At 43.0% G+C, this 282866-nt stretch overlaps 5 protein-coding genes and 3 long non-coding RNA genes across 11 annotated transcripts in view; 3 read left to right on the forward strand and 5 right to left on the reverse strand.

Moving 5' to 3' along the window:
- Window positions 1-12425: 12425 nt before the first annotated feature.
- On the reverse strand, window positions 12426-17293 carry LOC306923149. The gene is made up of 4 exons (XR_013790007.1): window positions 17158-17293; window positions 16276-16412; window positions 14309-14345; window positions 12426-13467 (listed from the first exon to the last, which is right to left on the reverse strand). It is a non-coding gene; the product is annotated as an uncharacterized lncRNA (long non-coding RNA).
- Window positions 17294-37639: 20346 nt separating this feature from the next.
- Window positions 37640-41994, reverse strand: LOC306922815. The gene is made up of 4 exons (XR_013789967.1): window positions 41867-41994; window positions 41346-41458; window positions 40511-40544; window positions 37640-38890 (listed from the first exon to the last, which is right to left on the reverse strand). It is a non-coding gene; the product is annotated as an uncharacterized lncRNA (long non-coding RNA).
- A 17374-nt stretch (window positions 41995-59368) lies between these two features.
- ferry3 (FERRY endosomal RAB5 effector complex subunit 3) lies at window positions 59369-88104 on the forward strand. Of its 3 annotated transcripts, none has more exons than XM_079501763.1 (15): window positions 59369-59453; window positions 61718-61930; window positions 64370-64515; window positions 67766-67947; window positions 69249-69348; window positions 72689-72813; window positions 75053-75150; window positions 75722-75919; window positions 76277-76405; window positions 78238-78306; window positions 79716-79918; window positions 82694-82751; window positions 84489-84575; window positions 87092-87225; window positions 87264-88104. In XM_079501763.1, exons 2-15 carry the CDS (start codon window positions 61723-61725, stop codon window positions 87297-87299), a joined length of 1773 nt encoding a protein of 590 aa, XP_079357889.1. In that variant the 5' UTR covers window positions 59369-59453; window positions 61718-61722; the 3' UTR covers window positions 87300-88104. The 3 variants fall into 3 exon arrangements, with proteins under 3 accessions (XP_079357889.1, XP_079357890.1, XP_079357888.1); XM_079501764.1 differs by having other exon boundaries at window positions 84508-84575; XM_079501762.1 differs by having other exon boundaries at window positions 87092-88104.
- A 13343-nt stretch (window positions 88105-101447) lies between these two features.
- Window positions 101448-185413, forward strand: LOC306923716 (solute carrier family 45 member 3). Of its 2 annotated transcripts, none has more exons than XM_079501983.1 (8): window positions 101448-101631; window positions 144621-144905; window positions 158122-158318; window positions 163197-163481; window positions 164849-165129; window positions 166599-166771; window positions 177075-177340; window positions 181462-185413. In XM_079501983.1, exons 2-8 carry the CDS (start codon window positions 144758-144760, stop codon window positions 181879-181881), a joined length of 1770 nt encoding a protein of 589 aa, XP_079358109.1. In that variant the 5' UTR covers window positions 101448-101631; window positions 144621-144757; the 3' UTR covers window positions 181882-185413. The 2 variants fall into 2 exon arrangements, with proteins under 2 accessions (XP_079358109.1, XP_079358110.1); XM_079501984.1 differs by lacking the exon at window positions 101448-101631 and adding an exon at window positions 132127-132264.
- A 7547-nt stretch (window positions 185414-192960) lies between these two features.
- LOC306923892 (fibroblast growth factor 6-like) lies at window positions 192961-203043 on the forward strand (the record flags this gene model as incomplete). Its single annotated transcript, XM_079502238.1, has 3 exons — window positions 192961-193390; window positions 196473-196576; window positions 202832-203043. 3 exons carry the CDS (start codon window positions 192961-192963, stop codon window positions 203009-203011), a joined length of 714 nt encoding a protein of 237 aa, XP_079358364.1. The 3' UTR covers window positions 203012-203043.
- A 26049-nt stretch (window positions 203044-229092) lies between these two features.
- LOC306922891 (putative fructose-2,6-bisphosphatase TIGAR A) lies at window positions 229093-238342 on the reverse strand. The gene is made up of 7 exons (XM_079500778.1): window positions 238188-238342; window positions 236392-236429; window positions 235391-235512; window positions 234996-235073; window positions 234471-234581; window positions 230026-230158; window positions 229093-229410 (listed from the first exon to the last, which is right to left on the reverse strand). The coding sequence occupies exons 1-7, from the start codon at window positions 238223-238225 to the stop codon at window positions 229100-229102; spliced, it is 831 nt and encodes a 276-aa protein (XP_079356904.1). The 5' UTR covers window positions 238226-238342; the 3' UTR covers window positions 229093-229099.
- Window positions 238343-269348: 31006 nt separating this feature from the next.
- Window positions 269349-271370, reverse strand: LOC306923360. The gene is made up of 2 exons (XR_013790048.1): window positions 271137-271370; window positions 269349-270751 (listed from the first exon to the last, which is right to left on the reverse strand). It is a non-coding gene; the product is annotated as an uncharacterized lncRNA (long non-coding RNA).
- A 2124-nt stretch (window positions 271371-273494) lies between these two features.
- ccnd2a (cyclin D2, a) overlaps window positions 273495-282866 on the reverse strand; it is a 24172-nt gene continuing 14800 nt past the window's right edge. Inside the window, exons 4-5 of the mRNA XM_079500881.1 lie at window positions 280666-280814; window positions 273495-275417 (exon numbers count right to left, since the gene is read on the reverse strand). Of these exons, the coding sequence (XP_079357007.1) occupies window positions 275247-275417; window positions 280666-280814 (320 nt within the window). The 3' untranslated portion in view covers window positions 273495-275246. The remainder of the gene's footprint in view (window positions 275418-280665; window positions 280815-282866) is intronic.

The raw sequence follows: 282866 nt of genomic DNA on the forward strand, positions 1-282866 counted from the left end.
CCCACATGTTGGAGTTCTCAGTTGGCCCTTGACTTTATTTACGGTCCAGCCTGTACTGTAGATTAACTTTCCTCTGCAGGGTACGTGTCCAATCAGGCACGTGCTGAGAGTGTTAGAGAGGCAGGTGCTGAAATCCCATAAGAGGGCACTTTTGGCCCAAAATAGCCGATCTACAAGCTCACAACGCGTCGCGCTGCGAAGCGTTGAGAGCTTGTAGATCATCTATTTTCAGGGCGCAACCCTGCACTCTTTATCTACTGGAGATGCGATGTATTGCCCTCTGCCACCCAGGTAGAAGAACGCATCACTGCATGCCTGGCTGACATCTCACAGTGGATGTCTTCCAACCACCTCAAGCTGAACCCAGACAAGACTGAGCTTCTGTTCTTCCCAGCTAAGTCCTGCCCTATGCGGGAGCTAACTATCTCCGTAGACAACGCCCTGGTAAAGTCTGTCCCGACAGCCAGGAACCTTGGTGTTGTCCTGGACAGTCAGCTCTCGTTCAAAACACACATCACAGCTGTCACTAGATCCTGTAGGTTTACACTCTACAACATACGACGAATTAGACCGTTCCTCACCCAGGAGTCAGCCCAGCTCCTAATCCAGACAACAGTCTTGTCAAAACTTGACTATTGTAACTCCCTCCTTACTGGCCTACCGGCATGTGCACTTAAGCCCCTCCAACTGATCCAAAATGCCGCAGCCCGCTTGGTCTTCAACCAGCCAAAATTCTCACACGTCACCCCCCTTCTCCGCTCCCTCCATTGGCTCCCGGTCGCTGCCCGCACAGAATACAAAACTCTGATGCTGGCATTCAAAGCAACCAAAGGCATGGCCCCCCCATATCTCACAAGTATGATCGTACCCTACAAACCCTCCCGCGTACTCAGATCAGCCAACGCAGGGAAGCTGGAGGTACCTTCACTAAAAACGCCGGGACAACGCTCCACACGTCCCAAACTCTTCTCCCTTCTGGCTCCAAAACTATGGAATGCACTTCCCATCACAGTCAGAACTGCAGCCTCACTCCCAATCTTCCGCCGTAGTCTGAAAACCCACCTCTTCAGACTCCACCATGGCCCGTAGCACTTGCCCTAGCCTAGCCCCTTAGATAGCACATTATGTAGACTTAGATAGTATTTTAAACAGACTTATAGCTTGTTACGTAGACAGCTCTAGAATTGCACTTTATGTAGTCATAGCACTTTATAGTACACATGTATAATATATTATATAGTATAGTATGTATAGTTTACATAGATACTCCACTGTTACGTTCTTAGTCTACGCATGATTCATGATAACTACTTTTTATATATGTGATGTATGCCATGCTTTTGTTATTGCTTAATGTAAGTCGCTCTGGATTAAGAGCGTCTGCTAAATGCCTAAATTGTAAATTGTAAATTGTAAAAATTGTAAATTGTAAATTGTAAATTGTAAATTGTAAATTAGTTCAGGAGACTTTCGGAAAAAACAACAACAATTCTCCTGATTGCTGCCTTCCGGTATGGCATGGAAAGGAGAGGAGTGCCATTTGCATTTCTTTCACCATAGTGAATGCTGCATTCGTGGTCTGGAAAGGGCAGTAGTTTTACAGACGGGTAAAAGGGCAGAGGCTGAAGCCCCCTTTGATATCTATGTGTGCACGTCCCTGTGCCCATTGCTAGTCTGAGGAGGGAGAGTATAAAAGACGCGCTGGACCGCACGGTGTCTTCAGTCACACGTACTGTTCCAGAATGAAGACTGCTGGGGCTTTGCTTGGTGTTCTGCTGCTGTGTCTCTGTGAGGCTGGAGCCCTGCAGGGGGAGAGAGGAGCGCTCGACATGGAACCAGACACCCTCTTACAGTCTGACGTCTGGCACCAGTTGAAGCAACTGAGAGACTTGGTGTCTGATCTTCGGGTGGAGTCGGCCACCACCAAACATGAGATGGAAGGTATGGGAAAAATACAATGCTGGTTTTTGAAACGTCAAGAGGCAACCAACATGCTTGTTGTGCCAAAAATGGAGCTTGAAGATTGTGTAAATTAAGGTAGGCCTACAGGCCGAAATGTGTGGGGTTTTTTGTTATCTTTCTCTGTGAAATGTTTTCTAGAAATGGCTGCCGAGTTGACTGCCAGCCAGAAGCAGGTTGAACACCTCCAGACCAGACCAGTGAAGACCAGGTCCAGATCGTCCAGAAATTGAAGACAGAAAGTGAAGGTAATTAGACCAGAATGATGTTCAGTCAATGCATATATGAGAGGACGGTGTCGAACAATGTCTACTACTAAATTGTTCAATACGTTTGAGTTACATTTATATAATAAAGTAAAATTGTTTAGGCCCTACAGTTTTTTTTAAACATCAGCTGTCACATATTCTGATCAGCTAAGACTGGCCACTGTTTTTTTGAGCCAATTAGCTCCTTGCTCTTTAAAGTTGAACAGCCAATGGATGCACATGATTCTTGCCACAGTAGTACTCTGTACTTGACATGAAACCGTTGCTTTGATTGTCTACATGGTTGTTATTATGGTGGGAGATGCAATGCATCACATCTGATATGACGCAATCACATCAGTCACAGGGGCCACATGCGGCCCCCACCTTCACTTAATGCGGCCCTCGGGTTAATATCAGAATATTGATATATTATTGATTTCAGCTGTTACAATTCCAAACATGCAAACATGACCCGCTTTAATTACTTCAGTCTATTATATGTAGCTTAATGACTAGTATTAAAATGTTATTGTCTTTTTTTTTTATGTACAATGTATTTGTATTTAGTTCATGAAGATAACATAACAATAACTAGATGCAATTTAAATTAAATACAAATGTTACTTCTGAAAGTAACATTTTTGAAATCTGAAAGTTCTGAAAAAAATTGTAGATCGGCTATTTTTGCTAGGAGATAAATATGCATATGTGGCCCCTCTGGAGCGGGTGTGGAAATATAGTGGCTCTCTCCATCTTCAAAGTCATATGATGACTGCTCAGGGTAAATGCCAGGTGAAAACAATATCAGTTGTCAATGATAAGGTTGATAAATCAATACAAAAAATAATACAATATGTATGTATGTATGTATGTATGTATGTATGTATGTATGTATGTATGTATGTATGTATGTATGTATGTATGTATGTATGTATGTATGTATGTATGTATGTATGTATGTGGTTAAAATGGGTAAGGTTTAAAAAAGGCAAAAGCATGCTCTGTTGCACTGGCCTGTATGTCTTTTTTAATGAAAAAGCTTTTTTTTTGGTCAGTGGCTCAATTTACCTAAAATGTGTTCGAGTGGGTGGTGCGCTGCAAATACAAGGATATTCATATTTCATGGTAATGATTCATTGTGTTAAATGAATGTGCATGAACCGAAATAATTTATACTTCTAATATGTCTATTGACAAAATCAGTCTTTTTTTAATGTCTTAATTTGAATGAATATAAATGTATTTGAAAGTGATCATTTGCTTCATGTGAACATGTCAGTGCACACTAGTCTAACTCAATGCTCTGACTGCAAAAAAAAAAGTCCACACTGTTTATTGCAATAACAGCAGCTGATTACATTGATTACCTTCACAGTGGCTCTCTTTGCAGATCCAGGACATACAGGCCATGCCAGCTCTTATCCTGGACCACTTGAGGGAGTTAAATGTTTTGGGTTCCAGGGGGGTACCCAGCTAAATTATATAGTTTGGAACCAAATGGACCCTTTTAAGGGTCTGTAACTCTGAGAGTTACAGAGAGTTACAAATAGAAACAAATGGACCCTAACAGGTCCATTTGGTTCCATTTGTACACTCAAAGTTAAATTAAACATTGATTTTACAATATAAATTGGGGTCCCAGAGATATAGAAATGCCATTAAATGGGGGTCCGACCCGTAGACTAATGCATATCAAACTGGGGGGTGCTTGAAATTAAACTTCAAAAAATTCAAAAAAATCCAATGGCAGTCCCGCAGTCAAATTTGGTCACATTTATGGTGATATCATAGTCGTCATTTAGACCTTATTTTATTTGGAGCGTAGAGTCTGTGATGCTTTGCAGAAATGTAGAGCTGCAGGGCTATTGCGGATAGTACTACGATGCTCGAATATGCATGCTTTTAAAGGTCTTGATTTCTTGACACTTAAGCATTTAAATCACACTGGCTATAGTGTAGAGCATGTGATAATAGCTTTAATATAGTACTTCTTCCCTGCATGTGGCTGGTTATGTTGGCAACGGCCACACGGATTGCTGTTATAATATTTAATATTCATGTTGTGTTGATTTAATACTAATATTGTATTGATTTCAGCTCATGGTGCTCAGCTGTCTGCTGTAGAGACGAGGCTGGCCATCAGTGAGGACAAAGTGCAGGAACTGTCCAGTAAGTATACGTTTATCAAATATAAAAGTTGCAAAAGTACAATACTAGAGGACCTGCATATGGTCATATGGACCACTGCTACATATATATATATATATATATATATATATATATATAGACGTCTAATATTCATCTAAAGGGCCGTATAAAAATGCGATAAAAAACGGCTAAAAATGAAAGTTTTTTTAGACGTCTATTCTTAGATTAGACGTTGATTAGCGGTTGTTTAAACGTCTATATATAGATGTTTAAACAACCGCTAATCAACGTCTAATCTAAGGATAGACGTCTAAAAAACTTTCACTTTTAGCCGTTTTTTATCGCATTTTTAGACGCACGTCTAATAGCTGTCTTTTGCTCAATGGGATATATATATATATATGTATATATATATATATATATATATATATATATATATATCGTTGCTGTCAGACGGAAACCTTGTATGTCCAAATCCATTCCTTTTTTGAGGGATGCGCTAGCCAAGCTATATGCCAAGCTTGGTTTGTGATTGGCTGATGACCCCATAGCAATGATTTGATTGGCTGAGCAAAGTACATATTGAAGATAAAAGTGGAGGGCAGAAAAGTATAGCCGGTGGCGACTTCCGCTGAAGCCGAACACCCTCATGTCTACGGTGTCTCCCTGCTCCAGCTCCACGATCACGGCGATAGAGCAGAGTGTGATTTTATTATTATTATAGTTTAAAAAAATGTAAATAGTTAAAATAGCCGATCTACAAAGAGCTTGTAGATCTGCTATTCTTACAAATCTTGTGCGACTCTTTTATGGTGTGTAAGATAGGCCTATTAATTCGCGAAAAAGTCAAAATATGGAGATGCAAGGTTTCTGCCTGACGACAACAACAAGCTGTAATAATTTGATATTTAATAATAGCCTAGTATAATAAATGCTTTCATAATGATATAAATCTAATAGTGTAATAAATGCTTTTATAATTATATGAATAATATAAATGGTTTTATAATGACATATCATGCAATAGTATGATGATAAATGCTTTCATATCAATATAAATTATTTGATAATGCTCTTGTGTTGACAGACCAACCAAAGGTGGCCTTCTCTGCTGGGTTGAATAATAATGATGGATATGTTGGACCATTTGAGTCTTTGACCACTCTGGTTTATAAGAGGGTTCACACTAACATCGGCAACGCCTACAATACATCTACAGGTAGGTGGTGATTCGGGGGTGGTGAATTGTGTCAATAAGATTATGTGATTAAAGACGTACAGTCGGCTAGTGAAATGGCTTTTTTGGGGGCATTTTATTTTGAAGTTTCAGTCCGAAGCGGAAGCATGTGTGTTTCTGAACCAATCAGAGCATTGCATCCCTTCAGGCTATGGGACGTGTATTTGTATTTGACGTTTGGAGGAACGTGCAGCGATGGGAATCAAACAGTTGAATGAAATCAAGATTAATTTATATGCATGCTGCATGCTGCGGGCCTCTACACGACATCGCACAGCATGTTTTCATTCCAAGGAAGTCATTCAAATTTGATGTTTAACGACTTTTGATATAAAAATATGCAAAAACGGAAATTTCCCCAAAACATATTATTCATTTCACTACGTCTTTAAGTTAAAGGGGTATTCCACTCATTTTCAACATTTTACTATGTTATTAATATACCTTAGAGCATCTTGATGACATCATCAAGATGTGATTCAACATGTTTTTTTCAGACCTCAAGTTCTTTAGGAAACACAGAATGGGGGGGGACTTTTTTATTATTTCCACACAACAGCTCTAAGGTACGAAGGTATATTAATGACATAGTAAAATGTTGAAAATGAGTGGAATGCCCCTTTAAGTGCATTAATGGATTTTACATTGAGTGATACAATGGTGTTGATGAGCTTTACATTAAGTCATTATGTTAATTATGTTAATGATTTTACACAATCAATGATCTCTCACCAACTAATGACGCAACTCGAAAAGAATGCCAGGTCTACAAGCTCACAACAAGATGATATGTGGTGCGTTGTGAGCTTGTAGATCGTTTTTGTTTTTCTTCGAAAAAGACCTTTCACTTAAAAAAACCAATGTGGGGCACGGTGGCACAGTCGGTAGTGCTGTCGCCTCACAGCTAGAAGGTCCTGGGTTCGATTCCCGCTGGGGACGCTGTGGGCGCTGGGGGCGTGTTCTCTCCTCCATCAGTGCCCATACCCGAGGCGGGGTTGGCGAAAGGGCCTTTCTGTGTGGAGTTTGCATGTTCTCCCCGTGTCCCCTATAGGGTAGGTACCCTCACAAAAAAACATGCAGTAATCCTGGGCTCTAAACTACATCCCCCTGGCCAGCCATCAGGCCTGATGGAGGGGAAAGGAACTGGTCGGAATAACGTGTTCCTTCCACGCACTACGTCCGGCCGGGGAAACTCTCCCCTGTCAGGTGAAAAAAAGCAGCTTGGACTCCTCATGCATAGAAGGAAGCATGAGGATCCCCCCCCCCCCCCCCCCCCCCAGGTTGGCAGAGGAAGTGTATATCGCCCAGGATTACATTAGATAATTGACACCGGGTGAAAAAATGGGTTGAAAAATCATGGGATAAAAAAAATATTAAAAAACAAAACAAAAACTAGAAAAAGTGCCCTTCTGGGCACAGGTCTCCACCATTGTGTGTGATGTTTGGCAAAATGTTTAGGAGTAATATATAAACGTGTGTGTGTGTGTGTGTGTGTGTGTGTGCGTGTGCGTGTGTGAGACGCGGCTTGGCCCTAGTCAGTTTCACCACAATCGGACGCTGCGTTGAGTAGTTGTGGCGATTTGTACAAAACGGGTACAAAGCAGGCTACTCCTGAAAAGTTTAGAAGCCAATCGTAGCCAATGAGGGTGGATTATGAGAAATCAAACAAACCCGTCTTGATCACATGACTATGGAGAGCATGTGTACTGATTTGCGTGAAATTTGGATAAAATCTGAAGGAGTAATATTAGAAAATGTGTTTTACATATGTCGGCCTCCTGGTGGCGCTATAAAGAGCCGATGTGAAAAATTCCAGGCAAAGGTTTTTCCTTGGCCTCTAGGGAGTTGGCATACAAAGTTATCCACAGATCCATGCAGTTAGAGGTCAAAACACTTTTCGGCCAGTTATAGCGCCACCATGAGGCTGAGTTGAAAATGTTCACGTGGCATTTCTTCCTCGGCCTAGTGGGAATGTGCGTGCATAATTTCACGGAAATCACACGATGTGTTCATGATTTGCACCATTTTGTTTGAAACTGAGCACTCCTGCGAACTTTGGAAGCCAATCTTAGCCAATCAGGATGGAGTCTGAGAAATCTGAAAGACCTGTTTCGTTGAATGGCTCTAGAGAGACTGTGTACCAATTTGTGTGATGTTTGGACAAAATCTGTAGGTGTACTGTCCAAAAACTTGTTTTGCACAAAGCGGCCTCCTGGTGGCGCTATAACAGGCCGTTCTGGAAATTCTGAGGTTCATCGTTGGCATCCAGGGAGTGTGTGTGCAAAATTTGGCATCGACCGGGTTAACGGTGCCAGAGATTAGCTGTTCACAGACGGACGGACGGACGGACGGACGGACGGACACACGGACACACGGACACACGGACGGACGGAGTGCAAAACATACTCTCTCCCCATGCCTTCGGCCTGGTGGAGACAAAAACAATGTGTATATGCACGTGTGTTTTCTAGGTGTTTTCCACGCGCCGGTGCGAGGCGTGTATTACTTCAGGTTCACTGCCGCCAACAAAGGATGGAAGGAGCACGTGTTGATCCGCATGTACAAGAACGACCAGGAGTTCATCGGTAACCGCGGCTACGTCACTCACGTCCAGCTGGAGTACGTCTCCAACGCCGTAATCGTGGAGCTGGAGCAGGGAGACACCGTAGACATGAGGGTGTTCGGCTTCAGCGGAAGTCGCCACCGGCTATACGATAGCTACACCAATCACAACACATTCAATGGTTTTCTGCTCTATGCTATGTAACACTATAGCTGCTATACTGACACTGCTGGAAACTCACTGAGTACATTCACTCACATACTCTACTTTAGTACAATTTAGATACTATTACTTACTATGACTATCGTCAAGATGTGATTCACAATGTTAATGATTTTTTTTCATAAGTCCAGTTCTAGGAAACACAGAATGGGGGGACTTTTGTATTATGTCCACACAACAGCTCTAAGGTATATTAATGACATAGTAAAATGTTGAAAATTGGTAAAATGAGTAACTAACTATTTACATGTTTGTGTGTGTGTGTGTGTGTGTGTGTGTGTGTGTGTGTGTGTGTGTGTGTGTGTGTGTGTGTGTGTGTGTGTGTGTGTGTGTGTGTGTGTGTGTGTGTGTGTGTGTGTGTGTGTGTGTGTGTGTGTGTGTGTGCCCCGCGTGACGTCATATGGCCGCCAAGTCTGGACTTTTTACTAAACTTTTTTATTCCGTATGAACTTTTTAGAACCAAGTCTATTGCAAAATAAATGTAGTATGATGTGGTGGGTGCCACGCACACAATATATCAGATCTACAAGCTCACAATGTGTTGCAATACATCATGATTTTGACAAAAAGAAAAATGTTAAATATTCCATTCTGCATAATGAGTACTGTAAGTATGTTTTCATGACAATACTTTAGTACTTTTGCAGCATGTGTAACTTGTAACAGAGTATGTCTACCTGATGGTTATACTTGTAAGTCATTGTGGATACGAGTGTACAATGTCTAAATTGTAACTTAATAGTTGTACTGTACTTGTAAACGGTATTTGTACTTTTACTCCAGTAAAAATGTGAGCACTTCTTCCTCCTCTGGTCCTGGTAGCATTCCATTAAAGAGCTTCCATAATGCTCATATTCATGTTGTCAATAAAGACACATTGAGAGGCACTATTGTGTCAATTGTATGTTTTAATGATGATTTTTTTGGAATATCATATTTTGATTGTATTATATTTATGTTATTGTATTTTTTAATCTGTATATCGTTGCTGTCGTGCAGACACCTTGTATCTCCATATTGCTTCTTTACAAGTGTTATATTTTATCTACACTATAATGCCCCCCGTGCTAAAAAAGTATCTAAAATAGGAGATTTAGAGCGGTACATGTGGCCGGGTGGGGGTATAGCGCGGGATGCAGAATGCAGATGAGTATTGTGGCTGTGTCTCTGGCGTCAACGTTCATTTTAGCTATTTAACGCCCTTACATTAAGTTACTTTACATAACCAAACAACTTTTTGCTGCAGCAATTGATTGATGATTGATTTTTTTTATTTCACAGTATGTAGAATGGGTACATTTCAAACGAAAGCACAAGTCAATAAAGAAACTGCTACACTTTGAGGACGAAACCATGAAAAGCACTAAGACTTGTTTACAATTCATGGTCCTCCATTTTCAATTCATCAGGACTAGGGATGTGTCGATGAGACATTTTGGCCGATATCCGATATAATTAATTGCTGTTATGGCCGATAACCGATATTACCGATGTCGATATGATCTCATTCTGTATTAAAAAATTATAATTTGTCCATTCTGAAAAATACATGTAACACTGCACTGCAGGCTTAGGTAAGTCAGATTTGACTTTAATTCCTTTATATTTAATATTGTGAGCTTGTAGATCTGCTCAAGCTGTTACTTTGGGCTTGTTTATCTGTAAAGACTAATTAATCGGACCGATTAATTAATCGGTATTATTTATTAATCGAACCGATGCCGATTAATCTAAAAACAACTAGAATCGGCCGATACCGATGTGTTTGCCGATTAATCTCCCATCACAGCAGTTGACGACGTACAAAATACACTTCTATGAAAAACTCAATCTGTTACACACAACGTGAGAGAGAGAGAGAGAGAGAGAGAGAGAGAGAGAGAGTTGTGTGTAGAGCTCCGGTGCTCAAGTGTCCTGCAGGTGAGTTAGCTTTAGCGTAAAGGGCAGCTTATTTGCTGCTGTTATAATGTTGCTAAGTTTTACATGCATGAGGTTTAGTAGATCAAACCTGACAAACCGTGAATTGATTCTCCCCTCGTAGGGAACCGGAATGGCAGGCAGATGGTGTGTTAGTGTAGCCCCCATGCAGCCAAGACCCAGCCTAACAGATGGTGTGTTAGTGTAGCCCCCATGCAGCCAAGACCCAGCCTAACAGATGGTGTGTTAGTGTAGCCCCCAGCCTAGACCCAGCCTAACAGATGGTGTGTTAGTGTAGCCCCCAGCCAAGACCCAGCCTAACAGATGGTGTGTTAGTGTAGCCCCCATGCAGCCAAGACCCAGCCTAACAGATGGTGTGTTAGGGTTAGTGTAGCCCCCAGCCAAGACCCAGGCAGATGGTGTGTTAGTGTAGCCCCCAGCCAAGACCCAGGCAGATGGTGTGTTAGTGTAGCCCCCAGCCTAGACCCAGCCCACAACAGCCCTGCCAATCGGACTCAGCCCTATTGGCATGACAGGTTGCGCGTTGGTCTGGCGAGTGGGAGGCCCGGGTTCAATCCCTGCTTTCCGCGCATTGCTACAATCGCTAGCGGCAAAGGCAGGGCTTATTTTTATGGATGTCTTGTAACGGCTCACCGAGCCTAGGGTGGTTATGGTGGAATAAGGCAAGGTGGTATAAGCCAAAAGTTGTTTATTTTCTTATTATTCTGTGGCATACAGGGTGAAACAATAATGTGCTACGATTGTGAACAATGTGAGCAGGCTGAGCAGGACCAAAAAGCAAAGAAAGCACCAAAAGTATCCTAACACTGTACCCTATACTAAACCCCTCCCAATACTGACTATCTGACTGATAAACAAAAGAATACCCTAACTGACTGACTACTCTATTATTATGCCTACCGTCAAACAAAAGTACAAGTGAAGGTGCCTGCTTAACTAGCTATGGGTGATAACAGTGAAAATACTAAATAGGATAAATACTTACTATACTACCTGCTTGATTATTCACAGTTCAATGAAAAGCACAATATGACTATGTATCAAGTCGTAACAATACTCTCTTAGGAGCTTTCTTAGTAAATAGTAAATAGTAAGTAGGAAATAGTAATTAGTAAATAGCTTTTTCCCTGCACGGAGGGCGCGCTGTCACTACTCTACACAGAGCGACAATGACAGACTGACAGCGGCCTGGAACACAGTCTTCAGTAGGACTTTATGCCGTCAGGTGGGACAGGGTGGAGGAGCTGGTTGGACGCGCAGGATCGGGCGCAGCCGCGCAGGCGGCCAATGGTGGAGCGTCAGGAACGCTCTCCACCAATGGCTGGGCAGAACGGATCTGCAGAGACGGGACAGAACAGGGCGCGCGCACTGACAAACACAGACATATAGCAGACCCTACATCCGTAACATGTCCCGATACACTTTTTTTTGTTCCCGATCCGAGATCACGATTTCTGTGTTAGCCAATACCGATATACTGAATACCGAATACCGACACCAGCTGTTGTGATCTCGTGTTGTGTTTATAAATATCTAGCTATATATGTCGTGTTGTGTTTATAGCAGACTCCTCACTCATGTGAGGCCCAAACTTGCAGTTTGGGCAACTCCAAAGCAAACTCCACACATGCCCCAACCTGCCATAGTGTCAACCCTTTACCCCTGTGTCAGGTCGGTGGTTAGACTGGCATATTCGCTGATACCGATATGACCCGATATGACAAATAAAGTTTGACAATGTAAAAATATGCATATAAGACATTATAATGCTCAACATCATTGTATTCGTTTGTTTGTTGTTGGTGCTGCTGTTATTGCAGCGTAGCCTATACTTGGAGCCTTTTTAACAACGCATCACTGTGTTAATTATCTAGAATTGTATAGGCGAGTATTTGTTATAGGCTTACATACCGGGGGGAGGGGGGTGTGATAAAGTGCCCCATTGGAGACAAAAAATATGCCCCACTGCGGATTTGTGCCTGGAGCCGGCACTGCCTCTAGGTGGGGTCGTATGACCCCTAGGCCGAGTCATATACTGTTATTAATTGATTTTCATCACAACAATGAAATGTAATTATCCACTTTAGAAAGAGACACACCAGAACGGTTTAGACTTTTCAGAATGCTTATATTTATTCACCAGGACAGTACAAATACACTTCAATAGAGGCATCATTTAACCACACCAACCGTAGTGTCCCTATTTGTCATAACAAACTGACATTCTGCAAAAAATAGAACACACTATAAGCTTATATATCTTATTGGCCCCCGGTCAACAAAGTGTAAATGAGAGACAGCGAGCAGTCTACTTATATTCTCATAATATTAACCATTTAAACCCATATATTTAGTTGAGCGGATTCCCAAGGTCTCCAATACTACTACAATTGCTGTTTGCTCTACACTAAACTACACTTGTTGATGCAAGTATAGCGGATCTACAAGCTCACAACACCATGCATGCGTTGTGAGCTTAAGTACTATAGATCGGCTGTTTTGACCAAATGTTAGCGGTCAACTCCCCAACTTCAGTAATTCAAGCATGTAGCTTGTGGCTTGGCAGAAATTAAAATTGGGAAGAGAGATGACAAACATGGCACCTAGGGTCCATGTGGTTAACTTATTGTCACAGAATAGAGACATGTGGTTAAACCCATTTTGGGCGGGAACCCCTTTTGGTGTTTCAAGCATTATGTTATACTTTAGCTATTGAAAAATAGCAGATCTACAAGCTCGTAGGTCTGCTATTTTTGAAAAATGTGAAAACGTTTTGAACTCAAATCTTTGCTTCTGGGGAGGTTCCTGAAGAACATCATTTTCAGATGGGGGGTCGGCGGCCAAATACAGATAATTTTCCTTGACATGAAAATGTTTGAGCACCACTGACATGCATGGGGTTTTTCAGAAAACTCAGTATTTAGAAGGCATTTGTAGAATCGTCCTCAGGTCTAAATGGGTTAACTTATAATCACAGAAGAGACACTAGAGGGTCCATGTGGTTAACTTATTGTCACAGCCAAACAGGAAGTGAGAGGAGGCTTGACAGGAAATGGACGCTGCATGTGCCTTCCTGTTAAGGTAGCCTTGTTGAAATGGGAGCCGTCAATCACCTTCCCCTGTATCTGTATCTTCTTCTCCTGCGACTCCTAAGATTCAAAAGGCAGTTATTTGAATTGTTTGAAAACAGTTACTTTGTAGATTTTTATTGTTAATACGAAACACAATCACTCAAATCGTTAATCACTGTCCAGCCCACACATTTCGGCCATTTGAAAACAGCCGATCTACAAGCTCAGAATGTGTCGTGATCATAGGTCGCGACGATGCGACACATTGTGAGCTTGTAGATCTACTATTTTCAAAATAATTGCATACATTGTAAAACAGTTGATGCACACAGCAATGCACTTGAGCACTTTCTACTTTTGGTATACTTTAAGTAGGTCTACATCTTGTTACCAATAGTGCATTTTGTATTCTGGACTTTTTTACATTGCAGCATTGATATAGCCTACTGTTGAATACTGTGTTACTTAACCCATTTTGGGCGGGAACCCCCTTTGGTGTTTTAAGCATTATTTCTACTTTAGCTATTGAAAAATAGCAGATCTACAAGCTTGTAGGTTTGCTATTTTTGAAAAATCCCGAAAATGTGGCGCAAATCTTTGAATATATATTCTTTCAGAGCGAACGTTTTTAACTCAAATCTTTGCTTCTGGGGGGTCCCTGGAACAACATATTTTCAGATGGGGGTCGGCGACATATATTTTTGGGGGTCCTTGACATGAAAACTGTCAGGATTTAGAAGACATTTGTAGAATCGTTCCCTTAAGTACAGATTGTGACTTTTCCCACCACTGCTACATAAGGTGAACGGCCAAAAGTTGCAAAACGGAGAAAGAGCAGCAGAAATGCACTCATTTGTGCACATAATAACATAGTCTCTCGTGCAGGTGAGACATTAAGCAGCAAATAATAATTATTTACCTGGAACTCTGGACGAGTCTATGGACATGGTCAATGCCTGCAGACAAGAGATGAATATTATATTTGGGCATAATATACGTAGTGAAATAATAAGTGTAATAATAATAATAAGACTGACTAATAATAATAATAATAATTATTATTACAATTATAATTTGGGGCCCACTATCCGTGAGCTCAGTGGCCTTGTGGTTAGAGTGTCCTGAGACTGGGAGGTTGGGGTTCAATCCCCGGCCGGGTCATACCAAAGACTCTAAAAATGGGACCCAGTGCCTCCCTGCTTGACACTCAGCATCAAGGGTTGGATTGGGGGTAAGTCCCTGCGACATACTAGCGTCATGTCCAGGGGGTGTACTTGTACATCAAGCTGCCTCACGCTACAGAAACAGGAGATAGGCTCCTGCCCTATGGGCCTCATGGCTCGGCAAGGCTACTTACTTACTATCCGTGAGGATATTGCAAGTGGGCCCCAAAATAATTCCCCAAACGCTACGATGTCAATGATTATAATAACATTATAGCTGCACTACAATAATGTATATACTGTCCTCAACATGACGTTGAGCATTACTAAGAGGAAACATTTTAAAGTTGACCACCAGGTCAAAATGCATGCATGTCTCACTAGAAGAGCAGGGAGACCAAATACAGCCACCCCAATAAGTTATATTTTATTAATATACTCTACCATACAGATTGTATAAGTTATATTGTATTAATATACTCTACCATACAGATTGTATAAGTTATATTGTATTAATATACTCTACCATACAGATTGTATAAGTTATATTGTATTAATATACTCTACCATACAGATTGTATAAGTTATATTGTATTAACATGCTCTACCATACAGATTGGACAACATTAAAATGTATTAATTATACATAGTGTCACTTAAAGATGGAGTGCCACACATTTTTTCCAGTTTTTCATGTGTCTATGAGGGGACAGTACTTCATTAGACACCCAGGAGTCCTTTTTATGTGCAATGGTGTATTCACTTTGTATTTAGGGTTTCTTCCTGGAGGCTGAACCCTTGAAAGTCAAACGGGCCAATGAAATAAACAGTAATATAGTGACATCACATTATCAGCCCCTCCCCTAACCCCTTCCCCTTTATCATACAACTGCAGCTGTGGGTGTGGCTTCAGTTCAGGTGGATCACCACCCATCACCACCCACCAGGCATACTTAATGAACTGGTGGGGGTGCCCACATAAAAACGACATTTTAACAAATACTGTACACTTTTTTGAAAAAATTCTTCCTCCTTATATAACAATAAGAACTGATGATCATGTTTTAGGGTGGAAAAAAATCATGGCACTCATCTTTAAATATTCAAATTGTTCATGTAAAAAAAACTTACAAACAAACTTTTGTTTGTTTTTTGATTGTTATACCAATAAATATGAACTTAGATCAAACTATGTGGAATACATTCGATTGATAAACCTGATCTGACAATGCATGTGAGGTGACCACTTAAAAGGATATTTCACTTTCAATATTTTTTTATGGATCATGTTTTTGTTTTTTTAATAATTATTATTATATAGAATAAATTAAAAAAGCTATTTAAAAAAAAAGAAGAAAAAAAAAAAGAAAAACACACAGTGTCGTCGCGTATTAAGAGAGCACTGTATGAACCAGAAAGGACGTGTGTTTTCGCTGAATGGTTAAAATGGCGTTTGAAGTTACAATGGAACTTCTAAACATGCCCGGGGTGTTCACAAAAGCTTGCAGGGTAGATGATGAAATGACCACAAAAAATTTAAAAAAAGTTAAAATATCCCTTTAAGTGGTCAGAAGGGCATGGCTGATCACAAGCCAAGGGTTTGGGTCCCGGGGAGACACTAAAATGTATCTTTTGGGTCACCAAGTGATTTGGTTGTATAGACAGCCAAAAGAGCGGTCCAAGTACAGAGTGACCTCATGGAACAGTGTGTCGTTTGGTATACCCCTTATGGCGTGAGGAATTATTTCGCTCAGGCCACTGATGGCGCCCATCAACATGCCGAGGAACCCGTCCACTGGCTCGGGTTGCTGAGCCCCCAACAGCAGCAGCACCAGAAACACGGAGCAAAACGACCTCATCCTGAAAACAACAAAAACATACAGTACATTAGGATGGACTCTGATACACCGTGTGCGTGCGTGTGTGCGTGCGTGCGTGTGTGCGTGCGTGCGTGCGTGCGTGCGTGCGTGCGTGCGTGCGTGCGTGCGTGCCACATGACCATAGGACTGAATCTTTCAGGGCTAAATTGTCAAGTCTCTACATCTGTCGATCTGTGCAAGACATCGCTGTATAAGCCATATCTCAAAAACTAGTGGGTCAAACCAACTGCACAATGAATAATGTCAATTTGAAGCCATGATTCCCTGCTTTCATATGACAACATGACAAAACGAAAATGAACAATTGTCCAATGACTTATTTATATAGGCCTGTAACCTTTGCTGTCAAGCCTCTCCCTCTCCCCTACCTTTACAATAAAGACGGGTCTAGACTAGAGTGTGTGAATTGTTACATTCTCTACAAATGTTCACATTCTAATACATTGTCCTCTTGTACTGAGCAGAGCAGTGTGCGGGCATATTTTTCTATTTTATTATTTAAAAAAAAATCTCACAGTGCAACACATTGTGATCTTTTAGATTGGCTATATGTTCACTATATTTATCTGAGGTTTATGAATCTCCCCACTGAAAGTAACACATTTAAATAATAATGATATTATTATTAATAATGGTATACAAGGTATATTTTATCTGTAGCGTTAAGTAGTAAAAGATACCGTATAGAATCATCATAACTCAACGCGTCAACATGTATTACTTACCTTTCCAACGGACGGCGTCTATGAGAAAGTGATGACTGGAAAGGCCAGCTAGTGCCAGCGAGGGTTGTTGTGTACAGTGTTCTCCTGGAAGGTTGACAGCTCGCTGTGTGTTCTCCCGGACAACACCAGCGTTTTATAGCTTCTGCATGGACTTGTTTAGTCGTTGTGTTGTTGTTGTTGTGTATTTCACAACAGCTATACCACTGTGTTGTATGCGATAGCGATCATATATGTGGTAACATACAGACAGGATATGTGGACACACACAAGGCCTTATCTCCACGGACACAGACACGACGCACGTTCCTCGTCCTCTGACAGTGCTCCCCATCGCGCTCAGTGCTCAGTGCTTATATAGGGGTCCGGGACCACTATATAAGGGCGAGGTCCTCGCAGGGATGGGGGCTGCCAAATCTTTGTGTGAGAAATGGTAAATGGTGCATTTATATAGCGCCTTTATCCAAGGCGCTTTAGATAGGTTGTGCATTACATTCACCCATTAATACACAGATGGCGGCGGAACCCATGCAAGGCACCAACCAGCACATCGGGAGCAATTTGGGGTTCAGTGTCTTGCTCAAGGACACTTTGACACTAACTCTGGGGGAGCCCGGGTTTGAACTGGCAACCTTGGGGTTACCATCCAGCCACTCTACCCCTGAGCCACCGGCATGATAGGAACTAATAGAATAGATTAGATGTTTTTATTATCCCCAAGGGAAAACCGTTTTGCTCGGGTCAAGGTTGTTACATCTTGTTTAAGCTTCCTTCAGACAATGCGACAGTATAGACAATAACATCGATTGATTGATTGATTGATTGATTGATTGATTGATTGATTGATTGAGTTTATTAGACAGAATGTAAAAACAGCAACAGAGTACAGTAAGAGAGTAGAATCCATAGGGATAGCACCAGAACAAAGTCCTTGCGGTCTTGTTTCCATTTAGGCTCAGCTATATGCAATCAATTCATAGACATGCAGGCAAGAATAGTAACAGCAAAATTCAATATCATCACAGGTAAAAAAATAAAAATCAATATCACAGGGGAAAAAGATTGCACTGTATGTACGGGAGGAGGGAAAGGAATGGGGTGATCATTTTCTTTACCATGAGCATGCTCCTGAAAGGTGGATTTTGATGGAGGGGTTCTCAACCTGGGGGTCCCGAAATTATTTTGGGGGTTCCCCCCAAATAATTATTTGTATTTATTGTGTAAATTATTTTGATCATCAGACCCAATTACTGATTGTTGTCAAGTCTCCAGGTTTTCTTCAGCAACATATATATTTAGTCTTAGTTATCATAAAGCTTCGTTTTTATTTCGATTTTATTCAACTTTTCCTCGGTGTAAAACGGTAGCCGACGGACATATTTCGTCATAGTTAGTTCTAGTTGACGAAATCAACACTAGCATGAACAAACAGTATTTTTGATCATGGTGAGCGATCGAGGGCTGTTGAGCAACGCTGCCACTGTCACCATGACTGCTTGCTTTTATCAATTGAAAGGACGATACAGAGGTAGAAGTAGAAGATCTGATCTGCGATCAGTTTGTCATGCAACCGTTATTGTGAAAGAAGTACTGTCTAGGTCAGGAGTCTTCAACATGTTTTAGCCCAAGGACCCCTTGGCTGAGAGAGAGATGAAGCAGGGACCCCCCTAGGCCTACTCTGTATATGAGGGACCCCTTAGCTGAGAGACAGATGAAGCAGGGACCCCCCTAGGCCTACTCTGTATATGAGGGACCCCTTGGCTGAGAGAGAGATGAAGCAGGGACCCCCCTAGGCCTACTCTGTATATGAGGGACCCCTTAGCTGAGAGACAGATGAAGCAGGGACCCCCCTAGGCCTACTCTGTATATGAGGGACCCCTTAGCTGAGAGACAGATGAAGCAGGGACCCCCCTAGGCCTACTCTGTATATGAGGGACCCCTTAGCTGAGAGACAGATGAAGCAGGGACCCCCCTAGGCCTACTCTGTATATGAGGGACCCCTTAGCTGAGAGACAGATGAAGCAGGGACCCCCCTAGGCCTACTCTGTATATGAGGGACCCCTTAGCTGAGAGACAGATGAAGCAGGGACCCCCCTAGGCCTACTCTGTATATGAGGGACCCCTTAGCTGAGAGAGAGATGAAGCAGGGACCCCCCTACAATGAATCATGGTAATGATTAATTGTGTTAAAAAATATTGTTTGTGTGATTTCTTTGCAGTTTTTCACGTTGTCGCTTGGAAAAAAAAGAGCAAATGAATGCTGCACAAACACCTGTAGACAGAGAGCATGTGCATGAACCAAAATAATTTATACTTCTAATATATGTCTATTGACAAAATCAGTCTTTTTTTAATGTCATCATTTGAATGATGTATTTGAAAGTGATCATTTGCTTCATGTGAACATGTCAGTGCACACTAGTCTAACTCAATGCTCTGACTGCAAAAAAAAACAAGTCCACACTGTTTATTGCAATAACAGCAGCTGATTACATTGACTACCTTCACAGCCGCTCTCTTTGCAGATCCAGGACATACAGGCCATGCCAGCTCTTATCCTGGACCACTTGAGGGAGTTAAATGTGTTGGGTTCCAGGGGGGTACCCAGCTAAATTATATAGTTTGGAACCAAATGGACCCTTTTAAGGGTCTGTAACTCTGAGAGTGTACGAATGGAACCAAATGGACCCTAATGGGTCCATTTGGTTCCATTTGTACACTCTCAAAGTTAAATTAAACATTGATTTTACAATATAAATTGGGGTCCCAGATATATAGAAATGCCATTGAATGGGGGTCCGACCCGTAGACTAATGCATGTCAAACTGGGGGGTGCTTGAAATTAAACTTCAAAAAATTCAGAACAATCCAATGGCAGTCCCGCAGTCAAATTTGGTCACATTTATGGTGATATCATGGTCGTCATTTAGACCTTATTTGATTTGGAGCGTAGAGTCTGTGATGCTTTGCAGAAATGTAGAGCTGCAGGGCTATTGCGGATAGTACTACGATGCTCGAATATGCATGCTTTTAAAGGTCTTGATTTCTTGCCAATATAAGCAAGCCCACACGGACACTTAAGCATATAAATCACACTGGCTATAGTGTAGAGCATGTGATAATAGCTTTAATATAGTACTTCTTCCCTGCATGTGGCTGGTTATGTTGGCAACGGCCACACGGATTGCTGTTATAATATTTAATATTCATGTTGTGTTGATTTAACATTATATTGTATTGATTCAGTGACGACGACTACGTGGGGGCTGCGGGGCTCGAGCCCCCTTGATGATTTTAGGGGATTTCTAGTTTTTCTACATTCCTAACACCTCCCCCCGCTCCTGGGCATGCTCGGCCGGTCTGGGGGCGGGGGGTTGCCGGTCCTCCCTCAGATCACGCTGTGTTTATTACCAAACTGTAAATGAATGACCCAGCGAAAACGGGACCCTGGGGGGGGGGGGGGTCTGGGGGTCATGCGCGGGAGGGGGGGGGGGGTTGGTGCGTGGCGTGCCCCCACGACGATTATAAGAACATTTCGTCCCTGTATTGATTTAATATTCATGTCGTATTATTTCAGCTCATGGTGCTCAGCTGTCTGCTGTAGAGACGAGGCTGGCCATCAGTGAGGACAAAGTGCAGGAACTGTCCAGTAAGTATACGTTTATCAAATATAAAAGTTGCAAAAGTACAATACTAGAGGACCTGCATATGGTCATATGGACCACTGCTATATATATATATATATATATATATATATATATATATATACACTGTGGGATGTCGCTAGGCAACCAGCCGCCAGGTAAGCATGGGACCCGAGAGAGCCAGTGGGAAAGGAGCATAGAGCAGCCGAGAAGACCTGGGCCAGCTGATCGACGCCTGCTACGTTCCAGCCTATGTGCTGTCTCAAGGCCAAGGTTACTCATCAGGCCCACCTGCGCGGCCAGACAGAGAGCTCAAATGCAGACGAGGCTGCTCTTGCTCTCACTTCCTCACTGACTCTCCGGCAGGATAGATCGGGCCATGCTGGCGGTAAGCGAATCCTCACGCACTCACACACCCACACTTATAAAGTGATGTTATCTGTCCAGATCAGCGCTAACGCTCGCCTTTGTCTCTCTCACAGGTAACCCGCTCCCCATCATACCTGTGATCACATTAAACCCGCCTGGTTAGAGACGACGGGGAACGAAGTACCCCTCTCAGCCCAGGCGGAATTGTCCGCACAAGCAGCCACCCCCTGTGGCCTCCCTCTCACGGAGCGGGAGGACTGTTTAGAAGCCCCTTGAAAAAGGGAGGACATTTAAGTTAAATTTCGCACCCCAACCAGCCCATGCCCACGGGCCTGTGAATAATACAAAGCCGCATTGGCGATATCTTCTACCCGACTGAGTGCTCTGGTGTTGTTCAGTTACCACAATACATATCCCACTGAGAATTTTTTGGTCTAATAGACGTCTAATATTCGTCTAAAAATGCGATAAAAAAACGGATAAAAATTAAAGTTTTTTAGACTTCTATTCTTAGATTAGACGTTGATTAGCGGTTGTTAAACACACAAACTTCACAAAAACGTTTCACAAACGTCTATATATATATATAGACGTTTAAACAACCGCTAATCAACGTCTAATAAACTTTCACGTTTACTGTAATAAAGCTCTCCACACGCAAGTTATATGAACAAACTGACAAAATGCATCATAAAAAGACATAGGCCTATTTAGGCTACACATGACATTGGCAAGGCGCCGATATCAAAACAAAACATATAAATTATAGCCCTATTATACAAAGCAAAAGCAAAGTTATTTGTTTACCCAGGGTAAGTGGACTAAGCTCGAGATGCTTGTTTACAGCCACGCCCTGCTCATAGAACATTTCATGGTAGTGGTTCAATGCCTTGCTCAAGGGCACTTCAGCGGTGGTAATTTTAACGTGCCGGTCCGGGGATTCGAACTGGCGACCTTCCGGTATCAAGACCGCTCCGCAAACCGGAGAAATTCAAATTTGTGCGCCCCGTGCGTAAAGGTAACCGGAAATAGCGTCAGCAGCAGAGCAGAGACGATGATAAATATAAAAACAAAACAAAAAAGTCACAAGTGTAGTTTAAGAATACTATTTATTTTATCCTCCAACCAGTCCACTTTTTATTTATATAAATAATAACGTGACATTTCTATTATTCATATAAAGCTGTTGTGATCTCGTGTTGTGTTTATAAATATCTAGCTATATATGTTGTGTTGTGTTTATAGCAGACTCCTCACTCATGTGCACTTGTAGTTTGGGCAACTCCAAAGCAAACTCCACACATGCCCAAATCTGCCATAGTGTCAACCCTTTTACCCCTGTGTCAGGTCGGTGGTTAGACTGGCATATTCGCTGATATGACCCGATATGACAAATAAAGTTTGACAATGTAAAAATATGCATATAAGACATTATAATGCTCAACATCATTGTATTCGTTTGTTTGTTGTTGGTGCTGCTGTTATTGCAGCGTAGCCTATACTTGGAGCCTTTTTAACAACGCATCACTGTGTTAATTGTATAGAATTGTATAGGCGAGTATTTGTTATAGGCTTACATACCGGGGGGGGGGGGGGATAAAGTGCCCCATTGGAGAAAAAAAATATGCCCCACTGCGGATTTGTGCCTGGAGCCGGCACTGCCTCTAGGTGGGGTCGTATGACCCCTAGGCCGGGTCATATACTGTTATTAATTGATTTTCATCATCATTTTTCAACAATGAAATGTAATTATCCACTTTAGAAAGAGACACACCAGAACGGTTTAGACTTTTCAGAATGCTTATATTTATTCACCAGGACAGTACAAATACACTTCAATAGAGGCATCATTTAACCACACCAACCGTAGTGTCCCTATTTGTCATAACAAACGAACATTCTGCAAAAAATAGAACACACTATAAGCTTATATATCTTATTGGCCCCCGGTCAACAAAGTGTAAGTGATTAATATGAGAGACAGCGAGCAGTCTACTTATATTCTCATAATATTAACCATTTAAACCCATATATTTAGTTGAGCGGATTCCCAAGGTCTCCAATACTACTACAATTGCTGTTTGCTCTACACTAAACTACACTTGTTGATGCAGGTATAGCGGATCTACAAGCTCACAACACCATGCATGCGTTGTGAGCTTAAGTACTATAGATCGGCTGTTTTGACCAAATGTTAGCGGTCAACTCCCCAACTTCAGTAATTCAAGCATGTAGCTTGCGGCTTGGCAGAAATTCAAATTGGGAAGACGTTTGAAAAATGTGAAAACGTTTTGAACTCAAATCTTTGCTTCTGGGGAGGTTCCTGGAACAACATAATTTTCAGATGGGGGGTCGGCGGCCAAATACAGATAATTTTGGGAATCCTTGACATGAAAATGTTTGAGCACCACTGACATGCATGGGGTTTTTCAGAAAACTCAGTATTTAGAATCGTCCTCAGGTCTAAATGGGTTAACTTATAATCACAGAATAGAGACACTATAGGGTCCATGTGGTTAACTTATTGTCACAGGGCCAAACAGGAAGTGAGAGGAGGCTTGACAGGAAATGGATGCTGCGTGCGCCTTCCTGTTGAGGTAGCCTTGTTGAAATGGGAGCCGTCAACTTCCCCATCTTCTGTATCTGTATCTTCTTCTCCTGCGTCTCCTAAGATTCAAAAGGCAGTTATTTGAATTGTTTGAAAACAGTTACTTTGTAGATTTTGATTGTTATTACGAAACACAATCACTCAAATCGTTAATCACTGTCCAGCCCACACATTTCGGCCATTTGAAAACAGCCGATGTACAAGCTCAGAATGTGTCGTGATCATAGGTCGCGACGATGCGACACATTGTGAGCTTGTAGATCTACTATTTTCAAAATAATTGCATACATTGTAAAACAGTTGATGCACACAGAAATGCACTTGAGCACTTTCTACTTTTGGTATACTTTAAGTAGGTCTACATCTTGTTACCAATAGTGCATTTTGTATTCTGGACTTATTTTACATTGCAGCATTGATATAGCCTACTGTTGAATACTGTGTTACTTAACCCATTTTGGGCGGGAACCCCTTTTGGTGTTTTAAGAATTATGTTCTACTTTAGCTATTGAAAAATAGCAGATCTACAAGCTCATAGCGCGACACCAAGTGCCGCGCTACGAGCTTGTAGGTCTGCTATTTCTGAAAAATCCCGAAAATGTGGCGCAAATCTTTGAATATATATTCTTTCAGAGCGAACGTTTTTAACTCAAATCTTTGCTTCTGGGGGGTCCCTGGAACAACATATTTTCAGATGGGGGTCGGCGACATATATTTTTGGGGGTCCTTGACATGAAAATGTATGTTTTGTATGTTTTTTTCTTGTTTTTGTTTTGTTATGCTTGTTTTGTTTTGTCTTGTTTTGTTTTTTTGTTGTATTTTCATCCTGTTATAGCTATTTTGAATATTAAAAGGGCTGGCATTATAAGCTGAGGCTTCTGCCAATCACTCCCTTTTGGTCAACAAAAAAACCCTGAATACATTGTATAAGGTGTGTTTATTTTAAATGACCAATAAACTTGAATCAAATATTTGAGAATGACATGCAGAAACATGGGGTTTTTCAGAAAACTGTCAGGATTTAGAAGACATTTGTAGAATCGTTCCCTTAAGTACAGATTGTGACTTTTCCCACCACTGCTACATAAGGTGAACGGCCAAAAGTTGCAAAACGGAGAAAGAGCAGCAGAAATGCACTCATTTGTGCACATAATAACATAGTCTCTCGTGCAGGTGAGACATTAAGCAGCAAATAATAATTATTTACCTGAATCTCCATGGGTTAACGACATAGTGAACGCCTGCAGACAAGAGATGAATATTATATTTGGGCATAATATACGTAGTGAAATAATAAGTGTAATAATAATAATAAGAATAAAACTTTAAATATATGTAAAAAAAAGTTTTTTGATTGTTATACCAATAAATATGAACTTAGATCAAACTATGTGGAATACATTCGATTGATAAACCTGATCTGTATTTTTTTATGGATCATGTTTTTTTTTTTATTATGATTATTAAATACAATAAAGTAAAAAAGCTATTTAAAAAAAAGAAGAAAAACACACAGTGTCGTTGCGTATTAAGAGAGCACTGTATGAACCAGAAAGGACGTGTGTTTTCGCTGAATGGTTAAAATGGCGTTTGAAGTTACAATGGAACTTCTAAACATGCCCGGGGTGTTCACAAAAGCCTGCAGGGTAGATGATGAAATGACCACAAGTTAAAATATCCCTTTAAGTGGTCAGAAGGGCATGGCTGATCACAAGCCAAATCACTTGGTCACCAAGTGATTTGGTTGTATAGACAGCCAAAAGAGCGGTCCAAGTACAGAGTAACCTCATGGAACAGTGTGTCGCTTGGTTTACCTATACCCTTACCTACACGTGCGTGCGTGCGTGCATGCGTTCGTGCGTGCCACATGACCATAGGACTGAATCTTTCAGGGCTAAATTGTCAAGTCTCTACATCTGTCGATCTGTGCAAGACATCGCTGTATAAGCCATATCTCAAAAACTAGTGGGTCAAAACAACTGCACAATGAATAATGTCAATTTGAAGCCATGATTCCCTGCTTTCATATGACAACATGACAAAACGAAAATGAACAATTGTCCAATGTCTTTTTTATATAGGCCTGTAACCTTTGCTATCAAGCCTCTCCCTCTCCCCTACCTTTACAATAAAGACGGGTCTAGACTAGAGTGTGTGAATTGTTACATTCTCTACAAATGTTCACATTCTAATACATTGTGCTCTTGTACTGAGCAGAGCAGTGTGCGGGCATATCTTTCTATTTTTTACTTGCACTATAGAATATAACAATAAATAATGCTTTTAAAGTCAGATTAATATGTTTCTAAATGCCAAGCCTAAACGGTGCTATTTAATTCTGTCACATTATTATACAGTATTGAGTATTCAGACAGGCAGGCTGGACAGTGGACAAGGTATATTTTATCTGTAGCATTAAGTAGTAAAAGATACCGTATAGAATCATCATAACTCAACGCGTCAACATGTATTACTTACCTTTCCAACGGACGGCGTCTATGAGAAAGTGATGACTGGAAAGGCCAGCTAGTGCCAGCGAAGGTTGTTGTGTACAGTGTTCTCCTGGAAGGTTGACAGCTCGCTGTGTGTTCTCCCGGACAACACCAGCGTTTTATAGCTTCTGCATGGACTTGTTTAGTCGTTGTGTTGTTGTTGTTGTTGTGTATTTCACATACAGACAGGATATGTGGACCCACACAAGGCCTTATTGTGCATTACATTCACCCATTCATACACAGATGGCGGCGGAACCCATGCAAGGCACCAACCAGCACATCGGGAGCAATTTGGGGTTCAGTGTCTTGCTCAAGGACACTTTGACACTAACTCTGGGGGAGCCCGGGTTTGAACTGGCAACCTTGCGGTTACCATCCAGCCACTCTACCCCTGAGCCACCGGCATGATAGGAACTAATAGAATAGATTAGATGTTTGTATTATCCCCAAGTGAAAACCGTTTTGCTCGGGTCAAGGTTGTTACATCTTGTTTAAGCTTCCTTCAGACAATGCGACAGTATAGACAATAACATTGATTGATTGATTGATTGATTGATTGATTGATTGATTGATTGAGTACAGTAAGAGAGTAGAATCCATAGGGATAGCACCAGAACAAAGTCCTTGCGGTCTTGTTTCCATGTAGGCCCAGCTATATGCAATCAATTCATAGACATGCAGGCAAGAATAGTAACAACAAAATTCAATATCATCACAGGTAAAAAATAAAAATCAATATCAAAGCAAAGCAAAGTTCATTGTTTACCCAGGGAAGTGGACTAAGCTCGAGATGCTTGTTTACAGCCACACCCTGCTCATAGAACATTTCATGGTAGGGGTTCAATGCCTTGCTCAAGGGCACTTCACCGGTGGTAATTTTAACGTGCCGGTCCGGGGATTCGAACTGGCGACCTTCCGGTATCAAGACCGCTCCGCAAACCTTTCGGCCACCGCTGCTGCTTCACAGGGGGGGAAAAATCGCACTGTATGTACAGGGAGGGGGGAAAGGAATGGGGTGATCATTTTCTTTACCATGGGCATGCTCCTGAAAGGTGGATTTTGAGGGAGGGGTGGATTTTTTGAGGGAGGGGGTCAAGGCATTCCACGGTGACAGACAGTGCTGTAGAACAGGGGTTCTCAACCTGGGGGTCCCAAAATTATTTTGGGGGGTCCCCCCAAATTATTATTTTTATTATAATTGTGTACATTATTTTGATCATCAGACACAATTACTGATTGTTGTCAAGTCTCCAGGTTTTCTTCAGCATATTTATGTACAGTATGACATGATTTACACTATGACCACCAACCTCCTCAAACTCAACAGCAAAAAAACTGAGCTAATGGTCATGGGTCCCAAGACGCAACTTGAGAAGATAGGACATTTTCTTCTCCAGGTGGATGGCTGTTCCATCTCTCCATCCCCTGAAGTTCGCAACCTGGGTGTCATCCTGGACTCTACCCTCTCCTTTCAATCCCACATTAAATCTGTTACTAAATCTGCCTTCTTCCACCTCAAAAACATTTCCAGACTCCGCCCCTCACTCCCAGACTCTGTTGCAGAAACCCTAATCCATGCTTTCATCTCCTTCCGGATGGATTATTGCAACGGTGTTCTGCCCGGCCTCCCCAAGAAGTCCCTTGACAGATTGCAGTACGTGCAAAACTCGGCTGCCAGAGTGCTCACTCTCACAAAACGCTGGCAGCACATCACCCCCACCCTCAAACACCTCCACTGGCTCCCGGTTAAGTTCCGGCATAAACTACAAACTGCTCATCCTCACCTACAAATCCCTCCATGCCCTTGCCCCAAAGTATTTGACAGACCTCCTCAAGGACTACACCCCTGAGCGGAACCTGAGGTCTTCTGACATGGAACTCCTCACCATCCGTCACGCAAAAAGGCGGACCCTCGGCGATAGAGCCTTCTATGTGGCAGCCCCTGCCCTCTGGAACTCTCTCCCCTTGGAGATTCACCAGACTCCTACATTGGACTATTTCAAGTCTGCACTTAGATACATTTGTTCACTCTGGCTTTTGGCAACTAGTTTGTTTGTTTTGTTTTTTTGGTTTGTAAAGCGTCCTTGGGTTTCTTGAAAGGCGCTATATAAATCCAAGTTATTATTATTATTATTATTACTATGGCATATAGGAGTCCAGTACCAAATGTTTCATTCGCAAAGACCCCCTTAACTCTGAGAGCGTTCAAATGGAACCAAATGGACCCTTACGGTTCCAAGTAGACCCACGGGTCCATTTGGATCTCTTCTCCACTCGTGCCTCCCTAACATTTTAGTGTAGTTTTTATTTTATTTTACGAAATTGTCAATATATTTAGTCTTAGTCATCATAAAGCTTAGTTTTTATTTCGATTTTATTCAACTTTTCCTCGGTGTAAAACGGTAGCCGACGGACATATTTCGTCATAGTTAGTTCTACAGGTAGTTGACGAAATCAACACTAGCATGAACAGTATTTTTGATCATGGTGAGTGATCGAGGGCTGTTGAGCAACGCTGCCACTGTCACCATGACTGCTTGCTTTTATCGATTGAAAGGACGCAGAGGTAGAAGATCTGATCTGCGATCAGTTTGTCATGCAACCGTTATCATGCAACTGTTTTCAATTATTATTCATGTCATGATTGTGTGTGAGTGTACAGTATATGCATGGGACCCGTCTGGAAACAAGACCGCAAGGTCTTTCTTCGGTGAGGTCCTTTTGGACACAATGCCTGACATTGTGCTGTTGTGCTGTTTGCATTTAACATGTTGTCTAATAAAATATTCAATCAAATATGTGTATGTGTGCACTGCACTGTATAGCCTAGCAGCCTCTTAACTGTAACAATTGTCATACTAAAATAGTAGCAGAGACTTTAGTTGTTATTGTACAATATACTTTAAAGTATGACATGATTTACACTATGACCACCAACCTCCTCAAACTCAACAGCAAAAAAACTGAGCTAATGGTCATGGGTCCCAAGACGCAACTTGAGAAGATAGGACATTTTCTTCTCCAGGTGGATGGCTGTTCCATCTCTCCATCCCCTGAAGTTCGCAACCTGGGTGTCATCCTGGACTCTACCCTCTCCTTTCAATCCCACATTAAATCTGTTACTAAATCTGCCTTCTTCCACCTCAAAAACATTTCCAGACTCCGCCCCTCACTCCCAGACTCTGTTGCAGAAACCCTAATCCAGGGGGGCCACCCACCTCCCACAGGCCGCAGCTAGTACAGACCTACAGGTAAAGAAATACAAATAAAGTTTGATTCTTACACTGTCGGCTTGTTTTTTTGTCATTCTCTGGCATGTCATGATCTTTGTGTTTTTAAACGTGACCCACACGTCCAAGACAATCAGTTCAGTTGGCTGTTCATTGCAACGAGGAAGCCAATCTTTTATAATGCGATTAGTTTACTCACTGTCTTTTTGTTCTCATTGCATCGCTTAATGTTAATGGACTGCCGGTATCGTCGCATTATCAGTGTGGTACTAGGTGTATTTCCGTATTTTTTTGGGACCACCCATAATAGTACGCCAGACAATGAATGTCCGATTTTCATAATATTAGGGTTGTTTCATAGGTTTTTAAATATTCTGAGTTGATTTCTTACACTTTGAAAGTAGCCAGAATAATCTTTTCTGACTTTTTTTTTTTTAATGTTTTTTTTTTGGGTCTTTCTTCACCCGGGACCCCCCGGACTCATCTCAGTACTCATTACATTCCTCGCTCTGCTCCTGTTCCAGAACAATGTCAAATTAGATAATAATGTAAGCATTAAAAGTTTTTGTAGCTGGGCACTGATTACAAAAATGAGTAGTAGCTAATACATGGGGTCTTCCACAGGGGGTCCGGGACTATTTTTGCCCATATTCTTGCACCTATGTATGTGATTTGCAAGTATTTCGAATAGTATTAGAATATCTTGCGTTTATGTAAAGTACTTTGATAGTTTATTAGTATTCTACCATTATGGTTGACAGGTGTTACTGCAGGGAATAAAGGTATTGCAACTTCTCACTCTTGAATGTCCTCCCTAATAGTGTTGACACAGTCTCCACCATAGCATTTGCAGAGAGGAGTGCAAGGTAGGTTATTGTTTGAGAACATTTCAGAGAAGTTGGAGCTGCAATGCATTCACAAGACACCAAGTCAAGTAACAGCAGGAGAACATCAGTGTCGGGTGACCAAACACATATGTCTCGCAAAGCACCATTAGCAACAGAGGCCCTTGATGAGGAATCAGGGTATTAGCCTCTTCATGTGTGTGCACCTTCTCAAAATCACGTCCCTTGATGAAGTTATCATATATGACAACCAGCGTGAAAGAGCTGTCCCTTGAGAAATACTCAAGCAGTCCCTGGCCTAACACACATGTCAGCTTCCTCTTGGTTGATGATGCAGACAGGAGTTCCTTGATGGACATGGTGAGCTTCATCTCTGGATGGATTTCGTATTTTTATTTTTTTATTTAACCTTTATTTAACCAGTAAAAACCACATTGAGACTGAAGTCTCTTTTACAAGTGTGAACTGGCCAAGACAAGAGGCAAAACAAGTGACACAGCTCTGCCAGTAACAAAACAATACACAACAACAAAAAACATGACAGACATACAATGCTCATAAATACAGTACCCAATACTTGAAGCTCAAAGGGAGAACAGGAACGTTTAATAACGCGACCAATAAGGACTAATAAATAAAAAAACTAAGCATTGCTTAGTATACTAAAAAGCAAGCAGACATTTGCTATACGTCAAAGCAGGAGCAGTTCATGGGAAGTGTGCCCATGGCAATCCTTTTAAAGCTCACTAGGGGAATCACAGCAGCCAGTTTGAGTCTGGTCTGTAGGTCATTCCAAGACCAGGGTCCGAAATAAGCGATGCTTTTTTTTCCAGCCTCAGATTTAGTTGGGGGCACGACATAGCGTAACCAAGCATTTGATCTGAGGTTGAGAGAGTTTTGGACAAGTTCAAATTTAGAACCAATGTAACGTGGGAGATTACCAAGAATAGCTTTATAAATAAGAATATACCAATGTAGCAACCTGCGAGACGTTAAGGAATACCAACCCACTAGGGCATACAGAGTACAGTGATGAGTCCTATAGGGGGAATTTGTTATGAACCTCAATGCAGCATGAAACAGGGGGTCAAGTTTGCTCAGAGTTGAGGAACTAGCAAAGCGGTAGACAGTATCGCCATAATCAAGCTGCGACAAGAAGAGGCCTGTAACCAGCTTTTTGCGAGAAGCATTCGAAAAGCAGGACTTCATTCTATAGAAGAAACTCAGCGTGAACTTAAGCTTTTTTGCCAAGGCGTCAATGTGGTGTTTAAAGTTTAACTTGTTGTCCAACCAGATCCCAAGATATTTATACAACCCAACCCATTCGATGGATACTCCATCCAGAGTGGTGATATTTGAGGGGACATTGACTAGGCTATTTGGAGAAAATAGCATGGCCTTGGTTTTGTGGCCATTTAGTAGCAGTTTGCTGTTTAGCAGTTCATGCTGCAATGAAACAAAGTCAGAGGCCAAGTTTGACACTGCCACATCAAGTGAGGGGGCACAGGAATACAGAATTGTGTCATCTGCATACATATGATACCTACTATGCTTAGATTGACTACAAATGTGGTTTACATACAGCAGAAAAAGCAAAGGTCCTAGAATGGAACCTTGAGGGACTCCTTTCTCCAGGGTGATAGAGTCAGACAGTGTATCACCAAATTTAACACACTGTGTGCGGCCAAATAAGTAGCTTTTAAACCAGCCTAGCACATTGTGGCGAAAACCAGTATTCGAGAGGACATTTAGCAAGACATCGTGGTCCACGGTGTCAAATGCCTTGCTAAGGTCAATGAATAAGGCTGCACAGAACGATTTAGAACCCAGGGCATCCCTGATGTCATCAATAACATTGAGGCATGCTGTCACAGTACTATGTTTTGCCCTGAAGCCAGACTGCATTGGGGTTAGAATCTTATGTGCATCAAGAAAGAGTTTAACCTGAGTCGATACTTGGCCCTCCAGAATCTTAGCCAAGGCTGAGAGATTGGAGATAGGCCTATAGTTATTGACGTCACAGGGGTCGCCAGCCTTGAGAAGTGGTGAAACATGAGCCTGTTTCCACACTTCTGGTAAACTCTGAGTAGATAAAGAAAGATTAAAAATGTCAGTGATCGGTTGTGCAATCACCAAGGCCGAAATTCTTAGTATTCTACAGATGAAGTTGCTCTCTTCTGTCGAGTCTTATTCTATAAAGACTGATCCATGTACCGATCAAAGACAATGCGTCCCTCATCATAGCCAGCCATCATCGTTTTGATGCGTTTGTTGAATGCATCCTGAAGATCTGCCAACTTCAGCATGGTTGGTGTCTTCTTCATGCTCTGAAGCACACCCATGGCGTCAACTATCAGAACTTTGACAGGCTGTGGGATACCTGGAAGATCTTCCTGCATCAGATCATGCAGGCTCTGGGACAACTTCAAGAGGCTCTGCCTTGGCATCTTCTACTGCATGCATCAGACTGGCTTTGTCTGTGGGAATATACAGGGTTCCATCAACAGCACACAGAGAACGGGGAACTATTGACAACTATAGTATTAACTGTACTATTTTGTCATTTTGTCCCACACTGAGAGACTTGATGTAGAGATCAATCGTTCAGAAACAAACTCCTCAAAGCGCTTCTGGCCCTTATCTGCAAAATGAGGAATGTCATTTTTTGCCCCATCTGACACAAGCGCTGATGAAACCAGACTCTTCAATGGTGTGTTCTCTTTGAACAGATTGCCTCCACAGTGCAAACTCAATCAATTTACATTGCTTGAGAGCATTTTCTCTTGACCTAGAAGCTTTTGGGAAGCTGTTGAAGTACTGATTCACTAGACCAGAAAGATGAGGTGTGGTAGTGACTAGTCGGTCCAGAGCTGCTTCATCTCTACTGAGTCCAACCATCCCACCATGTCCCTTTAGCTTCTTGATTTCCTGCTCAAGGGCTTGATCTGTGAAGAGATGAGTGAACGGTATCTCTGACCACAAATTCACCTGACTTCAGTGCGTTCCATGTTTCTGGGTCATCCTGTTCAAGAGCGTAGAGCATAGTTAAGGAGATCACGAGCAAAGAAATACTTGATGAGTTCCTCTAAGGATGACAAGTAGCCCTCCCAGTCACCTGACAACAGAAAGACGAAGAGAAAAGAGAAAGACAGCAGCAGCCTGGCTGATCTTGGCTGATCTTTATTTAGCAGCAATATTTGCTACACTTGGGTCTGAGGCACCTTACTTTGAAAATAGCTGTTCTACAAGCTCAAACTACAAACTTGTAGATCAGCTATTGTTGGCTAAAGTTCTCCTTGGAAAAGCGATGCTATGGTTCAAGTGGTTTAATGTAAAAAAATAAAAAAAGTTCCTATCCCACAATGATTTGGTGGGCCCCTGTAGTAACTCTGAGGACCCCCTAGGGGTCATGGGCCCCCTGTGGAAGACCCCTGGTATTGGCTACTACTATTTTTTGATATCAGAGCCCAGCTACAAATACTTTTTATGCTTCATTTATGATCTAATTTGACAATATTCTGGAGCAGGAGCAGAGCGAGGAATGTAATGAGAACTGGGATAGGCCCAGGGGTCAGTCCGGGAGGTCCCAGGTGAGGAAACACCCCTACCAAAAGTCAAAAAGTATTCTTCGGACCACTTTAAAAGGTTCATAAATCAACTCAGAATGTTTTAAAACATACAAAACAATTCTAATATTATGAAAATCGGACATTAACTGGCTGGCATACTGTTCTGGGAGGTCCCAAATAGATGACCCCCCCAGAAACGGGGGTGGGGGTCGGGAAAATTTCATTTTCTCATAGTTTGGACTCATATAACCAAGATCTGCAAAAAAATCTATTTTAGCACAAAAATCCTACGGGAGCTGTTTTTTTGACGCCTCGTACCACACTATATTGTTAGTAGTCTATTTGATCCATGTGTTAATACTATAGCCTATATTTTATTCATTGTTTTCTACAGCAAAGGTTGCCTATTTAAGTCTTAAATGATGAAATTTTCCGACTGATGACGGTTAAATAATCACCTGGGGAATAACGCAATGGACTAGCTGTTTGTCCGAAAGAACCCATGCATGCACCGTAAGTCAAGAGCAAGCTCTTCTGCAATGACAATACTGTGCTTTGATAAGGTTATGTATTATCAGAATGATCAGAATAGGATTTATAGTGTTACCACTGGCATTTTATATCCTAGGCTACAAGACAAAGTCAAGCATTATTCATATAGGCTATAATGTTTTGATCATCTCACACCAGGGGCCTGGGGGCAAGAAATATGTCACATGCTTTCCACAGCACAATCACCTCCCCCCACCCCCTTTCCCCCTTACTGTATGTTTATTTTCCCTTTTTTACCTCCTTACATCATTTCCTGTTTTTTTGAGTGGTGCAAACCACTCCAATAACCAGCTTTGTCTGTACCCATGTACCTGTACGTGTACCTGTGTACCAGGTGTGTACCTGTACGTGGGGCCATGTACAGGTGAGCATGGTTGCTATGGTTAGTGTGTGACGTCACTGCACCACTCAGTTCACACAGGTGTGATTATTTATTATTATTATTATTTATATAGAAGTGTATATTTGTACTTCTCTAAATGTTCTGATGAATTGAAAAGGGTGGACCCTGTTGTAAACAAGTGTAATTTATCAGTGTCGTCCACAGTAACTGCGGTATTTGTATTGAGTTGTGCTTTCATGTGAAATGTACCCATTCTGCAAACTGTTAATAAATACTTCAATCAATCAATCAATCAATCAATCAATGACATGATTTGTCACATGTTTTGTGTTGCACCATCACTAAACATGGGTATATTTTACCCAATGTAAAATATTCCATAAACAAGAAATTATGACATAGTTGAGATATGAATATGTTGAGATATGAATATGATGCATTGTGAGCTTTTTTAACAATTTTATTTATTTTGTATTATTATATATTTTGTAAAGGAATGGTTTTGGTCATACAAGGTTTCCACCTGACATCAATATATTGTTCTGTATCAGTATCAGTCAGTTTGATCAGATTCCATTCAAATCGGCTACTATGACTATGCTATGAATTCCACAGGCCTGCAAGGGTATACAACCTGGCCTGGCGGGGATATGCGGCCCGGCCGCTCAGCGCTCACAGCAAGTGAGTTGTCATCAGATTTTCTATCCATCTATCTATCTTCTCCTTCTTTGACCAACAGTATAGGCCTAAACCAATTTCCATCAGCATTGTCGTTTAACAGCACTGATGGAAAACCCAGTGGCCAACCCAATCAGAGATGATAAATGGTACAGATACTTTCCTCCACTGCCGGAGGGCCAACAGGATCCAGAGAGCACTTTCCTGTAAAGTCTTGTACATCATGAGGAGACACATCATCTGAGATGGGAGATGATGGGAGATGATGACCTCAAGAGGCTGTTTTATGGCTACTTCTGAAAATGTCTTCATGAACACAAATAACTACTGTTATTTCTATCAATACATTTTATATTTTACTAGACTTTGAAGAAATATGTGCTCTTTCACTTCACCATAAGTGAGTTCATATGCAGATAGTTCTATAAATGTAAATCATATGTAACTAACTGATCATTCTTGTGTTCTGTTGTTTTTAAATGGATTTTTGCACTTTGGCCTCAAGAGTTCGCCATTGTCCACTTTAGTTCAGATGTTTAGAATGAACGAATTATGATCTCTGCCCCAACAACAAGTCCACTTTATTGAGAACAAATGAACAGTGCCCGTCCTCTCTTTGGTCATGCGTTTCTTTAGTAAATAGTTCTGTAAGCCAAGGTATACTTTAATTTGTGTTAAAGGCAGACATAGGTTGTGTTCTTCAATGTGATTTTATGTTCAGGCGTCCACCCTGAGGTCATTTATCCACGTCTCAATTCTCCAATAAATCAATCAATCAATGAATCACTGGATGTTTGGTGTTGGCTGGCTGTATTTGGGGACTGCAGGGAAGGATGGAGTCCATATTTTTGTGTTGCCCCTGTTGACCCCTAGGTGGGGTCGTAAGCACCTGGTGGTGACCCCTACCGCGTCACCAGGTATAGGGGTCGTCTCTATTGGACACTGTGTGTCCAAACAGATGGCCATGACCTGTGGGGTTCCACAGGGGTCCATTCTAGGACACCTCCTATTACAGTAATCTATATATGCTTCCCCTGGGACAAATAATAAGCAATAATAAAGTCAATTACCATAATTATTATGCAGATGACATATCAGGTAACAGTATCAGTTACATCAACTGACTATGGTCCTGGTTGATTCCCTCTGTCATTGTATTGAGGAAATCAATGACTGGATGCGGCAAAAATGTATTCAGTTAATTGATGAGATCATTGTTTTTGGACCACAGAATCAGAGATTCATCACCGTGAATCGCGGTCTCTTATAGAATCAGGTGAGAGATCTTGGTGTTTTCCTAGACTGAGATTAAAATTTTCCATCTGCCTATTATCACCTTAAAAATATTGCAAGAGTCAGGGGAATTATGTCCAAGCAAGACCTAGAAACACTTAGACATGCTTTTGTTTCCAGTAGACTGGAATTACTGTAATGGTCTGCTCACAGGACTTTCAAACAAAGTTCTTCGTCAACTCAAACTGATTCAGAATGCTGCTGCTAGAGTGCTGACGAAAACTAGGAAATATGACCATATTACACCAGTCCTAAAATCCTTACATTGGCCACCAGCATCCCAGAGAATTGTTGTCTAAAAATCTGTTTGTGGCTCTGGGCCCTGCAGCTACATCTCAGACATGCTGAAGCCATATGAACCATCTAGAATCCTTAGGTCATCAGCGGCTGGCCTACTAATTGTTCATCCCATAGTTGGAACAAAACATGGGGAAGCAGCATTTCACTATTATGCACCACAAACCTGTAATAATATTCCAGGTTATATTAGGAAATCCCCAACCATCGCTGTTTTTAAGTCTTAATTTAAAAACATATTTATTGCCTATTTAATAACAGCTAGGTCTTGCCTGGGCTTTTAATCAAAGGTGGGAGTATTTGTTCTAATTGATATGCTCCTTTATCTTACAGTATTTCATTGTGTCTATTGTCTATCGTTGTTCATTTTTAAGTGCACTGTTGCACTCTGTATATGTTTTTATTTCTGTAAAGCACTTTGAATTGCCTTGTGCATGAAAGGTGCTATATAAATAGAATTGCCTTGCCTTGCCTTGCCTTAATTGTCATACATACTGCATCAAATCTTCATCATAACAATGAAATATAATTATCCACTTTAGAAAGAGACACACCAGAACGGTTTAGACTTTTCAGAATGCATATATTTATTCACCAGGACAGTACAAAGTATCAATAGAGGCGTCATAACAAACGAACATTCTGGAAAAAATTGCCAATTTACAAGCTCACGAGATGTCACATTGCAACGCATTATGAGCTTGTAGATCTTGTTGACCGTGGTCAACAAATTGTGTGTTAAAAGTGATTAATTAAACCATTTAAACACCTATATTTAGTTTACTAAATATCTTTGCTGATGGTAGCCGATCTACAACCTCACACTCATGCGCTGTGAGCTAGTAGATCGGCTGTTTTGACCAAAATGTTATAGCGGTCAACTCCCCAACGTCCATTTAGTCTCTTAGTCTTTTGGTTTGTCCTGCTGTAAATCAAATGAATCCAAGCATGTTAACTTGTGCCTTAGCAGAAACGGGAGCGTACCTATGTTCCCCAGGTTCTATGTTCCCCACCATGCAAAAAAGATTCTTTGTTCCCCACTTAGAATAAACCTAAACCTAAACCAGAAACCTAACCTAGTAATTTTTAGTAATTCTAGTAAGACTAAAAGTATTTTAGCAACTTAGTCTTAGTGTTACTTTTAGTAGCAAATTCTGATTTAAGCTCAGTCTTTGAACAATCCATTGAACTTTAGGCCTGCCTGGGCTACTTAAACTATCTAGTCTTAGCCAACTAAAAATTAACACTGGCATAAAATAAACTAAAACATAATTGCTCTTCAACAAAGATGGCAAAAACAAACATTCTTTGTTCTGTACTTATACATACAATTGTATAGTACAAAACACTGAAGTCCTAAGTGGGGAACATATAGAACCTGGGGAACATAGGGATGACCCTGCAGAAATTAACATTCTGAGATATCTTATATATGTTTTTGGAAGGAGAAATGACAAACATGGCCACTGATTGATTGATTGATTGATTGAAAATTGTATTAACAGTTTGCCGAATTACAGTACATTTCAAGCACAAACTCAATACAAAGGCTGTTAACTGTGAGTGGACGACCCAATTAAGCATTACACTTGTTTACAACAGGGTCCACCATGTTCAAATCATCAAAACAAATCCAGAATAGAGACACTATAGGGTCCATGTGGTTAACTTGTTGTCACAGGGCCGAGCAGGAATTGAGAGGAGGATTTGACAGGAAATGGACACTATGAACCATCATTATTCTTTCCCAACAACTTTCCCAGCATCATCGTTCCACTTCCTCAGAAACTTCAATCTTCTTGGCAAACTTCTCCTACGTTCGAAAAAATAGACAGTTATTTGACATCATTCATACAGTATAACTATGTTTTAGTTGTATTCAGCTTTTTTTTTGTCTCAAGGCCTACATGGTTTAGGCCAGTGGTTCCCACCGTGGGGTCCAGGGACCCCCAGGGGTCCTTGAGGGAGTTCCAGAGGGTCCCCAGCTAAATGATAGTTTGGAACCAAATGGACCCTTATGGGTCTGTAACTCAGAGAGTGTACAAATGAAACCAAATGAACCAAATGGACCCTATCGGGTCCATTTGGTTCCATTTGTACACACTCAGAGTTAAATTAACATTGATTTTACAATATATATTTGGGGTCCCAGAGATAGTAAAGTCATTAAATGTGGGTCCGTAGCCTAATGCATGTCAAGGGGTCCTTGACATTAAAAAGGTTGAGAATCACTGCTAGAGCCATATACAAATCTTCTCTTAGACTTAGATTATCTTTGGCAATGGCATATCTTTTCAAATGGGGGTCCACAAAGCTTATTAGTGTCAATTTGGGGGTCCATGAAAAAGTTTGGGAACCACTGGTTTAGGCCTATGGTGAAAGTCTAAGTATACGTATATGGAATAAAGAATGTACTTGAGTAAAAGTATTGGTATCACAATGTACTTAAAGTACCAAAAGTAGAAATGACATACTATATGCAGAATGTTTTGAAATTAATGCATACATAAAAGTATTTTAAAAATAGCAGATCTAGACCAATACAGCCGATCTACACAATGTGATGCGACGCATTGTGTAGATGCTGGGATTGGAGATCGGCTATTTTCAAATGCCCCAAAATGTATATAGGGCTGAAGTTATAGTGGCTATAACCAAAATCTACAAAGTAACCAAAGTTTTGTATGTAGTAAAAAAAGCTTTGCTGAAAATACAAGAGCTCTCTACAAGAGCTTGTGGATCTGCTATTTTCAGCCAATATTCCCCTCAGAATAGAGAAAAAATGATCCTATCACACAAAGATCTTGCACAATTTTGAGGTATTTGTACTTGAGTATTTCCAATTTCCAATACCTTTACTTCTACTCCACTACATCGCAGAGACAAATGTTGTACTCCACTACAATTATTTGAAAATGTTAGTTACTAGGTAGGTTAACTTTATAGGTTAACCTATAAAGTTAACCTATAGTAACCTATAGTAACTAGTTACTTTGTAGATTTTGATTGTTATTACAAAACATCATTAATCACTCCAGCCCAATACACATTTTGGCCATTTGAAAACAACCGATCTACAAGTTCATAATGCATCATGATCATATATAGGTCCCTATGCGACACATTGTGAGCTTGTAGATCTGCTATTTTCTAAATAATGTTATACATTTGAAAACATTCTACAAAATGTTACATTACCAATACCTTTGTACTTTTACTCACGTCAATTTTAAATTCTGGACTTTTACTTGTAACAGTATTTCTACATTGCAGTATTGATACTTTTACTTAAGTACAGATTGTTTTTTTCCACCACTGCTACATAAGGTGAATGGCCAAAAGTTGCAAAACGGAGAAAAAGCAGTAGAAATAGGCTACACTCATTTGTCTCTCGTGCAGACGAGACATTAAGCAGAAAATTACAATTATTTACCTTCCACGGAAGAGATTATGCAGATGTCCAATGCCTGCAGACAAGAGATAAACATTATATTTGGGCATAATATTAATAATTATAATGATGCAAGTGGGCCCCAAAAATAATTAGCAAAACACTACGATTGTAATGATTATAATAACATTTAAAGCTGCACTATATGTACACTGTCTTCTTCTACCCCGGATTTCCATGCTCTACCATACAGATTGGGGGGAGGAAATAAATGTATTCATTAAGTTGCATAAATATAAAAAAAAAAAAAAAAAAAAAAACGTTTTTGTTTTTTTCTTTTCATTGTTATACCAATACATAGGAACTTAGAGTAAACTATGGAATACATTCGATTTGATAAACCTGATGCATGTGGTCAGATGTGAGGTGACCACTTAAAAGGGATATTTCACTTTCAATATTTTTATGGATTTTTATATTTATTGTTTTCATTTTCCAAAATATTAAAATAAAATAAAAAAGCAATTAAAAAAAACACACACACACAGTCTCCTCACGTATTAGGAGGGCACTATGAGTCACCAGAAACAAGGATGGGTGTTTTCGATGAATCTAACATGGTTAAAGCAATGGGTTCAAAACTGTCTGGGGTGTTCACAAAAGCCTGATGAAATTAATGATTCAACATTGTTTTTGAAAGTGAAATATTATAAGTGGTCAGAAGGCATGACGTCTGATCACAAGGGTTTGGGTCCCGGGGAGACACTAAAATATATCTTGTGGGTCCACCAAGTGATTTGGTTGTATATAAACAGCCAAAAGAGCGGTCCAAGTACAGAGTGACCTCATGGAACATTGTGTCGTTTGGTTTACCTACCCTTAATGGCGTGAGGAAGGAAGTTGAACAGGCCCATCCAGCCCTCCACTGGCTCGGGTTGCTGAGCCCCCAACAGCAGCAGCACCAGAAGCACGGAGCAAAACGACCTCATCCTGAAACCAAGAACCAACAACGACATACAGACAGTACATTAGGATGGATCGATCTGATACGCCGTGCGTGCGTGCGTGCGTGCAACCAATGGAAAACGCTATGATTGCCTTGATTACAACCTCACATATTTGTTTCGCACAGATACAGTAGTTTGACCCTGAGTCGAGACATATTGTTAGGTCAAGGTTTATTTGTTCCAAACGACTTGCACTGGTACACTAGGTTTCAGCTCAGAGTCTAAGTCAGTGTAATGTTTCTAAATGCCAAGCCTAAACGGTGCTATTTAATTTTGTCACATTATTATGCAGCGTACAAACAGGCCAAGGTATATTTTATCTGTAGCGTTAAGTAGTAAAAGATAACGTATAGAATCATCATAACTCAACACCTCAACACTTATTTCTTACCTTTCCAACGGACGGCGTCTATGAGAAAGTGATGACTTGAAAGGCCAGCTGTGCCAGCGAGGGTTGTTGTGTGATTCTAGAGGAAGGTGAAGAGTGTGTCTGAAGGTTGACAGATCGCTGTGTGTTCTCCCGGACCACACCAGCGTTTTATAGCTTCTGCATGGACTTGTTTAGTCATTGTGTTGTTGTTGTTGTGTGTTTCACCACTGTGTTGTATGCGATAGCGATCATATGTCGTAACATCCAGGATATGTGGTCACACACACAAGGCCTTATCTCCACGGACACAGACACAACACACGTTTCTCGTTTTCTGATGGTGCTCCCCATCATCGCGCTCAATGCATGGGTCTTCAACGTGTTGGGGGTCCGGGACCCCTATGAGGGCGAGGTCCTCAGAGTTACAACAGGGAGGGGGCTGCCAAATCTTTGTGCGATAGGAATTTATAGAATACGGTAGATTCGATTAAATTACAGGTGTTTTTATTATCCACAAGGGATTTTTTTTTCTCGGGTCATAGCATACAGACAAGACAATTAATACAATATACATAAATGCACGACAATTAAAACACCCGGGAAAGTACTTAAATGATATAAAAGCTCATTCTAAATGTAAAAGAATCTTTGAGAGAAAGCAATGTCCTGCACAGGCTTCACTTCTATTGAGACGTTTAAATGGTGTCAAAGGTCATGGGTCACCCAGACAACACTAGGATCTGGCACGAATTGTGACCTGATGGTCAAGATTCAATTTATCCCCTGAGCAAGCGTTAGCTCAATGGTAAGGAAACCGTAAGGATTCAATGAAATCCAGGGTAGAGGAGGAAAGTTACATGACTCTAACATACTAGAAATCATGAGGCCCCTTTTCCACCGGTTGGTTCCCAATGGGAACCGGTTCAGTTCCTTGTGGTTCTTAGTCCATGAGCCTGAGCTCCAAATTGGACCGTTAATTATGAATTGAGTGGGCAAAACCATACCTATATTAGATCGTTATCACCATGTAACTTCACCAGTTGATTACTTATACACGAAGACAATGATTTATTGTATTACAAATTGTATTTATTTAAATAAGCAAATTAGGCATATTATAGGAAAATATGCAAAAAATAGAAAATATGAAAAAGCTACTACTGTGGAAGGGTTATCATATATTAATTTACTTATGTTGATCCTATAAACAATAAGGGATAGTTTTGCCCACTCAATTCATAATTAACGTTCCAATTTTGGAGCTCTGGCTCATGGACTAAGAACCAAAAAGAAACGAACCGGTGGAAAAAGGGGCCTGAGTGCAAAGAAAACAGCGTAGAAGTGCTTCACAGAGCAGATGACTGTACCATTCAGGGGTCATCACTATGTCCCTATACTCAGTCTGGACCAGTGTTGTTTTTGGCAGCAAATTTCTATTTTAGTTTAGTCATAGTCTTCGGAATGAAACTCCATTTAGTTTTAGTCATATTTTAGACGAAAACAACACTGGTCTGGACAGTCTCCTATATTCTCCAAGGTAGGCGAGATACTAATACTATGTATTGAAAGATCTACTCATTGAATTAATACAGAATAATTTATTTAGATTATTACACAAACAATTCACACCACCTGCACACACAGGCCGAGTGGCCTTTGCCCTGACATGATGAAATACGAGGCCTGCTTACAGTGCAATTAAAGTAGCTCAAATACATTTACTGTAAGTGAAAGTGATTACATGTTACATATGCATTTACAGGCAATTCAAAGATAGTTTTGAGTTGTTTACTGCTAAATGTTTAATGCATTTATATAGCGCCTTTATCCAAGGCGCTTTACATAGATTGTGCATTACATTCACCCATTCACACACACGTTCACACACCGATGGCGGCGGAAACCATGCAAGGCACCAACCTGCACATCAGGAGTAATTAGGGGTTCAGTGTCTTGCTCAAGGACACTTCGACACTAACTCTGGGGGAGCCCACAGGGTTCGAACTGGCAACCTTGCGGTTACCATCCGGCCACTCTACCCCTGAGCTACTGTCGCCGAATTTCTGATTAGTAATTTGATTCATTATTAATAATTTAATATATCATCACTAATGGAAAAGGGGATATTATATTATACTATTTGGATGGGTGCGTGCGTGCGTGCGTGCGTGCGTGCGTGCGTGCGTGCGTGCGTGCGTGCGTATAAGATGCATGTAAAAATATTTTCAAATCGTTCTCCTTTTATGGCATGCCCCACAAAATAGTCAGTGAGAAGCATATCATATGAATGAACAAGCAATTTTGATCATGGTTTCCGAAGAGGGCCGTCGTTGGGCAACGCTGCCACTGTCACCATGACTGCTCGCTTTTATCGATTGAAAGGACCATACGGAAGTAGAAGATCTGATCTGCGATCAGTTTGTCATGCAACCGTTATTGTGAAAGAAGTATTTAGTGGACATTTTCAGTTCCGTTTATTTGCATACATCATGACATACATACAAGGCATAGCCTACATACATACATACTGCACAAGAGCCACACTGACTTATAATATAAAGTTGAATAGTTCAAACAATATGCACATACTGTACTGTATGTGACAGATTATCTTACATACATTATTTATAAAATATAACTTTGAGTAAACTTTGCATACTGTATCTTTAGTGTCCTCTCTCTCTCACACGCACACACGCACGCACACACACGCGCGTGTGTGCGTGTACATGTACGTGTGCATGTGCACGTGCTTGCACCGTGTGCGCGCGCGCGTGTGTGTGTGTGTGCGTGTGTCATTGCCTTGTTTGACAAAAAATAAATAAATTAAAGTAAAATAATGATTTGCAATGTGGTAAACAAAACCGGGATCCTGGTGAGTCATGACCAGGCATAAAACCTTTGATTCGGTGAAACGATTTCAATAATGTAGCATATCATACTTTTATCCCCAAAAAATCAAAAAAATCAAATAAAATAAATCTCACAGAATCAAATGTTTTATGGTCATGTCACCAGGATCGCGCACGCACGCACGCACGCACGCACGCACGCACGCACGCATGCACGCACCCCTACCGCGTCACCAGGTATAGGGGTCGTCTCTATTGGACACTGTGTGTCCAAACAGATGGCCATGACCTGTGGGGTTCCACAGGGGTCCATTCTAGGACACCTCCTATTACAGTAATCTATATATGCTTCCCCTGGGACAAATAATAAGCAATAATAAAGTCAATTACCATAATTATTATGCAGATGACATATCAGGTAACATATCAGTTACATCAACTGACTATGGTCCTGGTTGATTCCCTCTGTCATTGTATTGAGGAAATCAATGACTGGATGCGGCAAAAATGTATTCAATTAATTGATGAGATCATTGTTTTTGGACCACAGAATCAGAGATTCATCACCGTGAATCGCGGTCTCTTATAGAATCAGGTGCGAGATCTTGGTGTTTTCCTAGACTGAGATTAAATTTTCCATCTGCCTATTATCACCTTAAAAATATTGCAAGAGTCAGGGGAATTATGTCCAAGCAAGACCTAGAAACACTTAGACATGCTTTTGTTTCCAGTAGACTGGAATTACTGTAATGGTCTGCTCACAGGACTTTCAAACAAAGTTCTTCGTCAACTCAAACTGATTCAGAATGCTGCTGCTAGAGTGCTGACGAAAACTAGGAAATATGACCATATTACACCAGTCCTAAAATCCTTACATTGGCCACCAGCATCCCAGAGAATTGTTGTTACTTGTCTAAAAATCTGTTTGTGGCTCTGGGCCCTGCAGCTACATCTCAGACATGCTGAAGCCATATGAACCATCTAGAATCCTTAGGTCATCAGCGGCTGGCCTACTAATTGTTCATCCCATAGTTGGAACAAAACATGGGGAAGCAGCATTTCACTATTATGCACCACAAACCTGTAATAATATTCCAGGTTATATTAGGAAATCCCCAACCATCGCTGTTTTTAAGTCTTAATTTAAAAACATATTTATTGCCTATTTAATAACAGCTAGGTCTTGCCTGGGCTTTTAATCAAAGGTGGGAGTATTTGTTCTAATTGATATGCTCCTTTATCTTACAGTATTTCATTGTGTCTATTGTCTATCGTTGTTCATTTTTAAGTGCACTGTTGCACTCTGTATATGTTTTTATTTCTGTAAAGCACTTTGAATTGCCTTGTGCATGAAAGGTGCTATATAAATAGAATTGCCTTGCCTTGCCTTGCCTTAATTGTCATACATACTGCATCAAATCTTCATCATAACAATGAAATATAATTATCCACTTTAGAAAGAGACACACCAGAACGGTTTAGAGTACTTTTCAGAATGCATATATTTATTCACCAGGACAGTACAAAGTATCAATAGAGGCGTCATAACAAACGAACATTCTGGAAAAAATAGCCAATTTACAAGCTCACGAGATGTCACATTGCAACGCATTATGAGCTTGTAGATCTTGTTGACCGTGGTCCACAAATTGTGTGTTAAAAGTGATTAATTAAACCATTTAAACACCTATATTTAGTTTACTAAATATCTTTGCTGATGGTAGCCGATCTACAACCTCACACTCATGCGCTGTGAGCTAGTAGATCGGCTGTTTGGACCAAAATGTTATAGCGGTCAACTCCCCAACGTCCATTTAGTCTCTTAGTCTTTTGGTTTGTCCTGCTGTAAATCAAATGAATCCAAGCATGTTAACTTGTGCCTTAGCAGAAACGGGAGCGTACCTATGTTCCCCAGGTTCTATGTTCCCCACCATGCAAAAAAGATTATTTGTTCCCCACTTAGAATAAACCTAAACCTAAACCAGAAACCTAACCTAGTAATTTTTAGTAATTCTAGTAAGACTAAAAGTATTTTAGCAACTTAGTCTTAGTGTTACTTTTAGTAGCAAATTCTGATTTAAGCTCAGTCTTTGAACAATCCATTGAACTTTAGGCCTGCCTGGGCTACTTAAACTATCTAGTCTTAGCCAACTAAAAATTAACACTGGCATAAAATAAACTAAAACATAATTGCTCTTCAACAAAGATGGCAAAAACAAACATTCTTTGTTCTGTACTTATACATACAATTGTATAGTACAAAACACTGAAGTCCTTAAACCAGAAACCTAAGTGGGGAACATATAGAACCTGGGGAACATAAGGATGACCCCGCAGAAATTAACATTCTGAGATATCTTATATATGTTTTTGGAAGAAGAAATGACAAACATGGCCACTCCAGAATAGAGACACTATAGGGTCCATGTGGTTAACTTGTTGTCACAGGGCCGAGCAGGAATTGAGAGGAGGATTTGACAGGAAATGGACACTATGAACCATCATCATTCTTTCCCATCAACTTTCCCAGCATCATCGTTCCTCAGAAACTTCATTCTTCTTGGCAAACTTCTCCTACGTTCGAAAAAATAGACAGTTATTTGACATCATTCATACAGTATAACTATGTTTTAGTTGTATTCAGCTTTTTTTTGTCTCAAGGCCTACATGGTTTAGGCCAGTGGTTCCCACCGTGGGGTCCAGGGACCCCCAGGGGTCCTTGAGGGAGTTCCAGAGGGTCCCCAGCTAAATGATAGTTTGGAACCAAATGGACCCTTATGGGTCTGTAACTCAGAGAGTGTACAAATGGCACTAAATGAACCAAATGGACCCTATCGGATCCATTTGGTTCCATTTGTACACACTCAGAGTTAAATTAACATTGATTTTACAATATATATTTGGGGTCCCAGAGATAGTAATTAAATGTGGGTCCGTAGCCTAATGCATGTCAAGGGGTCCGACCGTCCTTGACATTAAAAAGGTTGAGAATCACTGCTAGAGCCATATACAAATCTTCTCTTAGATTATCTTTGGCAATGGCATATCTTTTCAAATGGGGGTCCACAAAGCTTATTAGTGTCAATTTGGGGGTCCTTGACATGAAAAAGTTTGGGAACCACTGGTTTAGGCCTATGGTGAAAGTCTAAGTATAAGTATATGGAATAAAGAATGTACTTGAGTAAAAGTATTGGTAATGGTATCACAATGTACTTAAAGTACCAAAAGTAGAAATGACATACTATATGCAGAATGTTTTGAAATTAATGCATACATAAAAGTATTTTAAAAATAGCAGATCTAGACCAATACAGCCGATCTACACAATGTGATGCGACGCATTGTGTAGATGCTGGGATTGGAGATCGGCTATTTTCAAATGCCCCAAAATGTATATAGGGCTGAAGTTATAGTGGCTATAACCAAAATCTACAAAGTAACCAAAGTTTTGTATGTAGTAAAAAAAGCTTTACTGAAAATACAAGAGCTCTCTACAAGAGCTTGTGGATCTGCTATTTTCAGCCAATATTCCCCTCAGAATAGAGAAAAAATGATCCTATCACACAAAGATCTTGCACAATTTTGAGGTATTTGTACTTGAGTATTTCCAATTTCCAATACCTTTACTTCTACTCCACTACATCGCAGAGACAAATGTTGTACTCCACTACAATTATTTGAAAATGTTAGTTACTAGGTAGGTTAACTTTATAGGTTAACCTATAAAGTTAACCTATAGTAACCTATAGTAACTAGTTACTTTGTAGATTTTGATTGTTATTACAAAACATCATTAATCACTCCATTAATCACAAGGCCATATCTCCACGGACACAGACACAACACACGTTTCTCGTTTTCTGATGGTGCTCCCCATCATCGCGCTCAAATGCATGGGTCTTCAACGTGTTGGGGGTCCGGGACCCCTATGAGGGCGAGGTCCTCAGAGTTACAACAGGGAGGGGGCTGCCAAATCTTTGTGCGATAGGAATTTATAGAATACGGTAGATTAGATTAAATTACAGGTGTTTTTATTATCCACAAGGGATTTTTTTTCTCAGGTCATAGCATACAGACAAGACAATTAATACAATATACATAAATGCACGACAATTAAAACACCCGGGAAAGTACTTCAATGATATCAAAGCTCATTCTAAATGTAAAAGAATCTTTGAGAGAAAGCAATGTCCTGCACAGGCTTTACTTCTATTGAGACGTTTAAATGGTGTCAAAGGGCATGGGTCACCCAGACAACACTAGGATCTGGCACGAATTGTGACCTGATGGTCAAGATTCAATTTATCCCCTGAGCAAGCGTTAGCTCAATGGTAAGGAAACCGTAAGGATTCAATGAAATCCAGGGTAGAGGAGGAAAGTTACATGACTCTAACATACTAGAAATCATGAGGCCCCTTTTCCACCGGTTGGTTCCCAATGGGAACCGGTTCAGTTCCTTGTGGTTCTTAGTCCATGAGCCTGAGCTCCAAATTGGACCGTTAATTATGAATTGAGTGGGCAAAACCATACCTATATTAGATCGTTATCACCATGTAACTTCACCAGTTGATTACTTATACACGAAGACAATGATTTATTGTATTACAAATTTTATTTATTTAAATAAGCAAATTAGGCATATTATAGGAAAATATGCAAAAAATAGAAAATATGAAAAAGCTACTACTGTGGAAGGGTTATCATATATTAATTTACTTATGTTGATCCTATAAACAATAAGGGATAGTTTTGCCCACTCAATTCATAATTAACGTTCCAATTTTGGAGCTCTGGCTCATGGACTAAGAACCAAAAAGAAACGAACCGGTGGAAAAAGGGGCCTGAGTGCAAAGAAAACAGCGTAGAAGTGCTTCACAGAGCAGCTGACTGTACCATTCAGGGGTCATCACTATGTCCCTATACTCAGTCTGGACCAGTGTTGTTTTTGGCAGCAAATTTCTATTTTAGTTTAGTCATAGTCTTCGGAATGAAACTCCATTTAGTTTTAGTCATATTTTAGTCACCTGTAATGTTTTAATGTTTAGTCTAGTTTTAGTCGACTAAATATCATAAGATTTTAGTCGACTAATTCTACAGTTTTAGTCGACTAAAATTGGTGGGCCTTGATGCCGTCGAAATAACTGATTTTACACTTGCTGAAAATAGCCGATCTACAAGCTCACAACGCGTCGCGCTGAAACCAAGTGTAAAATCACTTAGTTGTCTTTTACTTATACTGGATCTCTTAGCCACTAGTCCCTTCCTAACATTTTAGTCTAGTTTTTATTTGTTGACAAAATTGTCTATACATTTAGTCTTAGTTTTTGTCACCAAAGCTTATTTTTCATTTAGTTTCCATTTAGTTTTCTGCAGTGAAAAAAGGTAGTCGACAAACATTTTTCGTCTTGTAGTTTTAGTCGACGAAAACAACACTGGTCTGGACAGTCTCCTATATTCTCCAAGGTAGGCGAGATACTAATACTATGTATTGAAAGATCTACTCATTGAATTAATACAGAATAATTTATTTAGATTATTACACAAACAATTCACACCACCTGCACACACAGGCCGAGTGGCCTTTGCCCTGACATGATGAAATACGAGGCCTGCTTACAGTGCAATTAAAGTAGCTCAAATACATTTACTGTAAGTGAAAGTGATTAAATGTTACATATGCATTTACAGGCAATTCAAAGATAGTTTTGAGTTGTTTACTGCATTTATATAGCGCCTTTATCCAAGGCGCTTTACATAGATTGTGCATTACATTCACCCATTCACACACACTTTCACACACCGATGGCGGCGGAAACCATACAAGGCACCAACCTGCACATCAGGAGTAATTAGGGGTTAAGTGTCTTGCTCAAGGACACTTCGACAATAACTCTGGGGGAGCCCACATGAGGGTTCGAACTGGCAACCTTGCGGTTACCATCCGGCCACTCTACCCCTGAGCCACTGCCGCCGAATTTCTGATTCATAATTAATAATTTAATATATCATCACTAATGGAAAAGGGGATACTATATTATACTATTTGAATGGATGTGTGCGTGCGTGCGTGCGTGCGTGCGTGCGTGCGTGCGTGCGTGCGTGCGTGCGTGCGTATAAGATGCATGTAAAAATATTTTCAAATCGTTCTTCTTTTATGGCATGCCCCACAAAATAGTCAGTGAGAAGCATATCGTATGAATGAACAAGCAATTTTGATCATGGTTTCCGAAGAGGGCCGTCGTTGGGCAACGCTGCCACTGTCAACATGACTGCTCGCTTTTATCGATTGAAAGGACCATACGGAAGTAGAAGATCTGATCTGCGATCAGTTTGTCATGCAACCGTTATTGTGAAAGAAGTATAGGGTATTTAGTGGACATTTTCAGTTCCGTTTATTTGCATACATCATGACATACATACAAGGCATAGCCTACATACATACATACTGCACAAGAGCCACACTGACTTATAATATAAAGTTGAATAGTTCAAACAATATGAACATACTGTACTGTATGTGACAGATTATTTTACATACATTATTTATAAAATATAACTTTGAGTAAACTTTGCATACTGTATCTTTAGTGTCCTCTCTCTCTCACACGTACACAAGCACGCACACACACACGTGTGCGTGCGTGTACATGTACGTGTGCATGTGCACGTGCTTGCACCGTGTGCGCGCGCGCGCGCGTGTGTGTGTGTGTGTGTGTGCGTGTGTCATTGCCTTAACTGCTTTATGCTTATGATGAACATTTAAAAAAGACTTGTTTGACAAAAAATAAATAAATGAAAGTAAAATAATGATTTGCAATGTGGTAAACAAAACCGGGATCCTGGTGAGTCATGACCAGGCATAAAACCTTTGATTCGGTGAAACGATTTCAATAATGTAGCATATCATACTTTTATCCAAAGAAAATCCAAAAGATAAAATAAAATAAATCTCACAGAATCAAATGTTTTATGGTCATGTCACCAGGATCCTGGATGTCTTGATTCTAGGCTTAAGATAATTGATATCAATAGTTTTGTAAATCTCTCTATGGGAAAAATGAATTGGAGAGTTTTCAATGGGTCCAGAGAACCACGCCCACTGCTATGCTCTGCTTTGTCAGCAAATTTAGATTTTTAGTTTTAGTCAAAGTCTTTTGAATCATTCTCATTTAGTTTTAGTCACATTTTAGTCACTTGAAATGTTCTGGTGTTAGTCCACTTTTAGTCGACTAAATATAAGAGCCGTGGAGATGTTATGGGGTTAAATCAGCGAAACGTTGGTGAAAAGTAGGACCCCACTTGACAAGTGTCTGTCCAGCTGTCTCGACATCGCGGTGCTCAAGTCTTCCATCCTTAGGTAGGCTATGCGGTCAAAGTGCAAGCCCTATAAGCACTTTGGATTTAACATCATGTCCTGTGTTTTCAAAATCATTTAGCAAGAGTAGTAGGCCTACAGTATATGTTCTACTGTCAGCACTCAGCAGGAGTATTAGGCCTACCACATATTGTATCTTTAGCAGGACTATAGGCCTATTATTCGACTGTCATCAGGAGTATATTAGGCCTACATCATCTTGTATCTTTAGCGAGAGTAGTAGACCCTTTATAGTCTACTGTCATAGTCTACTGTCAGAAGGAGTATAGGCCTATGTATGTACAGTGTACGGTATCATTTGAAGTGGGGTTGTGTTGTGTACTTTGTCCTCCACTGACAGAGAGGGCGAATGTGTTCCCATAGCTACAGGAAAACAGCAGCACACGTTCACTTTCACTTGCATTTCTGGGAAATGGCATGATCTGCTGTAAAGCACGCTCTCTCACGCACTCACGCACGCTCTCTCACGCACGCACGCACGCACGCACACACACACACACACACACACACACACACACACACACACTCTCCCTACCTCTCCCACTCCCTCTCCCTCTCCCTCTCTCTCTCTCTTTAAGAGGCTCCCGCTGCACATATCGCAGCACAGCTCACAGCTCACTCTGTCCAGTCGTTTGGGAGCAGCGTCAGCCTCAAGTTCAACAGGGTAAGTCACATGACTTCTTCTAATCCACTGCTCTGGTGGTGGCTTTTTCATTGTTAAGGACCTCCATAACTCTGAGAGTGATGTGCAAAATAGAATGTAAAGAGAATGCAATTCTATTAAAATATAGCCTAAATGGAATTATTCATCACAAGCTCTCTATAGTCATGGGTCATTCAAGTAGCCTATTCGGTGCCATCTGTGTAGCCATGCATGGTCATAATAGCATACAGCATATGATATTGTGTAAAATAAGAAAAAATCACTAATTCCACAAAGCTTATCTTTTATTAAATCTTTGTCTAACTATTAAAGCTTTTCCACCAAAGAAAAAAAAATGTATCTCAGAGTGAAATAAATATAAATGAATCCCTTTGATTTGAGTAAAATGCCATGCCCCCCGGCATGTTTTTTCAGCTTCAGTTAGCCTACAAATATATCAAATCAAATTCAAACAAAATCAAAAATTTGAAATCTTATTTTTTAGTATAGTTCGCATTAGAACATTAGAACATTAGGACATTAGAACATTCTCACCAAATGTCATTAATTGTGATAAATGTAATTTTACTGCTTAAAATCTTGAAATCAATTTAGTCTCTCACTTTACTGTCCCCCCTGTTACGCCGATGCAAATAGAGGAAATTGATAAATCTTCATAATTTTGAAAATATGGTTGATAAATATTAAATATTTATCAACCAAATATTAAAATCTGTTGTGTTCACAAAGTTATACCATAGTGAAAGTGAACAGTGATTGTTCAGCCTGATCTCACAGAACGGAAAACTATTCCAAGCGGACCTTATAGTCTCACGCAGACTTTTGGACGCCGCCATATTTAACTTCTTCTTCGTTTCTCCCACCAGGGTGTTCTTCGTCATCTTCATCTTTATTTACCTGGGCGACACCACGTAGACCAAATGGGTAACGTTGTCTCCGACGCCGTGGACAGCGTCCCGGTCGTGGGGCACGTCAAAGGTGTCGTTCGGCATAGACCTAACAGCGGCAACCCTTCCAGTCAGACAGGGTCAGGGTCCACATATCGCAGTGAGTCAGACAGTGGCTTCTCTCAATCATCTTCACAAACATCAGACACAACCATGAGTTCACTATCTAGTGATTGGGGCGACGACGACGACGAGGACTCGTCTGACTGGTCCGACGACAAAGTCGACTTAACTCAGGTTAAAAAAGGATCCATCTATTTCTTCCGCTGCGAGGGTGGATTTTACAAGGTCGGCATGACCAAGCGAGACATCGAGCTGAGGCTCAACGAACACAGGAGAAACCCAGACCCGATGCTGAGACCGAGACAACACGGACTGATCAAAGTGTTTGCGTGCGACGACGTGAGGCAGGCCGAGACGAGCATCCTCCGCGACGAGAACACGGCTTCGTGCAGAGTCAGCGGAACGGAATACTTTCGGGAGGATATCGGAGGTGTTATCGAACGGGTTGTTGCGGAGGTCAACTCGCGGCCATTGGTCATTTCATATTATACGTTAAATGCCGAAAACAAGATTGTGAGAGTTAACGAGTAGTTAGGTGGAAGTACATAGTCAGAATGCAAACTATACAGTAGAAAGGTGCCCTCGCGCAGCACAAATCTAGGCCAGGGGACATGCCCTGCATGGCCTGCATGCATGTAGGCCTACTATAGAGCGTTGCAGTCCCGCCCCCTTTCATGACGACGCCAGGCCCAGGAAATAATTCCCAATGCATTTTTCCCATAGACATTTCAAAACGTATTTATTTAAAGACCTTATAAGCGTCGTACTCGACTCGGACTCGTCGTCCAACTCGAGTTGTGACAAATCATGACAACAAAAACAATATTTTGGACCAAACAAATAATTACAAAGAAGAAAAACAACAAAAAAAGTGTAACCTGCCGTTTTCTTCTTCTTTCTAATTATTTGTTCGGCCTGAAAATTTGTGTTTGTTTTCATGATTTGTCACGACAAGAGTTGGCTTTGTTTTGTTTTTTTAATAAAAAAATCTGCATTGGAAAAAATTACAGATGGAAAATAATGATGAAATATGACGTTCATTTTCATTTCATCCAGTTGTTGATAGGATAGAAACATAAACTATCCTTTTCGTCTAACGGTTATGCAAAAATAAGTGATTACCTTAAATATTGGGATCAGGTGAATATGTCGGAATTGATTAATGCAATTAATTAAGGTTACTACTACAGTAATAATAGTGTGTGTGTGTGTGTGTGTGTGTGTGTGTGTGTGTGTGTGTGTGTGTGTGTGTGTGTGTGTGTGTGTGTGTGTGTGTGTGTGTGTGTGTGTGTGTGTGTGTGTGTGTGTGTGTGTGTGTGTGTGTGCACAAAAGAAAACCAGTTCTACATTGTCTTCTGCCTCCCTCTTCACACAACAAAAAATGCTTTACTGATATGAATTGTACGTAGGCTGGTACAAGGTAAATTTGGTAAAACATAATCAAAATGCTAATTCTGCTTTAATTGATGTAAATATCTAGATTATTTGAAGTTATGTGAAGTGTATTACCATCTATTACCATGTTTTTTTTTTTTTGTTCTTGCTTGAGTTAAGAACATCTGCTAAATGCCTAAATTGTAAATTGTAAATGTGAAAGTGAAAGTGTGTGAAGCTCCTTTATGGTTCAAAATTAAACTATAATGGAGGCGGTTCAGTCTACATTTAGAAAATGTTACATAGTTCAAGCCAAGGTCTTTTCATTATAATAAAAATGTATGATCAAAATCAAGTGATTAAAGCATCAAAGTACCCAGTTAATTGAATTTGTACTTAAAATAGTTAAAATAGTTGCAAACTTGTAGGCTACTTGCGTGAGTTTTAAGGTTGGTTATAGGATAAATAATTAGTTACATCATGGGCTGATTTTAGAGAGTTCCATGAAACATGAGGTCTGACAACGTTTTTAGACCCTGAGGTTATTAGAACAATAACCCTTTTTTACCAATGTGTTCCATCCTGGTTAGATTGCCTCAGAACAGAATAATAAAATAGTCATATTTAGCTAGTAGGTTTGGGTTCTAGAAGGCATGCAGGATGCAGGAACAGTCATTAAGTTTAGGGAGGTCTACTGACCATGGTTCATGGAGAGGTCCATATTATCTCTTTCTGTCATGTATTTACTTTGGTCAGAGAACTATAAGCACAGTTTACTTTTACTAGATCATGTAGGCCTGTGTATGTGCACAGGTGTGTATTCCTGCACTATCTGCATCGAGTGATCTTGGTACATAGAAATGTACTTTTTGAAGATTCTGACTTTCAAATGTACATCATTTTTGTTTTGATTGTATTGTTGTATTGTGCTTTCTGATTTGGCAATGTAAACGTATGTTTTCTCATGCCAATAAAGATTGATTGATTGATTGATGAATTTATTAACAGATTGGAGAATTGCAGTACATTTCAAGCACAACTCAATACAAAACTGTCACCCGAACCTGTTAACTGTTGTTGACGACACCCCTTTGAAGCCCTTTGAATTGAATTGAATTGTATGTGGTGCCACCCAGTGGAACACTCTGTACACAGCAATCGAACTGACTGTACATTTGGGAAGCTTAAAAAAAGAAGTAACGAATCACAATCATGGCTGTTTGAAAAGGTTCCTGTTTGATATATAGTCCAGTGTGTTTCAACCCTTTTCATATCAAGATCCATGATTTATTCAGCATTTGAACCACGGACCACCATTTGATGAGATTGAAATTGATTGATTGATTGAAAATTGTATTAACAGTTTGCAGAATTACAGTACATTTCAAGCACAAACTCAATACAAAGGCTGTTAACTGTGAGTGGACGACCCAATTAAGCATTACACTTGTTTACAACAGGGTCCACCATGTTCAATTCATCAAAACGAGATGTCAACGAGATGTCAGAGACAAGACTGATTGGGTCATCATTGGATAATAATTTGTCACAATTCCATATTGAAATGTTGATCAATTATTTTAATATCTAATTGTGTAGACTTCTTGAAAATGAAGCAGATGTTTAACACCAATTTAACTCTTGGGAGCGTAAAATGAAACCAAATGAACCCGCCATACGGGACCATTTGGTCTATATAGATGTTGATCTATCCTCAATGGATAAAACCATGTGAACCATTTATCAAAGAAATTGTCAAAAGTATATTATTCTAGTCATTTTTTTTCTTCTAAAAATGTGGCTGTGGGTAATAGAGTATATTAACCAATTGAGCCAGTTTTCTTAATGTGAATCACCATTCATATTGTTTTTTTTATTATCTTTGCTAACTCAAATCATACTGAATGACCGTTAAGTTGGATGTACTCAATTAAGACTTTAAGTCTTAAGTTTGCAAAATTGTATTAACAATTGCAAAGGTTCTGAATAACAAACTTTATTTAATTGTCTTTATATTGTTTAAATAATAAATATACAAATACGACTATTTTCAAAAGGGAAAAGTGTTCGATAAGTGAATACATTATCTGTTCAAGTTTAAACTTTTAACATTAAATATCATGTGGTTCAAGTTACCCCTTCACTTGGATCAGCTCACCCCTTACCTGGGGCAAATTGAGCCACATGACCACTTTTCATATTTTCATGGCCATTTGTCATATAGATGCTTACTCATCATTTCAAATGATAGAAGACATCCTGAAAAAAGACAAGTTGTCCTGGAAGCAAGGCAAAATCTTTTTCAGGATGTCTTCTATATCATTTGAAATGTTTAGTAACCATCTATGCTTTAGTTGTCCTGGACAACAAAAGCAAAAAGTGGCTCATCTTACCCCGTCCTCCTACTCTAGTCTATACTTGCCAGCCCATAGAGCCCCATTGTGAACCCATTGAGTACACCAAGGTTTTATGTTAGAAATGTTGAGTATGGTTCCTCAGCATGTAGAAACTGCCTAACTTGCATATGTGGAGCAATTTTCATAATTGGCATAATATGTGACCATACAATTAACAACCTTTTAAGGCAAAACAATATAGGCCTATATACATTTTTCATCATGCGTTATGTAGCATGTGACGTGTCAAACTAGGCGGTTTTCATGATGCTGAATCCATTCCAAGCATTATAATTTTGCAAAAAAAAACAAAAACACTCCTTGGGCTAAAACGGCCATAGCCACTTGCCCAAAATGTGCTGACATCATAAAATTTGTGATGACGGCTATGGTAATGGTAGGGTCACATATTATGCCAATTATGAAAATTGCTCAACATATGCAAGTTATCATCCGGCAGTGCTGGGGACCCATACTCAACATTTCTAACATAAAACCTTGGTGTACTCAACATGCCTGGGTTCACATTCTGGCAAGTGGACTAGGCCTATATATTTGTATCATGTCATTAAATGTTTGATGAATTGAACATGAAGGACCCCAAATGGAAACAATCTTTTATTTATTTATTTATGATTTATATTTTTTATTTAGCTTTTTCATTTTAAACATTGACAACACTGAAGACATTATGATCAATAACAACAAAAAACGAAAATGCAAATATCATACTGCTTTCTTGGGTTTTAAATCCTCTCTAGCAGACCTTGCGTTGAACTGTACTTTCCTGTGCCTTTTCCCCTGCAAACTGTTAATAAAGTTGGCCAATCAATCAATCAATCAATCAATCAATCAATCAATCAATCAATCAATCAATCAATCAATCAATCAATCAATCAATCTGTTAGAACAGTGGATTTCAACCCCTTTCATATGAAGGCCCATTATTTATTCAGCATTTGAGCCACAATAGAGGGTGTGCGCGTGACATCATCATCAAACCAGGAAGTTATGCAGGAACGCCTACTGAGTGGCAAAAAACTACTTTCTGGCCTTGACAGCCCATACATCCACACAGAAAAGTCATATCTGATTGCATTAAACAACATTAAACGATGTTAAACTCACTTTGCCTGTTGCTTTGCCACTCGATTTGCCACTCGATGTGCCATTCACTTTAAGCATGCATACTCTCTATTGGATGACATTTAGCCTGTCAGCCACAAAATTTACATTTTGTCCACATAATTCCATGCTGTATTGTTGTTGGTACCATAGGAGAGACATAGGAGAGAATAATTTTACATGCTCTAATTGTGTTTAACAATAATGTAACTCTTGAGAGGGTAAAATTAAACCACATGGACCCGTGAGGGTCCACCTGGGACCCCCTTAAAAACCATAGCGTCAGAAAACGAAACATTCTAAGATTAATCCATGTCCCTTTTATGGCCAGCAGAGGGCGGCAGACCACCGAGAAACCCAAATGATCAAATCAGCTGTGGTTTCGTTTGGGCAGATTCGCTTGTTTTCAATTGATTCATTATTGTTTTTTATGATGGACGGCACGGAATGAACAAATCAATCACAACGATCTATCTATGAAGTCACCGAAGAGAACGAGTATTTATTTGTCATGTTATTATTAGTATTATTGATATAACAAAATAAACGTCAGTGTAGCGAAAGTGCCAAAGAAAACAAACAGACAGACAAGACAGGTCAGCTGACTGAGTGAGAGAGAGAGGGGGCGTGCCGGGGGAAAAACAGCAGATCTACAAGCTCACAAGGCGTCGCGGGGGCGAAGCCTTGTGAGCTTGTAGATCTGCTGTTTTCCGTGCGCACCACCGGCGCGCAGATTATCAGCTCTGCTGTCTTTCTCACCAGGAAGAAAGAATGAAAGGAGAGGCTCATTCATAAAACAACTAAACATTGAGGTAAATTAATATACACTTAATGTAACATTACATCTATCTAATGTTACATCAGTTATGTAATATGTGACATTAATAATTATGCTAACGTTTGTATATGTCACCTGCTTGTGCTGTGTTTTGGTATACTATTAATGGTTTTTTACTATATTGTCATATAGTAATATCATGTACTATTCAGTAACAGTGTTAAATAGCTCTTTTGTTACTGTAATCATTGCTATAGAATATAGAGTGTTCAGTAACAGTGTTAAATAGCTCTATATTGTGACCGTAATCATTGCTATAGAGTGTGTGTTCAGTAACAGTGTTAAATAGCTCTACATTGTGACAGGAATCATTGCTATAGAGTGTGTGTGTTCAGTAACAGTGTTAAATAGCTCTATATTGTGACAGTAATCATTGCTATAGAGTGTGTTCAGTAACAGTGTTAAATAGCTCTATATTGTGACAGTAATCATTGCTATAGAGTGTGTGTTCAGTAACAGTGTTAAATAGCTCTATATTGTGACAGTAACCATTGCTATAGTGTTCAGTAACAGTGTTAAAGTAGTATAAGCAGAAAATACATTTTCAGGTCAGGATACCAATTGTATCCATTCAGGAGAGAGAAGTCACACAGTATAGCCTACATATGATCCTGAAATTGCAAGCAATATGACACAAAGAAATGAGCAGATAAAAATGGGTTTTTATTGTCACACAAATACTTGCGATTAATGATTTCATTGTGTTTTTGGCATTGGAAATGGGGACATTTATGAATAGAAATGTTTTAGGCTTTGTAATTTTAAAAAAAGTGCTGCAGCGCAGCCACAGATGTCAAATAAAATAACGAAATAAATAATAAATATACCAATAAATTACTGTAATTGTATACAGTACTTTAAAGAAGGTAAACATTGTGAAAATAGCTGCTCTACAAGCATACAATTTTTAATCTGAGAATCTTAATTTCCCTCAATAATGTCTAACATACAAATCTACATTTTGCTGATATACAGAGAATACAAAAGGCATATTATATTTCTCAAATATGTATGTGAGATTTGAGATACAGGGCCAGGCAATGGCACCTTTTATGAGGAATACAATTAAGTGAAGCGTACACTGTCTTGTCTGTCACATCACATGCAAAAGCAGAGATGTTTCTGTGGCTGAAATGAAGAAAATGCCAAGATAACAGGAAGTGAGGTCTTTATATATGTGAGATACAATCAACAGTAATTAAAGACAGGTGTCAACTGTTATCCTCTTAATGTTTCTGTGGCTACCAAGGTGAGGGGGGACTCTCTTTTTTTTGGTCTTTTTACCGGCCCCCACATGTGCGTTTCTCAGCCACACGTGCGCAGACAGCATTTATACATTCGCAGAAAACTGCCCAATGATAGAACCGCAGAACTTTCACTTAATCTGTAACTGTTAACGTTTGTTTGAATAATTTCTTAACACCCACAACACCAGAGGGAGTGCAACAAACCATGTGCAACCCAGATTCGGCACAAACAAGGGAATAAATTATTTTTGCTCCTATGCCACCAAAATGTGGAACGCCCTTACCAACAGTCATTAAGACATGCAAATCACTTGACTCCTTCAAAACCGCTCTCAAAGGGCACCTACGGACGGCTGCAATTCTAAACTGGCCCCCGTAAAACCTGAATCCCCCACCCACCCCTTTTCCCCCTCACTGTATATGTTTTGGGTTTTTTTTTTCATTTTTACCTCCTATGATGATTTCCTGTTTTTGGCTATATAGAAGAGTATATTTGTACATCTCTAATTGTTATGATGAATTGAACATGGTGGTGCGCCCTATTGTAAACGAGTGCAATACTTTATGGTGTCGACCACAGTTAACAGTTTTGTATTGAGTTGTGCTTGAAATGTACTGTATTTCTCCAATCTGTTAATACATTCATCAATCAATCAATCAATCAATCAATCAAACGGCGATGAATGGAGAGGCAAGGAAGCAACCAGGTGCTCAGGAGGTGTGCAGGTATAACAAATGTAAAAATAGTAAAAAGGTGCTCCTGGGATCAATCGGAATAACACATCGATATATAGAACAAGGAGGAGATCCGGGCACACTTAATGTTAAAAGGAGGAAAGCTTTATTGAATTGAATGTTTCGACCTATACGGTCTTCATCAGGGCGATGAATGGATTTTGGATTCATTGTTAAAGGGGGTTTTCCAAAACACCCAAATCACTGAATGCTCCTTTAACATCCCTGTTCCCCTTCCTCCTCCTCCTCCTTTCAGCTGAGATGATGAAGAAGATGAAGGCCAACAAGGTGAGCAGCAGTGCCGCCGCCGCCGCCGCGGCCTCTCGGAAGGACTTTGTGTTTGAGTTCGGGGCAGGGCAGCAGCGGTGTGTTCTCACTGTGCCGCTGCAGTTCCCCGTCCAGGAGAGCATCAGCGACCTGCACGGGCGTCTGATGCTGCTGCACAGAATCCCCTGCTTCGTGGAACACGGTGAGACACTTTTATTATACCTTTTTATGGACCTATTATGCAATATGTTTCTCCATTTTGGGCGGGAGGAACCCCTTTTTGGTGTTTTTAAGCATTATGTTATGCTTTAGCCGTTGGGAAATAGCAGATCTACAAGCTCATAGACTGAACTTGAACTTGTATGTCTGCTATTTTTGGAAAAAAATGTGAAAATGTGGCGCACATTTGGAATGTATATTCTTTCAGAGTGAACATTTTCAACTCAATTCTCTGCTTCTGGGGGGGGGGGGGGGGGGGGTCCCTGGGGGTCCCTGGAACAACATATTTTCAGATGGGCGGGTCGGCGGCCAATTACATATATTTTTGGGGGTCCTTGACATGAAAATGTTTGAGAACCACTGACATAGAAACAGGTTTTTCAGAAAACTGTCATGATTTAAGAAATGGGTTAATACCTTTTATGGACCTATTGTGCAATATGTTTTAATCTATGTTTTCTTATATAGAGCAGTGTTTTTCAACTAGTGGTCCGGGGACCACCGGTGGTCCTTGAGGCCGGGGGTTCCAGGTGGTCCCCAGCAAGGACCACGGTGGTCCTTGAGGCCGGGGGTTCCAGGTGGTCCCCAGCTAGGACCACCGGTGGTCCTTGAGGCCGGGGGTTCCAGGTGGTCCCCAGCTAGGACCACCGGTGGTCCTTGAGGCCGGGGGTTCCAGGTGGTCCCCAGCTAAATGATGTGTTGGCAACTAGTGGTGCACGATTCTTGCACGACAACATCAGCGTTTAGGCCTGTCACAAAGATGCAAAACGATAATTATACGATATATCTGATTGACCTTTTTCTTACCCGCTCACATTGGTTTCTCCAGATCGGGTAAATTGCCGATCACCGATCGAGTCATTTGGAGTGAAAATCGGACGATCACTGATCACTGGCCGATCGATCGGAGCACCTATTAGGGACTTTAAGCAAAAATCGTTAAGCAAACAGCCGTCGGCGACATTGGTTCCCATGGTGACGCGTCTATGCAGCATGTGTCAAACAAACACTTTATTTTATTTTCCGCGCGTCAGCTAACTTGCCAATATTGCTTAATTATTACATGCGCTGGACATGATCAGCAGTGGAAAGAGGAAGGTGCTGGAGCAATCTGTGTTATTCTAAAACCGTTTTAATAAACATGGTTAATATGACATGGTATTAGTGTTATTTCTTCATTCAGAGCATGCCAACACATTACACAGCATACGAGAGGTGATGGAGCAATCGGTGTGAATGTATGCCAACTATAATTTCAATAAACGTGGTTATGACATGGCGTTGTAGACACTACGTGGAAGTGTGGGTTCTGCCGTAGTAGAAAGGGCTGCGACGGAGAGCAGGTTTATGTATCGAGCACTGATCCATTTCCGGTTGCCGGAGCCGACTGCCGTAGCCGACGTTGCTTAAAGTCACTAATGTGTGGTGTTTGAGTGTTCCTTCTCTCTCAGACCTGAAGACATCCCTGTGGTCCGGGGACCCCCAGGGGTCCATGAGGGAGTGTTCCAGGGGGTCCCCAGCTAAATGATAGTTTGGAACCAAATGGACCCTTATGGGTCTGTCTCTGAGAGTGTACAAATAACATTGGTTTTACAATATAAATAAGGGGTCCCAGAGATATAAATCTCATTAAATGGTTGTCCGTAGACTAATGCATGTCAAACTCGGGGGGGGGGGGGGGGGGTCCTTGGAATTAAACGGGTTGAGAATCACTGCTAGAGCCGTTAATATCTTCTCTTATATGGGGGTATCCCTGGCATATCTTTTCAAATGGGGGTCCATGGCCTAATTAGTGTCAATTTGGGGGTCCTTGACATGAAAAAATGTGGGAATCACTGTCATAGAGCATCCACCAAGACTATGTCTATGATCATGTATTGTCCCTCTTCTCTCTCAGGGAAGACAGCCCTGTCCAACTTCAAGGAGACACAGAGCATCCAAGACTATAGCCTGGGGTCCACCTATGCTTTCTATGGCATAGCATAGGCAGCTCCCGGCAGTATCCGCCAGGAGAATCGACGCAGCTGCGCGACATGAGACTAATTAATTAGAGCGAGAGAGAGAGAGTGTGTGTGTGTGTGTGTGTGTGTGTGTGTGTGTGTGTGTGTGTGTGTGTGTGTGTGTGTGTGTGTGTGTGTGTGTGTGTGTGTGTGTGTGTGTGTGTGTGTGTGTGTGTGTGTGTGTGTGTGTGTGTGTGTGTGTGTGTGTGTGTGTGTGTGTGTGCGCGTGCGTGCGTGTGCGTCAATTTAACATTGCAGACGATCAGAAATCAGCAGAGAGTGATCGATGTTTGCGCTACTCTATGCCGAATTGAAGTGGACTGGCTCCCAGACTTAGTTTTGTCTCCCTGGAAATAAAAACGTCTGGGTTTCCGAGGCTACCAGTCCAAGACTATAACCATGTGTTGTTCCTCTCCTCTCAGACCTGAAGACAGCCCTGTCCAGCTTCGTAGACACGCAGAGCATCCAGGACTACGACCGGGCAGCAGAGGTTGCCCTGCAGAGACTGACCTCTGGACAGGTGGACATCGACCTGCTCACCAACGCATGGGCTAAATCCTACACTGAGGTAACGGTGCCTTCACCAACGCATGGGCTAAATCCTACACTGAGGTAACGGTGCTTTCGCCAACGCATGGGCTAAATCCTACACTGAGGTAACGGTGCTTTCACCAACGCATGGGCTAAATCCTACGCTGAGGTAACGGTGCTTTCACCAACGCATGGGCTAAATCCTACACTGAGGTAACGGTGCCTTCACCAACGCATGGGCTAAATCCTACACTGAGGTAACGGTGCTTTCACCAACGCATGGGCTAAATCCTACACTGAGGTAACGGTGCTTTCACCAACGCATGGGCTAAATCCTACACTGAGGTAACGGTGCTTTCGCCAACGCATGGGCTAAATCCTATGCTGAGGTAACGGTGCTTTCGCCAACGCATGGGCTAAATCCTACACTGAGGTAACGGTGCTTTCACCAACGCATGGGCTAAATCCTACACTGAGGTAACGGTGCTTTCACCAACGCATGGGCTAAATCCTACACTGAGGTAACGGTGCTTTCACCAACGCATGGGGTAAATCCTACACTGAGGTAACGGTGCTTTCACCAACGCATGGGCTAAATCCTACACTGAGGTAACGGTGCTTTCACCAACGCATGGGCTAAATCCTACACTGAGGTAACAGTGCTTTCACCAACGCATGGGCTAAATCCTACACTGAGGTAACGGTGCCTTCACCAACGCATGGGCTAAATCCTACACTGAGGTAACGGTGCTTTCGCCAACGCATGGGCTAAATCCTACACTGAGGTAACGGTGCTTTCACCAACGCATGGGCTAAATCCTACACTGAGGTAACGGTGCTTTCACCAACGCATGGGCTAAATCCTACGCTGAGGTAACGGTGCTTTCACCAACGCATGGGCTAAATCCTACGCTGAGGTAACGGTGCTTTCACCAACGCATGGGCTAAATCCTACGCTGAGGTAACGGTGCTTTCACCAACGCATGGGCTAAATCCTACACTGAGGTAACGGTGCTTTCGCCAGGTCAATCGTGTACTAGCAGCTACTCGTACGAAATGTATAAATGAGGCTTATATGCAGGGCTTAAAGCAAAACAAAATCCCAAGACTGAAAATGTTTTTTTGCAAATCTGCACTGGTCTCATTAAATGACCCCTATGAAATCCTCAGGACTGAAATCCGTCCCCAGGAATGAGAACTTTAAGCCCTGCTTATATGAGTGATGTTTTTTTTGTGTTAAAAGATGTATTGTTATGTTTGTGAGTGGTGCTAGCCACTCCTATAGACAGCTATGTGTGTCCCTGTGTCTGTCCCTGTGTCTGTCTGTCCGACTACGGAAATCACGTTTGTTGATCACTAAGTGCCACTGTTACGCAGCCTAGCATGCACGCACGCACGCACGCACGCACGCACGCACGCACGCACGCACGCACGCACGCACGCACGCACGCACGCACGCACGCACGCACGCACGCACACACACACACACACACACACACACAGAGGCCAGGGAGGAGGGCCTGTACAGTACAGTACAGTACTACAGCACAAGTACATTACAGCACCACTCGGTTCAGACGGGCCTGATTTTATTCCGTGTTATAGAGTGTCTGTCCCCCCCCCCCCCCCCCCCCCCATTTTAGCCGATGAGACCGAAAATCTTAAAATGTGAATAACTCTTGATCTAAATCATTCCGTCCAATTCTAGGCAAAGATTATGTTTTTGACGGCCCATCGTGGCCCCGTCGCTAGGCGCGTTAGAATTTATCATACCTTCCGTTGTTGTCGATCGCCTCGGCAGTGTTTTGGCTACATGTTGCAACTTCAGCTACTTCCCAAAATGAATGACTAGAACTAAGATGAAATGATTGGTTGCCTACTGAAAATACTAGATCACAAGCTCACAATCTACAAGCTCACAACGCGCCGCAGCGCGACGCGTTGTGAGCTTGTAGATTGGCTATTTTCAGCAAGCAACCAAGTGTAAAATCAGCGATTACGACAGCATCAAGGCCCGCCAAAATACAATCTAGTCAACTAAATCTACAGTTGATTTAGTCGACTAAAATCTTATGATATTTAGTCGACTAAAATTAGACTAACACTAAAAGGGGTCCCAGTTTGACGTGGGAGGGGAGCGTGTTCCATAATGTGGGGGCTATGCCGGAAAAGGCTCGGTCAGATGACTAAAATATGACTAAAACTAAATGAAGTATACTATGATGAGTATGACTGAACTAAAATCTAAATTTGCTGTCAAAATCAACACATACCTCTATTTCCAAGTGTATCAGTTTATATGATGCTGTGCTGTGGCACTTGCCTCAGCACTTAAAAAACAAAACAAAAAGTCTGAGTCCGCCCACATCCCTTTGGCCCACACTGCAGTGGGGCATTTAGGGAAGGCTAACCTACAGTTGGAGGCCATTGATATTGTCCTTTTCTTTTTGCTGAGGTTTGCGTGATCTGCGCAAAAGGACAGTTAACCCATTTTGGGCGGGAACCCCTTTTGGTGTTTTAAACATTGTTATAATTTAGCTATTGAAAAATAGCAGATCTACAAGCTCATAGGTCTGCTATTTTTGAAAAATCGTGAAAATATTTATTTCAGAAAACTGAAGGATTTAGAAGGATTTTTAAAAATGTTGAGGTCAGGCCTAAATGGGTCAAATGATAAGGGACAATATCGGTGGCACCCAACTGTAACCATTCACATTTCATTGCACTCGCACAGAAATAGTCATGGACTCTTTCCAGTCAGTGTCCATGCTGTTTGTGGTGTGAAGATTCCTGCAGGGCCTTCACAAATAGACTGTTTAATGTGGCTTCTCTAGAGCACAGCTGAGCTGCATTGACCCTCAAGGGTTTCCTGAGGACTGACAAAATGTCTTGTTGCTGTTTTAACATCGTCTGAACAGCAGAAATGGCATGTACTTTTAATTCTGTCCCCCCCCCCCCACACACACACACACACACACACGCAATGGCTTTGGTGTCATAGAACAGGGGTTCTCAACGTTTTTGGCTGGGGACCCCAGGATCAACAGGATCCATTGACATAAATATTTTTGTAAATTTCTATGGGAAAACAAATTAAAGGCTGATTTTTGAGTGTCCACTAAACCACGCCCCCTGCTATGCTCTATAACTATAACAATACAAGTATAACTAACAATAAAACTGTGCCATACAGTACAGTACAGTACAGTACAGAGTAAAGTATGTAACTATCACAATACAAGTATAGTTGCATCGCTCAGTTCACAGGGGTGTGATTTCTTTTTCAGACCACACTGGAGCACGCGCGCCCCGAGGAGGCCAGCTGGGACGAGGACTTTGCCGACGTTTACCACGAGTTGATCCACTCGCCCGCCTCGGAGACCCTGCTCAACCTGGAGCACAACTACTGCGTCCGCATCGCCGAGCTCTGCAGCGAGAGAGACATGGAGGTCAAGAAGCTGCAGGAGAGGTGGGTCTGTGTGGAGTTTGCATGTTCTCCCCGTGTCCCCTAACCTATAGGGCCTATAGGGTAGGTACCCTCACATGTTCTCCCTGTGTCCCCTAGGGTAGGTATACCCTTGCATGTTCTCCCTGTGTCCCCTAGGGTAGGTATACCCTCACATGTTCTCCCTGTGTCCCCTAGGGTAGGTATACCCTCACATGTTCTCCCTGTGTCCCCTAGGGTAGGTATACCATCACATGTTCTCCCTGTGTCCCCTAGGTACCCTCACATGTTCTCCCTGTGTCCCCTAGGGTAGGTATACCCTCACATGTTCTCCCTGTGTCCCCTAGGGTAGGTATACCCTCACATTTTCTCCCTGTGTCCCCTAGGGTAGGTACCCTCACATGTCCTCCCCGTGTCCCCTAGGGTAGGTACCCTCACATGTCCTCCCCGTGACCCCTAGGGTAGGTACCCTCACATGTTCTCCCTGTGTCCCCTAGGGTAGGTACCCTCACATGTTCTCCCTGTGTCCCCTAGGGTATGTATACCCTCACATGTCCTCCTGTGTCCCCTAGGGTAGGTACCCTCACATGTCCTCCCCGTATCCCCTAGGGTAGGTACCCTCACATGTTCTCCCCGTGTCCCCTAGGGTAGGTAGGTACCCTCACATGTTCTCCCCGTGTCCCCTAGGGTAGGTACCCTCACATGTTCTCCCCGTGTCCCCTAGTGTAGGTACCCTCACATGTCCTCCCCGTGTCCCCTAGGGTAGGTACCCTCACATGTTCTCCCCGTGTCCCCTAGGGTAGGTACCCTCACATGTTCTCCCCGTGTCCCCTAGGGTAGGTACCCTCACATGTTCTCCCTGTGTCCCCTAGGGTAGGTACCAGGCAAATCAGGCAAACAGCAGAAATGTTTTGTTTTTTTTAACCAGGCAAACGGCAGAAATGTTAATTGTTTTATCTAACCAGGCAAACTGCAGAAATGTTAATTGTTTTTAACTCATTCTGAACGAGAACCTCTTTTGGTGTTTTAGCATATATGTTATACTTTAGCTATTTTTGAAAAATCACGAAAATGTGCAAATCTTTGAATATCTATATTCTTTCACAGCGAACGTTTTTAACTCAAATCTTTGCTTCTGGTGGGGGGGGTCCCTGGAGCAACATATTTTCAGATGGTGTTTGGCGGCCAATTACACATATTTTTGGGGGTCCTTGGCATGAAAATGTTTGAGAACGACTGACATAGAAACATAGGGTTTTCATAAAACTGTCAGGATTTAGAAGGCATTTGTAGAATCGTCCTCAGGTCTAAATGTTTTTAACCAGGCAAACATCAGAAATGGACAAAGCGTTGCTGGAGCTGGGAACCACCCTGAGCGACCTGGACGTCAACACAGTAGCCACTCAGCATTTTGAGGCTCAGCAGGTACACTATATCAGAAACCTTCTTTCTCCATATTTCAACGTTTTAATGATTTTGTTATTTTTTGTATTCCCTATTTCATCATATATACATGTCATGTCACACATACAAGTGAATATAGCAGATCTACAAGCTCCACGAAGTGTCACGATGTGACACGTTGCATGTCTATTATGGGCATACCATAAATAGGTGAACATTCGACCCAACATCTTCGATGTATAACATAAGCTCACAATTTGTCTGTATTTTAAGTCATTTTGTATAGAGCGGGGAGAAAAAGGTAGACCCTGGGGGACACCCATCAAGGAAGTGTAATAGGGTTCAAGTGGTAAATTCAACAAAATATGGGCTATCGGGAAAAAAACACAACCAAAGAAATATAACGCTGTATTGAACAGAAAGGTGTGTGCGTGCGTGCTTAACACATTTTGTGCCCAAAACGTCTGTGGACGTCCTGGGTATTACCGCACGTGCATAGCCCAAGACGTCTGTGGACGTCTTTCAAAAAAAAAAAGAAAAAAAATATTTTTATTTATTTATTTATTTTATTTATGTTTTATTAAAAAAAATCAGAAAAAAAAAAAAAACACTTTTTTTTTAACACGTGGTGCCAAAGTTTGTGTTTTCGCCATTGAGAATGCATTTGGCGTTTAAATTAAATAACTCAGAAACTATAAAACATTTCAAAGTAAAAAGTTCCAGCATGTGTCTCCACAGTCAGCTGAATTATAAAAAATGTGAATGGATTTTCTAGGTGAAAGTGATTTTGGGCAGTATTGCGTGGGCTCTCAATGTGTTAACAGAAAGGCATGAATTAGTATTGTAGTATTTACATAATATCTAACTCAAGTGTCCTTGTTAACCCATTTAGACCTGAGCGCAAATTCTACAAAATGTCTTCTAAATCCTGACAGTTTTTTGAAAACCCATGTTTCTATATCAGTGGTTCTCATACTATTTCATGTCAAGGACCCCTAGAATCATATGTATTTCGCCATCCGACCCACATCTCAAAATATGTTGTTCCAGGGACACCCCCCAGAAGCAAAGATTTGAGTTAAAAACGCTCTGAAAGAATATATATATTCCAAATTTGCGCCGCATTTTCACGATCTTTCAAAAATAGCAGACCTACAAGCTCGTAGCGAGCTTGTAGGTCTGCTATTTTTCAATAGCTAAAGTATGACATAATGCTTAAAACACCAAAAGGGGTTCCCGTTCGATGTGTACACAGTCCCAGGGTTGGTCTTCCATTATTAACTCATATATTCAGGTCAGGTCCAAGCGGGTTCCTTCATCCATTGTTACAGTGATTCTACAGGTACATAACAGTACAATGAATTGGTTCTGGACTGGTTCAATTTCACTTTCAAAAACCTTTGGTCGTTTCATCGTCTACTCAGGCTGAACACCCCAGACAGTTTTTTAAGTTGCTCGATTCGGTATTTAAACACTTGATACCCATTGTAACTTCAAACTCAATTTTTTGGTGAGGCATCACCACCACAAATAGACCATACAGCATGATCTAAAATGCACTTGCACATACGTCATGGTCCATTACTTGGATTCATGAACATTGCTGGGTGGGACTGGGTCTGAGGAGAGAGAGAGAGAGGCGAGTTGTTTCGCTATATGCCTGTTTATATATTTTGACTGACACGGCACATATCTAAATATAAGACTTGAGTGATAAAGTGCTACAAGTGATTCATTTAATGACCAACACCTGTGGAGATCGCTCCAGTCCGTGGGATGTCACAAATGCATTCATTCTGCATCATTCTGTTAACCCATTCTGGGCGGGAACCCCTTTTGGTGTTTTAAGCATTCTCTTATACTTTAGCTATTGAAAAATAGCAGATCTACAAGCTCATAGCGCGGCACCGAGTGCCGCGCTACGAGCTTGTAGGTCTGCTATTTTTTTTAAATCGTGAAAATGTGGTGCAAATCTTTGAATATGTATTCTTTCAGAGCGAGCGTTTTTAACATATCTTTATCTTTTAACAACATATTTTCAGATGGGGGTCGGCGGCCAATTACATATATTTTTGGGGGTCCTTGACATGAAAATGTTTGAGAACCACTGACATAGATACATAGGGTTTTTCAGAAAACTAATTTGGAAGACATTTGTAGAACGTTCCCAGGTCAAAATGTTAATGGATTATGCCCACGTTTCAACCACCGTGTCTGTGAATTAAGCTTCACAACTGATTCGTTGTATTTACACGTGGAGCTTTTCCCCAGTGTGCTGATCTTGCCATGCCAGCCACTGTGAACTGAGCATCATAGCAGATTTATTTAATTACCGCCGAGCTTGATCCAGTGCGCTGATGTAAGTGATGTTATTGCATAGGATCGCTTGGATCTGGACTGGCGTGCTTGTTTATTACAATGTTTTCTTTATTTGTGTAATATCCAATCCAATCCAACTTTATTTATAGAGCACATTTACAAACAACAGAGTTGACCAAAGTGCTTTACATAACATAACAAAACAAAAAATAAAATATACAAAATCACATAAGTCAAAGATAATAACATAGTACAGAGATACAAATATATAAAACAAGGTGGAAACCGGTAAAAGTAACTCATAAAAGAGAAACTCACTCTGGGTTAAAAGCTTGGGAATAAATGTTTTAGAAATAGAGATAGAGGGGGACAGTTTTATATTGAGGGGAAGTTCATTCCAGAGTTTTTGGGCAGCAATAGAAAAGGCTCGATCCCCCCTAAGGACCAGTTTAGCCATTGGGACCTCCAGCAGCAGCTTATCTGCCGATCTCAATTGGGAATTATAACCTCCTGTGTGCCACTGCCACACTTCTACTAAGAATTATAACCTCCTGTGTGCCACTGCCACACTTCTACTAAGAATTATAACCTCCTGTGTGCCACTGCCACACTTCTACTAAGTGAATTATAACCTCCTGTGTGCCACTGCCACACTTCTACTAAGTGGAATTATAACCTCCTGTGTGCCACTGCCACACTTCTACTAAGTGGAATTATAACCTCCTGTGTGCCACTGCCACACTTCTACTAAGTGGAAGCCTGGCAGCAGACCAAAATGATGGTGACTTGCAATATACATTGAATTAGATAGATGGGGATCGAACTGGCGACCTTGTGATCTATACTCTGGTTCCATGGTTAATGCAAAATAAATTAATCTTTAGTGAACAATGGCAATTGTATAAATCTTTTCCGAAAAAACTGTTTGGATTTAGAATCAGCCGCCTCAGGGTCTAAATTGGTTACAGTGTTTCATCTATCAAAAAGTTTATTTAATTTAATTGTTTTTGCTCATCAAACTGTGGTTTCCATGCATGTGCAGGTTCTGGAGAACAAGTGGGCCAGTGAGCTGAAACACGTCACCTCCATCCAGAAGCAAGAGTACCAAGAGTGGGTGATCAAACTGCACCAGGACATGCAGAAAGCTCACAACAGCAGCGAGATCACGTGAGTCTGTTTAGCACCAGGACATGCAGAAAGCTCACAACAGCAGCCAGATCACGTGAGTCTGTTAGCACCAGGACATGCAGAAAGCTCACAACAGCAGCCAGATCACGTGAGTCTGTTTAGCACCAGGACATGCAGAAAGCTCACAACAGCAGCCAGATCACGTGAGTCTGTTTAGCACCAGGACATGCAGAAAGCTCACAACAGCAGCCAGATCACGTGAGTCTGTTTAGCACCAGGACATGCAGAAAGCTCACAACAGCAGCCAGATCACGTGAGTCTGTTTAGCACCAGGACATGCAGAAAGCTCACAACAGCAGCCAGATCACGTGCACCAGGACCAGTGTTGTTTTTGGCAGGAGATTTTGATTTTAGTTTTAGTCATTAGTCTCTTGAATAGTTTTCACTTAGTTTTATTCACATTTTAGTCACCTAGAATGTTTTAGTGTTAGTCTAGTTTTAGTCGACTAAATCTACAATTGATTTAGTCGACTAAAATGTATTTTGGCAGGCCTTGATGCCGTCATAATGACTGTTTTTACACTTGCTGAAAATAGCCGATCTACAAGCCCACAACAAGTTGTGAGCTTGTAGATCTGCTATTTTCAGCATGCAACGAATTGTAAAATAACTTGTGGATCTCTTGTCCACTATAGTCCCTTCCTTCAGTCTAGTTTAATTTAGTCTTAGTTTTAGTCATCATAGCTTAGTTTTCATTTATAGAAAGCACACAACAGCAGCCAGATCACGTGTGTTAACACCAGGACAAGCAGAAAGCATGTTGGTATAGCGCCTCACAGTTTAGAAGGCGATTCCTGCTGGGGACGCTGTTGGCGATGTTCTCAACGAGTGTTCTCTCCTCCATGTCATCAGTGCCCGTAAGGGGTATGGGCAGGTTGTGGGGTTGGCGAAAGGGCCTTTCTGTGTGGAGTTTGCATGTTCTCCCCCGTGTCCCCTAGAGTAGGTAACCTCACAAAAAAACATGCAGTAATCCTGGTCTCTAAACTACCTCCCCCTGGCCAGCCGGGACGCCTGATGGAGGGGAAAGGAACTGGTTGGAATAACGCGCTACGTCCAACCAGGGAAAGCCCCCGCCCCCCTGTCAGGTGAAAAGAAGCAGCTTGGACTCCTCATGCATAGAAGAAAGCATGAAGGTCAGTCCATTGCTCTCCCCGGGATGGCAGAGGAAGTGTAGCGCCCAGGATTACATTCGATAATTGCAGCAGCCAGAATCCCAGATCACGTGAGTCTGTGTCTCTCGCAAAACCAAAAACAGAAATGTCAATTATCTCCCCGAGTTTTTTAATTCATGAAAATGTTTCCTTTTTTTGGGAATGTTTCTTTTTTTTTAAATGTTTTTAAATAATGGTAATTTAAAACAAAATGTAGGAAACCAAAAATGAAGGGACCCGTCATGTGTTTCAGAATGCAGTGTCACAGAGCTTTTTACAGAACAACGCTACCGTTTATAATTGCAGTTGAAAGCTGCGTAGCTTTTTCATTGTTGATTTAGATCAATCAGTGATTAGATCAACATTGTTGTGATTTCAGTGATTAGATCAACATGGTTGTGATTTCAGTGATTAGATCAACATTGTTGTGATTTCAGTGATTAGATCAACATGGTTGTGATTTCAGTGATTAGATCAACATGGTTGTGATTTCAGCCTTTAGATCAACATGGCTGTGATTTCAGAGAGCAGATCAAGGTGTTTGTTGTGATTTCAGAGAGCAGATCAAGGTGTTTGGTTGTGATTTCAGAGAGCAGGTCAAGGTGTTTGGTTGTGATATCAGAGAGCAGATCAAGGTGTTTGGTTGTGATTTCAGAGAGCAGGTCAAGGTGTTTGGTTGTGATTTCAGAGAGCAGGTCAAGGTGTTTGGTTGTGATTTCAGAGAGCAGATCAAGGTGTTTGGTTGTGATTTCAGAGAGCAGATCAAGGTGTTTGGTTGTGATTTCAGAGAGCAGATCAAGGTGTTTGGTTGTGATTTCAGGGAGGAGATCAAGGTCCAGGCTGGTCAGATGGTCAGATGTTTGGTTGTGGTTTCAGGGAGGAGATCAAGGTCCAGGCTGGTCAGATGATTGGTTGTGGTTTCAGGGAGGAGATCAAGGTCCAGGCTGGTCAGATGTTTGGTTGTGGTTTCAGAGAGGAGATCAAGGTCCAGGCTGGTCAGAGGTTTGGTTGTGGTTTCAGAGAGGAGATCAAGGTCCAGCTGGTCAGATGTTTGGTTGTGGTTTCAGAGAGGAGATCAAGGTCCAGGCTGGTCAGATGTCAGAAGAAGCAGATCATTACGAGGAGCAGCAGCCTCAGCTGGAGGAGAGCTTCACCATACACCTCGGTAACTTAAGTACTTTTACTCAACTTTTGAGGTGTTCTTTATTACTATGTCTAATGTTCAATACCTCTACTTCGTTCAGAGGCAAATATTACACTTTTTCCTCCACTACAACTATTTGAAAATCACTGACCTACAAGATCGCAACGTGGCGACGCATTGTGAAAGTATATTTTTATGCTTTAGGTACTCTTATAAGTAAAAAGTGCTACAGCTTCGATGACACGTTTCATCACATCACTGCACGCTTCTACCTCGTTGCCCGACTGATCGAGTGCGATCCTGATTTTAGAGAGTCCTGGACCACTGATTTACCGATGTTCTCGCGCATGTTTTATAAGAAGGAATTCTTTAAATCCAATTGAATGTACGTAAGGGGACCCAATGCCTCCCTGCTTGGCACTCGGCATCAATGGGTTGGATTGGGGGGGGGGGTCAAATCAACTAATGATTCCCGAGTGCGGCTCACCCCTCCAAGAGATGGGTCAAATGCGGAGAACAAAGTTCACGGCGGTAACGTGTGTGACTAATCGTACGACTTTGACTTTAATGTAGATGTGCTTCCTTCCGTCAGGTGCCCAGCTGAAGACCATGCACAACCTGCGTCTGGTGCGTGCAGACGTCATGAGCCTGTGTAAGCACCGGAGCCACGGCAGCAGCGGAGCCAAGCTGAGACGCCTGCAGACCGCGCTGTCGCTGTACTCCTCCTCCCTGTGTGGCCTGGTGTTACTGGTGGACAACCGGGTCAACTCCTACAGCGGCATCAAGAGAGGTTAGTTAACCTAGTTGACTCATACAGTGGCATCAAGAGAGGTTAGTTAATAATATTAACCTAGATAACTCCTACAGTGGCATCAAAAGAAGTTATAATATTAACCTAGTTAACTCTTACAAGTCTGAAAAAAAGAAAAAATATGTGTACTGTTTGACTGGTGCTTTGTTGTTTTGTTTTGTCTGTATCCGTCTTTTTATTCTGAATTTTTATTGAACCTGTATTTCATGGTTTTTTTTGGAGCGGAAATTAAATTCAACTGAACTTTGTACCTGTGGGTTTCCTGAAGGAAGCTTTTAGTAGTGTCATTATACCGACTTTACCTGATTATGAATAACTATGATATAATCATTTCAGAGTTTGCAACGGTGGCCAGGGAGTGCACAGACTTCCACTTCCCCTGTCTGGAGGAGCAGCTGCAGGTTGTCCAGCAGGTGGTGCTGTACGCCCGAGCCCAGAGGAGCAGCAGGCAGAAGCACCAGGCTGGTGAGAGAACCCCCTAAACCCATTCAGGACAGGAACCCCTTTTGGTGTTTTATAAGCATTATGTTATACGTTGGCTATTGAAAAATAGCAGATCTACAAGCTCGTAGCGCAGCACTCGGTGCCGTGCTACGAGCTTGTAGATCTGCTATTTTTTTTTAATCGTGAAGCGAACGTTTTTAACTCAAATCTTTGCTTCTGGGGAGGGGGGGGGGGTCCTTGGAACAACATATTTTCAGATGGGGCGTCCGCAGCCAAACACAGATAATTCTGGGGGGGATCCTTGCCATGAAAAAGGTTGAGAATCACTTATATAGAAACATAGGTTTTTCAGAAAACCTTTAGGATTTAGAAAACTTTTTTTATTTTTTAGAATCGTGGTCACCTCACCACCACGCGTTGTGAGCTTGTAGATCTGCTATTTTCAGCATGCAACCAAGTGTAAAATGACTTATACTGGATCTCTTGTCCACTAGTCCCTTCTAGGCATGTAAAGATATATCGTATATCGCGATATATCGATATTATATCCCGACGATATGTATCGATTTATTTTATTTTTTTAAAATATATATTTTCAAAAAAATATCTTTTTTTTAGGGGGGCTAGTGTGTGATATGAAATGTGAGCTGTAATCATATTCCATCATATTCACATGCTTTTGGAGAGAAATGAGACAGACTCCATGCAGTCACTTTCAGTAGTAGAGGCCTGCAGAGGGGAGCTGTATATGTCTGACTGTGCCCTGGTGATGGTCGTTAATTGATGCTCATTAATACATCAAAGAAGGAAATTATGTTTCTGCACTGTCAAATAGGTCTACATCTATCCTAAGATGCCACATGTTAACTTGAACTAGGTTTAAACAAGAAAGCTTCTTTACAGTTGTTGCACAGAAATTAAGTAATTTTACATGGAAAGTAATGCTACTTTTGCAATGTACGGTAGTTAAATACAAATTGTGAAACAAAAATTGTCATTTGTCTGGAAAATAATTGGGTTGAAAATATCGTGAAAAATCGTATCGTGAACCTCATATCGTGATACGTATCGTATCGTGAGTTGAGTGTATCGTTACATGCTTACTCCCTTCCTAACATTTTAGTCTAGTTTTTATTTGTTGACGAAATTGTCAGTATATTTAGTCTTAGTTCTAGTCGTCATGGCTTAGTTTCCATTCAGTTTCCACTTAGTTTTCGTCAGTGGAAAAAGGTAGCCGACGAACATTTTTTGTCTTAGTTTTAGTCGACAAAAACAACACTGCTGAGCCGCTGAGGTGGTATAAAAAGGTTGGGAACCAATGCACTACACAACCCCCATGGTGAGAGAACGCACGGGTACTGCTCGGTGTTTCCAGATTCCGCAAGAGAATGTAAGCACTTTAGCTTGATCTTTAGCAGGACTTTATTAGAGAAAATAAAAGATGAGTATTACTATTTATGTATTCATTTATTTATTTCATTTGCTGCTTTCTTTCGTTTCACCAAGGCTCGCCCCCTCTCAATCATGATTGGAGGAAGGCCCCACTCTATCCTGATTGGATGAGGGCTGGGCCCTCCAGCCAAAACCAAAACTAGTGTTTTTTTTTCTACCCCAGGGGTTAACTGGGGATAGGGAGGAACTCCTTGGTCAGCACACTCTATTGTAGGGATGATTATCACACAAAAAAAAAGACATTTTGAATGAAGTGAAATCCCAGAAGATACCTTTAAGTGTTTGTATTACTTTTTATTATCATTTTATCAATATCACCTTTATGTCCCCTTTTTATGAGCTATTGTGTTTACTCTTCACATTATTGATGTGATGATTGTGTGGGTTTGATTCCCTGGCAGAGGTCCAGAGAAACGGCGGAGATGACAAGAGCAGAAACCTAGAGAGGAACCCTGCCAACATCCTACCAGGTGAGTGGAATATTGTCATCTATAAATGACACCATGTCTCTGTGTGCATGTGCGTGTGTGCGGTTGTAATGCACGTAACTCGAGAACCGTTCGCCCCACCGACTTCAAATTCCACACACGCGTTCCACACCCCCACAGGGAGTGCAGTGCCCGGCATCGAGTCGGTCGGACCCACGGTTCTCCAGACCAGAACCACCACAAAAGGCTCTGGTCAGGCTCTGCCAGTGGGCCTAATCAGGCTAAATCCCCTCACCTGTGCAATTTCCAACCTCTGCCTCAGCCAATTGATTGCCATGGCAAACCCCACACCTGCCAATTGATTACTTAACCAGTCCACTTTTCGCAGTCAGTTTGCACTCTTCAGAGACAGGCAGACAGACAGATGGAGAGTTCTCCATGTGGGACACAGACAGATAGTTAAAATCGGTGCTATGACAACGGGTATTATTAGGCTCCCAAGTTGCATCGTTCCCAAGTGCCGTAGGCCGGTGGCCGACAGGCACGTACAGGTCTAGTAATAGAAAATGCGTGATAGTGGGCTCGATAAGCCTGATCGATAAGCTGCTCGTTATCAATAACAAACTTAACCCATTTAGACCTAAGTTCGATTCTACAAATGTCTTCTAAATCATGACAGTTTTCAGAAAAACCCATGTTTCTATGTCAGTGGTTCTCAACCTTTTTCATGTCAAGGACCCCAAAAATTATCTGTATTTGGTCGCCGACCCCCATCTGAAAATATGTTGTTTCAGGGACCTCCCCAGGAGCAAAGATTTGAGTTAAAAACCAATTTTGCGCCACATTTTCACGATTTGTAAAAAATAGCAGACCTACAAGCTCGTAGCGCGCCACTCGGTGGCGTGCTATGAGCTTGTAGATCTGCTATTTTTCAATAGCTAAATTATAACATAATGTTTAAAACACCAAAAGGGGTTCCCGCCCAAAATGGGTTAAAGATGGGGTGCCACGATTTTTTTCCCACCCTAAAACATGATAATCAGGTATTATTATAATATAAGTTTTCCAAAAAGTGTACAGTATTTGTTAAAATCATGCTTTTATGTGGACACGCCCACCAGTTCATTAAGTATGCCTGGTTTGCCTGGTGGGTGGTGATGGGTGGTAATCCACCTGAACTGAAGCAACACCCACAGCTGTAGTTGTATGATAAAGGGGGAGGGGCTGATAGTGTGATGTCACTATATTACTGTTTATTTCATTGGCCCGTTTGACTGTCAAGGGTTCAGCCTCCAGGAAGAAACCCTAAATACAAAGTTAATACACCATTGCACATAAAAACGACTCCAGGGTGTCTTAATGAAGTACTGTCACCTCATAGACACGTGAAAAACTGGAAAAAATACAAAAACTGTGGCACTCCATCTTTAACGAGCTCCATCCCTATACAGGTGAGTTCTACATCTCGCGCCACTGCAACCTGTCCGAGTTGCACGTGGTGTTCCACCTGTGTGTGGACGACAACATCCGCTCGGGGAACATAACGGCGCGGGACCCGGCCATCATGGGCCTGAGGAACATCCTGAAGGTGTGCTGCACGCACGACGTCACCACCATCACCATACCACTGCTGCTGGTCCACACCATGTCTGAGGTAATTATACTATGTCACCACCATCACCGTACCACTGCTGCTGGTCCACACCATGTCTGAGGTAATTATACTATCTCACCACCATCACCGTACCACTGCTGCTGGTCCACACCATGTCTGAGGTAATTATACTATGTCACCACCATCACCGTACCACTGCTGCTGGTCCACACCATGTCTGAGGTAATTATACTATCTCACCACCATCACCGTACCACTGCTGCTGGTCCACACCATGTCTGAGGTAATTATACTATGTCACCACCATCACCGTACCACTGCTGCTGGTCCACACCATGTCTGAGGTAATTATACTATGTCACCACCATCACCGTACCACTGCTGCTGGTCCACACCATGTCTGAGGTAATTATATTATGTCACCACCATCACCGTACCACTGCTGCTGGTCCACACCATGTCTGAGGTAATTATACTATGTCACCACCATCACCGTACCACTGCTGCTGGTCCACACCATGTCTGAGGTAATTATACTATGTCACCACCATCACCGTACCACTGCTGCTGGTCCATGCAGACAGACAGACAGACAGACAGACAGACAGACAGACAGACAGACACCTGAACCTGAACACACGGTTAATACTCTTTGATGTAGAGAGAAAAGTCTTTGAATCGGTCCCCATAAGAACTGAAGCCTTAGGCTGACTGACAGACAGACATAATGAGCTGAAGCCTTGGGCAGACAGACAGACAGACTGCACGATGTGCTGCTCCTGTCACAACACGTCTGCCTGCTCGTCCAACCAACACCGTTTGTTTACGAACCCAAAAGCTATTTGAGTTTGTCTCCACACTGCCAGGAATGTAGAGGCTTCCTCTTCTTTGATCCACTGCTTCTCAGGGAGTTTGTCCCCACGCTACCAGGAATGTAGCGGATTCTTCTTCTTCTTTGATCCACTGCTTCTCCGACGTGTTCATGTCAAGGATCCTCGCGGAGTAATATGTTCTTGTGCTGTGTGGACCTCCGTCTGAAATGATTTGAACCGCAGATGAAGTCCTGGAGTGGCCGAAACGAGTTTGTTTGTCATGACTGTTGCTGCCGTAAATTAAAAATGGCCGATCTACAAACTCACAAGGTGCGGCCGATGTATAAGGTTAACTTAGTTCACCCCCCCGCCCCCCCAAAAAAACTACTTATAATTGAATTCATGGATGTTTTTGTTGCATTCCGAAGCCAATCATTTTAGGAGGGCTGGAGATGGCTGCTCAGAGACTCAATTCATAGAAAGAAAGTCATTTTTTGGGTGACCCACTCCTTTTAAAGTGATATCACACAGTTTATATTGTACAATTTACAACTTAGGCATTTTACAGACTCTCTTAATCCAGAGCAATTTACAGTATGCAAGAACAACACAAGGTGATAACACCAAATACTGTACATATAAATAGTCATCACGGATCATAAACAAATGTTTCACGTCCCAGACTCTACTCCCTTCCCTAAAACCTCTGGACAACGCTCCACACGTACCAGACTCTACTCTCTTCCCTGAAACACTCTGGACAACGCTCCACACGTCCCAGAGTCTACTCCCTTCCCTGAAACACTCTGGACAACGCTCCACACGTCCCAGAGTCTACTCCCTTCCCTAAAACCTCTGGACAACGCTCCACACGTACCAGACTCTACTCTCTTCCCTGAAACACTCTGGGCAACGCTCCACACGTCGCACACTCTTCTCCATTCCCTGAAACACTCTGGACAACGCTCCACACGTCCCAGACTCTACTCCCTTCCCTGAAACACTCTGGACAACGCTCCACACGTCCTAGACTATTCTCCCTTCCCTAAAACACCCTGGGCAACGCCCCACACGTCCTAGATTCTCTCTTCTGACCGTGGAACTGTGGAACAAACTCCCCATTGCAATTAGAACTGCAATGTTCTGCCGTAATCCGAACACTCACCTCTTCAGACTCCACTTTAGCCCGTAGCACCAGCCTTGACGACCTTGCAGTCGTATGCAAAGATTAAAATGTCATTTAGATTATTGTTATTTAGCCAGGTTAATTTTTTGACCGGCCATCCTATAGTTGTTGTTTTAGACTGATGCTAGGGTTTTGGTTTACCCATGATCCTACTTTACATCATCTTTGCATTGTCTCTTTGCATTCTATGTGTGTGTGTTTACATTGCTTACTGTAAGTTGCTCCGGATAAAGACTAGACTGGAGTGTCTGCTATAAATGCCTACATACCTAGATCCTAGTAGATTGAGAAGCACTATTCTAAGGCCAGCCGTGGTTTGTCTCAGAAGCCACAGCAGTGGAGGAGTGAAGTGCCACCATGCTTTGAGAGGAGGAATGTTTGGACTGGTGGACACAGGAGGAATGCATGTGACCCAGAGGAAACGCTGGACCACATTACAACATGTCCAAAACAGTTACTTTTCAGGAAAAAAAGAAAAAAGAGCAGAAAAAAGCCTATTGGCTGCAGTGCCCACACCCATCTCGCCACTTAACATAGCCTATTGGCTGCCGTGTTTTCAAGCCCACCCATCTCAGCACTTAACATAGCCTATTGGCTGCCGTGTTTTCAAGCCCACCCATCTCAGCACTTAACATAGCCTATTGGCTGCCGTGTTTTCAAGCCCACCCATCTCAGCACTTAACATAGGCTATTGGCTGCCGTGTTTTCAGGATTTTCAAGTGGAGTGTATCCTGGGAAGGTTGGGAACCACCGTCTTGAATCTCATTAGGTATCTGTGAAGTGATTGGTTATTATTGTCACGATATTGTTTTGTAGGAGATGACCATTCCGTGGTGTCTGAAGAGGGCTGAGCTGGTATTCAAATGTGTCAAAGGTAAGACATTGATGATTGAAATCATGGCTGTAACGTGAGCTCCACCCATTATCTGAGTTTGTTTGACATCAGCATCATGTAGAGCCTTCGTCCCACTCCTCCCGCCCTGTGTTGCGAGCTTGTCGATAGTCTATTTTTGAATGTTTTTGTAGTTAAATCAAGTAGAGTAGTTAAATAAAACGGTATTTATATTTATGTATTGCATGTTAAAGATGGAGTGCTGTGATTATTGTATTTTTTGGTGACAGGTGACAGTACTTCATAATTAGACCCCTTGGTGTCGTTATGTGCAATTATTGCGAACGCAGTGAGCATTTACTATGAGACCCAGCAGATCATGTCTGTCTGTCTGTCTGTGTGTGTGTCTGTGTGTGTGTCACACTGTAACACCACCTGCCCGCCACCAGAGGGCGCAGCTGTATCACAAAAACACACGTGCACGCTCGCACACACACACACACACACACACACACACACACACACACACACACACACACACACACACACACACACACACAAACAACTTAACTTAAAAAAAAACTTAACTTAAAAAAAAACTTAAAGAAAAAACTTTTGAAAAAATCTTAAAAAGAAAAAACTTTAAAAAAAAACTTAACTTAAAAAAAAAAAAAAAAAACTTAAAAAAGTACGTCATTTATTCTAATTGTTATTGCAAACACACGTGCACGCACACACGCACATACACACACACACAAACAACTTAACTTAAAAAAAAACATAACTTAAAAAAAACTTTAAAAAAAAAAAAAAAAAAAAGTGTCATTTATTCTAATTGTTGTTATTGCAATTTACGAGCTGCGTTCGCTTCCCGCGTTCGCGCGTCTTACTTGTGTCTTCCCTTTGTATTTAGGGTTTCTTCCTGGAGGCTGAAACCTTGACAGTCAATCATGCTAATAAATTAAACGGTGATGTAGTGATATGACAATATCATCCCCTCCCCTTTTACCATGCAGCAACAGCTGTGGGTGCGGCTTCAGTTCAGGTGGATCACCACCCACCAGGCAAACCAGGCATACTTAATGAACTGGTGGGCGTGTCCACATAAAAACATAATTTTAACAAATACTGTATACTTTTTTACACTTTATATAATAATACTTGATGATCATGTTTTAGGGTGGAAACAAATCCAAGGTATATCACCTTTTTTCATTTTTAATCCTCCCTACTATAGTGTTCCTCCCTGTCCCCAGTTAACCCCTGGGGTAAAAAAAACGTAGGTTTCGTTTTTGTCTAGGTGGCCCAGCCTTCATCCAATCAGGATAGAGAGGGGCCTTCCACCAATCATGACCGAGCGGGGGCGGGCCTTGGTGTGCGTGCTGTTGGCCTGTCACGTGCCCCCCCCCCCCCCCCCCCCCCTGTAGTGCGTGCATGTGCACATCTTGTTACCGGGCGGACCGGGGGGGTTGTCCAAATCACTGAATGCTCCTTTAAAGGATCTCAAATGATCGGTCAAAACATGTGTAATCGTCCCGGTTGGCTGGCGTAGTCGTCCGGGCACCTCCTACAGTACGCTGCTAATCCAGCCCTGATGGTGTGTCGCGGGTTCGAATCCCAACGACCTTTGCTGTAATCAGTCGTCTAGGACTATACAGATCTGGGATCATCTCTATCACTCCTAAACTCTGGCATGGGTCGCCGGGCTCTAGGTTTCAAGCTTTGTGTCATGCAGTTGCATAATGACGCTATTAACTCCCCATAATATGAGAATGACAGTGTTTCGGGTTTTCTATAGGCTTCATGATGGAGATGGCGTCATGGGATGGAGGCATCTCGCGGACCGTCCAGTTCATTGTCCCACAGGTAAGGAATCACACATTTATATAGACCAGGTGAGGAATCACACATTTATATAGACCAGGTTAGGGCTTTAAGCAACTAGTCGACTATTCAACTAGTCAACTAGTAAATCCACTAGTCGACCTTGTTGGTACTAGTTAGTTGACTAGTTGATAAGAAAAAAAGTAATTAAAAAAATGTCCCGATTTTGTAGGCCTCAAGATCAGGTAGATTATAGTTATAGTCACCAATGTACACAGTTTTCTTTTCTTTTTTTTCTCTTTTTTTTTTTTTACATAATAGGTAGTTAAACAACTAGTCAACTAGTAAAAAATGACTAGAAGTGAATGCCCTAGACCAGGTGGTGAATCACACCTTTATATAGACCAGGTGAGGTCATATTACATTACATTATCACACTTTTGCTAATCTTTTACATGGTGAAAATAACAGATCTGCAATCTCACAGCGCGTCACATCGCAACTCCCTAGTGAGCTTGCAGATCGGCTGTTTCCGCTGCTTTTGTGCAACACTGACACGTCTTAACCCAGTCTGGGCGGGAACCCCTTTTGGTGTTTTAAGCATTATGTTATACTTTAGCTATTGAAAAATAGCAGATCTACAAGCTCATAGCGCGGCACCGGGTGCCGCGCTATGAGCTTGTAGGTCTGCTATTTATTTTTTTATCGTGAAAATGTGGCACAAATCTTTGAATATATATTCTTTCAGAGCGAACGTTTTTAACTCAAATCTTTGCTTCTGGAGGGTCCCTGGAAGAACATATTTTCAGATGGGGATGGCGGCCAATTACATATAATTTTTGGAATCGACGTCAGGCCTCGGGCCTAAATGGGTTAAGTATAAAATAGGACGTTCAATTCTGAGAAACACAAAAAAAAGCTGACAGCGACGATATCCATTTTTCACCCAACGCCCGCTGTGCAGAACATTATGAAAGCACACCTGGCGTTCTTCTGAACAAGAGCCTTTGAAAGCAGACACAAAGCATTCCATAAATCATATTCCATGTCTCCAGGGTCATTCTTATATTCAAGGCATAATAAGCAGAATATTTGTGTCTGTGGCCCGTGGGCACGAAAGCCCAAATGTGGCACAATGAGCCTGGCTTAGAATGAAAGGAGTGCTAGTCTGTAGCTGCGGATCACTCATCACCCTGGCTTTAAGCATGGCAGTGAAAGAAACGGTTTGCTTTGCATTCGAACGTCAGCCATCCTGTCCCTGTAGCTCAATGGAGGAAGACGTTCTCTGATTGTTTAGTATTTTTAACCCAATTTGTGCCCCAGACGTCTCCAGACGTCCTAGGAATTATCCCATGGTGTGCCCAGGACGTCTGTACACGTCTTAGCATATATATATATATATATATATATATATATATTATATATATATATATATATATATATATATATATATATATATATATATGAGCACGAAAACAGCATGGTTGTTTTTCACCACCTGTGCGCAACCTAACACACACACATAAACGCACATATTAACTGTATATATGGTGATGTCGGGTGTACCAGTACAGTACAGGGTACAGTAGAGGGACCCCCACGGTAACTGTCATTTCTCAACCGTTTCAGACGCGGGGCACCCTGGGTGCCGGCCTGTGGGTCTGGAACTCCCCCACCACCCCACACACACACACAGAGTTGCACCACTCACTTCACACGGGTGTGATTTTTTTGAACCCATGGAGACGGCGAGACCCACAGGCCGGTGCCCCACGTCCGAAACGGTTGAGAAATGACAGAGTTACTGTGTGGGGGTCCCTCTACTGTACCCTGTACTGTACTGTCACTGTACTGTACTGTACTGGCACACCCAAAATCACCATATACGTATACAGGTAATATGTGTGTTTGTGTGTGTGTTAGGTTGCGCACGGGTGGTGAAAAACAACCATGCTGTTTTCGTGCTCAGACGCACCCACCCAGCCACCCACACACACACATATAGCTCCGTAAGGGAGTGGTTGCACCACTCAAAAACATAAAATAAAGGCGAAAACAATGAATATACAGTAGAGTTACTTACTGTAACAGAACAAACAAAAATAATCACTTAAAGCGACTTTAATACTTTAAGACTTTAACACTAGCTGTACACAAAACATTACAATTAGTGTTTTTTGTATTTGCGTAGAGTGGCTTTAATGTGTGTGTGTGTGTGTGTGTGTGTGTGTGTGTGCGCGTATGTCTGCCTGTGTGTGAGTGCCTGTATGTTTGCGCGTGTGTGTGTGTGTGTGTGTGTGTGCGCGCGTATGTCTGCCTGTGTGTGTGTGCCTGTGTGTGTATGCATGCGTGTGTGCCTGTATGTGTGTGTGTGTGCCTGTATGTTTGCGTGTATGCATACGTGTGTGCCTGTATGTGTGTGTGCCTGTATGTGTGTGCGTGTGTGCCTGTATGTGTGCGTGTGTGCCTGTATGTGTGCGTGTGTGCCTGTATGTGTGCGTGTGTGCCTGTATGTATGTATGTGTGCGTGTGTGCCTGTATGTGTGTGCGTTCCTCAGAGCATCTCAGAAGAAATGTTCTACCAGCTGAGCAACATGCTGCCTCAGATCTTCCGTGTGTCCTCGACCTTGACCCTGACCTCCAAGCACTGACGGGAGACCCTCATCCTCCATGGCCCCAGCTAGCACTGACGGGAGACCCTCGTCCTCCATGGCCCCAGCTAGCACTGACGGAGACCCTCGTCCTCCATGGCCCCAGCCTCTGTGATCCCTGCTTTAACCCATTTGATGTCTTCTACATCCTGACAGTTTTCTGAAAAAGCTATGTTTCTATGTCAGTCGTTCTTCGATTTTTCAAAAATAGCAGACCTACAAGCTCGTAGCGCACCACTCGGTGGCGCGCTATGAGCTTGTAGATCTGCAATTTTTCAATAGCTAAAGCATAACATAATGCTAACGCCAAAAGGGGTTCCCGCCCAAAATGGGCTAGAGGGGCAGGTGCCGGCGAGTACAATGCATTGGAGCGTCGCAGTTTCCGCCCCCTGCGAGGGCACCGGAAGATAATTCCCCATTCATTTTTCCATAGACATTTCAAAACGTAGACCTTTAACCGTATTAATGCCAGGAACGTGGAATTCCTTTTTTTAAATAAATACTTTTTGAAAAGGCCCATTATGTGTAGACTTCTTGAAAATGAATTAATGCAGATGTTTAACAATAATTGAACTTTTGAGTTAAAGATCTATAAAAAAAATAACTTTATATGGTTAGCACACTATAGTAGGGAGGATTATATATAAAGAAAAAAGTGATATTTTAATTAAGTGAAATCACTGAATATACCTTTAAATTCATGGAGATTGATTTGTTTTGTCTCATTCCTGAGAGATTATTTGATGAGCGGCGGCGTCTCCAAGTTGTTGAAGATAGTCGTGGAAAGTGCAAAGGAATGTTGTCGGTATTGTATAGCTCCTATTCATTGGTATGTATCACAAAGATACAATATTATTTTATATTAATGTTGTATTATTATTGTCAAAATAAAATAATTGTGTGGTGGCCAACTCGCATTACCCACTTACTAAACCTGTATATTTATTTGACAACAAGTTGAGTTGTCTGATAAGTGAGTTGTCTCACATCATGTATACTTTCACTTCAGATAATTTTACAAAATCTTTTTATTTTATTATTATTTGTATTATAATTTTTTTATATCTGAACTTTTTTAACAAATAGCATTTTTTTCTCAAGGCTATACCCATTTAGACCTGAGGATGATTCTACAAATGGCTTTGTGGCAGCGGTGGCCGAACGGTTTGCGGAGCGGTCTTGATACCGGAAGGTCGCCAGTTCGTATCCCCGGACCGGCACGTTAAAATTACCAACGCTGAAGTGCCCTTGAGCAAGGCATTGAACCACTACCGTGAAATGTTCTATGAGCAGGGCCTGGCTGTAAACAAGTATCTGATGCTTAGTCCAGTTACCCTGGGTAAATATAGTAATTTTGCTTTGCTTTGCTTTTGCTTCTAAATCCTGACAGTTTTTTGAAAAACCCCATGTTTCTATGTCAGTGGTGCTCAAACATTTTCATGTCAAGGACCCCCAAGATTATATGTAATTGGCCGCCGACCCCCATCTGAAAATATGTTGTTCGAGGGACCCCCCCCCCCGCCCCCAGAAGCAAATATTTTAGTTAAAAACGTTGGCTTTTTCAATAGCTAAAGTATAACACACATTAACACACCAAAAGGGGTTCCTGCCCAAAATGGGTTAAATATAGGAAAAAAGCCTCAGATAGATTTAAGATGTGTTTAAACGTAGCAGCTCTGATTGCATGTGCATTGTGCAGTAGGTCTAGTGGTCTATACTTGGTACAGATAGTGAATTGAATGGGGCTATGGGGTATTGTGCTAATTCGCTTATTTCCATCATTTTTTTTTATATATATCCTCTCTTCATAATGTAAATAGTATCCCAAGCGGCACACTTTACTACTTATTTCGATGGAAATAAGTAAATTAGCACAAAAACCCAACCCCCATTGAGGGCTTATATTAGGGGAAATGGCCAATAATGCACTTTTGCACAAAATAACACCTGGACCTCTTTGGTGGGGACGTAACGACTACAAATAAAGGTAAGAAAGCCTTCTAGCATGGAATTCTCCTTTAAGTGTGAACGTGTGGGGGAGTCCGTGCGTTAGACCCTCTTGACCAACAGGTGGCAGTGTTCCTAAAGCTGCAGAAGGGATGATCAGACAGACAGACGGATGGTAGGCCTATAGTACATCTTGGCATTGATTATCAGTTGCATTGACATGTTGTCATATAGTTACTTATACTGTCTGAAACTGATGGGTGTTGACAGCATTAAAACTGTATTTGAAAAACCTCTGCCAACTTGTCACAGACATTACATAGGCCGTTCGGTACGTTTTGGTATTTTCTACGTTGTTTTTAGTTGCACTTGGACATATTCAGATGTCGGCCCATTATTGTGTTCCCTGCAAAGCTAGGGCCATCCATTATAACTAAACTATCGTAATTAATAGGGGTGCACGATTATGGAATTATGACCGATCTCCGATTATTTGCAGGGTCATATCTGCCGATACCAATTCTGACCGATTCCGATATTATACAGAGGACCACAATGAAAACAATCCTAGGCCGTAGGGGCTTGGCCCGACGCCTGTTAATAAAGTATTCAATCAATAAATAGCCTATAGAGGGTATGCGTGTGACATCATCATCAAACCAGGAAGTTATACAGGAATGCCTACTGAGTGGATAAAAACTACTTTCTGGCCTTGACAGCCCATGCATCCAAACAGAAAAGTCATATCTAATTGCATTAAACGACATTAAACAATGTTAAACTCACTTTGCCACTCGATTTGCCACTCGATTTCCCATTCTCTTTATGCATGCGCATACTCCCTATACTCCCTATACTCTTTTACAAGTGTCTGTTTTCACAACTCAATGAGAATGAAATGTAGAAAAATGTAAAGTTTATTTTTACTTCGTGCTAATCGTGCATCCCTATATACAGTGGTTTTAAAATGTGTTCTAACTCAGATGGACGTAATACCTAGAGGTATAAGAGTTCATTATTGTTGGTGCTTGCCTTGGTGTGTGTGTTTTTTTTTTGCAGGGCCAGATCTACCATATGGGCACTTTGGGCACCAAAGCTCCACAGAAAATGTCCCTGCTAATCCGAATGAAATAAATGGTGTCTAAAAAGATTAGTGTTTTATTGTTGGTGAGAATTAAGCCAGATGAAAAGTGCAACATGTGTAAAGCAGCAACAATGCACTAGATTAGCGGCTGTTCAAGGTGGGTGGGCCCACTGGGCTGTGTGAGGTCAGGTGGAGAGGTGGGTGGGCCCACTGGGCTGTGTGAGGTCAGGTGATTGGCTGTTGTTCAAGGTGGGTGGGCCCACTGGGCTGTGTGAGGTCAGGTGATTGGCTGTTGTTCAAGGTGGGTGGGCCCACTGGGCTGTGTGAGGTCAGGTGATTGGCTGTTGTTCAAGGTGGGTGGGCCCAGCTGTGCGCAGCTTATTTTCCGAGTTTTTAGACAGCTGGTGGATGGAAATTAAGCTCCACCTCCGCGGAAGACTTGCGCGGAGGAGAACGTTTCCGGGAATCTGGCCGTCGCGCAAGTCTTCCGCGGAGGTGGAGCTTAATTTCCATCCACCAGCTGTCTAAAAACTCTGAAAATAAGCTGCGCACAGCCGAGAATGTGCGCGGCTCTTTAGATAGTGTGGCAGCACCTAAAAGACCTACGTCCACCATCCAGCATTGCTTTGTTTTCATTCTGCATGCGTAGCGCGTCATGTGGCTCGACAAGAAAAGCTAAAAACACTGAAATAGACTGGTGAATTCTCTTATACATTTGCTTACTATGTGGGTCAAATAAAAATAATGTGTTTGTTACTGCCTGGCTGTCACTCTGGGGTGGGGTATAGGCGACTGGGTATAGGCCAATATAACGGCATAAAACTGCCCCAAAACAACCAAAAACAGCCATCACCTTTCTTACAATGTTGATTTGAATGGGTAACGCACCATATAAAGTCAGAGCACGGTCAAGCTCTAAGAAAAATTAGAGCTTGTAAATCTGCCATTTTCAAATGATTTTTAGACATTTTATGCATTCGAAATATTCTGAAACGGTGACATTCTGCATAAAGAGTTGGCCTACTTTCTACTTTTGGTACTTTTAAGTACATTTTTATACCAATACTTTTGTACTTTTACTCAAGTAAATTTAGAATTCCTGACTTTTGCTTGTAACAGAGTATTTCAATATTGCAGTATTTTAATGCTTTTGCTTAAGTAAGAAAATCTGTGAGTACTTTTCCCGTACTGCTCAGAAGCACTGACTCACTGGTCAACTGCCCACGCACACACACACACACACACACACACACACACACACACACACACACACACACACACACACACACACACACACACACGTTAAGTATGAAGTGAAACGCTGAAAATAACCAACAGACTCTTGGTTATTTTCAGCGTTTCACTTCTCCATGTTTTCCACACCAACATGTGCAAGAACTGAGGGCCGATTAAAAAAAAGAAAAAAAAAGATCCTAAGATCTCACACATTTTTAAAGAAATGTTCAAAAATAGCAGATACTGTACAAGCTTGCGTGGCGGCACGAAGTGAGCACGCCAATGTTTTAAATCAGGGGTTTTCAACTGATTGTGAACCAGGGGACCACCACCCTGACCAGGGGACCACCAGGGGACCACCACCCTGACCAGGGGACCACCACCCTGACCAGGGGACCACCAGGGGACCACCACCCTGACCAGGGGACCACCACCCTGACCAGGGGACCACCAGGGGATCACCACCCTGACCAGGGGACCACCACCCTGACCAGGGGACCACCAGGGGACCACCACCCTGACCAGGGGACCACCAGGGGACCACCACCCTGACCAGGGGACCACCAGGGGACCACCACCCTGACTTAGAATCAACCTGGGGACCACCACCCTGACTTAGAATCAACCAGGGGACCACCACCCTGACTTAGAATCAACCAGGGGACCACCACCCTGACTTAGAATCAACCAGGGGACCACCACCCTGACTTAGAATCAACCAGGGGACCACCACCCTGACTTTGAATCAACCAGGGGTCCACCACCCTGACTTAGAATCAACCTGGGGACCACCACCCTGACTTAGAATCAACCAGGGGACCACCACCCTGACTTAGAATCAACCAGGGGACCACCACCCTGACTTAGAATCAACCAGGGGACCACCACCCTGACTTAGAATCAACCTGGGGACCACCACCCTGACTTAGAATCAACCAGGGGACCACCACCCTGACTTAGAATCAACCAGGGGACCACCACCCTGACTTAGAATCAACATGTGGACCAGGGGACCACCACCCTGACTTAGAATCAACATGTGGACCACTGTTGTTGGGATATGGGTATGGGTGTAGGCCTATATATTTTTGAGTGGTGTAAACCACTCCTACAACTGGCTTTGTTGTGCAGAAAAAATGAGCATGGTTGCTATGTTCACCCTGTTCACCCGGGTGTGATTTCATTACAACTGGCTTTGTTTGTGCAGAAAAAATGAGCATGGTTGCTATGTTCACCCTGTTCACCCGGGTGTGATTTCATGGCTTTGTTAGTCTGTGCAGAAAAAAATGAGCATGGTTGCTATGTTCACCCTGTTCACCCGGGTGTGATTTCATTACGTCAGACATGATTTCATACGTCAGACAGGCTATATAAGACCTTACACCACTCAGTTCACACGGGTGTGATTTTTACACTACACATGCATCCCATATTATCTATGAATCCCACTGTTTCTCACCCCAGACTATGTCCATGGTATATTTATAGGTCTGCTGGTGGTCCATGGGAAATAAATAAAATACCCTTTTAAATGTATTAAAAATGTTTAAATATTTTGAAATATTATAACAAATTATATTCTAAGCCATATATGATGAAGACCTATGCAGTCTTCATCAGAATCATGACTCTGATGAAGACCGCATAGGTCGAAACGTTAGTCGTTCTGTATACTATTACTAGCACCTAATAAAAGGCTCTAAATGTCCGTGCTGCTCCAGTGTCCTCTCCTCCTTCTGCAACGTATGTCCTTGTCCCTGTGAAGCACCGGACTAGCCGGATTGAGGCGCGTTGGTAGACTCCCTTTGTTCCTAAGTATAATGGATGCCTTATAGCCCCTCCACCCAAAAGCACTGCACCAGCCCTCCGTTCTAACTACATATTTCCAGAACTCGTCCAAGCATGGACAGCTGCACATGCATATGAAGTCAATCTCCATCAGAGACTTTGCATCTCTGGCAGTTGGGAGAAACATTATTGAATATTCTATGTAATCTATGTGGAGTATAATAGGCCACTTTTTTTTAACGATTTTGTAACCCATTTTCCACCCCCCTGTGTCAATTATCTAATGTGATCCTGGGCTCGACACACCCTCCGCCAACCTGGGGAGAGCAACGAACTTGAACTCATGCTTCCTTCCTGCATGAGTGTCCAAGTCGCTCCTTTACACCTGACAGGGGGGAGTTTCCCTGGTTGGACGTATCGCGTGGAAGGAACACGTTATTCCAACCAGTTCCTTTCCCCTCCATCAGACGCCCCGGCTGGCCAGGGGGAGGCAGTTTAGAGACCAGTATTACGGCATAATACAGTAATACTGATTACTGTATAATAGGTTCTATTAAAAATGTTAAACTGCATTTGTCTGTGTTCAAACTCAGCTTCTTCTATGCAACGGTAGAGTCTGTTCTTCTATATAGCAGTGAAAGCTGGACCCTGAAGCCAACCTAGCAGAAGTCTAGACGGGTGCTGCATGCATCAGCAGGAGTGTAGGCCTACATGTTACCAGCCAGAAAGTGAGCCAGAAAGTGAGCCGAAATGAGTTTTCTTCGTCGGGTGGCTGGCATCTCCCTTAGAGATATAGGGTGAGAAGTTCAGTCATGCGAGAGAGACTCGGAGTAGAGTTGCTGCTTCTTCGCCTGGACCTGCACGGTGCACCTACAAATCATTTCTCAAAGGGGAAGTCGACCAAAGGGAATAGTCGATGGGAAACCTCCATTCAACACATCAAATTCATAGCAATTACATAATCAAGAAAATATACAATCCATAAAGCAGGCCATAGATTTGTGGCAACACAAACATGAAATGCCATTGACAATGAAGGGAAAATTTACGTCATATGTATAGACGAGCAAATCGGCCAACCAATCGCATAAATGCAGTTGTTCATGCGACGATGTATGATGATGATAAGAGCGCCCCTCACTTCACACGGGTATGATTTTGTGCCTGTATGTCGCGCAATGCACTGTGGGTAATGTAGGAAATGAGCGCACCGTGCCTCGGCTCGTTACATGAGCCGTTCTCAGCCACTGTATCGCCACATGAAAATATTTATATTTTTTTCATGAACGGATATCATACTAAAGCATGAAAAAAGCCTTGTTATACTGGCGAACTGGTCTTTTAATGCAGCATCCCAAAATGTATCTGACATAGTGGTACCCAGTACCCACCCAATTCGGTTTCCCACCCCGCTTTGATCTTATGCAAAGCAGGACGGATGTTCTGCCGATAGAGAAAATAAATGTGGCCTTTTGGCAGTTGAGCGACTGGAAGAATACGGTCAATACCCGAAGCTGTTGGAATCTGTGGAAATAATAAAGTATTGTGATTAGCGAAATTGCGAATTTGTTAGTATCTGAATAAGTCAGTGTTGAGCATAGTTGGGTGAAGCTGGCAAACGTGCCGTCAACATATAAAGTCTCCTAGGCAAGACAGCCCTTGTGTGGACCAGGTGGAGAATCTTCATTCAGGTTTGCCTATGTTGAAAATGGTTGTTTACAGCGGTGTAGACAGAGAAGTCCAACCAAAATGTTGTCTAATTTGTTTTAAGGTGGAGATAACAAAACGGTTAGAAGAACAGTGTTGCCTAGGTTTAAGTGGAAGACTGCTGCATGCTAATAGCTTTTTAAGGATGTAAGGATGAAGAGTTATTAGATTCCAATTGAAGCCAGCTATCCTCTGTACCTGAAATCCCGAGACATGGCCAAAGCATTTCCGGGGATCCCCAGCCAAAAACATTGAGAACTGGCCTATATAATGTATATTTCAAGAATCAACTTTATTGTCACATGGTTTACAGTAAAGTGGGTGAATTCTTTCAATTTGGTACACGTCAGGGTGACAATTTTATCCAACCATTCATTTCTTGTGCTGTACTGTACTGTACTGTACTGTACTGTACTGCCCGGACAGGAGTCAACCCACAGAGCCTAGTCCGTCCATGCACCAGAATCTGGTTCTCCCAGTCCCGGCAGAGTAGTTCCGGAGCAACGGATTGTGTGGCCTTGCTCATTCCCTGATGGACTGATCGAGGCTAACTACTGGGACGTAAGTCTGGATTTGATCAACCCCGGCTGGGTCGTCTGAGTGAGGGGTATGATGTTGGTAGACCCGAAACCCCGTTGACCTCAAGATACACCACTGAGGATACGTCCCAGGTGCATCCATGTGATGTATTTTTAGTTATATTGTTATTCTCATATTGTGGTGTCCGAAGTTTTTGCCAGTTTGCCAGTCAGTAGGCGTTGTCTAGCCTGGTGAAACCACTCCCCCTGCTGGACAACATTTGCATTCTGCCAGCAAGGAGAGTCTGGGAACTCTCAGGCAGAGATGATGTACTCCGGTCCAATTCTGGCCGGAGCGATATGCAGCTGTATGAGGCCGCTAGAGGCGGGATCAACGCGAGACTTATGACATATTGAAGCGCTGCCACAGGGCAAATGTAAACACAACCTAACACGACTACAACTCGAAATTATTATGGAGATATCAAATGTTTGTCCCGCTGCTTCCAGGTTCATCGTTTCTGCTTGAGAGATCCCAGATGCAGGCAGGAGGAGGGAACTGGTGAACTCAATACTGCCTCAATCTGGCGGAGGCGGGTTAGGCGCTGTCACCACGCATATAAATCAAGGAAGCAGGCACGACTGCAATTCATCTTAATGTCTCATTGTCTCAATGTCTAATTTTATCGGGTGCACGGTCTGGGAAGAACCTGATAAACAAGAGAATACCAGCACTCACGGAACTGTCCTTAAAGGAACTTTATTGTTTCCATAGGTTTTTAATCTGAGCATTTCCCAGAGTATAATTTTCAGTGGTCCTTGTATATATATTTTGTACCTTCCTTGTCTGGTTAAATTTGGTAATGTGTAAAAAGGCTGAGTCACACCTGACAAAAGACCATTGATATGAAATATTGAGACTGTACATGACCAGTACATGACCAAGACATTTCCCTTCAGGAAGGGTATGGGTATTTGTGATGGGGTGACGGGGCTAAAGGAAACCAATACTAAAGTACGGCTTTCCCGGTGGATTGTGGAGGCCATCCAACTGGCTTATGCCAGTACAGGGTTGCAGCCTCCTGAAGGCCTGAGGACACAGGATGCTGCCATACCCTGCGTAGAGCAGGGTATGGCAGCATCCTGGGCACTATTCAATGGTGTTTCGATACAGGATGTGTCATGTGTGTACGGTTGCAAGTTGGTCATTTCCGTCAACTTTTTGCAAGATTCTATAACCTGGACGTGGCGGAGCTGCCTATGGCTCACGTAGTCCTGGGTGTCGCCTCTAGACGAGGCAGGTCACGTACATAGACTTTTAGGTTCGGGTAACTTATGTGAGTTGACACTGGTACCTAGGGCATAGGGCATACCCCGGAGCATTTAGGTGGACCAGGACTGTCAGCTCAGTTAGCCCTTGGAGCATATAAGGCATATCAAGTTTTCACATGGCGAGTATACGTGCATTTATACCCTCGGGCAAGAGGGCACGTACTGTGTCATGGCGCAAAAGGCCCATTCATAGTCGAATGAAACTGTGTGCCTGTGGCACCCAGGGGTCCCTGGAAGGGCCTCTGCTGTGTTTATATGCTGGTAGAATCTAAAGCAGCAGCATCAAATATTTGCAAGAAAAACAAAATAGGTCAAAATGGGCAGATTGTTTTACAGCCCAAATCGTCTTCCATTGGCCTTCATTGAGTTGAGTGATTGACAGCTGACATGACAAGCCTCTGTTACAGGTCTCAGGGCTGATGAGTACCTCATTAACAAAACTGAACCTGAATAAACAGGGATAAAGACGGAGTAATGAAAAGATTTGACGTGATGAACCGGAAGCTGCGCTCCTTATATTAGGACCCCAGAGAACCCATGGGGTAGAACAAACGTTCCGTCCTCACGGCATGTTACACTTTGCTAGTGCAATTAATTTATCACAGTATAAAATGTAAACCTTCATAAAACGAAATTATTAAATAATTAAACAGGTTAGGTTTAGGTGTGCTGCCCCGTGGGAGGTTATGTTAGGGTGAGGGTTTGAGATGGTTAACATCGGTAGACAACTTGACTGTGTGTGCGTGCGTTTGTTCTCTTGGCTCAGTTCTCTTGGCACAGTACCATGGGTGTGTACGCATAACAAAACCATGATGCTTCTATGCAACGATTGGTATGAAAAGCATCATTGAAGCTGAGAAGGGCCATGCCAGTGTCGGCTTTGGGGATTAATGTGGTTGACACGCACTGTAGGAGGAGAAGATGAGTTCAGATGTACCAGTGCCACTGTCTGCTATTTTGTTTAAAGCTGCATTACACCTCAAGCAGACATTTTAATTCATTGTCTGGTTTGGGTGTTATTTTGTGGATTTTGAGGAATAAAGTGCATGCTATTCTTGTGTGATCCTCAATACAGGATTTGATATATCCAGACTAAAATTATTAGTATTGCCGCCACCACCAATAACCATAGTACAGCAGCTATCTGCACCCGGGGACATCACTATGCCAGCTTGTGAATGTGATGGACATTTCCATTAATGTTTTATTTTGACATGCAAAACAAGTGATCAATGATATTACCAGAACACAAATGTATATCCTACAGTACTAATTGACTCTTGACATGTCATCGTGTCTACTCTATTCCACTGCGCTACACATTTTAAAATAAGTAATTTATCAAAATTTATTTTTGAGGAAAAGCCGATCTACACGCTCACAACACATTACGGCATGTTGTGACCTTGTAGATCAGCAATTGTCCTTTCTTCTTAGCCTATAATTACAGTAGCTATATAGTTACTCAACTTACCCAGCAAGACTGGGAAGTTATCCACTGTATACTGGCAGATGGCCGTCCTGAGACAGGCATTATATGTGGCATAATGCATGGTCCAAGTATATTCCATGTTTGGGATTTCAATAAATGGGTCTTATACAGTAAGTAAGTACAGTTGCAGTCCGAGAAAGGGACACTTAGCTACAAAGGTGAATGGTAAATGGTGCATTTATATAGCGCCTTTATCCAAGGCGCTTTACAGAGATTGTGCATTACATTCACCCATTCACACACACATTCATACACCGATGGCAACGGAAACCATGCAAGGCACCAACCAGCACATCGGGAGCAATTAGGGGTTCAGTGTCTTGCTCAAGGACACTTCGACACTAACTCTGGGGGAGCCCGGGTTCGAACTGGCAACCTTGCGGTTGCCATCCAGGCACTCTACCTCTGAGCCACCGCCGCCCCCTGTTCAATATACTGCAGTGTGCAGTATACTTCATATTAGGTTATTGCAGATGGCCTTTCAGGACAGTGTTACTTGGGGACATGAGGAGACAGGAAGTTCTACAAGCTAAACTAGTTTTGCGTTTGTCAACGTAGCTTAAATAGTTGTGGTGTCAAATAATTAAGGTGTGGTACTGTACTCTATGTTGTTGCGAAAACTATGCAGATGACAATGGAAACATACCTGAGATTCAAAACAGATAATTAAGTACATGATGAGTACATGATTAATGAAGGCCATGTCAGGATTTAAAGGAATGCAGTGTCACAATAGTATAGTTTGATTGGGGTGCCCAACCTTGATCAGAGCTGAGGAGGAGGATCTGTGGATCAAGGGTTTCCATGAATTATGCTTGTTGAGTGTTATTACGATTTAGTTGTAATTGTAATTTGACACTTTGAAACACTTTCTCTCAACTGACAAAAAATATAACTATTTACTTGTCCAGTTCTGCCCTCTTTAACAATGATGTCATGCCATGTTCTTTTCCACTGTGGTCATACAGTTGACTTGACTCACACATACCATGACAAATGTGGTACCGATATTGCATACAATACCACAAATCTCCTGCAACATATTAATGAGCATGTCATCCTGACACTATATATTTGAAATTGTGAATTAAAAAAAAATATATATATATATACGGACATACGAACAACGTTCACTGGTGTTCACTGTGTTGTTGTGGAGCATTTGCTATAACAAAGTAGATAGACTAGACCCCAGTAGTGTCATTGCTGTAACTTGGTATCTGCAATGTGATGCTGTTATTGCAGGGTGAACTATGGGTAGCATAATTGATGCCTTACAGCCCCCCCTCCCCCCACCCCACCCCACCCCAAATCACCACCAGCCCCCACTGGAGGGGACATAGGGTCTGTTTTGGAATGAGGGAACATAGGGCTGAGGGAACATAGGGCTGAGGGAACTTGGGTACGGTCCCGTCCTACTTTGCCAAATACCTAGATACAGTAGGCCTAGTTATGAATATGACTATTGGTTCACACTTATTTTATATTTTTTAAATAGGCCTACAGCAACAAACAGTAAACATTATAGGCAAACGGGGCGGCGGTGGCTCAGGGGTAGAGTGACCGGATGCAGGCCCGCGGGAAGTACTTTACACTAGCAGGGGCTGAACGTGTACCTGGGGTACACAAAAATGCGCGTGCACGCGCATCATGCACGCGCATTTTCGCGCATTTTTACGCGCAAACGTGGCCTTTACTTTCCCTCTCCACACGCAAGTTATATATGAACGAACTGACACAGGCAATTAACCAGGATAAGGTGCCAATACTGTGATACAGCATATTTAAATCTCTTTTTTTTTCCTTTCTCTCCTGTTCGAGGGGGGGGCTGTGCCTGGGGGGAGGGGGTGCTACAGCCCCCCCAGCACCCCTACTTCCCTCAGCCATGACCGGATGGTAACTTAAAGGCAATGTCATGTGGCACGGTGATTGGTTTAATTATTGTAACGCCCAAACCACACCTATGCATAATATAACGGGTAACGGAGGTGTTTTATAACCTGACTCCGCCAGATGGGGCAGCAGAGAGTACACTGGGTTCCCCCCTCCTGCTCCCATCTGGGAACTCTAAGGCAGACTTGATGCCCGGCCACAAAACGGCCTGGCCAATCAGCAGCAGCTATCCCGCCTCTAGCTGCTGCTGATTGGCCAGGCCGTTTTGTGGTCAGGCATCAAGTCTGCCTGAGAGTTCCCAGATGGGAGCAGGAGGGGGGACTCTCTGCTGCCCCATCTGGCGGAGTCAGGTTAGGTGTTTTAGGGATTTAGACAAAACCAAAATACCAACTTTAGTGGGGGAACACCCCTTCCCAACTGCTAAATCCAAAAACAGTGTATTTAGAAAGATCCGATGAAAATGGAGCCCATAGTCTCTTGAATAGCTTTCATTCAGTCACATTTTTGTCATCTGGAAGGCTGGAATGTTTTAGTGCTTTTTAGTCTAGTTTTAGTCGACTAAATATCATATCATACGATTTTAGTCGACTAAATCTACAGTTGATTTAGTCATAGAGTATAAAGAAGGATAGAGACTGATCTGGCGTGAAGCTCCGCCCCCTCCGCTATTCATGTCAGTGGAAGTTGCTCAGTGGCGTTTTGAAGCACCCGGAAGGACCGTCTCAAAACGTCTACTTCCGCATTGGACCACCACATTTTGGTGGTCCAATGCGGAAGTGCAACCGAGCGCTCAATGTTAAAGCCCAGCTGCACGGGGTTTCGCGGTCATGAATCCACGGGTCCGCCTGTAGTCCATCCTCTTACCACTAGGGCCCAGTGCTTCAATGTTGGAACGTGCCTCACTGGCCCCTTGGATTTAGTCGACTAAAAGGTAATTTGTCGGTCCTTGATGCCGTCATAATGACTGATTTTACACTTGCTGAAAATAGCCGATCTACAAGCTCACAACGCGTCACGCTGTGAGCTTGTAGATCGGTTATTTTCAGCATGCAACCAAGTGTAAAATGACTTATACTGGATCTCTTTGTCCAGCTAGTCCCTTCCTAACATTTTAGTCTAGTTTGTATTTGTTGACAAAATTGTCACTATATTTAGTCTTATTTTTAGTCACCGTAGCTTAGTTTTCATTTAGTTTCCATTTAGTTTTCGTCAGTGAAAAAAGGTATAGTCGGCGAACATTTTTGGTAATAGTTTTTAGTCGACGAAAACAACACCGCTCCCCTCCCCTCCCTCGCTCTCCTCTTCCCTCCCACCACTCCACACACACTGAAGGAAAGTCCTTCCTACTACAAGTTGAGTTGAGCAACATCTCTCTGTGTGTGTGTCTGCTGCATCGGCCGAGGAAGGATCTATGGTAGTCAGCAACTTGATTCATGGAGTCTCACTCAAGGTAAAAACAACGCAACTGTAAAACTTGTAGAAAGAAAGAAAGAAAGAAAGAATGCACACACACACACACACACAAACACACAGTGGTTCACTTTTTCAGCTGCTTGGAGGGATCGATGGTCGAGGGAGGCTTATTTTCTGGTCAATCCGACAGTTAGAAACAACATGCATGCGGGCTTTTCTTCTCTCAAACTTCTTCATTGTATCTCAGAGAGAGAAAGAGTAGCCTGTATGAGATAGAGAAGCCAGCCGAGAAGTATACGTCCTTCTTCGGAGCACACACACTGAACACATACACTAGTATAACGCCAACGCGGCTTCACTTTTGGAACAAAACAAAAATAACTACTCGTGCGTAAAATCTGCGACTATTTATGGACCGTTAAGGGCAGCGAGGAACGATTGTGTGTGTGCGTGTGTGTGTGTGGTGGGTTAAAATGGGATCCACGTCGGCGTGTGTGTGTAACTGACAGTGTGTGTGTGTTTGGTCGGCTCTTTAACGGGGTAACGTCAGGCTTTGTGTGTGTGTGTGTGTGTGTGTGTGGTGGGTTAAAATGGGATCCACGTCGGCGTGTGTGTAACTGTGACAGTGTGTGTGTATGTTTGGTCGGCTCTTTAACGGGGTAACGTCAGGCTTTGTGTGTGTGTGTGTGTTTGTGTGTGTGTGTGTGTGTGTTAAAGCGTGGTGGTCCCTCCTTTATAAGTTTAACCCAGTCTGGGAGAGAGAGAGAGAGAGAGAGAGAGAGTCTCCTTTGGGGATTGACGGGGTGCCAAGTGCCATGGTGGCACTATAGTGGCAGCCTGCAGGACTCCACTCACACACTCACTGCCTGCCACTGACCCACCGGCTGTACTGTTTACACTTGTATGTATGTATACATGACTGATTGAACATTGTATTCCACAGTTTGTAGAATGGGTAGACAGACAGGAGAGTGTTAATGTAACACATGCAGCTCTGTTTACACCTTTATTTAATTCCAGAGAGAGAGAGAGAGAGAGAGAGAGAGAGAGACTGCTGTTTGGCACATGGAGGGCTGGCTGGAGGGGGGAGGGGGGGGAAGACTTATTATAGAGGGGGATTATTTTAAAACTGACTGACACACACGGTCCAGAAAGAACCCTCTCTCTCATGGCTATTTGAACTCTGAGCGTGGCTGCAAATGCAACAGGTCCATTTGGTTACATTTGTGTAGACATTCAAAAGGGAGCTCTGAGCTCAAAGGTTCCGTCTAAAAGCTATTAGTTAAATCTCAGAGATAATTACAGGCTACTAAAGGCTATTAATGTTAGGGCAAGGCTATTTTACACATACACAGTCCTAATAAATCCTCAGGGCTGTTTTAAGTGCATGTTCCATATACATTTGAATACAGTTATATATTTGAATGAATTCCTTAACGTGTTGCTATCTCTCCTTGGCTTAATGACGCTTGTTTTGCACTCGTTTCTGTTTTTTCATGTAAATGTTTGTGTATATTATGTTGTATAAGTTGCATACTTTGTGTTGTATACTGCTTGGCTGCATGCCCTGAAGAGGGTCCGTGAAAGAGATCTGAATGGGATATCGTTGTATGTACAAAAGGTCTATTCAATCTCAGATATAAAGTATTTTAATTATACTAAAAGGCTAGCCTGTACATAATCGTTTCACACTATTATTGTTCTCGATATATACCGTCCCCTTTTATGTTACAGAATTACAGTATTCGAATGATTCATTGAACAGTCAACGATGGCTCTGTTCCACTAGTACCAAGTGGCTTCTGTGACTACTTTGATATTACCATACCAGGGACGTGCACACATAGACGTCAAAGGGGGCTTTCAGCCCCTGCCCTTTTACCCGTCTGTAAAACAACGGCCCTCTCCAGACCACGGATGCAGCATTTACTATGGTGAAAGAAATGCAAATGCCCTCCTCTCCTTTCCATGCCATTGCCAGAAGGCAGCATTCAGGAGAATTGCCTTTTTCCCTCCCCGAAGTCTCCTGAGCTTGGAACGCAGCATTTTGCGTTGAACTAATTCGTTTCGAAATCCATGTCGTTACACCACATCTCCACTAGCTAAAGAGTGTTTGTTTGCACCCCTAAAATAGCCGATCTACAAGCTCTGCGACGCTTGAGAGCTTGTAGATCGGCTATTTTCGCTATTTTTGTCCAAAAGTGCCCTCTTATACGGGATTTCAACCCCTGCCTCATAACACTCTTCACGTGCCTGTACCATACGAATGTCGCTTTAGTTTAACCACTTTGTTTTTTTTAGCTGATCTACAAGAACACAACGCATCACGTTGTGAGCTTGTAGATCGGCTATTTTTTGGTGAAGGTTCACCCTGGAATAAGAAGTGCAGGTTTAAGTGTTTGGAACGCCAAGTGTATAAAAGTTATTTTCAGTCTGTCTATATTCTCTCCACTTTTTTTCCCCCTCGTGACCTACTTGTCTTTGGGGAAAAGTTTTACATATTTACGTACCGTTAACCCATTTTGGGTTTCCAGCATTATGTTATACTTTAGCTATTGAAAAATAGCAGATCTACAAGCTCATAGCACGGCACCGAGTGCCGCACTATGAACTTGCAGGTCTGCTATTTTAGAAATATTGTGAAAATGTGCCTCAAATCTTTGAATATATATTATTACAGAGTGAACATTTTAACTCAAATCTTTGCTTCTGGATGGGGTCCTTGACATGAAATATTGAGAGCCACTGATAGAAACATGAGGTTTTTCAGAAAAAAAATCATTTTAAAAATATTTTTTTTTAAATGTTGACGTCAGTGGCCGGATGGGAACCGGAAGGTTCACAGTTCGATCCCTGTGGGCTCCCAGAGCCAGTTGGTGTCCAAGTGTCCCTGAGCAAGACTCTGAACTGTGTGTGTGTGTGTGTGTGTGTGTGTGTGTGTGTGTGTGTGTGTGTGTGTGTGTGTGTGTGTGTGTGTGTGTGTGTGTGTGTGTGTGTGTGTGTGTGTGTGTGTGTGTGTGTGTGTGTGTGTGTGGATGCAAATGCACAATCTATGTAAAGTGCCTCGGATAAAAGCGCTAGCCTACCGGTATATACAGTCCATTAACCATTATTTGACAAATGTGCTCTACAAGTACCTTGAACCCTATGGCGTCCATATTGTGATAGCCTGGCTGATCACAAACATTCCCTACTGTGTGCTTGTGATCTCTCTGGCAATGGCCTGTCACAATTATTACATAATTGCCTAATCACAATCATTCTTTTGCATAATTGTCAATGGTTTCCATGTTGAAAAATGTCCATACATTACATTTTTTGTTGTTGCAGAAATAGCAGATCTATACAAGCTTACAAGTTACAATAGATCAACTATTTTCGTGTTTTTGACAGTCCTACCGCCAGGCTAATAATGGCAAATGTTGGATGAAGGGTTTTGTTTAGTTTAGTTTTTTAGATTTGTTTTTTGTGCCTTTTTATTGATAGTCACAGTGAAGACGGACAAGAAAGAGATAGAGAGAAGGGGAGAGACACGCAGGAAAGGTCGTCAATGAACGGGACTTGAACACGCAACACGCTGTCAGGCCAAGAGCATATAATATGTGGCATGAATGATGCGCCTGGACCCCTAGGCCAGCGCCGGGCGCCTGCATGTGTTGGCTGAAGGTTGCCGATCTATACAAGCTCTTTACAGCAGCATGCCGCGTTGTTGCAACACGTCGCCGGTGAGCCTGAGATTGGGTTTTAGAGTCTTATTAGAGAGAGTTAAAAACGCTAGAGGGCTTTAGAGGTCCTGACACGGAGCCCTGAGGGACTCCCTGGTCAACTCTTAAGTATAGGGTTTACTAGTATAGGTGCTTATTAACATATATAGGAGCTATAATAAAGCAACCCGAAAGATGTTCCCCTCAGATTGGTGCTATTCAGCACCCCTTTGTGTCTAGAGTTTAGTTCCCTTTTTGAACCCATTTAGACCTGAGGATGATTCTACAAATGTCTTTTAAATCCTGACAGTTTTCTTTAAAAACCTAATTTTTCTAATGTCAGTGGTACTCATACATTTTCATGTCAAGGACCCCCAAACAATGTATGTATTTGGCCACTGACCCCCATCTGAAAATATGTTGTTCCAGGGACCCCCCCCCCCCCCTATACATTTTCACGATTTTTCAAAAATAGCAGACCTACAAGCTCCTAGCGCGGCACTCGGTGCCGTGCTATGAGCTTGTAGATCTGCTATTTTTCAATAGCTAAAGTACAACATAATGCTTAAAACACCAAAAGGGGTTCCCGCCCCAAAATGGGTTAAGACCGGGAAAGCGGCCGTGTCATCTTTAGATTTGAGCTACAGTATGTACAGTAGCACATTGGATACCAAAATGTACTTTGGCTGTTTGAAAATAGCAGATGTACAAGCTCATGTCATGACCCGTCACTTTGTGCCGCACCATGCTCGCTTTTGTCGATTTTGTTTTGTTTTTGAAAGATCGTGAACGTGCGTGCAAATCTTATAAAGCAAAACATTTTTGTAACTATAACTTTGCAATACCTTCATGGACCACCAGTGGTCCACCGACCACCTGTTGAAAACCCCTGCTCTATAGCAATGATTGCTATCAGAATATAGTGATTTAACCTATTAACAAAACATTTTTGTTTTAACCAAAAAATACCCTACCCTTTAAGTATTGAATGCTGTACTTGTAACAAAGTATTTTTTTTACACTGGCATTGTTACTTTTACCACAGTTCACAAGTCCACCACATTTCCTTTTGTCCGTCAGCATCTGGACTACTTTTTAAGTAGGAACACGGCGGTGTCTAAAAGCACACATCATGAAGGAAGCAAAGGGATCAAAAGGTTAAACAGCTCCAAGCCATGACAGAGAGACTGTTATTGTCACCATGACCGTGACCCCAGCGCCACACAAAGACCCTCTCTGCCTCTCCAAGGACCACTCCACTGTTTCATTCACTTCAACTAGACTCCAGACAGACTGCTCTCTTTTTGTCTCCACCAGGCCGAAGGCATGGGGAGAGAGTATGTTTTGCACTCCGTCCGTCCGTCCGTGTGTCTGTCCGTCCGTCTGTGACCAGCTAATCTCCGGCACCGTTAACCTGGTCGATGCCAAATTTTGCACACACACTCCCTGGATGCCAACGATGAACCTCTGCCCCAAAATGTCCAGAACGGCCTGTTATAGCGCCACCAGGAGGCCGCTTTGTGCAAAGCAAGTTTTTGGACAGTACACCTACAGATTTTGTCCAAACATCACGCAAATTGGTACACAGTCTCTCTAGAGCAAGGGTTTTCAACTGATTATGAACCAGGGACCACCACCCTGACTGAGAATCAACCTGGGGACCACCACCCTGACTGAGAATCAACCTGGGGACCACTACCCTGACTGAGAATTAACCTGGGGACCATTGTTGTGTTGGGAGGGGGGATATGGGCGTGGTGTGGGGGAAAGAAATTAACCTTCCATATTAAACTCATGTTGCTGTTCATTGTAACTTACTCTATGAGTAAGCAGACACTTGCGATTGATTATGGGCACATTTCCTTATAATGGTGACTCAACCAGGCAAACCGGTACGGTTTCCCTTGAGATTCTAAGGGCCTGTACAGACGAGGACGTATTCGGTGTTTCTGGGGCAAGTAATTAGCCGATCTACCCTTTTTGTCACACGGAGACGGCGTTTTGGGGGACTTTAACGGCTAATTTTGAAACTACCTTCCAGAGTGGGAAAGTTTGGAGACGCGACTTTCACGTCTCCGTGTGTACAGCGAATGCCGCCTAATTTGCTGATGTCATAGTCCCCTCGCCCCTCCAAACTAACCAGTGTTAATGGTTTATTTCACCATAACCACTTACATATAAGTATCACAGCTATTTTATATTTGCACATAATGTCTATAAATCTCTTCTCCAAAAATAGCCGATCTGCAGCCCGCACGCATGCAAACCGTTGTTGAGATTGAGCAGGCATGCACGAGAGAGGAGTTGTGTGTGTGAGGAGCTGATCACAGATAGAGGGAAAGTGTTATATTTGACCTATTATTTATGCTATATATTATTGACCGCGTCGCAGTCACAGTCACAGAGAGAGAGAGAGAGAGAGAGAGAGATGCTGCGTGTTAAAAAATAGAAGGGGCGCGCTCTCTCTCGCTCTCTCTCTCTCTCTCTCTCTCTCTCTCACACTCTCTCTCTCTCTCTCTCTCTCTCTCTCACACTTACTTTGTGCTTGCTGCTGTTTTCAGAAGAATTAATCCAAGGTTTGTCATATATTATGGTTTAGTAGGCATACACTTTAGCTGGTCAGTCAGTGTGTGCAGACTCAGAGAGAGAAGCAGCACTGCTCTGCTCATTAAATTGATATGACGCATATGCGCATCTGATCAAGATAATTAGTTATTTGGCAACACCTGTGTGAAATACCAACGCTTTCATATAGCCTTTAGAATAAGCTTTTTCTTTTTTTTGTGGCCTTCTACAGGCCAGCCATGTGTACTGCATCTTTATCTTGAAAACGAAGCAGTTTACCGGTCTCGAGTGGACGTCGTACATAATTAACATAACCGCAATGTAGACGCAGTAAAGTTTTATATCGTTCACAAAACTTAGGCGGGGAACAGCCCGCGACGTCCTCGTGAAGGCAGCCCCTGACTCACCTTTCTGTGGAAGTTCTTGACATCCGACTTCCCAGTAACTGACAACATCGACGCGTCATCGTTTGTCACCAGATAATTTACTGCATTGTTTCTAACTTGTGGTCAATGCAATAAATCTTCACTTTCCTACATTACTAAATGCATGGTCAGGGACCACATTCAACACCTTCACGGACCACCAGTGGTCCACGGACCACCTGTTGAAAACCCATGCTCTAGAGCCATTCAACGAAACAGGTCTTTCAGATTTCTCGGACTCCATCCTGATTGGCTAAGATTGGCTTCCAAAGTTCGCAGGAGTGCTCAGTTTCAAACAAAATGCTGCAAATCATGAACACATTGTGTGATTTCCGTGAAATTGTGCACGCACATTCCCACTAGGCAGAGGAAGAAATGCCACATGAACATTTTCAACTCAGCCTCATGGTGGCGCTATAACTGGCTGAAAAGTGTTTTTACCTCTAACTGCACGGCTCTGTGGATAACTTTGTATGCCAACTCCCTAGCGGCCAAGGAAAAACCTTTTCCTGGAATTTTTCACATCTGCTCTTTATAGCGCCACCAGGAGGCCGACATATGTCAAACACATTTTCTAATATTACTCCTTCAGATTTTATCCAAATTTCACGCATATCGGTACACATGCTCTCCATAGTCATGTGATCAAGACGGGTTTGTTTGATTTCTCATAATCCACCCTCATTGGCTACGATTGGCTTCTAAACGTTTCAGGAGTAGCCCGCTTTGTACCCGTTTTGTACAAATCGCTACAACTACTCAACGCAGCGTCCGATTGTGGTGAAACTGTGCATGCATATTCCCACTAGGCTGAGGAAGAAATGCCACTTGACCGTTTTCAAATCAGCCTCATGGTGGCGCTACAACAGGCCAAGCCGCGACACACACACACACACACACACACACACACACACACACACACACACACACAGGTCACCTGGTGGAGACCTGTGCCCAGAAGGGCACTTTTTCTAGTTAGCTCTGTTTTTAGTTCTGCATGCTACCTCCTCTCCACTCCTCTCCTCTGGTAAACAGAGACACACTCTCAGGTCGCGATACCAATTTCATTAAATTGGAAGTGATCCTCAAAGGATACAGGATAAATTGAAAGTGATGGTGGTGTGTGTGTGAGAATCATTTATTTTGTTCTGCGTGCGTGATGTTTTTTTTCTTTCTCCTGAGTGCAGCTCATGTTTTTATTTAATTGTTTATAACGGGCATTCTTTTAACCATTTTTTGCAAACTCCAGCAGCTTGGTGTTTTCACCGGCCATTTATTTACCTTGTGCTCACAGCACTTTTCCCTGCCTGCCGTCAGCTGAAATATTTTCAACTTGGGGCGCCTGGAATCGCCTTTAAAGGACAACTATTTTTCTTAAACACCCTGAGTGCACAGGACGGAGTTCTCCGCCCTATCAATTAGTAACGCCCAGCCCTCAAGACGGAGATTGATCAAAAGGACGAAGATTATTGATATCAAAACGTTTTTAACTTAAATCTTTGCTTCTGGGGGGGTCCCTGGAACTACATATTTTCAGATGGGGGTCGGTGGCCAATTACATATCATTTTTGGGGTCCTTGACATATAATATTGAGCACCACTGATATAGAAACATGAGCTTTTTCTGAAAATTGTCATTTAGAAGACTTTTTTTTTTTTTAATTTCGACATCGGGCCTAAATGGGTTAATCATACCTCCCGTTGTTGTCGATCGGCTCTAGAGTGTTTTGGCTACATTTAGCTGCTACATCCACATCCGGGATAACATCCGGTCCGTTGCTAAAAGTGCTCCGCTGCTATAAATCGCTGGGCGCTATGATTTAATGGATTAAATAACCCCGGGCGTTCGGGGTTAACCAAGGTTGCCGTTTTCTTTTCTTTTAACAATTTTAGCTCTTGTTGACAGGCATTTGAACAAGTGACTAAATATGCCAAAAGCGTTTTCTTTATTATTATTTACTACTACTAGACCCCAAGAAATTACATCTGGCCACAAAATATCACGGGATCTATTGAATGTGAAGCGAGAAACACTTATTTTCACCTGGGATGCTCCCACTATACACTACACCAGCTGTTGAAGACCCCCCCCCCTCCCCCAGGTCAGATCAAAGGGGCCAAAAGACACGTTAGAGAAGTGGTTCTCAGAGTGGTGGTCCCAGGAAGACCCCAGGGAGGGGAGGAGGGGTGGTGGCCGGAATGGTTTAATATTATATCCTAATGAAAAGAAAATGGCATTGTGAGCTTGTATCTAATCTGCTATTTTGGAAATAAATGTAAAACATTTTAGCAACTTTCAATATTTGAATACTTTATTGTCTGTTTGCATTTTTCTAAGTAATAATAATAATAATAATAGGCTAATAATAATAATAACTAGAAAAAGTGCCCCTTGGGGCACAGGTCTCCACCAGGGCAGGTCAGGTTGTGGCCTCCTGGTGGTGCTATAATAGGCCAATGTGAAAAGGGTGCCATTTGTTCTTACGCCTTGGATGGCAATTGGATGATTTGAGGCATTTTGTTCCAAAAATGTGTTTTGCAATAATCCACCTGTTGGAGGCGCCAATGTGAAAGGGGTGGGATATATTCCGCAGCCTAGTAGGAAAGTGCGTGAAAACACACACACACACACACACACACACACACACACACACACACGGACGGAGTGCAAAACATACTTTCTCCCCACCACACCTGGGGGTCTATTAGAGTAATGTTAACTCCATAGACACATACAGTACAAAAATCACGGCACTCCATCTTTAAATCTGAACTTGGGTTTCATGTCATTTGAGTCGGTGGCTCTATATGTTGACAGAATCCAGTGTTGTTTTCGTCGACTAAAACTAAGACGAAAAATGTTCGTCGACTACCCTTTTCAACTGATGAAAACTAAATAGAAACCAAATTAAACTATGCTATGATGACTAAAGCTAAGACGAAATATATTGACAATTTCGTCAACAAATAAAAACTAGACTAAAATGTTAGGAAGGGACTAGTGGACAAGAGATCCAGTATAAGTCATTTTACACTTGGTTGCATGCTGAAAATAGCCGATCTACACGCGCACAACGCGTCACAGCGCAAGTGTAAAATCAGTCATTACGACGGCATCAAGGCCCGCCTAAATACATTTTAGTCGACTAAATCGGCCGTAGATTTAGTCTACTAAAACTAGACTAACACTAAGACATTCCTGGTGACTAAAACTAAAGGAAAACTATTCAAAAGACTATGACTAAAACTATAAATCAGAAATTGCTGCCAAAAACAACACTGACAGAATCCCATTCTTTTTTTTTGTGTGTGAGTGCGTGCGTGCATCTGTCAAGCCCTGCCTGGCGTGTGTTTTACGGTTATCGCTGTGCAAACAGCCGAAGCGCCCGGGGGTCTTGTTGTACGTTTAATGTTGAGCTAGACGCGTCCCTCTCAAGCGCTTTAATCGCTATAAAAACACGGATCAGTTTGTGGCTTCATTGGGAGCCAGAGGGAAATGTGGGAGGAGGGTGAAGATCTCTTTTTTTTGGCCTCCGGCCGTGCTGATATTGTCGGTCTGGCAACAGTTTACAAAGGCCAGTGTTGTCTTTGGCAGCAACTTTCTATTTTAGTTTTAGTCATATTAGTCTCTTGAATAGTTTCCACTTAGTTTTAGTCACATTTTATTTAGTCACCTGGAATGTATTGGCGTTAGTCTAGTTTTAGTCGACTGTGTTTTAGTCGTAATGGCTGATTTTACACTTGCTCCTCCAGGTCTGTTGAAGAGGGGCGCAACAACGCAAGCGTAAAAAAACAGAATCCAGGTCTGGTGAGTCGCGGGGTGGCGTGTGCGCGTAACGAGCACGTGCGCAACAAATTCACGGGACCGCGCTCACGATTTCAGTTAAAAAAACATTTTTAACTCAAATCTTTGCTTCTGGGGGGGTCCCTGGAACAAGATATTTTCAGATGGGGGTCGGCGGCCAAATATGTATATTTTTGGGGGTCCTTGACATGAAAATGTTTGAGAACGACTGACACAAACCTGGGTTTTTCAGAAAACTGTCAGGATTTAGAAGACATTTGTAGAATTGGAATCGTCCTCGGGTCTAAATGGGTTAAGTAAAAGTACTTTGTTACTCCTTTGATGCTAGTTTAGTATTTAAGTAAAAGTACTTTGTTACTCCTGTCCTGACAGGTAGTGGTTTAAGGGGCGAACAGAGGCACACTGAAGCGTTTCCCAGCCCCTGTGCAGGGCCTCAGGGGTCAAAGTTGAAACGGCTTCCCCTGTAATAGTCTAACCCGGCCAGCTGTGCTGGGGGTAGGGGAGGGGAGGGGGTGTCTCTAATGGAACAGATCAATAAGCATAGATGACAGCCAGCACACCACATTGGGATGTCACCTCGGTGATGTCATTTTGGGGGTCATTGTCATTAATCCGGTTTTGTCTTTTTTTCTTTTTTTTTGTTTTGTTTTTTAGCTTGTTTGTTTTTTAGCTTGTAGATCTGCTATTTTTCAATAACTAATTAAGTATAACATAATGCTTAAAACACCAAAAGGGGTTCCTGCCCAGAATGCATTAGAAACATGAGGGTTTCTGAACTGTCCACAGCCCTGGGTTGCTCCTTTAGAAACAACATGAACAAGCACAGCATGACGCATGGACTGTCTGGGTGAAACCAGTGTTGATTTTTACAGCAAAACATTGATTTAGTTTTAGTCATAGTCTTTTGAATACAATTCTGTTAGTTTGTCATATTTTAGTCATCTGAAATGTTTTAGTGTTAGTTGACTAAATGTACAGTTGATTTAGTCGATTTGTTTTGGCGGGCTTTGATGGTGTCGTAGTGGCTGATTTTAGACTTTGTTGCATGCTGAAACTAGCAGATTTACAAGCTCACAATGTGCTGCAATGCGTCGTGAGCTTGTAGATCTGCTATTTTCAGCATACATCCAAGAATAAACTGACTTGTCTTTTAGTTATACAGGATCTCTCTTTCTCGCCCCCCTAGTGGCAAAAAATAAAACTTCTGGGGACTCAGATTACTTCTACACTAGTCCCTCCCGAACATTTTACAGAGGTAACAAAATAAAAACAACTTATTAGAAAAAATAAATAAACACAAAGCTATAAAAACATTAAAAGACAGTGAAAAGTCTTAGCTATACTAGGGAAGGCAATATTGAAGAGGTGGGTCTTGAGGGCAGTTTTGAAGGTTTGGAGGGTGGAGGCATCTCTGAGTGCCTAAGGGAGGGCATTCCACAGGGTAGGGGCAGCAAATGCTCTGTCACCCCACGTACGGAGTTTGGTCTTGGGGACGTCGAGGAGGTTTGCGTCACCAGACCTGATGGAGCGGGAGGGGACATGACGTTTAAGAGGTATGGGGGAGCCAGGTTGTTTGGTGCTTTGTAGGTGGTCAGGAGTGTTTTGAAGTGGATTCTTTGTTTGACCGGTAGCCAGTGGAGGTCACGGAGGACTGGTGTAATATGGTCTCTGGAACGGGTATTGGTGAGTAGACGGGCAGCTGAGTTCTGGACATATTGCAGTTTATTGAGGACTTTGGAGGTGGTGCCGTAGAGGATACTGTTGCAGTAATCAAGGTGGGATGTGATGAAGGCGTGGATGAGTGTTTCAGCTGGTGGGATGTGATGAAGACGTGGATGAGTGTTTCAGCTGATGTGATGATGAGGATGTGATGAAGGCGTGGATGAGTGTTTCAGCTGGTGGGATGTGATGAAGACGTGGATGAGTGTTTCAGCTGATGTGATGATGTGATGATGTGATGATGAGGATGTGATGAAGGCGTGGATGTGATGAAGGCGTGTATGTGATGAAGGCGTGTATGTGATGAAGGCGTGGATGTGATGATTGCGTGGATGTGATTAAGGCGTGGATGTGATGAAGGCGTGGATGTGATGAAGGCGTGGATGTGATGAAGGCGTGGATGTGATGAAGGTGTGGATGTGATGAAGGCGTGGATGTGATGAAGGAGAATGACAGAGAGGGGCAGAGACGCCGAGACGGGCAATGTTCTTTAGGTGGAAGAAGGCGGTTTTGGTGACTTGGTTAAATATACCCATGATGAAAACAAAGGAATGCAACCCCCCACTATGCATATATCAGGGGTGGCATACTTTGACGATGAGGGGCCACTATATTTCCACACTCACGGCCTAGGGCCATATATTACTGTCATAGCAAAAATAGCCGATCTACAAGATTTGAATTGAAATCTTGAATTATGTTTTGCTATTTTTGAATTGGAATCCTGAAAATTAACATTTTTATGTAATTTCAAATGCCTGTAATTATACTTGTGTTGAGCAATGAGCTACTAATTTAGATGGAAGTAATTACAGTGGGCCATGTTTGCATGTTGTGGAATTGTACCAGCTGAAACCAACACTATCAGTATTCTGACATTAACCTGAGGGCCACATTAAGTGAAGGTGGGGGGCCGCATGTGGCCCCCGGGCCGCCAGTTGCCCACCCCTGGCATATATGATATGATGTCTTGTAGTAGGCCTACTATCTATCTCTGAATGATAGCCAAAGCCATGCAAATGGAGTTTTAACTTTGACTTCAGTTCTGTAGTTGCAAGATTCACTCAATCTAATTAACCAATACATCATTATTTTTGCTGTGATTCCCTGCTTTCATATGGCATGAAAAAAATTCCACCTTCTATAGTTCTAATGAAAGTAGTCACGTATTTTTTTGCCGTTGAATAATTGAAAGGCAACTGACCAGACTATAGAGTGACATACATTTCTCACATGGCATAAGTGTTGTATAAAATATAAAGATCGGATCCGGGAAAAATCGGTATCGGCATGTCTCAAAATGAAATGATCGGAATCGGATCGGGAGCAAAAAAACGCAAATCGCAATTATTTTAGATCCTCACAATTATTTGATATAATCGCAATTGTTGTCATAATCGTCAATCGTTTCCATGTTTAAAGATGATCATACATAAAAAACAGAATCTATCAGCTATTTCAGCTATTTTTACAATTTCTTTTTAAAGTAAAAACATATATACAAATGCCAGTAATTTCTTGGTATATTTCAATTATTTGTCATATCTGCCCTGTGCACTTTTACATTACGAAGCTTATAAAAGGAAAACCAAAATGTAATTTCTATTCATATTAAACGCAGCGCGACGCGTTGTGAGCTTGTAGATCTGCTATTTTCAGTATGCAACCAAGTGTAAAATGACTTATACTGGATCTCTTGTTCACTAGTCCCTTCCTAACATTTTAGTCTAGTTTTCATTTGTTGACGAAATTGTCAATATATTTAGTCTTAGTTTTAGTCATCCTAGCTTAGTTTTCATTTAGTTTCCATTTGTCAGCTGAAAAAAGGGAGTCGACGGACATTTTTTCGTCTTAGTTTTAGCCGACGAAACCAACACTGCTGAGGTGAAACATGGACAGGGACATGCAGAGATTGTTAGAGAGGCAGGGGCTGAAATCCCGTTAAGAGGGCACTTTTGGACAGAAATAGTGAAAATAGCAGATCTACAAGCTCTAAACGCGTCGCGCTGCGACACGTTGAGAGCTTGTAGATCAGCTATTTTTGGGGCGCAACCCAGCACTCTTTAGCTAGTGGAGATGCGGTATGATGTGGACTTCTAAACAAATTTGTTAATTCCAACGCAAAATACTGTGTTCAAGTTCAGGAGACTTTGGGGGGGAAAAAAGCAATTCTCCTGAATGCTGCCTTCCGGTAAAGGAGAGGAGGGCATTTGCATTTCTTTCACCATAGTAAATGCTGCATTCGTGGTCTGGAAAAGGCAGTTGTTTTACAGACGGGTTAAAGGACCTATAACTTTTTCAATCTTTTTTGTGTTTTTGCGGCTCCCATATGTGTTTTCTATCCCCACAAATAACCAATTTTGAACAATCAGGCTTTCATATCATATAGGTGCTTTAATGGAAATTGCTCTCAGGAACAGCTCAACTGATTTTGGCCTCATCGTGATGTCATCAATGTCACCCTACTTTGTATAATTCCTCCTCTTCTTCAGTCTTCAGTTCCAAATTTGCATTTCCACTTTGTTTACAATGTCCACCATTGTTGATTTTCCAAGCTGGCATGGCATGGAAACAAGCCTGGTTTTATCTAGCATCAGTATTATAATGACTCAAATATTAAATAATCTGCATATCAGCACCCCCACCACCTCAGGACATTGTGGTACTGCAGCTAAAACAGCTTTCAAAGTCCAGCAAGAAATGACAAGGCCTGGTTATATCAGAGTGGTGATTGAGGCTCAAACCATTAGAAATAACATAGACAATATGATATGAAATATTAAAAGTAGTTTTAAAATGCATGTTATTTGCGCTTTAAAAGGGCAGGGGCTGAAGCCCCCTTTGGCGTCTATGTGTGCACGTCCCTGAACATGAACATGACAGCGTGGCATGGAGTGTCTGGGTGAAACATGGACATGCCAGCGTGGCATGGAGTGTCTGGGTGAAACATGGACATGCCAGCGTGGCATGGAGTGTCTGGGTGAAACATGGACATGCCAGCGTGGCATGGAGTGTCTGGGTGAAACATGGACATGCCAGCGTGGCATGGAGTGTCTGGGTGAAACATGGACATGCCAGCGTGGCATGGAGTGTCTGGGTGAAACATGAACATGACAGCGTGGTGATGGAGTGTCTGGGTGAAACATGGACATGACAGCGTGGTGATGGATGGCATGCAGTGTTCTGGGTGCCAACGTGGGGAAGGGTTTGTTCCTGGGCAGGCAGACAGACACACACACACACACACACACACACACACACACACACACACACACAGACACGCTCCGGTCTGATTTAAAATGAAAAGACTGTGGTCTAACACACTGGGTCTCATTGTTCAATGATATAACATTTAAATAAGTCATGGTATTCTTTAAATTAGAATGAGAAGAGTGGAGAAGAGCCACCAAATCCTGTTTCCACATCATGTCAAAGATGAAGGTTGTGGATTTTTTTTACAGCCAATCTACAATTTGTACCAGATTTTACAAAATGTCTTATTTCTCAAACTATTTCATGTCAAGGACCCCACAAATATATTAATATGTAATTGGCCGCTAACCCCCATCTGAAAATATGTTGTTCCAACATCTAAAGTATAAATAAAACGCTAAGCAAGGTGACACAGAATATGTTCCAGGTCTACAATGTGTTAAAATAACGAATCTGTGAACCAAATAAAAAATGTTCTTCTAGCTCACTGTGTTGCTAAATGTGACATTGAATGTCTTTGCTGTCAACAGACAGCCGTGATGAGATTGAATCATATCTTTTTTTAGTTTTAGAGGAGAAAATAAGTGCCAATGTAGTTATGAGCTTTATGTCTGTCTGTCTGTCTGCCTGCCTGCCTGCCTGCCTGTCTGTCTGTCTGCCTGCCTGTCTGTCTGCCTGCCTGCCTGTCTGTCTTTCTCCTTCGCTACTGAATCGGTCGTCAGAAACTTGGCAGAATAAAACGTAGAGTTGGCACTGCAGCGTACGACGCACTGCTGGCCAGCGATTCTTGGACTCCACGTAGCAGCGCTGCTGGGTAATGGTGTTGCTGACGCCGCACGCACGCACGCACGCACGCACGCACGCACGCACGCACGCACGCACACGCGTACTGTGAGTATACTGACTCACTGGGACTTTAAGTGAGTTAGTCATCGGTCACAAAACCCGGCTGGCAGTGCTTAGCTTCCTTTTTGGAAAACAACAGAATTAACAGTTCAGAAAGCACGCCCTCTCCCCCTCCTCGCTTAATTCAATTTAACTTGACTTTACAAAGTTCCGTCCACATGGTTGAAGTGTGTGTGCGCGTGTGTGTGTGCACGTGCGTGCGTGCGCGGTATTGGAAGGTGCTATATGGCCCTATTCACAATGACTCTTGTCTAAAAACAGTGTTTGTCAAAGTGTGGTCTGGGGGACCTCCACTGGGGTCCCTGAGGGTGGTTTCAGGGGGTCCCCTCTGTGAAAAATGTAAAACATCACTTAAAACCATGTTTATATAGCCTATACATCAGCTATTTGAAAATAGCCAGATCTACAAGTTAGCGACGGGAAATCTTGAACAAATGTGAACAATGTGGACTATTTTAACCCATTTTGGTGTTTTAACCATTATGTTATACTTTAGCTATTGAAAAATAGCAGATCTACAAGCTCATAGTGCGGCACCGAGTGCTGCGCTACGAGCTTGTAGGTCTGCTATTTTTGAAAAATCGTGAAAATGTGGCACAAATATATATTCTTTCAGAGCCAACGTTTTTAACTCAAATCTTTGCTTCCGGGGGGTCCCTCCATGGAGAACATATTTTTGGATAGGGGTCGGCGGCTAGAAACATAGCTTTTTCAGAAAACTGTCAGGATTTAGAAGACATTTGTAGAATCGTCCTCAGGTCTAAATGGATTAAAGTGTGAAATCACAGTGAGTTGTCACTACATGTAGAGCAGAGACCCAACAGAGGAACTACATGTAGAGCAGAGACCCAACAGAGGAACTACATGTAGAGCAGAGACCCAACAGAGGAACTACATGTAGAGCAGAGACCCAACAGAGGAACTACATGTAGAGCAGAGACCCAACAGAGGAACTACATGTAGAGCAGAGACCCAACAGAAGAACTCCTCCTTAGCTCTACATGTAGAGCAGAGACCCAACAGAGGAACTACATGTAGAGCAGAGACCCAACAGAGGAACTACATGTAGAGCAGAGACCCAACAGAGGAACTACATGTAGAGCAGAGACTCAACAGAGGAACTACATGTAGAGCAGAGACCCAACAGAGGAACTACATGTAGAGCAGAGACCCAACAGAGGAACTACATGTAGAGCAGAGACCCAACAGAGGAACTACATGTAGAGCAGAGACCCAACAGAGGAACTACATGTAGAGCAGAGACCCAACAGGGGAACTACATGTAGAGCAGAGACCCAACAGAGGAACTACATGTAGAGCAGAGACCCAACAGAGGAACTACATGTAGAGCAGAGACCCAACAGAGGAACTCCTCCTTAGTTGGAAGAAACTCTACGGTGGTCAAACTATAGCACAACTTCATCATAGCAGCATAAATATTGTCTCTGTTGGGTGGAAGGACTCGTCCAAAACGGTTACTTCTAAGGATTCAAATAAGACAAAAAAAAACAAGTAGCAGCACGTCGACGAGCTCAAATTAATTTTGCATCAACATGAATGGTCAGAAATGTCATAAAAGCAACCTCAATCCGTGATTTCTTCATCTGGTTGTATGTAGAACAGCAGCAACATAGGTTTAGATTAAGGATAATACCTACCTAAACATCATCATTACATTTTCAGTCATGGTCATGGCATATTATTTATCTTTATTCCATGGGCCTTGAGGCCGGACGTGGGCAAAGAGTCACGGCCGTACGGACTGGTGCAGACTACGGAATAAGTATACACAATGTAGCAGAGAGAGAGAGAGAGAGAGAGAGAGAGAGAGGCTTGCTTGGCCCTTGCAGCTGGGATAATGCACCAGTCAGTCTGAACACATTTTCCCATGGTGATAAGAACATGAACACATGTTTGTAATACTGTCTGTCTGTCTCACACGCACACGCGCGCGCGACACACACACACACACACACACACACACACACACACACACACACACACACACACACACACACACACACACACACACACACACACACACACACACACGTCAAGTCAGACACACACACACGTCAAGTCAGACACACTAAAGTATATCGTGTCAGACACACTAAAGTATATCGTGTCAGACACAGAGAGGGGGGGGGGGATCTTTAACAACCATGCCATTTTCCAATTCGTCGTCGCCACGTGCTTATCAAGTACCCATAATAATAATCAGTCAGGAATCGAGCCGAGAGAGAGAGAAAGAGAGAAAAAAGAAGGTAGCGATTTAAGCGTCTTTTGAAGTCGCGGCCCTGTGTCTGAAAACACTGTGAAAGTACGAGAGACAACCATGGTGTAGGCTTTCATGTAGCCTGGCTGAAAGGCCTGCTCCAAGACCTTTGATATGTGAGATGTGTGTGCGTGCGTGTGGATGTGCGTGAGTGAAAGAAAGCGGGCCGGGTCTATGGAGTTAAGTCTGTTGGCTTTCATGGCTGTTTCCAGACCAGAGCCTGTGTCTGTGTGACTTAAACTCTCTTCAGTACAGAACTCTGTGCTTAACAACCATAGACATAGAAAGGTAGACCAGAGCCTCCTTTTGGCTTTGGGGCGGCGTTTGTGCAAAAGTGAGGGCAAGCTTCCGCATTGGTGCTTCACTATAGTCTCGCGTAAACGAGAGAGGCAACAGTTTGGCAAAGATGAGGCTATAGCAGCGCATCACAGACAAGTCCCGGAAAAGACGCGCTGTGATTGGTCAGTAGTCACTCGAGTGGCAGCATGGCTTCCTTCCACACTTCAAATTATCCACTATATCCTTGCGGGTGCGCCTCTAGAGCGTCGCAGTCCCGCCCCCTACCATGGACCAGGAAATGATTCTCCGTTCATTTTCCTCATAGACATTTCAGAAAGTATTTATTTAAAGACGTTTACGCCGCGGACAAAGCCAACTCGAGTCGTGACAAATCATGACAACAAACACAATTTTTTGGGCCGAACAAATAATTAGAAAGAAGAAAAAAACGGCAGGTTACAACACTTTTTTTGTTGTTTTTCTTCTTTGTAATTATTTGTTTGGTCCAAAATATTGTTTGTGTTGTCATGAGTTGTCACGACTCAAGTTGGCTTTGTCCGCAGCGTAACCGTCTTTAAATAAATACTTGTTGAAATGTCTATGGGAAAAATGCATTGGGATTAATTTCCTGGTCCATGGTAGGGGCGGGACTGCGACGCTCTATAGACACTCTCAGTGTGCACTGCAGTGCTATGCTTCCTCATGCAGGTACACAAATGCATATTCATTTGGTTACTTGACATGAAAAGCTCTGAGAAGCACTGCTAATTCATATCAAACTGGGAAGTCCTGGGAATGAAAGTGCAGTGAAAAAAAAAAAGAAAGCTGATTCTCAGACTGTAAACACAAGTGTCTGTCTCTGATGTCGTCGTCGGGCCAGTCAGATGTCCGTCCAAGTTTTCGGGGGTGTGCCTCTGGGGACGCAATTAAAAGCGAGGCGGAAGGAAGGAACTTGTCTTCATCCTTCACTCCGTTTACGAGCGAGCAGACCCTTTTGTTTCGCTGATTGACAAATTCCCTATTTTTTTTCCCAGCCGTCGGTCGGACGGACTGCCCTTTTCCTCCCCGCCATGTTGGGGTGTTGGGGATGACGACGGGTGCTGTTTGAAGTGGGAGACTCTCTTTGGCTGAGCCTTTGAGTCGATGGTCACTGATGGGGCGGTTGTTTTACGGGTTAGGGTTAGGATTAGGGTTAGGTTCAGGCATAGTTCTTTGTGAGGTTATATATAACCACGCCCTACTAGTAGCAACCGGCGTTGTAAAACAAGCGTCCCATGCTAGCACCCTGCATCGAAACCCAGGTTCGGCGAAAGAGAGACGCCCGGTTGAAGTGCTTCTATTGTTGGGGTTGTTGTGTGCTTGATGTCGTTTGACGTCAAATATGACATTTTAATCCAGCTGGGTTCATCTTAATCATACACATGAATGGAAATGACTCGGCATCATTGTGTAGTCATTGTGAGAGGTCTCGTGCATTGATCTAACTGGGACGTTTTCAGCTGTTATACAACAATCATGACACAATTTACATTGTTCAAGCCGGTTTCGGTGCAACAGAGACAACTCGCTTGCTTTGAGCACTGAGCGGCATATCCCCGCCAGGCCAGGTCGTACCCATACAGGCCTGTGGAATTCATAGGCAGTCATAGTACCCAATTTGAATGGAATCTGACTGATACTGATACAGAACAATATATTGCTGTCGGGTGGAAAACCTTGTATGACCAAAACCATTCCTTTACAAAACATATAATGAAAAATAAATAAAATAGTTAAAATAGAGCACCGAAGTCTAACTTCCCCATAGGGTGATTTTAGATCGGCTCATATAAGAACTGTGTTTGAAAAATAAACAAATCATCCAGGCCGCTGCACTCATATGGATATGAAGAATCAACTGACTGAGAGAAAACGCTATTGTTACTGCTACTGAATTAGTTACATTTTCGCTATAAACAGAATGTATCATAATATGAGTGACTGACTGTCGCAAACGATAGAGACACCTCCCTAACAATAACGCAGAGACAGCTTGTTTATTTTTGGACCACAATGCTTGTATGAACTGGGGTGTTAGTCGTTGGCCCCTGGGGGCCCTGGAGAGGTGAGAACCCCCGGGGGCCGGTCCTTCTTCAACAACAGCTGGATGTGGACCAGGATTCGGAACCGGAAGGTTCCCAGTTTGATCCCGGGCTCCCCCTTATTGGCTGTGTTACTATCAGAAGTGTCCTTGAGCAAGACTCTCAACCATGGTTTCCTCTGCTGCGTGTGTGCGTGCGTGCGTGCGTGCGTGCGTGCGTGCGAGCCGTGCGTGCGTGCGTGCGTGCGTGCATGCAGCAGTGCTGCATGTGTTTTAGCATTAGCGTCACGTATTTACTTTTAAAGGTTAATTTGCTATGGGAGCAACACAGTGAGTGATTGATCCCTCCCATCGCTCAGGCTATCTATAATGTGGCTGACATTTAGCTTTTAATGAGTCTCTGGCCTGCTATAGCTAGCTAGCTATAGCTAACCACAGAAAGCAGCGACATTTGTGACATAGTATAGTGCCTGCTGCTAACCCACAGCACTGTGTGTGACTATACCACCGTCCATGTCCTGCTAACCCACAGCACTGTGTGTGACTATACCACCGTCCATGCTGCTAACCCACAGCACTGTGTGTGACTATACCACCGTCCATGCTGCTAACCCACAGCACTGTGTGTGACTATACCACCGTCCATGCTGCTAACCCACAGCACTGTGTGTGACTATACCACCGTCCATGCTGCTAACCCACAGCACTGTGTGTGACTATACCACCGTCCATGCTGCTAACCCACAGCACTGTGTGTGACTATACCACCGTCCATGTCCTGCTGCTAACCCACAGCACTGTGTGTGACTATACCACCGTCCATGCTGCTAACCCACAGCACTGTGTGTGACTATACCACCGTCCATGCTGCTAACCCACAGCACTGTGTGTGACTATACCACCGTCCATGCTGCTAACCCACAGCACTGTGTGTGACTATACCACCGTCCATGTCCTGCTGCTAACCCACAGCACTGTGTGTGACTATACCACCGTCCATGTCCTGCTGCTAACCCACAGCACTGTGTGTGACTATACCACCGTCCATGTCCTGCTGCTAACCCACAGCACTGTGTGTGACTATACCACCGTCCATGTCCTGCTGCTAACCCACAGCACTGTGTGTGACTATACCACCGTCCATGCTGCTAACCCACAGCACTGTGTGTGACTATACCACCGTCCATGCTGCTAACCCACAGCACTGTGTGTGACTATACCACCGTCCATGTCGGGAGGAACCCCTCATATGTCCAAAACTATTGCTTTGGACATATGAAAAAAATAAATAAAAAAAAACAGCAAATGTAGCTGAGCAGCGCCACAAGCTTGAAACGCGCCGCGAAGCGACGTGTTTCGACCTTGCAGATCTGCTACTTTTGTGTGGCACTGTAGTACGATCGAGAAGAGGTTTTTTTTGCACGACAGCAACGATACAGTATACGGCCTGCTGCTATTACCCACGTACTGCTCTGTTTGTGACGCACTGGCTGGCTTTTATTATCAAAGTAGAGCGTCCATGTGGGCCGACTGGAGGGTTTGGGGCGCCACTGCACCCGGGGAGCTGGCATCGTGGAGTAACGTCGCTGTGAGGTGGAAACCATGTAGGCTATGTCCAAAACCCCACCAAAGAACAGCTGTGTCCCTACGTATGCCCCTAGTATGTATGTATGTATGTACAGTATGTATGTAGAGTACGGCAATACCATGGGCGACCTAAAGTGTCACCATTGACCAGTGCCGCACGCACGCACGCACGCACGCATGATGATTTAAAACAAACACATTCTAAAGAAGTCATGAAATTGCTTCATTGCAATTTTTTTCTGCTAAGCTTAGACACTTTTTTAAGATTCATAATCGCCTGTATAAAAAAAGTAAAATAATAATTATAGTTTTTTAAGAGACATACATTTCGCCTTACACACACACACACACACACACACACACACACACACACACACACACAGTTGGTTAATGATTGGTGAGAGGCTGTGTGTGTTCTAGACAACACTGTTTGGACAGGGAAGGTAATCGCAGGACGATGAGATGAAAATGGTCTGCAGTTGTACCTTACATTCGCACGCGCGTGTGTGTGTGATGCTCTCTCCTCCCCTCCATTGTGTCCTTAGTTTAACCCATTTTGACCTGAGACCAGATTCTACAAATGTATTCTAAATCATGTTTTCTGAAAACCCCTATGTTTCTATATCAGTGGTGCTCAAAATATTTCATGTCAAGGACCCTAAAAAACATGTAATTGGCCGCCGACCCCCATCTGAAAATATGTTGTTCCAGGGACCCCCCCCCCCCCCCCCCTCCCGAAGCAAAGATTTGAGTTAAACGTTCGCTACGAGTGCCGCTCTATGAGCTTGTAGATCGGCTATTTTTTCAAAAGTATAACATGATGCTTAAAACACCAAAAGGGATTCCCCCGGGCTTTGAAAAAACGTCTTGGCAAACTTTTTGGAATGAAAAAACTTTAGACAAAAAAAATAGATCTGTGATCATTCAATGCGATGGGAAGAGATATGGGCGTGTATACAACGTTAAAACGAAGTAGTGTCGTTCCCGTCGAATCACTACGAAACGTAGCTATATATATATATATATATATATATATATATTCATCATTCAATATTTTGAACTAAAGTTCATGGTTCCAAAAAATGAACTATTTTAGTTCTTTTTCGTTCTTTCTTTTTTGAATTATTATTATTATTATTACCACAGTACCACAGCCCATAGCCATATAGAACCTCAGACTTTATTGAATAAAAAAACGTTGGGGGATTTAATAATAAAAAATTAATTCCTTTAAAAAAAATACAATTTGGAGAAGCTCATATGCAATGTGAAATGCCACCTAATTCTTAATCCTTTTCCTTGTCTTTATTATGGGCCATCAAACGGCACAGTAAAGTGCCGCGGCACACAGGTTGGGAAACACTGGTCTACAGGACAATGAGGTCCAGGCCCAGGCTGGTTAACACTGTAAAGATAGTCTACAGGACAATGAGGTCCAGGCCCAGGCTGGTTAAAGATGGTCTACAGGACAATGAGGTCCAGGCCCAGGCTGGTTAACACTATAAAGATAGTCTACAGGACAATGAGGTCCAGGCCCAGGCTGGTTAACACTGTAAAGATAGTCTACAGGACAATGAGGTCCAGGCCCAGGCTGGTTAACACTGTAAAGATAGTCTACAGGACAATGAGGTCCAGGCCCAGGCTGGTTAAAGATGGTCTACAGGACAATGAGGTCCAGGCCCAGGCTGGTTAACACTATAAAGATAGTCTACATGACAATGAGGTCCAGGCCCAGGCTGGTTAACACTGTAAAGATAGTCTACAGGACAATGAGGTCCAGGCCCAGGCTGGTTAACACTGTAAAGATAGTCTACAGGACAATGAGGTCCAGGCCCAGGCTGGTTAACACTGTAAAGATAGTCTACAGAACAATGAGGTCCAGGCCCAGGCTGGTTAACACTGTAAAGATAGTCTACAGGACAATGAGGTCCAGGCCCAGGCTGGTTAACACTATAAAGATAGTCTACAGGACAATGGGCCTCATGCGCCAATAAGTTCCTAACTTTTCCTCTTACATTTCTTCCTAAGTGAATTCCTAAGAGAAGTCCAGTCAGATTCATGAAACGTTCTTAAGTAGGCAGAATTGTTCGTAAGCATGTTCTTATGATGATGAATCCAAATCCTCGTAACTTGAAGGGGTGTGCCAGTTCATTCAAATGATCATAGGTAGACGCCCCACATATCCTAATTAACATCCTAATTACCATAGGGAACCGCCCCACCAATCCCATATAAGGCATTGGGAATTAACTTTCCTACCTGTGTTCACCCAGGTGGGTGTGGTTTTGCATGACTCCATGGCCTTGCCTGCAGTCACACCTGTGTGTGATTGCAGCACACAGAAATCACAGGACATCACACATAGAAATAAAGTTGAGTGAAGTCAAGAATACCTAAACTAAAGTCTAAATATGGTGGAACACCAGACTCCAATAATACTGTGGAGGTACTGAAGTGAACAGAAAATTTCAATATTTCAATATTTTCAATAATCATGAATGTATTTCATTATTTATCTCACAATAGTCAACTTGGGGGGGGGGGGGGGGGTGATGGTGGGTGCATGGGGTGGGGGTTATGTGGTGGGTATGGTGCGTTGGGTTGGGTTGTGAACTCTAAACCAGTGGTTCTCAAACATTTTCATGTCAAGGACCCCCAAATTGACATGCATTCTGCAGACCCCCATATGAAAATATTTTCTGCTAGGGAAATGTTTTGAAGATTTATCAAAATGTTTCGAAAATAGCCGATCTACAAGCTCAAAATGGGCAGTAATGGGACGCGTTTGTGAGCTTGTAGATTGGCTATTTTCAAAGTATAAAATGGGATTTAAATGTTCCATATTTTGCTGTGGACTGCCTGGAACTTCCTCAAGGACCCCTTGAGGTCCTCAGACCAAACTTTGAGCATCATGCAGATGGCGCTGTTTTTCCTTTATGTTTTCAGATTGCACTTAAGAACGAAAAAGGCACCCTAAGAGTGCTCCACAGTGTGCGTAGATTCTGTTCTTACCTAAGAACAAATCACAGCTAAGAAAAGATTGAGGGATCCCAAAACCTTCTTAAAAACTTCCTAAGTGGGTCTAAGAACAAATTTCCTCTTAAGAACTTCTTAAGAACGGTTGGCGCATGAGGCCCAATGAGCTCCAGGCCCAGGCTGGTTAAAGATAGTCTACAGGACAATGAGGCCCAGGCTGGTTAACACTATACAGATAGTCTACAGGACAATGAGGTCCAGGCTGGTTAACACTATACAGATAGTCTACAGGACAATGAGGTCCAGTCCCAGGCTGGTTAACCCTTAGACAGATTACTACTGGAAAACACGTGGAGTTTTGCATTAGTCTTTTCTGCCCTGTACGTGATTTTCCGTAGTTCTCTTTTTTTATTAATACCAATATATTAATTCGGTCCGCACCTCTGTATATAGTATTGAGCATAAATATCAACTACATTTCCCAGAATTCCCGTGTCACGTGACACACGTGTATGCTTTCCTATTGGAAACTGACGCCCAGCCCCCAGTGAACAGGGGGGTTGGTTGACTCCTCCGAGGTGGGCACTGGAGGAAGAGTTTTTCAGCCAGGTTTGCAGTCGCCGCAAAAAAAACAATCTGAAAAATGATCCATCCGTGTCCAGTGGCATTCTCCAGTCCCAGACCGTTGGCCGGGCTGCAACATCCACCCTCGCGGATTACACGTGTGCAGTGTTTTTTCTTCTCCCCACCGGAGTTACCACCAAGGCTGATGCCTTCGCTAAAAGGTAATTTTATTGTATTCGAAAATGCCCTAATATGACATGTCTAGTAAGACGATCCCTATATTTGGCCCGAGCCGACCTAGTGCTGATATCAGATAGATGTGGTAGAACCATATATGGATAGATCTAACTGGTTTAGTCATCGTGACATGCATAGTCGGAGAATATATAACAAGGGTCGGTACTATAGGTGATCGACGTAGCTAACAAAAACATCTGATCAAATGAATGTATTGTACTGTGTCTTTGTGGGCCGAATCGTGGCATCGTGGCATACAAATAGATGTTTGTATAATTAGTATCACGATAAAATAATATGGCGACGTTAGAATGACACCACCAATGAGTGATCGCGTGTAATGTAGCTGCCCAGCGTATATCCAGCACCATCACGTCACCACATTCCACTGGCTGTTGGCTAGTAGTAGTTGCTAACAAACACTGCACAAATGGTACTGGCTATTGGCCGGGCCACAAGCCCGGGCAATAGCCAGTACCAATGTTGCTGGATGATTGCGACGCAATGGTGCTGGATATACCCTGGGCAGCTAGCTACATTACCAGCGGCAGCGATCACTCATTGGTGTTTCATTCTAACGTTGCCATATTATTTTATCGTGATACTACTTATACAAGCATCTATTTGTATTTGTCATGCCACGACTCGGCCCACAAAGACACTGCACAATAAAATCATTGATCGCCAGCAGCCGGGTAAAACGCCATGTAATAGTAGCGTGCACTGACTACAGCTAAAATGTTTATTTCTTTTTATATATTTAGAACTGGCATCAGATGAGGAGGAGGAGGAGGAGGATGAAGAGTCAAGACTGCGATGGCGTTCTCCGACACTGAACCGGATTCATTCATTCATTCATTTCAGGGGGGGCAGTTTTTGGGTGTTTTTTTTTATTTAGCCTACTCACACATAACCTGACTCCGCCAGATGGGGCAGCAGAGAGTAAACTGGGTTCCCCCCTCCTGCTCCCATCTGGGAACTCTCAGGCAGACTTGATGCCCGGCCACAAAACGGCCTGGCCAATCAGCAGCAGCTAGAAGCGAAGTTGCTCACAAAACGGCCTGGCCAATCAGCAGCAACTAGTAGAAGCTAGAAGCTGCTGCTAGAAGTTGCTAGAAGCTGCTGCTGATTGGCCAGGCCGTTTTGTGGCCGGGCATCAAGTCTGCCTGAGAGTTCCCAGATGGGAGCAGGAGGGGGGAACACACTGTACACTCTGCTGCCCCATATGGCGGAGTCAGGTTAACTCACACACACACACCGTCAAGGACTGGGTTTGGGGACATTTGGGAGGAGTAGCTCTGATCCATAGCTCTAAATGCGCATTTAGAGCTATGGATCAGAGCTAGGGGAGGAGTAACTGTTTTGTATGTAGGCCTACTTATTTTCTGTAATATTTATCATTTTATTATGTTAGTAGTCGTAAAAAATAAAAGACTCTTTTACAATGAGTTAGACCTGTCATGACTATTTTGTTCACTATTGTGAGGTTTATTGTATATGACTAAGCAAGTTTCAACTGTGATTTACTCTGTAACGGTAGATGGTAATAACTCAATTTCTTTTTTATAATACAGTATACATTCAAGTCTATATTTTGATACATATCATGGGCACCAAGTCATATCAAAACAATGTCCTTGGATGTGTTTTTTATCAAAACTGTGTTTCTTCATAACAGGTTTTTGAGATACATGCATGAATAGACAAGGTACTGGTAAGACTATGTAAACATGGTATATATCAAAATGTGCGTTAGAATGTCTAATTTTACCCCAAAAAAGAATTGAGTTTATATGATGTTCCAATTTCAGAGCTATGGGGACTTTTAGCTGGATAGGTCAGATTGATCATGACTGACCATGCTATTTATAGATGGCAAAATATCTACAGTGGTACATGTGAGAAACTTTTTATTTTATTTTAATTGAACTAGACAACTCACCCTTTAAAATGAGATATTGCATGGCTATGTACGCCCAGCAGAAAAAAAGTTATTTAGAAAATAAAACTTCAACCGGGCATAACTTTTTTTGGTTGTCCTAGAAACAGAAACAGTGTAAATGCAGGCTCTTTTAAATGGCTTCCAACACAAGAACTAAACATTGTATCAACTCAGTTCATTTTTTTCCTGGAAGCAGACAAGTCAAGCTTTCTCTGAAGGTCTTTCGTTGTCACACATTCACAACAGAGAATTTTCAATAAATCATTCAAAAACGCCATTCTGGCCATAGAGAAGTCTACCTACTATATAGAAATCCTTGAAACGCTCAAAGAGTTAACACTATACAGATAGTCTACAGGACAATGAGGTCCAGGCCCAGGCTGGTTAACACTATACAGATAGTCTACAGGACAATGAGGTCCAGTCCCAGGCTGGTTAACACTCCGATTGCCCGGGGTTATTTAATCCATTAAATCATAGCACCCAATCGATTTATAGCAACGGAGCACTTTTACAGACGGACTGGAAGTTATACCGGATGTGGCCGGAGCAGCTAAATGTAGTTGGATGATTTAGAGAAACGGAGAAACTTGGGGATCAGCTCACATCCAACAAACTAACCAGCGGCAAAGGTCGGGAATTGAACCCGCGACTCACTTGAAATGTATTTATTTAAAAGTTACTGTACACCTGTTTTGAAAAGTACAGTATTTGTTTTGGAGCATCATCCACTTCCAATGTTTTTGCTTCAAAATTAATTCTGTGAATCAGATTTTGAAGCAAAAAGAGTTTTAAGCATTGTCATTGATTGCCATGATAATATTGTTAATTACGACTATTTATGTTGGTCTCAATGTTGTGAACATGATCTTTTCATATCTCCCCCGTCCCTATAGCCCTCTACCTGTTTACAAATAGCAAAAATATCAGATCCAAAACCTAGCACGGTGTGTTGTGAGCTTGTAGAGCGGGTACTTTTGTTCTTTTTTTAGGGGAGGGGGGGGGGGAAGAGAGAGAGAGAGAAAGAAAGACATTTGAAACTTTGTAAACATTTCTGACTACAATGGCATGCCCCAAAACAGCCACAGCAGCAGGGTTTTTAAGGCTTTAAACCCATTTAGGCCTGACGTCGAAATTAAAAGAAATGTTGAGGCACATTTTCACGATTTTTCAAAAACAGCAGACCTACAAGTTGTAGATCTGCTATTTTTCAATAGCTAAAGTATAACATAATGCTTTAAAACAACAAAAGGGGTTCCCGCCCAAAATAGGTTAAAGTGGTCCACATTCAGACAAACGAGTGGTCTATGGGGGTTTAACTATAGAGCTGCGTCCGGATTGGCTATTCAGCTGAACATGACACCATGTTGAGGATCTATTCTGTTCTATAGGGTTCCCAGCGAGGAGTGATACACAGAAAGAGAGAGGGGAGTGGTCCGGTGTGCATTACTGTGGTCATATCAATTCACTCTTTGTTTCCTGACTGCCTCCTGTGCATACCACAAGGGGGTGTGTGCGTGTGCGCGCGTGTGTGTGTACTTTACTAACTATTACTATACCTGTGATGTGATGCCAATGAAATGCCCCCACAAGTAGAATTTGGGAAATATATATATACCGTCCCTACTTTATGTGATGACAATATTGTCTTGGAATGCTTGATTTATGGTTAAAAACAACCCCCGATTTTGAGTTGACTCTCTAGGGGTTATACGGTTGGGAGTTCTGCTGTGCCTTGTCTGTCTGTTTGTGACTCTCTAGGGGTTATACGGTTGGGAGTTCTGCTGTGCCTTGTCTGTCTGTTGACTCTCTAGGGGTTATACGGTTGGGAGTTCTGCTGTGCCTTGTCTGTCTGTCTGTGTCTCTCTAGGGGTTATACGGTTGGGAGTTCTGCTGTGCCTTGTCTGTCTGTCTGTGTCTCTCTAGGGGTTATACGGTTGGGAGTTCTGCTGTGCCTTGTCTGTCTGTCTGTGTCTCTCTAGGGGTTATACGGTTGGGAGTTCTGCTGTGCCTTGTCTGTCTGTTTGTGACTCTCTAGGGGTTATACGGTTGGGAGTTCTGCTGTGCCTTGTCTGTCTGTTTGTGTCGCCAACGCTGAGAAGGTCTACGCAGCTTGCGTCATGTCGTGCTGTGACATGTGCGCGCGCGTTGCTGTGACTTAATGAACGAACGTGGGAAAACTTGCATAGTTTTTTCCTCGTCGTGAGTGCAGACAGGCAGACAGGCAAACAGGCAGACAGGCAGACAGGCAGGCAGGCAGGCAGGGCAGGGCAAGGCAGGCAGGCAGGCAGGCAGGACGGACGGACGGACGGACGGACCAACAGGCGGACGGAAGAAAGTGACAGGATTCCTGAAGTACTTTGGGAGTTTCCCAGATGGCAGATTGACAGGTCCGTGCACGCACACACACACACACGGGCAGGTGGTCAAAAACTGTGTGTGTGTGTGTGTGTGTGTGTGTGTGTGTGTGTGTGTGTGTGTGTGTGTGTGTGTGTGTGTGTGTGTGTGTGTGTGTGTGTGTGTGTGTGTGTGTGTGTGTGTGTGTGTGTGTGTGTGTGTGTGTGTGTGTGTGTGTGTGTGTGTGTGTGTGTGTGTGTGTGTGTGTGTGTGTGTGTGTGTTTATTGAATCAGGACGAGTGCTCTGAATGGAATTATACCTTCCTGGTGTCAGTCAGTCATGGAAGTCTGGAGATCACTTCCTCCATCTCTTCATCAGGATTAGTATCGTTTTACTCCACCTCTCTCTCTCTCTCTCTCTCTCTCTCTCTCTCTCTCTCTGTGTGTGTGTGAACGTGTAAGGGGAGGAGGGTGTTTATGTGAGCTCTGGGGATGTAAATAGTCTGGTTTAAATGTTGTCCGGGGTGACTGTGTGGCAGGACAGAAGGAGCCAGGCAGTCAGTCAGTCAGTCATGCGTGGACAGTTGGGACGTTGTCACATGTCCAAACATCTGTCCCTCGCCGGGACGTGTCCTCCACCGTATAGCGTACGTTAAGGAACTGTATACAGCTGTGTGCTGAAGATGACGGAAAATCTTTCACAGAGAGACGGACAGTGAGAGAGAGAGTCTGTGAGTCTGCGGGTTATTCATTGTCTTCCTCTCGATGCATGCATGGCTTTTGAAGATTGTGTCATATGACAGCCAGGATGTTTGTTTGTTTAGAGAGCTCTTAGGACGTAAATCGTTTGCCGGGCCAAGTCTATGGACTTTAATGTTTGTTTAGGGCACTGATGACGTAAATCGTTTGTATTTGGAGTTTCTTTTTGAGTGCTGCCTATAACCGCTCCAATGACCAGCGATGTGTGTCCCCATACATACACACAGCGTTGTCATCAGGGGTGTCAATATAGCTGGAGGGTGGAGCTGCATGGGGTAAAGTTCAGAGTTCTCCCTACCGGGAAAAAAACCGCATGGGGTGTTGGCTTTTCAAACGCAGATGCTTTAACCCATTTTGGCCTGACGTCGAAATTTAAAAAAATGTCTTCTAAATCCTGACAGTTTTCTGAAAAACCTCATGTTTCTGTATCAGTGGTGCTCAATATTTCATGGCAAGGACCCAGAAAATGATATGTAATCGGCCACCGACCCCCATCTGAAAATGTGTTGTTCCAGGAACCTCCCGAGAAACAAAGATTTGAGTTAAAAACGTTCGCTCTGAAAGAATATATATTCAAAGATTTGTGCCGCATTTTCACGATTTTTCAAAAATAGCAGACCTACAAGCTTGTAGCGCGGCACTCGGTGCCGCGCTATGAGCTTGTAGATCTGCTATTTTTCAATAGCTAAAGTATAACAATGCTTGAAACACCAAAAGGGGTTCCCGCTCAAAATAGGTTAAAATTCTACAAATTTAAAAGTAGGCGTCATGGATCTTGCCAGATAAACCGGCACAGATCCTTGTTGCCACTGAGACTCGACAAGGAACGCTAGACTTTAGAAAATGAAACGAGCCTAAAGTCCGATTGGAATGTTTTCCTTGACTGCTGGACATGATCCAACACAACACACGATGGCCTGAGATATTCGCCTGGTAAGAGACACTTTTCAATAGATACGATCAAACAAACTTATCATAATGTATATTTAAAAAAAGCCATTAATAATTCATCAATGATGTTTACAGAACACGTTCTAATGAACTCCAAGTAGGCTAACCGACACCATTCGTTTGGAAGTGGGATATATTATTATGCAGAGTTTATACACAAAACAAGCCAAACGAAACCATAGCGGTTTCAAACGTACAGAAAATACAGTTTAACCCATTTTGGGCGGGATAACCCTTTTGGTGGTTTAAACATTCTGTGGCGCGCTATGAGCTTGTAGATCTGCTATTTTTTTTAAATCGTGAAAATGTGCCTCAAATCATTGAATATATACTTTCAGAGTGAACATTTTTAACTCATATCTTTGCTTCTGGGGGAGTGGGGGGGGGGGTCCCTGCATGGAACAACATATTTTCCGATGGGGGTCGGCTGCCAAATGCAGATATTTTTGGGAGTCCTTGACATGAAACTGTTTGAGAACCACTGACATAGAAACATAGGTTTTTCAGAAAACTGTTTTGGATTTAGAAGGCATTTGTAGAATCGTTCTCAGGTCTAAATAGGTTAAAACATGGACATTAATACGAGCTAAAGCATGTTTGTAAAAATCCCGAACGGCACTTTGCCAAACGATAATGGCCCCGTGCCAAGTTCCAACTGTCTCTAAACTACTTCTATAAACATTATTGATGACTTAATGGCTGTTGGCTTTTGATATTACGGTACGTTTAATTGATCATATCTATAGTGTCTCTACCAGGCGATTAAACACTGCGCTGTGGTAACACAATGGAGGGAGAGGGAGATCACGATGAAGAGGAAAACATATCTCCGATCTCGCTTGCTTGTACAACTTGACGCATGCAATAAAGTATAAAGAGATAAGGCTAATGTGATTCTGATTATTATAAACCACTTGAACCCCAGGTCCCCAGCATAAACCAAAAATCTACAAACTCACAACGCGTCGCAGTGCCCTGTGAACTCATGGTAGCCCTGGCCTGAAGTGTTTTACGCACATTCTCACCCCAGGGCCATGGATGTTACAATTCTGCTTGGGCTGATATCAGTACCGGTATGGCGGTGTCTTCTGTATTGTTCAATAAAAAGCTACATTTGATCAGTTTTTCGCCATGTGCTTTCAACTATGCACCCCTATCGGTTGGTGCCCAAGGGGCCAGTGAGGCGCTCCAACGTTGAAGCTCTGGGCCCTAGTGGTAAGAGGAAGGACTGCAGGCGGACCCGTGCACGGACACGTAGGACCATCACTCCCTACGTCACCCATACGTCACCCCGGACCTCAAATTTGAGGTCCGGAGGAGGTACTTCCGGCAGTCTTCCGGGTGCTTCAAAACGCCACTGAGCAACGTCATCGAAATGAATAGCTTGGGGGCGAGGCTAGTGCTCCAGTTCGGTCTCTATCCTTTATATACTCTATGGTTGGTGCATGCTGATTATTATAACTCTGTTTATAACTTATAACTCTTTGATAAAATGGCCACCGATCGGATTAATTTAAAATGCTTTTTATTAGGGCCGGGACTTTAACTACAGAAAAATTAACGCGTTAAAAAAATTAACGCATTTAATCGCACCTTTTTTTCCACCGCGGAACGTTTCTCACTGGGTGCGTTTCTAGTAGTACTGAATAGGCTGCGGCACGCGAGCAGCAGCAGCAGTTGTTCACTCTACACTACAGTCTACAGCTCCGTCAGAAAGCCCAAAGTCCAAACCCAAATTAATGAATGAAGAAGCCGCTTATATCGCTTTTGCTCCATGGATGGGACATTTAGATGTAAAAGCTATCGGATGGACGCGTGGATAGCGGCATGGCTATGTGCAATTCAGAGGGAAAGGATCCATTTATGACCAACGTTAGCTTCTATGCTAGGCTTGCTAGCTGCTTCAGTTTAACATGTCTCACAGACCACCGGAGACGCGCGGTGATTTCACCACAGCACGAAGCTGTCAAGCTGTCCTCGATGCGAAACATACTGAAGTAGCAAGCGTGGGTCAGCCCCAACCTCATGTGAAATGTTTCCCCCATAATAAAGTTGTTTTTATTTGTTCTCATGCCCCGCCTGGTAAAGCACATTTGAGTATTCATATACACACTGAAGACACTATATAGGGCCTATAAAGTGTCTATTATAGGCACTTGCTGCTCTTGTTTATCTGTTGGGATAAAAAAAGTTGTATTGCTTAGAGGGGAATACCACTCATTTTCAACATTTTTCTATGTTGTTGTGTGCACTGGAAATAATAAAGTCACCCCATTATGTGTTGCCTATAGAACTGGAGGTCTGAAAAAAACAGTAACATTATGAAGTACATCTCAGTGACATCACAAAAATGTACTTCATAATGTTACTTTTCAGACCTCCAGTTCTAGGCAACACAGAATGGGGGGGGACTTTCTTATTTTATCCACACAACTCTAAGGTATATTAATGACAGTAAAATGTTGAAAATGAGTGGAATCCCGTAGTCACTATTCACTGGGATACCAAAAAACATTTGAAAAAAAAGGTTTCTCACTGTTCTCGGGTTGAATATTGATATGCGATTAAAATGCGATTAATCGAGATTAATTAACTACAAAGCCTCTGATTAATTAGATTATTTTTTTTAATCGAGTCCCAGCTCTACTTTTTATTGAACAATGCTGAAGATACGGGTATACTTATACCCACCCGAGGGGGGATTGTAACATTCGTGGCTCTGGGGCGAGACATTTGAAATCTGAACATTTATGTAGACGTTAACGTTGTAAATGGGAAAAGTGTGTTTAAACAGGTTGCAGTTCCGCCATGACAGACCAGCGCCATGTGAACCATGGCTAAATCGTCTCTTATACTTAAATAATAAGTCAACTTTCCGAGGGCGAGTGAACGATTGTGTGTCCTTCTGATGGATTTTTCTTGCCGGTCAATATTTCTGTCGTCCAACAAATCGCTCTGAAAGTGATCCAGTACGCTATTATAACTCTTATGGGGAAGAGCATTTTCTTTAACCCAGGCTAGAACCGGATGTGACGTTTGTGTGCGTTCCTGTCAACCTTCGTGTGTACTGTATGTATGAATGGGTCTGTTTGAGTATGGACAGCTGCAACACCTTTGGGTGACCACTGAGTGGCACTGTTGAGCAGCCTCCAGGCCCATTCACACTGAACACAATAGCTATAAACAACACTGTACCGCACAGTACAGTAACTATCACAGTACAAGTATAGGTGCACCGCTCAGTTCACACGGGTGTGGTTTTCTTCCCTTATAAGTCACGAAAATGATAACGTCACGTGCACTGACATAAATACATCTCGTATCCAATTTTGTTTCATAAAATAAACGAGCCTATATGCTGTTCCTACTGTCTGTCTGGCTCACACTACGCCAGTGAGGAGCCCCCACCGGGAGGACGTAGTAGGGGGGGGTCTCCGTCTGTCCTCCTCCTCCCACCCAACACTCCCTCCCTGCCGACAGGCGCCGCTCCGACCCGTAGGAGTATGTTATGTGCGCGTGCGGCGACAAACGGGAACCCGTGTACGTCGTGGCTCAAAACAAGAGCGGTTAGGGAGTCACTAATCTTCATAGTTTCCCGGCTGTGCACTGTATAATATCACATACAGTGCATATAAATGTTTTTTAAACGTAAAAAGAGGATTCTGAGTCACTGGGTGTAATTATGCGGCAGGAGGGAGAGTTACTGGACATTTTGAGCCAGGCGTATGATTAGAAGCCTTTTATATGCTTGTCTGTCCTCTTGATCAGGGGTTCTCAACGTTTTTGGCCGGGGACCCCCGGAAATGCTTTGGCAATGTCTCGGGACCCCCGCCCCGAACCCTCCCGACCCCCAATATAAATTGACTGCTACAATAACCTTAAACCATTTTGGGCGGGAACCCCTTTTGGTGTTTTAAGCATTGTTATAATTTAGCTATTGAAAAATAGCAGATCTACAAGCTCATAGCGCGCCACCGAGTGGCGCGCTACGAGCTTGTAGGTCTGCTATTTTTGAAAAAAAGTGAAAATAAAATTTAAAACTTTTTTTTTGGAAAATAATTTGGGGACCCCCTAAAATAATTTGGCGACCCCCCCCGAGGGGTCGCGACCCACGGGTTGAGAACCCCTGCTCTTGATGACATTAATTGAATGTCATTGTCTCTTCCGTCGTCGCGTCTTCTCTGTCTTTAGCCCATTGAGACCAGATTCTACAAAATGTCTTCTAAATCAGGGGTTCTCAACCCGTGGGTTGCGACCCCTCGGGGGGTCGCCAAATTATTTTAGGGGGTCCCAAAATTATTTTCCAAAAAAATACAAAATAAAGATTTTTTAAAAAATTCTATTTTCACGATTTTTCAAAAATAGCAGACCTACAAGCTCGTAGCGCGCCACTCGGTGGCGCGCTATGAGCTTGTAGATCTGCTATTTTATAACAATAACTGCTAAATTATAACAATGCTTAAAACACCAAAAGGGGTTCCCGCCCAAAATGGTTTAAGGTTATTGTAGCAGTCAATTTATATTGGGGGTCGGGAGGGGGCGGGGCGGGGGTCCCGAGACGTTGCCAAAGCATTTTCGGGGGTCCCCGGCCAAAAACGTTGAGAACCCCTGATCTAAATCATGACAGTTTTCTGAAAAAAAACCTATGTTTCTAATAGTCAGTGGTTCTCAAAATGTTTTCATGTCAAGGATCCCAAATAAGCTCTGCTTATGTACTTTGGCGCTCGTCCGAAAATGTGAGCTTGTAGTCTGACAATGTGTCAGTGATGTCAATAGGTTTTCAATGTAATGAGTCCCGGGATGCAGGGATGGTCTTTTAGATGAGTCCCTGCAGGGACATTTTATGAGTCCCACTTCAACGACGTTAGTAGTCATATTTTGCCATTTTTACAAATTGCGTGTAGAAAACATGACTATTATAACTAAAGCTAGCAAAATAAACTGCAATAAAAAAACAGTACAGTAGTGCATCCCGTGGATGCAGAGGTCGTTTTTTTTTACTGCATCCCTTAACTATAAACTGCATTTTGGGATGCAAAATGCACCCTATTTTAATCTCTGCAATGTGATCTTGTAGATCTGCTATTTTTGATGGTGTCCCTTTATTGGTGCGAGAGAGAGAGAGAGAGAGAGAGAGAGAGAGAGAGAGAGCGAGAGAGAGAGAGAGAGTCACTAATGGCTCTGGAAGCCATTCAGCTTGAGCCAAAAACCGCGTCCTCTTTCTCAGACCCAGGTTCCCACCACAACCATGGTGGCTCTGATGTCACCTCTGAGCCACACACACACACACACACACACACACACACACACACACACACCACCTTCTCTTGAGACCCAACACTCTGCTTAATGCCCCCCCCCCCCCCCCCCCCCCCCACCCTACTGTTTATATGAAGAACACCCCCGATAGAACTCTGTGTAAAGTGACTCTCTCTCTCTGGCTCAATGTACACAAAGCCTGTTTGTGCTGCAAGAGTCAATTAGGGCTGATTTTGGGGGCCGGTTGCTGAATAGCACCGGGCAAATTGAGAGTTTTTGTAATGACTAAAGCAAACGTGTGCACTCGCACGCACACACACGCGCACGCAAGCGCACACGCACGCGCACATGCACACACACACTACACCAGTAAGACGCCTGACTATGAGGGCGAGAAGCGACCTAGCGCACTGTCCATATATGGAGCGTGTCTTGAGTGTATACAGAGTGCGATGAGGTCAGATCAACATATGGAATGTTGGAATAGGTCAGCTCCATATATGGAGATCTAAGGGTGGCAGCGGGGGGCAGCGCCTTGAATGTACAGGGTTTGTTGAGGGCCCAGGTATAGGGCCGGGCCTTAATTTCCGGGCCTGTTGAGAACTCTAGTTTTGCCAGGCTGCACAAATAACTTTGGGGCAGGCCCATCTAGAGTTTAACCCATTCTGGGCGGGAACCCCTTTTGGTGTTTTAACCCATTTTGGGCGGGAACCCCTTTTGGTGTTTTAAGCATTCTTTTATAATTTAGCTATTGAAAAATAGCAGATCTACAAGCTCATATTGCGGTGCCGCGCTGCAAGCTTGTAGGTCTGCTATTTTTTTAAAATCGTGAAAATGTGGCGCAAATCTTTGAATGTATATTCTTTCAGAGCGAACGTTTTCAACTCAAAACTTCTGCTTCTGGGAGGGTCCCTGGAACAACATATTTTCAGATGGGGGTCGGCGGCCAAATACAGATAATTCTGGGGGTCCTTGACATGACAAAAGGTTGAGCACCACTGACGTACTGTAGAAACATGAGCTTTTCAGAAAACTGTCAGGATTCAGAAGACATTTGTAGAATCGTCCTCAGGTCTAAATGGGTTGATTGCAAAACAGATGGCGATCCAGATTCTAGACACCTATGAGATCTCATTTCTAAATTTGAGCAAGAATCGTGCAGCACTAGTTAGCTGTCCAATTAACGGATTTGTGCAATGTGATTACAGCTTACAGTGGGTCGCGGGTCGAAAAAAAGGCAGATCTAAACCTGCCGTGTTCTTGCAGCACCGGTCCCAACGCGCTGAGAGCTTGTATAGATGTGTCTGTTTTTGTGTCAGGGTTCGTTCAAATCATGACAAACACAATGTTTTGGGCCGATCAACTAATTAGTAAGAAGAAAAACAAAACAAAAAGTGTAACCTGCCTTTTTTCTTCTTCTTTCTAATTATTTGATCAGCCCATGTCATGATTTGTCACAACTCGAGTTGACTTTAATTGTCCGGCGTAAACGTCTTTAAATAAATACTTTTTGAAAAGTCTGAGGAAAATGAACGGGGAATTATTTTCCGGGGTCGGGGGGCGGGAGGGACTGCGACGCTCTTATGGAGCATACCATTATAACGGGAGGAGGGGCCGGGTTTCCACCCGGCCACTGTTTTATGACTTTGCTGAGCCAAATTGATTTGCATTTTGCTCACACTTAAATTATTTCGCTGTACAGGTTATTTTGGGTTGAGTTGGATTTAAAAAAAAAATCACATAAATCTCCTAATAAAAATATTCGGCAATAGACTCTAATAGACCACTAATAGACCCTGTAGCTTCTATAACTAGGTAACCCAGGACGAAGTTCACTGTGACACGTCCTTTCTATTAGTAACACCCAGCGCCCAGGACGAAGTTCACCGTGACACCCCTGTTTTGCCGACGAGACTTAAAACATTAACTCTTGATCTAAATCATCCCGTCCAATTCTAAGAAAATATCATGTGTTAGACGGCCCACCAAGGTCCCGACGCTAGTCGAGATAGATTTAATCATACCTCCCGTTGTTGTCGATCGGCTCTAGAGTGTTTTGGCTACATTTAGCTGCTTCATCTACATACGGTCCGTCGGTAAAAGTGCTCCACTGCTATAAATCGCTGGGCGCTATGATTTAATGGATCAATCGGAGTGTTGATTGCAAACTAACTCGTTAGGTTACTCCATTACCCCCAAAAAGTATTCCCGTTTTATCACAGTGCTATTTATAACGCTGTTACCACCCAACACTTGTCAAAACGACTTTCAGCAAACCGTTCAATTTGGACAAAACCCTGGAATCTGACCCAGCAGCGCCGGGGCCCGTGGGGGTGGATGGGGGGGCAGCCGGGGGGGCAGCCTGTGGCGCTACAGGCTGGTATAGACCAATCACATCTCTGTGTTTGTGCCGTTGGGTCGGGTGGGGGGTCCTTTTCCTTCTGTGTGTGGTTGGTGGGAAGGCCTGGCGGGGAGTCTTGCCGTCTGCCGGAGGGGATTCACAGCCATTCAACCAGCATGAAAGCAGAGCGCAGTGGTAGGCAGAGATGTCAAGAGGGGCACGCACGCACGCACGCACGCACGCACGCACGCACGCACGCACGCACGCACGCACGCACGCACAAACAAAGCAGAACCAGTGGTAGGCAGAGATGTCAAGAGAGTTCCTCTTAGAATGTAGGGCAGAGACCATGGCTGACCTCTGGGGCTAGAGCCAGCCACGCATGCACACACACACACACACACACACACAGTCACACAGTCACACAGTCACACACACAGACACACAGACACACACAGGACGGGACTTATGGGGTATTTATGAATGCCATTTTTAAAAAGATGTTGATATTTTTAACCCTAAGCATGAAGCCCAAGCTCACGAAAAATCTACAAATGTGTTGTGAGCTTGTAGATCTGCTATGCTACTAAACATAACTCTTAACCCTAACCACTAAATCTAACCACAATGGGCCCTATCTTGTGCCACCCTTACCCCTTATCCCCAAACGTATATTATTTGCCCTTTTCTTTTGTACTATTTTTAAAAAACCTTTTAACTAAGCATTATGTTATACTTTAGCTATTGAAAAATAGCAGATCTACAAGCTCATAGCGCGCCACCGAGTGGCGTGCTACGAGCTTGTAGATCTGCTATTTTTTAAAAATCATGAAAATGCGGCACAAATCTTTGAATATATATTCTTTCAGAATACATAAATGGGTTAAAATAGTTCTACTAGCCGATCTACATCGACACAATGTGAGATTGTAGATTGTAGATTTTGATGTAGACTTTGATAGCATTTTTATGTAGACTTAGCATTTTTATGTAGACTTATAGCATTTTTATGTAGACTTACAATATAAAGTATACATGCATAGTTCCATTATATAGATATTCCACTGTTACGTTCTTAGCTTACGTATGTTTCATGATAACTATACTTTTTATGTATGTGATGTATTGCCATGCTTGTAAATTGTAAATTGCTCTGGATTAAGAGCGTCTGCTAAATGCCTAAAATGTAAATTGTGAATAAAAGCACGCACGCACGCACGCGCACACACACACACACACACACACCATGGGGGTGTGAAGGTACTTTTGAGAAGGTACTTTGTTTTTTTCCACTGCATGTAGTATCCCCTCAATGGAGCTGGTCGCCACAGCTACCGGTGAAGGAACAGTGGCGACTTGTCTGTCAATAATATTATAAGTTTACAACATAGACGTTGAACTTATAATTTGTGACATTTATTTGTATGACCAGTCGATGGACTTTTAAAAAACTTCTTCATGTTAATTAAGATATCTAAATATCCGTGAAACGGAACATTTTGCATTATGAAGTACTTTTGGTACAAAAACATGTAATAGAATTATTTCTACATTGCAGTATTGATAGTTACTTAAGTAAAAATTGTGAGTACTTTTCCACCACTGTACTGTAGGTTGTGTACCCCTGGTGTACAGTGAGGGGGTATAGAGGGTATGCGTGTGACATCATCATCATACCCAGAAGTTATGTGCCTACTACTGAGTGGCAAAAAAAACTGCTTTCATCCAAACAGAAAAGTCCTATCTGATTGCATTAAACGGCGTTAAACAACATTAAACTCACTTTGCCACTCGACTCACTTTATGCATCCTCTATTAGGGTCTCGTTTCAAACGAGGCAGTGAGTGACACAGGCGTTCACACAGGCAGCGAGTGATGCAGAAGTTCACACAGGCAGCGAGTGATGCAGTCGTTCACAGAGGCAGCGAGTGACACAGGCGTTCACACAGGCAGCGAGTGACGCAGACGTTCACAGAGGCAGCGAGTGACGCAGACGTTCACAGGGCAGTGAGTGACGCCGGTCTTCACAGGGCAGCGAGTGACGCAGAAGTTCACACAGGCAGCAAGTGACACAGGTGTTCACAAAAGCAGCGAGTGACACAGGCGTTCACAAAAGCAGCGAGTGACACAGGCGTTCACAAAAGCAGCGAGTGATTCAGGCGTTCACAGGGCAGCGAGTGACGCAGAAGTTCACAAAGCCTCCATCCGGGAATCGTGGGCGTGGCTGGCCAGCCGCGCGGTAGCGCGCCGCGTCCTGTGGGTGTTGCTGTGCGGCTATGACGCGCGGCAATACTGTGCCGCGTCGCTGCGCACCCGCTTCACAGACGGTGTGTGTTGGGCTTTACACAGGCGTTCACACAGGGCAGTGAGTGACACAGGCGTTCACACAGGGCAGTGAGTGACACAGGCGTTCACAGGGCAGTGAGTGACACAGGCGTTCACACAGGGCAGTGAGTGCACCACTCAGTTCACACGGGTGTGATTTTTTTTAAAGTCGAAACTAACTAACTGAATTAGAAAATAAAAATAAAAAGTTCTAAAACTAAACTATAATGAAAAAGCCCAAACTATTGTAACCTTGCGCAGTGGCGTGCACAGACATTTAGGGGGGCAGGACCCAGTGGCGTGCACAGACATTTAGGGGGGCAGGACCCAGTTGCGTGCACAGACATTTAGGGGGGCAGGACCCAGTGGCGTGCACAGACATTTAGGGGGGCAGGACCCAGTGGTGTGCACAGACATTTAGAGGGGCAGGACCCAGTGGTGTGCACAGATATTTAGAGGGGCAGGTGCTCAAGTGAAAAAAGGGCATCTTGTGCAGCGTGTGGAACCGGCCGGTTGCCTTAATTAATAGTGTGAGATTTATAGATTTTGTGGCATAAATAATATATTAGAAGTTTTGTTTTTATCAAGAATTGTTCAATGTCACCATGTACTGTACATGTACCATGTACTGTACACACTGTACTTTTTTTTCCTTTTTTTTCTTCCAAAAAGGGCACATTACTGTCCAGAGGGCAAGGGCAGGTGGTGCTCTAGCACCCCCTAGGTGTCTATCTGTGCACGCCACTGACCATGCATGCTCTGTGCCCCCCACAGATCCATAATGCAGAGGAGAGCGTCATGGCCCCTGCAGGTCATCTGAGACGTGCGTGTGCAGTGTGTCACCACCTCCACCTCCTCCTCCTCCCCCCTCCTCCCACTGTCCCAGAGGAGGAGAGCAGCGGAGCAGAAGGATGCCTGGATGGAGGGCTCAGTGGAGACTGGTCCTGCTCAACTCGCTGACCTGTGGCCTGGAGATCTGTGTGGCCGCCGGCATCACCTACGTCCCCCCGCTGCTGCTGGAGGCCGGGGTGCAGGAGCGCTACATGACCATGGTGCTAGGTAGGGTATCCTGACAGTTTTCTGAAAAACCTTTTTGTTTCTGTATCAGTGGTGCTCAATATTTCATGTCGAGGACCCCCAGAATTATCTGTATTTGGCCCCCCCATCTGAAAATATGTTGTTCCAGGGACCTCCCCAGAAGCAAAGATTTGAGTTAAAAACGTTCACTCTGAAAGAATATATATTCAAAGATTTTAGTCACATTTTTAACGATTTTTCAAAAATAGCAGAACTACAAGTTCATAGCGCGGCACCGAGTGCCGCGCTATGAACTTGTAGATCTGCTATTTTTCAACAGCTAAATTATAACATAATGCTTTAAAACACCAAAAGGGGTTCCCGCCCCAAAATGGGTTAACACATTCAGACAGTAGTGTGGAAAACGTCATAGCTAATCCAACCGATGGATTGCGACGATGTGTACACACGTCCTAGCACTTTTTCATTGATATCAAGATTTTTTTCTTTTTTTTGGGGGGTGTTGGCCTCTCCTTCTGCAATGTACTCCTTGCTGTTCGCGCATGCACGCTGCCATTCACTTCCCTGTTTAGCGATCAGAAAGAAAGGCTCGCCCACGCGTAATCTAGGGAGCTCTCTGTGGTTTTGACCAGATGGCTATACGTCTGTCTTAATTTCTGACTTCAACATGCCTCTCGCCCCGGAATATTAACGCTTCTAGAGAGACTCGATCGTAATCATAGCGAGGTAAGCAAGCAACATTATGCCTCCCGGGTTTTTGTACGGAACGGAAGCCCCCGGCTTTCAGAGTAAAAGCTGCCATTATCTGCCCGGCACCCGAGCTTCTATTTTGAAAGAAATCCCGGCGCTGATTGTGTTAAAGACCTGAGAACAGATTCCTACAGATGTCTTCATGAGTTTTCTCAAAACCCTATGTTTCTTTATGAGTTGTTCTCAAACTATTTCCTGTCAAGGACCCCACAAATTATATGTATTTGGCCAGCCGACCCCCATCTGAAAATATGTTGTTCCAGGGACTCGCCCAGAAGCAAGGGTTTGAGTTAAAAACGTTCGCTCTGTATTCAAATATATTCAAATTAATGGACTGCAGTGCCCAATGAGGCAACTATGTCCAGCTTTGAGGGTTTACACCAGGGTTCCCCAATTAATTTTCCTCAAGGGCCATATTTTGACTCGGGAACCAGGCTGGGGGCCGAGTCCGCACGCGTGAAGAATTGGGTTTTTAATTTTTTCATTAATTAATCAAAAATTGTTCTCAACCAGTGGTCATTGAGGGGGTGCCCAGTTTGACATGCATAGGCTACTGACCCCCATTTAATGCCATTTATATCTGGGACACCCCCCCCCCCCCCCCCCAAAAACAAAACAAAAAACGTTTGTTTTAATTCTTCCAGGGGCCACAAGGGGGCGCTGCGCCTATTGGGGAACCCTGGTTTACACTCACATTGTGTAACTGTAAACACAAACATTTAGTAAACACAAACATTGACGACGAAGGGCGAGGACGATTTTTTTAAATATACCTATGTCGTATCTGTGGCTCAGGGTACATACCGTATGCAGCTTCTTTCTTTCCCAGGCAGGGTTTCAAAGCCATGCTTGTTGTGTCTGCTGCTTGGGTCACATGGTCACCTGCTGCTTGGGTCACATGGTCACCTGCTGCTTGGGTCACATGGTCACCTGCTACTTGGGTCACATGGTCACCTGCTACTTGGGTCACATGGTCACCTGCTACTTGGGTCACATGGTCACCTGCTGCTTGGGTCACATGGTCACCTGCTGCTTGGGTCACATGGTCACCTGCTGCTTGGGTCACATGGTCACCTGCTGCTTGGGTCACATGGTCACCTGCTGCTTGGGTCACATGGTCACCTGCTGCTTGGGTCACATGGTCACCTGCTGCTTGGGTCACATGGTCACCTGCTGCTTGGGTCACATGGTCACCTGCTGCTTGGGTCACATGGTCACCTGCTGCTTGGGTCACATGGTCACCTGCTGCTTGGGTCACATGGTCACCTGCTGCTTGGGTCACATGGTCACCTGCTGCTTGGGTCACATGGTCACCTGCTGCTTGGGTCACATGGTCACCTGCTGCTTGGGTCACATGGTCACCTGCTGCTTGGGTCACATGGTCACCTGCTGCTTGTGTTGAGGAGGTAATCATTCACACGCTAATTGAAAGGCACTGCCCGGATGGGAAACCGCTGGAGGCACAAACACAGTTTCTCACACGCGCACACATGCACGCACATGCACGCACACGCACACACACAGCCTCACGCGCACACACATGCACGCGTTACAACTGATTATACACTCAGACCTTTAGCTTTGCGCTGCCTTAGTGATCGTGCATAAATGGTTTTTCTCCATGTCTGGAATATGTCACACACCTGGTCCAACCTATAGAGCTCTTCAGGGGTCCGAATTTATTTTTTTACCCAAACCCGCACCCGAAATGGACCTGTGGAATTTGATTCCAATTCCGACCTGTTCCGAGATTTCTTTCAAATGACGGCACGGCACAGAGCCCCGAGCGGACCCGCCACGGCACAGAGCCCCGAGCGGACCCGCAACAACGGCACGGCACAGAGCCCCGAGCGGACCCGCAACAACTCGTCTATAGGCACAGAGCCCCGAGCGGACCCGCAACAACTCGGTCTATAGGCACAGAGCCCCGAGCGGACCCGCAACAACGGCACGGCACAGAGCCCCGAGCGGACCCGCAACAACTCGGTCTATAGGCACAGAGCCCCGAGCGGACCCGCAACAACGGCACGGCACAGAGCCCCGAGCGGACCCGCAACAACTCGGTCTATAGGCACAGAGCCCCGAGCGGACCCGCAACAACGGCACGGCACAGAGCCCCGAGCGGACCCGCAACAACTCGGTCTATAGGCACAGAGCCCCGAGCGGACCCGCAACAACTCGGTCTATAGGCACAGAGCCCCGAGCGGACCCGCAACAACGGCACGGCACAGAGCCCCGAGCGGACCCGCAACAACTCGGTCCGAACCTGAACCGTTTGAAGCAAGAACTTAAAGCGACATATTTTGCCCAATCTGTTTGGTAGAGCATGGTTGTATTTGGTCTCCCATTTAGACCTGAGGACGATTCTAAAAAATGTCTTCTAAATCCTCATTTCTTTCTGAAAAACCTATGTTAGTGGTGCTCAACCTTTTTCAAGTCAAGGACCCCCAGAACTATCTATATTTGGCCACGGACCCCCATCTGAAAATATGTTGTTCCAGGGACCCCCCCGGGCACCGAGTGCCGCGCTACGAGCTTGTAGGTCTGCTATTTTTGAAAAATCGTGAAAATGTGTCGCAAATCTTTGAATATATATTCTTTCCGAGCAAACGTTTTTAGCTCAAATCTTTGCTTCTGGGGGGGGGGGGGGGGTCACTGGAACAACATATTTTAAGATGTAATGGGGGTCGGCGGTCAATTACATATCATTTCTGGGGTCCTTGACATGAAATATTGAGCACCACTGATATAGAAACATTCAGAAAACTGTCAGGATTTGGAAGACTTTTTTTTTTATTTCGACGTCAGTAAAATGGGTAAAAAAAACAAAACAAATGCTCACAAGTCTAGAGAGCAGAGAGAGTGAATGTGTCTTTAATGAGGAACGGCGTTTCTGTGGGCGCTTCCTGTTGGGCAGCGCGGGGTTAACCAAGGCACATATATAAACAGTGTGGCTTTGGACGGCTCCAGGGCTCTGCCTCTAACAATAGCTTTAGTTACAGTGCTGGAAAGTAACTACATTTACTTAAAGCAGAAATCACATGCATTTTAAAACTGTTTTTAATATTTAATATCATATTGTCTATGTCCCTCAAACGTATTTCTAATGGTTTGAGCCTCAATCACCACTCTGATATAACCAGTCCTTGTCATTTCTTTCTGGACTTTGAAAGCAGTTTTAGCTGCATTACCACAATGTCCTGGGGTGGTGGTGGGGGTGCTAATATGCAGAATATTTAATATTTGAGTCATTATAATACTGATGCTAGATAAAACCAGGCTTGTTAACATTCCATGCCAGCTTGGAAAATCAACAATGGTGGACATTCCACTTTGTTTACAAAGTGGAAATGCTAATATGGAACTGAAGAAGAGGAGGAATTATACAAAGTAGGGTGACCTTGATGACATCACGATGAGGACAAAATCAGTTGAGCTGTTCCTGAGAGCAATTTCCATTAAAGCACTTATATGATATGAAAGTCTGATTGTTCAAAATTGGTTATTTGTGGGGATAGAAAAGTGTGTGTGTGTGTGTGTGTGTGTGTGTGTGTGTGTACATTTTGGCCATTTGAAAATAGCGATATGTGACACATTTAAATCCACCGAAACGGGTCTGTAAAAAAGGTTAAAGTGGGTAACCTCACCCTTCCCTATGTCCCAGGGGTCCTTGAGGGAGTTCCAGGGGGTCCCCAGCTAAATGATAGTTTAGAACCAAATGGACCCTTATGGGTCTGTAACTCAGAGAGTGCATGGACCCTAACAGGTCCATTTGGTTCCATTTTGTACACTCAGAGTTTAATTAACATTGATTTTACAATTATAAATTGGAGGTCCCAGAGATAGAAATGCCATTAAATGGGTGTCCGTATCCATCTGCACCTGCTCCATCCCTCTGGGATGCCTCGATGGGATTATTGGCCGTTTCGAGCGACTGTCATACAGGCTGCTCAATAGGATGGACGACTATGACTTAAAATGGGGCTTTTACCATATGCACGTATCAGGACTCTGATTAGTTTCTGGCTCTGAGTGAGCTCTGAACGGGCTGCAACTTTAGAAAAATACACTGAAGGAATATGTCTGGAATTGGGGCTGGGGTGGACTGCAGGATATTTCTGTGCATCTCTGTTGTTTTGTTTTGTTTTGTTATGCGTTTGTTTTGTTATGCATTTCTTTGGTTGTGTATGTCAATGTTTCATATACAAAAGAAAATTAATAAAGTACAAATCATAAAAAAATGGGTGTCCGTAGACTAATGCAGGTCAAACTGGGGGTTCCTTGAAATGAATCACTGCTAGAGCCGTAAACATCTTCTCTTATGGGGGTCCCTGGCATATATTTTTCAAATGGGGGTCCGCGGGCTAATACATTTCAATTTGGGGGTCCTTGACATGAAAACGTTTGGGAAGCAGTGCGTTACAGTCTCTGGGCCGTGCACATGATCACCTACTGTAACGTGTCGTCTGTAAGCCATATACACGCACAACTTGACCAATAGTTATTTCACTAAAACTACCGCTTTGATGTCGTAGTCTTTTGAATAACATTTCAGTTTGTTTTTTTTGTCGTATTTTAGTCATCCGAAATGTTTTAATTTTAGTCTAGTTTTAGTCGACTAAATATAAAATTATTTTAGTCAACTAAATCTGCATTCTGCAGTTGATTCTTTATTTCGTTTTTGCCAATTTAAAAAGGTATAAGGTCGACAAACATTTTTTTTCACCATAGTTTGTCGACGAAATCAACACTGCTGTTGTAATAATGAATTGCATTTGTATAGCGCTTTTCCAAGTGCTCAAAGTAAAGCGCTTTACAATGGTCCATTCATTCATACATTGGGAGGTGAATCGGTCGAAACAGTCGACGCCAGCGTCCTCACTATCCCACTCACACCGACCAACTCATTGGAGGCAATGTATAGGGTTCAGTGTCTTGCCCAAGGACACTTCGACATGTGGACAGGAGGAGGAGGAGCCGGGATTTGAACCGCCGACCCAGGGATCATTGGACGACCTGCTCTACCTCCTGAGCCACAGCCGCCCCTGTTGTTTTGTGATGTTCCACCATCTAAATGAAATGCATTCCATTCCCATTCCATTCCAATCCATTCCATTCCATGCATGATAATGTCAGTTATCCCATTCTGAACGGGAACCCATTTTGGTGTGTTAAAGCATTATGTTATACTTTAGCTATTGAAAAATAGCAGATCTACAAGCTCATAGCGCAGCACCGAGTGCTGTGCTACGAGCTTGTAGTTCTGCTATTTTTGAAAAATCGTGAAAATGTCGCGTAAATATTTTAATATCTATTCTTTCGGAGCGAACGTTTTTAACTCAAATCTTTGCTTCTGGGGTGGAGGTCCCTGGAACAACATATTTTCAGATAGGGGGTCAGCAGCCAAATACATAGAATTCTATGGGTTCTTGGCATGAAATAGTTTAAGAACCACTGGCATAGAAACATGAGGTTTTTTCTGAAAACTGTCAGGATTTAGAAGACATTTTGTAGAACCTTAGTTCTAAATGGGTTATATACAGTATTGCTAAACCTGGCCACCTGACATCAGTGTTTTTCTGAAGGGCTCAGACTGGATGAAACGCATTCCTGTCCATGCATGTAATGATGTCAGTTTCAGGACGCCAGTACAAACGGAGGGACATTCTATCCATCTATCCATCTCTCTGTGTGTGCGTGTGTGTGCATGTGCACGTGCGTGCGTACGTACGTACACGTTTAGGTCATCTGGGGAAATAACAAGGTCTGCTTTCTGCTTTCCTAAAACTAAAAATAAACTCGAAGCAGCATTTAGGTTTATTTAGGGGGGGGGGGGGGGGGGGGGGGGGGGGGGGGGGGAGAAACTCTGCCACTCTTTTTTTTCCATTTAAAAACACAACTGAAGACTGATCTATAAGCTCACAGCCTTATCACGTTGGGACACATTGTGATCTTGTGTATGTTGGTTGGTTGTTAGTTTTGAATAAAACGTTCTGAATGATTTTTGGAACATATTCTTCCACTTATTAATCACTAAATGGTGGTGTTTCGAAATCCACACGCATCAGCTGCATAATTGCTGATACTTGTGTTTTAATGTTTTTTATACCTTTAGCTTTTAGTGTTTATTTATTTTCTAATAAAGATGTAAAGCGTCTTTGGGTACTTAGAAAAGCGCTATATAAGTTTGAGATATTATTATTATTATCTTATTTAAATAAGATCACACCCGTGTGAACTGAGTGGTGCAACTCCGTGAGGGGTTCCCCGATGGGTCCCCGGAACTTCCAGACCCACAAGACCCTGTAATTAGCAGGCAACGGTGCAACACTATCTCTCTCTCTCTTTCTGTTTCTAGCACAACAGCGCCACTTTTGCCCCTACTGGTACTGTAAACATAGGGACAGACATGGGTACAGACAGGTGGACATAGGGACATTGCTGTTCAACTCTAATGACTGATATAGCGACCAATCTGATATATCGCTCAGGCTTTAGTGCGCGCACACACGCACGCACACACGCACGCACGCGCGCACACACACACACACACTTTAGTTGCAGCGGTGGCCGAACGGATAGCGGAGCGGTCTTGATACCGGAAGGTCGCCAGTTCGAATCAGCGGTCCGACACGTTAAAATTACCTCCGCTGAAGTGCCCTTGAACAAGGCATTGAACCACTACGATGAAATGTGTTCTATGAGCAGGGCCTGGCTGGAAACAAGTTCTTGAGCTTAGCCCAGATACCCTGTGTAAATATAGTAATCATTTCTCACACACACACACACACACACACACACACACACACACACACACACAGCAGTGGGGAGGCCATAGGTGTTTTATATTTAGCCCCATACATGGTGCTCCTGCATAAGGTCCGCAGTAGTCGGGTTGTGTGAATGGAGGCTTTATGTTCAGCGTTAACACATTGAGACCTGGAACGCATCCATGTCACGTTAGCGTTAACCACATTAACCATTAACCCATTTTGGGGCGGGAACCCCTTTTGGTGTTTTAAACATTATGTTGTAATTTAGCTATTGAAAAATAGCAGATCTACAAGCTCATAGCGCGCCACCGAGTGGCGCACACACACACACACACAGCAGTGGGGAGGCCATAGGTGTTTTATATTTAGCCCCATACATGGTGCTCCTGCATAAGGTCCGCAGTAGTCGGGTTGTGTGAATGGAGGCTTTATGTTCAGCGTTAAAAGGCCACTTCACCCCTTTTTGCAAACAATTTTTTGAATGATGTTTATAGGACACAAGAAACACATTCCTGGGGGGTTGTATGTGTGTTTAGATATTAAGAAACACATTCCTGGGGGGTTGTATGTGTGTTTAGATATATAGAAACACATTCCTGGGGGGTTGTATGTGTGTTTAGATATTTTAGTCATGGCGCTATATCTTCATGACCAACATTTGTCATGAAAAAAATGTGGTCACACTTCCTTCCCGGGACTACAAGTCAACACTTCCCACGCAGCCGCCCCCCCTCTCCCCAATGGAGGGACAGTGCCCCAAAGCATTATGGGCATTGTAGGAATTCAGCAATCCAGTCAAACCCTATAGTCAAACACACAGACTTCATTATGTTTTCTGGCCATAGGGTGCAACTTTTGTGGCGTTAAACACACTTTACATGGTGTTGTATGTATTACGGATGGAGGCTTTATGTCCAATGTTAAACACACTTCACATGGTGTTGTATGTATTACGGATGGAGGCTTTATGTCCAATGCTAAACTCACTTCACATGGTGTTGTATGTATTACGGATGGAGGCTTTATGTCCAATGCTAAACACACTTCACATGGTGTTAGTATGTATTACGGATGGAGGCTTTATGTCCAATGCTAAACACACTTCACATGGTGTTAGTATTACGGATGGAGGCTTTATGTCCAATGTTAAACACACTTCACATGGTGTTAGTATTATGGATGGAGGCTTTATGTCCAATGTTAAACACACTTCACATGGTGTATGTATTACGGATGGAGGCTTTATGTCCAATGTTAAACACACTTCACATGGTGTTAGTATTACGGATGGAGGCTTTATGTCCAATGTTAAACACACTTCACATGGTGTTAGTATTACGGATGGAGGCTTTATGTCCAATGTTAAACACACTTCACATGGTGTATGTATTACGGATGGAGGCTTTATGTCCAATGTTAAACACACTTCACATGGTGTATGTATTACGGATGGAGGCTTTATGTCCAATGTTAAACACACTTCACATGGTGTATGTATTACGGATGGAGGCTTTATGTCCAATGTTAAACACACTTCACATGGTGTTAGTATTACGGATGGAGGCTTTATGTCCAATGTTAAACACACTTCACATGGTGTTGTATGTATTACGGATGGAGGCTTTATGTCCAATGTTAAACACACTTCACATGGTGTTGTATGTATTACGGATGGAGGCTTTATGTCCAATGTTAAACACACTTCACATGGTGTTGTATGTATTACGGATGGAGGCTTTATGTCCAATGCTAAACACACTTCACATGGTGTATGTATTACGGATGGAGGCTTTATGTCCAATGCTAAACACACTTCACATGGTGTATGTATTACGGATGGAGGCTTTGGGCCCTATTTTGCGTGTCTTAAGTACCAGGTCTTATGACTTAACTTAAGACCTGGAGGCGTGGTCAATGCTGTTTGGCCACTCAGAATAGCCAAATGGCATTGATCACGCCTCCAGGTCTTAAGTTAAGTAATAAGACCTGGTACTTAAGACACGCATAATAGGGCCCTTTATGTCCAATGCTAAACACACTTCACATGGTGTTAGTTTTACGGATGGAGGCTTTATGTCCAATGTTAAACACACTTCACATGGTGTTAGTTTTACGAATGGAGGCTTTATGTCCAATGTTAAACACACTTTACATGGTGGTGTATGTATTACGGATGGAGGCTTTATGTCCAATGTTAAACACACTTTACATGGTGGTGTATGTATTACGGATGGAGGCTTTATGTCCAATGCTAAACACACTTCACATGGTGTTGTATGTATTACGGATGGAGGCTTTATGTCCAATGCTAAACACACTTCACATGGTGTTGTATGTATTACGGATGGAGGCTTTATGTCCAATGTTAAACACACTTCACATGGTGTTGTATGTATTACGGATGGAGGCTTTATGTCCAATGCTAAACACACTTCACATGGTGTTGTATGTATTACGGATGGAGGCTTTATGTCCAATGCTAAACACACTTCACATGGTGTTGTATGTATTACGGATGGAGGCTTTATGTCCAATGCTAAACACACTTCACATGGTGTTAGTATTACGGATGGAGGCTTTATGTCCAATGCTAAACACACTTCACATGGTGTTGTATGTATTACGGATGGAGGCTTTATGTCCAATGCTAAACACACTTTACATGGTGTTGTATGTATTACGGATGGAGGCTTTATGTCCAATGTTAAACACACTTCACATGGTGTTGTATGTATTACGGATGGAGGCTTTATGTCCAATGCTAAACACACTTCACATGGTGTTAGTATTACGGATGGAGGCTTTATGTCCAATGTTAAACACACTTCACATTGTTCATATAGGCAGTGCCTGACACAACATGAGACATTGCTGTCCTCACCCCAAACCATAAAAAAAACGCACCCATTTAAAATCGTTGAAGATCCCTGCTCTAATTGGAAGCATCCACTACAAGGACTTTGGCGTGCATAGCGTTCTCGCACACATAAATGGTTACGACTACGCTGAGTATATTTCATTGATTGAAAAATTTCACAGCAGTATGTCAACGATTTGTGTCCACTTGGAAGGAGACCTTTGGGACAAAATGGCAGCACATTTTTTAAACGTGTTTTAATTAAACAAAGGTATAGTTGATGGGTTTGTATGTTCTGTGTTTTTACGTACTGAGATCACTCTGTAATGATTAGTAATGCGGAAGGTGGTTGTATTCCATTAGACATCCTTCTCTCTCTCTCTCTCTCTCTCTCTCTCTCTCTCTCTCTCTCTCTCTCTCAGGGTAGTGATGATTAGATATAAGGTGAAAGCCATGTGATGCGTTGTGTGTTTGCAGATCTGCTGTGTGTGTGTGATACGTTGCTTTGTGTGTAGCATGTGGACATAGTGGATTGTGTGTGTGTGTGTGTGCGACTGTGCGTCTGAATTGATCGCCCCCCAAAATAGCAGATCTACAAGCTCCCACCGCATTGTGAGCTTGAGGAACTCCTGAGACGTAACATCATCTCTGCATGTGTGGATTGTTTTGATGGGTGCGCACAGCTGCTGTGTATGCGTGTGTGCGTGTGTGTGTGCGCGTGCTTCCTGTACAAGTGATACTTTCCAGACCTGCGGCCTCAGATGTTATTCCTCTGTTACTGTGTGTATCTGTGCGCACGTGTCCGTGTGTCTAGCCTACAGATGTGGACTTCTAGTTTGTATCTGTGGTAGTATAGGGTCGGGCAGTTAATGAACAATATATTGAAACTGATTGTTTAGAAATTGAATTATAACAGTGAAAATAAAAGAACCCCCTCAAGGACCCCTGGGGGTTCACTGGACCCCACTTTGAGAACCTCCCTTTGTTTAATTTAACACATTTTAGACGGGAACCCCTTTTGGTGTTTTAAGCATTATGCTATACTTTAGCTATTGAAAAATAGCAGATCTACAAGCTCGTAGCGTGGCACCGAGTGCCGCACAGCGAGCTTGTAGATTTGCTATTTTTGAAAAATCGTGAAAATGTGGCTTTGGTCATTGACTGAACCCGCAGCAGAATTAGCAGATCTACAAGCTCAAAGCTCACGTGTCACAACACAACGTGAGCTTGAAGATCTGCTTTTTTGTGCTATTTTGGAATTTTAATCCTGAAAAGTAACATTTTTGGACATGAGGGGCTCCATTTTCGTCACCGCTAAACCCCTTATCCCTAAACTTCTTTGCCTTTTTTTTACTATTTTTAAAAACATTTTTGAATTGTTCAACTAGCCAATCTACATTGACACGCTGTGAGCTTGTAGACTGGCCATTTTAACTATTCAAAAATGGTTTTGCAAAATAGTAAAAAAAAGTTTAGGGATAAGGGGTTTAGTGGTGACGAAAATGGAGCCCAAGAGGTTTGGACTGTGGTTCTTTTGCGATGTCTTTTACTTCTCTGGCACTGTATCTGTATCTTTAGCTGCTGTGTTGCCTTTGGCGACTGAATATCCCTTGCAGCATGGTGCAAAGGACATCGGATATTTGTGTCCTAATCAATATGAATCTCTGATCCAACCCAACAACACCCGTCTGCTCGCTCAGATCAGCCAACACAGGGAGGCTGGCAGAACCTTTACAAAAACACCCTGGACAACGCTCCATACGTCCCAGACTCTTCTCCCTTCCCTAAAACACCCTGGACAACGCTCCATACGTCCCAGACTCTTCTCCCTTCCCTAAAACACCCTGGACAACGCTCCACACATCCTAGACTCTTCTCCCTTCCCTAAAACACCCTGGACAACGCTCCATACGTCCCAGACTCTTCTCCCTTCCCTAAAACACCCTGGACAACGCTCCACACGTCCTAGACTCTTCTCCCTTCCCTAAAACACCCTGGACAACGCTCCATACGTCCCAGACTCTTCTCCCTTCCCTAAAACACCCTGGACAACGCTCCATACGTCCCAGACTCTTCTCCCTTCCCTAAAACACCCTGGACAACGCTCCACATGACCCAGACTCTTCTCCCTTCCCTAAAACACCCTGGACAACGCTCCACACGTCCTAGACTCTTCTCCCTTCCCTAAAACACCCTGGACAACGCTCCACACGTCCTAGACTCTTCTCCCTTCCCTAAAACACCCTGGACAACGCTCCATACGTCCCAGACTCTTCTCCCTTCCCTAAAACACCCTGGACAACGCTCCACACGTCCCAGACTCTTCTCCCTTCTGGCTGCAAAACTAGAACTGCCAATCACTCCCAATCGTCCGCCATAGTCTGAAAACTCAGCTATTCATGCTTAATCTTACCCCATAGCGCTTGCCGTAGCACCTGCACTAGCCTCGATGACCTTGCAGGCTTATGCAAAAGCTAGAATGATGTAATTTCGATGCATAATATGTAGACACAGCTTTCTATAGTGTATATAGATATTCTAATTTTAGACAGATGTTAGGCTCTCAGCTTGCTTATGATCCTACATGACTTATTTTTCCATGTATTTGATGATGACCGGTATTACCATGTGTTTTTCTTGCTTACCGTTAGTCGCTCTGGATTAAGGGCGTCTGCTAAATGCCTAAATTGTCAATTGAGTCTCGCTCTCTCTGACCCAGGCATCGGTCTTGTTCTGGGCCTCCTGTTCATCCCACTCTCTCTCTCTCTCTCTCTCTCTCTCTCTCTCTCTCTCTCTCTCTCTCTCTCTCTCTCTCTCTCTCTCTCTCTCTCTCTCTCTCTCTCTCTCTCTGACCCAGGCATCGGTCCGGTGCTGGGCCTCCTGTTCATCCCTCTGATTGGCTCGGCCAGCGACCACTGCAACAGCAGCTACGGCCGTCGACGCCCCTTCATCTGGCTGCTGTCCCTGGGGGTCCTGCTGGCACTCGTCATCATCCCCCACGCCCACGTCCTCGCCGCCCGCCTGGCCTGGGGAGGGGGCCGCAACACACTGCAGGTAACCATGAGGGGAGGGGGCAGTTAACCTGGGGAGGGGGGCCGCAACACACTGCAGGTAACCATGAGGGGAGGGGGGGGCCGCAACACACTGCAGGTAACCATGAGGGGAGGGGGCAGGTAACCTGGGGAGGGGGGCCGCAACACACTGCAGGTAACCATGAGGGGAGGGGGGGGCCGCAACACACTGCAGGTAACCATGAGGGGAGGGGGCAGGTAACCTGGGGAGGGGGGCCGCAACACACTGCAGGTAACCATGAGGGGAGGGGGGGCCGCAACACACTGCAGGTAACCATGAGGGGAGGGGGGGCCGCAACACACTGCAGGTAACCATGAGGGGAGGGGGGGGGCCGCAACACACTGCAGGTAACCATGAGGGGAGGGGGGCCGCAACACACTGCAGGTAACCATGAGGGGAGGGGGGGGCCGCAACACACTGCAGGTAACCATGAGGGGAGGGGGGGGCCGCAACACACTGCAGGTAACCATGAGGGGAGGGGGGGGCCGCAACACACTGCAGGTAACCATGAGGGGAGGGGGGGCCGCAACACACTGCAGGTAACCTGGGGAGGGGGGGCAGGTAACCTGGGGAGGGGGGGCCGCAACACACTGCAGGTAACCTGGGGAGGGGGGGCCGCAACACACTGCAGGTAACCTGGGGAGGGGGGGCCGCAACACACTGCAGGTAACCTGGGGAGGGGGGGGGGGGCAACACACTGCAGGTAACCAGGGGAGGGGGGGCCGCAACACACTGCAGGTAACCAGGGGAGGGGGGGCCGCAACACACTGCAGGTAACCTGGGGAGGGGGGGCTGCAACACACTGCAGGTAACCAGGGGAGGGGGGGCCGCAACACACTGCAGGTAACCTGGGGAGGGGGGGCAGGTAACCTGGGGAGGGGGGGCCGCAACACACTGCAGGTAACCTGGGGAGGGGGGGCCGCAACACACTGCAGGTAACCTGGGGAGGGGGGGCCGCAACACACTGCAGGTAACCTGGGGAGGGGGGGCTGCAACACACTGCAGGTAACCAGGGGAGGGGGGGGGGGGCAACACACTGCAGGTAACCTGGGGAGGGGGGGCTGCAACACACTGCAGGTAACCTGGGGAGGGGGGGCCGCAACACACTGCAGGTAACCTGGGGAGGGGGGGGGGGGCAACACACTGCAGGTAACCTGGGGAGGGGGGGCTGCAACACACTGCAGGTAACCATGAGGGGAGGGGGGGCCGCAACACACTGCAGGTAACCTGGGGAGGGGGGCCGCAACACACTGCAGGTAACCATGAGGGGAGGGGGGGCCGCAACACACTGCAGGTAACCATGAGGGGAGGGGGGGCCGCAACACACTGCAGGTAACCATGAGGGGAGGGGGGGGCCGCAACACACTGCAGGTAACCATGAGGGGAGGGGGGGGCCGCAACACACTGCAGGTAACCATGAGGGGAGGGGGGGCCGCAACACACTGCAGGTAACCATGAGGGGAGGGGGGGCCGCAACACACTGCAGGTAACCTGGGGAGGGGGGGCAGGTAACCTGGGGAGGGGGGGCCGCAACACACTGCAGGTAACCTGGGGAGGGGGGGCCGCAACACACTGCAGGTAACCTGGGGAGGGGGGGCTGCAACACACTGCAGGTAACCTGGGGAGGGGGGGCCGCAACACACTGCAGGTAACCTGGGGAGGGGGGGCCGCAACACACTGCAGGTAACCTGGGGAGGGGGGGCTGCAACACACTGCAGGTAACCTGGGGAGGGGGGGCCGCAACACACTGCAGGTAACCTGGGGAGGGGGGGCTGCAACACACTGCAGGTAACCAGGGGAGGGGGGGGGGGCAACACACTGCAGGTAACCTGGGGAGGGGGGGCCGCAACACACTGCAGGTAACCTGGGGAGGGGGGGGGGGCAACACACTGCAGGTAACCAGGGGAGGGGGGGCCGCAACACACTGCAGGTAACCAGGGGAGGGGGGGCCGCAACACACTGCAGGTAACCTGGGGAGGGGGGGGCTGCAACACACTGCAGGTAACCAGGGGAGGGGGGGCCGCAACACACTGCAGGTAACCTGGGGAGGGGGGGCAGGTAACCTGGGGAGGGGGGGCCGCAACACACTGCAGGTAACCTGGGGAGGGGGGGGCTGCAACACACTGCAGGTAACCAGGGGAGGGGGGGGGGGGGCAACACACTGCAGGTAACCTGGGGAGGGGGGGCCGCAACACACTGCAGGTAACCTGGGGAGGGGGGGGCCGCAACACACTGCAGGTAACCTGGGGAGGGGGGGGGGGCAACACACTGCAGGTAACCTGGGGAGGGGGGGGGGGCAACACACTGCAGGTAACCTGGGGAGGGGGGGCTGCAACACACTGCAGGTAACCTGGGGAGGGGGGGCCGCAACACACTGCAGGTAACCTGGGGAGGGGGGGCCGCAACACACTGCAGGTAACCTGGGGAGGGGGGGCTGCAACACACTGCAGGTAACCATGAGGGGAGGGGGCAGGTAAGAAATACTGGGGTCTGAAACATGGAAAATGGCCACTACTGCTATGGGACAATATTACATTTTAGACGTGGGCCGGGCCTATAATAGCCCATTTAGGCCTGGCGTCGAAATTTTAAAAAATGTCTTCAAAATCCTGACAGTTTCCTGAAAAACCTCATGTTTCTGTATCAGTGGTGCTCAATATTTCATGTCAAGGACCCCCAAAAATTATGTAATATGCCTCCGCCCCACCCATCTGAAAATATGTTGTTCCAGGGACCTCCCCAGAAGCAAAGATTTGAGTTAAAATGTTCACTCTGTAATAATATATATATTCAAAGATTTGAGGCACATTGTCACGATTTAAAAAAAATAGCAGACCTACAAGTTCATAGCGCGGCACTCGGTGCCGCGCTATGAGCTTGTAGATCTGCTATTTTTTCAATAGCTAAAGTATAACATAATGCTTTAAAACACCAAAAAGGGGTTCCCGTCCCAAAATGGGATAGGGAACAATATTACATTTTAGACTATATGCAGGGCACACATGAAGACATGAAGTGTCTTGAGTGATTCATAGTGTGAGGACAGGAAGGGGGTCTTCTAATTCGTCTAGTTTGACGTATCGCTACCAACTGGTGGTCTGTTAGGGAGGGACTGGCGACTGGTGTTGCGTATAAAGTGTCCTGTCGGCCGTGCCAAAGCGCTGATCTTCTTCCTCCTCCAGGCTCTTTGACGAGGCAGGCTGTGCTGCTGATATGAGAGTCATATGACACTGTGTGTGGTGATGTGATCTGTATATGTATGGTGATCCGATCTGTGGATGTATGCAAGTGGTTCCCAAAGTTGGGGTACGGGGACGCTCCAGGGGTCCTTGAGGGAGTTCCAGGGTTGTCCCCAGCTAAATGTTTGGAACCAAAAGGACCCTTATGGGTCTGTAACTCTGAGAATGTACAAATGGTTCCATTTGTACACTCTCAGAGTTAAATTAACATTGATTTTATAATATAAATTGGGGTCTCATAAATATAGAAATGCCATTAAATTAGGGGTCCGTAGACTAATGTACGTCAAACTGGGGGGTCCTTGAAATTAAACGGGTTGGGGGCACGGTGCCACAGTTGGTAGTGCTGTCGCCTCACAGCTAGAAGGTCCTGGGTTCGATTCCCGCTCGGGACGCTGTGGGTGCTGGCGGCGTGCCTCCTCCTCCGCGTCATCAGTGCCCATACCCGAGGCGGGGTTGGCAAAAGGGCCCTTCTGTGTGGAGTTTGCATGTTCTCCCCGTGAGGTACCCTCACAAAAAACATGCAGTAATCCTGGTCTCTAAACTGCCTCGTCCTGACCAGCCAAATTGCAAACTCCCATTTAATTTTATATGGTTATAATGTGGTTATATTCATATAGAACACAGAAGAAGAAATGATTATTATAACTAAAGCTAGCAAAATAAACTGGAATAAAAAAACAGTACAGTAGTACAGTAGTGCAACCCGTGGATGCAGAGGTCGTTGTTTTATTGTGTCCCTTAACTAAAAAATGAGTTTTGGGATGCAAAATGCACCCTATTTTAATCTCTGGGTTCAAGAGGAATGCAACTAATTTTCGACATTGAACAATGTCATTAATATGACATTGAGTTGTTCTGTGGAAATAATAAAACAATTATGGTTTAGGGTTATATAGACCGAAACATTGTGTTTTCCTATTAACACTTATGGCGCTATAGAGTGCCAGTAGATGAGTCAGATTTTTCTCTGAAAAGCCCCGCCTTCAATTCAATTATATAAAATAATTGATTTGCCATGTCAACAAGTTGATAGGAATTTGTCTTGGTTCCCCGCAAAACCGGAAGGCATAATCTTCCGTTCTTACCTCACGCTGTCACAGAAATGAAGACAGAACATTGACCTTTTGGTCAAAACCAGCTCATAACTCTGAATCTACCGCCATAGATTTGGAGTTATGAGTCACTTTTGTTGGGCCGTAAACAAGGAAGTGAACGGCAGTGCACATGCGCGAAACCGGCCTAGGTTTGCTGAAGAAGGAAAGGCAAAAAGATAATGATAAAAGAAACAGATTTGTATAGGTGTTCTTCCTCATCTTGGGGGTTTAGGGTTCTGTGGTTGTCTCCAGGTGTTCTTCCTCATCTTGGGAGTTTAGGGTTCTGTGGTTGTCTCCAGGTGTTCTTCCTCATCTTGGGGGTTTAGGGTTCTGTGGTTGTCTCCAGGTGTTCTTCCTCATCTTGGGAGTTTAGGGTTCTGTGGTTGTCTCCAGGTGTTCTTCCTCATCTTGGGAGTTTAGGGTTCTGTGGTTGTCTCCAGGTGTTCTTCCTCAGTCTCAATAACAACATTGTGGTGGTCCTTCAAGCCGGAAATCTAAAGGCACGGTGTCGTCGTGTGTTTTAGGTGTTCTTCCTCATCCTGGGGGTGGGTCTGCTGGACTTCTGCGGCCAGGTGTGCTTCACTCCGCTGGAGGCGCTGCTCTCTGACCTGTACCGCGACCAGGACGACTGCGGCCAGGCTTTCGCCATGTTCAGCTTCATGGTGAGCCTGGGCGGCTGCGTGGGCTACCTGCTGCCGGCGCTGGACTGGAGCGGCGGCCTGCTGTCCGTCTACCTGGGAGGCCAGGCCGAGTGCCTGTTCTCCATGCTCATCCTCATCTTCGTCTCCAGCGTCCTCGTCACCATGAAGGTAACCGTATGGATTCATGAATGCACTCATTCTTACCAGGTCTCATTACTGAGAACATGTAACTAAGTTACCGTTACTAGTTTGTCTTTTTTTCAGGCTTTAGTTTAGACATAATATTGTTCGACCGTTGTTTCCGCATGTCGGTCCGTTGGTGTGTCTAATCTGCGTGCGCGTCCCCATTGAACACCAAGGACTTAATTAACGTGTTTTTCATGAAATCCCATGGCGCCAGGAACACTTAACGTGTTTTGGAGATTTGTATTAACAGATTGACGGCCGCTAATTGTTTAATCCAGTGTTCCACCGCGCGTAAAACGCTATACCCGACATTTGTTTAATGCGTTTAATTCGCTGTTTTAAAATAATTAAAAAGAAACAGCGGATTTATCCAGGACCTGATGACGAGGCCATCGCGTTATGATGACGAAACCGGAAATCAAGTCATCATCTGGGCTGCTAGGGCTTCTGGGAAATTGAGCTCAATGTAAGTGGACGGGGTTTTTTTTTGGACTACAATGCCTCATGGAGGCGGATCCCGCATTGTAATGGCCGCTGGTGTTGATGATCAAAACATGCAGCGTAGAATATTTGATTAAATAGCGGGTAACACGTTTTATGGAGTCAAACTGTTAATTAACACCTAGAACGCCTGCGGTTATTTAATCCATTACATTATAGCGCCCAGTCGATTTATAAACACGGACCACTTTTACCGACGGACCGGATGTTGTTGTGAATGTGTGTGTAGCAGCTAACGATAGCCACGCCACTTCAAAGTTGATCGACAACAACGGGAGGTAAGAAATCTATCGCGACTAGCGACTGGACTGCGGAGGGCCGTCAAACCAAGATGAAAAATGTTCGTCGACTACCTTTTTTCACTGACGAAAACTAAATGGAAACTAAATGAAAACTAAGCTATGATGACTAAAACTAAGACTAAATGTATTGACAACAATGTATTGAAAACTAGACGTTAAAAAATGTTAGGAAGGGACTAGTGGACAAGAGATCAAGTCATTTTACACTAGGTTGCATGCTGAAAATAGCAGATCTACAAGCTAGTGTGCAAGCAAGTGTAAAATCAGCCATTATGACAGCATCAAGGCCCGCCAAAACACATTTTAGTCGACTAAATCACCTGTAGATTTAGTCGACTAAAATCTTATGACATTTAGTCGACTAAAACTAGACTAACACATTCCAGGTGACTAAAATGTGACAAGAACTAAGTGAAACTATTCAAGAGACTATGACTAAAACTGAAATAGAAATTTGCTGCCAAAAACAACACTTTGGCATTCATGCAAATGTCTATTCTACGGTCTATATTCTAAATTCTGTCGTGTTTTCCGTTCCGTCTCTAGGTGTCGGAGGAGCCGGCGTGCAGCGGCAGCCCCATGGCAGCGGGCGGGCCAGGGGGAGGGGGAGGTGGGGGGTCTCTGCTGGCGTCCGGGGGGGGGCTGGCGGGGGGCGGGGTGGGAAGCTCTCTGGAGGGAGGGGGGGCAATGGGGGGGCGCTGCGGCGTGGCCCTGCCCCTCCCCCGCTCCTGCTGCTACCTGCTGAAGTGCAAACTGAGGCTGCTGAGGGCCGGCCCCCTGCTGTGTCTGCTGAGGACCTGCTGGGCCATGACCCCTGCTATATACAGGTATATATATGACCTATGACCCCTGCTATATACAGGTATATATATGACCTATGACCCCTGCTATATACAGGTATATATGACCTATGACCCCTGCTATATACAGGTATATATATGACCTATTACCCCTGCTATATACAGGTGTGTATATATATATATGACCTATGACCCCTGTTATATACAGGTATATATGACCCGGTCACGCACGCACGCACACACACACGCACGTACACACACACACACACGTTACAGTATGTTCGAGAAACCAGTGAGATTGAGTTGACGCCGCGGCCCGGACGGGCAGAGCCGTGACACGAAAAGAATGAAACTATTTCTGACTGACATTGTCTATCTATAAATCTAAACATGGGTCAACCATTTCAGAACTGAAACGTCAAATTGTTTAGGCTCGATAAGCAGCATCGTAAATTGTTGAGAATATATGGTTGAGATCACTTTTTTTTTGGTCCCGATCATTTGATTTTGAGCATCTGTCGATCCAGATTTTTATAGAACATTTATGCCATATCACAATAGTACAATATCCCAAATCACAGACAATATCTATAGTCTAATATCATGATATGGATATAATATTGATACTAGGGATGTCCCTGACACCCTATCACGTTTTAATTTTTTGCTCCCGATCCGATAATTTGAAAATGACGCGATCGGCCCCCGATTTCGATCACGTGATCGGATCGGGACAACCCTAGTAATTGTGATTGTCGATCAGATCCTGTCTGTGTGTCTCCATCAGGTGCTACTGCCACGTTCCCATGGTGGTGGTGTTGTCTCTGTGTGTGTAGTCTTGCGTTCTAGTCTAGCAATTTTCAAATGCTTCCGTCATACAGTCTGGAGAAACGGAAGCTCTGATCATGAGCAAGCGATAAACCGGAAGTGGAGTCTTTTCCCCGCTTCCGTTTAGTCTTTACAGTCGCGCACATTCATCCTAATATAAATTGAAATCATCAAAACATATATAGCTTGCTGCTTAGCAGAAATGGAATTAAAAAATAAAATGTAAAGATATTTTTGAATATATTTTTTCTTGATAGGAAATGCCAGCTTCCTTACTCACATCTTGGGAGGTGTAGTTCCAGACTCTATATAGCATTCGGAGATTGTGGAATAGTTACGCGAGACTACTGTATATCCATCAAGTGCTACTGCCATGTTCCCATGTTGTTGTTGTCTCTAGGTGTTCTTCTTCAGTCTCAATATAGCATTGTGGTGGTCCTTCGAGCCGGAAATGTATATGTGTGCCACGTTACCATGGTAATGTTGTTGTTTCTGTGTGTGTCCATCAAGTGCTACTACCACGTTCCCAGGGTTAGGTTTTCCTCAGTCTCAATACATTGTGGTGGTCCTTCGAGCCGGAAAAATCTAACCAGCTTGAAGTTCCCACAAAGTCCTGCTACGTTCCCCAGGTGATGTTGTTGTTGTTGTCTCTGTGTGTGTGTGTCCAGGTGCTACTGCCACGTTCCCCGGGTGATGCGCCAGCTGTGCGTGGCCCAGCTGTGCAGCTGGATGGCCGTCATGTCATTCATGCTGTTCTACACAGACTTTGTGGGGGAGGGGCTCTACGGGGGCGTGCCCAGCGCCTCGCCGGGGAGCGCATCCCGACAGAGATACGACGAAGGTGAGGCACTTAACGGCTTCGCTGCTGTAAGGCAGCTTTAGCACGTCTTTAACAGGTTCCGTCCATCCGACGTGTCCACATGTCCTAGGGAATCCAACCGACGGATTCAAAGGACGTGTGTACACGGCCTAGCGCATCTTCAATGATATCAGGCGAGAGAATAATATTCAGATTTTTTTTCTTTTTTTTGTTTTGAGTTAGACCCTAATGCCACCGTACGCATCGCTCTTTGTTCACCAGCGGTCCCGGTTACTTCCTAGTGTACCGCAGCAGAAAGAATGCCTCGTCTCTTCTAAACTAGAGCGCTCTCCGTGGTTTTGATCTGATGGATATACTAAGCTCTTCATTTCTGATTTCTCAACTGCCTCTCGTTCAAAATAAGAATGCAATGGATTATTTAGTGATAATATTAAAACGAGAGAAAGGTAAGCAAGCAAAAGAATATCTCATTTTTCTTCCGGAAACAGAAGGGGGGGGGGTTTACAGAGTAAAAGTGGCGATGTCTTCCCGGCACCCCAGAGGTCCTATTTTGAAGGAATCCCGGGGCTGATTGTGTTAATATGCAAAAAACAAGTGATCAATAATATTACTAGAAACACAGATGTATAGCCTGCATTGCAGTACTAATGGACTCCTGATATGCCATAGTGTCTACTCTATTCCACTGCACTACACGTTTTAAAACAAGCCGATCTACCAGCCCACAACACAACACATCACGGCATGTTGTGAGCTTGTAGATCAGCAATTCTCTTTTCTTTTTTAGCCTATAATGACATGCCCAGAATTGGGATGTCAGGGTTAAAGTGTTTAGCTATAGTTAGCCAGCGAGACTGGGAAGTTATCCACTACTATACTATACTGACTGGCAGGAGGCAGTCCTGAGACAGGCATTAGATGGAAGTTATCCACTATACTATACTGGCAGGAGGCAGTCCTGAGACAGGCATTAGATGGAAGTTATCCACTATACTGCCTGGCAGGAGGCAGTCCTGAGACAGGCATTAGATGGAAGTTATCCACTATACTGCCTGGCAGGAGGCAGTCCTGAGACAGGCATTAGATGGAAGTTATCCACTATACTATACTGGCAGGAGGCAGTCCTGAGACAGGCATTAGATGTAGCATAATGCATGTTTTTTTTGGTTTTTTGGGGTTTTTTTTGGCATTTAGCAGACGGTCTTAATCCAGAGCGACTTACATTAAGCAATAACAAGCATGGCATACATCACATATATAAAAAGTAGTTATCATGAAACATGCATAAGCTATAAGAACGTAACAGTGGAGTATCTATGTAAACTATACATACTATACTATATATTATACATGTGTACTATAAAGTGCTATGACTACATAAAATGCAATTCTAGTGCTGTCTACGTAACATGTATATGTTCCAAGTATATTCCATGTTTGGGATTTCAATAATTGTGTCTTTTATCAGTACAGTTGCAGGAGAGAAAGGGCCACTTACAGGTGAATGGGTGGGTTATTACAGTAGATGGATAGATGGCTTCTCAGAGGACAGTGTTAAAGGACAGGAGGAGACAGAAGTTCTACAAGCTAAACTAGTTTTTTTGTTTGTCAACGTAGCTTAAATAGTTTCCATTATTAAGGTGTGGTGCTGTAGTCTATGTTGATGAGAAAGTATGCAAACGATGGAAGAATACCTGAGAGTCAAAACAGACAATTATGTACAAACAGATGTACAGTATGCGTGATTAATTAAGGGCATGGCGTGATTTAAAGGAATGCAGTGTCACAACAGTTTGACACAAATGTGCCTAGCCCTGATCAAAGGCGAGGAGGAGGTCTGATGGGTGAGCCTGAGGATCGAGGCGGGTCTCCATGAATTATGCTTGTTGAGTGTCATTTTTTACAAACACAGGATATGATGTTATTATCCAAAGTGCCTTGGACTCTGCATGGCAGGGGCGTCATCCTCCCTGAGCCAAGCTTACGCCTAACCGCACACCTGAATGGGACTGGGTGTTACGATCTGTTTATACCATCAGAAAGATCAGAAACAAAAGAGTTGGGTGAGGCAATGTCTACCAGTAAGTGCAGTGAATTTTCTGGTTTGGTATATGTGGCACCAGGGCCTGTCATTAGCGTGACAATGAACAAAGTTCATCCAAGGCGCGATTCATACTCTTATTTTGGAGCCGAATAAAAGTCGGTTCGGCTCTGTAGAGCCTACAATGTGACGTCATTTGAGGTTCGGGGGGGCGCGTACCGTCCTAAAGTCGGCTCTTCGGTGCTACTGAAAATTTCTGACGAGCCAAAATCATTTCGGCACTACAGCGGTAAAATAGGAGCATGAATCGGCCCCAAGACTCCATGACATCTCTGGCGTCCACCATCGGGCAGGTGATTCACAGGTTTCAGGTGCGCAGGGGCATTGATTGATTACCAGTTTGCAGAATTACAGTACATTTCAAGCACAACTCAATACAAAAACTGTTAACTGTGAGTGGACGACACTATAAAAGCATTACACTTGTTTACAATAGGGCCCAACGCCCTCAATTCATCATGCTTGTTGAGTGTTATTCAGTTGTTATTGTCATTATTGGACACTTTGAAACACTTTCTCTCAAATGGTGAAAATTAGCTTTACTTTGTCCAGTTCGGCACCTCCGTTGCCTTGGTGGTCCCTCTCAACAGATGACATGCCATGACATTCCACTGTGTCCACATCAGTGGCGTAGGGCATAGACATATAAAGGTAGACGGCCCTTTCGACTCTGGAGCGTATGTGCTCAAGGGAGGGCAAGAAACATGCAAGAATGCATAGAGTGCATGTTCGGGTCTGATAAGTCCCGGAAAAGCCAAAAGCTGTGATTGGCCAGTAGTCACTTGAGTGGCAGCGTGACGTAGTGTGCCGTCCACTCTTTCCATGTACCAGTGTAAATTATTACGCCCTCCCGTCAACACACATGGCTCCAACGAACTGCAGCAGCCAATGAGGCATCTATTTTTTCTATCTATGGCGTAGGATAGTAGTTGCGGGCCCTGACGCAGGCTATTTCGGTTATGTTGCAGCGCACGCTCCTTTGAAAATAAATATATAGGAAAATAAAAAGAATACAGTTAAAACAATGGCAGTGAACCGTGATACATTGTGAGATTGTAGATCTTCTATTTTCGTATAAAGTATATGTTTCTTTAAGATATTTTCTTCATAGAAAGTACTAGAGAGTAGCAATATAATGTCAATGGTTAATGGATACTCATTTACAGAAGAATTGTAATAAGAACAGCAACATTTTTCAACTTCATAATAGTCAGGGAATATTATCAGTATAATGTCAAATCTGGGAATACATTTCTTACCAAGAATTTTCTTCACCAATGTGTTTGTAAAGGTGTCTACTGACATATGCCACATTGGTTTCTATTCAACCACCCTAGGGGCATTTTTGACAGCTCTGCTGAAAGTTGGGGTACCATCAACAAAATGTTCTAAATTTCATTATGCTTTAAGTAGCATGTGACGTGTCAAACTAAGGGGTTTTCATCATTGTGAATCCATTCCAAGCATTAGTTTTGCACGAAAAACACTCCTTGGGCTAAAAACGGCCATAGCCGTCATCACAAATGTGATGAGGTCAGCACATTTTGGCATATTTGGGCAAGTGGCTATATGGCCAAACTAGGGGGTCTATGGCCAAACTAGGGGGTTGTCATGATTCTGGACCCATTCCAAGCATTCGTTTTCGCACAAAAAACACTCGTTGGGCTAAATTCGGCCATAGACACTTGCCCAAATCCTACTATAAATGTGCCACGTCTCTGTGTGCGTGCGTGCGTGCGTGCGTGCGTGCGTGCGTGCGTGCGTGCGTGTGTGTGTGTGTGTGTGTGTGCGGTTGTAATGCACGTAACTCGAGAACCGCTTCCTTAAGTAGATTGGTTTATTCCTCTCTATAGTAATAATTCACAATAATATTACTTTACACAGGAAAGCAGATAGCTCTCCACTGTCCGGACAGAGGCTCTCTCGAGTGTTTGTGGAGATGACTGATTCATCCTGTTGTGCCTTTGATCAAGTCCACACCCAGCTCTGAGTCCAGCTCTAGTTTGACAGGTGCCAGGTGTGACTGCTTAAATCAGTCATCCTTCATCTCACAGATACTGTACGTATCACAATACATGGTTGACGATACGATAATTGCTTATTGTAAGTCACTCTGGAATCTGCTATGCCTACAGTACATTCTGGGCGGGAACCCCTTTTGGTGTTTTAAGCATTATGTTATGCTTTAGCTGTTGAAAAATAGCAGATCTACAACAAGCTCATAGTGCAGCACAGAGTGCCGCGCTACGAGCTTGTAAGTCTGCTATTTTTGAAAAATCGTGAAACTGTGTCCCAAATTGTGGAAAAAAAACCTGGAACAAAGCAAAGCAAAAGCAAAGTTCTTTGTTTACCCAGGGTGAATGGACTAAGCTCGAGATGCTTGTTTACAGCCAGACCCTGCTCATAGAACATTTCATGGTAGGGGTTAAATGCCTTGCTCAGCGGTGGTAATTTTAACGTGCCGGTCCGGGGATTCGAACTGGCGACCTTCCGATAACAAGACCGCTCCGCAAACCGTTCGGCCACCGCTGACCCAAACAACATGCAACATACAACATATTTTGAGATGGGGGTCCGTGGCCAAATACAGATAATTCTGGGGGTCCTTGACATGAAAAAGGTTGAGCACCACTGAAAACTTTTACAATTTAGAAGACATTTGTAGAATCGTCGTCAGGTCTAAATGGGTTAAATTGTATATACTAGTCCTAGTTTTTTTTCTTTAGCTGAATGCCGCGAATGTGGTTGAGTGCATTGTGAGTACATTTCACCCAGGTACAGTATATACTGCAGGGTCCAGGCTCTGTCCTCTACTGTCTAAAATTCCTCAAACGTTGTCCTCGAATATCGAGCACGGAATATCGGCCACTTCATGTGTCCCGTACGTGGCCCGTTATGTTATGCGATGCTCAACCAATCACAGTGCAGAATGGCACACCTTCCAGCCGAATCACAAACGGTCAATCTCGGTTGCCAATTTCGGCGCCATTGATGCCTGTAATTGTTCCCTGGCACAAAATCTTTTCAGATTGGGGGGTCCGTGGTCGAGTACATGTTAACCGTTTCCGTACATAGGACGTCCCCACACGTCCTAGGGGTCCCAGTCGACGCGTACATAGGACGTCTGAGGACGTCCTAGCGCATCCTCAATGATACGGGGCGAGATAAGAATATTCTGCATTTTTTCCTTTTTTTTATTTGTCAGTTCGCCTTTCGGCTACCGTATGCTGCGCTCTGGGCAATTGTTAGCTTATCATTGAGTTAGCCGTTAGCGCGGCGGAAATAATGACTCGTCTCTCCTAATCCAGGGCGCTTTCCGTGGTGTTGAACGGATCGATATACTGGCGCTTCATTTCTGCTCCTCATCCGTCTCTCCTGCAAAATATGAACGCTTTTTGGATCATATATCGTATAAACGAAAACGATCGCAATGTAAGCTAGCTATGTTAAATAAACTTTTTTTTTAGTGGATTGTTTCCGGGTCATGGGTTTCCGAGTAAAAGCCGCCATGTTGTTCCGGCACCCCAGAGCTCCTATTTTGAAGGACTTCCGGCACTGATTGTGTTAATCTGGGGGTGCTTTGACATGAATCACTGGTCTAGGATGAGACGTCGTAAGGCTTGAGGCTGCTTCCCTCTGGCCTCCTGTTTTCTCCTGTTTTCTCTAGTCTTTCCCTCCAGTTTTTCAGTTTTTCTCCTGCTTTATTTGCTTTCTTTAACCCACATTCTTTACCCTTCTTGATTCAGCTCTCAGTCTCTCTCTCTCTCTCTCTCTCTCTCTCTCTCTCTCCACCCTGTCCTCTTCTTTTCCCTCCATTCCTCTGTTACCTCCCTCTCTCAGCATTCTCTCCCAATCTCTCCCCCCCCCCCCCCCCCCCCCTCTCTCTCTCTCTCTCTTTCTCTCTCTCTCTCTCTCCCCCCCTCTCTCTCTCGCCACGAGGAAAGAATGAATGTCAAGACATCCGTACACAAAGAGCATGTTCATTCAGGTCAGGTCGACAGAACTGTTTAATCTCATTACACCGTCATTACACCACCTACAGTCTACACAGCGCCATTACACCGTCACACTCACTCATGTTTTTTGAACCAGGGTCATCAATAGCCTATGTCCGCACGGACAAATTGGCAAATTCTCAGTTTTGTTTTTGTACAAGCCATTAGAATATTCTTATTTTAATCATAAGTCCCAATTTCTGAATGTCAAGTCTCCAGATTCTCTTTGAAATATGTATGACACTGATTTACTACGACACTACGGCATATTACGAGTCCACTAGGACAGCTCCCAGAATAGGAACGCTATAGGGTTCATGTGGTTAATCTGGCCATCTATCCATCCATGATAAATATGCATTCGTTGCATTGCTACAAATAGACATGAGTAGAAGAATCAATGTTGTGTTTTCCCACAATGCAACAGGGCTTGAGTTTCACCATTCAGTGATGGAAGAATTCCTCACATGTTGTAGCCTATACTTAAAGGTGTAGTGAAATTTTCACACTTTTAGACCACATCCGTGGTCATCATATGAGCATACCTAACAATGGATGCCAAAATAATTGGTACATTTTCATTTTTGTGTATTTTTATATCAAAAGTCCATACAAATCGAATTTGAATTACTTCCTGAAAACGTGCTGCGTGATGACGTGTCGAGGCTCACATCGATAAAAGCCAATAAAAATGAAGCTCACCCGTTTAATTCCCCATATCTGCGCATCCGTCCAACACTGTCCAACACAGCTGCTACTGATTACAGAAATCCTCCGTTTTTATTCCCATTCAAGATAACATCCAGACAGTGTATTACTCCGTTTCAACTTAATCATCCCGCTAAAATATGTATCTGAAAACATTATAGGGTAGAAATAAGCCGCATAACAGTAAACTGGTACAGCTGGCCGACCATCTGACTTGTAAACAAACACACTACATGCGTCCTGCGTTACATGACATTCATTTTCATTTATTTTTGTTTTTTGTTTTTCTATTAGGTTTTATGACCTCAATTACACCCCCCCCCCAAAAAACCCTGAACTTTGAACATTCAGTGGATTTTCTGTGGTCTGGAGTTTTCTCTGGGGTTTGGAAGCCTTTTGAGCTGCAATGGAAACAGAGGAAAACAGTGACATCTGCTGGCAAATCCCATTGTCATATATGGCATAATTGGCATTTGCAGGCTGTGACATCAACAAACAGCAGGAAACTCAGAGCACTTGTTTGAGCCAGAAAACCCCCAGACCACAGAAAATCTACTGAATGTTAAAAGTTCAGGGTTTTTTTGGGTGCAATTGAGCTCAGAAAACCTAAAGAAATTAAGATAAATTCCAAATACTTATTTGTTTTTATGTCCGTAAAAGTGTCAGTGCCACAATGTAGAAATACTCAAAAATCGTTTGAGAATACCTGATATACAAGCTCACAAAAAAATGTATCTAAAGTAGCAGATCTACAAGCTTGAAACGTAGTTCCTGAAAGGAAACACTTTTGGACAGTTCACTAAATAAGAACTAAGCTATGATGACTAAGACTAAATATATTGTCAACTTCGTCAACAAATACAACAAAAACAGACTAAAATGTTAGGGAGTGCACTAGTGGAGAAGAGATCCAGTAGAACTAAAGGACAAGTCATTCTATGCTTGGTTACGTGTTAGATGTCACACTCAGAAAATAGCCGATCTACAAGCTTGTAGATCGGCTATTTTCCGCACCCAGCCGAGTATATATCGGGCATTTCAAAGCCATCGCGACCCGCCAAAAGTATATTTGTAGATTTTTAGTCATTCAAAAGACTATGACTAAAATAAACGATATCAGAATTTGCTGTCTCCAACATCAACACTACAGAGGTGACGTGCTTCGTTCCTTTGCAGCGTTCATTCATGGTCTGCTGCAATGTTTGCAGAGTGGGCAGAGTTCCTCTCTCCCTTCAAACAGTAACACGATCCCCCCATCCTCCTCCTGTTAACGTGAGAGATGAAGTGGCCCGCCAGTGAACCCTGCCCCGACCCATAATTCTCACAATAACCAGACTGCAAAAAACGCTACAAATGCAGGTGTCCAGTTCTGCAGGCAGGCCGACCTCCCGTGCATGCATGCATGCACGGGGGGCTTTGGTTTCAATTAAAAGGATTTTTTTTGCCGTGAGAACAAGCCGTCTCTCCCGCCCTCCTTTTTAAGCTTGTTGCTTAAAGTAATATATATATGTTTATTTTTTATCATATTTCCATTAGCGACCATGTAGAATACGTCAACAACAAAGAACAAGGTTAGGATGACAGTAAAGTGGCAATGTATAGGACTCTTAAGCCCCAATCCCCCGCCGGCGGGGGCAGCGGCTGTCCACCTCATGAACCGCTCTCAGCGGGTAAATGGGGCTGGTCAAGGTCTCAGGTTCCAACTCTTTTTGATTTTCCCTCCTGGACCCCCCTGGGGTTTAAGAGGTTAAGACCTTTTTTAATACCAAAGAAAGAAAGAAAGAAAGACAGACCATTACTGCAAAGTAATCAATTATACTATAAATGCATTGGGCCAAATTGTCAAATTAAGAGGCAGTAATTAAGTCAGAGAGGCTTATTGTCAGTATCAGTCAGGGTGCGGGAGTCTATCCCTATGTTTCAATGTGCTAGACCTCTGGGAGATGGAGTCTATCCCTGTTTTAATGCACTATAGACCTGGGAGATGGAGTCTATCCCTATGTTTCAATGCGCTAGACTATAAATAGTCGCTCATTGACTTCCATTGTAACGGGGAAACAGCTCTCAAAGTCACTCATTGGCACATGAACCAATGCAACAAAAGCTGACAGTTTATGACATCAGGAAAACTCATGCGGTTTTATTTTCGTCTTTTAAGATCGATTTATAAAGTTACTATTTTAGTCGGAGATAGACTGGAGCAGTACTACGGCGTTCCCAACTCTCGCGGTGACGTCTTGCGAGGTTTCGTTTGTAAACAGAAGTCTCCACGCTGTTTGAGATTCACCCAGCTGCAGCCTCGCATATGAGCAGTCCCAGACACAGACACTTTACACACTTCTTCTAAAGTGTCTCCCTCAAACACGTCCATTGTGTATGTTTTTAGTGACAAGCGGATGAGATCAAATCCTTTTGTTTACATCCCCGTCGTTTCCAATAAGGAAGTGGTGTAGTTTTGGTCCAATCAGATCGTTTTTTACAGCAGTGATTCGGTCGGCGTAGGCATACCTACCGGATCTTCTTTCTACACAAATTAGTCAAAACAATACAAAGTTGACATTTTTTATTAAAAATAAAACTGCATGAGTTTTCCTGATGTCATAAACTGTCAGAATCAGCTTTTGTTGCGTTGGTTCATGTGCCAATAAGTGACTTTGAGAGCTGTTTCCCCGTTACAATGGAAGTCAATGAGCGACTATTTTTATTTCTTAAATTGCTAATAAAAACAACACAACGGAGCGAAATAACTCATGGGATGGAATAGTTTGCCCATAATAATTTAAGAAAACAACCCAAACCTCTAAAAAAGTGGTCTTACCCTTGAATGCACTATAGACCTCTGGGAGATGGAGTCTATCCCTGTTTCAAAGCACTAGACCCCTGGGAGATGGAGTCTATCCCTGTTTTAATGCACTATAGACCTCTGGGAGATGGAGTCTATCCCTGTTTTAATGCACTATAGACCCCTGGGAGATGGAGTCTATCCCTGTTTTAATGCACTATAGACCTCTGGGAGATGGAGTCTATCCCTGTTTCAATGCGCTATAGACCTCTGGGAAATGTTGTCTATCCCTGTTTTAATGCACTATAGACCTCTGGGAGATGGTGTCTATCCCTGTTTTAATGCACTATAGACCTCTGGGAGATGGTGTCTATCCCTGTTTCAAAGCACTAGACCCCTGGGAGATGGATTGCTGATGTGGAGCGCAGCACCTATACTATCAGCTCCCAGTACTTACGGCACAACATCAAGTCGTGCTATACTCCTATGCAACATTTTACAGGCATCCGCATGGGCAGCCTGGGCCTGTTTAATATAATCTAATCTCATGTTATTTTACAGGCATCCGCATGGGCAGCCTGGGCCTGTTTAATATAATCTAATCTCATGTTATTTTACAGGCATCCGCATGGGCAGCCTGGGCCTGTTTAATATAATCTAATCTCATGTTATTTTACAGGCATCCGCATGGGCAGCCTGGGCCTGTTTAATATAATCTAATCTCATGTTATTTTACAGGCATCCGCATGGGCAGCCTGGGCCTGTTCCTGCAGTGCGCCACCTCGACGGTCTTCTCGCTGGCCATGAGCCGCCTGGTGGGGCGCTTCGGCTCCCGCCGCGTCTACCTGAGCAGCATGGTGAGCTTCACGGTGTCGGCGCTGGTCATCTGCCTGTCCAGCAGCGTGCTGCTGGTCACCGCCATGGCGGCGCTGACCGGCTACGCCTACGCCACGCTGCAGACGCTGCCCTACACACTCACCTGCCACTACCACAAGGACAAAGAGGTCAGTATGTACGCTGCCCTACAGTGGCGTGCACAGATAGACACTAGGGGGTGCTAGAGCACCACCTGCCCTTGCCCTCTGGACAGCAATGTGCCCTTTTGGGTGCATTTTCATGTCAAGTACCCTAAAAAATATATGTAATTGGCCGCCGACCCCCATCTGAAAATATGTTCTTCCAGGGACCTCCCCCAGAAACAAAGATTTGAGTTAAAACGTTTGCAATGAAAGAATATATATTCAAAGATTTGCGCCACATTTTCAAGACTTTAAAAAAATAGCAGACCTACAAGCTCACCGAGTGCCGCGCTATGAGCTTGTAGATCTGCTATTTTTCAATAGCTAAAGTATAACATCATGCTTATGAACACCAAAAGGGGTTCCTGCCCAGAATGGATTAAGGCAACCGGACGGTTCCACGTGCTGCACAAGGTGCCCTTTTTTCACTTGAGCTTCTGCCCCTCTAAAATGTCTGTGCACGCCACTGCTGCCCTACGCGCTCACCTGCCACTACCACAAGGACAAAGAGGTCAGTACTCAGCAGTGGTGGAAAGTAACTAAATACTTTTACTTAAGTACTGTACTTAAGTACAATTTTTAGGTATTTCCAATTCCCAATACTTTTACTTCTACTCCACTACATCTCAGAGCCAACATTTGTGCTTTTACTCCACTACAATTATTTGTAAACTTTAGTTACTATAGTTACTTTGGAGATTTTAATTTTGATTAGAAAACATACATGAACCACTTCAACCCTATACATTTCGGCCATTTGAAAATTTAGTACTTTAAGTACATTTTGATGCTGATAACTTTTGTACTTTTACTCAAGTATACATTTCAATTCCGCACTTTTAGGCCTGGACTCACACCTTCGCAACAGATTGATGTATGCTTGTTGTATGAGACTTATTGACTGAGCAAGCTCACAATGCATTTCAATGGGAGTCACATGGTTTGACACAACATTTGTGTTGTATGAGGGGGTGGGGGCAGTCAAAACGCAGCCGAAAGCCGTACAACACAAATGTTGTGTCAAACCATGTGACTTCCATTGGAAATGCATTGGGGCAAGATGTAAACAAACCCTTTCATACATCTAGCATGCATCAATCGGAAATCATTAGTTGATTTGACCCCCAATCCAACCCTTAGATGCTGAGTGCCAAGCAGGGAGGCATTGGGTCCCATTTTTAACAGTCTTTGGTATGACCCGGCCTGGGGATCGAACCCCCGACCCCCCAGTTTCAGGGCGGACACTCTAACCAAGAGGCCACTGTCTGGTGGCCACTAGTATGGAACCAAATGGACCATTTGGTTTCATTTGTACACTCTCCGAGTTAAAGGTGCTATAAGCAATAATATGTCCACATTTTAATGATTTTATTTATTTATTTATTTTTGGTATTCAGACAGCCAGCAATGGGTAGAACGCTCCCCCCAAAAAAATGTAGTCTCTGTGACACATCTAGGAGCCGCCATCTGCGTTCAAAGGTGTTCCTAGAAGCTTTGTCATTGGTTGGAAAAACCCTGGTCGCAATGACTAACCAATCAGGAAGTAGACAGGCAAATCAACCAATGACAAAGCTTCTAGGAAAATCTTTGAATGCAGATTGCTGCCCCTAGATGTGTCACAGAGACTACATGTTTTTGAGGAGCGTTCTACCCATTGCTGGCTGTCTGAATACCAAAAAAAAGAAGAAAAGAAATGTTGACATATTATTGCTTATAGCAGCTTTAACTCTTTGAGAGTTTCATGGATTTCTATATAGTTTTTAGACTTCTCTATGGCAGAATGGCGTTTTTGAATGATTTATTGAAAATTCTCTGCTGTGAATGTGTGACAACGAAAGACCTTCAGAGAAAGCTTGGCTTGTCTGCTTCCAGGAAAAAAATGAACCGAGTTGATAAAATGTTTAGTTGTGGTGTTGGAAGCCATTTAAAAGAGCCTGCATTTACACTGGGTAGTGTTTCTAGGACAACAAAAAAAGTTATGACCGGTTGAAGTTTTATTTTCTAAATAACTTTTTTTCTGCTGGGCGTACATAGCCATGCAATATCTCATTTTAAAGGGTGAGTTGTCTAGTTCAATTAAAATAAAATAAAAAGTTTCTCACATGTACCACTGTAGATATTTTGCCATCTATAAATAGCATGGTCAGTCATGATCAATCTGACCTATCCAGCTAAAAGTCCCCCTAGCTCTGAAATGGAACATCATATAAACTCAATTCTTTTTTGGGGTAAAATTAGACATTCTAACGCACATTTTGATATATACCATGTTTACATAGTCTTACCAGTACCGTGTCTATTCATGCATGTATCTCAAAAACCTGTTGTGAAGAAACAGTTTTGATAAAAAACTCATCCAAGGACATTGTTTTGATATGACTTTGTGCCCATGATATGTATCAAAATATAGACTTGAATGTATACTGTATTATAACAAAAAAATTGGGTTCTTACCATCTACCGTTACAGAGTAAATCACAGTTGAAACTCGCTTAGTCAAACCATAAACCTCAGACTAGTGAACAAAATAGCCATGACAGGTCTAACTCATTGTAAAAGCTTGTCTTTTATTTTTTATGACTAACATAATACAATTATAATAAATATTACAGAAAATAAATAGGCCTACATACAAAACAGTTGTCCCCAAACTCCCCAGTGTCCCCAAACCACTGCATTCCAGTTGTTCTTGACGGCGTGTGTGTGTGTAGGCTAAATTTAAAAAAAACAACAACTGAAATGAATGAATGCATCCGGTTCAGTGTCGGAGAACTCCATCGCAGTCTTGACTCTTCGTCTTCATCATCATCATCATCATCATCATCCTCCTCATCTGATGCCAGTTCTAAATATATAAAAAATAAACATTTAGCTGTAGTCAGCCCGGCCAATAGCCAGTTGGGGGGGGGGGGGGGGGGGACGTAGGCTATCTGACATCATCGTCATCATCATCATCACACGGAGACACACTAAACAATGTACAATCATGATTGTATACAATATACAATGAATGCAATTATCATGCAAGCTCAGACGTCAATGAAACGTCATACAGATCTTATATAATACGCTACTGTTAGCTTCACTCCCCGTCCCCCCTCCGATCCTTGTAGCAACGTCATCATAACCACGCGTTGCTTCAGTAAACGATGCATGTTTGTTCTCCGTCTTTGTAGACAGTAAATAAAAGGAGCGAACATTACTCTAAAGATCAGATCGCCTATAAGGCACGCTACAATATAAAATACTTGTACTGCCATGCGTGCATGCCTGCTACGATACATTTGTACTGCACAAACCAACCGATCGACACCAACCCCCCCTCCAGCCCTTAGCCAGCACCAATGCACCGACCAACACCATTAGCCAGCACCTTCGGTGCTGGCTAATGGCTGGGGGCCATCGTGGTGAGTCATTCTGGCGTCATGATCTGACTAGTAGTAGTAATTATCCAAGCATCTATTTGTAGCGATCATCTTATGATTTCTGATCACTATAGAAGGGCATTTTCTACAATAAGATTACCTCAAAACATTCCGGGTTGATCGTCTTCTTCAATGGTTTCCCGGTATAGCTCATCGGACGACGATGGGGAGACAATGAAAAAAGGAGGGAGGGAGCAGCGAGTCTCGCTGTAAGCACTGGACCAGGGCTACTCCGCCTGGAGAAGGCGACTGGGACGCGTATGGATCAATACTACTACCACAAAACTCGCTCAAATAAATAGTACTGCTTTCAACTTTTTCTGCTAGAAAATCGCTCGGGCGAGACGGCAAACAGGCAAAACAATGATAACTATGAAGACTCCCTCTGCCCCCACTGTTTACAGGGGGTGGGACCAGCTTCCAATGGCAACACGTACACGTGTGTCACGTGACACGGGTTTTCTGGGTAATGTAGTTGGAATATAAGCTCAGGAATTTAAACAGCGCTTCGGAGCATATTAATATGTTTAGATTCATCAAAAACTGTGAAGACGCCAATTGGCGTCATTGATCATTTACGGAATTCTGATGAAGACGCCAATTGGCGTCTTTCATCTTCTAAGGGTTAAGGGAGTCCAGGTAACGTGTCTAACAAACCTTTTCTTTCATTCATTCTTCCAGGTGTTTATGCCAAAAAGGAAAAGCAAGAGCAAACATAAAAGCGGCCCGCCAGAGGCGGCGGCGGTCGAGGAAGGCGCGCTGCTGAACCACAAGATGGCCGCCGGCGCCAACAACGGCCACGCCTACTACAACGGCCCCCCGCCCTCGGACAGCTCGGGGGAGCACTACCCCCCCGAGGGGGAGGAGGAGGGGGCCCCCCTGCAGGAGGCGGGGTTCGAGCACCGCGGTGTGGGCCTGGACTTCGCCATCCTGGACAGCACGTTCCTCCTCTCCCAGGTGTTCCCCACGCTCTTCATGGGCATGATCGTCCAGTTCGCCCAGTCCGTCACCGCCTACATCGCCTGCTCGGCCTTCTTCGGCGCCGTCGCCATCTTCCTGGCCAATCAGATCGTCTTTGACCAGAAGGACCTGAGGACCTGAAGAGAGAGAGAGAGAGAGAGAGAGGCTGCTGCTGGGCGAGTTTGGAACTAGGAACTGGAGTATAGCCTCGCGTAGAACCAGCCTTCATCTGCCTTTGCAATGCATATCACCCCAGGCAGATTGAGTCTGGCCCCCTCTCAATTGTGGGAGGACTTCACGGCCGATGTGGTGAGGAGCCAACCAGATTCGTCTGGAATGAGGCTGTAACCAACCAGGGCCCAGTATGCAAATATGGGGCGGGACATTGTGGGGAAAAAAATCTAATACTGAGAGGGACGAGACCATAGAAATATAAAAGAAAGCTAGATGCCTCACCTGCGCTCTGGCCAATGGAGAGCGACGTTGCTACGTGGCGGCCATCTTTCCTCAGGGCAGCTTTGTGTATATGGGGCATGTACTTTTTAAATAACCATAACTTACTCAATTCTCAACCGATTTTCAAACGGTTTGGTTTGTTATAAACGTCAGACGTCCGCATACTTATATGCTTTTATACGACGTTCATATAAAAAACAAAATTAAGCAGATACGCGTCCTGAATCATAGCCACGTTGACAACGTTTGTAATAAACCAACCCGTTTGTAAATCCGTCAAGATTTTGAGTTATGACGAAGCAAGATGGCCACCGGGTGAACTACGTCAGAGACTGCGCCTTGAGCCATCTAGCCTTTATATATGTCTATGGACGAGACTAATATCCATGCAGTGATATTAGTATCGATTATGTGAGGCTAGAACTGAAGAGCTGAGCTCAGAGTTCACGGACTCGCCAATCGCAGAATTATGGATTTTATTTGGGGGGGGGGGGGGGGGGGGGTACTCGGCCCACAATGCAATGCACTACGATTCCCCACAATGCCTTGTTGTTGTTACCGGTGCGCTGGTGTTGCTTTCTGTTGCTTTCTGTTGTTGTCGGGTAGAAAGTTGTCTTATCTCCCTATTTAAAACTTTTAATGTTTATTCGTAAATGAATGCTCTACTTCGTCATACAATGTGCCAAAAAATAGCTGATCCACAATCTCAGAAAACGTGTCGCATTGTGAGCTTGTAGATCTGCTAGTCTTGCTAATTTGGAATTTTAGCCGTGAAAAGTAACAATTACATAATTATTTTGGACGCTGTCGGGTTTCCCCCGTGCTGTGTGTGTGTGTGTGTGTGTGTGTGTGTGTGTGTGTGTGTGTGTGTGTGTGTGTGTGTGTGTGTGTGTGTGTGTGTGTGTGTGTGTGTGTGTGTGTGTGTGTGTGTGTGTGTGTGTGTGTGTGTGTGTGTGTGTGTGTGTGTGTGTGTGTGTGTGTGTGTGTGTGTGTGTGTGCGCGCCCCATCATTCACATTCTGGGCGGAACATTAGCCAAAAATAGCAGATCTATAGATGGCAGATCTGCAATTTTGCCGAAAAGATTTGTTCTATCTAGATTCTAGATGTAAAGAAGTGGCCCCAGTTCCAGAGCCAACTCATGTACAGTCCACAGTTTACAAACATGGATATAGGCTTACCTGCACTGCCTCCTAGTGCTCTGACTGTGCACTGCATGGGAGGAACTGAATGGTGTAGAATTGAGTGCAAATCTACTCTAAAGCTTTCTACGCGTAAGACTCTTACACTCTTGGCTGTGCTGGCGGGTGTCCCCACCTTCCTCCTCCTCTTCCTCATGTACAACACAAATAAATTAGAGAAAGGGCTGGATGACACTTAAACCTATTTAGATCTGAGGATGATTCTACAAATCTCGTCTAAATCGTGACAGTTTTCTGAAAAACCCTATGTTTCTGTGTCAGTCGTTCTCAAACATTTTCATGTCATGGACCCCCAAATATATATGTAATTGGCTGCCGACCCCCATCTGAAAATATGTTGTTCCAGGGACCCTCCCAGAAGCAAAGATATGAGTTAAAAACGTTCGCTCTGAAAGAATATTATATTCAAAGATTACCGCCACATTTTCAGGATTAACAAAAAAAATAGCAGATCTACAAGCTCGTAGCACGGCACTCGGTGCCGCGCTATGAGCTTGTAGATCTGCTATTTTTCAATGGCTAAAGTATAACGATGCTTAAAACACCAAAAGGGGTTCCCGCCCCAAAATAGGTTAAAGTACACCCGCCTTCTAATGAGAGCACAAAATCTCTCTTGGAAGAGCCACCCATCGACTTCTCTAATATGCAGCAACCTTCCCCGTGTTTCTTCACTCGTCCGATCCAGAAGAACACAGTTTGCCGGCCACTGCTTACAACGCTGACAATGAGGTTATATCTTCCCTTCTTCTCTGGAATCCTGCCTCAAAGCAGACCAGAGGTTGAAAACTGTCGTTCCCTGATGTCATCGCTATAGGGACACATCATGCATCAGTAAGCAGGAACTGGGGATGGCAATGAAGGACCGGGAAGTCTGGCGTGGCATTGTGAAATCCATGATCTCGACCGGGGTTCGAAAAATGATAACACGTTTACTGTACAACTGAACGGATTTACCGTACAATTCCATTCTTCAACTCCCTGACGTTAAGGTTATAGGTCTAAATTTGTAGTCATTATCCCGTTGCTTGCGGAGAATCTGTTATTTTCGGCACTGCATGTCGCGCGACGGAATCGCTTCCAATGTTACTTGTTGATCCATCCTGTATGAGTTCTCTCTCCTGATTGGATAGAATTGGTATCCCCACCTGAAAATGTATTTTATGTTTACTAAAGAGCCGGAAAGACTCCCTGTTACTGAACAAACACACCACAGTCCAGTATGTCCATTAAGTCCAGTCCAGTATGTCCATTAAGTCCAGTCCAGTATGTCCATTAAGTCCAGTCCAGTATGTCCAGCTTTCCACTTTAGCCCATTTAGGCCTGATGTCGAAATTTAAACAAAAAACATTTTTTTCCCATGTGTACACTCTCAGAGTTACAGTCCCGTAAGGGTCCATTTGGTTCCATGTGTACACTCTCAGAGTTACAGTCCCGTAAGGGTCCATTTGGTTCCATGTGTACACTCTCAGAGTTACAGTCCCGTAAGGGTCCATTTGGTTCCATGTGTACACTCTCCGAGTTACAGACCCGTAAGGGTCCATTTGGTTCCATCTGTACACTCTCCGAGTTACAGACCCGTAAGGGTCCATTTGGTTCCATGTGTACACTCTCAGAGTTACAGACCCGTAAGGGTCCATTTGGTTCCATGTGTACACTCTCAGAGTTACAGACCCGTAAGGGTCCATTTGGTTCCATGTGTACACTCTCAGAGTTACAGACCCGTAAGGGTCCATTTGGTTCCATGTGTACACTCTCAGAGTTACAGACCCGTAAGGGTCCATTTGGTTCCATGTGTACACTCTCCGAGTTACAGACCCCTAAGGGTCCATTTGGTTCCATGTGTACACTCTCAGAGTTACAGACCCGTAAGGGTCCATTTGGTTCCATGTGTACACTCTCCGAGTTACAGACCCCTAAGGGTCCATTTGGTTCCATGTGTACACTCTCAGAGTTACAGACCCGTAAGGGTCCATTTGGTTCCATGTGTACACTCTCCGAGTTACAGACCCCTAAGGGTCCATTTGGTTCCATGTGTACACTCTCAGAGTTACAGACCCGTAAGGGTCCATTTGGTTCCATGTGTACACTCTCAGAGTTACAGACCCGTAAGGGTCCATTTGGTTCCATGTGTACACTCTCAGAGTTACAGACCCGTAAGGGTCATTTGGTTCCATGTGTACACTCTCAGAGTTACAGACCCGTAAGGGTCCATTTGGTTCCATGTGTACACTCTCAGAGTTACAGACCCGTAAGGGTCCATTTGGTTCCATGTGTACACTCTCAGAGTTACAGACCCGTATGGGTCCATTTGGTTCCATGTGTACACTCTCAGAGTTACAGACCCGTATGGGTCCATTTGGTTCCATGTGTACACTCTCAGAGTTACAGACCCGTAAGGGTCCATTTGGTTCCATGTGTACACTCTCAGAGTTACAGACCCGTAAGGGTCCATTTGGTTCCATGTGTACACTCTCAGAGTTACAGACCCGTAAGGGTCCATTTGGTTCCATGTGTACACTCTCAGAGTTACAGACCCGTAAGGGTCCATTTGGTTCCATGTGTACACTCTCAGAGTTACAGACCCGTAAGGGTCCATTTGGTTCCATGTGTACACTCTCCGAGTTACAGACCCGTATGGGTCCATTTGGTTCCATGTGTACACTCTCAGAGTTACAGACCCGTAAGGGTCCATTTGGTTCCATGTGTACACTCTCAGAGTTACAGACCCGTATGGGTCCATTTGGTTCCATGTGTACACTCTCAGAGTTACAGACCCGTATGGGTCCATTTGGTTCCATGTGTACACTCTCAGAGTTACAGACCCGTAAGGGTCCATTTGGTTCCATGGGTACACTCTCAGAGTTACAGACCCGTAAGGGTCCATGTTATGTAACGTGGTCCCTCAAAAATGGTGGATCCATTTCCACTAGGGGTGCAACGATACATTTTAACGGCGATACGATACGTATCGCGATACATGGTTGACGATACGATACATGGACCATATTGGTTCATTATGGCGATACGATACGATTCAATGGTTTGAAATCGATACAGTAACTATTTAAAATACATTGACATTATTTTAAACTAAGCAATTAAACCCCTCTTTTTCTTTTTTCTTCTAGAAATTGCTAAATACCACACACAAAAATGTAGTATTGATTGATTGATTGATTGATTGATTTTCGCCATTTAGGACGTTTTGAGTGGGGTTTTGACACCCCTTTTTTTGAGTGGTGCTAACCACTCATGTATGTATGTATGTATGTATGTATGTATGTATGTCTAAGCACGGAAGTACAGTAAATGAATGGCATCTATCTATAGGCTTATTATAGCTTTTAAAAGACACAAAAGCTCGGCGTGCGTGCATTAGTAGTATTTTAATGTTTGTTTGTTTTGGGGTTTTTTAATCTGGCACAAATTAGCCGCCTATAGTATAGGAACACGATTGATCGATCGATTGATTATCATTCAGATAAATGGCTCACCCATCTGACCGATTTTTCGTCGTTTTCTGAAAAACCTTATGTTTCTGTATCAGTGGTGCTCAATATTTCATGTCAAGGACCCCAAAGATCATGTAATATGCCTCTGCCCCCCCATCTGAAAATATGTTGTTCCAGGGAAGCAAAGATTTGAGTTCACTCTGTAATAATATATATTCAAAGATTTGAGGCACATTTTCACGATTTTTCAAAAATAGCAGACCTACAAGTTCATAGTGCGGCACTCGGTGCCGCGCTATGAGCTTGTAGATCTGCTATTTTTCAATAGCTAAAGTATAAAACGCCAAAAGGGTTTCCCGCCCAAAATGGGCTTCGTCGACCAAAACTACGACGAAAAATATTTGTCGACTACCTTTTTTTCACCCCCGATCGAGATCCAGTGGAGCTAAAAGACGAGTCCTTTTATGCTTGGGTTGCACTCTGGAAATAGCCGAGTAAAAATTAAAGACAAAAAATAAGGACAAAATTAAAGAAATTGAAGGCAAAACTGCAGATACAGTCGACTTAAAATCTCATATTTAGTCGACTGAGACTAGACTAAAACTAAAACATTACAGATGCCTAAATTATGACTAAAACCAAGTGACATTTTATTCATAAAGAATATCACTAAATCAAAAACACGGCAGCCTATTGAAGATTCAGGTTAAAGGTTTATAACCCCTCATCAAAGTGCCTCTACACACAATAAACACAACTTTGTACATAATATACATTTATTTATTCAGTTTTTTCTTGTTTTGTTTTTACTACGGATTATAAGCACATAAAACATTGGCCTTTTTTTTGGCATGGGTCACGGGGGGTGCGAGGACGAGGCTATTTCTGTGAAAAATATAAATTATTTGTATGAACGTGTCGTATGACTCGTTATTACTCGGGAAGGCTGTAATTTATTAATATTTTACACACCTGTTTACTGTATAGCTTTGATAACGTCCTGCTGGGGCTGTTGAAATTGACCTATGCTGCATGGCCTATTCCAAATAATTAATCATAATAATAAAATAAAATAGCCCACTGAGCATTGTTGTAGCTAAAAAATGGTCTAAAAACTGGGGTAGAAATAGTCTAGTTTTTTAGCAGTTTGACGTCGTTTCAACGTCTATATATAGACGGTCTACATTTAGACCTTGATTAGCCAGGCTAGCGAGACTGCTAAACAACTTTCATTTTTAGACTATTTTTACCCCATTTTTACCCCGTCAATTAGACGTCTAAAAGCCGACAATTGCTCAGTGGGAGGGTCTTAAAACTCATCGTTTCATCGTGACGGTTAACAAAAACCGTATCCCTGTTGAGCTGTTGGAACAGGAGTTCGAAATCTGCACACAGCATGTCGCATCCGCGCGACTAAATCCTCAGTGGGGTTTTGATGATCTTTGTATTGTATGTGTTGGTTGAGATGCAGGCAACAAGCTGTATTTTTGTCTCTTCTGCTTTTAACTGGATCATAACCACTTATTAGTTCTTATTATTTTACAGTTGATGTTCAGTACATACAGCACTAGAGCCTAGAGCCTGTTAGGCCGCCTTAAGCCCTATAACCACACCAAAGGGTCACCATGCAACTCCTTGGGTCCAAACGGTTGCAAGGAGTTAACGCTAATACCGTCTTGACCATTTTGGTGTGGTTTGGTCCATTGAATTCCATGCGTTGAATCACTAGGGTCAACGTGGGTCAACGTGCAACAAGACATATCACACCGCAGGGACAACGCTAAAACCATCTTGACCCTTTGGTGTGGTTTAGGGCTTTACATTTAGTTTGACTCCGTTCTACATGTAAACATTGTAAAAATGCCCGCCGAACTACAAGCTCAAACCGCCTTTTGAGCTTATACTGTAGGACGGCTATTTCCACAATGTTTGGCCTCTTCCTTAACCCATTCAGGCCTGACGTCGAAATTAAAAAAAAAAGTTTTCTAAATCATGACAATTTTCGGAAAGATTTGAGGCACATTTTAACGATTTTTCAAAAATAGCAGACCTACAAGTTCATAGCGCGCCACTCGGTGGCGCGCTATGAACTTGTAGATCTGCTATTTTTCAATAGCTAAATTATAACAATGTTTAAAACACCAAAACGGGTTCCCGCCCCAAAATGGGTTAATGGTTAATGTGGTTAAACGCTAACGTGACATGGATGCGTTCCAGGTCTCAATGGATTAATACGTATAGGCTACTATTTGACAATTTTATATTCGGTTAAATTGTAACTTTAAGAAATGTGCAGATATACACACTTGTACTGCATGTTGGTTTGTTAACTGTTGAGTGAGGAAAACAATGTTGCATATTAAGCTATTCATCTGGGGACACCCCCCAAAATAATTTGGGGACTGCAGTATAGTTCAGTACATCCACCAGGCCCTTTGTTTTTGCCTAAATATTGCTGTCTAATTTACAGACGGTAAAAGTGCCTATACACACACACACACACACACACACACGCACACACATACACAAAGATGTTCAGGGATATTATTTTCACATACTTTTTACCACAACCATCTTCTCAGAGGACATAAATGTCACTTTTCTAACTGTATACCATACCAGTGCCATTATTATTGCATCATCCATCCCTTACAGAAAGATGTATTTTATTTTCCTTGTGTAAGATTGTCTATAATTGTGCAGTTACAAAATAGATTTTATACAAAATAAACTGCATTATGAATACATTATGGTTCTGTTGCCTAGTAATTTCATAACAAGAAATGCTGTCCCCAAAATGACTTTTGTAGCAATCTGTTAGCATTTGTAGGAATATTGGGTTCCTTAGATGTAATACAAACTGTGTGTGTGTGTGTGTGGGGGGGGGGGGGGGGTCGTTGAAAATGCTTCAATCTTCAAATGCTTCAAACTGCATGTGGCATATTATCAAATGATTCTGTTGTCTGTTGTGAGATCTTAATTTCATTGCATATTAAAATAATAACTAGTTTTTGATAGGGCAGGGGTGGGAAACTTTGATGGAGAGGGCCACTATATTTCACACTCACTCCAGAGGGCCACAATGCATATAGTCAAAAATAGCTGATCTACAAGCTCAAACTTTGACGTGTTTGAGCTCGTAGATCTGCCATTTTTTTATTGGAATCCTGAATTATTTTGTAGCTATTTCTGAATTGGAATCCTGAAAATTAACATTTTTTTATTTAATTTCAAATACATGTATATGTTCCTATGTTACCTTTATGAACTTAAATGCAAATACATGTGGCCCCCAGGCCGCCAGTAGCCCATTTGGAATTGTAAGCTGAAATCCATAATATGGAAAATAAATAAATAAAATCTTGTCCCTGTGTTGTGGCCCTAAGCGACCGCTTATAATGCTTATGCCTAGAACTGGCCCTCACACCACTGACGTATGCATGCGATGCATGAGCCAATGCTGCTGCCTGCTGCTAGAGGCATTATCTGTTACATGGAAAAGATGAGAGAGCTTATCATGTCGCTGCTGGGAATGGCATGCTAGCAATGCAGTGCCACAGGCCTATCCTGTTTGCTTCCCACCACAAGTCTCATAGGAGGAAGGAATACACACCGTATGATATACAAGGCTATGGGCCATAGGCTATATATTCCCCCAGGCATGGTGTTAATTGTAACAAGAATGAAATATGATTTAGACTAGAGTCCAAGCTAACCAAAGGAGACATTTTCCGGGAGGGTGGGGGAGAAATAAAGAAAGTTTGTAATAGCAGTAGTATGGCTGAAGTGTCACTCACTGCAAAGGAAAAGCCGCCACCACCACCACCACTCTCCGGTGATAAGCGACCTGTTTTTACACGGTCCCACCTTCTAAATAAGGAAAGACATATGACCACCGACTCAATTCAGGAGCCCCACTGCCAAAGGGTTCCATCATGAGCCAGAGACACACACCATGTGTCTCTCACCATGTGTACACTGTCAAAGTCCAGCTACCAAACACTCGAGCTAAATTCCAATACCCAAAATCTCTCCACATTGGCAATGGTGAAATTGGTGACCTGCCGAAATATGTGACCATCTTGTGGACTTCACACAACGTGTCCGAATGTAAATTGTTGCAGTTGTTTATAGAGCGTTGCAATCCCGCCCCCTATGGGGACCCAGGAAATAATTCCCTGTTAATTTTCCCCATAGACATTTCAAAACAAAAAAAGTATTTATTTAAAGACCATTTAAGCCTCGTACAAAGCCAACTCGAGTTGTGACAAAATTACAAATCATGACAACAAATTTGACTAACTTTTTTTTGGGCAGAACAAATAATTAGAAGGAAAAAACGGCACTTTTTGTTGTTGTTTATCTTTGTAATTATTTATTGTTCGGCGCAAAATATTGTGTTTGCTGTCATGATTTGTCACAACTAGAGTTGGCTTAATAAATACTTTTTGAAAATCCTATGGGGAAAAAATGAAATTCACTTCTTGGTCTCTCGTCATCATGAAAGGGGGCTGGGACTGCGACGCTCCATTAGCAGAGTTCAACCTAGCGGTATGAAAGGGGGCTGGGACTGCGACGCTCCATTAGCAGAGTTCAACCTAGCGGTATTCATGCCACGTATTTAAAGACCTCCATGTAAGTTGTGTGAAGTTCACAAGATGGTCACACATTTTGTCAGGTCACCAATGTCTCCGTAACACCACCATGCTGGAGTGATCGAGTGTGAGTGAGCGAGTGGCCGAGATTTGGGGTGTTGGAATTTGACTTCAGGGTTGTGTCTCCAGTCACACACTTGGCATTGCAGAACTAGCCTGGAAACCAGACGAATCTGCAACTGGAAAAAAAAACTCCTCAGTTTGAGAATAAGCCTATCTCACAGAATTTCCCCGCCCCCTTAATACGCCCCCTTTCCGCGTTAGTGGTGATAGCGTGACGTCACTCCATAGACACTACATGTTAACAGAGGTAATTTAAGAAGTCTACAACTTTTGTTTTCTCAAGGTAAGGTTTGTTCTATCTGTTCGAGCTGATTTACCATCTTGTTTGCTTCATAATAATATTGGTCTGTCACATTTTTACATTAGGAAATGTACTTAGATTCTCCAGAGAAAAAAACGTGTAAATGCTAATGTTAAATGACACCACTATCTACCGGAAGGGGGCGTGAAAAGGGGGCTGTGAGATAGGCCTATTGTGTGTGACCAACTTTTTTTGCTGTGATGTTGGAATCGGTTTGTAACCGCCCCATGGAAATAAATCTTCCACACAAGTTCCAGATTAATATCTATGCAGTGACATTAGTCTGAAGTTCCAGACTAATATCTACACAGTGACGTTAGTCTGAAGTTCCAGACTAATATATACACAGTGATGTTAGTCTGAAGTTCCAGACTAATATATACACAGTGAAGTTAGTCTGAAGTTCCAGACTAATATATACACAGTGACGTTAGTCTGAAGTTCCAGACTAATATATACACAGTGACGTTAGTCTGAAGTTCCAGACTAATATCTACACAGTGACGTTAGTCTGAAGTTCCAGACTAATATCTACACAGTGACGTTAGTCTGAAGTTCCAGACTAATATCTACACAGTGACGTTAGTCTGAAGTTCCAGACTAATATCTACACAGTGACGTTAGTCTGAAGTTCCAGACTAATATCTACACAGTGATGTTAGTCTGACACACACACACACACACACACACACACACACGAGCTCTAGCTCTTTCTCTCTTCGCGTCGCTTCATGCCCAAAGCGGCGCCCCCTTCACTCCTCCGACTCCGCGCTGCTCCTGGGGTGCCCCCCCACCCCACCCCCCGCCATGCATTGCAGCGGCATGCCGAAACCAGCAAAACAAGACGTCGACTCCTGCTGGCTGCGACGGGGGCTCGGTACGGTGCACGGGCGCGCTGCCGCGCTGGGTATTTTTAGGGGTCATTAATCGTGAGTCGTGACACCACCCATGCGTCCCCCCAACCCCCACCACCACACACACACACACACACACACACAACTCGCACGCCACGCACGACGCACCGCGGCGCAGCGTGGGGGGATGATATGGCCATTGCGCACATAAGGCTCCTCGATCCTCATCAGTAGGACTATGTCCTGCGAGGCAGGCGGCACCGGCACCACCACCACGCACTGGACTTGCACGCTGAGTCTGACCCTGCTGCTGCTGGCCCTCCTCCTGGCGGCGGGCTCCGTGTCCAGCTACCCCGCCACGGCCACGGTGCAGCGCCACCACCCGGCCGTGTCCGTGTCCTCCTCCTACCCTAACCCCAGCACGGTTCTCCTGCACCACCACCACCCAGCGAGGAGCCCAGCAGCCTCCGCCTGGGACTGGGAGTCGCTGCTGTCCCGCTCCATTCTGGGGCTCTCCTCCTCCTCCTCCGCCGCCGGGGGGTCGCAGGGCTACCTGCTGGGGGGCATCAAGAGGCTGCGGAGGCTCTACTGCAACGCGGGCATCGGCTTCCACCTGGAGGTGCTGCCCGACGGGAGGATCAGCGGCGCGCACCAAGAGAACCAATACAGTGAGTTGTTGTTATGAATGAATGATTGGTAAATCAATCAATCCGGGCGGCGATCAATACTAGTGGATATTGATCTAGCCTACTATCTATCCCCGCCTATTCTGTTACATCATGATCATAATAGCCTATGTCACACAGACAGTCACACTCACACACGTAAGGCTATGGCCGCAGCTTTGGGTTTCTTCATCCGAATGAAAAAGCAGCGTCCATCAATTTAAGTTCAGAATCAGATCGCTTCAGTCAGCGCTAAACGTCTCCGTTAAGCGGCGCACAGACGCAGAGCACATACCATGTAGCTCTGGCCCATAGCTCTAATGCCTTCGGCAGCAAAGGGCATTAGGGCTATGGACAGAGCTACATACCATAGTAACCATTATAGCAAGCCTGCCCTACACATACTCTTTGAAGGGGGGGGGGGGGGGGGGGGTACCAACGGGACCCCCCATCTCAGAGTTGGCAGCTAGTGGATAGGCCTACATAAATCAAGCACTAAAAAATGGACATTGTGACAGTTTTCACAATTTAAATTAATCTAATCCTTTGTCTGCTAGGTTTAATAGAGACTCCACCATGGCCCGTAGCACTTGCCCTAGCCTATCCCCTTAGATAGCACATTATGTGTGATATGTGATGTATGCCATGCTTTTGTTATTGCTTTAATGTAAGTCGCTCTGGATTAAGAGCGTCTGCTAAATGCCTAAATTGTAAAATTGACATAGACCACTGAAGTCCTGACGTCACTGCAGCTAGGTGGCGGTTCGTGTTTTATTTTTGAGGGGCGCGAGCCCCTCCTATGCACAGCTGTGGGTGTCTGTGAGAACATGAGCAAAGTAGCCTACATATTGAAGATAAAAGTGAGGGCAGAAAAGTGAAGACGCCAAACGTGATTGCAGGCCGGAATGACATTAGTGATGATTTGATTGGCTGAGCACGGAATGTGATGATGTATCATGATAAGAGCGACCCTCACTTCACATGAGTGTGATTTAAAAATACATAAAACAACTATACATTACTGTACTGTATTGAAGTATGGATTGATTGATTGAATAATGTATTAACAGTTTTGGAGAATTACAGTACATTTCAAGCACAACTCAATACAAGACTGTTAACTGTGAGTGGACGTCACCATAAAGCATTACACTTGTTTACAAGAGGGTCCACCATGTTCAATTCATCATAACATTTAGAGACGTACAAATATACACTACTATATAGCCAAAAACAGGAATTCATCATAAAGGAGGTAAAAAGGAAAAAAATAACATATACAATCAGGGGGAAAAGGGGTGGGGGGGGATTCAGATTTTTACGGGGGACAATTTCGAATTGCAGCCGTCCGTACTCCGTAGGTGCCCTTTGAGAGCGGTTTTGAAGGAGTCAAGGGATTTGCATGTCTTAATAGCCTCGATACCCAGGCTTTCATTTCGTCTGCACGAAAATCCTAATGACTGTTGGTAGGGCGTTCCACATTTTGGTGGCATAGGAGCGAAATTAATTTAGTCCCTTGTTTGTGCCGAATCTGGGTTGTACATGGTTTGTTGAACTCCCTCAGGTGTTGTGCGTGTGGACTTCGCTGACATTAAGGAAGTATCTAGACAGGTACATGCAGGGTATCTTGGTGGTGTAGAGAATCTTGTGGACCAGACCCATTGCAAGATGCTGTCGTCAACCCTAAGCCATTCCAGCCTGTCAAAGTGGGCAGGGGTGAGGTGGGTTCTGGGAGTGAGGCTGTGCTCTGTACTGTACATTGATTTTTTTCATTTTTTTTTGAAAAAAATCTTTGAGAAATTACAGAGTTACCGGAATGAGATGATGTATGATGATGATGTACGATGGATCATGGATGATAAGAGAGCCCCTCACTTCACACAGGTGTGATTTTTATCCTCAATTCCATGCTCAGCCCATCACAATTGCCGTCCTCACTTGTCTGTCCTCACTTTTTAGTTTTTATCCTCAATTCCTTGCTCAGCCAATCAAATCATCGCTATGGGGTACACCAGAGTATAGTAAGAGAGTAATGACACTCCCGTTGACTCTCATTGTAACAATGGAATGCGGAAGTGCTCATTCTATCTCAATGGAATAGTTCCAGCCATAGGAGCAATGTTTGGAACTATCGCCCATAGGCACCCGCTTTGCGGCAAGATCGAAGCGTGTCACCACTCTCTTACTAGATTACTCTGGGGTACATACAAACACACAAAGCTGGGCTAGCGCCCCTCAAAAACACGAACCATGGGGAACAGCGCCCTCTAGCTCAGTGCAGAGCAGTCTTGGACCCGCATATTGACACTAATCAGCCCACAGACCCCCATATGAAGAGATATGCCAGGGACCCCCCATAAGAGAAGATTTTTACGGCTCTAGCAGTGATTATCAACCCGTTAAATGTCAAGGACCCCCAATTTATTGTAGAATCAATATTAATTTAACCCCTGGGGACCCCCTGGTGGAACTCCTTCAAGGACCCCTGGGGGTCCCCTGGGGACCCCATGTTGAGAAGCACTGCTCTAGCGGCAGTGACGTCAGACGTTCAGGGATCTATTGTGACAGTAATCAGTGGTGGAAAGTAACTAAGGACTTTTACTTAAGTACTGTACTTAAGTACAATTTTGAGGTATTTGTACTTTACTTGAGTGTTTCCGATTTGCAGTACTTTTACTTCTACTCCACTATGTCTCAGAGCCAAAAATGTGTACTTTTACTACAATCTACAATTATTTGAAAACTTTAGTAGATTTTCATTTTGATTAGAAAACATACATTAACAACTTCAACCCTATACATTTTGGCCTTTTGAATATAGTCGATCTACAAGCTGTGAGCTTGTATTTTCAATAGATTTTGTACACATTTTGAACTGCAATGTGAGTACTTTTACTTTTAGTACTTTAAGTACATTTTGATGCCGATACTTTTGTACTTTTACTCAAGTACATTTCAATTCCGTACTTTTACTTGTATCGAAGTACTTCTAAATTGCAGCATTGGTACTTTTACTTAAGTAAAACATTTGAGTACTTTTTCCACCAACTGAGCCTATAATCTAACGGCACTTTGTCTGCTATAGGTTTAATAGAGATCTCCGCGGTGGAGCGAGGGGTCGTCAGTCTCTACGGCGTGCGGAGTGGGCGTTTTGTCGCGATGAACGGCCGCGGACGGTTGTACGCAACGGTAGGTACGCGCAAAGCTATTCCATTTCATATTTGACGTATTAACGGCCTCCCTGAAATAGTGCTGCTGCCTTGCTGCTATACTTATAGTGTTATTGGCAGCCCGATCCGGTTTTATTAGGATGCCATTATTGTGGATTGGCGCGCTGTGCTGTGCATGGCTTTTTTGGCCCTGATGATCATAGACGATCTATTCTGTGACCCTTACAGCTTAGAGGGTTTGTGTGCCAAATAGTCGCACAATGTTGTCATCCTTCTTAACCGTTGTACTACTATGGCGTGGTCGGGCTATATAAATGAGGCTGCTTTGAGCACCAAATCCGTTAACATACCACGTATCGTTTGGGACTTATGTTGGCTACTGTACATACATACTGTAACTGCTTTACAGAGCTTCATGTGAAAGGGGGTCAAGTCAAAGCCCATAGGAGGATGTGCATCTCTCAGAAGTATAGTAGTACTATAGTCTATTAGCTGTAGCCTAACATTAGGCTTAATCCATTCTGGGCGGGAACCCCTTTTGGTGTTTTATGTTATACTTTAGCTATTAGAAAATAGCAGATCTACAAGCTCGTAGTGCGGCACAAAGTGCCGCGCTACGAGCTTGTAGGTCTGCCATTTTTGAAAAATCGTGAAAATGTATACAGTGCAAATCTTTGAATATATATTCTTTCAGGCCGGTTAAGACTCCCAACATGCATGGCCGGTTAAGACTCATCTGTGGCTCCCGGCATGCGTGGCCGGTTAAGACCGGTTAAGACTCACCCATGGCTTTCACGTTAGGGGATGGACGATATGGCTACCTCACGATACGACATCTGTGGCGATATTAAGCCTTCGATAATGATTATATCACGATATTCGATAAATTGTGATATTGCGATATTCAATATATTTCATCAACGATATATCTTGATATCTCTAACTGAAAATGCAATAAATAACCATAAAAGGCAGAAATCTGGAATTATGTATTTATTCCAAAATCTTACAAGATGTTTTGTGTCATAAACTGCATGGCCAATAAAGAATCTTGCCTCCTCCAAACAGTAACACACTGACTGCAACTTTGCAACTTGTCCACAACTTGTCTGTCCACAGCAATGGGTAGCATACTACTACTAGCACTAATTAATCAATGGGTAGCATACTACTACTAGCACTAATTAATCAATATCACAATATTGGCAGGACGATACGATATATATTGCAGCGATATATCGAGATATCGTCCCACCCCTAAATTCCATATATTGTGTGCTGCCATTTCCATGTGGGAGCCTCAGCCAACACACCCTTGACACCAGTGTTGGAACTAACACCCTTACATTAAGTTACTTTACATAACGAAACTACTTTTTTCTGTAACTTGTATTGTAACTCTTTACATTTTCCAATTCAGTAACGCCATTATAGTTACTGTGTTTTCAATGGGTGAGTTAGTAGTTACCCACGTTGCGTAATGTAATCCAAAAGAACCGTCTCCTTCTCCTGCCAGTGTGGAGTCTGTCATGTAAACTGACCCAGAGTCAACATAGGGTAACATATAGGGTAATCACTTTAGGCCTGTCTGTGCATGGGCAGGACATCAGTATTATATCCATATCATTAGACTGGATATTGTCTGTGATATTGTACTATTGGCATAAGTGTTAAGAGTAGAGCTTAAAACACACCACAACTGGACCATGTGACATTAGGGAATATTTTTTCCTTGAAAAAAATGTGTCTGAATTGGAAAATCTTATATATTTTTTAAAACCTTTTTATTAAGTAAAGTAACTAGTTACTTTCATAATTTAGTAACTAGTAAAGTAATTGTCTCCACCAGGCCGAAGGCATGGGGAGAGAGTATGTTTTGCACTCCGTCCGTGTGTGTGTCCGTCCGTCCGTGTGTGTGTCCTTCCGTCCGTCTGTGTACAGCTAATCTCCGGCACCGTTAACCCGGTCGATGCCAAACTTTGCACACACACTCCCTGGATGCCAACGATGAACCTCTGCCCCGCATTTTCCAGAACGGCCTGTTATAGCGCCACCATGAGGCAGCTTTTCACATTTTTACCTAAAACTGCACCGATCTGCGTGAAACGTTGCATGCACACTCCCTAGAGGCCAAGGACAAACCTTTGACCTGCATTTTCCGCATCTGCCTTTTATAGCGCCACCAGGAGGCCGACTTTTGTAAAACACATTTTTTGATATTACTCCTCCAGATTCTGTCCAAAAATCTCACAAATCGTTACACAGCATCTCTATGGTCATGTGCTCAATTCGGATCTGTCCGATATTTCATATTCCATCCTAATTGGCTATAATTGGCTTTCACAGTTTGCAAGATTGCCCCGTTTTGAACAAAAGCCTCAAATCATGAACGCAGCATGCAATTTACGTGAAAACTTTCACACATTTTCTTACTAGGCTGAGGAATATATCCCACCCTTTTCACATTGGCCTGTTATAGCGCCACCAACAGGTTGATTTTTGCAAAACACATTTTTGGAACAAAATGCCTCAAATCATCCAATTGCCATCAAAGGCAAACATGTTTATATTACTCCTAAACATTTTGCCAAACATCTCACACAGTCCTATCCTCCTGGTGGAGACCTGTGCCCAGAAGGGCACTTTTTCTAGTTTGTTACTTTTTCAGAATAGTAACTATAACTATAACTAATTACTTTTTTAAAGTAACTTGAACAACACTGCTTGACACACACACACAACGCGAGGCGATCAGTGGGGTGATGTTGTGTGTGTGCCTGGCTAATCTCTGGAACACAATGCGAGGCGATCAGTGGCTCAGTGGTGATGATGTGTGTGCCCAGGCTAATCTCTGGAAGCTGTTGATCTGAATACAGCTTGAATTAAGGCTTCATCAGAGCGCTCTTTAGAGGGATGTGAATAGCTCTGCTGTTTTCCGCTGTTGTTATTATAATGATGACAAAATACACAAATGTTGTTGATTATCAGCCAGTGAAACGATCGGACACGTGGCTGCGCTGCCATATTTATTGTAGTTCGGATATGGTGGTTGCAGCTGCGAACAGTGGCGTCTCTACAGGGGGGCATTGGGGGGCATTGCCCCCCCAGATTGGATTTGTGCCCCTTCAGTCCAGATTGGCCAGTAGTACCCTACCCCAGGGGTTCTCAACCCGTGGGTCGCGACCCCTCGGGGGGTCGCCAAATTATTTTAGGGGGTCCCCAAATTATTTTCAAAAAAAAAAAAGATTAAAAAAAAATCACGATTTTTCAAAAATAGCAGACCTACAAGCTCGTAGCGCGCCACTCGGTGGCGCGCTATGAGCTTGTAGATCTGCTATTTTTAAATAGCTAAATTATAACAATGCTTAAAACACCAAAAGGGGTTCCCGCCCAAAATGGTTTAAGGTAGCAGTCAATTTATATTGGGGGTCGGGAGGGGGCGGGGCGGGGGTCCCGAGACATTGCCAAAGCATTTCCGGGGGTCCCCGGCCAAAAAGGTTGAGAACCCCTGCCCTACCCTACCAATATTTTAATGTTTTACAAATGTTAAATCTATCTAATCTAAGTTCTTCATGATTATTGTAAATATATACATGTTCAAATTAATTGAATAGTTAATAGAAATACAAGGTAATATATGCATGCAGAAGACATTATAATGCTCAACATATTTGTATTTCTTTGTTTGTTGTTGGTGCTGCTGCATAATTGTAGCCTACTTGTAGCCTTTTTCAAGCATCACTTTGTTAATAGGCGACTATTTGTTATACATAGGGGGGGGGGGGGGTTTCCAAAGTGCCCCCTTTGGAAAAAAGTAAAAGGCGAAAGACTTATTCGTCATGAAGAGAGACCCGAGTAATTCTTGGAAAAAAGTATGCCCCCCTGCTGATTTGTGCCTGGAGACGGCACTGGTTGCGAAACTTGCGACTTTCATCTTTGACAAAATTGGAAATGTCAGTCACCCATGCAAAACAATAAAGAATGTCAGTCGAGTGCTCCAGTTCTCTCTCCCGAAGTGCCCGGACATTATATCTTCTTAGAAGCATATTCATCTTTGTATATAGGTTACTTTAGCTAGATACTTGTAAACAGACTCCTTATGGTTGTGGTAACGAATACGATTCACATACAATCAGGAGGTTCAAATGACCAGCACTCCTTTCTAAAACTTTCACTGCTTGCTTGATTTGATTGAATACTTTAAATAACAGTTTGCAAAAGTATAGCGGTACAGTTATGCAATAATGCTTAAAGGATAACACAAAAATCTCTGTAGGGCTTTTTTCCCCACATTGTGGTCCTGTGTATTCAATTCATCGATACATATAATAAGACATACAATACTATACAAGAAATCATCAATAATAGGAGCAGCAAAAGTGTATAAAAAACGGTTTGGGGCTAATTTGATTGGCTGCAGCCTAAGGCAAGAAGACAATTTCACTGGTACCTATTCCTCTTCAAATGTGTTATAACTAAGACAGTGATTTTATAAATATATATTTAAAAAAAAAAGAATTATACTTGCGGCCAGTGAGGCTTGTTTTTTTGTTGTTTTTTGTTTGGGGAATATTATTTTATTGTCTCTATATTGCACTTCTAATTCTTTGACTTTTTTGTCTAATTGTATCATGTTCGGAATAAAGTTTTTCATTCATTCATTCATTCATTACGACCCTCCATACTTGAAACAGTCACTGAAACCATATACATCCCCATATCCACTCTGACACACACACACACACACACACACACACACACACACACACACACACACACACACACACACACACACACACACACACACACACACACACACAACATCCTATACTTTACTGTTCCCAAAAGAATATTTTCTGAATCTGGACGCCGGTCATTCCACTACAAAGCTCCATCTGACTGGAACAATCTTCCTCTTTCTCTCAGATCTGTTACCTCCCGTGGCCGCTTCAGGACTTCCTTGTACTCACACCTCGAAACAACCTGTTCATGCTACTAGCACTACTTGTACTATTGCTTATTTCTGAGATAATACAGTATATTTTCCATTTGTCTAAAATTAGTTGAGGGCTGGGGTTGTGGGTGGGGAGAGGATGAGCAAGCTATCTGTACATGTGTGTATTGTGTACCGTGTGCTGTACTGTGTTCTGTAATTGTACTGTAATGCAATGTTTTGCCATATAGCCTAGTAGCCAAAAAGTGAACCCGGACATGTTGAGTACACCAACGTTTTATGTTAGAAATGTTTAGTATGGGTTCCCAGCATGTAGAAACTGCCGGATGCTAACTGGCATTATGTTGAGCAATTTTCATAATTGGCATAATATGTAGCCTCGGAAACCCAGACGTTTTTATTTCCAGGGAGAAAAAAAAAAGTCTGGGTCCGAGTCCACTTCAATTCGGCATAGAGTAGCGCAAACATCGCTCACTCTCTGCTGATTTCTGCACCTTTGTTAAATTGACACACACGCGCACACATGTACACACACACACTCCTCTCTCTCTCTGTCGCTCTAAGTAATTAGTCTCATGTCGCGCAGCTGCGCATAGTTTCTCCCGGCGGATCCTGCCGGGAGCTGCCTATGCCATAAAAAGCATAGGTGAGTTCCAGGCTACATAATATGTGACCATACCATTAACAACCTATAGAAGGCAAAATATTCAAAATGTCATTATGCTTTATCTAGCATGTGATGTGTCAAACTAAGTGGGCACTATGACAAAAACTGTGAAGAAAACAAAATGGCTGCATTCAGTGTTGATTTTGTCGACTAAAACTATGACGAAAAATGATCGTCGACTACCTTTTTAGTTTTTACACTGACAAACTAAATGGAAACTAAATGAAAACTAAGCTATGATGACTAAAACTAAGACTAAATATATTGATAATTTTGTCAACAAATAAAAACTAGACTAAAATGTCAGGAAGGGACTAGTGGAGAAGAGATCCAGTAGGCTATAAGTAATTTTACACTTGGTTGCATGCTGAAAATAGCTGATCTACAAGCTCACAACGCATCGCGGTGTGAGCTTGTAGATCGGCTATTTTTAGCAAGTGTAAAATGAGCCATTACGACGGCATCAAGGCTCGCCAAGACACATTTTAGTCGACTAAATCAACTGTATATTTAGTCGACTAAAATCGTATGCCAAATTCCGTCTTTTAAAGTGAACGCGTATGCTGGCACTGGGAACTGGGGTTTATGCTAATAGCTAGCGGTATATAGAGGTAGAGTTAACACTCCCTGTTCTTTTTCGCCCCATTCCCCAGACAGTCTTCCACGACGAGTGTAAGTTCAGGGAGAGCTTGCTGCCCAACCACTACAACGCCTACGAGTCCTGGGCGCACCGCGGCTCCTACATCGCCCTCAGCAAGCGCGGCCGCGCCAAGCGAGGCGACAAGGCTACCACCGCCACGACCGCCACACACTTCCTACCGCGGATAATATAGACGACGAGCGGAAGTAAACCACTGGCAGTAAACCAACCCCCGATTTGCACATGTGGATTATTTCCCGCCAGGTAACACACAAATGTGACCAAATTTGACTGAGGGACTGCCATTGGATATTTTTGAATTTCCATTTTTTTCATGTCATATGAAAGCAGGGAATCATAGCTTCAAATTGACATTGGTTGTTCAGTTTGACTCACCAGTTTTGGAGATATGGCTTATAGAGTAATGTCTTGCAGAGAAACAGCGAGTTGAGAAAACAGGCTTGAAAGGTTCACTTCTGTGGACTCTAACATTACACCTAGCTACATGTTTAAGCATTTATTACATATTTACATGTCGATTTCAGCTCTGACACTTATTTCAGACATGCTCTAGTATGTGAAGAGTCTGCCTGTGCTATCAACTCATTTAAAAAAAAAAAAAAAGGTTTTCTCCTCTGGTGAAAAGCTGGAGTTTGCACGATGGCAGTCTCTCAGTCAAATCTGTTCACATATGACGACGAGCAAAACAAAGACTGGCAGTAACCAACCCCGATTTGCACATGTGGATTATTTCCCAACAGGTAACACACAGATATGATGAAGTATACATTCATACTTACAAGAAAACGGACTGCAAGAAGAAAGAAATGCCACTATATATATTTTAGATTTAGATTTAGATTTTAGAAAACGTTATATGTATATTTGGGTGACTTTTGTATTAGAACTTTATGGACATGGCCATTCTTTTGCTGCTTTTTATTTATTTATTTATTCCCCCTCCTTTTCTGGTCTGAACCGGGGAGGTTGCACCTGTCCCGATGATGAAAATGATGAAATCTTTTATTATGAAATGGATGTATTTTTATTACCTCAACGCGTCATGTCCCGACAACATGAAGGATAGTCGTAGTGGAAGAAGTAGTGTGTGTGTATATGGCATTTATACAGAGAAGAAGAATGCTTGTTTGCTGGCAAAAAAGAAAAACCATTATGTTATACGCCGTCGCTCCCCACGGACTGGGACGTTGTCCGTCCTTCGTGTTTCGTTGTTATCGATGCCCGCTGTGAGGGTGGGTACAGTTCGATGCCCGTTGTGAGGGCGGGTACAGTTCGATGCCCGTTGTGAGGGCGGGTACAGTTCGATGCCCGTTGTGAGGGCGGGTACAGTTCGATGTGAGGGTGGTGGCAGCTTCGCTTGCATTGGCATGAGTTGGCGAGCGAGTGCGGGGGGTGGTAGTTGCCTTGGATTCCAGCTGGTGCTCCCCCCCCCCCCCCCCCACCATACACACACACACCCTCGCGTGCCAGAAATGCACCCCTACTCGAGTCAGAAATAGGAATGAAACGCAAGTCACTCTCACAGACGCTCTGCAGGGTCTTCGGCCCAATTCCTAGAGGGCCAGAAGTAACTCTGCTTGATTCTCCTTCCATAATTAGATCAATTAAGTCACTGAGACTCGGTCGATGTGGAGAGCCTGAACTGGAGATGTCATTCAACCCCCCACCACCCACCTACCCACAGCTATGTCCAAGGGAACTTTTTGACAATCCTGCCGTGTGTGTGTGTGTGTGTGTGTGTGTGTGTGTGTGTGTGTGTGTGTGTGTGTGTGTGTGTGTGTGTGTGTGTGTGTGTGTGTGTGTGTGTGTGTGTGTGTGTGTGTGTGTGTGTGTGTGTGTGTGTGTGTGTGTGTCGTAGAGATGACCTTCAGGTCAGGAAAAGAACAGCATTATGTGTGAAGACAAATATCCTTCGGGACAATAAAGAGTATTATTATGTGTGAGTGGGCTGAAGACGCTCAGATGTGCCACACATGTCGGGGGCCACGGGTTAGTTTTAACCCAGGCACGGGTTAGTTGTAACCGGCTGCGCATGTTGGGAGTGACGGATGTTGTCGGACTAATGCCTGTCGTGCTCTTAGTATGTCTAACAAACGTATATGCACCCCGCAGACCTGCTAGCTCGCGAGGCGTCGCGGACGCAATGCGCTGTGCGCTCGTAGGTCTGCAATCATGGGCTATATATTTGCATTGTTGTGACCCATTAGCTTGTGAGCTGTTAGCTTGTGGAGCCAATAGCTTGAATCGTGAGTTATTGTGTTAAGTGAATCTTTTGCAAATATACTTGCGCTAATAGCTTGTGAGGTAATAGCTTACCGGTATGAGCTAATAGCTGGAGTTGTGCACTATAATAGCTTGAGCTATTTGCACATGCGTGAACTTGTAGGTCTGCTATTTCCGGCATGCGACGCCACCGTACGCCGCAGCTGATAATAATAATAATCAAGCTCATGTTTCTCTCAGTTTTCTCTATTCCTGCACTGAGGAGAGAGTGCTTCCTCCTCTTGTTTGAACATATACCTCACCTTTCTGCCTTAGTTCTGACTTATTGAAAATGATTTGTAAATTAGTTTGAAACGGACATGACTCCAATCATTTGTTTCTGAAGAAAGAAAATATGACAAATGAAAAATAATAATACTATATTACAAATGGTGTTCCTTTTATTTTTGTACGTATATGTGCTGTGCACAGCAGTCGACTGTATTCCTGAAATGAAAATAAAACAGATGTTTTGTAAAAACTCTCGTGGATTTAAAGGAGCATTCAGTGATTTGGGTGATTTGGGAAAAAAACCCGGTCCACCCGGTAACAAGATGTGCACATGCACACGCTCTACAGTGGGGGAAGTACAACAGACCAACAGCACATGCACCAAGGCCCGCCCCACTCGATCATGATTGGAGGAAGGCCCCTCTCATCCTGATTGGATGAAGGCTTTGCCACCCAAAGCCCAAACCGAAACTAGGGTTTTTTGACCCCAGGGGTTAACTGGGGACAGGGAGGAACTCCTTAGATGGTCAGCACGCTTTATAGTAGGGAGGATTATCCAAAAAATAAGACAAAATAAGTGATATTTGAATTAAGTGAAATCACTGAATATACCTTTTCTGTAGATCCCGTGGTCGATTTATTTTGAAAATGTAATCTGTTGAAGGAATAACAATGGAGAACATGCAAAGTCCACAGAGAAAGGCCCTTTTGCCAACCCCACCAATTGACGATATGCACACGGCTGCCATCTTGCCAGTTGCTAGTTTGGAAGCACTCGTTATCAGTAAAGCAACCTCCTGCTGCGTCCTGCATTATGTGCAAATTCTAAACAGGTGGTACACATGTTGGGCTGTTGAGTGATAGTCAATGAGCAATTCCAAACTCCAGCACATAGGCCGGTTTTAGACTGCAGTCACATCAAGTCAAATGTGATCTTTTGGCCCGGTCATTCACACTACCACGTCAAGTGACCAGATCCGATCTGTGCATTCAGACTGATTTTAACAACTCAACGCAAAGCCGTCCTGTGTCGACATATCTGCTTTGGTTATCGTGGTAACCAACAACAATGTGACATTATTTGCAGATAGGACTGCGTGTAGCCATTCTCTACCATTCCGCGAGAAATGTCCTCATAAACGTCCTTGTTTCTGTACATTTCGAGAAGTTTAGATTGTACAGAGGCATCCTCCAGTGTGCCTCCTCCCCAAGTACATGACAGGAGGTGCACCTAGTTAGCACCTTGGCTTGCTCATCATGCCATATCGTCAATTGGGTATGGGCACTGATGACGCGGAGGAGAGAACGTGCCTTATTAGTGAACTGTTTCTCAACTAGTGGTCAGTATTGATTTCGTCAACTAAAACTATGACTAAAAAATGTCTGTCTTTCACTGAAAAAACTAAATTAAAACTAACTTGAAACTAAGCTATGATGACTAAAAGTATGAAGAAAAAATAAATAAAAAGTAAAGTAAATGTTAGGGAGGGACTATAGTGGACAAGAGATCCAGTAGAACTAAAATGTTAGGGAGGGACTAGTGGAGAAGAGATCCAGTATAGAACTAAATGTTAGGGAAGGACTAGTGGAGAAGAGATCCAGTAGAACTAAATGTTAGGGAGGGACTAGTGGAGAAGAGATCCAGTAGAACTAAATGTTAGGGAGGGACTAGTGGAGAAGAGATCCAGTAGAACTAAATGTTAGGGAGGGACTAGTGGAGAAGAGATCCAGTAGAACTAAATGTTAGGGAGGGACTAGTGGAGAAGAGATCCAGTAGAACTAAGAGACAAGTAATGTCATGTTTGGTTGTGTGCGGATGTCACACTGCACAACAAGCTCACACTGATCGACTATTTTCGGCACACAGCTGAATATAAACCAGGCATTTCAGCACCACCATGGTGCTAAAATACATTTTAGTCAGCTACATCAACAGTATAGATTTAGTCGACAAAAATCTCATAATATTTAGCATTTCAGATTACTAAAATATGACTAAATTGAATTTTATTCAAAAGGCTATGACTAAAACTACATCTACATTGTTGCTGTGGTCCATGTCTGTCTCTTCTTGGCTGTATAGAAACATGGGAATGTAAAGGCCTATATTCATGCTCCAGTTTTACGTGATAATTAAGGTGGCCACCGAAACGGTGGTTAGTAAAAACAGAGAGATGTGTTTGGGTGAGCGGTGAAGCACTTACCACCGCGGCGTGACTGACATCGCGTCATGTTGAAGTTTTCGGCGGTCACCTTATCACCAAAAATCACACCCGTGTGAAGTGAGTGGTGCAACTCCGGGTGGGGGGGGGGGGGGGGGGGGGGGTCGGAAGTTCCAGACCCACAGGAACGCACTCAGGGTGCCGGCCCGATTCCGGCGAGCTGCCCCGCGTCCGAAACGGTTGAGAAATGACAGAGTTACCGTGTGGGGGTCCCTCTACTGTACCCTCTACTGTACTGTACTGTCACTGTACTGTACTGGCACACCCAAAATCACCATATATACAGTTAATATGTGTGTGTGTGTTAGATTGCGTACAGGTGGTGAAAAACAACCATGCTGTTTCCGTGCTCAGGCGCACCCAGCCACCCACCCAGCCACCCAGCTCCGTGAGGGAGCAGTATGAATGGGCCGGAGGCAAGTAACTAGTAACTAAAGTTGTCAAATAACTGAACAAAAGTACAAGTGTGAGTAGACGTATAAAGCATTGAATACTCAACTGACGTAAAAAAACAACTATAGGCCTATACGTTTATGTATTGTATTGTAGTGTACTGTGCTCTGTACTGTATGTACATTGATTATATTTTGAAAAAAAACCTTTGAGAAATGACAGAGTTACCGCGTGGGGGTCTCCGGGGGGTCTCCAGAACATCCAGAGACCCAGGAACACGCCCAGGGGTGCTGCCCCTGTTCCGGTGAGCCAGCTTCCCGCATCCGAAACGGTCGAGAAATGACAGAGTTACCGTGTTGCAGCTTTCCGTGCTCGGACAGCCACAGCGTAATGGAGTGGACTCAGCGGAGGCACCGCTCAATAAATAAATACTTATGTAAATGTAGGGTACTTAGTTACTGTCCTGCCAACCAACCAACCAAGCCAGCCCCGTAGTGCCATAACATAGGGAAACTTCACCCTTTTTGCAAAAATATATATGTTAATGACGTTTAGAAGATTTAGAACACTTTCCTGGGGTCTTTATGTGTTTAATATGTGGCTTTAGATATTTTAGATTTTAGCAGTGAGCCCAGTGTCTCTGATGTCTCTGATGGAGTGTCACCTCCACTACATCTCAGAGGCAAATATTGTATACTTTTACTACGGTACAATTATTTGAAAACTTTAGTTACTTGTAGATTCTAATGAGTATTTCAAAAACATATTCTTTATCCACTTCAGCCCTATTTAAACTTTGGTCATTTAAAAATAGCTCCTACAAGCTCGTATTTTCACTACTTGAAAAACAAGACATTCTGCAAAACGAATACTTTTTTTCACATTTGGCACTTTAAGCTTATTTTGATGCCAAAACCTTTGCACTTTTACTCAAGTGAATTTTGAATTACAGACTTTTTACTTTCTTTCTTTTTTCTTTCTTTCGCTGGGGTGGATACCTTTACTCGAGTAAAACATTTGAGTACTTTTTCCCACCACTGTACTGTACTCTCTCTAGCATGCAGCGGGTAAATGAGTTAGCCATCTTATCGGCCGGCCCTCTGTTTAAATAGAGCCAGTTGGACTTTCTCCCGGTCCACTCGCAGACAGTCCACACTAGAGAGACAGTCCACTCAGCCTGCTGGACACTACAGGGCTCTCTGAGAGAGAGAGACAGTCCAATACAGAGTTCAGAGCTCAGAGAGAGGGAGAGAGAGAGAGAGAGACAGTCTACTCAGCCTACGGGACACTACAGAGCTCTCTCTGAGAGAGAGAGAGAGAGAGAGAGTCCACTACAGAGCTCTCTCTGAGAGAGACGGTGTGATGATGAAAGCTCTCCTCCTCACCTTCACGCTGGTTGTCCTGCCCGGAGTGCTCAGGTGTCTTCCTCCGCCTCCTCCTCCTGCAAGGCTCGTCGTCTCCCGTCGGCACAGCTTCGGCACAGCAGGCGGCTCCTCCTCCTCCTCCGGGCTCACGATGAGGAGACCCGGCGTTGCCGGTGGACCTGATGAGGTCCACCTGGGATCCAACGAACCGGTGAGGACGCTACACGTCCAGCCGGACTTTCTGGGTATGTGTAAATGTTTCTTGTTTCTTTCTCAACCTCTATATATTCTTAAAGGAGAATTCCATGCTAGAAGGCTTTCTTACCTTTATTTGTAGTTGCTACGTCCCCACCAAAGAGGTCCAGGTGTTATTTTGTGCAAAAGCGCATTATTGGCTATTTCCCCTACCATAAGCCCTCAATGAATTGAATTGATCTTGCATGGGGCTATGGGGTGTTGTGCTAATTCGCTTATTTCCATCGCTCAAATTCTTTTTTGTATATGTCCTCTCTTCATAATGTAAATAGTATCCCAAGCGGCACACTTTACTACTTATTTTGATGGAAATTAGCGAATTAGCACAAAACCCAACCCCCATTGAGGGGACCTCTTTGGTGGGGACGTAACAACTACAAATAAAGGTAAGAAAGCCTTCTAGCATGGAATTCTCCTTTAAGGCCAATTCATACTCCAGTTGTCGGTGAGAGAGGTGTCCACCGACAATTACAACGTGACGTCACGCGTCGGTGAGCACTGAGCTCCGCTCACACAACACATTTTTTTACTAACCATCGTTTCGGTGGTCACCTTTTCACCGAGAACTGGACTATGAATTGGCCTTTAGTCCCCCAGGGGTCTATCCTAGGGAATGGCAGTATTCACCAAAGAATTGCCAATCTATATAAGCATTTATACACATTTCTCGGTTTTTGGGGGGGTGCTATAGCCCCTCCTATATACAGGTTTAATGTTTGTTTTTAGTTCAATGTTTGTTTTAAAAACGCCATTGACAATGAAGGGAAAATTGACGTCATCTTAGTCCTTAACACGTACAAACATTAAATGCCATTAACAATAAAGAGAATTTAATGTTTGTGTTGGTTTTACATCACCATTACTATATACAAATGTGAATCGTATGCATGCCTGCCTCTCCTGGCTTACAGTGGAGAATAGGTTATCGTTTAATACTCTTGTGTTGTCATGAGTAGTAAAACTCCTGTTTTCATAAATTCACAGATTGTTTTTAGTAATACTTTGCATGATCATGACACTAGAGGTTCCAGTAATGGGCAGCTTGTGTTACCTCGCCCAAAATATACATTTCTAAAGAGATCATTTATGTATAGATCATTGTCACTTTGGAATAACCTGCCTCGAAACCTCTGTTGCATTTACAGTAAATTAACATTTAAAATGCATCTAAAATTCCATTTGATACAAGTGTTTTTTTGTTGTTCCATCAAACACTTGTAATCTTAGCAATTTAAATTGAATACTGTTGAATTTGTTGAATACTGACTTTTTAACAAATGTGTATTTGTAATTGTATGTGTACTGGAATGTTTATTCTTCTGTGGACCCCAGGAAGACTAGCTGGTTGCTATGGCACCAGCTAATGGGGATCCTTAATAAAAATCAAATCAAAACCATTACATCACCTAATCATCATGAGTTAGACTTTAATATATTAGCGCCCCTCACTTCACACGGGTGTGATTTTGTACTAACTGATAAGATTATCACCTAATACTGGAGTATGAATAGACCTTAACAACATGCTGTGAGCTTGGGGCTATTTTGGCCAAAAATGTTCGCTATAGGGTTCACACGGTTAATGGAATGGGTTATGGGCATGATTCAATCGTATCATAGAATGTTTTCTGTGCAAGCGCACGCCTGTCTTGAAGTTGCATCATTCTTAATGACCTTGTTTCCTTGACAGTAATGCTGCCGTTAGGAACCGGGGCGAGCAACTTTGTGTCAATATTTGATTGGAGGCTAAAGCAGTTCCTGTGCATGGACCTGAGTGGAGAGGTGTACCGCTCTGTGAGTGATCCTTTATGTATTGTTGTTTGAATGGCTTGTGCAGTGTGTGTATATATATATATATATATATATATAGTCGGCCAACTTTTGTGTTTTTCTTTTCTTGAATGTATGACCTATACTTGATCACACTACAGTATGGTAGATGGTGCATTTATATGGCACTTTTATCCAAAGCGCTTTACATAGATTGTGCATTACATTCACACATTCACACACCGATGGCTGAAGAAACCATGCAAGGCACCAACCATGCTCATCGGGAGCAATTAGGGGTTCAGCGTCTTGCTCAAAGACACTTCATCCGGGATCCTACTGGGAACATCACGTTCCCATCTGGCCTCTCTACCGGCCACTCTGTTCCCTGAGCCACACAAAAGCATCAAAAGTAGCTGATCTACCAGGGGCAGGGGGCCCAGGGGCCCTTGGCTGGACCGCGCGGTACTGGGTTTGAGACGCTGACAAGGGCTCCTGGGGCCGTTGATTGTGTTAAATTTAGGTCAAAAAGATAATAAAAACTCCAGTGACGTCACTTCAGTGACGCTGACCGCAATTTTACAGGGGCCAGTTTCGAATTGCAGCCACCCGTAGGTGCCCTTTGAGAGCAGTTTTGAAGGAGTCAAGGGATTCACATGTCTTAATGACTGTTGGTAGGGCGTTCCACATTGTCTCATTGCCGTTGCTGGAGAATGCACTCACTGCTTCTGGATGTTTGGCCAGAGTAGGAATCTTCAAGAAGGTGCTCTTTGGTACAACATGGGTGACAGAATTGATGCAAATAAAGGCTCTCCAAGGCACTCTTGCAGGTGCATTTTAACTTTTGCAAATGCATTAGCCACCTTATTAAGGCATTTTACTGAGTGGCTTGGTCTCGTCTTTTTTTGCGTGAATTACTATTATTTGGAGTCAAATTAATTCTCCTTAAAACCATTAAGAGACCCTTGTTCCAGAAAGATGTGCGTTGCATACAAGCTGAACGCTGTTTCGTTCTCAACATTTCGTTGTGATTCTGGGTTGACAGAGAGAGCAGACCTGTCCCAGATGAGACGGGTCTGCTTTCAGGGCTCAGGGGTATAAAGTGGCCGGATGGCAACCGCAAAGTTCCCAGTTCGATCCCAGGCTCCCCCAGAGTTAGTGTCTTAACAGGTTGTGTGCCCAAGACGCCCACAGACGCCCTGGGAAACGTCCCGTATGTAGTGCCCAAGACGCCCACAGACGCCCTGGGAAACGTCCCGTATGTAGTGCCCAAGACGTCCACAGACGCCCTGGGAAACGTCCCGTATGTAGTGCCCAAGACGTCTGTGGACGTCTTTGCAAAAACATTTTTTTTTTCTTTTTTTGGTTTTTATAAAAAAATAAATATGTCAAAAAAATGAAAGTGGGCACCCTGGGTTTTTTCTTTGAAAGTGTTGTGTGGGCACACTAAGTGTCCTTGAGCAAGACACTGAACCCCTAATTGCTCCTGATGTGCAGGTTGATATACGGTACCTTGCATGGTTTCCTCCGCCATTGTTGTGTGAATGTGTGTGTGTGAATGTGTGTGTGTGAATGGGTGAATGTAATGTAATCTATATTTAAAGCGCCTTGGATAAAGGCACTATATATATATATCATGGTATCAGAATGTGCTGACCTGATCAGAGTGATGTATACAGTATGTACTGGTCATGGCCGTCGGGTCAATGAGATAACGGTCAGTTTAATCTCGACACCGTTTCCTTCTCTCCGAACAGAGCAAGCAGAACTCGGAGGACTGCCTCTTCCAACACGTCTGGTCGGACTCGAAGAAGCGCCGCCATGTCCTCCACTCCTCCAGCAGTGGTCTGCTGCTCAGACTGCAGACCCCCGAGGCTCACCGCTCACTGGGCCACGAGGAAACCCCCGAGGGTCCCCATAGGCCCCGGGGCCAGGAGGGTCACCATCTGCAGACCCCAGAGGGTTACCGTCCACTGACCCAGGGCGGGTCCCACCGTGGGGGGACCAGGGGCCAGTCGTCCCCCCATGGGGGGACCAGACCACATGACCACGCCCTGCTCTCCTCCCTGCTGGCCAGACTCGTGCTCCTGCGTCGGCAGCCGGCGAGAAGACATCGGAGGAGCGACCTCATCAGCCCGGTGAACCCGTCGGACCCGCTGCGCTCCGAGCCCCATCACCCCCAGGCCCAGGACCGCCACCACCACCACCACCACCTTCTCCTCACCCCCCAGGAGGGTGGAGCCGGGACGGGTGCAGGCGTTGGCGGCGGTGGGGCAGGGCTTCACCCCGGACCGCCGCCGCCTCCCCCCGAACAGGAGCAGCCCGGCGCCGTATCCAAGGAGACCATCACGTCGTTTGACGACCCGCTGCACGTGCTGCAGCAGCCCAACCCCCCCGTCAGCCCTGTGAAGACCAACCTCAACATGGCCGACGAAGCCAGGAGCTGATGCTATCCAGGTTTGACCTCACCACGTTGGTCTCGTGACGGATAATTTCACTGGTTGCCTCTTTTGGTTGCTTTTTTTGTTTGTTGCTGTTTCCCCCCCCTTTTTTTTACCAATAAGGGCCTTTCTCGGCCCCACCCCTCTCCCACTGTTTATATTGTGTTTAGTTTCCGAGATGGCCACAGCACCAGGAGGGGGTGGGGCGGAGGTGAGCGGGCGGGGTCGACATATGCCCTTACTGAGCTGCATTCAAGACACTTGCCTTGTGTCTGACACCTGACTTCTGTCTGAACACAGCTTTGATGGATGTGTTCTGCCCCCCTCCCCCCATCAAACAAAATGTGTGGTCAAACCATATGGGCTTCCATTGGAAATGCATTGGAGCGGCCATTAAACACAGACACAAGACAGACACAAGCCAGGTGTCTTGAATGTGTGAATGCAGCCCAGTAAGGGCATATGTCGACCCTGCCCGCTCACCTCCGCCCCACCCCCTCCTGGTGCTGCGGCCATCTTGGAAACTAAACACAATATAAACAATTGGAGAGGGGTGGGGCCGAGAAAGGCCCTTATTGATTCCTCCCCACACATTGCTCAGGAGGTAGAGTGGCCGCTTGGCAACCGGAAGGTTCCCATTTTGATGAAATTGGTATCCCGACCTGAAATTGTATTTCCTGTCCATAGTAGAGAGATGGAGATACATGTTATTGAACAAGCAATGGTTACTATCAGAATATAGAGCTATTTAACACTTATTTTAACAAAACGTCAACAATGTCAATTGATGCACCTTTTAATACTATACATAGGATTTTTTGTTAATTTTTTTTTTTTAAAGAATAATATTCATCAAGTCCATCAAATTTAGGAAAACTAAAATGTTTAGCTTGAAATTAAGAATTCAAAACACTTGACGCGTGACGCGGGGTGTCGCATACTGTAAGTAGCAAATCTACAAGCTTGCAACGCATCAAAGCACAAAGCATTGTGAGCTTGTAGATCAGCTATTTTCTGTGCACAGCACTGACATGGAACAAAGTATGAATCCCACTTTCATCATTATAACGTTAAATATATGATATAGAAAGGACTGTGATATGCCTTCAATATATTGGTATAGATGTAGTGTGGTGTAGTTGTGGACTGCACTGTGGTTTTGTTTCTCTTTTTTAACTTGCTTACTTACTTTTACTGTATAAGTAGCAATAACACAATGCAGTGATTACTTCTAATTAAAGTAAACTAACTGTAAAATAATTGTTCTTCAGTAAAAGTACAACAGTATTGGCATCAAAATAATACAAATGCAAAAGTAGTCACATTTGTAAACAGTAGAATGTCACATTTCTCAAATGTTGTCATAGTGCTTTCTTTTCTTTTTAAGATGTACAACACATTTGTTTTCTTTGTTTCTAAATAGTCAAACTACAGTATAAAATAGTGAAATAGTAAAATAGTCCTTGGCTATAAGGACTTCTTTAACGTCTTTGTAATGATATCCCGCACCGCCAACGACGCCTTTAACGTGTTAATTAGCGCTCTATTTAATGATAAAACTATAAAGTTGGCTTACTGCTAATCAAAGCTCCCCTCGAGCGGCAGCTCCATGTTCGATTGCTTCCCCTTCAGCCTCAATGCATTGAAAAAAATCACACCCATGTGAACTGAGTGGTGTAAGGTATTATATAGCCTGATCAGCTGTGGTCTGACGTAATGTCTGACGTAATGAAATCAGCATCAACCAATCAGCATCAACCATGCTCATTTTTTGGTACGAACAGACACGTAGACTAACAAAGCTGAAATCACACCCGGGTGAACTGGGTGACCATAGCAACCATGCTCATTTTTGGTACGAACAGACAGACACGTAAACTAACAAAGCCAGTTGTAGGAGTGGTTTACACCAGGGGTTCTCAACGTTTTTGGCCGGGAACCCCCGGAAATGCTTTGGCAATGTCTCGGGACCCCCGCCCCGCCCCCTCCCGACCCCCAATATAAATTGACTGCTACAATAACCTTAAACCATTTTGGGCGGGAACCCCTTTTGGTGTTTTAAGCATTGTTATAATTTAGCTATTGAAAAATAGCAGATCTACAAGCTCATAGCGTGCCACCGAGTGGCGCGCTACGAGCTTGTAGGTCTGCTATTTTTGAAAAATCGTGAAAATAAAAATTTTAAAAAAAAATCATTTTTTTTTTTTTTTTTTTGAAATAATTTGGGGACCCCCTAAAATAAATTGGCGACCCCCCGAGGGGTCGCGACCCACGGGTTGAGAACCCCTGGTTTACACCACTCAAAAAAGGAAGGTGGTGCATTAGGCCTTTTTGAGAGTATTCCATTTCAAATGGCGCTGGATAAATAAAGCGACTGTGTTTAGTGGCTCAATAGCTCTTCCCCATGACCGCACATCTAAAATATGAATGCTTGAACTAAAGACTCTTTAGAAGAGGAGGCCGTCTTCTTCTACAGCCAAATAGAATGGTGGTGAACGGTGGCGGTTGCTGAACTATCGGGGCCCCCCTGCTGGCGGGGGTTGAGTTAAGAGGTTTTGTGATAATAATTGAACTAAAGTTTTCAAATAATCGTATCATGGAGTAGCCTAAAAAGCACAATATTTGCCACTGAGATGTACTGTACTTCAGTTACATCAGTTACTTTACACTGTATAATGTAAACATGTCCAGTACGTATGAGGTATGCAAACACACCTCCGCTTTTCTTTCCCACAACTTTTGGAGTAAATTCCAGATGATTCTGGTCTCCCAGCATTTACTGTACATTTACAGGATGTGTACAGTATATGCTGCTCTGTGCACCTAGATTTAAATATCTTATATAATCCATTATGTCCAGAATGCAAGGTGAAAGTAACCAAATGAACCAAACCATAATCTCTGATATAGTTTGAAATGTGTGTTAACGTTTAAGAGGAAAACGGATTATTATTATCCGTTCAATGCTTAGTAACATATCTTGAGTTACAGTATTATGTAGATGTATATATATATTTTTTAAAATATTCTTATTCTTTAAAATAAAGCAGTATATACTATTGTTTCTTCACAACATTAGACATTGTATTTTTTTTCCAGACTTGCAAAAGGCACAACTCATTTGTTTCTTATGTTAGAAAACACTAGTTATAGGCAATGAAATAACCTTTTTTAATTTCAAGGTTTGACATGCATTATAAGTCACAGAGCCCCATTTTGTCACCATTTGTTTGGTACATTAAATCATCAGTGTTAATTTGCAGACCCGTAAGTAGGGTGACCAGATGTCCCCCCTTTGCGTGGAACAGTCCCTCATTTAAACAACTTTTCATGGGGTCCCACAAAGTGAGACCACGACTAGTTTAGTTTATGAATAGTTTAGTTTATTTCCATCTTTTTCACACACATAAAACAGTTATTTTGAGGTGATCGGAAAGGCATAGGCTTGACTGGCAGGCATCAGTGTTCAAATGCCCTAATAGTTAGTCACCCTAATTAATAGTTGGCTTTCTGTTGAAAATCTCTCATTGTCTCTTTTCCTGCAAGATGTTTTAAAGAAAAATGCACATAAAGTGCACAAAGACCCGCACACTGACCGTATGCACTTGCAATACGAACTTTATTGGCAACGTTTCGGTCAAAGACCTTCAGGCATCTGCTGATAATAGGTAGCCACATAGCTATATACACACACACATAGATCCACAATGACCAATCACAGTCGCCCTCGTTAACAGGGATGAGACCCATAGCAGGTGGTGAGCTCATTTGATTGAGTGATCACATGTCTATAAGCTTATAACAATTAATACACATTCTTCAATTAACTAACAAATACAGTGGATCATCATGTGCATAAGACTTTGTTGCCTAAAGCCTGTTAAATTAATATGAGAAATATTCCCTATAGGCTACAGCGTGTCGACCATACCATCCATGACCAAAGTTTGCATTTTAAAACCTTTTTTTTTTTGGTACCAGAGGGTTTTAATAACAAAATGATAGGCACTAGGCCTATGGTCGAATATGAAATAATAAGGCATTTAATAGCAACTCCTTATTATGTATGCGTCGCGGATATTATGTATGCGTCGCGGAGCTCACAATGCGTCGCGTTGCGATGCATTGTGAGCTTGTAGATCGGCTATTTTCAAATGGCCAAAATGTATAGGGTTGAAGTAGTGTATGTTTTCTAATCAAAATTAAAATCTCCAAAGTAACTAGTAACTAACATTTTCAAATAATTGTAGTGGAGTAAAAGTAAAAATTTTGGCTATTGGAATTGGAAATTGGAAATACTCAAGTAAAGTACAAATTCCTCAAAATTGTACTTAAGTAAAAGTACTTAGTTACTTTCCACCACGGGCAATACTGTCCCTCACATGAACAGTCTGGATCTGGTCACTGGTCACCCTATACCCGTAAGGGTCCATTTGGTTACTAACTATCATTTAGCTGCATATGGCACCCCCTGGATCCCCTCCATGTTGAGGGAACAGCTGTGTGTGTGTGTGTGTGTGTGTGTGTGTGTGTGTGTGTGTGTGTGTGTGTGTGTGTGTGTGTGTGTGTGTGTGTGTGTGTGTGTGTGTGTGTGTGTGTGTGTGTGTGTGTGTGTGTGTGTGTGTGTGTGTGTGTGTGTGTGTGTGTGTGTGTGTGTGTGTTTTAGGTGAGGCGAGGTTGGACCGCTGTCCTGGTGTCCTTTCACCTCTTTATAGACTGTTAAAATTTAAACTGTCCCGTCACGGTGCTGCCAGGATGTGGCAATGTTTGTTTTGCACGTGTAAAAAAAATAATATGTAGCCTCATGTGTGAGTAATTATTAATATTTATGGAGTGATGTAATATGGGCCATAACAACGCGTTTGCATATAATGGCTCCAAATGACTATACGTAAGATTATGTTTTATTGTTTTAAAGCAGTGGTTCTCCAAACTTTTTTTTTTTTTTCAAGGACCTCCGTTACTCTACACTCTCAGAGTTACAGACCCGTAAAGGGTCCATTTGGTTCTATTTGTATAGGCTACACTCAGAGTTACAGACCCGTAAGGGTCCAATTGGTTTTATTTGTACACTCTCAGAGTTACACACCCATAAAGGGTCTATTTGGTTCTATGTGTACACTCTCAGAGTTACAGACCCGTAAGGGTCCAATTGGTTTTATTTGTACACTCTCAGAGTTACACACCCGTAAAGGGTCTATTTGGTTCTATGTGTACACTCTCAGAGTTACAGACCCGTAAGGGTCCAATTGGTTTTATTTGTACACTCTCAGAGTTACACACCCGTAAAGGGTCTATTTGGTTCTATGTGTACACTCTCAGAGTTACAGACCCGTAAGGGTCCAATTGGTTTTATTTGTACACTCTCAGAGTTACACACCCGTAAAGGGTCTATTTGGTTCTATGTGTACACTCTCAGAGTTACAGACCCGTAAAGGGTCTATTTGGTTCTATGTGTACACTCTCAGAGTTACAGACCCGTAAAGGGTCTATTTGGTTCTATGTGTACACTCTCAGAGTTACAGACCCGTAAAGGGTCTATTTGGTTCTATGTGTACACTCTCAGAGTTACAGGACGGTAACGGGTCCAATTGGTTCTATTTGTACACTCTCAGAGTTACAGACCCGTAAAGGGTCCATTTGGTTTGGAACCCCCATGAAGGAACCCAAAACCTCACTTTGAGAACCATACGGTTCCTATTTATTTTCTTTGGAGAGAAGGATCTATTGTATTTAGCCGCAGTTAAAGGGTTAATTGATTTGTTTAAAAATAGCTTTTTCATTTTTAATGTATATTAATTAATCAGGTGTATATGAACGAATAACTGTTTGAGTGTAAATGTAGGGTAAGTGATATTTCTTTGTTGAAATAAATGATAAAACAGTTCTATATTCCGATATTAGCGGGAGTCTCTCTAGCCATAGAGAGAACAGAAAGCCCATTTTCAGTTTTGGTTTGGGATATCAATCGTATCCAATCTTGAGAGAGAACTTGCACAACATGGATACAAAGTGACATTGGAACTGAAACACTATAACATTGAATCTGATGAATTGGTATACCGTCTCCTGATTGGGGGGAATTGGCAACCCGCCTGAGAATGTCCTTTTTCTGTTTACTAAAGAGCTGGAGTGTCACTCCAGCTTCTATAATGTGATAGTAGTAAATGCTATAGAGTGTCACTTTTTGACACTTTTTGCTTCAACCAAACAAATATCACTTACCAATTGTGTTAAAGGGGAATTCCAGATTAATCGTTTTCTTATCGGATGTTCTTACAGTATATTGAATAACGGAGGATTGAATAACCATACCCGAGGCGGGGTTGGCGAAAGGGCCTTTCTGTGTGGAATTTGCATGTTCTCCCCGTGTCCCCTAGGGTAGGTACCCTCACAAAAAACATGCAGTAATCCTGGTCTCTAAACTACCTCCCCCTGGCCAGCCGGGGCGCCTGACGGAGGGGAAAGGAACTGGTCGGAATAACGTGTTCCTTACTTCCTTCCACGCGCTACGTCCGGCCGGGGAAACTCTCCCCTGTCAGGTGAAAAGAAGCAGCTTGGACTCCTCATGCATAGAAGGGAGCATGAGGTCAGTCCGCTGCCTCCCCCAGGTTGGAAGAGGAAGTGTAGCGGCCCAGGATTACATTAGATAATTGACACTGGGTGAAAACATGGGTTACAAAATCGTGGGATAAAAATGTAAAAAATAAAATAAATACATATTGAATAACGGGTGGTAGGCTCTCTCACCCTGATACAGAAGTTGGGACAAAACACGTCTGCACATATTTAGTCATTATGAAAGACACAGGAAAAACTAGAAATGCACTCGAGGTGCCAACTTGCAGAGCGCGCAAATACTGCTACTAACTAACTAATCCTTTAGACCCGTTATTGACCTTATACCAACCTTGAAACGCTAGTATTCTTAGTTACGTCACCATCACCACATACATACATACATACATACATACATACATACATACATACATACATACATACATAGTCATACACACATACAGTACAGTATTGCATACCCATCCGATCACCAAACGTACCTTAGTTACGTCATCAATAATGGTGGTCCCTTATTGGCTCGGTGGACAGCACCCGACCGACATACATACCCAGCCGATCGCAGTACTTGCGCGCTCTTCTTGCGCAAGTAAAAAAAAAAACACATTGAGCGATCTAAAGAAGTGTTTTTTCCTGAGACCCAGTGCGCCCGGTCGGAGCTGCTGCAGCTCTGGATGTTGTTATGTAATATTCCATGTGAGCCACTTGGATATTGGATCATTATAATGGCATCAGATTAAGATAAGAAAAGGGTTGATCCGGAATTCTCCTTTACATTTCATCCCAAAACATGGATGTTGTTGTTTTCCAATCATTCTAATCGGGGCACAGCGATGTGTCCAGGAACTGTTTTGTCAGGTGCGGGACACCGTGTGAGTCACAGCAAAAATGAGCAGGTCAAAAAAAAAAAGTATTTATTGAAATGTAAAAACATGTATTCAACGTTAATGCTGCATTGTTTATTTATGTTTCAAATTTCACTGCTATTTCTTCCTTTTGCAACATAAATGGTGACAATTCTTTTGAGTGTTGGTTTGTTTTTTGATACGGTATCTCCTCGCACGCACGCACGCACGCACGCACGCACGCACGCGCACACGCACGCAGTACTTGAGTACATGTACTTCCCAGCACTGCCACAGATCTTGTGAAACAAATGTTCAGAATGAAAGACAGAATGACCTGCAGTGACCCCTTGTACCCTTTACTTTACCTGGTAAAATAACCAAAGGGACATGGAACACACACACACACACACACGCGCGCACACACACGCGCGCGCTATCATTTGATTAAGATCCAAATAACATGGAACACACACACGCTAGCATTCACTGATAACTGCAGGAGCATGAGCTGAATGGACATTTTGATACCATGATACTGACAATGATACTGACCATGTTACTGTCAGGATACTGTCATGATACTGACCATGATACTGACCATGATACTGACCATGATACTGTCATGATACTGTCATGATACTGTCATGATACTGTCATGATACTGACCATGATACTATCATGATACTGTCATGATACTGTTATGATACTGTCATGATACTGACCATGATACTGTCGTGATACTGTCATGATACTGTCATGATACTGTCATGGTACTGTCATGATACTGTTATGATACTGTCATGATACTGACCATGATACTATCATGATACTGTCATGATACTGTTATGATACTGTCATGATACTGACCATGATACTGTCGTGATACTGTCATGATACTGTCATGATACTGACCATGATAATGACCATGATACTGTCATGATACTGTTATGATACTGTTATGATACTGACCATGATACTGACCATGTTACTGACCATGTTACTGTCATGATACTGTTATGATACTGTCATGATACTGACTATGATACTGTCATGATACTGTTATGATACTGTCATGATACTGACCATGATACTGTCGTGATACTGTCATGATACTGTCATGATACTGACCATGATAATGACCATGATACTGTCATGATACTGTTATGATACTGTTATGATACTGACCATGATACTGACCATGTTACTGTCAGGATACTGTCATGATACTGTTATGATACTGTCATGATACTGACCATGATACTGTCATGATACTGACCATGATACTGACCATGATACTGACCATGTTACTGTCAGGATACTGTCATGATACTGTTATGATACTGTCATGATACTGACCATGATACTGTCGTGATACTGACCATGATACTGACCATGATACTGACCATGATACTGACATGATACTGTTATGATACTATCATGATACTGTCATGATACTGACCATGATACTGACCATGATACTGACCATGATACTGTCATGATACTGACCATGATACTGTCATGATACTGTCATGATACTGACCATGATACTGACCATGATACTGCCATGATACTGTCATGATACTGTCATGATACTGTCATGATACTGACCATGATACTGTCATGATACTGACCATGATACTGTCATGATACTGACCATGATACTGTCATGATACTGACCATGATACTGTCATGATACTGTCATGATACTGACCATGATACTGACCATGATACTGTCATGATACTGTCATGATACTGACCATGATACTGTCATGATACTGGAGTGGACGTAGAATACGCACATCGACAGGCTGGGCTAAAGAAACTTCAGTAGATATTGGATGGAGCCCGCACACCACAGGTACAAGAAAGACGTTCTTTATTGAGAATTCTGACAACGTTTCGATCTATTTGATCTTCATCAGGTCAGATGACCTGATGAAGATCAAAAAGATCAGATGCAGACAATAATGTGTTATATGTCTTCTGTTATTTTCCAGAAGCGATTACTTTACAAAAGATCTCAGTCATTCAGAAATAGTATTTGTTCATGAGCTGGTCACTGAGCTCTCATTGACTCCAGTGCATTCTGCTGAACTTCCGGGTGTAGTTTGGGTCCCATGGTGCGACGAATCTGCCGTCTCGAATTGCACGATAGCGAAAATGACGTTGGTGACCTTACCTCCATGTCATATACCTTGGACTACACAAGGTGGGGTGAGTGCACCAATGCATTATGGTCATTGTAGTAATCCAGCAATCCAGTCAAACACACAGACTACATTATGTTTCTGGCCATAGGGTGCACATTTCAAATCGTGCTACAGTGGTGGAAAGTAACTAAGTACTTTTACTTAAGTACTTATGATGTACAATTTTGAGGTATTTGTACTTTACTTGAGTATTTCCAATTTCCAGTACTTGTACTTCTACTCCACTACATCTCAGAGACAACATTTGTACTTTTACTTCACTACAATTATTATCACTATACTAGTTACTTTGGCGATTTAAATTTTGATTAGAAAACATACATTAACCACTTCAACCCTATACATTTTGGCCATTTGAAAATAGCCGATCTACAAGCTCACAACGCAACGCATTGTGAGCTTGTAGAACTGCTATTTTCAATAGACTTTGTACACATTGTGAACGTGTGAAATGGGACATTCTGCAATATGAGTACTTTTACTTTTAGTACTTTAAGTGTATTTTGATGCCGATACTTTTGTACTTTTACTCAAGTACATTTTCAATTCCGTATTTTTACTTGTAGTTCTAAATTGCAGTATTGGTACTTTTACTGAAGTAAAACAATTGAGTACTTTTTCCACCACTGCTACAAATACTATTAACATAGAGCCAGCGGTGAAAATGTCCCTTTGACTCACTAACTCACCGCAATCACAGCATTTAGACCTGAGGACGATTCACAAATCTCTTCTAAATCCTGGCAGTTTTCTGAATTTTTTTTTCTATATCAGTGGTTCTCAAACATTTTCATGTCAAGGACCCACATAATTATATGTAATGTGTAGGGCGACCCCCATCTGAAAACATGTTGTTCCAGGGACGCCCCAGAAGCAAACATATGTAAACGTTTGCTGTGAAAGAATAATATATTCAAAGATTTGCACACGTTTTCACGATTTTTCAAAAATAGCAGATCTACAAGCTCGTAGCGCGGCACTCGGTGCCGCGCTACGAGCTTGTAGATCTGCTATTTTTCAATAGCTAAAGTTTTATAATAATGGTTAAAACACCAAAAGGGGGTCCACTTCCCACCCGGAATGGCTTAACTCACTAACTCACAGCAACATAAGTCACTCATTTCCAACAAGGCGTCGACGACTGCGTCACACAGCAGTTACAACGGGCAATTTATAAACTCCCTCAGGACTAAATATAGAAACACAAACTCATTATGGGATGAAGAATAAATAAACAGGGAAATGAACAGCCAGCGAGAGAGAGAGAGAGAGAGGATACCGGAATTATGACATCATCACACTGTAACATCAAAGTCATGCTGCAGCAGTGGAAAAGGATTATACAATTATTAATAGAGTATAAGCAACGTCACTGCCATATCTGCAGTCCACCAGTGTTGTTTTTGGCAGCAAATTTCTATTTTAGTTTTAGTCACAGTCTCTTGAATAGTTTTCATTTAGTTTTAGTCACATTTTAGTCACCCGGAAACTTTTATTGTTAGTCTAGTTTTAGTCGACTAAATATAAGACTTTAGTCAACTAAATCTACAGGTGATTTAGTCGACTAAAATGTATTCTGGCGGGCCTTGATGCCGCCGTAATGACTGTTTTTACACACAGCATGCAACCAAGTGTAAAATGACTTATTCTGGATCTCTATATAGTCCACTAGTCCCTTCCTAACATTTTAGTCTAGTTTGTATCTGTTGTCATAGTTTTAGTCACCATAGCTTAGTTTTCATAGTTTTCATTTAGTTTTCGTCAGTGAAAAAAGGTAGTCGACGAACATTTTTCGTCATAGTTTTAGTCGACAAAAACAACACTGCAGTCCACGCAGTGTTGTTACAGAGATAGATTTTTCTTGACCACAATGTTATAAGTGTAACAAGTTTGGTTGTTGAATGATGAACCGTGAAACACGAGAACCACAAGCTCCACACGTGAACAGCTCAGAAGACCGGCGCAATGACTAAGACGGTCTATATTCCTCCCAGTTGCATTGACTTTTAGAGGTGCTCTGATCGATCGGCCACCAATCGATGATCGTCCGGTGTCCAAATGACTCGATCGGTGATCTGCAATTTATACCCAATCTGGAGAAACCGATCTTTTATACCATTTAATTAAGTGGTATAAAAATCAGATATATAGTATAATATCGTTTTGCGCCTTTGTGACAAAGTAGCATATTGTCTCTGATGGGTGGAAAACCCATTGCAATTATTTGGTCACAAATAATTGGTCAAGTATTTATAAAACCCACAGGCACAAAATGTCAGTTTCTAAAATTGCAAAAACAATTGCCAATCTTACAATCCACAGCGTGTCGCATTCTGTCGTGAGCTTGTAGATCGGTGGTTTTCTTTTGCGTTCAACAGAGTATAAAAAATAGCAGATCTACAAGCTCGTAGCGCGGCACTCGGTGCCGCGCTATGAGCTTGTAGATCTGCTTTTTTTCTATATTTAAAGCATAACATAATACTTAAAACACCAAAAGGGGTTCCCGTCCAGAAGATGGCTCAGGGGCCACTTACGCCGGGGCTCCACTGGACGCGTCAGCGTTGCGTCTCCGTTACCGTCAGGGAATGTTCCCTTTTTAATCAATGAAGGGTGGCTCCACTGCCTACGATGTGTTGCGTTGCGTTGCGCTCGGTGACTGCTTTAAAATCGCCCCGGTTCGTTTTTTGACCCGCGTCACATGCGCCCGATGGAGCCCCGCCGTTAGCAAAATTCCAAAAGTCCCAAGGGCCGCAAGCGAAAAATGTCAGTATGGTCTAAAACAAATGAAGGAAACGCACAGTACAAAGCCACATTGACATTTCCATATAAGGCTGTAACACTGTAATTGTGATTGATGAAGTTACAAAATGTGAAGAGAACATTATAATGAACAGATGAATTATCGCAGGTGAATAAATAAGTGTTTAATACTCATCAGGCCACATCACTTTCTCTCAGAAAACAAACAATACAATACCTACAATCTGGTTCAATACAATACCTACAATCTGGTTCAATACAATGCAAATGACTAATTATGTCTTTATTGGTATGATCATGACAGGCCACAGATACATTGAGCAGGTTGAGTATAGCACCAGTTTGACCCATTTAGACCCGACACTAGATTCTACAAAATGTCTTCTAAAATCCTAACAGTTTTCTGGAAAAACCTACGTCGTTAATTCTCGAACATTTTCACGTCAAGGACCCCCAAAAATATATGAATTTGGCCGCTGACCCCCAAAATATGTTCTTCCAGGCACCCCCCAGAAGCAAAGATTTGAATTAAAAATGTTCGCTCTGAAAGACACATTTTCACGATTTTTCAAAAATAGCAGATCTACAAGCTTGTAGCGCGCTATGAGCTTGTAGATCTGCTATTTTTCAATAGCTAAAGTATAACATAATGCTTAAAACACCAAAAGGGGTTCCCGCCCAGAATGGGTTAAGGCTTCAACAGGGGGTCCGGGGACCCCTAGGGGGGGTTCATCTCCTTCTTTTTCCTATAGGGATACCATCTCATATCATTCCTGCATCTTCCCTTCAGATATAGGGTTGTAATCAGATGTCCGCACATACCTGAGGAAGACCCACAAGGGGTCGAAACGCTGTCATCATTTATTATTAAATAAAATTCCAGTGGGAGCTACTCAACAGTGTGCGGACATTCTCTCCTTCTCCTGTACGTATCTTTTTGTTCAGCACCTGAACGTTTTTTAGAGATGTGCGTACTTTCCTTTGGATTCCGTTTCTACAATCAGATGTCAGCATATTTTTCTACCAAATACCCTGTACAGAGACAATGTACCCCCCTCCCCCCCCTAAAATAAATACACAGCGGATCATACAACTCAATAATTAAGACATGTCACATCACAATATTACGATATCCAACATCCCCTGAGACAATATCTAGGTTAATATAACGATATCGATATAATATCCATATTGTTTGCTGTCGGGTGGAAACCTAAAAAAAACAAAACATACGATTTTTTTTGATTGATTAGTTAGATTGCGCTCATTGCCAACGTATGAATGCCTCATGATTGCTGTTGTGTTGATCGATAAAACCGGAATTGAACGAGCTTTATTCCAGGCCCATTAGTAAAGCACCAATAGAGCGCCGAAGTCCTGACGTCACTCGCTCATCCCCTCGATTCCCCTGGTTCACTGAAGTAATTTCTCTATGGAGAATAACATGGGCTCATCTTAAAATCCTCTCATATAAGCATTGTGGTCCAAAAATAAACAAGCTGTCTCTGCGTTATTGTCAGGGAGGTGTCTCTGTATCGTTTGTGACATTCAGTCACTCATATTATGATACAGTCTGTTCATAGCGAAGATTTTACTAATTCAGTAGCAGTAACAATAGCGTTTTCTCTCAGTCAGTTGATTCTTCATCTCCATATGAGTGAAACGGCCGGGGTGACATGTTTATTTTTCAAACACAGTTCTTATATGAGGCGATCTAAGATCCCCCTATGGGGATTACAATGCAAATAAAAGGTACATGAACCCATGGATTTGCGCCCTCTATACCGATATTGACGTCAGACTTCGGTGCTCTATATGACAGCGGTTACAAAATGATTCGGGTGAAAGAAATTACGATCACGCTGCACTTCAAAATAAGGGTCTGCATGCACTGAAAAGACAGTTATAGCAGTGGCGGAAGAATTAATTAATTACTATGTGGCCTGGAACGATCTGGACGATATCGGAAAATCGGATATCGCCCCCAAAAGAATAAATGAAAATAAAGGCAATATCGTATACATCCCTATTATGGCTCCTGCCCGACAGCAACGATAGCAGACTATACCCTGCAGCAACCCTGCTTCCGGGGTCGCTATACTTGTGACTAGGGAAGGAGCTCGTTCATTTTTATTGATAACGACCACCTTTATCGATCAGGCTTATCGAGCCGGGTTCTTATCGAGCCCACTATCGAGCATTTTCTATTATTTTGTGGAAAGACGGGAGACAATAATTTCTTAACCGTATCAGTATATTTTACTGCAGTCTAAGGCCTTCGAATACAGTACTTTTCTAACAGAAGGAAGGCAATTTTTTTACCAATACCAAAGAAACTGTTAACTGGCCAATATGTGTACAGCCACTTTAACCCATTCAGGCCTGACGTCGAAATAAAAAAAAAAAGTTTTCTAAATCATGACAATTTTCGGAAAGATTTGAGGCACATTTTAACGATTTTTCAAAAATAGCAGACCTACAAGTTCATAGCGCGCCACTCGGTGGCACGCTATGAGCTTGTAGATCTGCTATTTTTCAATAGCTAAATTATAACATAATGTTTAAAACACCAAAAGGGGTTCCCGCCCCAAAATGGGTTAATGGTTAATGTGGTTAAACGCTAACGTGACATGGATGCGTTCCAGGTCTCAATGGATTAAAAGCGTAATTTTGTTTAACCAGACAGCGCTGGTTGGCAGATATCAATACACATTTAGACCGACATGTTTGTGGCAGCGTGGATGATTACATTTATTTCTTGATCGCATCTTGTCTTGATTGTTTAAACATGGCGTCATGCATACATGGGCCACTATGCTCGATAACAGGCTTGATAAGCCCAAAGCTTATTGATAACGGGTACTCAATAAGCTTGTTATCGGATTTTTATGGATATCGGTTATCAAGCTCCATCCCTACTTGTGACCTCTACTCATTCTTCAGGTGGTCCGCTCTGTGGACGAACACGCAGCGGACAGCCGACACCTGGACCCCCGCAGCAGCTGGACCCCCGCTGTCGTCCCCCTCCTGCCGTCTGGTCAGGGACAGGACGAACCGGCAGACCCCCGTGTTGGGGCACAGCGAGAACATGTGCGCTCGCTCCGACTCCGAGCCCCCGGGCGGGGAGCAGTGCAGCTCCTCCACCAGGTGGTGCAGCATCACGCGCACGTAGGCTCCGTGGCTGACCACCAGGGCGTGGGTGGGGAGGGTCCGCACGCCGTCGCACGCCTTCCCCTCCGCTGCAACGGTCACAAACCAGAGGTCAGAGGTCATCGCCATGTTGGCTTGTGGCTGACATTTTTGGCATAATATTATTGCCATAGACAATAATATGACCAGAAACACATCAATAGATAGCCCTGAATAACAGGTCTGTAACTCTCAGAGTTAGATAGAGGTCTTTGCAAATAAAACATTTGAGAACCACTAGTACTAGTTGGACTCCTAATCAAAGATGTCCCGATACTGTATCGGTATCGGGAAAAGTATCGGATTGGCCCTTATTTGTCATATCAGGTCATATCGGTATTGGTGAATATGCCAGTTTAGTTTTTTTAGTGTTCGTTTTTTTTTTCATACTTTGGGTTATTTGTCAGTAAGTAAGTAGGTCAGTTGTGTAAATAAAAACTCATCAAAAGATACCATTTACGTATACGTATAACAATTCAGTTCAACGAGAAAAACTTGTTTTAGTTCGTTTTATGAACACACAATACAGTTTTCAGTCATCATTTTTGTTTTTTTTATTAAAGTTATTATTTGGTTCATATAACTAAATGCTTTTTTTTCTTCTTTTCTTTCAATTTTAGTTTTCATTATTTCATTAGTTTCCGTTAACTAATTTATATAATAACCTTGCTCCGCTACTTCAGTCTGCTGCTCATCGACCCCATCAGAGGAGGAGGAGGGGTCGTCGTCGGGCCAACGGTGGTCCGCACACATGCGCTGGAGCAGGTGGTCCAGGAACAGTATGACTCGCTCCTTCACCTAGAGAAACAGAGGACGGAATTTGGACGAATGCTGTGCTAAATGCAGAGATGTGGGGGACAAATTACTGTACATGATAGTTGATAGTTTTGAATGTTCTCCCCGTGTAGGGTAGGCCATGTCGCGAGCCCCCGGAACAGAGAGAGCGATTTTGTTTTAATAGTGTGTACGGCGCCCTAGGGTAGGTACCCCCACATGTTCTCCCCGTGTCCCCTAGGGTAGGTACCCCCACATGTTCACCCCATGTCCCCTAGGGTAGGTACCCTCACATGTTCTCCCCGTGTCCCCTAGGGTAGGTACCCTCACATGTTCTCCCTGTGTCCCCTATGGTAGGTATCCTCACATGTTCTCCCTGTGTCCCCTAGGGTAGGTACCCCCACATGTTCTCCCCGTGTCCCCTAGGGTAGGTACCCCCACATGTTCTCCCTGTGTCCCCTATAGGGTAGGTACCCTCACATGTTCTCCCCATGTCCCCTAGGGTAGGTACCCTCACATGTTCTCCCCGCGTCCCCTATGGTAGGTATCCTCACATGTTCTCCCTGTGTCCCCTAGGGTAGGTACCCTCACATGTTCTCCCTGTGTCCCCTAGGGTAGGTACCCTCACATGTTCTCCCCGTGTCCCCTAGGGTAGGTACCCTCAGATGTTCTCCCCGTGTCCCCTATAGGGTAGGTACCCTCACATGTTCTCCCCGTGTCCCCTAGGGTAGGTACCCTCACATGTTCTCCCCGTGTCCCCCAGGGTAGGTATACCCTCACATGTTCTCCCCGTGTCCCCTAGGGTAGGTACCCTCAGATGTTCTCCCCGTGTCCCCTATAGGGTAGGTACCCTCACATGTTCTCCCCGTGTCCCCTAGGGTAGGTACCCCCACATGTTCACCCCATGTCCCCTAGGGTAGGTACCCTCACATGTTCTCCCCGTGTCCCTTAGGGTAGGTACCCTCACATGTTCTCCCTGTGTCCCCTATGGTAGGTATGCTCACATGTTCTCCCTGTGTCCCCTAGGGTAGGTACCCCCACATGTTCTCCCCGTGTCCCCTAGGGTAGGTACCCCCACATGTTCACCCCATGTCCCCTAGGGTAGGTACCCTCACATGTTCTCCCCGTGTCCCCTAGGGTAGGTACCCTCACATGTTCTCCCTGTGTCCCCTATGGTAGGTATCCTCACATGTTCTCCCTGTGTCCCCTAGGGTAGGTACCCCCACATGTTCTCCCCGTGTCCCCTAGGGTAGGTACCCCCACATGTTCTCCCTGTGTCCCCTATAGGGTAGGTACCCTCACATGTTCTCCCCATGTCCCCTAGGGTAGGTACCCTCACATGTTCTCCCCGCGTCCCCTATGGTAGGTATCCTCACATGTTCTCCCTGTGTCCCCTAGGGTAGGTACCCTCACATGTTCTCCCTGTGTCCCCTAGGGTAGGTACCCTCACATGTTCTCCCCGTGTCCCCTAGGGTAGGTACCCTCAGATGTTCTCCCCGTGTCCCCTATAGGGTAGGTACCCTCACATGTTCTCCCCGTGTCCCCTAGGGTAGGTACCCTCACATGTTCTCCCCGTGTCCCCTAGGGTAGGTACCCTCACATGTTCTCCCCGTGTCCCCCAGGGTAGGTATACCCTCACATGTTCTCCCCGTGTCCCCTAGGGTAGGTACCCTCAGATGTTCTCCCCGTGTCCCCTATAGGGTAGGTACCCTCACATGTTCTCCCCGTGTCCCCTAGGGTAGGTACCCTCACATGTTCTCCCCGTGTCCCCTAGGGTAGGTACCCTCACATGTTCTCCCCGTGTCCCCCAGGGTAGGTATACCCTCACATGTTCTCCCCGTGTCCCCTAGGGTAGGTACCCTCACATGTTCTCCCCGTGTCCCCCAGGGTAGGTACCCTCACATGTTCTCCCCGTGTCCCCTATAGGGTAGGTACCCTCACATGTTCTCCCCGTGTCCCCTAGGGTAGGTACCCCCACATGTTCTCCCCGTGTCCCCCAGGGTAGGTACCCTCACATGTTCTCCCCGTGTCCCCTATAGGGTAGGTACCCTCACATGTTCTCCCCGTGTCCCCTAGGGTAGGTACCCCCACATGTTCTCCCCGTGGGGTTTCTCATTCCCTTACTTGGTACTGGTATAGATGAGATGATGCAAGACAAATATATTCCTAATATAAGGGTTTTTTGTTTAGAGATTAATGAGCCTTATAGAGAATAAGGATGACCCTGCAAGAGCTAAGTGGGAAGCTGACACATGCACACACACACACGCACGCACGCACGCACGCACACACAGCGCACACTTCTGATTGTCGAAAAAGAGCATGTTTGGTGCTCAGCGAACCTCCCCTGGATAAATAAATAGAGGGAGGCAGCGGCCCAAGATTTTATGTTTGTCTTCGCTGTGTGCTTACGCACTCTGTGATGCTGTGATGATATGAACCATCCTCATGCAGGGCCCGGTCGGTCACGTAGCAAAGCAACCAGGCCGGATCATTCTGCACTGGGACTGGTTACTGTAGCCCCGAGCCAGATCAGGTATCTCTCAAATGGAACATCTTCCCTCCCACGCATGCATTGCATGCACGATGCTCTTGGATTAATTAAGCTGAAAAGTGACTTTTTAACCCTAGAACACTAAACCCAGATGATTTTCACCCCGGACATGTATTTTATGTTTATGTGATTTTTCATAATGTTGTCGCTGATGTCTGAGGTGGGGATGGTGGGTCTTTCAGTATACCGCCATGATGCTCAGTGACATCATAGAAGGTGGTGCATGTGTTTCCGTGCCCGCATCCCTGTTTTTTTTCCTTTTCTACAGGCTAGGACTAAATAAATCCCATACTTCCACAATGGCCAGTTGATGCAATTATGCCATTCTCACTGGACCATTTTCACATGTCCCAGGAATGGATGGACCAAATAAGGAGACGTTCCCAGATCCGTTATTTCTTTAAGGAATATTTGTATTTTTTATTTTGCCCGGAGCCATGATCTTTTTTTCATGTTGAAATATTAACGAATAGTACCTCAAATTGTCATATATGGTTCTACTTTGATGAGAAAAATGGAATGTATTATATTTGTTCAGTGATGGTGTAACTGACACATTCAGGGTTTAGTATAGTACATTTACCTATTAAAATATATTTTTTAGGTATTTCTTAATTAACTGTCAATATGTTTCAATATTTATACTTCACCAGTTCTCAGTATTGTACTTTTTCAGTTTTCATATAATGGACATGTAACCACTAACCATACTAACCAACGATAAAGCCCTATTTTATTGTATACTTTGCTTAAGCATAAAATAGCCATCAAGCTCACAATGTGTCTCATGATGCAGATCTGCTATTTGTGAACGATTTGATGAGTGACTGCTGCCATCTAGTGGTACTTGGTGCACATTACATCCTGAAAGAGTCAGACTCTCGCCCACCACTGGAAAAGGGTCTCAGCCCTCCCTGTGTGTTTTCCAATAATGTTTGTTTGTTTGTTTGATTGATTGATTGATTGATTGATTGATTGATTGATTGATTGATTGATTGAGTGATTGACTGACTGATTGAACATTTTACTCAAAGTTTGTACAGTTTGGGTACAGATCAACAAAGGTACAGGTCAATACAAAAGCTGCTAAGGGGATGAAACCAGAAAAATCACTAAGACTTGCTTATACATCAGGGTCTTCTGGTAAATAACGGTTTAAATGAAATTAATTTAAATAATTAACACAAACAGCAATGGTGGGTTTGAGATTTTCCCGAGCGGGCCCTCACTGAGAGCATCGAGGGTTGAAAATGAAACCCAGTTCGCTCCATCCATGTTTCAATGAACGAGGTGACGGGGTTGGCTGACATTTACGGGGCATGCCAAGCCCCCCCCTTCACATTCTGCAACTGCGCCCTAGTGGTGGTCCCCTCGCCCTGCCCCCCCCTCACATTCTGTAACTGGGCCCTAGTGATGGTGGTAAACGCGGTTCATTCTAAATGTTACATGACTGAAGAGACTTTCTATGTTAGGACAAGTCGTGGCATTATGTCACTGCTTCCATGAGGAGAGAGAGAGAACCTTTCTAGAGAGAGAGAGAGAGAGAGAGACTGAGAGAGAGAGGGAGGGCATTTAAAAATAAGAATAAACATCTTGAAAGATTGTGGAGAAATTCAAAATAGTTTTAAAAAATGCATATTTATTTGGGGTCCTTAGCGTATAAATGTTTGAGAACCACATCGGTAATCAGTGAATGATCATGATCCGCATCATGCGGTGTGTGTGTGTGTGTGTGTGTGTGTGTATGTGTGTGTGTGTGTGTGTCTGTGTGTGACCTCTGACCTGCTGTGGGGTCTCTCCCTGCGGTGGGGTGAAGTCCGGACACGTCTGTCCCGCAGCCTGGGCCATGTCCCTGATGTCCTGGACAGGTCTGCCCTCTGCCACACCGAAGCTCTACGCACGCACGCACGCACACACGCACGCAAATTATCATATTTAGATCAGCACATGAGGCGAACTCTTTAAGAAAAGAACCTCCAAAAGTAAATTATCCATGGTAGGAGGTTAAGGGGCTTACGTGGCCGGTTAAAACTGATATGAGGTTAGGGGACTTACGTGGCTGGTTAAAACTGATATGAGCCAGGTTAGGGGTCTTACGTGGCTGGTTAAAATTTATATGAGGTTAGGGGACTTACGTGGCTGGTTAAGACTGAGGTCACAATATAACGTTACCCACTCGAGACGGTTGCGGTATAGGTCAGTAAATACGCCTACTTGAGCATTGAATGCTCTGATCAAACGCGATTTTGTCCCTTTAAATGCATTGATGGCATTCGAATCCGCTATAAGAGAAGTCACGACACTCACCCTCTCCTTGAGTGCAGGATCCGTCACAATCTGCAGACCAGTGCAACTGGCATTGTGTTTCACTATGGCCTCGGCCGTCTGAAAAAACAACAGCACACAATGTATACATCACAAGGGGGCAACACTTTAATCACACTTCATGATTCATTCATTCATACTCCACCTTTAGGTGATGACATAATCACTGCGGTGGTTGGGAAAACTGCAACATGACGTCACCGAGCCGCGGTGATAAGAGACTCACTGCTCACCCCAACACATCTCTCTGTTTTTTTTTTACTAACCACCGAAAAGATGAGTAGCTCATCACATAAAACTGGACGAAAGATGCAACGCCGTAATCACATCGAGAATCCATTACAAAACGTCATGGCTGATCCTGATGATTGTCTGACCTGTCGAGCTCGCTGCATGTCACTGACAAACACGTTGGAGAAGTGGACATCTTTGAGGTACCTTCCCACAGAGTCTGCCTGCTGTAGGCCTGTCTCTGACAGAGGAGAGTCTATGGCCTGGCCTGAAAAACGACACGACACAACACAACACAACACGAGTCAGCTTGTTGTATAGGCATGTCTCTGACAGAGGAGTCGATGCAAAAAGCCTGCATCCGGCATCCTTAGACTCACTAAATTGGGAAAGGACACAATCATGTCACCCTCCGGGGGTCCTGGGATGCAATACTGTACTCAGTACTGTACTCTAACGTTGTATAGGACTCAAAAGACCACCCCTGGGTCCCAGGACCCATTACATTAAAAAGCTATTTACATCACTGAGCCTGGCATGAAACGCAACACAGCTCACAACCAAACAATATTTTCACTATTTTAAAACGTTTTTGAAAATAGTAAAAAGAACAATAATAACAAGAGCACAATAACCATTAAGATACAAATGTAAACAGCAAGAAAAGTCATAGGTGAAATTATTATAATAACTAGTATGACAGAAAAAATATATACTTTGAAAAGGTTATTTGATTACATTAAAAGACCACTTCACCACTTTTCAACTTATCTTCATATAATTGGTCCTCACTAATGGTGATGGTAAAATACCACAATTTTCTACTCAGTCTGTGTCTCATGGGAGGGCTGTGGGCAGTTCAGAAACCCGTCCACTAGTGACATCATCGATGGGGAATCCAAGCTAATAGAAACGGCAGGCTTTTTTCCCCTGAAAAGTTGCAATGCGAAAATGGAAGCCATCGTTCTCACAATAATACAAATCTAAATATTTTTTTTTTTGAGAGACAGACCGAGTAGAATAAAATGGTGGTGTTTTATCGTGAACATTAGTGAGGACCTGTTATTTGAAGAGAAGAGTGGTGAAGTGGTCCATTAAGGCCATTTCTGACTATGTTGTAAATTCCCGATCATCTTTTCAACCATACCTTGTAAAATGCCATCTTTGTTGAATTGTGTTTCCCCACTGGAAAACAACAAAACAAAACACAATCAATAACAGAACAAAAAATAAATAAATCAAATAACAGATAGCCTACTGATAACCAGTGGTGTAAAGTAATTAAGTACATTTACTTGTACTGTACTTAAGTACAATTTGAGGTATTTGTACTTTACTTGAGTAGCCTATGTCCAATTTTCAGTAGGCTACTTTTACTTCTACTCCACTACATTTCGGAGCCAAACATTGTACTTGTACTGCACTACAATTATTTGAAAACTTTTAGTTACTAGATTTTAATTTTGATTAAAAAACATACATTAACCACTTCAACCCCATATACATTTTGGCCATTTGAAAATAGCAGATCTACAAGCTCAAAATGCGTCGCTTGTAGATCGTCTATTTTAAAAAGATTTTGTACACAGTTTGAACTTGAGAAATTGGACATTTAAGCAATATTACACGAGAGGGTGTGGGTTAACGTGATTATTGCCACGACAGGGATGCGGTAAGGAAGGAACGAGACGAAGGCAATAATCACGTTAACCCACACCCTCGAGTGTAATATTGCAATTATACCACAGTTACCCTTAAAACTAAGAGAATCGCTGAAAAAAATATATTTTTTAATGACAGATGTAGTCACTACGACCACAAATGTCCCAAGAAACTAGCTAGCCTAGCCACCGAGTTTGCTAGCGCTCTGGGAGAACAGAGCAGCTGAATTCTTTGTTTTGATTAGGTGGTGAATGGTGCTGGTTTAACCCACGGCTAGAAGGCTGTTTCAACCAATCAGATTGCTTCCTCGAAACGACCTGTGGTATAATCTGCAATATGGAATGCCCTGCCTGCTGCTGACCTAAGATGTGCAAAATCACTATCCACGTTTAGATCTCTCCCGAAAACCCAAAAGATGTGTTGTGAGCTTGTATTCAAACCTATACTTTTGATACTTTAAATATATTTTGATGCAAATACTTTTGTACTTTTACTCAAGTACATTTTGAATACTGGACTTGTACTCGTAATTAGGATAGTATTTCGTCTGCATTTTGTGGTATTGATTAATACTGTTACTTAAGTAAAACTAAAACATATTGGAAAATTTCCAGAACAATGGAGGGGGGTGAGCCATTCATTATCCATGCATAATTTTCATTTGACCAACAACAACAACAAACTGGTTCTAAATGTTCTCCTTTGACAAACAACATTGATTCTAAATGTTCTAATATGAGAAATAAGGTAAAATAAACATGAAATAATGGGGGCGAGATATCCGTGCTTTGGGGCGAGATATCCACGCTGTGGGGCGAGCCGTATTCACTTTTCGCGGGGCGAGTTGGCAAAGGGGCGAGATGACCTGTTACCGGAGTGGGCTACTTGATCACTGACCACGCCCCCTTTGAGAGCTTCGAGTTGAAATCATTCATATAAGTTCATAGAACTCTGATTCTGATTCTATTTGTGTGCGATGTTCACACAAACCAACCCACTCTATGTAATATGAATGACGTGTCATTATTATTAATAATTGATCAGGCAACAACACAAGCAGTAGCCTAGGTTTTTAAAGTTCACGGTTTTCACATGCACGTATACAGTAGCCTACGTGCATGGTTTAATGGTAGGAGAATATGAGCACGTGTTTATAATAATAATAATAATGATAATAATAATAATAATAATGGTAATAATAATAATAATAATAATCATAATAAACAACAAACAACATGAGCCATACAACCCATCAAAATAATTATGAAGAGCTATACTTACTGTCGTACAACAGTCAGGCCGAATGTAAACACTGTCATACTGTAGACTGTCTGTCTGTCTGTCTGTCTGTCTGTCTGTCTGTCTGTCTGTCTGTCTGTCCGTCTGTCTGTCTGTCTGTCTGTCTAGCTGTCTGTCTGTCTGTCTGTCTGTTTGTCTAGCTGTATGTCTGTCTGCCTGCCTGTCTGTCTGTCTGTCTGTCTGCGGTGCGACTGGCAGTGAGATAGATAGGTCGCTGAAATGTACCGTCATAATGCCGGCTATAATTATCCTTAAAGGCACAGTTACCTCTCAGCAGCACCCCAGACAAAGTTTGTAAGTTGCTTGCTTGATTCCTGTTTGTTTTGCATAGGTATATTTAATATGTTATGTTATATAAATCTACATCGTGTAAAAACATATTGTGTCACTTCAAAGTCCTTTTTTTCCCAATTACCTTTTTCACTATTTTGTTTAAATATTTTGTTTACTATTTTGTTTTGTGGAGACACATGCTGGAACTTTTTACTTTTAAATGTTTTGTAGTTTCTGAGTTTTTTTTAAACTTAAACGCCCAATGCATTCTCAATGACAATAGCACAAACGTTGGCATGCTACTGGTCCTACATAGACACCTAGAAACCCCATTCAAACCTTTTAAGGTTCATCTTACGGTGGACATGTTTGCCTGAAAAGGAATCTTTGAAATGTTTCATAGTTTTAGAAATATAGTGCTTTCAAATTTGAGAATTTTTTGTAGTTTCTGAGTTATTTAAGTTAAACGCCCAATGCATTCCCAATGGCAATAGCACACACTTTGGCATGCTACTAGTCCTACATACTTAGTGCTTTTAAATTTGAGGAATTCAGAATGGGGGTCAATGGCAGATTTTGGCAAGTAAAGATTTGAGTGGGGTTTAAACCCACAATCTCCAGACCATGCAGCCAGTGTGCCAAGTCACTGATCTACTTGCTACCTGCCACAACACAGTCTGCTGTTCCCTTTGAGTACAACATTGATACAAAAATAAAATACAAAAAATAAAATAAAATAACAGGAGATTTGTCTATTGTTTATTTTGCTGTTGTTTATCTCTAGACGTTCGAATGTTTATGAACCACAATGGAAACAAGTCTCTGGGTCTTCTGACATTATCTATTCGGCCTTTTAAGCTCAGCATGCACAGTGGTTCACTGGGTAAAGAGCCTGCCTGGGAATCAGGAGGCTGCAGGTTCAAGTCCTGCCTCTGACATAGTGTCCCAAAACCATGAAAATATGACAAAATATATTATGCCGTCCCAAACCATGGACTATAGTATGTCGTTTTTTAATGATTTTCATCTTTTTTTCAAATAGTCCAAAATCACGAAAAACGACATGCTATAGTATGCCGTCCGAAGCCATGAACTATAGTATGTCGTTTTTTCATGATTTTCATCTTTATTTCAAATAGTCCAAAATCACGAAAAACGACATGCTATAGTATGCCGTCCGAAAAAAATTATAACTTTGGCATGCTACTAGTCCTACATACTTACACCTAGAATCCCCATTCAAACCTATTTAGGTTCATCTTACGGTGGACATGTTTGCCTGAAAAGGAATCTTTGAAATGTTTCATAGTTTTAGAAATATAGTGCTTTAAATTTGAGAAATTTCTAATGGCAGATAGTGGCACGTCAAAAATGCATTCACCTAGAAACTCGATTCACAGTTTTTATAATTCAGCTTTCTGTGGAGACACATGCTGGAACTTTTTACTTTGAAATGTTTTGTAGTTTCTGAGTTATTTAAGTTAAACGCCCAATGCATTCCCAATGGCAATAGCACAAACTTTGGCATGCTACTAGTCCTACATACTTACACCTAGAAACCCAATTCAAACCTATTTAGGTTCATCTTACGGTGGACATGTTTGCCTGAAAAGGAATCTTTGAAATGTTTCATCGTTTTAGAAATATAGTGCTTTTAAATTTGAGAAATTCAGAATGGGGGTCAATGGCAGATTTTGGCAAGTAAAGATTTGAGTGGGGTTTGAACCCACAATCTCCAGATCATGCAGCCAGTGTGCTAAGTCACTGGACTACTTGCTACCTGCCACAAAACAGTCTGCTGTTCCCTATGAGTACAACATTGATACAAAAATAAAATACAAAAAATAAAATAAAATAACAGGAGATTTGTCTATTGTTTATTTTGCTGTTGTTTATCTCTAGACGTTCGAATGTTTATGAACCACAATGGAAACAAGTCTCTGGGTCTTCTGACATTATCTATTCGGCCTTTTAAGCTCAGCATGCACAGTGGATCACTGGGTACAGAGCCTGCCTGGGAATCAGGAGGCTGCAGGTTCAAGTTCTGCCTCTGACATAGTGTCCCAAAACCATGAAAATATGACAAAATATATTATGCCGTCCCAAACCATGGACTATAGTATGTCGTGTTTTCATGATTTTCACATTTTTTTCAAATCCTCCAAAATCATGAAAAACGACATGCTATAGTATGCCGTCCGAAGCCATGAACTATAGTATGTCGTTTTTTCATGATTTTCATCTTTTTTTCAAATAGTCCAAAATCACGAAAAACGACATGCTATAGTATGCCGTCCGAAAAAAATTATAACTTTGGCATGCTACTAGTCCTACATACTTACACCTAGAATCCCCATTCAAACCTATTTAGGTTCATCTTACGGTGGACATGTTTGCCTGAAAAGGAATCTTTGAAATGTTTCATAGTTTTAGAAATATAGTGCTTTAAATTTGAGAAATTTCTAATGGCAGATAGTGGCACGTCAAAAATTCATTCACCTAGAAACTCGATTCACAGTTTTTATAATTCAGCTTTCTGTGGAGACACATGCTGGAACTTTTTACTTTGAAATGTTTTGTAGTTTCTGAGTTATTTAAGTTAAACGCCCAATGCATTCCCAATGGCAATAGCACACACTTTGGCATGCTACTAGTCCTACATACTTACACCTAGAAACCCCATTCAACCCTATTTAGGTTCATCTTACGGTGGACATGTTTGCCTGAAAAGGATTCTTTGAAATGATTCATAGTTTTAGAAATATAGTGCTTTCAAATTTGAGATATTTACAATGGGGCTCAATGGCAGATATTGGCACGTCAAAAAAGCACTTTCACCTAGAAACTCCATTCACACTTTTTATTATTCAGCTTGCTGTGGGCACACAAGCTGGAACTTTTTACTTTGAAATGTTTTGTAGTTTCTGACTTATTTAACTTAAACTCCCAATGCATTCTCAATGGCAATAGCACAAACTTTGGCATGCTACTAGTCCTACATACTTACACCTAGAAACCATTCAACCCTATTTAGGTTCATCTTACGGTGGACTCTTTGGAATCTTTGAAATGTTTCATCGTTTTAGAAATATAGTGCTTTTAAATTTGAGAAATTCAGAATGGGGGTCAATGGCAGATTTTGGCAAGTAAAGATTTGAGTGGGGTTTGAACCCACAATCTCCAGATCATGCAGCCAGTGTGCTAAGTCACTGGAATACTTGCTACCTGCCACAAGACAGTCTGCTGTTCCCTTTGAGTACAACATTGATACAAAAATAAAATACAAAAAATAAAATAAAATAACAGGAGATTTGTCTATTGTTTATTTTGCTGTTGTTTATCTCTAGACGTTCGAATGTTTATGAACCACAATGGAAACAAGTCTCTGGGTCTTCTGACATTATCTATTCGGCCTTTTAAGCTCACCATGCACAGTGGCTCACTGGGTACAGAGCCTGCCTGGGAATCAGGAGGCTGCAGGTTCAAGTCCTGCCTCTGACATAGTGTCCCAAAACCATGAAAATATGACAAAATATATTATGCCGTCCCAAACAATGGACTATAGTATGTCGTTTTTTCATGATTTTCATATTTTTTTCAAATCCTCCAAAATCAGGAAAAACGACATGCTATAGTATGCCGTCCGAAGCCATGAACTATAGTATGTCGTTTTTTCATGATTTTCATCTTTTTTTCAAATAGTCCAAAATCACGAAAAACGACATGCTATAGTATGCCGTCCGAAAAAAAATTATAACTTTGGCATGCTACTAGTCCTACATACTTACACCTAGAATCCCCATTCAAACCTATTTAGGTTCATCTTACGGTGGACATGTTTGCCTGAAAAGGAATCTTTGAAATGTTTCATAGTATTAGAAATAGTGCTTTAAATTTGAGAAATTTCTAATGGCAGATAGTGGCACGTCAAAAATTCATTCACCTAGAAACTCGATTCACAGTTTTTATAATTCAGCTTTCTGTGGAGACACATGCTGGAACTTTTTACTTTGAAATGTTTTGTAGTTTCTGAGTTATTTAAGTTAAACGCCCAATGCATTCCCAATGGCAATAGCACACACTTTGGCATGCTACTAGTCCTACATACTTACACCTAGAAACCCCATTCAACCCTATTTAGGTTCATCTTACGGTGGACATGTTTGCCTGAAAATGATTCTTTGAAATGATTCATAGTTTTAGAAATATAGTGCTTTCAAATTTGAGATATTTACAATGGGGCTCAATAGCAGATATTGGCATGTCAAAAAAGCACTTTCACCTAGAAACTCCATTCACACTTTTTATTATTCAGCTTGCTGTGGGCACACAAGCTGGAACTTTTTACTTTGAAATGTTTTGTAGTTTCTGACTTATTTAACTTAAACTCCCAATGCATTCTCAATGGCAATAGCACAATAGCACAATAGCTTTTTGTGGCAGCGGTGGCCGAACGGATAGCGGCGCGGTCTTGATACCGGAAGGTTCCTAGTTCGAATCAGCCGTCCGACACGTTAAAATTACCACCGCTGAAGTGCCCTTGAACAAGGCATTGAACCACTACGATGAAATGTGTTCTCTGAGCAGGGCCTGGCTGGAAACAAGTTCTTGAGCTTAGCCCAGATACCCTGGGTAAATATAGATTTAATTTAATTTCATTTCATTTCACAAACGTTGGCATGCTACTAGTCCTACATAATAACACCTAGAAACCCCATTCAACCCTATTTAAGTTAATCTTACGGTGGACATGTTTGCCTGAAAAGGAATCTTTGAAATGTTTCATAGTTTTAGAAATATAGTGCTTTTAAATTTGAGAAATGTATAATGGCAGATAGTGGCACGTCAAAAAATCACTTTCACCTAGAAACTCCATTCACACTTTGTATAATTCAGCTTACTGTGCAGACACATGCTGGAACTTTTTACTTTGAAATGTATTGTAGTTTCTGAGTTATTTAACTTAAACGCCCAATGCATTCTCAATGGCAATAGCACAAACTTTGGCATGCTACTAGTCCTACATACTTACACCTAGAAACCCCATTCAACCCTATTTAGGTTCATCTTACGGTGGACATGTTTGCCTGAAAAGGATTCTTTGAAATGTTTCATAGTTTTAGAAATATAGTGCTTTCAAATTTGAGATATTTACAATGGGGCTCAATGGCAGATATTGGCACGTCAAAAAAGCACTTTCACCTAGAAACTCCATTCACACTTTTTATTATTCAGCTTGCTGTGGGCACACAAGCTGGAACTTTTTACTTTGAAATGTTTTGTAGTTTCTGACTTATTTAACTTAAACTCCCAATGCATTCTCAATGGCAATAGCACAAACGTTGGCATGCTACTAGTCCTACATAATAACACCTAGAAACCCCATTCAACCCTATTTAAGTTAATCTTACGGTGGACATGTTTGCCTGAAAAGGAATCTTTGAAATGTTTCATAGTTTTAGAAATATAGTGCTTTTAAATTTGAGAAATGTATAATGGCAGATAGTGGCACGTCAAAAAATCACTTCCACCTAGAAACTCCATTCACACTTTGTATAATTCAGCTTACTGTGCAGACACATGCTGGAACTTTTTACTTTGAAATGTATTGTAGTTTCTGAGTTATTTAACTTAAACGCCCAATGCATTCTCAATGGCAATAGCACAAACTTTGGCATGCTACTAGTCCTACATACTTACACCTATAAACCCCATTCAACCCTATTTAGGTTCATCTTACGGTGGACATGTTTGCCTGAAAAGGAATCTTTGAAATGTTTCATAGTTTTAGAAATATAGTGCTTTCAAATTTGAGAGATTTACAATGGGGCTCAATGACAGATATTGGCACGTCAAAAAAGCACTTTCACCTAGAAACCCCATTCACACTTTTTATTATTCAGCTTGCTGTGGGCACACAAGCTGGAACTTTTTACTTTGAAATGTTTTGTAGTTTCTGACTTATTTAACTTAAACTCCCAATGCATTCTCAATGGCAATAGCACAAACGTTGGCATGCTACTAGTCCTACATAATAACACCTAGAAACCCCATTCAACCCTATTTAAGTTAATCTTATGTTGGACATGTTTGCCTGAAAAGGAATCTTTGAAATGTTTCATAGTTTTAGAAATATAGTGCTTTTAAATTTGAGAAATGTATAATGGCAGATAGTGGCACGTCAAAAAATCACTTTCACCTAGAAACTCCATTCACACTTTGTATAATTCAGCTTACTGTGCAGACACATGCTGGAACTTTTTACTTTGAAATGTATTGTAGTTTCTGAGTTATTTAACTTAAACGCCCAATGCATTCTCAATGGCAATAGCACAAACTTTGGCATGCTACTAGTCCTACATACTTACACCTATAAACCCCATTCAACCCTATTTAGGTTCATCTTACGGTGGACATGTTTGCCTGAAAAGGAATCTTTGAAATGTTTCATAGTTTTAGAAATATAGTGCTTTCAAATTTGAGAGATTTACAATGGGGCTCAATGACAGATATTGGCACGTCAAAAAAGCACTTTCACCTAGAAACCCCATTCACACTTTTTATTATTCAGCTTACTGTGGGCACACAAGCTGGAACTTTTTACTTTGAAAAGTTTTGTAGTTTCTGACTTATTTAACTTAAACTCCCAATGCATTCTCAATGGCAATAGCACAAACTTTGGCATGCTACTAGTCCTACATACTTACACCTAGAAACCATTCAACCCTATTTAGGTTCATCTTACGGTGGACTCTTTGGAATCTTAGAAATGTTTCATCGTTTTAGAAATATAGTGCTTTTAAATTTGAGAAATTCAGAATGGGGGTCAATGGCAGATTTTGGCAAGTAAAGATTTGAGTGGGGTTTGAACCCACAATCTCCAGATCATGCAGCCAGTGTGCTAAGTCACTGGACTACTTGCTACCTGCCACAACACAGTCTGCTGTTCCCTTTGAGTACAACATTGATACAAAAATAAAATACAAAAAATAAAATAAAATAACAGGAGATTTGTCTATTGTTTATTTTGCTGTTGTTTATCTCTAGACGTTCGAATGTTTATGAACCACAATGGAAACAAGTCTCTGGGTCTTCTGACATTATCTATTCGGCCTTTTAAGCTCAGCATGCACAGTGGTTCACTGGGTAAAGAGCCTGCCTGGGAATCAGGAGGCTGCAGGTTCAAGTCCTGCCTCTGACATAGTGTCCCAAAACCATGAAAATATGACAAAATATATTATGCCGTCCCAAACCATGGACTATAGTATGTCGTTTTTTAATGATTTTCATCTTTTTTTCAAATCCTCCAAAATCATGAAAAACGACATGCTATAGTATGCCGTCCGAAGCCATGAACTATAGTATGTCGTTTTTTCATGATTTTCATCTTTATTTCAAATAGTCCAAAATCACGAAAAACGACATGCTATAGTATGCCGTCCGAAAAAAATTATAACTTTGGCATGCTACTAGTCCTACATACTTACACCTAGAATCCCCATTCAAACCTATTTAGGTTCATCTTACGGTGGACATGTTTGCCTGAAAAGGAATCTTTGAAATGTTTCATAGTTTTAGAAATATAGTGCTTTAAATTTGAGAAATTTCTAATGGCAGATAGTGGCACGTCAAAAATGCATTCACCTAGAAACTCGATTCACAGTTTTTATAATTCAGCTTTCTGTGGAGACACATGCTGGAACTTTTTACTTTGAAATGTTTTGTAGTTTCTGAGTTATTTAAGTTAAACGCCCAATGCATTCCCAATGGCAATAGCACAAACTTTGGCATGCTACTAGTCCTACATACTTACACCTAGAAACCCAATTCAAACCTATTTAGGTTCATCTTACGGTGGACATGTTTGCCTGAAAAGGAATCTTTGAAATGTTTCATCGTTTTAGAAATATAGTGCTTTTAAATTTGAGAAATTCAGAATGGGGGTCAATGGCAGATTTTGGCAAGTAAAGATTTGAGTGGGGTTTGAACCCACAATCTCCAGATCATGCAGCCAGTGTGCTAAGTCACTGGACTACTTGCTACCTGCCACAAAACAGTCTGCTGTTCCCTATGAGTACAACATTGATACAAAAATAAAATACAAAAAATAAAATAAAATAACAGGAGATTTGTCTATTGTTTATTTTGCTGTTGTTTATCTCTAGACGTTCGAATGTTTATGAACCACAATGGAAACAAGTCTCTGGGTCTTCTGACATTATCTATTCGGCCTTTTAAGCTCAGCATGCACAGTGGATCACTGGGTACAGAGCCTGCCTGGGAATCAGGAGGCTGCAGGTTCAAGTTCTGCCTCTGACATAGTGTCCCAAAACCATGAAAATATGACAAAATATATTATGCCGTCCCAAACCATGGACTATAGTATGTCGTGTTTTCATGATTTTCACATTTTTTTCAAATCCTCCAAAATCATGAAAAACGACATGCTATAGTATGCCGTCCGAAGCCATGAACTATAGTATGTCGTTTTTTCATGATTTTCATCTTTTTTTCAAATAGTCCAAAATCACGAAAAACGACATGCTATAGTATGCCGTCCGAAAAAAATTATAACTTTGGCATGCTACTAGTCCTACATACTTACACCTAGAATCCCCATTCAAACCTATTTAGGTTCATCTTACGGTGGACATGTTTGCCTGAAAAGGAATCTTTGAAATGTTTCATAGTTTTAGAAATATAGTGCTTTAAATTTGAGAAATTTCTAATGGCAGATAGTGGCACGTCAAAAATTCATTCACCTAGAAACTCGATTCACAGTTTTTATAATTCAGCTTTCTGTGGAGACACATGCTGGAACTTTTTACTTTGAAATGTTTTGTAGTTTCTGAGTTATTTAAGTTAAACGCCCAATGCATTCCCAATGGCAATAGCACACACTTTGGCATGCTACTAGTCCTACATACTTACACCTAGAAACCCCATTCAACCCTATTTAGGTTCATCTTACGGTGGACATGTTTGCCTGAAAAGGATTCTTTGAAATGATTCATAGTTTTAGAAATATAGTGCTTTCAAATTTGAGATATTTACAATGGGGCTCAATGGCAGATATTGGCACGTCAAAAAAGCACTTTCACCTAGAAACTCCATTCACACTTTTTATTATTCAGCTTGCTGTGGGCACACAAGCTGGAACTTTTTACTTTGAAATGTTTTGTAGTTTCTGACTTATTTAACTTAAACTCCCAATGCATTCTCAATGGCAATAGCACAAACTTTGGCATGCTACTAGTCCTACATACTTACACCTAGAAACCATTCAACCCTATTTAGGTTCATCTTACGGTGGACTCTTTGGAATCTTTGAAATGTTTCATCGTTTTAGAAATATAGTGCTTTTAAATTTGAGAAATTCAGAATGGGGGTCAATGGCAGATTTTGGCAAGTAAAGATTTGAGTGGGGTTTGAACCCACAATCTCCAGATCATGCAGCCAGTGTGCTAAGTCACTGGAATACTTGCTACCTGTCACAAGACAGTCTGCTGTTCCCTTTGAGTACAACATTGATACAAAAATAAAATACAAAAAATAAAATAAAATAACAGGAGATTTGTCTATTGTTTATTTTGCTGTTGTTTATCTCTAGACGTTCGAATGTTTATGAACCACAATGGAAACAAGTCTCTGGGTCTTCTGACATTATCTATTCGGCCTTTTAAGCTCACCATGCACAGTGGATCACTGGGTACAGAGCCTGCCTGGGAATCAGGAGGCTGCAGGTTCAAGTCCTGCCTCTGACATAGTGTCCCAAAACCATGAAAATATGACAAAATATATTATGCCGTCCCAAACAATGGACTATAGTATGTCGTTTTTTCATGATTTTCATATTTTTTTCAAATCCTCCAAAATCAGGAAAAACGACATGCTATAGTATGCCGTCCGAAGCCATGAACTATAGTATGTCGTTTTTTCATGATTTTCATCTTTTTTTCAAATAGTCCAAAATCACGAAAAACGACATGCTATAGTATGCCGTCCGAAAAAAAAATATAACTTTGGCATGCTACTAGTCCTACATACTTACACCTAGAATCCCCATTCAAACCTATTTAGGTTCATCTTACGGTGGACATGTTTGCCTGAAAAGGAATCTTTGAAATGTTTCATAGTATTAGAAATAGTGCTTTAAATTTGAGAAATTTCTAATGGCAGATAGTGGCACGTCAAAAATTCATTCACCTAGAAACTCGATTCACAGTTTTTATAATTCAGCTTTCTGTGGAGACACATGCTGGAACTTTTTACTTTGAAATGTTTTGTAGTTTCTGAGTTATTTAAGTTAAACGCCCAATGCATTCCCAATGGCAATAGCACACACTTTGGCATGCTACTAGTCCTACATACTTACACCTAGAAACCCCATTCAACCCTATTTAGGTTCATCTTACGGTGGACATGTTTGCCTGAAAATGATTCTTTGAAATGATTCATAGTTTTAGAAATATAGTGCTTTCAAATTTGAGATGTTTACAATGGGGCTCAATGGCAGATATTGGCATGTCAAAAAAGCACTTTCACCTAGAAACTCCATTCACACTTTTTATTATTCAGCTTGCTGTGGGCACACAAGCTGGAACTTTTTACTTTGAAATGTTTTGTAGTTTCTGACTTATTTAACTTAAACTCCCAATGCATTCTCAATGGCAATAGCACAATAGCACAATAGCTTTTTGTGGCAGCGGTGGCCGAACGGATAGCGGCGCGGTCTTGATACCGGAAGGTTCCTAGTTCGAATCAGCCGTCCGACACGTTAAAATTACCACCGCTGAAGTGCCCTTGAACAAGGCATTGAACCACTACGATGAAATGTGTTCTCTGAGCAGGGCCTGGCTGGAAACAAGTTCTTGAGCTTAGCCCAGATACCCTGGGTAAATATAGATTTAATTTCATTTCATTTCATTTCACAAACGTTGGCATGCTACTAGTCCTACATAATAACACCTAGAAACCCCATTCAACCCTATTTAAGTTAATCTTACGGTGGACATGTTTGCCTGAAAAGGAATCTTTGAAATGTTTCATAGTTTTAGAAATATAGTGCTTTTAAATTTGAGAAATGTATAATGGCAGATAGTGGCACGTCAAAAAATCACTTTCACCTAGAAACTCCATTCACACTTTGTATAATTCAGCTTACTGTGCAGACACATGCTGGAACTTTTTACTTTGAAATGTATTGTAGTTTCTGAGTTATTTAACTTAAACGCCCAATGCATTCTCAATGGCAATAGCACAAACTTTGGCATGCTACTAGTCCTACATACTTACACCTAGAAACCCCATTCAACCCTATTTAGGTTCATCTTACGGTGGACATGTTTGCCTGAAAAGGATTCTTTGAAATGTTTCATAGTTTTAGAAATATAGTGCTTTCAAATTTGAGATATTTACAATGGGGCTCAATGGCAGATATTGGCACGTCAAAAAAGCACTTTCACCTAGAAACTCCATTCACACTTTTTATTATTCAGCTTGCTGTGGGCACACAAGCTGGAACTTTTTACTTTGAAATGTTTTGTAGTTTCTGACTTATTTAACTTAAACTCCCAATGCATTCTCAATGGCAATAGCACAAACGTTGGCATGCTACTAGTCCTACATAATAACACCTAGAAACCCCATTCAACCCTATTTAAGTTAATCTTACGGTGGACATGTTTGCCTGAAAAGGAATCTTTGAAATGTTTCATAGTTTTAGAAATATAGTGCTTTTAAATTTGAGAAATGTATAATGGCAGATAGTGGCACGTCAAAAAATCACTTCCACCTAGAAACTCCATTCACACTTTGTATAATTCAGCTTACTGTGCAGACACATGCTGGAACTTTTTACTTTGAAATGTATTGTAGTTTCTGAGTTATTTAACTTAAACGCCCAATGCATTCTCAATGGCAATAGCACAAACTTTGGCATGCTACTAGTCCTACATACTTACACCTATAAACCCCATTCAACCCTATTTAGGTTCATCTTACGGTGGACATGTTTGCCTGAAAAGGAATCTTTGAAATGTTTCATAGTTTTAGAAATATAGTGCTTTCAAATTTGAGAGATTTACAATGGGGCTCAATGACAGATATTGGCACGTCAAAAAAGCACTTTCACCTAGAAACCCCATTCACACTTTTTATTATTCAGCTTGCTGTGGGCACACAAGCTGGAACTTTTTACTTTGAAATGTTTTGTAGTTTCTGACTTATTTACTTAAACTCCCAATGCATTCTCAATGGCAATAGCACAAACGTTGGCATGCTACTAGTCCTACATAATAACACCTAGAAACCCCATTCAACCCTATTTAAGTTAATCTTATGTTGGACATGTTTGCCTGAAAAGGAATCTTTGAAATGTTTCATAGTTTTAGAAATATAGTGCTTTTAAATTTGAGAAATGTATAATGGCAGATAGTGGCACGTCAAAAAATCACTTTCACCTAGAAACTCCATTCACACTTTGTATAATTCAGCTTACTGTGCAGACACATGCTGGAACTTTTTACTTTGAAATGTATTGTAGTTTCTGAGTTATTTAACTTAAACGCCCAATGCATTCTCAATGGCAATAGCACAAACTTTGGCATGCTACTAGTCCTACATACTTACACCTATAAACCCCATTCAACCCTATTTAGGTTCATCTTACGGTGGACATGTTTGCCTGAAAAGGAATCTTTGAAATGTTTCATAGTTTTAGAAATATAGTGCTTTCAAATTTGAGAGATTTACAATGGGGCTCAATGACAGATATTGGCACGTCAAAAAAGCACTTTCACCTAGAAACCCCATTCACACTTTTTATTATTCAGCTTACTGTGGAGACACATGCTGGAACTTTTTACTTTGGAAAGTTTTGTAGTTTCTGACTTATTTAACTTAAACTCCCAATGCATTCTCAATGGCAATAGCACAAACTTTGGCATGCTACTAGTCCTACATACTTACACCTAGAAACCATTCAACCCTATTTAGGTTCATCTTACGGTGGACTCTTTGGAATCTTTGAAATGTTTCATCGTTTTAGAAATATAGTGCTTTTAAATTTGGGAAATTCAGAATGGGGGTCAATGGCAGATTTTGACAAGTAAAGATTTGAGTGGGGTTTGAACCCACAATCTCCAGATCATGCAGCCAGTGTGCTAAGTCACTGGACTACTTGCTACCTGCCACAAGACAGTCTGCTGTTCCCTTTGAGTACAACATTGATACAAAAATAAAATACAAAAAATAAAATAAAATAACAGGAGATTTGTCTATTGTTTCTTTTGCTGTTGTTTATCTCTAGACGTTTGAATGTTTATGAACCACAATGGAAACAAGTCTCTGGGTCTTCTGACATTATCTATTCGGCCTTTTAAGCTCAGCATGCACAGTGGCTTACTGGGTACAGAGCCTGCCTGGGAATCAGGAGGCTGCAGGTTCAAGTCCTGCCTCTGACACAGTGTCCCAAAACCATGAAAATATGACAAAATATATTATGCCGTCCCAAACCATGGACTATAGTATGTCGTTTTTTCATGATTTTCATATTTTTTTCAAATCCTCCAAAATCATGAAAAACGACATGCTATAGTATGCCGTCCGAAGCCATGAACTATAGTATGTCGTTTTTTCATGATTTTCATCTTTTTTTCAAATAGTCCAAAATCACGAAAAACCACATGCTATAGTATGCCGTCCGAAAAAAATTATAACTTTGGCATGCTACTAGTCCTACATACTTACACCTAGAATCCCCATTCAAACCTATTTAGGTTCATCTTACGGTGGACATGTTTGCCTGAAAAGGAATCTTTGAAATGTTTCATAGTTTTAGAAATATAGTGCTTTAAATTTGAGAAATTTCTAATGGCAGATAGTGGCACGTCAAAAATTCATTCACCTAGAAACTCGATTCACAGTTTTTATAATTCAGCTTTCTGTGGAGACACATGCTGGAACTTTTTACTTTGAAATGTTTTGTAGTTTCTGAGTTATTTAAGTTAAACGCCCAATGCATTCCCAATGGCAATAGCACACACTTTGGCATGCTACTAGTCCTACATACTTACACCTAGAAACCCCATTCAACCCTATTTAGGTTCATCTTACGGTGGACATGTTTGCCTGAAAAGGATTCTTTGAAATGATTCATAGTTTTAGAAATATAGTGCTTTCAAATTTGAGATATTTACAATGGGGCTCAATGGCAGATATTGGCACGTCAAAAAAGCACTTTCACCTAGAAACTCCATTCACACTTTTTATTATTCAGCTTGCTGTGGGCACACAAGCTGGAACTTTTTACTTTGAAATGTTTTGTAGTTTCTGACTTATTTAACTTAAACTCCCAATGCATTCTCAATGGCAATAGCACAAACGTTGGCATGCTACTAGTCCTACATAATAACACCTAGAAACCATTCAACCCTATTTAAGTTCATCTTACGGTGGACTCTTTGGAATCTTTGAAATGTTTCATCGTTTTAGAAATATAGTGCTTTTAAATTTGAGAAATTCAGAATGGGGGTCAATGGCAGATTTTGGCAAGTAAAGATTTGAGTGGGGTTTGAACCCACAATCTCCAGATCATGCAGCCAGTGTGCTAAGTCACTGGACTACTTGCTACCTGCCACAAGACAGTCTGCTGTTCCCTTTGAGTACAACATTGATACAAAAATAAAATACAAAAAATAAAATAAAATAACAGGAGATTTGTCTATTGTTTATTTTGCTGTTGTTTATCTCTAGACGTTCGAATGTTTATGAACCACAATGGAAACAAGTCTCTGGGTCTTCTGACATTATCTATTCGGCCTTTTAAGCTCAGCATGCACAGTGGCTCACTGGGTACAGAGCCTGCCTGGGAATCAGGAGGCTGCAGGTTCAAGTCCTGCCTCTGACACAGTGTCCCAAAACCATGAAAATATGACAAAATATATTATGCCGTCCCAAACCATGGACTATAGTATGTCGTTTTTTCATGATTTTCATATTTTTTTCAAATCCTCCAAAATCATGAAAAACGACATGCTATAGTATGCCGTCCGTTGCCATGAACTATAGTATGTCGTTTTTTCATGATTTTCATCTTTTTTTCAAATTGTCCAAAATCACGAAAAACGACATGCTATAGTATGCCGTCCGAAAAAAATTATAACTTTGGCATGCTACTAGTCCTACATACTTACACCTAGAATCCCCATTCAAACCTATTTAGGTTCATCTTACGGTGGACATGTTTGCCTGAAAAGGAATCTTTGAAATGTTTCATAGTTTTAGAAATATAGTGCTTTAAATTTGAGAAATTTCTAATGGCAGATAGCGGCACGTCAAAAATTCATTCACCTAGAAACTCGATTCACAGTTTTTATAATTCAGCTTTCTGTGGAGACACATGCTGGAACTTTTTACTTTGAAATGTTTTGTAGTTTCTGAGTTATTTAAGTTAAACGCCCAATGCATTCCCAATGGCAATAGCACACACTTTGGCATGCTACTAGTCCTACATACTTACACCTAGAAACCCCATTCAACCCTATTTAGGTTCATCTTACGGTGGACATGTTTGCCTGAAAAGGATTCTTTGAAATCATTCATAGTTTTAGAAATATAGTGCTTTCAAATTTGAGATATTTACAATGGGGCTCAATGGCAGATATTGGCACGTCAAAAAAGCACTTTCACCTAGAAACTCCATTCACACTTTTTATTATTCAGCTTGCTGTGGGCACACAAGCTGGAACTTTTTACTTTGAAATGTTTTGTAGTTTCTGACTTATTTAACTTAAACTCCCAATGCATTCTCAATGGCAATAGCACAAACTTTGGCATGCTACTAGTCCTACATACTTACACCTAGAAACCATTCAACCCTATTTAAGTTCATCTTACGGTGGACTCTTTGGAATCTTTGAAATGTTTCATCGTTTTAGAAATATAGTGCTTTTAAATTTGAGAAATTCAGAATGGGGGTCAACGGCAGATTTTGGCAAGTAAAGATTTGAGTGGGGTTTGAACCCACAATCTCCAGATCATGCAGCCAGTGTGCTAAGTCACTGGACTACTTGCTACCTGCCACAAGACAGTCTGCTGTTCCCTTTGAGTACAACATTGATACAAAAATAAAATACAAAAAATAAAATAAAATAACAGGAGATTTGTCTATTGTTTATTTTGCTGTTGTTTATCTCTAGACGTTCGAATGTTTATGAACCACAATGGAAACAAGTCTCTGGGTCTTCTGACATTATCTATTCGGCCTTTTAAGCTCAGCATGCACAGTGGCTCACTGGGTACAGAGCCTGCCTGGGAATCAGGAGGCTGCAGGTTCAAGTCCTGCCTCTGACATAGTGTCCCAAAACCATGAAAATATGACAAAATATATTATGCCGTCCCAAACCATGGACTATAGTATGTCGTTTTTTCATGATTTTCATATTTTTTTCAAATCCTCCAAAATCATGAAAAACGACATGCTATAGTATGCCGTCCGAAGCCATGAACTATAGTATGTCGTTTTTTCATGATTTTCATCTTTTTTTCAAATAGTCCAAAATCACGAAAAACGACATGCTATAGTATGCCGTCCGAAAAAAATTATAACTTTGGCATGCTACTAGTCCTACATACTTACACCTAGAATCCCCATTCAAACCTATTTAGGTTCATCTTACGGTGGACATGTTTGCCTGAAAAGGAATCTTTGAAATGTTTCATAGTATTAGAAATATAGTGCTTTAAATTTGAGAAATTTCTAATGGCAGATAGTGGCACGTCAAAAATCCATTCACCTAGAAACTCGATTCACAGTTTTTATAATTCAGCTTTCTGTGGAGACACATGCTGGAACTTTTTACTTTGAAATGTTTTGTAGTTTCTGAGTTATTTAAGTTAAACGCCAAATGCATTCCCAATGGCAATAGCACACACTTTGGCATGCTACTAGTCCTACATACTTACACCTAGAAACCCCATTCAACCCTATTTAGGTTCATCTTACGGTGGACATGTTTGCCTGAAAAGGATTCTTTGAAATGATTCATAGTTTTAGAAATATAGTGCTTTCAAATTTGCGATATTTACAATGGGGCTCAATGGCAGATATTGGCACGTCAAAAAAGCACTTTCACCTAGAAACTCCATTCACACTTTGTATTATTCAGCTTGCTGTGGGCACACAAGCTGGAACTTTTTACTTTGAAATGTTTTGTAGTTTCTGACTTATTTAACTTAAACTCCCAATGCATTCTCAATGGCAATAGCACAAACGTTGGCATGCTACTAGTCCTACATAATAACACCTAGAAACCCCATTCAACCCTATTTAAGTTAATCTTACGGTGGACATGTTTGCCTGAAAAGGAATCTTTGAAATGTTTCATAGTTTTAGAAATATAGTGCTTTAAATTTGAGAAATTTCTAATGGCAGATAGTGGCACGTCAAAAATTCATTCACCTAGAAACTCGATTCACAGTTTTTATAATTCAGCTTTCTGTGGAGACACATGCTGGAACTTTTTACTTTGAAATGTTTTGTAGTTTCTGAGTTATTTAAGTTAAACGCCCAATGCATTCCCAATGGCAATAGCACACACTTTGGCATGCTACTAGTCCTACATACTTACACCTAGAAACCCCATTCAACCCTATTTAGGTTCATCTTACGGTGGACATGTTTGCCTGAAAAGGATTCTTTGAAATGATTCATAGTTTTAGAAATATAGTGCTTTCAAATTTGAGATATTTACAATGGAGCTCAATGGCAGATATTGGCACGTCAAAAAAGCACTTTCACCTAGAAACTCCATTCACACTTTGTATTATTCAGCTTGCTGTGGGCACACAAGCTGGAACTTTTTACTTTGAAATGTTTTGTAGTTTCTGACTTATTTAACTTCACTAGTACAGACCACACATTCAATCGAACATCGTTTGACATGGTTTAGCGTTTATTCAGAAGAGAAGTGGAACATGAAAAGGAACGATAGAAATGAGGTGCATGTTGACATGCGTGCATATTGATATGCGTGGGATGGCCTTGGCTGTCCGTGGGGACGAGGGGGAAGGGAGGAGGACGAGGGGTTGGGAATAGGGGAAGGAGGGGGGGAGTGAGGACGTAGGAGGTTTCCGAGGGGCTGGGTGACGGGTGAAAGGGGGGGGGGGAGGGTCGAGGGGTGAGGAAGACATGGATGATTTGGCGTTACAGGAGGGGGGAGGGGGTGAGGGGGAGGGATGAAGGTAGAGCCAGCTCGTTGCGAAGCTCTGTGAAGACTAAGCCCCTGGGGGAGGTGAAGGAAGAGCCAGCTCGTTGCGAAGCTCTGTGGGGGGGGGAGGTGGTGGACGAAGGCCAGGTAGGATGAAGGGCGAAGCCCTGAGGGGGGATGAAGGGCGAAGCCCTGAGGGGGGAGGATGAAGGGCGTAGCCCGGGATTGAGGGGCGGCGGCCCTGAGAGATGCCCGTGTGGGCTCCGATGGGGGTATTGGACCCTGAGTATTGGCCTGGGGTCCGAAGAGAGAGGCGTCCGTCTTGGCTGACATCTGAGACGGCCCGGAGAGAGAGGCGTCCGTCTAGGCTGACGTCTGAGACGGCGCACTCCGTCATTACAGGACCCCCATCTGGAACCTGAAAATGAGGATATGGTTGCAATTAAACTGGTTAAGGTGTGGAACACTGCAAGTTGTCTCGGTGCACTCCTGTGGAGACCCGATGTTGTCCTATCCTGAGTAGGCAATTGCGACGGGGCGCAAGCAATTTCTGAAGTGGTGACAAAAAACTTCCCCTTGGCGGCGGAAGAAAAGTCAGGCTGACCAGACTCTAGGTCTGGAAAAGGGAGGGAGGGAGGGATACGAAGAACCAAGCACGAAATGGCAGGTAGACGTGCAGGTATAAATACGTGGAGAAAGGGGAGGGGTTTGGGTGGAAGGTTATCAGTTACCATGGTAGATAAGTCGAGGGGAGGTACTGGATGGGTTACCATGGTGATTGATCACAGAGTGTTGCAGGAAGTTGGCCGAGGATGGAGCTTAGGGTAGATTGAGGAGGAGCAGTGTTAGTCAACGATTTATCATTGAAGGCGTGGTCTTCCTCCTGAACTTATGTTGTACCAACTCCATTTCACTAGTACAGACCACACATTCAATCGAACATCGTTTGACATGGTTTAGCGTTTATTCAGAAGAGAAGTGGAACATGAAAAGGAACGATAGAAATGAGGTGCATGTTGACATGCGTGCATATTGATATGCGTGGGATGGCCTTGGCTGTCCGTGGGGACGAGGGGGAAGGGAGGAGGACGAGGGGTTGGGAATAGGGGAAGGAGGGGGGGAGTGAGGACGTAGGAGGTTTCCGAGGGGCTGGGTGACGGGTGAAAGGGGGGGGGGGGAGGGTCGAGGGGTGAGGAAGACATGGATGATTTGGCGTTACAGGAGGGGGGAGGGGGTGAGGGGGAGGGATGAAGGTAGAGCCAGCTCGTTGCGAAGCTCTGTGAAGACTAAGCCCCTGGGGGAGGTGAAGGAAGAGCCAGCTCGTTGCGAAGCTCTGTGGGGGGGGGAGGTGGTGGACGAAGGCCAGGTAGGATGAAGGGCGAAGCCCTGAGGGGGGATGAAGGGCGAAGCCCTGAGGGGGGAGGATGAAGGGCGTAGCCCGGGATTGAGGGGCGGCGGCCCTGAGAGATGCCCGTGTGGGCTCCGATGGGGGTATTGGACCCTGAGTATTGGCCTGGGGTCCGAAGAGAGAGGCGTCCGTCTTGGCTGACATCTGAGACGGCCCGGAGAGAGAGGCGTCCGTCTAGGCTGACGTCTGAGACGGCGCACTCCGTCATTACAGGACCCCAAGAGAGGAGTGCGTAAGAAACAGTTACTTGACGGTGGCGAGGTGGGCGTTTCTTAGACCCGAGGGCGCCTTGTCTGATGCGTGCGAGGTTGCATGCGAGATTGAAGTACTGAATTCCGAGTACCCTGGGAACCCAGGGAATGCAGGAGAGGTTGACGTGGTCCGAGGAGAGAGTCGATTCGTCCTACGTGGGTTTGAGGTGATGGTTTGAGGCGAGGAGGATGACGTGACTAGTTCTTTAGAGGCTCTCGGGAAGCCGGGTGACGTGGAATGAGACGAGGGGTAGGAGCTTCCGACAGGAGTCTGTAGGGAAGTTGTTGCTTGATGGTGGGATTTGCGAAGCAGGTCTATGGTGTTAGAGAATGGGGGTGAGTAGCGCCGACGGAGAGCTTGGTAGGTAGGTGTGGTTTATAGTCGTGCCGGTGACCCGGGATGAGTCGTCGTAGGGTCTTCCCCCCATGATGGTTTGGGACGGAATGGTAGGTTGGAGGTGGTTAGGGTGGAGTTTAATGGTCTGGACGAGCTTCCGTTTGGTGTTGTGAACTGTGATGGTTGTTTGAGCGTGGAGAAGCGGGCGGCTGGTCAATTAAGCCCAAAGGAAGCCGCGACGATGATCTGGTAGATTCGATTGATTCTTGTAATGGACCGATGTCACTGGGTAGTTGATCCTTGTCATCGAACGGCATCACGGGGTAATCGATTCTTGAGCATGTAGTGCAGAGGGGCGGTGGCACGCTGTGTCGATGGAGGGAGGCAGGGAGGGGAAGGAGGGAGTAAAGGGGGCACGCTGTGCCGGGGGAGGTAGGAAGGAGTGGAAGGAGGCACGCTGTGCCGAGGGAGGTAGGAAGGGGTGGAAGGAGGCACGCTGTGCCGAGGGGGGGAAGGAGGGAGGCACCCTGTGCCGAGGGAGGGAAGGAGGGAGGGAAGGGAGGCGGGAAGGAAGCGCCCTGCCGAGGGAGGTAGGGAGGGAGCACGCTGTGCCGGGGGAGGCGCAGCGTGCCCTTCACGCCCACTACGGCGAGTGGGCGTGAAGGGCACCGCAGAGAGAACGTTGTCCAGCTGTGCTTACACGGCGGTTTGTAAAGGGGGGCCCTTTGTGGAAACTGGATGCACGGCCCACTTGGAACCCGAGCCCATTAGCCCATGTCAAAACCCATGTGGGGCCCAGATGGACATGTTGGCTGGGTAGTATGAATGAAAGGTGTTGAAGGAAACTTAGCTTTGTGTGTTGTAGTTGCTTGGTGGGCGGGTGTGTAACTCAGCCTCAGTCAGCGCAGCATTTGGGAGTGACGTCATCGAATCAGCGAGGGTGACAGGTCCGTGGCAAGAAGTGTGCCGGTTTTGAAGTTGCAGCGGGGGGGGAGAGAGGTGGTCTCTCGGATCGCGGTGGTATTTGTGTCCCGCGACGTCGATGGGCCAGGTTGGCGTTGGAAGAATAAACTGAACGGCGGTTCAGTGAGACGGCATTAACGAGAAAGATGAGGAAGCAGTTGATGGCGGGGTGTCAGCGCTGGAATACGGGGTGGCTGGCTGGCGTTGGTGGCGTCTGTCCGAGGTTTCTCCGACGGGGGACGGTGCTGAATGCTGATAGTGTGGTCCGTCCGTGGTGGCAAGGTAACTTAAGTTGAGGGTAAGTTAAGTAATGATTACTTTGAAATCGGACGGGGATTCGGCGGAGGAGCAAACACGGAAGCGGCCGTGTGACTGAGAGATACGTGACGTGAGTCATACGAAGAACCAAGCACGAAATGGCAGGTAGACGTGCAGGTATAAATACGTGGAGAAAGGGGAGGGGTTTGGGTGGAAGGTTATCAGTTACCATGGTAGATAAGTCGAGGGGAGGTACTGGATGGGTTACCATGGTGATTGATCACAGAGTGTTGCAGGAAGTTGGCCGAGGATGGAGCTTAGGGTAGATTGAGGAGGAGCAGTGTTAGTCAACGATTTATCATTGAAGGCGTGGTCTTCCTCCTGAACTTATGTTGTACCAACTCCATTTAAACTCCCAATGCATTCTCAATGGCAATAGCACAAACGTTGGCATGCTAGTAGTCCTACATAATAACACCTAGAAACCCCATTCAACCCTATTTAGGTTCATCTTACGGTGGACATGTTTGCCTGAAAAGGATTCTTTGAAATGATTCATAGTTTTAGAAATATAGTGCTTTCAAATTTGAGATATTTACAATGGAGCTCAATGGCAGATATTGGCACGTCAAAAAAACACTTTCACCTAGAAACTCCATTCACACTTTGTATTATTCAGCTTGCTGTGGGCACACAAGCTGGAACTTTTTACTTTGAAATGTTTTGTAGTTTCTGACTTATTTAACTTAAACTCCCAATGCATTCTCAATGGCAATAGCACAAACGTTGGCATGCTAGTAGTCCTACATAATAACACCTAGAAACCCCATTCAACCCTATTTAAGTTAATCTTACGGTGGACATGTTTGCCTGAAAAGGAATCTTTGAAATGTTTCATAGTTTTAGAAATATAGTGCTTTTACATTTGAGAAATGTATAATGGCAGATAGTGGCACGTCAACAAATCACTTTCACCTAGAAACTCCATTCACACTTTGTATAATTCAGCTTACTGTGCAGACACATGCTGGAACTTTTTACTTTGAAATGTATTGTAGTTTCTGAGTTATTTAACTTAAACGCCCAATGCATTCTCAATGGCAATAGCACAAACTTTGGCATGCTACTAGTCCTACATACTTACACCTATAAACCCCATTCAACCCTATTTAGGTTCATCTTACGGTGGACATGTTTGCCTGAAAAGGAATCTTTGAAATGTTTCATAGTTTTAGAAATATAGTGCTTTCAAATTTGAGAGATTTACAATGGGGCTCAATGACAGATATTGGCACGTCAAAAAAGCACTTTCACCTAGAAACCCCATTCACACTTTTTATTATTCAGCTTACTGTGGGCACACAAGCTGGAACTTTTTACTTTGGAAAGTTTTGTAGTTTCTGAGTTATTTAACTTAAACTCCCAATGCATTCTCAATGGCAATAGCACAAACTTTGGCATGCTACTAGTCCTACATACTTACACCTAGAAACCATTCAACCCTATTTAGGTTCATCTTACGGTGGACTCTTTGGAATCTTTGAAATGTTTCATCGTTTTAGAAATATAGTGCTTTTAAATTTGGGAAATTCAGAATGGGGGTCAATGGCAGATTTTGACAAGTAAAGATTTGAGTGGGGTTTGAACCCACAATCTCCAGATCATGCAGCCAGTGTGCTAAGTCACTGGACTACTTGCTACCTGCCACAAGACAGTCTGCTGTTCCCTTTGAGTACAACATTGATACAAAAATAAAATACAAAAAATAAAATAAAATAACAGGAGATTTGTCTATTGTTTCTTTTGCTGTTGTTTATCTCTAGACGTTTGAATGTTTATGAACCACAATGGAAACAAGTCTCTGGGTCTTCTGACATTATCTATTCGGCCTTTTAAGCTCAGCATGCACAGTGGCTTACTGGGTACAGAGCCTGCCTGGGAATCAGGAGGCTGCAGGTTCAAGTCCTGCCTCTGACACAGTGTCCCAAAACCATGAAAATATGACAAAATATATTATGCCGTCCCAAACCATGGACTATAGTATGTCGTTTTTTCATGATTTTCATATTTTTTTCAAATCCTCCAAAATCATGAAAAACGACATGCTATAGTATGCCGTCCGAAGCCATGAACTATAGTATGTCGTTTTTTCATGATTTTCATCTTTTTTTCAAATAGTCCAAAATCACGAAAAACCACATGCTATAGTATGCCGTCCGAAAAAAATTATAACTTTGGCATGCTACTAGTCCTACATACTTACACCTAGAATCCCCATTCAAACCTATTTAGGTTCATCTTACGGTGGACATGTTTGCCTGAAAAGGAATCTTTGAAATGTTTCATAGTATTAGAAATATAGTGCTTTAAATTTGAGAAATTTCTAATGGCAGATAGTGGCACGTCAAAAATTCATTCACCTAGAAACTCGATTCACAGTTTTTATAATTCAGCTTTCTGTGGAGACACATGCTGGAACTTTTTACTTTGAAATGTTTTGTAGTTTCTGAGTTATTTAAGTTAAACGCCCAATGCATTCCCAATGGCAATAGCACACACTTTGGCATGCTACTAGTCCTACATACTTACACCTAGAAACCCCATTCAACCCTATTTAGGTTCATCTTACGGTGGACATGTTTGCCTGAAAAGGATTCTTTGAAACGATTCACAGTTTTAGAAATATAGTGCTTTCAAATTTGAGATATTTACAATGGGGCTCAATGGCAGATATTGGCACGTCAAAAAAGCACTTTCACCAAGAAACTCCATTCACACTTTTTATTATTCAGCTTGCTGTGGGCACACAAGCTGGAACTTTTTACTTTGAAATGTTTTGTAGTTTCTGACTTATTTAACTTAAACTCCCAATGCATTCTCAATGGCAATAGCACAAACGTTGGCATGCTACTAGTCCTACATAATAACACCTAGAAACCCCATTCAACCCTATTTAAGTTAATCTTACGGTGGACATGTTTGCCTGAAAAGGAATCTTTGAAATGTTTCATAGTTTTAGAAATATAGTGCTTTTAAATTTGAGAAATGTATAATGGCAGATAGTGGCACGTCAAAAAATCACTTTCACCTAGAAACTCCATTCACACTTTGTATAATTCAGCTTACTGTGCAGACACATGCTGGAACTTTTTACTTTGAAATGTATTGTAGTTTCTGAGTTATTTAACTTAAACGCCCAATGCATTCCCAATGGCAATAGCACAAACTTTGGCATGCTACTAGTCCTACATACTTACACCTAGAAACCCCATTCAACCCTATTTAGGTTCATCTTACGGTGGACATGTTTGCCTGAAAAGGATTCTTTGAAATGTTTCATAGTTTTAGAAATATAGCGCTTTCAAATTTGAGATATTTACAATGGGGCTCAATGGCAGATATTGGCACGTCAAAAAAGCACTTTCACCTAGAAACTCCATTCACACTTTTTATTATTCAGCTTGCTGTGGGCACACAAGCTGGAACTTTTTACTTTGAAATGTTTTGTAGTTTCTGACTTATTTAACTTAAACTCCCAATGCATTCTCAATGGCAATAGCACAAACGTTGGCATGCTACTAGTCCTACATAATAACACCTATAAACCCCATTCAACCCTATTTAAGTTAATCTTACGGTGGACATGTTTGCCTGAAAAGGAATCTTTGAAATGTTTCATAGTTTTAGAAATATAGTGCTTTAAATTTGAGAAATTTCTAATGGCAGATAGTGGCACGTCAAAAATTCATTCACCTAGAAACTCGATTCACAGTTTTTATAATTCAGCTCTCTGTGGAGACACATGCTGGAACTTTTTACTTTGAAATGTTTTGTAGTTTCTGAGTTATTTAAGTTAAACGCCCAATGCATTCCCAATGGCAATAGCACACACTTTGGCATGCTACTAGTCCTACATACTTACACCTAGAAACCCCATTCAACCCTATTTAGGTTCATTTTATGGTGGACATGTTTGCCTGAAAAGGATTCTTTGAAATGATTCATAGTTTTAGAAATATAGTGCTTTCAAATTTGAGATATTTACAATGGAGCTCAATGGCAGATATTGGCACGTCAAAAAAGCACTTTCACCTAGAAACCCCATTCACACTTTTTATTATTCACCTTACTGTGGGCACACAAGCTGGAACTTTTTCCTTTGGAAAGTTTTGTAGTTTCTGACTTATTTAACTTAAACTCCCAATGCATTCTCAATGGCAATAGCACAAACGTGCTGCTACTAGTCCTACATAATAACACCTAGAAACCCCATTCAACCCTATTTAAGTTAATCTTACGGTGGACATGTTTGCCTGAAAAGGAATCTTTGAAATGTTTCATAGTTTTAGAAATATAGTGCTTTTAAATTTGAGAAATGTATAATGGCAGATAGTGGCACGTCAAAAAATCACTTTCACCTAGAAACTCCATTCACACTTTGTATAATTCAGCTTACTGTGCAGACACATGCTGGAACTTTTTACTTTGAAATGTATTGTAGTTTCTGAGTTATTTAACTTAAACGCCCAATGCATTCTCAATGGCAATAGCACAAACTTTGGCATGCTACTAGTCCTACATACTTACACCTAGAAACCCCATTCAACCCTATTTAGGTTCATTTTATGGTGGACATGTTTGCCTGAAAAGGATTCTTTGAAATGATTCATAGTTTTAGAAATATAGTGCTTTCAAATTTGAGATATTTACAATGGGGCTCAATGGCAGATATTGGCACGTCAAAAAAGCACTTTCACCTAGATACTCCATTCACACTTTTTGAGTGGTGTAAACCACTCCTACAACTGGCTTTTGTGTGCATAAAAAAATGACCATGGTTGCTATGTTCAAAATAATTTCTGACGTAATTAAATCACACCCGGGTGAACTGGATGACCGTAGCAACCGTGGTCATTTTCTCTGCGCAGAAAAAGCCAGTTGTGAAATCACATCCGGGTGTGATTTCATTACGTCAGATCAGAGCTGATCAGGCTACATAATACCTTACCTTATTTCATTACGTCAGACATTACGTCAGACCACAGCTGATCATGCTATATAAAACCTTACACCACTCAGTTCACACGGGTGTGATTTTTATTATTCAGCTTGCTGTGGGCACACAAGCTGGAACTTTTTCCTTTGAAATGTTTTGTCGTTTCTGACTTATTTAACTTAAACTCCCAATGCATTCTCAATGGCAATAGCACAAACGTGCTGCTACTAGTCCTACATAATAACACCTAGAAACCCCATTCAACCCTATTTAAGTTAATCTTACGGTGGACATGTTTGCCTGAAAAGGAATCTTTGAAATGTTTCATAGTTTTAGAAATATAGTGCTTTTAAATTTGAGAAATGTCTAATGGCAGATAGTGGCACGTCAAAAAATCACTTTCACCTAGAAACTCCATTCACACTTTGTATAATTCAGCTTACTGTCCAGACACATGCTGGAACTTTTTACTTTGAAATGTATTGTAGTTTCTGAGTTATTTAACTTAAACGCCCAATGCATTCTCAATGGCAATAGCACAAACTTTGGCATGCTACTAGTCCTACATACTTACACCTAGAAACCCCATTCAACCCTATTTAGGTTCATCTTACGGTGGACATGTTTGCCTGAAAAGGAATCTTTGAAATGTTTCATAGTTTTAGAAATATAGTGCTTTCAAATTTGAGAGATTTACAATGGGGCTCAATGACAGATATTGGCACGTCAAAAAAGCACTTTCACCTAGAAACCCCATTCACACTTTTTATTATTCAGCTTACTGTGGGCACACAAGCTGGAACTTTTTACTTTGAAAAGTTTTGTAGTTTCTGACTTATTTAACTTAAACTCACAATGCATTCTCAATGGCAATAGCACAAACTTTGGCATGCTACTAGTCCTACATACTTACACCTAGAAACCATTCAACCCTATTTAGGTTCATCTTACGTTGGACTCTTTGGAATCTTTGAAATGTTTCATCGTTTTAGAAATATAGTGCTTTTAAATTTGAGAAATTCAGAATGGGGGTCAATGGCAGATTTTGGCAAGTAAAGATTTGAGTGGGGTTTGAACCCACAATCTCCAGATCATGCAGCCAGTGTGCTAAGTCACTGGACTACTTGCTACCTGCCACAAGACAGTCTGCTGTTCCCTTTGAGTACAACATTGATACAAAAATAAAATACAAAAAATAAAATAAAATAACAGGAGATTTGTCTATTGTTTATTTTGCTGTTGTTTATCTCTAGACGTTCGAATGTTTATGAACCACAATGGAAACAAGTCTCTGGGTCTTCTGACATTATCTATTCGGCCTTTTAAGCTCAGCATGCACAGTGGCTCACTGGGTACAGAGCCTGCCTGGGAATCAAGAGGCTGCAGGTTCAAGTCCTGCCTCTGACATAGTGTCCCAAAACCATGAAAATATGACAAAATATATTATGCCGTTCCAAACCATGGACTATAGTATGTCGTTTTTTCATGATTTTCATCTTTTTTTCAAATCCTCCAAAATCATGAAAAACGACATGCTATAGTATGCCGTCCGAAGCCATGAACTATAGTATGTCGTTTTTTCATGATTTTCATCTTTTTTTCAAATAGTCCAAAATCACGAAAAACGACATGCTATAGTATGCCGTCCGCAAAAAAATATAACTTTGGCATGCTACTAGTCCTACATACTTACACCTAGAATCCCCATTCAAACCTATTTAGGTTCATCTTACGGTGGACATGTTTGCCTGAAAAGGAATCTTTGAAATGTTTCATAGTTTTAGGAATATAGTGCTTTAAATTTTAGAAATTTCTAATGGCAGATAGTGGCACGTCAAAAATTCATTCACCTAGAAACTCGATTCACAGTTTTTATAATTCAGCTTTCTGTGGAGACACATGCTGGAACTTTTTACTTTGAAATGTTTTGTAGTTTCTGAGTTATTTAAGTTAAACGCCCAATGCATTCACAATGGCAATAGCACACACTTTGGCATGCTACTAGTCCTATATACTTACACCTAGAAACCCCATTCAACCCTATTTAGGTTCATCTTACGGTGGACATGTTTGCCTGAAAAGGAATCTTTGAAATGATTCATAGTTTTAGAAATATAGTGCTTTCAAATTTGAGAATTTTACAATGGGGCTCAATGGCAGATATTGGCACGTCAAAAAAGCACTTTCACCTAGAAACCCCATTCACACTTTTTATTATTCAGCTTTTGTAGTTTCTGACTTATTTAACTTAAACCCCCAATGCATTCTCAATGGCAATAGCACAAACTTTGGCATGCTACTAGTCCTACATACTTACACCTAGAAACCCCATTCAAACTTTTGATAATTCAGCTTACTGTGGAGACACATGCTGGAACTTTTTACTTTGAAATGGCTTGGAGTTATTTTCTTCTTTTTTTCAAATCCTCAAAAATGATGAAAAACGGCATGTCTGCCGTCCAAGACAAAGGGCTATAGCCCATGGTCAAAAAGGATGAAAAACGAGGATTTGCAAAAAAGACAATGGGCCATGGGCTATAGTCCATGGTCTCGGGCTCGTTTTGTAGTTTCTGAGTTATTTAAGGATTATGTTATACTTTAGCTATTGAAAAAAAGCATCTGCTATTTTTCGAAAATCGTGAAAATGTGGCGCAAATATGAATATATATTCTTTCCGTGTGAACGTTTTTAACTCAAATCATTGCTTCTGGAGGGGTTCCTGGAACTACATATTTTGACATTGGGGTCGGCGGTAATTCTGGGGCTCCTTGACATGAAAATGTTTGAGACCGACTGACATAGAAACATAGGGGTTTTTCAGAAAACTGTCAGGATTTAGAAGACATTTGTAGAATCATCCTCAGGTCTAAATGAAAGAACGAACCAGTAAACGTGATATGTCGTCACACTCGTTAAAGCAGAAGTTTATTGAACAGATCTGGAGGTTGTGCGACAGACATTGAGGTACATGATGTGATTACGGTGAGGGGAGGCAGGGGGAGGGGGACCACGAGTCCCCCCCCCCCCCCAAAAAAAAGAAGCTAAACATTGGTGCTGTAGAAATAGGGCTGGACGATATGATCGAATTAACTCAAACATCTCGATTCCGATGGTGTGACGATATCGTTTTGTAACGATGATATGGACTTTCTTCAGCTTGAACAAATCAAACAAGGCTTTAAAGGGATCAAAAAAATTAAAAACGTTTTCGTATTTGTCTTATCATGTTTAGGTTTTCTGAGCTCAATTGCACTCAAAAAACCTGAACTTTTTCTGTGGTCTGGGGGTTTTCTGGCTCCAACAAGTGCTCCGATTTGCCTGTGGACTGTGAGGTAAGAGTCCACAAATCCCTTATATGACATAGGAGTTTGCCAGCAGATGTCACTGTTGAGGGATTATACTTGTTTTTATCGCAGCTCAAAAAAGTCTTCAGAACACACAGAGAAAACCCCCAGACCACATAAAATCCACTGAATGTTCAAAGTTCAGGCCGTGTGGGGTGTAATGGAGGTCATGAAACCTAAAAGAAGATTTAAATTAAATGAAAATGAATGTCACAAAACCTTGAGTGATTAAAGCCATGAGAGAAGACCATTTAAGTTGCCATATCACGATTTGAATATCAAACAAAATCGCTACATATATCGCCCAGCCCTATACGTTGAAACGTTCAGACATGATATTTACGCTTGACATGACACACGCTCACACGTGCACGCACACGCACACACACACACACACACACACACAAACACACACACACACACACACACACACACACACACACACACACACACACACACACACACACACACACACACACATGCACACACACACGCACACACACATGTCTCAGATGTACGCGCAGCACCGACACCAACAACCCCCCCTCCGCCGCCATTATCACTATTGAGTCCAGGTGGGAGTCCGCGGGTCGTTGTCGCATTATCGTCTGTCTCGTCTCGGAAAGAAACGAGATGTGTGTGTGTGTGTGTGTGTGTGTGTGTGTGTGTGTGTGTGTGTGTGTGTGTGTGTGTGTGTGTTTTGCGTCCAACGGTGGGTCTCCCTAACTGTGAGAGGTATAGGTGATGATGATGATGGTTGTTTGTTTGTTTCGACCAATAAACCTGAGGTATGAAGAAATACCAAGAGGATGCAGAATGTGACAAAAAAATAAAAATAAAACATTTGATACAAAACAAAAATAAAAGGGGGGGGGGGACATGCTATCTAAGCAAACCGTCATAACTGTACACACAGAACATTTCCAGTCGAAATACTCATTCCATGTTCTTCTATATCAACCATTATCTACTTAAGTTTTTTTTTTCCGTTTTTTTTCTCGTTTATCTCAACGTATCTCTTAAGCAAGTAAAATAATTATATTATAATACAAATGTTTATAAAATAGCAGCACACTCAAGTGACATCACGACTAGGTAATGTTATTTTGTTTTTTTTTGTATATATATAAGAAATGAAACAAAAAAAATCATAGCTTTTAGCAGCGCAAAAAAGACAACAATAAACTCAATACAAAATATTGACACTTTTTCTTTTCTTTTCTTCTTCTTCCACTCCTCTCGACGTCTTCACACCCCTCCCATTCTCCCCCTTCACTTTGGAATACGGTATCTCTTAACCGCAGTGGTGGAAAGTAACTAAGTACATTTACTTAAGTACTGTACTTAATAGAGTACTTATATATTACAGTATTGATACCTTTACTTAAGTAAACATTTGAGTACTTTTTCCACCACCGGCGTTCAACCACTTAAACCCTCTGTCCTCAGTATAAAAAACAAATCTCTTCGCCAAAAGCAGCCGATCTACAAGCCCGCAAAGTTGCGCGTTGCACCGCATTGTTGGGGTTGTAGATCGGCTGTTTCTGCCACAATGTCCCCCCTCCTCAGATTAGGGCAAGCTGGGGTTCAATTAGGTCAAGGCTGTGTTCGGGTCGGCAGCGCAAATCCCATGTTTGACCTGTCCACTTAAAACAAAATAAAACAAATAAATAAAATAAAATAAACACATGGAAACAGTTTTTTTTGTATTTGTTCGTTTGTTTGTTTTTTGTCTTTTGTTTTTCAGATTTGAAACCACATTCCTCGTTGTTTGAAACACGATTCACGCGATTGAAATAGATTTCTTGTCTCAAGTCTGGACACTTGGACCCTTGGATTTATGCTTTGTTGTCCTCCAATTATACAGTATATTATACTGTATATAGCCGATCTACAAGCTATACAACACGTCGCATCCGCATCGCTTTGTAAAGCTTGCAGGTCGGCTATTCCTGGCGGTACGACGGAGCATGAGTTGAGCGCGACTTGCGGCTGTTATGCGTCATTACGTTGTCACCGTATAGCAACACCCGACGCCGATAGCTCGACGATATCCCAGCGATACACAAATCCGCTCCGATCGCCCTGCCTGATGCCGAACAGCAGAGAGTGGGCAGTCGGCCCTATAAAAGATCCGATTTGAGAAACAAAAACGGGATTTTAATTTAATTTGCCTGCATGCCAGAACAAAGCCAATGGAGGTGTCGGTTCAAATCCACCACAGTTTTTCTTCAGTCGTGCATTCAGAAAAGTCAACCGAAATACCCAAGAAAGAACACGACATACTGCAAACCTGCCTCGCCATTAGCAAACGGCGATGCCTTGTGTTTTGTGTAAAAAATATATATAATAATAATAATAATAATAATACAACTCTTTCTGGTTTGGTGTTGATGTCTGGTTGGCTTATTGAACCCCTGTGCCAAAGTTTTGACAGAAGCAGCAAACTTGGTAGGGGATTACAAAGGGTTTGACCACCTGGCCACCGCCGCACGCCTACTGACCATCTGGCCACTGCACGCCTACTGACCACCTGGCCACCACTGCACGCCTACTGACCATCTGGCCACAACCGCACGCCTACTGACCACCTGGCCACAACCGCACGCCTACTGACCATCTGGCCACCACACGCCTACTGACCACCTGGCCACCACACGCCTACTGACCACCTGGCCACCACACGCCTACTGACCATCTGGCCACAACCGCACGCCTACTGACCACCTGGCCACTGCACGCCTACTGACCATCTGGCCACAACCGCACGCCTACTGACCACCTGGCCACCACTGCACGCCTACTGACCACCTGGCCACCACTGCACGCCTACTGACCACCTGGCCACCACACGCCTACTGACCACCTGGCCACCACACGCCTACTGACCACCTTGGCCACCACTGCACGCCTACTGACCACCTGGCCACCACACGCCTACTGACCACCTGGCCACCGCACGCCTACTGACCACCTGGCCACTGCACGCCTACTGACCATCTGGCCACAACCGCACGCCTACTGACCACCTGGCCACCACTGCACGCCTACTGACCACCTGGCCACCACTGCACGCCTACTGGCCACCTGGCCACCACACGCCTACTGACCACCTGGCCACCACACGCCTACTGACCACCTGGCCACCGCACGCCTACTGACCACCTGGCCACCGCACGCCTCCTGACCACCTGGCCACCACCACACGCCTACTGACCACCTGGCCACCGCACGCCTCCTGACCACCTGGCCACCGCACGCCTACTGACCATCTGGCCACCACACGCCTACTGACCACCTGGCCACCGCACGCCTCCTGACCACCTGGCCACCGCACGCCTACTGACCATCTGGCCACCACACGCCTACTGACCACCTGGCCACCACACGCCTACTGACCACCTTGGCCACCACCGCACACCTCCTGACCACCTGGCCACTGCACGCCTACTGACCATCTGGCCACCACACGCCTACTGACCACCTGGCCACCACATGCCTACTGACCACCTGGCCACCGCACGCCTTACTGAACGGAGAACTCACACAAAGCAACAACACATAACTGACCAGCCACTTTATAGGACACACATAAATCAATGTGTGTTTGGACAGAAACAATGGCTTGATCTTTTTTCTTCTTACTTAAAAATAAAATAAAAATTCAAACCACACTGTCTTCTGACTGTCATTTCTTTGAAGTCCAGTGTGACCTTTTTTTTATTTTTTTATAAGCTGATTAAAAAAAATCTAAATAAATTCAAGTACAACCAATATTTCATGATGTGAAAATAACAAAGCAAAATTCATAAAATCAATTAATGTGTAAGTATGCATTTTCCACTTTGCATTGGCATTATTTCTCTCTTTATTCACTCACACAGAAATGGTCAGACCTCCCTTCTACTTTTCGGAATGTTGTTTTGTTTTTTAATTATTATTTATTTATTGTATGTCTCGATAGGAATGTCTCTAATCGTAATAAGCGTTTTTATTTGACTTTTATTGGAGGGAGCGTCTGATGATTGGGAAACCAGCCCTACAAAGTAAACCAAAGAAATAGAAAACATCTATTCAACCTCCTCCCGCCCGCCGAACGCATTTCATTTCATTTGTCTCTCTTTTGGGAGAATGTTTTCAAAGTGCTTCTTTGCCATTGAAATCATAAAGGGGAACTGACACGGCCCCATGTGGAACTCCAGATGCAATTGATAGAACACAGCATCTGAACGATGACCCTCTGGCAGTGTAATAGTCGTATAAGCTCAATTTTGTACAATTTGCAACTTTTTCTCACTCGGAACTCGTCTCTCTGTTGGACTCTCCGTCACGACAAAAAGACTGCACAGTTCAACACAACGCTAATGCCTGATTCGTACTCTGGTCGCACGGCGGTGACGCTTGCTTCCCCCCACCCAAAAAACAAAAACAAACAACTGATCTTCAAGCTATACCGACGGGCCGCGGTTAAGCGACTTGTGCCGTGCGACGGGAGTATGAATCCGGCTTAATAGGCAATAATACCAAACGTTTTAACTTTGGGCCTTTATGGGCTGGCCACCGGCCGTATATACGTATGTCAACACACCATCGCCTACACAAGCAGCAAGAATCATCCTTGCACACAACGACAATCCTCCGTCAAGTCCTCTAGCCATGTGCCTTCCCCCAAGTCCTCCTCACGCTCTCTGCAGCAAGAAGCCCCCCGATTCAGACTTCCGCAAAAAATCCTAACACGTCATGTTTGTGAGCTCGTATAGCTTTAGCTATTTTCCGGATGCTGCGACACCGTCACAGCCAGCTCGCTGCGAAAACATAATACGAAGAATCCAAAGTCCACCGGTTCCGGACTCTGGAACACTTGACCCCAGCCTCTCCGCTCCGCTCAGGCTCACACTTATACGTGTGAAATGATAAAACGTGTCCACTCATTGACGTCTCTGTCCTCCACACTCGGTGCGGCCACGGGGCTTAAAGCTATACGTCTGCTGCATGCCGGAAACGACCGTTGTAGTAACGACGACGAACCCACCCTGCCCCCACTCAGAGGGGTCACTGACTGCAAGAACGAGCCATGAAAGAGAGAGTACTCCACTTCCTTCTGGCCCCGATGTATACTTTCGACACTGGTGGACGGTAACTAAAGTACACTTTAAGTACAGTTTTCTGAGTATCTTGTACTCGATATTGGCAAATATTGTACTTTTTTTACTCCACTACATGTCGAGGAAGGGACAAACCCCCCCCCCCCCCCCCCCCCCCAGGACCCAAACTTACAAAAATACATTATGAATTAACCGTACAAAATAACGAAAACAGCTGATCTACAAGCTCACACCCGACGTCTCATCGTCGCTGGAATGAAACGCTCTGAAATGTCCGGGCTGTCTCAGTAACCCCTCGAAGCACGACGCCGGACTGAGCTTGGCTCTTCCGCATGCGTCGTTTTGTAAAAAAGGAAGAAAGAAAAAAAAGACATGAGAAGATCTCTCTTTGACTCTTAAAACAATGGGCCGTGATAAACAGAACGTCTCAAAAAAATCACCTCTGACATCGAGGCTGGAAGCTCTCAGGATAAAAGACGAATGAAAGTCCTCATCATTTCCATATCCGATCCATGTGAATCCGTATGAATCCTCGCATCGACGAGAATTCAATTCATCGCAACATGCATGCTCATTGTTAGCCAACAACGAATCGCCACACACACAAATATTGTATGGAGACAGTGATATTATAGCATATAGTCCTGTTCAAATGACAGACATAGCATCCATATAGCCTTGGCTTCCTCCAATATATAGTCTTTCATTACAGAACTAAGCTTAGTGACTATATGCGACTAGACTTAATAAAGACTCATGGCTATAGACTCGAAGACTAGGCTTGGAAAGTTGCTCAAGCGCATCTACACCCCAAACGGAATAGCACGTACGCACACAGAAACGCAGAAAGCTTGTATTAACCGCCCACATGCACGCAGGTCACGCACACACACGCATGCACGCACACACACACACACACACACACACACACACACACACACACACACACACACACACACACACACACACACACACACACACACACACACACACACACACACACACACACACACACACACACACACACACACACACACGCACAAACAAGCAGCCTGACAGAAGGAGCATGTTGATCACATTCAACTCTATTTCTCTGAATTCATGTCCCTCAATAATAATAATAATAATAATAATAATAAAACTATTAACAATAATAATCCTCAGGATTGCCTGGAACTTAATTGGGGACCTACTCTCGGTTGATCTCAATGTTCTGAAGTCTCTCGTCTCCAAAAAGGAGAGCTTCTCATTGTGTGAAGAAGATCTCTGGTTAAGACCATAACCATCCAAACGTCTACTAAAGATGACCATTTAAGGAAGAAGGAAAAGAAACCCCTTTGTCTCGTTGGGATCGTACATCACGAGATATGAATGTCGCCCACACCCCATGTTTAAATCAAGCTATGGTTTTAGGATATCAGTTACTGATGGTACAAATCAAAACAAAACAGAACATATACAATGTGACTGGCTTCCCTTCTGTAAATACAAGGCACCATAAGAGTTTCTTTCTCATATCAAATTCATTTTCTTTTTCTTCTTTTTTTTTTTCTTTTACTTTTTTTTGTATATAAGTATCATAGAATATCTGTTTGTATATCTAAAATAGCTTTGATTTCATAATGTACATCATGGGAATATGGTTTCGACAATTTCTTTCTTGAAAAATAGAAATCTATAAAAACAAGCCAGCACTTTTGTTTCCCCGTCTCTCTCTCTCTCTCTCTCTCTCTCTCTCTCTCTCTCTCTCTCTCTCTCTCTCTCTCTCTGTTTTTACATCTTTTTTTTTTGTTCATTGTCGTTTTTTTTTCTTCAAAAAAAAAACCCCTCGAGATTTTCCTTTCTTCTTTCGGTGTGGCTGTTGGGATCCTGCACGACAGAGCCCTCTGGTGGCGGTTCAGAGGTTGATGTCCCGTACATCGGTGGGTGTAGAGGAGGCCTGGTCAGGGGGGTCCAGCCCCTTAGCGCTGGGCCCTCTGTGTGTCTGCTGCTGCTGCTGCTGGCGCCCCTCTCGCAGGCTGCTGACCAGCACGCGCTCTATCTGCTCCTGGCACGCCTTCAGCACGTCCTGAAACACACATTTCAATGTCTTTATTTGAGTCATTCACATTTATAAAAATACATTATCAAGGGCACGAATATTTTTCAGTTAGCTACTGATATCCCTGCAGCACACGCACGCACACACGCACGCACGCACGCACGCACGCACGCACGCACGCATATCTCCCAGTGGCCCAGCCTCCCCCTCCTGCGGGGGGGGGGGGGGGGGGGGTTAATGTATACTACATTGGTGGAGCAGGGAGGCACACATTCCTTATATATTAACTAATTTAAACCTGCTAGGTTACAGACTGTACACACCCTGCAACGGATTCTGACGTGTCCCCTAACCCCTAAACCTGACCTCTGAATGTCTAATCCTAAACTTGACCTCTAAATCAGTGCTTCCCAAAGTGGGGTCCGGGGACCCCCAGGGGTCCTTGAGGGAGTTCCAGGGGGGTCCCCATAGTTTGGTACTAAATGGACCATTATGGGTCTGTAACTGAGAATGTACAAATGGAACCATGAACAGACCCGTTGTTCCATTGATTTTTTTGGTTTCATTGATTTTACAATATAAATTGAGGGTCCCAGAGAGAAATGCCATTAAATGGGGGGTCCGTATATAGACTAATGTTGTTCAAACTGGAGGTCCTTGAAAGTAAACGGGTTGAGAATCACTGCTAGAGCCGTAATAATCTTCTCTTATGGCATATCTTTTCAAATGGGGGGTCCGCGGGCTCATTAGTGTCAATTCGGCGGTCCTTGACATGAAAAGGTTTGGGAACCACTGAACTAAATGTGTAATCCTATAACCTCTGAATGCCTGATTCTATATAACATCCTGACAATAAAGTATAGAAGTCTAACTCATCTAACTAAAGAAAGATGTGTGACCATGGAGGACTGTCCTCGATGTGTACTTCTGTCATTCTACCAACGGATGCAATGCACGCACGCACGCACGCACGCACGCACCCTTTTCCGCCAGCCTTCTTCCCACAGAACATGTGCCGCATTATAGTCATAAAAAAACAACAACTCAATTCCTGTGAGAAAGAGAATTAACCCCCCCCCCCCCCCCCCCCCCCCCAAAAAAAAGAAACATGTAAAGGAACCGCTTGTGTCTTATACCGCAAGAATGCTGGCCTTTACTTCTTAAAAGACACCCCCTCCCCCCCCTTCACTGCTCTTTATAGCAGGGATGTGGGACGCGTGCCAGAATACCACCCCCCCCCCCCCCCACCCCCACCCCCCCACGGTGCTTTCACGCAAGAAGATGTAATGGCTTCAATGTGTCACTGGATAACACGAGGTTTGCTTTCAGAGTGGCTTTTCTTTGGTGCTTTAAAGATACAGTGATATAGGTGCAGGTTTTTGGGGGATTGGGGTGGGTGTCACGTCCCCTCCTGCCAGTGGTTCTCGCACGCACACACACACACACACACACACACACACACACACACACACACACACACACACACACACACACACACACACACACACACACACACACACACACACACACACACACAGAATGACTGTACCACACACTGCAGCGGCTTTTACTGACTTAGTGGTCAGACGGCTAGAATAAACACACGTGCACACTTGCACACACACACACACACACACACACACACACACACACACACACACACACACACACACACACACACACACACACACACACACACACACACACACACACACACACACACACACACACGCACGCTTGAGAACTGTTCTTCACCAATGGTATATATCCTGACTGGCAGAGCAAGGAAACATATTGTCGGCACACACACACATGACCGCAACCAGCGCGTGTGTGAATGGATGAATGTAATGCACAATCTATGTAAAGCTGTATGAATGTGTGTGTGTGGATGGGTGAACGCAATGCACAATCTATGTAAAGCTGTATGAATGTGTGTGTGACGTGGATGGGTGAACGCAATGCACAATCTATGTAAAGCTGTATGAATGTGTGTGTGTGGATGGGTGAACGCAATGCACAATCTATGTAAAGCTGTATGAATGTGTGTGTGACGTGGATGGGTGAACGCAATGCACAATCTATGTAAAGCTGTATGAATGTGTGTGTGTGGATGGGTGAACGCAATGCACAATCTATGTAAAGCTGTATGAATGTGTGTGTGTGGATGGGTGAACGCAATGCACAATCTATGTAAAGCTGTATGAATGTGTGTGTGACGTGGATGGGTGAACGCAATGCACAATCTATGTAAAGCTGTATGAATGTGTGTGTGTGGATGGGTGAACGCAATGCACAATCTATGTAAAGCTGTATGAATGTGTGTGTGTGGATGGGTGAACGCAATGCACAATCTATGTAAAGCTATATGAATGTGTGTGTGTGGATGGGTGAACGCAATGCACAATCTATGTAAAGCTGTATGAATGTGTGTGTGTGGATGGGTGAACGCAATGCACAATCTATGTAAAGCTGTATGAATGTGTGTGTGTGGATGGGTGAACGCAATGCACAATCTATGTAAAGCTGTATGAATGTGTGTGTGTGAATGGGTGAACGCAATGCACAATCTATGTAAAGCGTTTTGGATAAAAGCGTGTTACAGTAAATGCTCCATTTACAGCCTGTCATTCTTAGCTGGCTCTACATCCCCATACCACCGACCGCAGCCAGCTAACATTCCAACGTCACTCCTTAAGGTATTTGGAAAAGTAAACACATGTTTACAGGCACAACATAGAAGTCCTGTATCATTCACAAGAATCACAAACCCCCTCCAATTCTCCCCTCATTTGAAAAATGAAAATAAAATAAAAAAACACCTGGAAATATAGTTCCCAAGGGGCCTGGAAATTAACCCATTTCGACCTGACACCAGCTTCTACAAATGTCTTCTAAATCCCCCCCCCCCCCCCCCAGAATCAAAGATTTGCGCCACATTTTCACGATTTTTCAAAAATAGCAGACCTACAAGCTGAAAAATAGCAGATCTAAAAGCTCGAGCTTTTAGATCTGCTATTAGATCTGCTATTAGATCTGCTATAGCTAAAGTATAACATATTGCTTAAAACACCAAAAGGGGTTCCCGCCCAAAATGTGTTAAGGCCCGGCCCTAACTGGGCCCGAAGTGGGCCCTAACTGGGCCCTAACTGGGACGGCCCGAGGGTATAGGGTCAGGTTTTGGCAGAATTTTAGAACTCTTATCACAAGAGTAAAAGTGAAACGCCCAGTCAGCCCCGCATCTCCATTACTAGATAAATACAGACAAAACAGAATTATACATTTCTTTCTCTTTTTCATGAAGCCTGAGCCTTTGAATTCCTGGAGATTTCTGTTGTTTCTGTCGCATTCCTGAAACAATAATCCGATATTTTGAAGATACAGCAGCAGTAGTAGTTTTGCCATATAGTCTCCAGTCCTGACTATAATAAACCCCAAAACAACTCTCACCGTGTAATCATGGCAGTGTTGTTTTCGTCGACTAAAACTAAGACGAAAAGTGTTCGTCGACTACCTTTTTTCACTGACGAAAACTAAATGGAAACAATATGAAAACTAAGCTATGACGACTAAAACTAAGACTGAATATATGGACAATTTCGTCAACAGATAAAAACTACACTAAAATGTTCGGAAGGGACTATAGTGGACAAAATATCCAGTATAAGTCATTTTACAATTAGTTGCATGCTGAAAATAGCAGATCTACAAGCTCACAACGTGTCGTGTTGTGAGCTTGTAGATCGGCTATTTTCAGCAAGTGTAAAATCAGCCATTACGACGGCATCAAGGCCCGCCAAAATACATTTTCAGAAAATCCTATGATATTTAGTCGACTAAAACTAGACTAACACTAAGACATTCCAGGTGACCAAAATGTGACTAAAACTAAATGAATACTATTCAAGAGACTATGACTAAAACTAAAATCTAAATTTGCTGCCAAAAACAACACTGAATCACGGATGGCTCTGCGGATGATCTAAGGGGCTCAAAGACAGGAACCTGCAGCATTAGGTGAGTAATTCATTGTATGTGTGTTGGACATTTTGTGGTTGTGCTAATGATAAACGGACACCTGCTGCTAGTGGGATCCTCCTGTTGCCTAACCCTTTTAGACCTGAGGACGATTCTACAAATGCCTTTTAAATCCTGACAAGTTTTCTGAAAAACGCATGTTTCTATGTCAGTTAACCAAACAATATCCATGTTTCTATGTCAGTTAACCAAACAATATCCATGCATTCAAATGGTGTTACACCAGGTGTCATGTATGTGTGAGGCTTGTACCACACCAGGTGTAATGTATGTGTGAGGCTTGCACCACACCAGGTGTAATGTATGTGTGAGGCTTGTACCACACCAGGTGTAATGTATGTGTGAGGCTTGTACCACACCAGGTGTAATGTATGTGTGAGGCTTGTACCACACCAGGTGTAATGTATGTGTGAGGCTTGTACCACACCAGGTGTAATGTATGTGTGAGGCTTGCACCACACCAGGTGTAATGTATGTGTGAGGCTTGCACCACACCAGGTGTCATGTATGTGTGAGGCTTGTACACACATTCTCTTTGAAAGCATTTGGTGCCATGAAGGACCCTCCTCGCATACAAGGTTTGTGTTGTTAGAAATGTTTTGAAGTTTTTATAGGCAGACCTAATTTTGCTGTGAGAAGAGCTGCTATATGAGATCCCTGCTGCATGTGACAGAGTGCAGCATAGATGACAATTACACTTTCTCTTCAGACATACCGAGTGCCGCGCTACGAGCTTGTAGATCTTCAATTTTTTTTAAATCGTAAAAAATGTGGCGCAAATCATTGAATATATATTCTTTCAGAGCAAACGTTTTTTTTTACTCAAATGTTTCCTTCCGATGGGGTCCCTGGAAAAACATATTTTCAGATGGGGGGTCGGCAGCCAAATACAGATAATTCTGGGGGTCCTTACATGAAAAAGGTTGAGCACCTGCACTGACATAGAGAAACATATAGGGTTTTCAGAAAACTGTCAGGATTTAGAAGACATTTGTAGAATGGAGCTCAGGTCCAAATGGGTTAAGTACTGCGAGCTTCACACAGGCAGCACCAATTAAGCAGTGGTGGAAAAATTATACTCAAATTGTTAAACTACTACTACTTTTCCGGACTTTTACTAGTAAAAGTAAAAAGTCCGGAATTCAAAATTGACTGAAAAAAAGAAAGAAAAAGAGAAACATTGTGACACATATGTGCAGCTTGTAGATCGGCTATTTTCCACATAACGGTCACTCACCACTTCCAGGTTTGTGATTTTGGCCAGCAGGTCGGTCAGGCTGTCGCCCCACTGTGATTGGTCAGCCGAGTCCAGCTGCAGGCCGCAGATGGCCGCCCCAACGCTTCCTGTGGCGATCATGGAGGGAGGGTACATGGCGAAGTTGAAATCTGTAAACGGAGAGGACAAGAGCAGAGGTTCTTAGACAGTGTTGTTTTCGTCGACTACCTTTTTTCACTGACGAACACTAAATGGAAACTAAATGAAAACTATGCTATGATGACTAAAACTAAGACTAAATATAGGCTACTGACATTTTCGTCAACAAATAAAAACTAGACTAAAATGTTAGGAAGGGACTAGCGAAGTTGAAATCTGTAAACGGAGAGGACAAGAGCAGAGGTTCTTAGACAGTGTTGTGTTCGTCGACTACCTTTTTTCACTGACGAAAACTAAATGGAAACTAAATGAAAACTAAGCTATATGGTGACTAAAACTATAAAGACTAAATATACTGACATTTTCGTCAACAAATAAAAACTAGACTAAAATGTTAGGGAGGGACTAGTGGACAAGAAATCCAGTATGTGTCATTTTACACTTGGTTGCATGCTGAAAATAGCCGATCTACAAGCTCACAGCGCGTCGCAGAGCTTGTAGATTGGCTAATTTCAGCAAGTGTAAAAACAGTCATTACGACGACGACATCAAGGCCCTCCAAAATGAAATTTAGTTTACTAAATCAACTGTAGATTTAGTTGACTAAAATCTCATGACATTGAGTCGACTAAAACTAGACTAACACTAATACATTCCAGGTGACTAAAATGTGACTAAAACTAAGTGAAAACTATTCAAGAGACTATGACTAAAACTAAAATCAAAATGTGCTGCCAAAAACAACAGTGATTCTTACAGAGAGAGAGTGCTGTCATTGAGGGGGCAGAAAACAGCGCTCGAGTGCTGGGGTGTGACAAGCTGGAGTTTTTAATACATTGTTTTCAATGGGAACGTCGCAACAATCTGCAATTTTAGTGTGCAACATGACAACTGTTTTAAAGTATTGTACAGTGACAACTAAAGTCTCTGTAATGTTTATGTTGTACTAATACAAAAATAAAATAAATCTAAAATATAGGGATTTAAGATCATTAAAGCTGGGCTGTGCATTCTGTCAACTCCCGGTCCAGAACTTTGTAACTATTCGGCTCCTTTATAGCCGCCATTGATACTTAAAGTAACAAAAGTAGAAAGTATTCATTATGCAGAATGTATAGAAAATATCAGATCTACAATGTCTAAAACCCTGATTTCCTAATTTCCTGGGTAAAAGGGCCTTTCTGTGTGGAGTTTGCATGTTCTCCCCGTGTCCCCTATAGGGTAGGTACCCTCACATGTTCTCCCCGTGTCCCCTAGGGTAGGTACCCTCACATGTTCTCCCCCGTGTCACCTAGGGTAGGTACCCTCACATGTTCTCCCCGTGTCCCCTAGGGTAGGTACCCTCACATGTTCTCCCCGTGTCCCCTAGGGTAGGTACCCTCACATGTTCTCCCCGTGTCCCCTAGGGTAGGTACCCTCACATGTTCTCCCCGTGTCCCCTATAGGGTAGGTACCCTCACATGTTCTCCCCGTGTCCCCTAGGGTAGGTACCCTCACATGTTCTCCCCGTGTCTCCTAGGGTAGGTACCCTCACATGTTCTCCCCGTGTCCCCTAGGGTAGGTACCCTCACATGTTCTCCCCGTGTCCCCTAGGGTAGGTACCCTCACATGTTCTCCCCGTGTCCCCTAGGGTAGGTACCCTCACATGTTCTCCCCGTGTCTCCTAGGGTAGGTACCCTCACATGTTCTCCCCGTGTCCCCTAGGGTAGGTACCCTCACATGTTCTCCCCGTGTCCCCTATAGGGTATAGGTACGCTCACATGTTCTCCCCGTGTCCCCTAGGGTAGGTAGGTACCCTCACATGTTCTCTGCGTGTCCGCTAGGTACCCTCACAAAAACATGCAGTAATCCTGGTCTTTAAACTACCTCCCACGCCTGATGGAGGGGAAAGGAACTCGTTGGATAACGTGTTCCTTCCATGCGTTACGTCCGACCAGGGGGAACTCTAGAAGCGGGCCTGCTCACTCGTCATCCGTTGAAGGAAGCACGAGCTCAGTTCGGGGCTCTCCCCAGGTTGTAAGAGGCAGAGTGGCACCCAGGATTACAGCACCCTGGGAAAGACC

The sequence above is a fragment of the Electrona antarctica genome (assembly GCF_951216825.1).
Source record: "Electrona antarctica genome assembly, chromosome: 5".
In the NCBI taxonomy this organism is placed as follows: Eukaryota; Metazoa; Chordata; class Actinopteri; order Myctophiformes; family Myctophidae; genus Electrona; species Electrona antarctica.

What these genes read in the sequence shown, in the direction of transcription:
- ferry3 (XM_079501762.1), top strand. Translation starts at nt 61,723, where the DNA reads ATGATGAAGAAGATGAAGGCCAACAAGGTGAGCAGCAGTGCCGCCGCC. An exon ending in GGGCTAAATCCTACACTGAG is followed by an intron (nt 64,516 to 67,765) that starts GTAACGGTGCCT and finishes TTTCTTTTTCAG; the next exon opens with ACCACACTGGAGCACGCGCG. An exon ending in CACAACAGCAGCGAGATCAC is followed by an intron (nt 72,814 to 75,052) that starts GTGAGTCTGTTT and finishes TTGTGGTTTCAG; the next exon opens with AGAGGAGATCAAGGTCCAGG.
- LOC306923716 (XM_079501983.1), top strand. Translation starts at nt 144,758, where the DNA reads ATGCCTGGATGGAGGGCTCAGTGGAGACTGGTCCTGCTCAACTCGCTG. An exon ending in CTACATGACCATGGTGCTAG is followed by an intron (nt 144,906 to 158,121) that starts GTAGGGTATCCT and finishes TCTCTGACCCAG; the next exon opens with GCATCGGTCCGGTGCTGGGC. An exon ending in CCGACAGAGATACGACGAAG is followed by an intron (nt 166,772 to 177,074) that starts GTGAGGCACTTA and finishes GTTATTTTACAG; the next exon opens with GCATCCGCATGGGCAGCCTG.
- LOC306922891 (XM_079500778.1), bottom strand. Translation starts at nt 238,225, where the DNA reads ATGACAGTGTTTACATTCGGCCTGACTGTTGTACGACA. An exon ending in GGCCTGACTGTTGTACGACA is followed by an intron (nt 236,430 to 238,187) that starts GTAAGTATAGCT and finishes GTTGTTTTCCAG; the next exon opens with TGGGGAAACACAATTCAACA. An exon ending in ATCCTGCACTCAAGGAGAGG is followed by an intron (nt 234,582 to 234,995) that starts GTGAGTGTCGTG and finishes GTGCGTGCGTAG; the next exon opens with AGCTTCGGTGTGGCAGAGGG.